At 44.4% G+C, this 288,358-nt stretch overlaps 2 protein-coding genes, 1 long non-coding RNA gene and 1 pseudogene across 18 annotated transcripts; 2 read left to right on the forward strand and 2 right to left on the reverse strand.

Annotated features, from left to right (window-relative positions):
* Positions 1-5,214: 5,214 nt before the first annotated feature.
* Positions 5,215-5,895, reverse strand: LOC311630669 (large ribosomal subunit protein eL19-like). Its single transcript, XM_084899983.1, has one exon. The coding sequence runs from the start codon at positions 5,879-5,881 to the stop codon at positions 5,294-5,296; it is 588 nt and encodes a 195-aa protein (XP_084756109.1). The 5' UTR covers positions 5,882-5,895; the 3' UTR covers positions 5,215-5,293.
* A 3,856-nt stretch (positions 5,896-9,751) lies between these two features.
* LOC311629704 (gamma-aminobutyric acid receptor-associated protein-like 2) lies at positions 9,752-10,155 on the forward strand (annotated as a pseudogene). The gene has a single exon. The product of its transcript is annotated as a gamma-aminobutyric acid receptor-associated protein-like 2 (transcript).
* Positions 10,156-80,844: 70,689 nt separating this feature from the next.
* ZNF462 (zinc finger protein 462) lies at positions 80,845-218,926 on the reverse strand. Of its 15 annotated transcripts, none has more exons than XR_014796408.1 (16): positions 215,572-216,863; positions 212,647-212,855; positions 197,713-197,916; positions 163,208-163,457; positions 156,834-162,565; positions 155,831-155,992; positions 154,017-154,303; positions 151,168-151,286; positions 146,451-146,642; positions 112,190-112,442; positions 110,736-110,872; positions 103,393-103,616; positions 89,164-89,293; positions 84,827-84,950; positions 84,359-84,502; positions 80,845-83,708 (listed from the first exon to the last, which is right to left on the reverse strand). XR_014796408.1 is itself a non-coding variant. In XM_084899730.1 (16 exons), exons 5-16 carry the CDS (start codon positions 163,425-163,427, stop codon positions 83,507-83,509), a joined length of 7,782 nt encoding a protein of 2,593 aa, XP_084755856.1. In that variant the 5' UTR covers positions 163,428-163,457; positions 197,713-197,916; positions 212,647-212,855; positions 215,572-215,774; positions 218,833-218,926; the 3' UTR covers positions 80,845-83,506. The 15 variants fall into 15 exon arrangements, 12 of the variants coding, with proteins under 12 accessions (XP_084755856.1, XP_084755858.1, XP_084755855.1 ...); XM_084899730.1 differs by lacking the exon at positions 84,359-84,502 and adding an exon at positions 218,833-218,926 and having other exon boundaries at positions 215,572-215,774; XM_084899732.1 differs by lacking the exons at positions 84,359-84,502; positions 212,647-212,855 and adding exons at positions 214,845-214,889; positions 218,833-218,926 and having other exon boundaries at positions 215,572-215,774.
* LOC311630576 lies at positions 142,028-145,357 on the forward strand. Its single transcript, XR_014796418.1, has 3 exons — positions 142,028-142,568; positions 142,713-142,828; positions 143,064-145,357. It is a non-coding gene; the product is annotated as an uncharacterized lncRNA (long non-coding RNA).
* Positions 218,927-288,358: the final 69,432 nt, after the last annotated feature.

The following is a 288,358-nucleotide window of genomic DNA, read 5'->3' on the forward strand; positions in this document are numbered from 1 at the left end:
TTTCCTTCTGGTCTGTGTTGTTTCTCTCTTCTGCATCTTCCTTCACACCATCATCTTTTTATTTGTCTTCTGCGTTAGAGTTCTTCCTGTAGGTCACAGTCCTACTTGAACATTGGTCTTCCTGAACTTCTCCCTGACTTTTCTTTTCCTCCACTCCTCGTCTCCACCTACATTATCTACTGATCCCCCAGCTCCAGGTTTTCAGTTCTAACTTCTACAGAGATCTTCCCAGTCTGCATCTCCATCTCCATCTCCCAGGCAGAGGTAACAGTCTTAAAAGTGGCTGACACATCAGGGGATGGAGAGGAGGTCTGTTTGACCTGAATAGAGATAACAAGATGAGAAAGGGTGGTTGAGACCAGATTGTGAGGGGTCATACTAAAAGGGCTTTATGCATCTTGGATTCAGGATTAAAAATAGGGCCAAGATAAATGACATCATTGTGTTTTGAAAGGATTATTAAACAACCTTGTGGGAGGTGGACTGGATTGGATTTTACTAGTCCCAGAGAGAAGCGGGGTATGGAAGAAAGCATGAGGAATGGCCACTTTGGCAAACAAACAGTCTTCTGAGTAGTGGTAATGGATTAGAATTGAGAGTGGGAAGGAAGTAAGGGAGAAAAGAGAGAGGCTTTCATAATTATATTTGGTTCTCACATTGAGGCAGTCAGGTAGCTGTTTTGCAGATGAAGAAACTGAGGGTCAGAGCGAAGCAACATGTCCAGGGTCAGACAGCTGTCAGTGGCAGAGTCAGGGCCTAAACCCATGCCTTCTGACTCCTTGGCTAGCATTTCCATCAGGCCATACTTACTGACTGATTAAACCCACCAGATGTGTGAAATTTCCAACATCAAACACAAAGAAGCTTTTTAGTAGACACAAGTTATTTTTGCTTGTACAGTTTATAGACACCCCCCCCCCCCTTTGGACATTTGCATCTCTATTAAGATAATGTGAGCTGCTGTAACAAACAAATCCTACAATGCATGATGTTTCAAACATGATAGAATGTTCGTAGTGGATGTTCCTGTCTGGTGGGCAGCTTTCCTCCAATTGGTAAAGATTCAGGGACCAGGCTCTTTCCATTGTGTGTATCTACCATCTTCTACTCATGGCCTCCAAAGTTGGCTAAGAGGTTTTTTTGTTTGTTTGTTTGTTTGTTTGTTTTTTAATATATTTTATTGATTTTATACAGAGAGGAAGGGAGAGAGATAGAGAGTTAGAAACATCGATGAGAGAGAGTCATCGATCAGCTGCCTCTTGCACACCTTCCACCGGGGATATGCCCGCAACCAAGGCACATGCCCCTGACCGGAATCGAACCCGGGACCCTTCAGTCCCCAAGCCGACGCTCTATCCACTGAGCCAAACCGGTCCCGGCTGGCTAAGAGGTTTTAATGGGCATAGAAGCAATACCTACTACTTCTCCTCATTTTCCATTAGCTATAACTCAGTCACATGGACACACTCAACTGCTAAGAGGGTTGAAAACAATAATTAGAATGAGTATCTAGGAAGAAGAGAAAACTGAAGAGGAGCAAGTGAGATAGTCACCACCATAGAAGTAGTAAACCATGGCTCCCAGTCTCTCTGTCCATCAGGCCCAAATGGAGTTATCTGCTTTCTACTCTCCACCCTCATGTAAGATCCAGGATGATTCAGTCTGGCTAATAATATTGGAGAAATCAGCTTATTTCACTTCCTGCTCTTGGTAATTGTTTTGGATATTGACAAGTAACTAACCCACATTGATTTAATGATTTAAATTAAATTTAGGATTTTGTTGGAACTTTTGGCGACCCTTTCCACTAGGGTTGCTGAGGTGTAAAGATATGAACCAAGGCAACCATTTGTCAGCATGAGGGGAGAGCCTGCTTGAGAATGAAGCCAACAAATCAGAAAGAGCTCAGAGACAGAAGGAGATTCTTTTCAATGGTATCTTTTTAATGTCTGCATTGTATAGTATTCAGGCATGTTATTCTTAAACCCAGTTTGTATTGAGTTTATGTCCTTTAAAGCTAGAGTTCCTTAGAGAAGCCCATTTGCAAAACTCTAGAACACTCTCTCCCCACTCTCCCATCCTCAGATCCAATGACATGAGCATAGGCTCTGCTTTCCATGAGAGCTCCCTCTGTTGGTGGCCCTCTGAGACAGGCTACCTTTGCGTCCTCCCACCTCCATGTGGCTGGACTGCTTATTTCTTAACACAGAGATTGTTTTCAATCAGATGCAGTGTTTGTTGCCTTCTAAAGAAGTCAGAATTATTTAGACTCATATTGGCATTTTCATAGCCCATAGAAATTATAGCAGAAAAACACTTTTAAAGGGCCATAAACTCAGTATAGGGTACGCCTGGTTCTCATATTGGTTTCCTATATGAATAGACTAGTTTTGAATTCTATAAGGAAACATTCTTCTAAAAATCAATTACTTATAGGTGTTTTAAAAGTCGGACTGTGGCATCTATTCACAAAGTTTTCATTAGTACAAAATTGTGGCAAAAATCTGATAGAGCTTATTGGGTATAAATACACACGTGCGCGCACACACACACAAACTTAAATTGGAAAAGACAGTAACAATGCTATTAGGGAATTTCAAAGAAAATGCATTAAGCTTTCTGAGTTGTGGAACCGCTAGGAGTTTGGTTGAAGTAATGGCAGGAGCCAAAACCTCGCAGTTCCGATTGCCACTAAGGCAGAGGCCTGCAGAGAACCGACAGGATTGGGAGGCCAAGCCCTCTCCCTCTTTTACAGCAGGTCCAGTCACTCTGTTCCTTGAGCCACATATTCCACTCTCTCAGACTTCCTTAAGCACTTCCCACATTTCTGCACTTAGAAAATACTGTTTGAGCTGAAACCGGTTTGGCTCAGTGGATAGGGCGTCAGACTGCAGACTGAAAGGTCCCAGGTTCAATTCCAGTCAAGGGCATGTACTTTGGTTGCGGGCACATCCCCAGTAGGGGGTATGCAAGAGGCAGCTAATCGATGTTTCTCTATCATCAATGTTTCTAACTCTTTATCCCTCTCTCCTCCTCTCTGTAAAAAAAATCAATAAAATATATTTAAAAACAGAAAATACTGCTTGAGATGCCTCAAACCTCACTTCTGCGAAGCCTTCTAGAGAAAAGTTAATCACTCTCTTTGCTGTGTCCTAGAGTGCTTTGCACGTGTTGGAATTTGTGGGAGTGGCTTCTGTGTCCATCTCCCTGGCTTCACTGTGAGCTCCTTGAAAGCAGGCTATGGCTCAGCCATCTTTGTAGTTCCTGTAATTTCACCTAACCCTTGACATATAATCTATATTATAAAAGGCCTGTGGCCATAATGCCGTAACAACCAACGACCGGACTCACCGGGAGGTACAGTGATGGATCTTGTGGCATGGTGGGTGGGGGTCCCGGGTTCGGGGTCCTGAGGCAGCGCAGCGGGTCTGGGGTCCAGCACATGTATAAAAGCTGTCGAGTAAATGGAAAACTATACCACAACTCGTATAAACTTGCACACCAAGACTTACGGGGGAGAGAATAAAGGTTGCTTAGCTCCAAGAGGACTCATGACAGAATTGACAATTCAGAGATGATGCCAAAGGGTCATTCTGGACAGGTCAAATAAACCTTCAGTCTGCAACGGAATTGTTTTTCTCAATCACACAGGGAACAACTGAGACAATTGAGATGAGTACTTTGAAATGAAATGACCTGATCTTCTCACTTTAGAGTAGTCATCACTCAGTTAACACTAAGGTGGCCAGTCTGCCTGGGGGAGCTCCAGTTTTCACCTGTTGACCCTGCTATTTATAGCTCCCCAGTTAAGTCTCAGAAGTATCCCAATGTGGGTGTAGTTTTTTGGCCACCCAATCAATGGAGAACTCTGTCGACCTGACATATCACAGATAGTATTGGACTAAGACAGTTTCTTTTAAGCTGGAGAGAGCCTTGATTCTAGCTATTCTCCATGTCTTAACAGTAAGGAAGGAGAAATTTCACTCCCCGTGCCCTTCTGTTGCTTTCTGCATGGCGAGACAGAAATTTACTGTTTCTCTTAGTTTGTGGCAAAAAGTTGGTGTTATCTATTATCATTTTAATCTTTATTACAACTCTGCAGTAGATACTATGCATTTTACAGAGAAAGAAGCTGGGGTTCAGAGAAGTAAAGTGATGTGCTCAAGAGCACACAGCACACAAGGATCAGTGCCAACGTTACCCTCATTTTGTCTGACTCCATCTCATGCCTTGCCCACTTTGCAACCTTACTTACAATTTAGAAACTGCTTTCACAACCACATTCCCTTATTTTGGAACTATCTTCCCTCTGCCTGAATTATTAAGTAGTGATGTAAGTTCTGCCTTAACAAAGGAGACCCTGCTTTGTTTGTTGTAAAAGTGTATTCTGGTCTGTGAAGTTCAGTCTGTAGATTTTGCTGTTTCTGATATGAAATAAGAATAGATTTTTTATAAACAAGTGACTCTTTTGTAATTATTTTCAGCAATGATCTTTTGACTTAAGAGTTATTAATATGTTATTAGGTAGTTTTAACTGGAAAAGATCTTAATTTTTTATAATAGGGACAAAGAAGGAATTCAAGAGTGGGGACAGGAATTAGCAGAGCTAATAAAGCTTTGCCTTGTGTTTATTCCAACATTGAGGATCACAGAGTTGCTTGCAATAACAAAAAATTGGAAACCATATATAGTCCAAGTTCCATCTATACAGTGTAATACTATTTAGCCACTATAGTAACTGGTTATAGATACTTACTGATGTCATAAGATAGATTCAAAATATAGTTAAGCAGTTTATAAAGCAAAATACATTATTATATTTAAAAAGTGCACACCTACTCTGGTCTGTGTGGCTCAGTGGTTGAGCATGGATTTATGAACCAGGAGGTCACGGTTTGATTCCTGGTCAGGGCATATGACCAGGTTGCAGGCTCAGTCCCCAGTGTGGGGGTGGGGGTGTGTGTGTGTACAGGAGGCAGCCAATCAATGATTTTCTCTCATTATAGATGTTTCTATCACTCTCCCTCTCTAAACTCAATCAAAATATATATTTTAAAAAATGCACACCTATAAAAATGTCTGGAAAGGTATCTAAGTATCTCTGCTGTAAAAATTATGGGTGTTTTTCATTTCCCCCTTTTTGGATTTACTTACATTTTATGTTTTCTAGTCAATGTAAAATATATACAGTTTTTTGTTTTTTGTTTTTTGAGGTAGATGAAGACTACTTTTATTAAATGACCAAACCATGTAACCGCCAAGGCCACTATGTACAGGTAAGAGAGGGGAAGCTTTATTTCTTGGTCTCTTCCTCCTTGGACATAGTCTTGATGATCTCCTCCTTCTTGGCCTGGAGCCGCTCTTCCCGGCGCTTGCGGGCCTCCTTGGTCTTAGACCTGCGGGCCTCGGCCTGGTCAGCCAGAAGCTTCTTGTGAGCCTTGTCTGCCTTCAGCTTGTGGATGTGTTCCATGAGAATCTGCTTGCTTTTGAACACGTTACCCTTCACCTTGAGGTACAGGCTGTGGTACATGTGGCGGTCAATCTTCTTTGATTCCCGGTATCTTCTGAGTAGCCAGCGAAGAATTCTCATCCTCCTCATCCAGGTTACTTTCTCAGGCATTCGAGCATTGGCAGTACCCTTTCGCTTACCGATGCCCATATGCCGGCCCTTCCTGCGGGCCAACGTGTTTTTCCGGCATCGAGCCCGGGAGTGAACAGTCACAGGCTTCCGGATGATTAGCCCATCTTTGATCAGCTTCCGAATCTGCTGCCGGGAGTTGGCATTGGCGATTTCGTTGGTCTCATTGGGGTCCAACCAGACCTTTTTGCCACAGCGGAGGACGCTGGAGGCCAGCCTCTTCTGAAGCCTGAGCATACTCATGGCTGCTGCCGCAGCGGCGAAAGGGTATATACAGTTTTAAATGAATAATTATTAAGTATATCAGAGAGAAGAAAATGCTAATTTCTCTCTCACCACTATCAAAAGGCTGTATGTTATTCAGCATCAACAAAGAAGGAAATCCTACCTTCTATTTGAAACAAATGAACCTTGAGGACATTTGCTAAGGGAAATGAGCCAGTCACAGGAAGCCAAATCCTATATGATGCCACTTATATGAGGTACATGGAGAACTCAAACATGTAGAAGCAGAAAGTCAAATGGTGGTTGTCAGGGGCCGGGAGTGGGGGTGGGGGTGGGCGGGGGGAGATGGGGAGTTGCTACTCAATGAGCATAAAGTTTCCCGTAAGCAAGGTGATCAAGTTCTAGAGATGTGCTGAATTCCCATTACCGTATTGTGCACCTAGGAATTGGTAAGAGGGTAGATCTCATGCTAGGTGTTCTTATCACAATTTAAAAATAATAACAATATAAAATAAAGGCCCTGTGTGGCTCACAGGGCAATTTCCCACAGCTGAGCCTCCACCACTATCTACAGGGTGCTGGCCCCTGCTTCCCCTCTGAGGCCAGGAGACTGATATTGCTTGCTCAGTTACCAAATGCTGAAAACATGCTGTAGGTTTTCCCGCAGGGATTTCCTTTACTCCTTTTATAAACCCTGTAAAGCAGAAATTCGTATTCCCACTGGCAGGTGAGCAAGTGAGTTGAGAGTCCTGAGATGCAGGTTCTGCTCTTTTAGAAGAACAGCCTGCTGATGCCAGGTCCAGAGCTCTCCAGGAGGCCAACAACTAGAAATGGGAATAAAGTGTCAGCCTAAATTGAAGCATGGGAGAGGAAAGCAAGCTGACAAAATGTCCCCTTGCCTCTGAAGTTGGGACTATGGTCCCTTTGTGGTCCAAGGCCATTTATGGAGTTAGCTCCTGTAAAAAAAACATTTAATGGAAAAATATTCTATTTCACCTTGAAATCAATGGTTGCTTTGGGCTATTACATTTATTAGCTACTATTCACCAAGTACAGTGTGCCAGACCCCACACTGAGTACTGAGCAGACACCATATCATTTAATTCTCATCACCACCACCCCATTGAGGTAGTTTCTTTATCCTCATTTTTGCTAACAAAGAAATTGAAGCTTGAAGAGGTGGATGTCTTGGTCAAGGTCACACAGATTATGAGCAGCAGAGCCCACAAAATCTAGGCTCTTAATCCAGTGCTACTTTGATTCCAGAATAAAAAGGACAAAGAGCCCGGCTGTCATGGTCAGTGGTTGAGCGTCAATCTATGAACTAGGAGGTCACTGTTCGATTCCCAGTCAGGGCACATGCCCAGGTTGCTCGCTCAATCCCTGGTGAGGCAGCTGATCAATGATTCTCTCTCATCATTGATGTTTCTATCTCTCTGCCCCCCTCATTTCCTTTCTTTAAATAAATAAAAATACATTTAAAAATAAGTAAATAAATAAATATGTTTTAAAAAGTAAAAAAGAAGGAAAAAAAAGTTGAAGGAGAGGTCAAAGAGCAAACCTGGACATTTGGAGGCTTAGTGAGGGCCTTGAACCAGCTAGAACTTTGTGTCCCTCCCAATACTTCTTCTCTATGCTTCTATTCCATCCATGGCCATATCTTTTAAAGTCCTTAGTGGGAAGGTAATGGGATGTGCTATGGTATGGCAGGCTAAAAAAAAAAAAAAATCACAGGTTTGGGATCCATACTGATTGGTTCAAATTATACCAGTGCCATCTACAAACTGTGTGGGCTTTTGTAAGCTACATAACCTTTCCAACCCCTGCATGTATCATTGGCTCAATTGGATGATCAATGAGGAAAATAGGTATGAAGTACCTAACACAGATGCATTAGTCGGGTTATGCTAGATCATCTGAGCTAGCAAACCCCTCATTATTTTTCATAATTAAAGCCCATTTCTCATTCACCTGAAGTCCCATCCTAGTCAGGCAGTCCTCTTCATCTTGTGGCTCTGTCATCTGTCCTTCCAAGTTGCAACCCACCTCTAATTTGCCTTGGTCCAGAATGGAACCTGTCACTTCTGTTTATAGTTCACTGACCGGAACTAGACACACAAGCCCAAACAGTCACAAGAAAGGTTGGGAGAGAGGGGGGAGCATTTGTATGTTCAGTGTGGAGGGATGTCCCCTGAGGTGAGCATTTCTACTTCCAAATGTATTTTTCAGAACTAAAATTCACACACAAGTCTAGGGTTAATAGTAAGCTCTGGTTTTAGGTAAGTAGATTCAGTAACTTTCATCTCTTTTTTCCTAAATTGTACATGAGGAGGAAATATAAGTGAATTATTCTCATCATTTGATGCACAATGTCATGAGAAAAATATTTGGAATTAAATCAATAACACACCATATTTTGAGAGACTAATTAAGAGGTACCAAATGTCTCTTGGGAGGAAAAGTATCTTAATCTGGTGTGTCTGCATAGATTTTATTTTTTTATTGTATCACAGATAATTAGAACTAAAATTACCTTAGCTATTGTTTGCTTGTGCATTCTTATCTTACCTTGTTCCAGAAAGGATTGGAAACAACACCTTACAGCATACTATAACAGCCTGTTCTTCCTGCTTCCTGTCTCCCACCACCAATCATTCTCCACCCTGGCACCTAAAGATATTTTTCTAATATATGTATATATTATAAATATATATTATTTATTTCAGAGAGGAAGGGAGAGGGGGAGAGAGATTAAAACATCAATGATGAGAGTCATTGGTCAGCTACCTCCTGCACACACACACTCTCTCAACCCCTACTGGGGATCAAGCCCACAACCCAGGCATATGCCCTGACTAGAATCAAACCGTGACCTCCCAGTTCATAGGCCAACGCTCAACCACTGAGCCACACCAGTTGGGCTAAAAGATATTTTTAAATGCAAAGATGATCAAGCCATATCTATTTAAAGAGAAAACAAACATTTTCTATGAGTTTCCTCTGACCCTCCCACCTCTAAACCCTTAGCTTGGCAGTACAGTCTGATGAGACTTTCCTTGCAAACAGTGATAACTGTGCTTTGTTTTAATCTAACTAAACTGGAACTATACTTCCCAGAATTCCTTTTCCTGTTTAATTCTGTGTTGGCCAACAGATAAACTTGCTACAAGGGAGATTAAGGTGGGATTATAATATTAGAAGATTTCTAATAAAAACCAGATTGTGCGACTGCATAGCCCATACTTTTTATTATTATAATGATTATATTCTATAGAAGCTTCAACAGAGTTTCTGGGAGAGTTTAGTTCTCTATGGAGGAGACAGAGAAAGAAATGACCTCTTTTTTTGTATGGCTATGATAACTGTAATTTTCAGCTATCTATTTATGAGCCCGGGGATAAAACTGAAACCCTCAGAAGACAGAGCTGAGAAATTAAAAATTAAAAAAAAATTATTTATACTCCATTGGTGCTTGTGTATGTAAATGATTAACATTTGTCTGGTACTCTTCAGTACTCTTTCTTGTTCTGTGATCATAGGATCCTAATGGGTTTTCCAGGCATGAATCAGGATGGGAGAGGCTTTGCTGCAATAACAAATGACTCCCAGATCTCTTAAGACAAAAGAATTTTATTCCTTGCTTATGCTAGATGGCCCTTGTGAGTTGGCAGTGGCTCTGCTCCATACAGTCTTCACTCTGAGATACAGGGTGATCTGGAACATTGATGGTCTCTGTACTAGAGGGAAAGAGCAAGGCAGAGTACATAGTGGCTCTTAAAGATTCTGACTGAGTTGTTGTGGATGGTGCTCTGAGCCACATGGCTCTGAGAGCTGGCTACATCTTTCCCCACCTGCATACTTTCCCTGCATCCTTTCTCCACCACCACCATGAAGTGGATGTTTGAGGAGGACCACTTGCTGGAACACAGATGCATGGAATCTGCAAAGATCTGAGTGAAATATCCGGACTGGGTTCGTGGAAAGTCTCAGGCTCTTAGATTGTCAACACTGATAAATGAAAATATCTGGTTCCATCTGACATCACTGTGGCTTCATTCATGTGGATCATCAGGAAAAGGATCCAACTTCCTTCTGAAAAGGCAGTCTTCCTGTTGTGGATAAGACAGTCTCACAGTTCAGCCTAACTATGGGACAACTTTATGAGAAGGAAAAAGGTGAAGATGGATTCTTGCATGTGGCCTACTGTAGAGAGAACACATTTTGCTTGTGAGGGCCGGTGTTGGACTAGTTGCACCCCACCTGCTTGTGTATCTTGTAAATAGCAGTCTGTTTTCAATTACTAACCAGAACTTCTTCACATAGACCTTTTAGTGCATTGTAACTGGATTGGCCTCTTAATACATTGGAAGGGTTTTGTTCCCTTAGACCAGTAAATTATCATTTATTTTTTTTTAAATATATTTTATTGATTTTGTACAGAGAGGAAGGGAGAGAGATAGAGAGCTAGAAACATCGATGAGAGAGAGTCATCGATCAGCTGCCTCTTGCACACCCCCTACTGGGGATATGCCCGCAGCCAAGGTATATGCCCTTGACCGGAATCGAACCCGGGTCCCTTCAGTCCCCAAGCCGACGCTCTATCCATTGAGCCAAACTGGTCTCGGCCAGTAAATTATCATTTAAAAGAAAAAAGAAAAAAAAAAGATTCTGCCTGAAAGTGGTATGTCACTTCTCCTTGTATCTCATTGGCCAAAACAAGACACATGGCCATGTATGAGTCCACAGGGTGAGGAAGTATAATCTTCTTAATGGGAAGGCCACTGATTTGACTGAACAGTCAGTCAGTTTACCATGCAATGTTGATTCCTTAGCCACAGGGTGGATGGGCAGAGACTGGGAAATCAGAACCCTCTAGAGGTCCTCTTTGGCACAAGTAACCTTTTATATTTACTTCAGTGTGCTGTACAAATATTATCTTTTTCTGTACCATGAAATAAAACAGTTGGGGATCTTGAATTTATCTCAATTCTCACAAGAATAAGGGCACTGGGCAATATTAATTCAAATCCAGTCAGTAATACAAAGGCAGGTTAATGGGGTGAGGGGAGGGGGAGAGGAAGACCTATATAATACTTTCAACAATAAAGATTAAAAAATAAACAAAAACAAAGGCAAGACTAGAATTTGGGATTTTAGTCTTCCTACCCAAGGCTGTGTTAGCTCTAATAAGGGACACTGAGTAGGTCAGCAGAATCTGTGACGAGGACCAGAGCCCAGGCTCTTCAGCCCCATCGGCATCTATGCATCTCTTCTCTTGGCTTGACTGGCTCATTGACCACACAGGCTCAGTGATAACTAGAGAGAGTGTTGAGCACATACACGCTACAGACTGTATTTTTTCTTTTTATTAAGGCTCTGGAGACAAGAACATGACAACATTTTGGCAGCTGGGACTATAGCCATGTGTGAGGAGAAAGTGATTTGCATGAGCAATGCAAAACCACCTGGTTTATTGCAACTGACTGAACAAGTTAAGTGAATCAAATTCCCAGTTGGATACCAGAAGCAACTAAACACACACACACACACACACACACACACACACCCTGAAGAGAAAGAAAGAAAGAAAGAAAGAAAGAAAGAAAGAAAGAAAGAAAGAAAGAAAGAAAGATATACTTGCATTCCATACAAAGAAACTATTAAAGAACCTCATCCCCTTTTGCTCTCACTCCCAGGCCTTGATTTTCCTGTCTAGTTTGTATCACTCCTCTAACCCTGACCCTTTATACATGGGCTTCGTCACTTTTCCATGGACACTCTCTAGAAGGATGTGAAAAATTTTTGGTCCAGTCTACTCTTGTTACTCTTTAGCATGTGGATAGAGGCAAGGATCTCTTTGTCACTCACAGATATGCTCCTGAAGTATCACTGACAGTTTCTATTAACTAGCCCCTATTGAAGCCTGCAGCTTGCAGTGTTGTTTATAAAAAGGTAAAGAAATAAACTGCTTTCTTGTCTAAGCCATGGTATCGGAGTGGGTGGGGAGTGGTCTCTTGATTGTACCAGCTTGGCTGGTCCTCTCCTAGTACATGGGGCCAGCATCGTCATGTGGGGTCTTGGAGGCCATGATTGGGGTTGGCCCATTATTTTAACAGCAGTAGGAGAGTCATTAGCAGATTTCAAGCAGCAAAGCAAAATGATCTCATTTATTCTTTAAAAAGTTTCTTCTGGTTATTCTGTGAGTCTGTGTTCTCTAAGTCTCAGCTTTCTAATTTGTAAAACAGGAGTCTGAGATAGAATTTTCCGTCCTGTTATCCCCGCAAAAGGCTCTCTTTTCCAGGTTAAACATTCCAGCTCTTTTAACAGTCCTTCACACAGTGGTCTCTTCACAAGCTTGGTTATTCTCAGTGGAATTTATGTGTGGTCGGGTCCTTTGGAGCTGGGATACTTTGCAGACCCAGCCTAACATACTCTATCCAAGGTCTGCCCAACCTGGGGTAGGAATGGGGTCTCCAGTCATCTTGTGAGATCATTTCTGACATATGTTAGCGGCCATGGTTTCACTGTGGAATCTCCTTTCTCTACCTTGAAGGTGAACTGTATGAAATTATTTTCTGCTACTCTGGAGCTACTGCCTCTCCCCAGCTCCCTCATCCTTGTCATATATTCTCTCTACCACTGGCAACACAGAACAGAAAAGATGACATGTCTGAGATGGTCTTGTGATAAGAGATGGCCTAATTGGGATTCCAGGCATCATCTCTGCAAGACTGGCATGTTCCTTTGAAAAGTGACTACAGAGACAATCTTTGCATTGAAAACATCGAGGACTTGAATCTTAGCTCCAAAGAGAATCATCTGAGAAGGGTGCTGCCGATGTGCCTGAAACCCGATGGGGAGTTCTCATACACATGATCAGTTCTGTCTGGAGTTCAGATAAAAGGTCACACCAGCTAATTTAGATAGGAATGATAACTTTCCAACTGGGGTAACAGATAAGTGCTTCCAGAAACAGCTTCTTTGGGCAATGAAGCCACAAAAGGCTGCCTTCAAAGAGAAGGGGGAAATTGTAGAAGACAGAGAAGAATTTAGGTCAGCCAGAATGGAGCTCCCCAAAAAGTCAAGTTCAGAAATAATTTAACAGATAGGGATCCAAAGAATATGTGGTTTGCCTGACAAATGACATTCACTTTGAAAGTGAAAATGAAATTGGAGAAAGCAAAATTGCTGCATATTGGGTCCCTGAGATTGAAGGGAAATGATACCAGGGGAGAAAGGAGTTGTAAAGCCTTCCTAGTTAAGTACAGAATTAGAATGAATGAATTTTGGTCCATAAAGGGTCAGGTGAAGATCATACAGATAATGGCTTAATCCCAAGCAGCTCCAAATGATGTTCATTAGCGGAGGATTGCAGGCCTTGGCAAGCGTGCCCAACCAGACAGGCTCACGCTGCCTTCTCTCAAAAACTGCTCATTCTGGGTGGAACTCTTTAACAGAACAAAGCCACTTAATTTAACAGTTAAACCAAGGAAAGATGGAAAAAGACTTTTACCCTGAATGTCAAGGGGCCCCGAAAGAGCTGGGTGGTGTGGGAGGGAGAAACGATGCACGCTGAAACCGAAGACGCACTGCGGGGCTGGCAGAATCTCGCTATTGCAAATAATGATCCTTGGCCACCAAGCAAAAGGCACATGGACTTCTGCCTAGGGACTCTGGGCTTTCTTCCTGGTCTAATGAATGGACCCTCTGTGAGACTGTTAGATCAGACACTTCATCTCTGTGAGACTCATTTTATCCACTCCCAGGACAAGTATAATCGTATCTACAAACCCCTTTCTACCTCACAGAAATAAAGGCTGGCGCAGTGCTTTCATCAACACTGACTTCTCACTTAACCCTCACTATAATTCTATACGGGGCATGATGGCTCCATTTCGTGGATGAGGGAACTGAGGCCCAGAAATGTTAAATGGCTCACCCAAGGGACAGGCTTAAGTGGAAGAACCAAGACTAGAACACACCTCAGTTTCAAATCCAGGGAACTTTCCATGACCCCATAACCATCGGTTAAACAAGGGAGAAAACTGAGTGCTGCTTCTGGGATATAGTAAGTTTTTTGTGGTCAATGCATGGATTTTGGAATAAGGCAATGGTTCAAGTTCCAGTGTCATCATTTTCTAGTGATGTCACACGAGCCTTAGCCTTCTTGTTTATAAAATGGGAAGCAAAATGGTGCTTCAGCCTTGAGGTTATTGTGGATTCAATATCCACAGAGTTTCCGTTGCCTCACAAAGCAAATGCTCAGTGAATGGAAATTTAGCCACAGGAATGTGTTGCCAGAGAGTTGACAGGAGAGTGACGAGGATGGATGGCTCAGAAGTCAGATGACATGGGTTTAAATTCTGACTCGGCCACTTATTAGATGAACGACCTTTAGAAAATTATTTACCTTTACTAAGCCTTAGTTTCATCATCTTTGAAATGCTACAAATAACTTTACATGTCTCCTTTTGTGGTTGTAAGAATTAAATGAGATACTCGAATGCCTGGCACATTGTGAGTGAAACGGAATTATTGTTCATCATCTAATTGTTGCATCATGACTATTTATTAATGAGAAGGAAGAAGGATTAGAGCCTTGTAAAAATGAACAGTTCAAAGAAAACCAGTACTCACTTCCCCATAAAAGGAACCTCATGTGAAATATGGATTATTGGGCCTGAAGAGTGTTTCTCCTCTCCATCATGCTTTGCGGTGACTCCCATCTCTGTCTCAACACTCTCCATTATGGCTGCCATAATCTGTGGGTTTTAATTTTCAAACCAATCCATTAGTTTGTTGACTCATCTCTTCCTCATACATTTATTCACTTCCCCCATGTATTTGATTATCCTTCTTTCCTGTAAACATTTTTGTGTATTTCCTTGGTGTCAGGCCTTATTTATTGGGAATATAGCAATGCATCAGTCACTCCAGAACCTACAGTGTATTGAAGGAGATGACACGTGTACAGAGGTCACTCTAGAAGGATGGTTAATGAAGAAACAGAGGGGCAGAGCTCACAGCTGTCTAAAAGGGGAGTCATGAGGGAGGGACATTGAGATAAGGTAGGTAGTGAAGGGAGGTGCCAAGGGACTTACCAGCACAGCTAAAAGACTCACGAAGTTCAGAGGAGATATGCTGCTTGGCCTCACATGGTAGAAGGAAGACCACCTGGCTACCTGAGCTCTGAGCCTTGCTGTGGGCAGCCCTGTTGAGACAGAGACAGAAGGGAGTAAGGGGGCAGGGAATGTAAGGAACAGAGAATGCAGGAGCCAGACAGAGATTCACATCCCAGCTCCACCTCACACTAGCTGGATGGTTTTACTTCTTTCCATCAGTAATATGGGGATAATCCAGCCTTTCTCACAGGCGAGTTATGGGAGCTCAGGTGAAATAATATATATGAACAAATCCTCCCATAAGACAGTTCTTGCACTGGAAGCCAGGACATCACTTTTATTGCCAGCCTACAGTTTTGCAGGACTAGTGGTAACAGCCCACTGTGCTGCGGACCAAGGGCTGGCCCCTGAAGGATCTCATGTTACTTTTCTTGTGGACAACTGAGCAGTCACACAGAGAGCACCCTGATGGAAACTAAGTGGTTAAGTCAGCTTTGGAGATGCAATTTGATATTTTTCTCCTCTGTGTTCTCTTCTTTCCCTTCCTGTAGGCCAGGAGAAAGCTCTGTGCGTTCTTGCCTCAAAGGAGTTTGTGATAGAATAGAAACCAAGGAGTGGCCTCCAAGAAACTTCGCTTCCTGGTGTGCTTGAGGGAGGGGACAAAGAGATCCTATTATCAAGGGAAACTCTGAAAGAGAGACCAGAACAGAGATCTTTGGAAATCAGGGAGAGAGGAAGGCCAGTGGGCTTCATGAGAATGGGCAGCAGCACCCGGATCCTGGGAGGCCTTGGGAGAATGCCTGCATGGTTTCTAGACTTGAAAAAGATTCTTCTGCCCCAAGGCAGCAGAAGTCATGGACCTGAAGGGACTACATGCTGTTGAACAATAGGTATCTCCAGCTGACAGAATAATCTGATAACTAATGATTTCAGGCAAGAGAGGCTCCTACATTTAGTGACACTGCACAAAACCCCAGTACCTGGCCCTATGGAGAAAGCCCCAGGAAGACTGAGGTCCCATTCTTCACAGCTGGAAGAGTGGGGACTTGGTTTTAAGACTGTTGATAAAAAGGAAATTTTAAGTGTGTGCACCCTTGCATGTGTGAAATGAGAGTCTTACCTCCTCAGTTATAATGCATTCATGCCGCACATCTATTCAGAGATGTGTTTGGGGAGATTTCATTTGCATAATCTGTTCCACTGGCTATTTGCTTAAAGCAGAGTAAAACGTCTGTGATCTGTTCCACATATAACTCTCCTACCAGGACATCACAGCAGAAGTAGTCACTGCAACCTGCACTCTGGTAAATGCACATCTGTCTGCTATTCGGGTCGCTCAGACCATGAGGAAGTTCCATCAGAACTTACTGACTTCAGCCACCATATAGAGGCTCGGAGTTCTCGCCTGGCCACCTTAAGAGTTGATGTGCCACTTTATATGCAATGTTGGCCACTTGAAGAAGTGAATTACCTATGACTAATGGCTTTTTTCTGTTTAGCCATTACTAAAATAATAATGTTATGACAAGAATGTTATATCCTTATAGAAATATCTGCAATAGGACTAAAGCAGAACAGTCCATTCAGCTGTTCAAGGACACAGAAGTGAAGACTAGCGCTGACCTGACTAGGATATGAGTTTTCTGTAGATCTTCTTGACCCTAATTACTTTTGAGCTTCATTTACAAACATAAAAGTTCTCTTTACTTTTCAAAAGTTATATCTGATAAGTGGACGGGATTGAAGGGAGGGTATGGAGTGGACCAGGATCTGCTTTTTTTCCATTTCAGAGCTCAATATAAAGCAATTCAAAGTATTTTTCCAAGCTGGATAGACCTTCTTTTAATTACATAGCCTTTGATGGTGTTGGTCAATTACCTGGGCCTCCTGCTGGGCAAATGCCAGGAATCACTTCTCAATTTCTCTCTTCAAGATCCCAAAGGTCCCTGTTTTCTAGTCAGTTTCTTAGTAACAATCTCCCTTCTTTCCTTGCTGAAAGTACCTCCTTGTTCAGGTGAAAGCTCTTTCACACCTGAGAGTCATACATTTTACAACTAACTGTTGCAGTCAATCCCGTGGTTGCCTAGCTAGCCCTTCCTCACCCAATCTCAGTGAGAGAAGAAAAAAACACTAGACTAGGTCATGGCCTGGTCATCACATGTCTGAGTCTTGGCTAGATGGATGGTGGGGAGACTAAATGAGAGAAAATACAGGAGCAGAGTGAATCTGCTGGGGAAGAGACTGCACCGAGTCTTGAGTACATTGGGGTCCTGATTGACATGCAGGTGAAGGTTTCCATGTAGAGTTAGTTGTATTATGCTCTGAAGCTGAAGGGAGATATCTCGTCTGGAGAAACTGATTTGGGAATCATGATATGGGCACAGATTCACTAGAAGCCATGTAGGTGGGTACCATAACCCAAGAAGAAGACATAAAATGAGAAGAAAAGGGAATCCAGAACAAAGTCCCCAGGAACATCAGAATTTAAAGAGCGAACAAAGGTGAAGGATCTAGGGAAAGCCACCAGCAATGGTGAATGTGGACAAAGAGAAAGACCAGGGTGAATGCTAGTTCTGGAGAAAAAGAAGAGTGTTCTAACAGGAAGGATGTGGCCAACCTTGTCAAATGCTTCACATATGTCAACTAAAAGTTCAATGGGTTTGACAAAGAGAAAATAGCTTTAGAAGTGGAGTGATAGAAGAGACAGGTTGTTGAAATGTTCACTGTTTCAAGAAGGTAATGTTAAGAGTAGAGGGATAACTTCTAAAAGAAACTGTTCTTCCTAAGGGGCCACAAGTGAGGAAATAATAATAGATAAAAATATAGGGTTTCCCAACAAATGCTTACACACATTGAATAATTTTAAAGGGAGTCTTTATTCAAATACATTTCATTTTTAAAATTGAACTTTCAGCTGTTAAAGTATGAATACGTTTTTTTGGGACACCATGTATATTCAATTTTGGAGGAGAATGGGAAGGGTTCTGGGGAAATTTACATGTAGCGACCTTTACCATGTGAAGAAAGATATGACTGGGGCAATGGGAGGACAGATGGAGTACAAGAGAACAGGGCTGATGATTTGGGTCAAGTTTGGGAGAAATGAAAGGAATGAAAGACTGAGGTCAGATTGGTGATTCTTGTAGGTCAAGATTTTAGAAGTAGACATTGGAGGGCATAAATGTGAGTTCCTGAAATGGAAGAGAAAGCTGTGGAAATAGGTTAAGCAAGACTGTGGAAGTTGAGATCCTGGAAGAATCCTTCAACAGATCTTAAGGGCATATGAGATGGCAGCAGGGGTTGGGGGTGAAGAGTAAGGCTGTGAACCAATGCCAACATTCAGCAAATGTTACATATTTACTTAATGCCAGGCACTGGATGCCATGATCTCTGGTAAACACAGGGGATGCATTTGAATATAGTCAATGTGTAAGAGGGGCGGGGGTAGGAGACAATGGGATAGCCTGATACTATGATTCATGGAAATAGGAAGGTCTTTGAATCGCACAGGAATAGGAATTTTTATAAACAGCAGTGGGAGACTGCTGGTTGTGGGGTATATGTTTTAAGGACATGGTGCTGAGGATTGCGGGCAGATGAGAAGTCTCCCCTGAAGAAGGGTGCAGAGAAGCAGAATCATTAGGGACCTACCACGTGCCTAGCCATGTGTTAACTGCCTGAGTAATGACAGCATTTGGCCCCATTCGGAGGGTCCCTGGAACCTTTTGGAGCACCCATCTGTGCCACCAGACCTTCGTGAGTTTACTGTTTCTCTCTGCTCTGTTGGCTAAGCCCTACTCACATAGGGATAATGAAGGTCTCATTTGCCTCCAACAATATGGTGCCTTTCTGCATAATTTACATGTTTTCTTCAAGGCTCAGACGCTAAGTAAGGGGGTAACAAATTCTAGGGCAGGGTCTTGCTACTGATATATGGAAACCCAGACTCTGTACCTCTGTTCTTCTGTGGTTTCTTCCAGCACACATCTGTAGTCTAGAAAGGTATCTATCTTAGTCTTAGAAGGTACCTTTTAAAGAGGGAACTTGGACTCTGGAAGACTGGCTGCATCTAAGTGCTAGCTCTATGTCACTGTCACCTCCTGAAATTCATCTGCAGTCAGTAGATTCATACATATTTTTCTAAGAGTGGATTTGTTTCCAATATGTAAGAACATTGATGACCACTTATTGAGTACTTATATGTGTTAGCTACTGTGCTAAGGATTTACATGAACTTTTTTTTTTTTTTTTAATTTGCTCAGCAACCAGTGGAATAGGTAGTTTTCTGTTTTACTTTTCTTTGTTCTTTTAAAGGAGGTAACTGAGGCATAGGAAAAATCAGTTATCCAATGGACACAGCTCCTGATGGAGACAGGATCATACCCAGAGCCTGCCCTTTTAGCTACCACCACACATCTTCCTGAGGTCTTCTATTCTTTCCATCACTTGGCATGAATATATTCATAGTGTTTCAGATCTCACACATTGGTTCATTAGGCAGGCTTTTACTGAGTACCAAATCTGTTCTAAACCCCATGTGAAGGGACCTCAAGGAGTGTGGGGTTGATGGAGAGTAAAATAAGGCAAAGTGTAGAGGTCTCTGATACTAGGCTAAGGGACAGGAGTTAGCTTAGGATAAAGCATAGGAGTGTATGCTTTATCCACAGGTGGTGGGGAGACATTTGAAGATTTCAAGTAATGAGTGAACATTATATAAACATATATCCACTGCCCTTCTCCTGCATGTCAGATATTGGAGAGGATAAAAGTGTAGGGAATATGGTGAGGCAAGTCAAGTGTTTAGAATTTAAGGACTCTCAGAGTAAGTGCTTCCCCAACTTTTGTGCCCTAGCTGCCTGGCTTGCTTTACCCTCATGTAGGCCCTGGAGGATGTTTTGGAAAAGTGAAAGATGAATAAAACTTGGATATCCACCCTTTTAGCAGGATGAACTATGGGAAAGAGAAGAGTAGACAGAGTTACAATTAACCACTAATGCAGGGCACTGAATGAAGGAGTGACTGTAGGAATATTGTACAGTATCAATGTTCTTGTAGGAGAAGATGAGAACCTAACTACGTCCATGTCCTGGTAGAAAGATAACTAATTCAGTTTGCTTGTTCCTGTTGACAAGGTACCAGCCTTGGAGGCTTGCTATGGAAATTCCTACAACATAGATGGATCCATCTTTAGTCACCAAGATCTGTTAGGATTCAAAGACAAACTAGTGAAGAGCTCAATTGCTTGAGATGGGAGTAGGAGGCAGAGAAACTCCTAGATTTTTCTAAGTTTGGAATCCAAGATTGGAAATCCTTCAGATCTTCCCATTCTTTGGACTCTGTGAGTCCCAAATCTAGCTTGTTGCTCTTTAGGAATTACAATCACCTTTGCCCTAAATAAAGAGCAGCTGACATTCCGGGCTACTTCTACCTTCATTTCTTCAACTCCAATAACTCCTAATGCTTTGACCTTTTAAAATTAATATAGAAAGGGGGCTAAATGGCTAAAAAGCAAAATTACATTTAGTTCCTAGAAATGAGGTGGCACTGTTGGTACAACACAGAAAATAACCATAAAATGTGAAACAGTCCATTCTCTATGCCCACTTTATAAAGGCAGAGACAGAGAGATGGAGAATGTTTTGCTGTTATCAACCCTGACAACAGTCAATGGCCAATTCAGTGGAGGCTCTGGGAGAATGCTGACCCATACTAGAACTTCAAATGCAATGGGATTGGGACTCTCTTAGGAAGAGAGAAAATGTCTGCTCTCGGATTTGATTGTCAACTGGATGATGGAAAGTAGCACAGTGCAGTCGAAAGGGCATTGGTCGGGGAGATAAGAGACTTGGTCCCTTTCTAGCTCTGCTACCATCCCAGGATAAGTAAGTTGGCTTCTTGGGATTTTTCTCCATTTAGTAGTGACTAGATCGTGTACGTTGTTCCCAGCACATACATTTCCCATTCTGTGAATGCCCAGGATAAAAGAAAACATCACCCCATCTGGCTCCCGCCTTCTAGAGGATGAATTGTGGAGCTGCAGCTCTTCAGGGACAGATGGCATGCAGGTGTCTGTTTCTGTATGGGGTATGATGTAAGAGGAGGAGTGTAAGAAAAATAATGCTGCCTGAGCCAACCCATTCAGGCAGGCTGGCTCCACACCCAACCTCCCTCACCTGCTGTTCCATTGGTGTGGTTTGTCATGGGACCCTCAGCATCTGGTACCTGACCCACCCTCCTCAACTACCCTGGCTGTTTCCAGGATTATTCCCCAGGGAAGGCCGCATGTTTGTGGAGCCTCTGTCTTTGATGATGTTTTCAACTGCTGCTGTCCCAGTTCTCAGTCCTAGAGGTCTCCATTGAAGCCAACCAAGCGTGTAACACTTCAAAAGAAACGTTGCCACATGTAAGGTATCTAATACTGTAAATCCCCTCTCTGAGCACAGCTTCTGTCTTTCCACTGAACTCTGAGTCTGTAGTGTAGAGTGATGAAAAGAGCAGGGGCTTTGAGTAAAGTAGAGATGTGGGACTTTGGGCAGTGGCCAAGAGAAGGCAGATAACTGGACAGTGGATGAGAGGATTAAAAGAGGGGATGTCTGGGAAATAAGCTAAGTCTTAGAAAGAACATAGGGGCTCCTTCCTTTCCTCTTGTAGTGGCCATTTAGGTGAGTCCCCAACCTCTGTTCCATCCCAGAGCAGTCAATCATGAGAATTCCTTGCCTTCTGCTATATTAGCTTTAGACATGGGCATGGGCATGTGACCTAATTCTGGTTGATGAGACATGAGAAGTCTGCTGAGGGGCTCTTTTCTTTCTTCTAATACAAGCCACAAGGAAGAGACAGTCCTTGCTTTCCTCTGGATCGTGTGCTCTCTGAAGGTGACCTCTAATTCTTGTAGAAGTTTTGCTATTGGCCAGAGATGAATCCAATATACAGACAAGGTCAGAGCCCTCCCAGTCCTCGTTTGGTGATGCCCTACCTATGAACTTTTTGTTACTTGGGTAAAATCACATATTTTCTTGTTACTTAAAAAGGTTTTTGATTTAGGGTTTTCTGTTCCTTTCAGCTGAAGATATCCAAATTGCTAAACCTCTCATTATGGGCATCTACTCTTAACTCATCAATCTTTTATGTTCTCATGGTCCATTCCAAAATCCTCCTGCTATTTCCCTTGCTTTATAGCCCATTGGACTCCAGGGCACCCTACTCTAATAGTAGGACACTTCCTGCCAACTAAATGCATTGACATTTGAATCTTTCAATTCTAGAATTGATCCTTCAACCCTCCCCTCACCCCATCTCTACGGCTGAAAAGTATTGCTGAAGAAGTATAAAATTATGCCCACTGGCCATATTGAGTCCATGCTTTCTTTCTTCCTTGGTCTTAGCTGCTGCTTCAGTCAATCTAAAATCTTTGCTATTTCCACCTCCACACAATTACTCATGCTCTTCCTGCCAGCTGGTATGCCCTCTCTCTCTCCCCTAAAGCATTCTTTCCCATCCTTCCAGGACAAGCCCAAATTCCCACAGTGAGATGCAAAAATGCCACCTTTTCAGAATTCCTATTAGAATACCATCTCTCTCTTCAAATCCAGGTCACCCTTCTAATATAGATGTCTGTCCACTTCTTTTACATCCTCTAGTTAAGACCCTGATCTCCTGAGACATACTTTGTTAATATGAAGAGTCCCATAGAAATAAATTAAGAAAAAAGCAAAGGATAAAGACCGAGAGTGCAGGGTTTAAATCAGCCAGACTTGAGTTTGAAGATGGCTATGCATCTTACTAACTAAGGGAAATTGGGGGAAAGGATTAAATTCTGTGTCATAGTTTTAAAAAAGCTTTTATTTATCTTAGAGAGGAAGGGAGAGGGATAGAGAGAGAGAAGCATCAATGAGAGAGAAACATCAAAGATCGATCATCTCCTGCACGGCCCCTACTAAGGATCAAGCCCACAACTTGGGCATGTTCCCTGACCTGGAATCAAACCACTGAGCAACACAGGCCTGACCACAATTTTTTATCTGAGGATGGAACTAATAATGGGAGGATTTTTATAGTTATATAAAAATTCCAGGCACATAGTAGGCCCTTAATATTACTTTTTTCCTCCCATGTCAACGTAATTCTAATAGAGTAGACTTGTTTCTGCTAGTCATATTCGTGTGTGTGTGTGTGTGTGTGTGTGTGTGTGTGTACACAAATCCTTTTCCTATGAATATCAAGTAATCCATAATACCATAAAACTATATTCATTTTGGCAACATTCAATCAAAAATAAAATGCTTCTGTCCCCTTTGCATCATATGAAGGTTGACAGAAAATCCACATTCAGTGCACACCATCTTTTGGCCAGCTCTGTGCTAAATGAGAAATAGATCAACTGGATATGGAACTCAGATTCCTCACCCAAATTCCTGAAACATGTGGGGCACTCAGAGAGTGGATTCTTCTGCACGGTGGACTGCCTCACTCAGATGTCTGCACTCATTCCCAACAGACAAAACCAGGGGGACTCTGACATTTGAAGAGTCTTTCCAGTTACTGTACTTGAGTGATTCTCAAACTTTCATGGGAATAATGATGAGTTGGGGACTTTTGATATGGGCAGATTCCTCACCTCACCCTGAGAGATTCTGCTTGGGTGGGTAGAGGTGTGGCCCAGGACTCTGCATCTTTAACTAGCATCCAGTCTGATCCTGATTTAGGTGAGAAACCCCAAGTGCTGGGTTAGAAACAGTGCAGGAGGTTCTTACGGGAGTGAGCACCTGTGATATCCAAGCTGGCATGGCTAACAGCTCAGAACAGTCATTGGATCTCAGCAAATGGACCCAGAGTCCTGCAAGTAACATGCACGCTAGAGATCTTATGCCAAAAGGAGCACTCCTGGGGCATGGAAGGTTCAAGTGGAACGGGCTGAAGTTAACACGGAAGACCTTTGGCATTGGTCCAAGAAACAGGATAAACTAAATCTCTGGTTCTATTCTGGAGATCAGAATGGCCTAGGAACTACCTAGAAGTGAGATGGGCAAGTGAGCTTGGTGGGAAAAAAGTCATCTCTCCCACCAAGGTCTGGAACCATCAGGAACTTGGACTATGGAAACTTAACGATTTTCTCTTTCAAATAAACTTTTATTGGTTCAGTTCCTTTTTGACTTCCCTTAATATTTTGTATAGTTCCTGTTGAAAATTTCCACTCAGTTTGGAGGAACAGTGCTGATTGATGTCAGTTTCTGGAGAGGTGGGAATTGAATAACGGCCACCATTCATTTTATTGAGTGCATTTATGGACCAGATACTTTATACATTGTGTCTAATTTCCACAAGCGCATGATAAAGTAGGTGTTAAACGCCTTTGTTTTTTGGATGAGGATTGGAATTTTCAGAGAGGTTAAGTAATTTGTGTAGGACCTCCCAGCAAAGAGGATGAATGACCAGGGTGAGCGCCCCCCCACCCTTTTATTTAACCCTCACCTGACGATATGCTTTTATTGATTTAGAGAGAGAGAGAGAGAGAGAGAGAGAGAGAGAGAGAGAGAGAGAAGGGGAAGGAGAGAGAGAGAGAGAGAGAGAGAGAGAGAGAGAGAGAGAGAGAGAGAGAGAGAGAGAGAGAATACATCAACGTGAGAGACAAACATCCATTGGTTGCTTCCCATACATGCCCAGATCTGGGATCGAACCCACAACCTAAGTATGTGCCCTGAGAATCGAACCTGCAACTTTTTGGTGACTGGGTCATCGCTCCAATCAACTGAGCCATATGGCCAGAACAGGTGAGCACTCCTTACTGAGTTTCTCTTGGTGCCCCCTCACGCTCATGCATAGGAGAAAACACCTCCTAGTTCTCCCCAGCCCAACCTTACTATGTACCTGGCAGAGAAAGTGATTTCTGAAGCAGGAGAAAACCCAGGAAGATTGCTCAGTTTCAGTGCGTGCTGCTTCCCAGCTGGGGACGACAGCTAATCTTGAAAATCAATTCAGTGCTGGCTCTCGCTGCAGACACTCCCCAGGGCAGGCCACGCTCCTCTCACTGCAGTTAAACAGCACAAAAAGTGGTTGCCAGCCTGAGGAGGTCAGGGCAACTACCAGTATGTCCTGGGCCTGGGGTCATCCTCAGAGTACTTGCTATGGGGCTCATAGGTGGCACCTTCAGCCTCTGGGGCAGATGGGGTGGGTGGACAGGAAATTCTGGCTATTTCCGCCTGAGAATGAGCAGAATCAGCTCATATAGGCCACCTCTGTTTCTCTTAAGAGTCTCAGCACAGCTCCTTCAGCTTTGTGGCAAAGCTGTTCCTCTCTTGATACTTTCTGGACTGTGACCCTGGACCTTGTGGGACCTCCCAAAACTGGACCCATGCGCTGACCCATGCGTGGTGACCCAGGGCCCTCTGGGCAGCTGAGAAATGCCTGACATCTCAGATTCATGTCTTCCAGACCGTACTTCTACCAACTGCTGCGAGACTATGGCCTGTAATAGCACATAATGCTAGAACCCTCTCACAGATTCTGAAAGGCAGGCAGGAGGTACCACTTTCCAAAGGAATCAGGCCGCTTCCTAAAAAGGTGAGATGGGGATCCAGTGGCATCCCCTAATGGGACAAGTTACAACATTCCCTTATAGCGCTGTGACGTTCATTATACAGCACTGCACCTGCAAGATCACAGTTCTGGGAGAAACTGATATTCCCATTTTACAGACAAGGGAACTGATATCCATCGACTTTAACAAGTCTCTGCACTGAAATGATAGAAGGCAAATTTAAGCAGAGGGCTTCTCATTACAAATACCTGCTTTTCACACTCACACCCCTCCTACCCCCCCTTACAGGACTATGTGTATCTGAGACTGGGTCTCTCCTCTGGGAGGATATTGTCAGCATGATGTTGGGGTGATTTGATTCTGGAAGCCCTACTCCACCAGGCTCTTGACTTTTAGAAGGGATTTTCTCTTTCTCTCTCTTCCTTTCTATCAATTATATTTATTTTCATTTATACTCTTCCATGTTCCATAAACAATTTAAGGGGCTCAGTTTTAGAGATGTTTCCTCTTTAAACTGAAGCTGACATTTTGCCCTGGGGCAGCGCTTACCCAGGGGGAGCTGAGCCCCACCCAGTCTGATGTGAAAGACACCTCAAGGACACCCTCACACCCAGAGAGCTCCATCTGCGTGCATGCACCACCCTCCCTGTTCCAATTACGCTGTCAGCAAAGGCATTCATTTTTGAAATTACACCCCCATTACCGTTAGTTATATAGGTAGACCAACATGTCCATGAGGCTTGTCCATAAGGTGAGCACCATCTTAATCCTGACCAGTCTCTACTTAAAAGTTACCACCTGCTTCCTGGATTCAAGCCAGTTTGTCATCCATTTTTATTAGATGCTGCTACATCTGTGCTTTCAGACTGTTATCCACTTTCTTGGGTGGCACCGGCTTTGGTTTTCTAGGTGTAGGTATAGGTGTAGATGGGTCATAGTGTCTACTATAAATTATCATTTACTAGGTTACAAAGATCCATGAGCAAGCATGTTCTCTCTTACACATATACACACACACATGGTTCCCTCAGTGTTTTGTAGTCTTTGATTTGGGTGGGGCCCCATCCAAAGATATTAATCCTCACCCAAAGATATTTTTCCATTGATTTAGAGAGAGTGGAAGAGAGAGGGATAGACAAAGAGAAACATGATGTGAGAGAAACACACTGATTGGTTGCTTCCTGAACGTTCCGTGACCAGGGCCCCCGCCGGGGAGAAGCCTGCAACCAAGGTATGTGCCCTTGACCAGAATTGAACCCTTTGGTCTGCAGGTCGATACTCTATCTGCTGAGCCAAACCGACTAGAACCCATGGACTCTTTTTGCCTTAAAAAAAAAGAAGTCAAAATGTTCTCCTTGCTCTGGAGACATCAGTGTCTGACTAAGAAGTCCTTGGTTTCCATGGACACCAGGACTTCTTTTTGCATCAAAGAACCTGGAATGAAACTGGAATTACCCTTCTCCCACTACCCCAGCACTGCTCTCTAAACCTTTCAGCTGTGCAGAAATTGCCTCCAAAGAGTCCCTGTTTTCTCTTCTATTTTTTCCTTTGTATTCAGATGTACCTCTTTGGAGCTGTGTTCCTTCTCTACTATCTTTGGTCTTGATCGCCTTATTCCTTCGTTTCACAGAGAGTCTTGTTTCAGGACCCACCTCATAGTCCCCCATGATTCTTTCCCTCCATGCCCATCTTTGAGAGCCTTATTGCAAGGGAAGCCAGTGGGGGGATCTAGTAAAAGAAGCATGGTGGGCACAGGACCTTCCATCCTATGGATCTGCAAAATTATAGAATATTGACATCAATATAGTCTTGAAAAAAAATATAGTCTCGATGTGGGAGATTTCCACCACCACATGCATGTCTTATGTTGTCTTTTATAGACACAACATGCCTTCCTCCATCATCCCCGACTCCAAAAAACCACTAATCTATTCTCCATCTCTATAATTTTGTTATTTCAAGAACATTATATAGGTGGAATAATACCATATGTAACATTCACTTAGCATAATTGTCTGGGGATTCATCCAGGTTGTAGCATGTTTCAATAGTTTGTCTTTTCCAGAAAAATTTCTGAGCAATCATCCATGATAGGAGCATACCACAATTTATGTAACCATTCACCTATTGAAGGACATCTGGATTGTTTCTAATTTTTGGCGTTTGAGAATAAAGCTGCTATAAACATTTATGTTCCGTTTTTGTGTCAATGTAAGTCTTCATTCTCTGGGATAAATGCTAGTTGCAGGTTTCATTGTTTTAAGAAACTGCCAAGTTATCCACTGTGGCTGTGCCACTTCTACATTCCCAGCAGCAATGTATGTTTCTCCACATCCTTGCCAGCATTTGGTGTTGTCACTGTTTTTTACTTTAGCCATTTAGGTGTGCAGTCATATTTCATTGTGGTTTTTGTTTGTATTTCCCTAATGGCTAATGATGCTGAACATCTTTTCATGTGCTTATTTTTCAGCTGTCCGTCCTTTTCAGTGAAAAGTCTCATGTGTCTTGCAAATTTTCTAAGAGGATTGTTTGTTCTTCTGTTAAGTTTTGAGTACTCTTCTAGATACTAACCTTTAGTCAAACACATGGTTTGCAAATATTTTCTCCCACTCTATAGCTTGTCTTTTTATCCTAACAGGATCTTTCACAGAGCAAGTTTTAAATTTTAATAAAGTTTAACTTTTCTATTTTCTCTTTTATAGAGTGTGCTTTTGGTGTCACATCTAAAAACTTTGCTTAGCCCTAGATCATGAAAATGACCTCCTATTGTTTTTCTACCTTTTATAATTTTATTTACTTTTGCTTTTGGTGTCATATCCAAAAAGTCGTGTCAAGGCCTATGTCTAGGAGGTTGGTTTTTTTTTTTAAGTTTTACATTTTTGGGTCTTACATTTAAATAATTAATTCATTTCAAGTTACTTTTTGTGACTGATGTAAGATAGGAGTGCAATTTCATTCTTTTACATGTGACTATCCAGTTTTCCCAACACTGTTTATTGAAAAGACTGTCCTTTTCCTCCATTGAGTATCATTGGATTCCTTGTCATATACATGATGGAGCAAATGTAGACTTATAGTTGTTCACATGAAAAATAATACAGTAATTAATAAATAATAATACAAGAATAAACTTTGTGTTTCATGTACTCACAACTGTAAACCTCCTTTTGTCCCACCCTGTATGATCATATATGTGAAGGTTTATTTCTGGGATTTTAAATATATCCCATTGGCCTATGTGTCTATCTTTATGCCAGTATCATACTGTTTCAATTACTATCACTTTGTAGTATAATTTGAAATCAGGAAGTGTGATGCCTCTAGTTTTGTTCTCCTTTTGGGTTGCTTTAGCTATTTGGTGCTTTTGTTACTATATACAAAATATAAGATTTTTTTTTTTTCTGTGGAAAAAAGTCATTGACATTTTGATAGGGGTTACATTAAATCTATAGATGGCTTTGGGTAGTTTGAACATTTCTACAATATTAATTCTAACTCATGAACACAGGATATCTTAGTATTTATTTGTGTCTTTTTCAATTTCTTTTATCAAAGTCTTATAGTTTTCAGTGTACAGATCTTTCATCTCCTTGGTAAAATTTATTCCTAAGTATTTTATTGTTTTTGATGCTTTGTGTTTGGGATTGTTTTCTTTATTTCCTTTTCAGATATTTCATTGTTAATGTATATCAGCATACACAATTAATTTCTGTATGCTGATCTTATATCCTGTAACTTTACTGAATTACTGAATTCACTCATTAATTCTAACAGCTTTTAAAAATATATATATTTTATTGATTTTTTACAGAGAGGAAGGGAGAGAGATAGAGAGCTAGAAATGTCGATGAGAGAGAAACATTGACCAGCTGCCTCTTGCATACCCCCCACCAAGGATGTGCCTGCAACTAACATACATGCCCTTGACCGGAATTGAACCTGGGACCTTTCAGTTCGCAGGCCGACTCTCTACCGCTGAGCCAAACCGGTTTCAGCTCTAACAGCTTTTTGATAGAGATTTTAGGGTTTTCTATATTATACGATCATATCATGTGCAAACAAATTTTACTTTTTCTTTTCTATGTGAATGACTTTTATTTTACTTTATTTTCATCTAATTGCTCTGGCTGGTACTTTCAGTACCGTGTTGAATAGGAGAGGTGCAAGAAGCCTTCTTGTCTTATTCCTGATCTTAGAAGCAAATTGTTAAAGCTTTCACCTTTGAGTATGATGTTAGCTGTGAGCTTGTCATATATACTGTTAGACTTTATTATGTTGAAGTGTATTCTTCTCATACCAAATATGTTAAGAGTTTTTATGTGGAAAGATGTTGTATTTTGTCAAATGCTTTTTCTGAATCTATTGATATGATCACATGCTTTTTATCTTTCATTCTAATAGCATGGTGTATTACATTTATTAATTTGCTTATGTTGAACCATCCTTGCATTCCAGGGATAAATCCAATTGATCATCGTGAATAAATCTTTAATGTGGTATTGAATTTGGTTTTCTAATATATTTTTTGAGAATTTTTGCATCTGTGTTTATCAGGGATATTGGTCTGTAGTTTTCTTTCCATGTAATGTCCTTGTCTGACTTTGGTATCCAGGTAATGCTGTCGTTGTAAAGTGTTTATGAGGGAGTGTTCCTTCTTCTTAAATTTTTTTTTGAAAATTGACATTCATTATTCTTTAAATGTTTGGTGGAATTTGCTAGGGAAACCATTTAATCCTGGGTTTTTCTTTGTTAGGAGATTTTTTATTATTGATTCAACTTCTTTACTTATTATTGATCTATTCAATAATAGCAATCTCTTTCTATCACTTTTTCTCATCCTTGAAAACTTGAAAAAATAGCAGCAAACTGTTCTTGAAAGACTCAAATGTTTCATCTCCAGATGACTCAGAAGCAAGGACTGATTTTAAATATGGAGGAACCTGTGCTCAACTCTAGTCCGTGGCACTCATGCTGCCTTTTCCCCTTCCGTGTATCTGTCAGACGTTATTCTTAGACAATAGCACTCTCTCCCCTGAGCATGTTCAAAAGTTAACAACTCTCTACACAACAGTTTAGGAAGTGATGGCAAACTGTTTCCAGGAGCGTCAGCATAACAGATAAACTTAATTACCTACCCTGCTGGAGACTCTGAGAGGATGATATGAAGTAGCCAATTCTTAGAATAGAGCTGTTCTATAATAAAGAACATTATAAACTGATGAACCAAAAGATAGATATAGAGACAATAAAGCAACAAGCAGACTGTCAAATTACAGCGGGGAGGGGAGGGAGATCTGGGGGAGATAATAGATCAACCGAAGGACTTGTATACGTGTATATAAGTACAACCAATGGACACAAAACTCTGAGGAGGGAGGGTATATATAGGAAAGGGGGGGGGGCAATGATAAGATATATACACAGATAAAAATTTAATAAAAATATTTTTAAAAAGAATAGAGCTGTTCTTAAAGTTCTCTGGAGACAAACTCACTATCAGCTCTCACCAAGCCACATTGCATGTTTCTAGCACAGGCAGTTAAGAATGGGTGATATGTAAAACCATGGAGCAGCTATTTGCTGGCTTTCTCCCTGTCCCCCTCCCCCATGTATTTTTATTGATTTCAGAGAGGGAGGGAGAGAGAGAGAAATATCAATGATGAGAGAGAATCATTGATCAGCTGCCTCCTGTGCATCCCCTCCCACTGGGTATCGAGCCTGCTATCGAGCATGTGCCCTGACCGGGAATCAAACCATGACCTCCAGGTTCAAACGTTGACAGACACTCAACTACTGAACCACACTGGCTAGGCTCACTGGCTTTTAATAACAGGAATACAACCAAGGAAATGAAACAATGTCCAGCTGCAAAGGATATCAACCCCCTGAGGACAACTGTGGTTGATAGAGGTTCATCCTTATTTTGAAATTAATGTTTTGCTAAAGTAATATCAGCCCTGCCTTTCTGTTATACCAGGAGATGACAACAATAAGGACCCAAGTTTGACATGGCAGACCTGGGAAGAGACCCCAGGACAGTATTTGTTAATAAAGAAGTTGCTCGTATTATGGCTCCATTTTCTAGCAAATCTTTGTTGGCAACTGCTAAGGTAACAGGATGGACTCTATGCTCCTTAGACTGGCGTGAAAAGCCTGTGGTGATCTTGTGGCAGAACTGCAGATGGTTCATGCTGGAAGGCCCACAACTAACACACAGGCTTTTTAAGTTGCCTGATGCCCAAGGGTTCTAGTGCCAATTATGCATTCAGCTAGAAAAAAAATCCACCTCCCTACAAAGGCCAAGCAAGGGACTGCAGACAACTCAACATCCAGTCTTTCAGTCAGCCAATCATCCAATGGTTTTTTATGTTTCCTGTGTTACTTAGGCTCCTGGTGTTGTAAATTATTAGGCTCATGTATATCTTTTCATTGAACTTATGTTTCTGGTAAGTTCAATGAAAAGATATACATGACAAGAGAGATGTGAAGTTCATGGAGAACCATGAAAACTGTCTGGAAGTTCATTGAGAATTTAAGGCTGCAAGTATCATTGCTGTTATTCTGTACCTGGCCAGGTACATTAAGGGCAACTGAGTCTCCTTTCCAATTCTGTTACCCCCTGCTCTGCACGTCTCCCATTACCTCATTTATTTGTTCTACTCCTACCTTTGTCATATTCACAACACCCAGGACTTCCCTTCTTTGTAACTTTTTAGCTTTGACTTCCATTGCCAATTGGGTAAATCTGTCTGCATTTCCTGGTTTGAAATTTTTAGATTCCAATTAGCAAATTTGTCTCTATTTTGGTAGGGTTTTTTTTTTTTTTTTTTTTTTTTTTAGCAACTATTATAGATTAATTCATAAATTATTGGCATGGAGTGGCTTCTCTTGGGTCAAGTGCTAAAAAACGAGAGGATCATAGAAACATGAGGAAGATCGATGCTCTTTCTCTCCCATGAGGCTAGAGCAGTAACATAGCCGTCTAAAAACCAGGAAGAGGGTTTGCTCCAGGAACTGAATCAGCCAGCCTTCAAACAATGAGGACTACATTTCTCTTGTTTGAGAGAGAGCGAGCCCACCAGTGCCATAAACATGGTTGCCTAAGGCTGAGTCCTTAGCAGGGGCTGTGGTAGGTCCAGGAGCCATTAGGAGGGGCTAAAGGATGTGACTGCTACCATGATTTTCTTGTCTAGTCCACCTGCTCACCCCTAAAGATAGAGATCAAAGATCCCCTGAGGTTAGAGGAGCCTAGAGTCTAGTGGCTGTGGGACAGTAGATCAGAAGTTAAGATAAGATGATGTTTGTGTGGCTATTGTAAACCGGCTGTTTTTAATGAAGACATGAATATAAAAAGGCTTTGCAAAAAATTGTTCAAAATACTTAGAGGCAGGCTGTTTATTGGAACCTAGGTAGAAACTTAAATATTAGTTGAATTAAATTGTAAATCTTCAGGTGAGGATTAACAATAAACAAACAAACAAACAAACAAATAAATAAATAAATGTTAGCTTTCATATTCTTATTATATTAATGATTATAAGTATATATTTATAGCCTCGAGGGTCCATGGTTTACAATGCCCGAGAAGTCTAGAAAAAGCCAGCATGGTAAGCTAAAAGAGAAGGTGAACTTGAGGAGCCCTATTTGGGTTCTGAGAGCTGATCCATTAGCTAAAGAAGTTTTAGAAACTTTAGGCTTTGAAGTAATATCAGGAATTTCCCCCAGACACAGGATATCCCCAGCCACAGATGTGCGTAATCACTGGAGCTCAACTAGTGATTATTGAACCAGTGAGTCACACAAATCAGAAACCTGGATCAAAAAGAGGTGTGTGTTCCTCTCCATCAGATGAGTTGTGACATCTCATGAATGTGTTTTTCAGGAAAGACTCTTCTGGTAGATTGGCGTGGGTGTAAGGTTAAGAGAGGAGAGGGTGCTGGCATAAGACACACTTTTTTCGATTCAAACTCTCCTAAATTTGGGATGCCTCAAGACTCCAGATTTCATTTTAGGGGAGAAATTATTGGCCTGCATTATTGCTGGGGACCCTTCTGAGTGTATTACTGATAGACTTCTTTATGTTTCCTTTTCTTGTCTGCAGTAATTTACATTCTGATGAAAATCATAGAATATTGTCCTATGTCACAAACAATCAGTAAGCTCCAGAGTTTGCACAGAGCCCGGCATGTAATAGGCACTAAGGACCTATTTGTTGAATGAATAAATCAATGGGTGCCTTAGAGATCCAGTTCAACTTGCCTATTTTATAGATTGGGAAACTGAGGTTTATCAGTGAAGAGCGGGTCTACAGGCCCATGATTTCTCTATGATTAGAAATTATTATAAACCCCAGATTTGAATGATTAGGTAGGTATAATTGTGAACACAAGAAATCCTAATTGTGAGTAGCAAATAGCCCCTGGAAGGCATGAGCAAGCTTTCTATATAAAGGGCTATATTTTAGGCACTATTGACCAAACAGTATTTGTCACATCTACTCAACTCTAACATTAGAGCACATAAACAGCCCTAGGCAACATGTACATAAATGAGCATGCCTGTGTTCTAATATAACTTTGGAAACTATGAGGTGAAAAAAAAAAAAAAGGTTATTTATAGGCATTGAAATGCAAATTTCAGATAATTAACATGTTTCACAAATCATTATTCTTCTTTTGATCTTTTTTCAACCATTTAAAAATGTAAAAACGATTCTCAGCTCCCAGGCCATATGAAAATACGCGATGGCCTAGATTTGGCCGACCACTGGTATAGGAATCTCTTTCACAATCCTTATGGAAAGAGTTCCAATTCAGGGTTCGAGCGAGTTCTGGAGAAGGGCCGCACACAAATGAAAAGACTTGAGACTTGAAGAAATTCAATTTGGCGATATAGGGGGACCAAGGCAGTAGTCCAACTCTAGCGGGAAAACTACTCACTGCTCTGGCCCTGCCATCCCTTTTATTGAGGCTTTCGGGAAAACATCTTAGGCAACATAAACAGAAATTTACATGTAGCCATTAGGCAGGAAATAAAAGAAACTTATATGGGACAAACAAGGTGGAGGCTGCTTCAGCTAACAATGTCTCAACTAAAGGGTGAGTGGTTAGAGCAATTAAAGTTGTTGACCAGCCTTCCTGACTTCCTGTCAACATCTCTTTTTAGTGAAACTGATTTGTTTTCCAGCACACTGGTCTTTTCTTTTTTCTAAAAAGAAGAAAAAATTTGCCAAATTTTTGGCAGCTGTGGGAATTCCCTTATCCCTTCTCTCACATTTATTATGATTAGAAAGAGTGCCATGAACCTGGAAGAAAGGCATCCCAAAGTTGACTTCAATTGTAGTGTGTTCTTTTAACTTACTTAAGGGCTGTCTTTTCAAGGCAGGCTAATTTCTTTCAAAGTGGTTCTGCAGGTTTGCACAGTATGGAGAACACCAAAATGACCCCAAATCGGGATTGGTAAAATAACTGTTTCTACACCCATACACCATCATGATAACCAGCTCGAAAATGATCATGGAAATGGGGGAATTGCTGTTGTTTATAAATAAGTGAGGAAAGGAAAGCTTTTAAGCATGATGTCTAGATTAATCCCATTAATGTAAATGTAATGCTGCATAATGCATCATAAATATTATAAGCAAATATAACATGGAAGCAAGTTTAGCACATTGGTGAATTGTGCGATAATTTTAAAATTACATGCAATGGAACCTTAAAAAGACTGGTTCTAGATGAAGTCTCTAGCTATTGATTTTGAAGCCAATTACTCAAGTGACCAGATTCCACTTAATTAATGGCACTGGATGACCCAGAAATCCTTTCTGCTCTTTATGTGTTCAATCCCACTCAAAGAGGGCAGATGCAGCCATTTCTCCACTTGTCTCCTCCTCCTCTTTCCCCCCCACCTCCTCCTCTTTCTTCTCTCCCTCCTCCTTTCCCTGCTGCCTCCTCTTCCTTCATCTTCTTTATAGTCTACAAATTTTTCCATTTTATAGACAAGCCTCCCTTGGTGGGAAAGGCACTACTAAAGATGTCAATGGATAAATCTATTTCAGTAACCAAGAGAAGAACATGGTTTATCCTTAGAACAAGCTTCCATGCCATATTATGTGTGTGTGTGTGTGTGTGGGGGGGAAGATTTCTATCATCTTTTATTATTACAGATCCAACCTAAGTGTTAGATGTAATTACTAAAAGTATTTCAGTGATATTACCTCTTCTGCTTATATATATTTCCAAATTGGATGTGGAGGAAAGCAGCAAAGAAATTAATATTTGGGGCATGCTCACTAGATGCTGAGCACTTCACCTGTCTTTCCTCATTTCCCCCTTATAACAACCCATATAAAAAAGTTAATCATCCCTCTTTACAAATGAGGAATGCACAGCTCAGAAAGGTGCAGTAATTTGCTCAGTGTTGCACAATATAGAGAGGAGCAGGAGTAAAAGTATAAGTTTACAGTTCTCAAAGACCGTATGTTTTCAGCTACAAATGTCAACAGAGCTGCATTCTGAAATAGCTTACTAATTTTTCTTTTAGGAAAAGTTAGGGGGAAAAAAAATCAACTAATGGCCTTAAGTCTCAAAAACAAACCAAAATTAATATTGATTAAATAATTAACAACCATATCTAAAAGACCCAACTTTATAGAGAATTAAAGTATGTATCCAGGAAGTGAAATATGTAATCTGAAAACTGTTCTGTACTCAGAGGGTTTTTTTTTGTTGTTGTTGTTTGTTTTTGTTTTTTTGTTTTAAAATATCTTTTAAAAAAAATATATTTTATTGATTTTTACAGAGAGGAAGAAAAAGGGATAGAGAGTTAGAAACATCGATGAGAGAGAATCATTGATCAGCTGCCTCTTTCACACTCCCTACTGGGGATGTGCCCGCAACCAAGGTACATGCCCTGGACCGGAATCGAACCCAGGATCCTTCAGTCCGCAGGCTGACGCTCTATCCACTGAGCCAAACGTGTTTCAGCTACTCAGAGGTTTTTAGAAATAGGAGAGACCTTGATGATTCTGTAGTCCAACCGTTTCACTTTATAGAGGAGAACACTGAGGCTCTAAGAGAGGAAATGGTTTGTCTATGTCCCTAGCAATCATGAGCGACATGAGGCTAGAACCCAGTCTTCCTTCTCCTGTTTCCTTCTGCTTGGGTTCCCTGTTTCTCAGTTCAGTACATCAACTAGGCTCAGTGTGAAATGCCTCGGAGGTTGTGAGAGTTCAAATTGGGGAAAGAGTCAAAGATGATTATGGAAAGTTCCCTGTTCTCAAAGAGCCAACAGCCTACTGCAGGAACATCCCAGGATGTAGACAGAGCATGCTCAGTGTTGTATGAGAAGGACACATAGCTGGGTAAGGAACAAATGATCATGGCGACATTTGGTTCATGCCAAAGGTACTTGATATTTGGTCATGCCCAAAACAACCACAGATATTTGGTCCATGCCCTATGGTCCTTGATATTTTGTCCTGTCTAAAGCATTATGCTTAGAAAATATCTCTGGGTTCAAATACTTCATAATGTTCATTTCTACTTTTGACTTACAGGATCAATACATTAAAAATACGGAGAATCCAAGATGGCTGCTCGGGTAGACACCTAACCGCAGCAGCACACAACAATTTCAATGGAATACTACTAAAATGTAGAGTGGACATCGCCCAGAGCTACAGGTAGTCGACTGACTGAAAATTCTACAACAAGAAGGAAAGAGAAAACCAGAAGGAAAATCAGAGGAGTTGAAAAAAAGCCTAAGGTACGGAGACATGCTGCGTGCTCGCACGCACGCGCATGGAGAGGTCGCAGCAGGAGAGGAGAAGAGGGCTGGGTGCTGCCCGGCGTTCCCTAGCAGGAAGGAAATAAAAGCCCCAGCCTGGGCTGAACCCCCGAACCGGCAGCACTGAGCCCCAAGTTAAGGGCCAGACCCTGGGGACCCAGGCTCCGGCAGGGGGAGACGGGGCTGTGAGGCGGAATCCCAGGCGAGCAGTGAAAAGCAGGGCCCCCAGAGTCGCGCGCACATTGCGCGCAGAGGACTGAATGTTGACTCTGATGCTGGATTACCCTAGCGGCTAGGGCCTAGCCGGAAGGAACAGGGCCTCCGGCGGCGCTGAGCCTCAGTCCGGACTGCTCTGAACCCCAGTTCTGGGCCAATCCCTGGGGACCCAGGCTCAAGTAGAGGGAGACGGGGCTGTGAGGTGGAGTCCTGGGAGAGCGGTGAAAGGCCGAGCCCCCGGAGTCGCGCACATTGCTTGCAAGGGAAGGAATGTTGACTCTGATGCGGGATTGCCCTGGAGGGAAGGAAACGGGAGCCCCGGCTGTGTTGGGCCCCAGTTTCGACTGCTCTGAACCCCAGTCCTGGACCAGACCCTGGGGACCCAGGCTCGAGCAGGGGGAGACGGGGCTGTGAAGCGGAATCCCAGGGGAGTGGCGAAAAGCGGAGCCCCCAGAGTCCCGCGCACTGCACGCAGAGGACAGTCTGTTGACTCTGATCCTAGACTCCCCTAGCGGGAAAGAGAAAAAAAAAGCTCCAGACTGGAGGAATGCGACAGGGAGCAGGAGCCCCTGCCGGACACCAGCCAGCCGGGCGCTGGCAGGGAGCCCGGCGCCCTGGAGACAGGGCCCCCAGGGGGGGGGGCGTGCCCCTGAGCCTTCAAAAAATACTATCATGTTTTATTGGCCCAATAATTGTGTTGTGGCAGCATTGCCAAGGACCCTTCTTGCCTCCGTAGTCCAGCTGGTCATGGCTCAGGGGGTTGGGTAGATGAGTCAGGGTTCGAATCTTGCAGAAGAGTGGGATTTATAGTAACTATGCACATTTGGGACAGGACCAGATTTCATAAACCTTTTGTCATGGACCAAGTGTCCTGGTGGATATTTTAAACAGGACCAAATGTTTGCTAATCCCATGTGTATGTGTGTGTGTGTGTGTGTGTGTGTGTGTGAGTGTCTTTCCTAGGTGTTCTTTTAAATTCTGAATTAAATTCTGTTTTGAATAACAAAACCAAATGTTAATGATGTCCCTAGATTTACTTGAGGTATGAAAGTTGCATTTACAGCCAATAAGCTCCTTAGCCCTTTGGCTCAGGTACATGGAGCTTGATGAAGCAACTTGAGTTCAGGTTGGGGGGTGGCGGGAAGCTGACAGTTTACAGCAAAGCGTTCCTCCAGCAAAATGAAAGTGTTGAGAAAATCCCTCTGGCCAGCCAAACTTCTGGCAAGCAAAGAGTTTCTCGACCTGCTTGGGTCCTTGCCAGAAGCCTTCGCTACACTGCTCACAGCTCACAGCTCTTAATAACCCCTTTCAAGGCAGCGACTTGCGGTGTGCCTCTGGGTGCTTCCCTTTGACAGCCTCTGAAGGTCTGGGTGCTTCCCTTTGACAGCCTCTGGGTTCTTGACCTGATAGCTCTGAATAAACTCATTTATGGTTGCATAATTTGGGGATAATTTCTTAAAATCTCCTTCACTGCCATTGAACTTCAAGAGAATCTTTACATTTTCTGCACAGAAAAACGGCCTTTAAACAAGGAACCGGCCTCTGCTGCATACTTGCTGTGTAATCTTCATCCAGTTGTTTTTCCTTCTCTGGATTTTAGGTTTCCTCTCCGTAAAAGGAAAGTGTAGGACTATCTCAGGGACAGCAAGTACGTGTCATTTATTCCAGTGGTGTGCTGGAATTGGCTCTTACCAGATGATTATTAAATTGTCAGGAATTCTGTGAACTAGTTCACAGCTTATTCATTGCTTGAAATCAGCCATAGTGGGAATGTTTACACCATGCAAACTGGTAAAATGTGGCAAATCAGGACACTCCCACAGCCCCAACTCTGGGGACTAGTTATTAAACATTTACTAGCACACCACTGCCTTTATGATATTTGTATGGTGTTTTATACTCGTGGCAGACATTGCTAATCAATCACAGAATTCTGGTCCAACCCAGCCTTCCTTCTCACCCCCCCTCCCTCCCTTTCTCCCTTCCTTCCTTCTTTCCTTCCTCCCCATCTTTTATGCATCTTTTATAATCTGAGTGCCTTCATGTTCCAGATAGTGGGGATAAAGTAATGAACAAAATCTATAAAATTTCTCCTCTCATGAAATTTACTTTCTAGAGAAGAGTAACATATATTAAATTTAAAAATGAGTATAAAAATAATTTTATATGGTATCAATGCTCTAAGGGAAACAAATCCAGGCAGAATGAAGGGGCCTGAGGAGAAACTAGTTCAGATCCAATTATTAGGGAAGATTTCTTGGAGGAAGTAGCTTTGTTCAGAGACCTGAGTGATTAAAAAAAAAACAACACAATGGTCTTGCTCAAAGCCAATAGAAGGGCATTCTGGGTAGAGGGAACAGCAAGTGCCAAGGTCCTGGCGTGAATACAAACTTGGTGTGTTTAAGAAACCAAAGGCTGTGACTAGTGTATAGTAAAGCAACAGTGAGAATACAGAGAGGTGAGAAGTAGGCAGGTCCAAATTGGAAGTCTTGTAACACATGGTATTGAATTTGAAATTTATTGCAAAAGAAATAGAAAGTTGTTGGAAGAGGAGAGTTTGACTATTATTAACTGCCAGATTTTCTAAAATTGTAATTGAGGTGAAATTCACACAATGTAAAATTAACCATTTTAAGTAAGCAATGAAATGGCAATTCACTGGCAACCAGCACTTCTGTCTAGTTCCAAAATATTTTGATCATCCCAAAGGAATATACCCACTAAAATCAAATCACAGTCCTCCCTTCTAATGATGTTCAGGCTGGAGCTCTGGACCTCATTACTTCTGGGTTCTTGACCTGATAGCTCTGAATAAACTCATTTATGGTTGCATAATTTGGGAATAATTTCTTAAAATCTCCTTCACTGCCATTGAACTTCAAGAGGATCTTTACATTTCTATAATTAGAGGGGTAGAGTCAATTGGCTGATGTATTACTTTTGACACAATACGCAACATCATTTACTGAGTTCAAAGGGAACTGATAATTATCAAAGAGCAATGTTAGGTATACTTTCCTTCAAAATCTGGCACCTCCAGTAATATATCTCACCAAGATCTTCCCAGAAACAAGCACATCATCCAAATTAATCAGCTCTTCTAGGGAATTCATATCCTGCTGGCTTTTTTTTCTTTCAACATTGAAAAGTAATGGGAAGTCAAAACATAAATTCCACAGGCTACATAAAGACTTTTTCTCTCTTATTATTAGCCATAGATAGTTACTAAAACCCAAAGTCAAATAAAGGACCCAAAATTACTCTCTAGGAAACAGCTATGATAAGCCAGGCTTTGGAATATGGGATATTGATCTGGGGTTTTTGGGTGTGCACCTGTTCTTGTAATGGTAGTCTCTGCACATCTCCATCTTTCAGTCCACAGGCCGACGTTCTATCCACTGAGCCAAACTGGTTTCAGCAGCATATTAGTCTTTTATTATAAAGGATTTTTTTCACTTCTAATTAATGCATGTGTATAAAATAAAATCAAAAGCTTGTTAAAACAATGCAATTCAATTATCAGCCAGTTTTGATAAGATCCATATTTAAAAGAGTCATTATGGGATAGGGTAATGGAGAATTAGGTAGAGTTTTAGTTTTGCAATATGAAAAAGTTCTGAAAGTACATTGTGGTGATAGTTACCTAACAATGTGGAATGTACTTAATGCCACTGAACTATACACTTAAAAGTAGTTAAAATGGGCCCTGTTTGGCTCAGTGGATAGAGTGTCAGCCTGCAGACTGAGGAGTCCTGCGTTGCGGGCTCGATCCCCAATAGGGGGTGTGCAGGAGGCAGCTGGTCAATGATTCTTTCTCATCATTGATGTGGCTTTCTCACTCTCCTTCTCCCTATCTCCCTGAAATCAATAAAAATATAATAAATAAATAAATAAATAAATAAATAAATAAATAAATATTTTAAAAAGTAGCTAAGATGGTAACTTTTATGTTATGTCTGTTTTTATCATAATTCAAACTAATAATTTTAAAACTTCAGCTCAGTTTTTTTTTTTTTTTTTAATGTAACTAAGCTTTGATAGTTGGATTTATTTTAGCTTGGAAGAGAAAAAGTGTGGAAGCAGGGAGAGCAATTGGAAATGTGCTGTTCAATCAATTATATTTTCTAGAGTGGCAGTTTGCTGATTGTAATTCAATTTCTTGAAATTTTAATTACACATGAAGTTCAGGATCCATAAAGAAAACTCAAAGAAAAAGAGTCTTCAAAAATGGGATTAGAACAAAGAAGCAAGTCCCTGCCAATTGCCTCCATTTCCTCTCTTCCTATCATCCTAAATAATAGTCAATAAATGTCAGGAAAGCTGCCGATTCATTTGTTTTGCCATTACCTTACAGTTAACAAAATGCACAAAACACAATTATTCCAAGGGATTTTGTTATGAGCCCTGATTTTTAGCTATAATACAGACTTGCTATGGGCTAATTGAGATTTACTGGCCACATAGCACCTGCAAGTCCACTTCCATAAGCCTTAGTCATCTTCGCCATACACTAAACAGGGCTCGGCTCAGAATCCCAAGTTCAGACATTCCTCTTCCTCAGTTCCTATTCTGTTACCCAACCACAAGGGGTCCTTCTTTTCTCTCCTTTTGCACCAACAGAAAAGTCACTCTCCTTTTCCTTTCCCTTCCCCTTTCCCATAGCTCAGCTCCACCCCAGACACCATCCCCCAAATACCACTGATGCTAAGTGAAAAACAGGACTGGCCTAGAAACAGACCCCCCACTGTAGAAGGCAAGTGAGGAACCCTTTCTACACTTGATTTTGCCTTTTAGACTCTTGCTCCCACCTACGGAACTTTCACAACATTTCCTCACAAATCGTAGAAATGCTCCATGGGAGAGAATGTTTATTCCCTCCTGGTTATTGGGCTGGTAAGGGAGTAAAGATGACGATGCACCTCTCAGGTTATGTATGAAAACATATAGTTGATGTGCACAAGGGAAGGAAGAGTTGGTAAAGTCACCAATCGCTCTTTTGTGTTCTCGTCCATGCTCAAGGTTGATAGCTTAGTTAAGACCATCTGGTTCATTCAGCAGCAGCTCCCACAAGGACATAAAGCACTGCTTTGCTGATATTAGATATGACTTTGGAAACCCAAATCTTGGGTTTTGGGTTAGGGTTAGGGTTAGGGTTAGGGTTAGGGCAATAAATCCCAACCCTAACCCTAACCCTAACCCTAACCCTAACCCTAACCCTAACCCTAACCCTAACCCTAACCCTATGTCCTCCCACAAGGACATAAAGCACTGCTTTGCTGATATTAGATATGACTTTGGAAACCCTTTGATCTTATTAAGCCTAGATCAAAGGCGAACTTAATTCACTTTAGGACTAGAACTGTGACTAGGAAAGGCATTTGTGGGCAAGCACGTTATCCTTCCTTGCAGATCAGCAGACACACTGTGCCTCTCTTCATGATGGTGGAGAAATGGAATGCATGTGGGGGAAATATTAACACAACACTATCCAGGCAATTTGCCTGATGTAAATATAATAACACACATACACATACATTTATATATGAGCAGAATTTTATAACAATTATCCTAGTTTCTCCATCTCTTAGTCATCATCTTGAAGCCCATCTTCAATATTTTTTTCTATGACTTTTTCTTCACCACCAGACATTAAAAAAAAAAAAAAATTTCCTGAAGGATCCCTTTGCCAAAGAATACTGCTATATTAAGACTCTCAAATCCTCTAATAATTCTTCACATAATTCCTAAATGACTCTTAAGAACTGTATCCTTGGCAATAAATCCCAAGAACAAAATGAACATGGTTTTGTTGGAAAGACTCGCAGAAGAAAATAGGCATCTGAAAATGTGGCAGAAAAGTGGCAAGAGCTTTTCAGACCACCATTAGCCATCCTCACGGAGGAATAGATTAAAACGTCTGAAAGAAATAGAAATGTTAAATGCTCTAATTTCGCATCGAGTCTGTAATTTCTTTTTTTGTTTTGTTTTACACTCAACCAGTTGGAACCTACGAAATAATACAGCCCAGATTTCTTTCTGTTGGTCCTATAATACTTCCCCCCGGAACAATTATGCCTGCCATTCGGGGACTGTCACAGCCAAACTGATGTCTTCCCTGGGGACCAGGAGGAACAATTGCCCTTTCCCGTGGGGTGGCTGTAAAAGCGGAGTCTAAGAGCCGGGCCCATTCGGCGAATGGCAGCCGCTCTCTGGAGTGTGCCACCCTGTGTGGGTGAGGCAAGGAGGCTGCACAGTTGAGCCAAAAGACTTTCTCCCAAATGGTCAACTGCAAATTGTGTGTGACTGCTGCGGAGCCCAGTAATAACCAAACTGCGACAATTGTTTAAAATTAGCAGAAACGTGTGTTTTTTTTGTTTTGTTTTTTTTTAATACCCAAAGGGTCCTGTTTATATTTTGTCTATTTTTTAGTTGCCCTGGTTTGTTTTAATCCTCTCCTAGCTTACATGTCACTAAATGAACAATGCGTGCACATTTAATTTGCAAACCAAGTGGCATATATTTGAAGTTCCAAACCTCACATGATGTAACTTTAGATCCATAACAAATGCAAAAATTAAAGATTTCATTAATTTAATTATTCCCTAAATAGCCATATTTTCCCCCTCCCTTCTGAACTGCTCTGTCATCTCCTCTTTCTATCTCCTATCCTCAGAGGTTTCAAAACTTTTGGAAAATGAACCTATTTGAGTGTTATTTGGGGTGAAGTGTGGACCTTGCGGGGAGGGGTTGAAATCCTTGCTTGTGTAGTAACTGATTTATGGAAAGATGGCTTAATGTCTCTGAAACTCAACTTTTCTCGTGAAAATAGTAGTTACCTTGTCTGAGTGGTGGGAGGTTTAAATGATTTCATCATACATGCAAAGTGCTTAGGACAATGCCTACTGCATAGTAATCGCTTGGCATATTCTTGTCATTATTGCAAATGGACAGAACTTCCCTGCTCACCCCCTACCTTGTCATGTTAAAGATGTGACAGAGGTGTGTCCACTCCCTCCACCCCAAGCTCAGGGGCAGTTTATGAACTTGTCTAGCTCCAAAGCTTCTTTCCTACACAAGAGATTATGCAGTGTCCTTGGAGTTGATGCTTGTGTGGTGGTGTAGCTGGGAGATACCCTCAGACAGTGATTAGATTTTTGTCTTGCGAGGTCCTGAAGCACAGGTTGGGTATTGATAGCGATCATTCAGTCGGAATGCAGAGTTGCAAAGCTAAGTGATGACCACACTCAAACAGTGGGCCAATCTACCCTGGTCAGAGTGTGGGGCTGTGGTCATTGCCTCAGTCCAGCAGAGCTCTTGGTTATGACCCTCATTCATGTTATGATGCCGAGCTGAGACACCTGAAGGGGACCTAATGCTGCTCAGAGGTTGGGGCGACACAGAAAGCACCAAAGAGCTGATCACCGAGGACAATTTCTTTACTGAGGCCAGAGAGACTCAGGCCCCTCCAAAGTACAGGAAATGAGTGGCCCAGCGAGAGGCATGGGGGCTCTGTGAAATAATTGATTGTCCAGGGATCTGGTTAAGAGAACTGCCTCAGATAGCCCAACCAGTTGAGTCTGCCAAGCAGAAGCCGGGAGCCAGCAGAAAGGAATCTGAGACATTCGACTCCTGCCTCATTTAGGGGGTGGGAGAGATTCACACACAGTCTCCACTTTGGAGCTTATTGGATTTCTGCACTCCCGCTAGTTTAGGGCCTTCTTCTCATAGTGAATTAGTTTCAGAATTTCCCCTTCAGTTGGTGAATTCTAGTGGAGAACCCACACTAAAAACAACCTCTCTCCTATAATCGGGGTGATTTTGGATGGTGAGATAAAGCTGGCATAGTGGATAAACCAAATGCCACCCATGGTCTCCTAGGCTCCTTGCTTCTACTGGCCAATGGATGTGTAAGCAGGAGTTGTCAGTTCTCCCTTGGACATATAAAACAACACGGGTCCTTCTTTCTTCGCTGTGTCCAGTGACCCTCTGCACATATTCCCCAAATTTGCAAATGATTGCTTATTTTAAGGCCAGGAATTCTGATTTGTGAGTTAGGTCCCTGGTCCCTCATATACTTAGGCCTTTCATCTTTGCTCTAATATAAGTCCAGGCCCTCAAAGATGACCTCTCTGTATAAAACAAGGACTTTGTGGAAGCCTGTGAAGGCAGAACTCTGATACGTAGTACAGGCCTCCCTCACCAGGTATCGAAAGGGTTGAGAGGCTGGCAGCAGTGGTGGGGATATATCTGGGTTATGGTTACTCCTGGAGCTTTCTCTTCCTCTTAGATAGTGCCCTAGTCTTAACTGGATAACCTCAAAATAGGTCACTCAATGGTTTAGTAAGCCAGAAATAACCCTTTACAAAGGTTCTATAATGCCTCTGCCTTCCAGAGCCCTGTGGTTCAGAGAGACTCCCCAACTAAATGTGGTGGCTACAACAGAAAATAGATTTCCTGCAAGCCAAAAGTTGCCAAGGGTTTGGTGAGTTAACATGCTATAGTCTCAGTATTTTACTCAGATTCCATTTTATTCAAACTCAGTCACATTCCCCACACCAGGATAATAGATATTTTTTAAAATATGAAGGTTTGAACTATAAGATTCTTAGGGACCTAGCACAACTCCTTATGAAATTTCATCTGAAATATTTGGCCATAAGAATATTAGGTAGGTTAATCTGGGAGAATTGTGTGTATGTCTCATGATGTCTTTCTAAGATAACTTAAAAACTTTTGACATTGGCCAGTGTCAAGTTATTTGATCCATACTAGCTCAATTCCAAATGGAACTAATAAAACCAAAGGCTCTTGAGGTTACTTCGGTCAAGTCTGACATTTGTCCTTCCTTGGGGACCTAATCTGCAGAGGATTTTTTTCAGAACCCTAAGGAAGCCACTCACCTTCCTTAAAAGTGGGTGTGAATAAAGATGGGAGGGGCAGGGTTGATGCAGTGAAGACTCAGCATTTAAATGACTAATTTGGTCTTATTGTAGCCTGGAGTGAACAGATTGGATCTCATACCAGCACTAAACACATTTCCTCTCCAAGGAAATTGAGTAAGGATGTCAAACCAGAAAGACAATAGCAAGCTGGCTTACCACCCTTCAGCTGATCAGTAGAGTCTGGTTAAAGGTTGCTTTCTTGGAGGGGGAGTGTGTAGAGGAAAGTTAATATAGGCAGTAAAAGTGGGTGTGACTGCTCTAGAGGCATGTGTTAAGTTAATCCTTCTACAGGTGGCCTCACTGAGTCAAAATAGGCATCCAAAAGCAGGTGCCCATTTAGCTCAATGGACAATTTATATTATCCAGTAATTGTCATCATCTGCTTTAGCTACTAAGACCTCCCCCTGGAAAGCCTTATGATTCAGTTGCCTGTCTTATCCATGGACATTACAATCTTAATTTGAGCCAGGCCCTGAAGAAGATGTCAACATCTTGGTTCCATTGTTTGAGGTGTTTTCATTAGATTTTGCCCTGTCTTTGTTTTGCTGCCTGTAGAGTGTGCTGGAACACAGACCTGGCCACAGTGACTTCCTCTTTTAGCCTAGCTTGGCTTGGCTTCTGAGTGATTTAAGACCTGTTTTGGAACTAAGTGTGGGAGTTGGACTGATGTTAAAGTCAAGGTCAGATAAATAGCCATTGTCATGAGGAAACCCAGGCAGAAATGGGTCTGCAGATCCACAGGGAATGTTCTCTGTGGGTCCTGTTCCATTGGTTCTAAATGACCTGATTCATTGTCCTTGGAAAGGATGAGGAAAGTTGTTCCCTAGGAATGTTCTCCCCAACCTAAGGCCCCTCGTTTACGCAGGAAGATATAAAAGATTATAGTCTTGGAAGCTCTCATCCAGGAATTCCTCACTTGGAAAAGTAGATGGTGTGTCAGGATCCATTTGGGATGCCTGCATGTTGGAATCAGTCGGTGGTAACTGGGTGGGAGTAGTTTTGCTTACCCAGATGAATAGTCCCTTCTCCACTACAGCCAATGGAGTCTTTATGAGACACAGATCAAATCAGCTCACTCCCATGCTTACAACCCTCTGATGGCTCACCATTGATTATGAATCAAGTCCTAGATCTCCCACCTGCCATTTCAGTGCTTCATGCTCAGGCAACGGCTTACCTCTCCAGCCTGTTCTCTCACTGTGGGCGTCATCCACTCGCCCTGTGTAACAAGAGTTGGCAAACTGCAATGGGAGGGCCAAATCTGGCCTGCCAGATCAGACCACCAGCTAAGAATGGCTTTTCTATTTGTGAATGGTTACATATTAAATTGTCATACAAGTACCAGTGTTTTCAGTTTTGCCTCTTGGGATGCAAAGCCTAAAACACTATCTGGCCCTTTCTAGGAAAAGTTTACTGTCCCCTGCTTTACATTATCATGATACTTTTGGACATACAGTATCCCCAAACACCCCCTTGTTGCACTCCATCATGCCTTTGCTCAAATTATTCTTGCTCCTTGAAATGCCTCGATTCCACAATTACTGGCTAGCCCCCATGTGCCAGGTACTTGGGATACAAAGCAAATAAGCCCCATCCATCACAACCTCCTACCTTCCATGAACTCACACACAACTCAGTGAGAAAGATATGCATCTATACCAATGAGTATGGAACTGTGTGGTAAGGGCTCAGTTGGGTTAAACAGTGTGCAATGGGGATGTCTCCATCAGACTGGGACATCAGGGAAGGCTTCCTGAAAGAGGTGGGTGTCCAAGCTGAGTTTTGAAGAAAAAGCAGGACTTTTCAATGTTAAAAAGGGCGGGGGGGTGGTCAGGGGATTCAGTACCTGAAGTCATAGAAGTCAAGACCTTAGTGTGGGGTCTCAGGGGCTTTTCAACAGGGAATGGCAGAGTCATATTTGCCCTGGATAAAGATGGCACAGGCAGAAAGGAAAGGGCGGGGCAAACTTGGGAGCAAAGAACCAATTAAGAGATGGTTTTACTCATCCAGTGAACAAGTCATGATATATAAATGAAGGCAAAGATGGGATGGGGTGGGGCAGGAGAGCTTGATGAATCTGCAGTGACAGCTGGGTGGTGTGGGTAGGGTGAAGGAGGAGGAGAGCCCTGCTCTGGCTCCTCTTTCAGGTGTCCGCTGCTGTCTCTGAGTGGATGCTGGAGCCACCACCTAAGCGAGGGAAGATCAGGTAGGGATGGAGGGAGAATGAGGCACTGGATCTCCTGTTCCATGTGAACAGCTTTAGGCTCTGCCCCCTCCAGGAAGCTGTCAGGCGGAGTCAGGGTCCTCCTTTGTAGCCTGATGGCATTGCTTCGTTCTCTCAGAACATTTGCTGAGTGACACTGAACTTATTGGTACTTTTCCATTTCCCCCCCCCACTTAAGTGGAAAGTTCATGCGGTGTTGAATTAATGTTTGTATCCCCAGGGCCTGAGCTGAAGTAGAGGTGGGCTCCCTGGGAGAGGCCCAGTGCAGGGTGGTTGACGGAGCACAATTGTGTCCTCAGACAGACTTGAGCTGGAACCTTTTCACTTTCTAGCTTTGAGAGCTTTGCTGTCTCTTCACCTTTTAAGACATGTCTGTATGAAATACGTTTCCGGCCTCTTCTCCAGGGGCGCTGTCCGGGTCAAGTGGAGGCAGCATGCATAGAGAGTGGGAAGGGCTTGGGAGTTTGAAAGTCGGAAAACCAGGGTTCCCGTCCTAACTCTGCAATGACAACACATCGAGTAAATTATTCCTACTCTCTTGGCCTCAATTTCTCCATTTATAAAACGAGGTTGGGCCCTAACTGGTTTGGCTCAGTGGATAGAGCATCGGCCTGTGGCCTGAAGGGTCCCAGGTTCGATTACAGTCAAGAGCATGTACCTTGATTGTGGGCACATCCAAGTCGGGGGTGTGCAGGAGGCAGCTGATCAATGTTTCTCTCTCATTGATGTTTCTAACTCTCTATCCCTCTCCCTTCCTCTCTATAAAAAAAATAAAAAAAATATATTTAAAAAAATAAAAATAAAAATGAGGTTGAATTAGATCATATTCCTTTCCCCTCTAGCATTTTATTATGTTTTATGAATCCAGACAATAGATGTGAAAGGGCTGTGCAAAAGATAAATTCAAACAAATCCGATAAAGTAGAGTCACTTCTTGGAGTGCAAGAAAGGCTTCAGCAGTAAACCTCGTGTACTTAGGGGTGACCCTGTAGGGGCTGCTGTGATGTGCCACTCAGATCCCCCTGCAGAGCCAAGGCACGTGCTCCCAGCTACTGGGGGTGTTGCCTGCTGTCTACGGGATCGTCCTTAGCCCAAGGGTGCTGCCTCTTCCAACGTGGCTCCTTCTGGGGACAGCCTTCATCCTGTCACTGGTCAGTGTGGGCTACAAAGGCCCAGCCCTGTCATCTCAGCTTGGACATCTCTGAAAAGTCCCCTCAGCTTCCAGACTCCTCAGGGCCCCTTGGAACCGCATCCAGGTCAGCTTCCCCTTCAACTCTGCCCAACCCTGCCTCCCTCACCTCCTCCCCAATAATACACCTGCACGCAAACCACCATTCCCAGGAACACTGTGACTTCTCGCCCCCTGCTTCTTGTCCTCCAGGGACTGGGACCACACACCTCAGTGTCCTCCTTCGAAGGCTTGGCGGAAGGCTTCCGACTCCTCCCTGTTCTAACCACAATTACAGAAGAGCAAGTTGGGGCCTTTTAGCCCAAAGCTGACGTCTGCTGTGTGTCCCACTGTGTGGCGAACAACGTGTCTTCTCTGAGGAAAACTATAATATTATAACGTCCAAAGTCAGGGAACATAGTATGTCAGAGAAGGACTGGGTCAGTAATCACTCAAAATGGCAGCATGGCAAACCTAAATACAAAAAGCCTCCAGAAAAAAGAAGCCATACCTTATGAACACAGTGCTGAGTAAATCCACACCCAGAAGAAAGCGCCCTATTTTTCATAGGTCTTAGGCCAACGCGCTGAGAATCACAGCCGGGTCAACTTTTACTTCTGACCTCTTAAGGTCTGCAATGAAGAGGCTAGGACTTCCCTCTGTTGCCCAAGTTCAGAGGCAGAGAAATACAACAGAAAGGCAAAAGAGGTAAAGGATTAGTTATAACTCTTTGAATAGGTAGGTAAATACTGACTAACAGTGCCCATGAGAAAGAAGTGTTCAGATCTGTCTGGAATCATGAACTTCCCCCCTCCTCCCTCCCCCTGCTGTTCAGCCGCTCTGTGTTGAGGGTCTGGCTCCCTTATTTCTCTCAGTGGGAGCCGCTCAGCAGGAGACCCTGCCTCCAGGTGGGCCACTGGGCCTGGGAGAATTGAGGTCTCATTTACAACAAGTCAGAAATGTCCCAACTAGTTTTAAAGTGAAATAGATTTGTAAAAATAGCAATAATACTTATTTGACAGGGCTGTTACAGCTCCCAGATCAAAAGTTTAACCTTTAAAAGTAGAATTCATCCTTCTCCTTTGCCCAACAAAACGAACTTTCCACATCTCCGCAGGCATTGCCAACCTGAGTGGAAGCATTTGCCAGCTCAGGGAAGCCTGGTGTAAGTGAGTAAAAAAGCAGCAGGAGGATTTTTTTTTTCCCTTTGACTTAGGGGTCTTTCTTAAATAGTCCTCCTTGCTCACTCACTAGCCATTTATGATATATACATTTTTAAGAGGAATTTTATCTTCCTACTTTATGCCTTTTAAAAAGTGTGAATCACACAGACCTCATTGGCAAAAAATGGGTGATACTTTTGTATGTAATTAACATCATTTTAAAAATTGCCCTCATGGGCTTTCATTCCATTTTTTTTTTTTAATAAACTGGGGTATAATTTACACACAGTGAAATGCACCCATCATAAAATGGGGCTCACTGTCTCCTCCAGCTCAGGGTCAGGTCAACTGTCCTTTCCCATCTTCTCAAAGTCCCACTCATATCAGCTCTGGTTTAATTGCAAGCCTTTCTCCCCTTGGACCTCCTCTGCACCAGGCCCATTAAGACTCCGGCCTGTCCTCCCAGGTTTCCTGGTGTGCGCCCTCCACCGCTTCCTCCAACCTGAGACCTGGCTGTACCTGACCCACTGCATCCTGAGAAGGCTGATTTCCCCCCCACACTTCCCCCCTCAGTGGGGTTGGGATCCTCCTCCTGCCCCACTCAGCTGTCCAGGCTATTGTCTCTTTCTCCCGAGGTTTCCTTCTTTAAGGCAACGCCACTGTTCTTTTCCAAACCCCATGGTGGTACTCCCCAGCCTCTGGGCCACTTCCCTTCCCTCACAGAGGATTTCTGGCCTACTCACAGACCTCCTCTCCTCCCACATGTCTGTCATCTTTCCCAAAGACTGAGAATATGCAAAGATGAGCTCTTCAACGAATTATTTTATTTACCCCTAGGCTTGTCCCACTGTCTGTGTGACTTCTCAATGGCCATGTCTATCCAAAACTACCAGCTTGTGGTGTTTCCCCATCGCCCTGGGTCTTTGGGACCTCAGCCCCGCTCCTAAGTTTCCTCCCAGTAGCATTTCCAGAGCTACAGTGAACACTGAATCCACCTCACCAGGTCTTCAGGGATTTCCACTGATTTAACACAGACCAGAGAGTGCTGCTGCTCTTCTTCCAAAACCTCAACTCTGTGCTCTTAACACCAAATTCTCACACAAGATTTCATAATTTGGACCTTGGAGCCTCAAATCATGGCAACTGGCTAGCTGTTCGTCAAACCAGTTGACTTTTGTTTCTGCTCCTGTAGCAAGACTACACTTCTGGCCTTCCTCACAGTGGGGTGAGGCCAGCATGACTGCATTCTAGTCCTTGGCATGTGGTGGGGGGAGGCATGCCCCTTCAACAGTCTCTCACACCTAATCCTTCATGCTCCTCTTCCTTTACAAAGTGAATGCTGATGCCCAGGGTGACCTGGAAAGTCACCAGATGGAGATGGCAGGACCAGTCACCTTGAGTTCCTGAATGGGACACGAGCCCCTCTGTCTTAGTCAGTTTAGGCTGCCTAAATATTAAAAATACCATAGACCCAGTGGCTTAATCAATAGATATTTATTTCTTACATTTCTGGAGGCTAAATATACAAGGTCAAGGTGTCAGTGGATTTGGTTCCTCGCGAGGGCTCACTTCCTGGCTTGTAGATGGCTCTCTCCTCACATGTTGGAGAAAGACATCCTCTCCCTTGTGCCTGTTTCATTAGAGCACTAATCCCATTCCTGAGGGCTCCACTGTCGTGACCTTTTTACCTCCCAAAGACCCACCCCTAACATTATCACACGGGAATTAGAGGTTCAACACATGAATTTGAGGGGATACAAACACCGAGTCCATAGCACCCTCTCTCCCTGCTCCCTGACTGAAGGCAAACATGTGCATTGTCCCTGAATAAAACCAAGCTTTCTACAAAATTAAGCCTCTGAAATTTTGGAGTTCATTTACTTTCATCCTAATTCAAATGTGGAAGAAGAAGGCATTCTAAAATGGATCACATTCAAGTACAATCACGAGGGACCTAGAACTGGGTCACAGTGAAGAGGAATAAAGGGAATGCAAGTTCTCTCTCCTTTGTGGGTACTTTTCTCTAGTTTCGCCCTCTTGGGTTTCTCTTGGGAGTACTTCATTCGTGAGACTGGGCCTCCTCCTGCGTCTACACATAATGCCAGGTAGGAATGGGAGAATGATCCAGAGTAAAGGAGGCTCTGAGCAGGGTGAGAGGAGTGACTATGACCGCACTCACAGTGCAGTCCAGCCTCTCTGCCCCCATCCTGCTGGTGGACAAAGTGTGCATGTTCTTTCCATGTGTGAGGGGCCTGTAGAATCAGTAAGCAGCTAGCTGGGGATTTAGAATTCTGGCTCCTGGTTCTCGTTTCCTCTGTCACAACTGGCACTCTGAATGAGGCTGGGAAGTGGGACAAAGGAGTTAGAGAGTAAGGTTCAGGACCAACCTGTGAGGTAGGCTCTGGAGCCTGGGCACTCTCAGATGTGGGCTGGTATGGGGCTCAGTGTGGAAAGGGTGGGTTTGTTCCTGGTAAAAGATGCCACGTGGGTCTGAGTGTCTGGACCCCTGACTGGCAGACTGGCCTTTCCTTGTGCTTACTGTCATCGATGGTTCTACCCGTGATGCTGATGAAGGAAGTTACTTAGAATCAACCCTTCCTCCTCCATTCTGTCTAGCCTTCCTGTAGGCTGGCATTTGTACTTAGAAACATTAACTCCCCGGATCTCGGTCCCTCAGGGAGACCAAAGTGCTGTGTGGATAGCATCTCATTAAATCCCTCAACCTTTCCTCTCCGAGTCAAGCCATTCCCCTCGCCACCCCCTTCTGCCAACTCGCCATCCCTGCTGCATCCGAACCAGATTCTAAATAATGAATATTGTGATTTATTGCGAGTCATTTGGAAGGAGCTGTAAATGGACCGTCAACTTCTCTGTCCATCTGAAAGGCACCATTGTAATGTGTGTACATGAGAGATAATGGCTGTTCTGACACCACTCACCTGGAGGCAAATGATTTATGGTTATTCCCAGGTGCCTCTTATTCCCGTTGGACAAACAAGTCCCAGAATCCTTATTCTCTCCTCGAACGTTAACATTTCCTACATTTCCACTCCTATCACCAGCCCACCAATACACCAGGCTTCTGGAAATATTTGCTGCTCTTTCCATATACCAGTTTCCTTCAGGCTTTCAGAGTTCCGAGTAAACCATTTCCTCTGCAGAATGCACCCCTTAGCCCCTCGAGTTTGTGACCTCCTGCTCATCCTTATGAACCAGCTCCAATCTCATCTCTTCTGTAAGACCTGCTTGGCTTCTGCAGGATGAGTTCATTGCCCTCTCCTCGATCTAATTGGCAACTAGGATTAAGAACCTCATTTTACGCCCTCAAATCTAACAAGTATTTATTGGGCACATGTTATATGGCAGATCCTGAGGTAGGTCCAGGGCAGGGATAAGAATATATATGTGAATCCATACATACATATGTACATACACATATATACATGTACATATATACGTGTACATATATGAATAAGACAAAACCCCTGCTCTTGAAGAAGTCACCACCTAATAAGGGAGAAGTCATGTAAATGGATACATTTCATATAGAATCATGTCTGATGTAACAGAGGCAGCCTGGCCCCAAAGCAGGAGGGTTGTAAACTTACTGTGGAGGCCAGACAGGCTCCAGAAGGAGGAAATAGGAGGCTCCGGAAAAGTGGAATGAGTTTAAACAGGCCTTTGTGCAGCATCTAGGCCCACACACAGCTGCCGACTTTCGTCCCCTTCCCCCCCCCCCCCGCCCCCCCCCCCCCCCGTTAAGCTGGAACATTTTGCACTCTTCTCCTCCAACTCTTTCAAAGCAAGTCGTTTTCCTCCTCTGGAAGGAAGCCCATTGTTCATTTGACATTAAAGATAGGTCTTCACTGTTTTCTCTTACGGCGGCAATCGGGGAAGTGGGGCTGTATTATGCGGACTTGTCACCAGGGCACAACATTACACAAAGGGTTGATGTGAAACAGAAATTGCTCTCTTCAGTTTTCCCAGCCACTCCGTACAGATTGCAAGCGGTTTTCTGCCCTCTCGGGTGCCTGGCGCAGCTGGTGGGGGTCATTGCGGGCCGAGGTGGGGTTTGGGGTTCTTCACCCTCAGCCCTACTGCTGCCAGGGAAGCCGCAAGGACTGAGAACTGCTCAGTGGGCAGCACAGTGGCAAGGCCAGAGGGTGGGCTGGGGACAGGGAGAGTGATGAGGAAAACCTTTCTTTCCTGGTTTTTCTCAGGAATATGGGGATTTCAAAGCCTCTGAGTGGTGGGATGGCTGGTTGGTTCTACAGAGCGAATGATCTTCTCTTTCCCAGGGTCATTTCCTCAGGTTGACATTACTGCCTGGGTACGGCCCTACCTAAATTCTGAGTGAAGCCCTAGTCACTCCAATGTCCTCATTCATTCAATTGGGCTGTGGGCTCTGGCCTTCAGTTTGCCACTGACTAAATGGCTGACCTTGGACCAGTTACTCAACACCCCCATGACTCAGTTTCCTCACCTGTAAAATGGGAATAAGAATTAGTTACCTTCTAGAGTGGTTGGATAGGTTAACAGTGGTCAGCAAACTCATTAGTCAACAGAGCCAAATATCAACAGTACAATGATTGAAATTTCTTTTGAGAGCCACAATTTTTAAACTTAAACTTCTTCTAACGTCACTTCTTCAAAATAGACTCACCCAGGCCATGGTATTTTGTGAAAGAGCCACATTCAAGGGGCCAAAGAGCCGCATGTGGCTTGAGAGCCGCAGTTTGCCGACCACAGGGTTAATTGATGCAATACCTATACTTATCATGGTGCCTGTCTGTCCTAAGTCCTCAATAAATGTTTGGTGCATGTTGTTATTTTAATCATTATTAAACCACAGGTATTTATTAAAGCCGCTTGTGCCATCCTGGACCCGAAGAAAGGAGGTGGAGACTTGTGGGCTGATGGGAAAATGCACACTAGGCTGCCATGGTGCGGGGTTGGCGGCGAGGGCTGGGAAAGGGGACCAGAGGGTGCTATGGCTGGCGAGGGAGGGACATCTGCCCAAAGCCACGGGTGAGAGGGCTTCCAGAGGGGGTGCCTGCCTAGGGAGATTTGGAGGATGAACATGAAAAACCAAGTAGTCTTCCTGCCAGAGGGGACAGTGTGTGCAGAGATAGAAAACCCCCTCAATTTCCCGGAGCCGTGCCCAGGCCGAGGCGTCGGAGCCCAGGTGGGGCTGTTGGGTGAGGAGGTGCAAGAGACGGGCCCGGAAAGGAAGCTGTCCCTGGGGGAGCGCCTCGGCTGGAGAGGAAAGGCTGGGGTTTTATGCTGGACGGGAGTAGGGAAATGCCTAATGGTTTTCAGTAAGGAAGCAGCATGGCCTGATTGATTGGCTTCTGGGTGGAGAGGGTCTTGGGTGGATGAAAGCCTGGCCCGGAAGACACAGGAATAATGCGCCCGGGCACAGAGGGAGGAAGCCTTGGGCAGTGGCCACAGAGATGGACATTTGAAGCCGGAATCCCTGTATCTTGGTGATAACAGGACATAGGAGGAATTAGGGACATGTCCTGCCCCCCACGCCACTGGGCTCTGTGACCATGAATGATCTTTCGCAGAGATGAGGTGCTGGGGAGCAGGTGGAGGTGTGGTGTCCCAAGAAGGCCATGCCACCCTGTTTGAGGGCCCACAGGTGGACGTGACCAAGAGGCAGCGCCACCTGGGCTCTAGGGGAGTTCTGGGCAGGTGATCTGTGTCACCAACACTGAGGTGGTAGCTGAGGCCATGGGTGGATGAGCTCTTCCAGGGTGAGGAGCACGGTGAGAGCAGATGACTGAGCAGAGTTCAGAAAACAGCAAGAGTAAAGGGATAGCCCTAACCAGTTCCAGGAGCTGAAGGGCACAAAGGGAGGGGTGGACAGTGTGGGGTGCAGGGCCTGCTTGCTGCCTCCTGCTGCTCTGGCCACACACAGTCACCTGGCGACCACTCCATGCTATTCTGTGTGGAGCTGAAGTCAGAAGGTTGGGCCTGTTTGGGATCTGAGCCACGGATGAGAAAGCAGTATTTGGTCAGCACTTTACAGTTTACAAAGCATTTTCCCTCTGGCTGGATCATTGGATTCTTAAAACCATACCGTCCAGGGGGCCCAGCAGACACGATCCTCCTATTGTATAGAGGAAACAGCCGCTCGGAGAGATGTGCTGAGCCTGTGTGGCCGCGTCTACATTCAAATCTAAGAACAGCTGGCTCCAGGGCCAGCGCTCCTGCCACAGGCCCAGGAGTCGCTTGGAAAATGGTAGCCCTAGACCAAGACACAGGCTAAAGCTTTGCCCTGTAGTCTGAGACGAGCCGTTTAACTGCTCTGGGCTTGAGTCAGCAGCTCTCACAAACACAGAGGTTGCCATAGAAAACCTGGAAGATCCCTTTCAACTGGACCAACTGGCTGTCTTCATGCTGGGGGAACTCGAGGTCCCTAGACATGCCAGGGTTAACTGGGGAGGCTTAGTTACAGCCCTGGACCCTGGACTCCACCCAGAAAATACACCTGGCCAGAGAGCCCTTTACTCACGCCTGAAAGCCATGATGACCCATCTGGGAAGAAAGGAGTCTGATTTAGAGAGGGGAAAGCCACAGGCATCACTGGTCACCAGCAGGGCGGCGCCACCTCCCAGACATTGCCCTCGGGCCCTTCTACTGTGGTATCCACAGAAGATTTTAGATTGAACAGATCTTCCTTCTCCCTCTGATTTGCTGTGTCCCCAGGGGCTGACTGTACCAAAGCGGGCACTCGGCAGGCAGGAGTCGGCTGCGTGTGTGTGGCATGAATCAGAAACAGAATTATTCATCTCTATGTGGCTTTTATGTCCACCGGGCTCTGCTGAGTGGGGTCATCACTTCGCAGAGGGATCCCTTCTCCTCCTCCCAGCATCACTTTTCCCTTGGAAAGCTAACTTTGGTTTCTGCATTTTGTAATCACAGAAGACTAAAAGAATTTTTTTTAATATATATATTTTAATATTTTTATTGAGTTTTTACAGAGAGGAGGAGAGAGGGATAGAAAGCTAGGAACATTGATAAGAGAGAAACATCCATCAGCTGTCTCTTGCATACCCCCTACTGGGGATGTGCCTGCAACCAAGGTACATGCCATTGACAGGAATCGAACCTGGGACCCTTCAGTCCACAAACCGGCTTCGGCAGATTTTTTTTTTTTTTTTTTTTTAAGGAAAAAAAAAAAAAGTCCGGCTCATGAACCAGGAGGTCATGGTCCATTCCCAGCCAGTGCACATGCCCGGATTTTGGGCGTAATACCCAGTGTGCGCATGCAGGAGGCAGATAATCAAGGATTCTCTCTCATCATTGATATTTCTCTCTCCCTCTCCCTCTCCCTTTCTCTCTGAAATCAATAAAAATATATTAAAAAACAAACAAACAAACAACAACAAAAACAACTGTCCTGTCCTAGAGGTCACTCATCATGTCAGACTCTTGGCTGGGTGGAAGGATAGAGGGAGGCTAGGGAGAACACTAAACTTGGGGGAGCACGCCTGGCTTTGGGGGGCCTGGTTGTATTCCCAGCTCTGCGGAGCAGGAGGAGGCTGGGCTCCCCAGGGTTTGCACCTTGACCTAGAGGTCACTTTCTTTCTTTCTTTCTTTTTTTCTTTCTTTCTTTCTTTCTTTCTTTCTTTCTTTCTTTCTTTCTTTCTTTTTTTTTTTATACATTTTATTGATTTTTTTACAGAGAGGAAGGGAGAGAGATAGAGAGTTAGAAACATCAGTGAGAGAGAAACGTCGATCAGCTGCCTCCTGCACACCTCCCATTGGGGATGTGCCCACAACCAAGACACATGCCCTTGACCAGAATCGAACCCGGGACCCCTCAGTCCGCAGGCGGACGGACACCCTATCCATTGAGCCAAACCGATTTCGACTAGAGGTCACTTTCTTTAGTTTCTTTTGGTTCCTTTTGCCTTTTGGCTCAATATGCAGATAAAGGAGAGGGGCCTAAGGAACACAATGTCTTCAGCTGCCATGTGGATTTTTCTAGAATTAGGCCGCTGTTGTCAATTTTATTTGATGGCCCCAGTTGGATCTCCAAGTCATACCTGTAATTTGGTGCACTCCATGTACTATGGTCTGTCTGAGAAATCCTATAATTATGTTTTAAGTGACAGAGTTTTAAGGAATAGCTAAATAAATGCAGCTAAATTTAGAGCTTTGCCTCTTTGCCGATGTGGCGGGAGGTAGAGATATGAGCAGTGGCTGGTAGAAGGAGAATACTGTTACTCTCCAAAAGGTGGCAGCAGAAATTACCTCAATTAACTTCACAAGAAGCCCGTCCTCTCACCAGCCCTGGCACACACCTCGTCCCTCTTCTGCCAGAATCCCAGCTCCTCCGCCACCCTGTCCCCAGCCCCATCTGCTGCTCCTGACTGAGGCTGGAGCCTGCGTCGCAGCCCTCCCTGCCTCCTCCCCAGAGCTTGCAGCTCCGCTTCCCCAGGAGCAGGGTCAGGAGTCCACCCTGGAGGAATCTCAGCACAGATCCTTGCCTGACAGGGGTGCCCCGGAGAAAAGCAAGGCCTGCCCCTGTACCAAGTCCATGGAAAGCGAGGGAGGTTGCCTACCAGTCCCAGAGGGCAAGGCCGGGGGAGAGATGCCATACATCCCTCACCTCTGCTGATCCACGCTCTTTATTTCTGAGGATCTCCTCTGTGCTGAGTGTTTGTGAATGGCTTAGAGCAAGCATGTCAAACTCCAAGGCTAACACGGGCCCAATAAGCAAGTCATGCTGCCCGCGAGTCGTGAGTTTGACGCGCTTGGCTTAGGCTGGGTTCACTATTTACTTGGCTCTAGCTGTGTGCTGCATGCCCTTCTAGGTTCTGGGTTTACAGCAGTGAGCAAAGCAAAAGTCCACTCCTGCATGTAGCTAACATTCCAGGGTGGGTAAGACGATCAACAAGATCAATTGGGGGAGAAAGGTGCTTGGTTAAGATAGTGATGCGTGCGAAGGAGAAATACAAGGCAGGATGAAGGGTGGAGGAGTGAGAGGTGGTGATGTGCTTGTTGAAATGGGGAGGAGAAGATACAGCGCTCAGGGGAGTGAGGGTGCAGCGGGATTGGAAATTCAGCGTTGCAGACGTTGACTTGGAGATGCGGGGTGGGGTGGGGGTGGGGTCAGAGGGTTGGGGGTTAATCCAAGTATCTTGAGGCATTTGCTTATCTCACTCTGAAGTTCATGAGAGAGGCAGGGCTGGCGCGAGAAATCGGGAAGTCATTAATAAAAGGATGGTAACTGATGCCCCGCCGCGCTGAGATCACTGGGGGGAGGTCTGTCAGTCCGCATGGTGCCCCCATCTGGCGGAGGCTCGCCCAGCCTCAGATTAAGCCCCGGGTAACATGCTGCCTTTTGAAAACAAACAAACACACAAACACAAACAAACAAACGCTTCAGTTCCTGATGACTCAAGTGGCATGTGTCTGGCCCTGATTGTGCAGACAGTTTCACAGGAAGTTGCCAACACAATGAACCATCTGAAGCCTCTAATGAAGCAATTATAGTATGTGGAATGAACAATCAATCAGCTGTAAACTCAGGGGGTGAGAATTTACAGGCTCACGTGGTGATTCCATCCAAGAGGAACTTATTGGAGATACCGTGGGCACCTGTGCCCCTCCCACAACACCCAGGAAGGAAAAAGTTCCCGTGAAAAGACTCCCTCCACCCACCAATCAGTGCTGTTCTCGAAAGTGCCCTGGAATCACCCAGAAAATCGGTTCACGTTTTGGAAAGTTGTGTTTATTAAAGGCCTCTATCTCTCCAGGTCATACATTTCCCATTTGATTCCAGAATCTTCAACAGCCGTGCTAAGGGTGATGTCCATGCTATGGCTATGATTATAGTATTATTTTTTTTCCCCATTGCTCAGTGGCAGTTCTGAACATGGATTACCTCTAATTCTTATAATCAGCCTGCGGGATAGGTTTTATTAGGCTTAATTTGTAATGAGGAGAGAGCGAGTCGAAGCTGAAATCATCTGTCCCGCGTCTCAGTGCTCCGAGGTGGCACAGCTGGGTCCACCCGGGTCTGTCTGAGACCAGAGCCGCCACCTCCCCGGCCAGCATCTCCCACCGGGTCTGGACACGTGAGTGGCCTCCCCTCTGTCCAGCCGTCCTTTTGAGTGTGATGTTAGGAGGTTCTTATTGAAACCTCCACATCATCCAAGGCTGACTTTCTAAAGCCACCCACGTGAGAGACGTAGGATGTGGGAAGAGTCACCAGCCCCCTTTATTAGTCTCCCTTCCAGTTTCTGCAACCTTGTCCCTCTCACGTGACACAGACAGGGAGCCACTGCTGACCACCTTCCTAACAGCCACCGCCTCCCTTCCCTGGCTTCCTCGCCAGAGCTCACTTCCCAGGGTGGAGGCTGAAGAGATAAGAAAGTCACTCCCCCGGAAGGGAACACTGAGACCGGGTTTGGCAGCTGGGGTGAAGGGGGGTGGTGAATGGGGAGATGGAGGGATGGGGGGGGGGGGCGGTGGTGGAGATGTCTGTGTGGTACCTAGGAATCCAGCTGTTGCCTCCACTTCCTGCAGGCAAATTATTTAAACTCTCCAGGGCCTCTGTTTCTTCTCTAAAACGGGGCTGACCACACCTATCACAAGGGTGTTCTGAAAAGAAAATTGGATCAAGCATATAAGCACCCAGCCTAGAGCTGGACACAGACAAGTTATATAATACATGGGTGTTATTATTTTTATGACTATTACTGCAATGGAGCTGCTAGTCACTAAGTTTTATTTTGTTTTAAAGTGTGAGGTTCATGCATGGTTTAGGCCCGTGGTCGGCAAACTGCGGCTCACGAGCCACATGTAGCTCTTTGGCCCCTTGAGTGTGGCTCTTCCACAAAATACCATGGCCTGGGCGAGTCTAATTTGAAGTGGCATGAGAAGAAGTTTAAGTTTAAAAATTTGGCTCTCAAAAGAAATTTTACTCGTTTTACTCTTGATATTTGGCTCTGTTGACTAATGAGTTTGCCGACCACTGGTTTAGGCAAAGGGGCATTCATCATCATGATGAAAGTGTATAATGCCACCCTAAAAACAGCAACAAGCAAGCAGTACTCCTGTGTGTGGGAGTCTATTCACTGACTTAGTTTGCTGGGGTCAGAGCAGACCCTCACCCCAACCACAAGGGCCAGCTTCTATCTCAGGAAAGGAAGCCCCTTCCCTTGGTAACAATTATTAGATACATTAATTCCTTAGTCCTTCTGTCAAGGAAGTACTAAGGAATTAATGAAACCCTAAGACATAGGGTTAGACTTTTAAATGTAACAGGGTCAGCGTGATGGGTAACAGGTATGAAGGTTTTGGAGTAACCTCTTTAATGAAGGAACAAAGTTGGGAGGCTCTTGAGATGTGACTAATGGGGTATTTAAAATTTTTTAAGTTTATTTTTCAATGACGGTTGACATACAATATGTTCATTTCAGGTGTACAGCATAGTGGTTAGACATCTCTGTGCCTTATGAAGTGATTGATCCCCAGGAAGCCCGGCGCCCATCTGACAAGCTGGGTATTCGTCAAAGCCGAGGGTCTCGGACTTGGGCATGTTTGGAACCATCTGGACTGTGTGATAAGTAGGCAGTTGTATCAAACATCTCAGCACCCTCAAGGCAGGCCTGGCTCTCACGGTGCTGCATGTGCCGTGCTCATCGGCAGCACCCAGCCCTCCTTTAGGTGAGAGACCGAAACTCAGATGTGGTGCCATCTGAATGGGCTTGTGTGACTCCGGAGGGATGCACTGCATCATGTACTGGTGTGTGCCTGAAACAAAAAGTAAAACTAGCATAGACCAAAGGGAATGGCTGAACCTTAACGGTGGGGGACACAGCTTTCATACAGAGTGAAGGAGGAGGGACAGAAAACACAGCAGACAAGGACTGTGACCCCTGGACATAGCTGAAGGTTCTCTCTCACCGTCCCCCCCCCCCCCCCCCCGCCCGCCCAATTTCTCAAAATGCCTTGTACATACCTCTGTTATATTTCCACCATATATGCTGGACTTTGCTTCCATGTTCCCCACCCCCACCGCTCATCAAAGATCCTGGACTTCCTGCAATGCCACATCTTCCTGGGTGTCCCCAGGATCCAGCAACACAGGGCTTGGCCTCTTGATGGGAATTCAGTAATTGTGGCGTGAATAACAAGAAGATGCTTAAGACAGGCAAGGGCCAGAATAAAGAAGTACATTTCTTTTCTTCTGCTACTGGGAGAACAAATATCAAATAGTGTGCAGTATATTGACGTAACACCTTCCAGGAAAAAAAAAAAAAGTTTACTTCTCATTCTCCCCAGAATTCCCTTCAACAAATGCAGCGGAGCACCTGGGAACTGGAGACCTGTGGCTGCATCATCCGTTTGATTTCCGAGTGGAAACCCCAGACCGAGTCCCTCGCCTGCAGCCACCCAGGTGGAGCACAGACAGGTTAATAGCAACAGCTCGTCTCGGCGCTGACACTGCCCCCGGAGCCCAGAGAGCGGTATCCCTCCCTCAGTCCTCTGTGGCAGCACAGATGGCACTTACAAGCCAGCCTAGCACTGGGAGGTGTTTCACATGCTACCAATTAAGACGCGTTTCCTCCTCCGTGTCCATCACTCGCACCTGCAGGACAGCCAGGAGCCTCGCCAGGAGCGCCTTCCATCTGATGACTCGCTGCTCCACTGGGGCATCTTGCTACAGTCCAACAAGGTTTCAGAATGTGAGAGTTCACCCGAGCTGGAAACTTCCTGTGAGATTCATGGAGATCCCAGCAAATATAGGTTGTTCCCCCAAAATGTATACGCACGCACACTTGGGATAATTATAAAGGCAGTGTTTCATTTTCAAAATTGAGCTGTCAGCTGTTACAGTGTATATACATATTTTGGGATACTTTTTTTGTTGTTAATCCTCTCTGGAAGATTTTTTTTTTTTTTTTTTTTTTTTTTAAGAGAGACAGTGGAAAGAGGGTGGGAGGGAGAGAGACATCAATGGGAGAGAAACACATTGATAGGTTGCCTCTTACACTCACCCCAATGGGTGCCCTGGAATTGAACCTGCAACCCTTCAGTGTAGGGGCTAATGCTCTAACTACTAAGCACACTGGCCACGGCCCCAGCAAATATTTTTATTTTTTCACACCATTGACAATTGCTGTGACCCTACTAGGTACCTTCAGGCTCTACCTTTGAGGAACTGAGTCTAGTGGGACAGATAGATTAGGAAACAGCTAATTACAGTTCACTGTGAAAGTGCTGGAGGTGGTGAAGACACTGAGGCACTGATGAGCAGAGAGAGAAAAGCTCACTAATTTTTGAGAAGAAGCCCACATTCACATAAAAATAGTAACTCACAATTTTATAGGGCAATAGGGTTTTTAACACATTTGCACAGTTATCTGATTTTATTCCCCCACTATCTTTATGTAGAAACTAGAGGCCCAGTGCATGAATTCATACACGGGGTGGGGTCCCTCGGCCAGGCCAGCAATGGGGGCCAATCAGGGCCAGCCGGCCGGAAGAGGGGTCTGTGGGAAGTTGGCTATGGGAGTGCACTGACCACCAGGAGATAGCTCATGTGTTGAGCATCTGCCCCCTGGTGGTCAGTGTACATCATAGCAACCAGTTGACTGGTTGGTTGTTCAGTCACTTGGGCTTTTATATAGATAGATAGATAGATAGATAGATAGATAGATAGATTACTCTTCCTTTTTACAGTTTAAGGAATTAATGCTCAGTTAGATTAAGAGATTTGCACAAAATGATCCAAAAATGGAAGAGCAGAACTCCAAACTAGGTTTTTGGATTCTAGAGTTTATTTTGTACTTATTCTCAATGGTCCAGGGTTCTTAGCTATGAGCAAAACTTAATAAAATAACAAAGACAAAAAATATCCCTAGTGAAGGCATGGAACAGCCTTCCCAGGGCCTCATATACCACAGTTTACGCACCTGAAACCACCAACAGGCCTGTGATGTCTCTTAGACCAGTGGTTGGCAAACTCATTAGTCAACAGAGCCAAATATCAATGGTACAACGATTGAAATTTCTTTTGAGAGCCCAATTTTTTCAACTTAAACTTCTATTAAAGCCACTTCTTCAAAATAGACTCGCCCAGGCCATGGTATTTTGTGCAAGAGCCACACTCAAGGGGCCAAAGAGCCGCATGAGGCTCTCGAGCCAGTTTGTCAACCATGGTCTTAGACAGCTGCCCTGGAGGCTTCCAGAAGCTCCATGGAATTGCCCCACCCATTGGTGGGTCGGTTTTCACGATTCTCAGGTCCTTAACTTCTGGGGGAGTCTGAAGCCACTGCACTGATTGGCAGAGTCTCCATCGGGTCCCCTAAATCCAGGGAAGGCCAGAAGAGGCGAGTGCCCGCTAGTTTTAGATTCTTTTGAGGAAGTTGGACTCAAGTTGACAAATTTGGTGATTGCCAAGCACGAGATGGAGGTTTGGAAGCCAGGTGGCAACACTCTACCCTCCCTGAACTCTGACCTGTCAGTAGCGCAGCTGTCACTGCTTTAAAAATAACGTTTATCCTGATTGGCTCTGTTTCTAGTAAAAATAACATTTATCCTGATTGGCTCCGTTTCTAGCTCCCCGAAGCCCCGTGAGAACGGCCCCTCAGCGGCTCCCACATCGTGCGGCATAACCACGGCTTCCTCATGGCAGTCATTCCAGAAACAGCTGCTTAATGATGGATCCAATCCATCCATCCAGGTGTGTGGTTCAACCCTCTTCCCTGGACCACTGGGGCCAGGGAAGAGACTGTCACTTCTGACCACTGACTGGGAAAGGAACAGGGTCTTCACTCGTCAGTGAAATGAGAAATGCCTCCCTCTGCCAACAGGAAGTAGAGCTGACTCAGCTGTGACGAAGGTTTGTGTGAGGACTCTGGTCAGTGACTCTCAGAGGGTGGGCTCCTGGAGAGCAGCAGCACCCTGAAACTTGTTCGACAGGCGAATACTTGGGCCCCACCCAGAACTGCTGAATCAGAAACGCTGGGGTTGGACGGCAGCACCAATGTGTAAACAAGCCTTCCAGCTGACTCGGAAGCACGCAAAACTCGGGACCACTGCTTTAGACCCAGGAGAGGCTTCTGACGTGGTACCAAGCTTATGTTGCTTCATGGACTCAGGCATCTGTCTGTTTTCTTCCTCGGATTTGACTGGGAACCAGAGGAACTTCACTGGAAGCAGTAGGCCCATCCCAGATCATCCTTTTACGTAAGTCTGCTCTTAAAAAGATCAGCCTCAAAGAAGCCTATGATTGGTGGGTGCTTCAACAGTAATTATGACTAACTCTAGCACTACTGCAGATCCATGATCTCATTCTGCCCACACTGTAGCCCTGGAAAGGAAGTTGTTTTCCAGATGAGGAAAAAGACTCAGGAAAGTTCATTCACTGGCCCCAGGTCACATATCTAAAAGTGGCAGAGTCAGTGGCCTCAGAACTATGCCAGGGATATGGGCATAACTGGGGACAATCTAGGAGGACTTCTCCCACCACTGACCTATAATTATTGTATTACAAACACCTCAGCGGATCACCTCTCTCTGCTAAAGAAATGGGTCTCTTTGACTTGGGTAAAGTCTCAGGAATGGCTCTTCCTTAAGGAGCCTCTCATTATAAATACAGTTTCACACACATCTCCCATCAGCTCCATGGCTTTGTAACAAAGACGGTGCCAGATGAGTGTGTGAGCTAAGCCGGGGCGGGAGGGCGGGGGGGGGGGGGGGGGGGGGGCGGTCGCTCAAGCAGCTACCAAACCAGAGTCTCAGGTTTAGACACAAATGGAACCATTAACCTTTGTGAGTCCTTGTGAAATGAGAGGCTATTTTTAAGATACTCCCAAGCCCTCTCTTTACTTTTATCCCAGTATTTCTGATCCCATCTAAATTTCTCCTCCCATAAAATCACATCTCATTTTTGCTCTTTTACTAACCTCGCCTGGTTCCAAGGACTGTTCAACCACATTCAGCTTCCTCTCCCCTCCCTAACACATGCTCTCTCTCTATCTCTCTGATAAATTCGCTGCTTTCTTTTCTTTGCTCCTGCTCCTGAACTATGATGGCTCCCAAATGAAAGTGCTTAACCATGCTCTGAAGAAGCTTCATTTCAGATCTGTGCATTCACCTGCAAGCAGGGCTCTCACGCCTTCCTGCCCAGGCTTCCACTGCCGCCTCCTTCCCTTGCTCTGTTCCCACACGTTGTTCCTTTCCTCTGGCCTCCTCCTTCTGCAGATCCCACTCATCATCAGTAGATGGTCTTGTATCCTAGGTCACAGAAAATAATGGCCACTAAACCGGAACTTCCTCAACTTCCTGCCTCTCTGTGACCTAGCTGGTCTAAATCTTTACCATTGATACAGACTGAATGTGTCTCCCCAGCATTCACAGGTTGAACCCTAGTGTGGTTGTATTTAGAGTTAGGGCATACAAGGAAGTGATTGAAGTTAAATGAGGTCATAGGGTAGGGCACTGATGCATCAGGATTGGTGTCTGGTCTCCCTCTGGGCCCCAACACACTGAGGGAAGGCCATGTGAGGACACAGTGAGAAGTGAGCCTCTGGCAGCCAGGAAGAAAGCTCTCCACAGTCTTCTAGTACCTTCCTTCCCTTAAGTCACAACTGCATTGCAGGCAGGGGCTGGGGTGTGAGAGTGGGGGGGGGGGGGGGGTTAGCTGGGTTGGAAGGTTGATGCATGAGCCTGGAATTGGCACAGAGGGAGTAAGGTGGGTTGAATATTTATTTGCATTAATTAAGATGTCTGATGAATTCATTTCATAATTCGGAGGGCTTGCCCTGAAGACTTGAAGTCTGTAAGCTACAACTTCCTTTTATTTGACTACAGTTGTATAGCAAAGCACCACCAAAATTAGTGGAATTAAAACAGAAAACAGATTCATATAATTCTTCATAATGGGCTGCATTCAGCTGGGCAGTTAATTCTATTGGCCTGACTGAAGACCACTCATGTGGCTGCTTGTGTTGGTGGGCCAGTGGGGGCTGGGCTCAGGTGGGATTCTGGGATGGCTGTGCCTCCTCTCTTTCCATATAATCTCAAGACCTCTCTTTCCACATGGCTTGTCCATAGGTTCTCCACACAATGGTGCCAGACTCCTAACATGGGGCTCAGAACTCCTAAAAGCACAAAAGTTGAAGCTGACAGGTCTTCTTAAGGCTTATGCCCTTTTAAGCTTAGTCCTCTGTAATCTGTTGGTTAAAGCAAGTCACAGGGGCTAAACAGAGTGTGGTTCCTTGAGGGCTACTGTAGTCACAGAATACTACAGATGTTTGGCATCTATCAATCAACACAGGGGGGAAGGACTTTCCAGTAGAACTGTCCACACCTGCTTCTGAGACTCTTTCTGTTGATATCCCTTAACATTTTCAGCTCCATCTTCTGGGCCATATAGCTATTGAGATGTAATAGAGCCCTACTCTTGTTTGTGCTGCTCTCTCTTTCAGGTGACTTTGCATATCTTTTTAGAGTGCTCGCCCTTCCTGTGGCTTAGCCTCCCATGTCTGGGTTTCAGAACCAGAATAGATCTGAGCTCTATCTGTTTTCAGTGGTATTTAGAAGGCTACAGGTATCTGGCAGACAAGGATAAGATTTTGCATTAACCCAAGCCTTTTCCATATTCCACACACACATACCTCCACCTTTATACTAGACCCTGGGAACCTGCTATCTCTCCTGCACAGTTAGAGCAATCTAAACTCATCGCCTCAAGGAAGGCAGGCCACAGCCAAACAAAAGAGAACAAAGGCATCAATTCTCAATCTTGAGTTTCAAAAGAGCCTCTTCAAAGTCCTGGTGAAAAACAAACCCACAAAAACCCAGGTTGATAGAAAAAAGTTTTCAAAAGCATGGCTTTTCCTGTGTTAGAGCCAGCTGCCATGCTATTGGCAGTAGGTTTGGAGAGATTGCAGGAGGACATATTAAAACTATAATATTTGAAATATAAAGAAGTATACAAAGTTTAAAAATATATTGAGCATTTTAAAGCGGATTGTCTAGTTCTGCTGAGTCTGAGGGGCCTCCAAGGGGCTGAGTGGAGGGGCTGATGGGAGAGGGCCCCAGGGAAGCGAGAGTTGCAGTGAGTGTTCCTCAGAAAGGATCCTGAACGTGGCTCAGCTTCACAAATGTTGCAGATCAGGTGCTCCTCAAGTAAATGGTGAGATGAGGTTTGGGTGCAAAATGCTGGGGAAGAATTAACACCTAAGAAAGGAAGGGAAAGAAAGCGGAATTGGGTGAAGGAGGAGATGGATTGGGATGCAAGCCTGACAGAGCCTGGGCCAGTAGGAAACTGGAGTAAATGTTACCACCAGAGTTGTTCTGTGTTGGTTGGAATGGCTGGACATTTACATCCACCAAAATCCTTTCTCGGATACATGCAGCTCTGGGAAGGGCAAGGTGGCTTTCTGCATCTGGGAGGAGCTGACAGCTGGAGGCCATCTGCACTCGCTCCCGGCAGCTGGGCACCAGGCCTTCCATAAGAGGGATCTGGGTGGCTCTGTGGCTGCATGTCTACCACACTAATCCTCTCCGCCCAGATGAGCTTAATCCTGGGCCAGGAGATGACAGAGCACTAGGATAGGTTTGGAAAGCCTGCAGAAAGGACCCGAACACAACTTTCCAGATGCAACCCAAGAGTGGCAGCAGAGTCCAAGGAGCATCCACTATGGACCGTTCTGTTGTGCGTGGCCCCAGACTGTCGAGTATCTGGAACCCTACTGTGGTCCCAAAAGGGTCCAGCAATGATTGATAGAGGGTCAGGCATGGATCATTTGGATCGACAACTGGGATTGAAGGTGGGGTGGGCTCCATCTCACCTGATAAAAGTGGGATTAACCAAAGACCACAAAAATAAAAACCCAAAGTTCTTAGATTTTAGCAAGGACAGGTGACAGCTGTGAACCAGCTCCTATAAAGGCCTTTCCCACCCAACTACCTCCATCAGTTTAAATAAATCTCGAGTGGTGAGCAGAAGGAAGGCATAGAGAAAATCCACATTGGTTGAGTTTAGACTTGAGCAGACAGAAAACAAACCTTAAATGACTGAGTGTATCCAGAATTAAATAGATTAAATTTTCTGTCACCAGACAACATGTGTTTCCAGACAAATACTAAGTTTAATTATGAGAAAAAATATTTTTAAAGTTATACCTTTGGTTCACTTGAGTCATAGATTGGAAATTCATGGTATCCTATATAATAAAAGGGTAACATGCAAATAGTCTGAATGGCAGAACAACTGAACAACCAACCAAAGCATAATATACTAATGATAATACTAAGGCTGTTCAACCGCTCGCTATGATGTGCACTGATTACCAAGGGGCAGACAGTCAACTGGTTGACTAGTTGCTATGATGTGCACTGATCACAAGGGGGCAGATGCTCTAACCGGTAGGTTAGCTTGCTGCTGGGGTCTGGCCAATCTGGACTGAGCAAGATGGGCCAGACACACCCTGGAGCCCTCCCACGATCCCTCCCAACCTGACTGTGCACCAGTGGGGTACCTCAGCCTGACCTGTGCCCTCTCACAATCTGGGACCCATTGGGGGATGTCGGAGAGCTGGTTTCAGCCCAATCCCGAAGACCACTCCCCTTGGGGGGGGCGGGGGAGACCAGGCGCAGGGCTCATGCTTGGTGAGCACTGCTGTGGCAGTGTGAGCCTCTCCCCATTGGGACTGATTTGGTGTGAGCCCTCAGCAGGCATAGTAGGGCAGGATTGGCAGGTATGAGGAGCTGCAGGTGGTGTTGGACAGCAGTTTTCAGCCCGATCCCTGCAGGCCACCCAGAGGTGCACCAGGCCTCTAGTGAAATAATAAAAGAAGTAATCATTACTTCATTCAGTAGAGATAGAAAGGTAAACCAATGAAGTGTTCCAAGCTTGCTCTTGGTCATCTTACCCCAGACACTTAGACATTGCTGATGTAGTCCATAATAGGTGCTGATTTCTGAAACTCTACTTGAATCAAGACCTGAAAGTATTTATGTTTTTGCAATGTTTTAGCTGTTAATTTAAGAAGACAACCAGATATCATTTTGACCCTAGTACAAAGAATAGAGAAAGCAGGGACATGGGGTAGGGCAGTGGTCAGCAAACTCATTAGTCAACAGAGCAGCAAAACATCTCTCGAGCCACAGTTTGCCAACCACTGGGCTAGGGGACTGGCCTTGTAAAATTCTAAGCAACAAATATTGGCCTCTTGCACTTGGGTGATGGTGGCAGAGAAGGAGGATATGCAGGAAATTGGAATGTCTTTGGAAGGTAGAGTTAAGATGAACCAAATGTGTATGAAGGTTAGGGAATGACTTCTAGTTTTTGGCTTAAGCAACTGGGTGACGTGGTGACATTTAATAAAAGAGAAGATCAGAAGAGAAAACAGTTTTGTGGGGAGAGGGTGGAAAGCACGAGATTTATTGTGGTCAAACTTAGTTCCTGATGCTATTAAGTTCCACAAGGCTCTGTGTCTTGACATCTAGTCTGAAGCCTGGTGAAGAGGATGGGACTGGAGATATTAATGTGAGAATCATGAGCATAAAGACAGCATTTAAAGCCACAGAACTGGATGAGGTCATTTACCGAGTGAGTTGCTGAATGTTGGAAGAGCAAATCCAGTGGGCAACAGGACCAAGTGTATGATAAGATTATTACTGATTTTTATTTTCATCTTTATTGTTTTCTATTTCCAAGGTGTTCACAATGAAAATATATTAGTTTTATCATCAGAAAGCAAGTCAAGTCATAATACATGTGCTGCTGCCACTCAGACACACATCTACACAGCTTCCCCACTCCTTTTCTCGGGAAGAGCATTTCACCTAGGTTGGGCCTTAAAAATATTAATGTGTTTATTTAATTGGGAATCTTAGAGACAGCATTTGCATGAACATCAACATCCCTCTTCTGCAGTGCAAATGAGCCACTCATGCTCGGCACTCTCTCCCTGCCTGCCTCTCACTCCTGATTGAACCTGTGCCTAATTACGTGTTGCTCCTTGAGTTCTGGAGTGTGTAATAGCGATGTTTATTTGCCACAGTTGACAGTGAGGACTAAGTCATTTTCCTCTCTTTTTTTTTTTCTTTTCCTTTTTAAAGTGAAGGAGAGAGTCACTCCGCCTGTCATGCCTCTAACAAGCGCGTTGATGGGGTTGTGTGGCTCTGGTTAGTGAGAGCCGGGGCAGAGATCCAGACATCTTGGGCTATGCTGTCAGAAGTCCTAGCAAGAGAGAGTGCCCACAAGTCATCTGGAACGACTTTCAGAGAGTGACAAAGGGCCGCGTGGCCCGAACGTTTATTCATTCAACTAACATTCACTCTGTCCCTCCGGTGTCCCTGGCCCTACTCTGAGCAGAGACGGAGGTAAACGGGACCCAGTGTAGGCTCTTAAGGAATGCGAAGTCGAGTGATTCCACCTGAGTTCCGTTTGTCAAGGGGCGTGGTGAGGGCAGTGCAGGGCAGTGTGGGGGAATATGGCTCAGCGTCAAGGATCCCTGGACAGGACAGTAACAGCTAACATTGACCAAACTGCCGGGCACAGTTCTTCAGGCTTTACAGGGATTAACTCATTTCTTCCTTCCAACAACCTATGAGGTAAGAACCAAGACTGTGCTCATTTTATGGGGTGAAAAAACCAAGGCACAAAGTGGTGAAATCTGAGCTGAGTATTTAAAGGCAAAGAGGAGCTAGCCAGGTTGGGGGTGGGGGGAAATGTTCAAGCAATCAGAGCAGCTTGTGGAAAGGCAGGGTGGATCCATAGAGCTTCAATAGTTGTGGGGGCTACAGGGTATCCTCTGTGGTGGAGGAGGTTTGGGGCAGGGGCCTAGGAGGATGGAATAGAAGCGCTGAAAGGTTTTCAGAAAGGGAGCTGCAGAATCAAATTTGTCTCCATTCTGGCTGCCTCATGTAAGCCTGGTTGGGCAGGACATGGTTGTAGAGGGTTTGATAAATAATGAAAGCTAAGCTGCAGCCCCTGAGGGAGTGGATTCATGGGGTGTTTCAAAGTAAATGACTAGACCTGGGGATCTGTTACAGGTGAGGGGCAGGTGTGGGGAAGGTGTCAGGGCTGGAGCCCAGGTTTCTCCTTGGCTGACTGGGGAAGCGTAGTGTTTCCTGGAGCCTGGGAGCCCCTGGGTGGAGCAGGCCCCTGTGGACAGGTGGTGCATGGGATTTGCTCTCGGAGGTGCCTGAGCCGGGTCTCTGGGGAGCAGGAGAAAACAATGCCCAAGCAAAACAGCAGAAAGGCACTGACAACATGGATGGAGACCTAAACCCGAGAGGAAACCAAACAAACCAAAAACTTAGTCTCCCTCTTACCGACAGTCTGCATGTTCAGTATCTTCCTTTAAATATATTTTTTTATTAATTTTTTGCAGAGAGGAAGGGAGAGAGATAGAGAGCTAGAAACGTCGATGAGAGAAACACCGACCAGCTGCCTCTTGCAACACCCCCTACCGGGGATGTGCCCGCAACCAACGTACATGCCCCTGACCGGAATCGAACCTGGGACCTTTCAGTCCGCAGACCGACGCTCTACCACTGAGCCAAACCGGTTTCGGCAGTATCTTCCTTTAAACGTAAGGGGAGAGAGATGCTAAAATATTGTTACAAGCCAGGAATGGCAAATAAAAATTAGTTGGATAGCACTTGTTATTAGTGTTTTAATATGCCTTAAGTGGCACTGACATTTTATGTCGTATTTTACTAAATTTTAGGAAAAATTGAACATATATATTCATGAGACCTTTCATAGGCTTACTACTGATGTTTTTCCCTTCTCCCCCAAGCCTCTGTAAGATCCTAATGTCCCCAAACCCAAAGTCTCCCACTCCTCTGGCAATTTTCCAAAGCCCATTCTTTGAGGCAGGGAAGGCGTTGCTTTATTTATGAGCCCCCTGTTCCGTGGATAAAGGAGACTCAGAGAGGTTCCCATGGTCCTCCACGGAGAGAGGGTTGTGGGGCTGGTGTTGTAAGATAGACTCACTCACCAGAGTCTGCCGGCCCAGATTACCACCTGCCCTTCCCACCTCCCTGAGAAGCGAGTTTGGTTCATTAGGGGACACAGGCTTGGGGAGAAGGGCTGTCATTCCTTGACTATCTCCAAGGAGAGACTCAGGTTCTTGAAAACGAATGGGGGCTGATTGGGTCCTAAGGCAGACGAGAGAAGTAGCATTGCTCTAGAGCACATGTGTCAAACACAAGGCCCGTGGGCCAAATCCAGCCCGCCAGGCCTTGCAATGTGGCCCGCACCGCGCTGTCATCACTGCACTCCGCTGTCAGTTTATGACATTGTCAGTTTATGACTGTTCAGTAAACCATTCGGCCCGCGATTTAGGCTGGATTTTAGATTTTGGCCCCTTCTCTGATTGAGTTCGACACCCCTACTCCAGAGTCAAGGAAGTGGTCTGAGATGGGGAGACCCGGACACCACCTGCAAAGTCTTGACTCACACATGGCTGGAGAAGTTTACCGTTAACCTTTCTGAGCAAAAGGACTGCTGAGGAGTGGAAGCCTCAGGCTGGGAAGGACCAGGTTGTGCCTAGATCAGAGAGAGCCCAGCCCTCCTACTTTATGGGCGGACTTCCCCAGTGGAACAACTCCTAGGAGCGCCAGGCCACCCACTCACTTTTATTCATCCTTTCACCAAGGACGTGTTCAGCACCTACGTAAGGGGGACTGCTGGTTGTGGAGCCGACATCTAGCCTCCATTTCCTCCTTCCTAATGGAACCCAGATTTCCCCACAACCCATTCCTATACCAGATGCGAATCCTGATAGGCCCCAAACAAAAAGATGATAGTGTTCACCTGGCAGAGGCCCAGGACTGTATGTGTGGGCCTAAGCTGACCCAATCAGGTTATAAGGACGATTTTACAGGCTGTGTTTAGGGGAGAAGTTCTGCTTCTCTTCTAGATGTGAACAAGAAAGCAGGCAGCGCCGAGGCACTAGAACACGTAGAGCATTTAGCCAGTGCCTATTCCATAGCCAGTGCTCAACCGATAGTAATTGGCCTCATCATCGTTGCAGTTTTTTAAGTCTTTATCGTTGCAGTTTGTTTAATCCTTCAGTGACTTGGAAGCTTGGGTTAATGGTTCTCAAAGTGATGTAGAAGCCAATTAGGAGCTTCCAGCATCTTCGCTAATCATAAGCAAGAGTCCTGTAGTACCTGTATGTTTAAACCAGGGCAGTGACTATATTTCTGTTTCTGGCCAGACTTAAGTTAATAGATTAGTTCATGGAAACCAGACATCTACTCATGTCAGTCGCCAAAGCATGGCCATCTATGGCGTGGGGAAGCCTCTTTCCTGGCAGTCACAATTAGGACATTGAAAGTGCCCCCTGGACACCTGCAGAGCAGCTTTTGGCAGAGCACTACATATGTTTCTGGAAGACTGGAAGATAACTGAACTGACAAAATTAAGATTCATGTGCCAGTGATACCTGACCATCTGATACTGAACTCTTTGAAGATATGAGCGCCAGCTTGACCCAGCTGAGCTAGGATAAAATCATGTGTTTCCCTTGGGCCACGCCTCATTTCAGAAACTGACACAGGTGCGCTCCTGCCTGCCTCTCAGTCAGTCCTCCTCTGGGTCATGTGTGCTCATAGGTGAGGCATAGCATTGGAAGCCCCTGTCTTCAATAAGCACATTCCCCACTGCGGCCCCCCTCTGGTCCAGACTCTGCCTTATCTCAGTGCAACTTCACAGAAGATACTACTGTTCTCCGTTTAATGAAGAAACTCAGGCAGAGAAAGAATAAGTTGCCTGTCCAAGGGTTTAAAGCGAACAGAAGAAGACTGGTCATTCAAACTGAGTTCTCTTTGAACCCAGAGCCCATCCTGGGAGCTGAATATCTCCTGTTGCTACACATTTTGTCTGAAGAAGCCAAGTCCTTTACATTTTTGTAGGGCCCAGCAAGACAAAAATCAGTGTAGATTCAGCGGCCACTTATCAAGTGCCTACCACGGGCCAGATATGTCACATTCTCTCTAATCTATTTTTAACTGAAGGCCCCTTGTCTCTTCTCTGCAGATGGGGAAACAAAGATGTCAGGTCCTTAAATAATTAACTTTAAGTAGCGAGAGCATCATGATGGAACAGACCAGTTGGGCACAGACCGTGGGAGAGGCACTATGCTGACTGGTTTACATGTTTAATTCTCGTAAAGTGCATGACTAGGTAACGTTTATCCTGTTACACAGATGAGGAAACTGAGATGCCGGGAGGTGAGGTTACTCGCCCAAGGCCACCCAGCGAGTAGAGGAGTCAGAATTTGAACTGAGGCAGCCTGGGTGCAGACCCTGCCCTTCACCAGCTGTGTTATACCCACAGAATGAAGGCTCAGTCATGCTATTCCTATTCCTATTCCCTGACCTTCCTCCTGCCCCATGGTGCCTCCAACCGTCTGGCATCTGGTTGACATCGGAAAGCCCATTGGGGTAGTCTCTGAAAGATGAGACAGAGGGCCGGAGACCAGGACTACAGGCTTTATTAGAGGAGAAGGACCCTGCCACGCTGCCTTGCAAAGGAAGAGAGCACACATGCAGGGGTGAACACGCCTTTTGAGGGGAGGAAAAGGAAGGGACGGGGCTTAGGGCACTCAGCACACGCTGATTGGTGGTTTCATGTAAGGCACATGATTAGGGACCTAGGGACTAAGGAATTGGGGGCTTAGGGTATTTGGCAGGTGCTGGTTGATGGTTCAATGTACAGTCCATGTAAGGTGCCTGGTTAGGTGCTCAGGAATGTCTAGGCCGCAGATGCAGTTTACGTCATACTCAGTCCATCAGTTGGAGGAAGGGAGGATCTATCAGTCTCTTTCCTGACCCAGATCTGAGAAGGCAGTGCGTGACCGTAGGCCAGACCCATGTGATTTCCATAAGGTTTTCCTCTCTTTGCCCTTGGATGCCCCCTCCTCCCTTTTTTGGTCTTGATGACTGTTCCTTAAGCAGCATCTCTCTCTCCTTCCAAAATGCCCAGCAGCCTCCAGGCTGGTGGCCCATCAGGGACAGAAGGACACACAGAGGCAGGCTTCCCACTTGATGGCTACCAGTGAGGGAGTCTGGGGAAGCGTGGCTGGGCGGGGCCAGGATTGCAGCGGCCCCCGGTGATTTCACTCTTAAATGGATTTCAGAGGCACTGGCCGCCCTGCTCCTCTCCAAACAGTGCGGTTAAGCTGCCGCAGCTTAGCCAGAGGCTGGGCTCCTGCAGAAGTGTGAGGCACTGTGAGGCGGCTTCTGGAAATCATGCATGCAGTTAGCTAAACGGAACCACGCTGCTTCATTAATGGGAGCAAGCTCCAGAGAGAAACTGAATAAAAACAAGGCAAGTTTGCTTTCCACCCCTAATTCAGAAAGCCAGATAATTAAGTAGGCGGAGAAAGGAAGTGTCCCTTCTGATTCCAAGAGCTTTCTCTCTCTTTCCATATTTTTCTTTATTAGGTGGTGGTGGAGTGTGTGCGTGTGGGAGTGTTGTGAGGGAAGTCCTAACAAAAAATGATTGCCCTGAACCCTTTGAATAAGCCATTTGTGTCACATGGAGACCATAATAGTAACTGTTTTCAGTTGTGCTCCGCTTCTCCATCCCCTCCACTCAGTTCCCGCCAAAGGGCTCTCAGCAACTCCAGATCTCACCCCCTGCTGACTCATCCCCACCTCTCACTTTGTATTTCACCTCAAGAGGAGGGGGGTCATCAGCATGAACTCCAACCACCCCAGGCATCTTCCACCTGCAAATGCACCTGGAGAGCACTTCCCTTTCCTCCTCCCCCGGGGCTGGGCTAGAGGTGGAGAGGGACCTCGTCACCTGCACAGCCATTGCTCTGTGGTGCCCTGGACCCTCTGTGGCTTCGCCTGTCAGTTGCCCTGACGCTGCATGCTCCTTCTCTCCAGTGGAGAATGTGTCCACATCCCTGGCATTCTACAGAGTCTCCCCTCCACCTGCCTCTCAGGCTACCATCCCCCAGCCTGCCTGCTTCTTTCCACATCTTGACAGCCCTCTTACCCCACTTGTCACAGCCACATGTCTCCACCGCCATCAGGGCCAATTCTGGCTTCTGCTCCCCTTCCCCTCCCCGCTTCCACTGTGCAGCTGGTCACCACTGACCCCCAATCTTAGGACCCAGTGGCCCTCTCCGTCCCCTTTCCTATTCACGGGGCAAGAGAGGAGAAGGGTGGCCAAACCCGGCTCTGAGGGAGGACGGTGGTGTTCAATTCTCTACATTTCTTCAGAGAGAGAGAGCCTAGAGTTTCAAAGACATTTTTCATCTACCAAACTGCATATTTTTACTTAGATATTTAAAAAAGCAACCTCAAGCTCAGGAAGAAAATGTAGCATCGATGCCAAAGCAGATCACTAACACTTGGTATCAACAGGAATATATTTGAATTTAAAAGGCTAGCTGCATCTGACAGCAGTCTCAGCTGCAGCAAGTCGGAGCAGGAGCAGGAGCAGGAGGAGCAGGAGCAGGCGCGGGGGTGGGGAGAGGAGTCCTCAGTAAACCTTTATGAATACAGGGCACAGGTGATAAGCGGGCAGACAGTTCCCATCATGTGACATGTAGGAAGTCAGGGAAGGCTTCATATCAAAACTTCTATTTGGTTCCTGGCCGGTAGCTTAGTGTGTCAGCCTGTGGACTGAAGGGTCATGGGTTCAATTCCCAGTCAAGGGTACATACTTGGGTGGCTGGCTCCCCAGCCCTGGTGGGAGCGCAGAGGGGAGGCAACCAATCATGTGTCTCTTGTTGATGTCTCTCTCTTCCCCTCCTCCCTCCCTTCCACTCTATGGAAATCAATAGGGAAAAAATATCCTGAGGTGAAGATTAAGGAAAGTTATATTTAGGCTGAGTCTTAAAGGGGACCTAACTTCTGGTGAAGAGAAGTGGTTTCACACTGAGGCAGAGGGAAAAGCACTCGCAGAGCTGGGCATTTGGAAAGGAACATTTTCAGATGAGTACCATACTTCGAAGCATCTTATGGTCTCCCGGGATTCAGTCCCCATCACTCCCCTGGCCTGAAATACAGATAGCTGCAGGGAAAGGACTGTATCTTAGCGTAATGTTTGTTAAGCTAAGGGCTGAAGGCTCACCCTGTGTACGAGGAACCGATTTCTCACATGCCTCCCGAAATCAAAGGTGTGCTTTTACATGGACAGAGGAAAGGCATTCACAGTCAAGGTCATCTTCCCCCAGGGTTGTCAGCATCACACCGAGGTGGGGGCAACACCTCACAACAGGAAACTCAGGGCCCAGCAAACTCATGCCTTCATGGGAGTCATTTCTCCCAGGGTGCATCTCTGCCCTCACTAGCTAAGGGAAGACAGGTGTTGCGTCTTATTCGTTACAGTGGAGAGCAGCAACTAGTTGCTCCAAAATGCTGGTTAAGTGCATGGGTAATGGGACCAGCATCCTGTGCTTTCTAAAGAATGGGGTTTCTATCTCCCCTCCTGTTTCCACGGTGTAAGTTCCTGACCGTAGTGGAGGTTGTCAGTTCATGTTCTTCCTGGGCTCACAGGTAGACAAGACCACCTTTCTCATGGGCAGGGGGGCTGTGGGACCAGGTCTAGCCCATGAAGCAAGACAGGAAGTGATGGGTGCCGCTTCCTGGATGAGGTATTTGAGTGGTAGACCACCTGCAAGCTCTGAGCAATGACCCTGGGACTCACTAGTTGAGATGGGAGCATCTTTGGATATAGATGGAGGAGTTTGGATCCCTGAATTGCCAGGTGAAAGGGAGCCCCCCCACTGACCCTCGCTGGGAATATGTAAGAATTAAGTGAACCTCTCTTGTGCTAAGGTTTTGCTTTGCTGCAGCCTACCTTGACTAATATATACACCTCACTTCCTCTCCATAAGACAGAGGGAATATGGATTACACATAACTCAATAAAAACATGGCTCACTATTTGATGGAGGTAATGAGAATAGGTATGGATTTCAACAGACAAGTCCATTGTCAACTTTACTTCTTTAGAAAAATATACAGAAGAAACTTCTCCACTGGCAGTTCCAGAAAAGGCGGAGTATCCCTTGACCAGTTGATAAGTTAATAAGATTATGCTTCTTAGTTGGTCACTTTTTGTCTTGCTAACCAGGAAGCTCAGAGCCAAATATAACCTCGTGGAATGTGTTTTGCCAATTCTTTTATCAATCACTTTGCTCCTCAGTCATTTCCCTGGCATCCCGATTTATCTCTTTTCTCTCATTGTGTTTTATATGCTCTTATAAGCAAAACTTTCTTTTGTGAAGGGAAGAAGATGATGATGAAGGGTGAGAACCAAACTTTTGAATGAACTCAGAACAAGGAATCCATGAGCCATTGTCTCCTAACACTGAAGGCCTGTGACAGGGTAAGTCAGCTCCGAGTCAAACGATCGGTGTTGTTGATGTTGACTTTTCTTCTGGGTTTCATGACTTAATTTTTCCTTTGCTTTCTATCAGCATAGCTCACAGAGTTAATGAGGATAATTGCTGGTGCGGGATGCACAGTGAGAGAGTTTGTGGCAGTGGGTGTAACTTGCTGTTGGTTTAAAATTGCTATGCTCATGGATTCAGGGTCCCCATTAATCACGGGCACTTCCTCCTTCTGAACTGTCACACACACTGATTCACAATTTTGATGGAAAACATTCCCTCCATAACATTCCCCAGCTGTTGATACATTGCCAAATCCAAAAATAGGAACATTTTAAAATCTCAGCTCACACCTCACATTACTTTTTACCTTTGCTTTCCAGACCTGTGTAGATTCAGTGGCAATGCAACATCCTTTCTACATTTTCTGCCATTATATTTATCAATGATCTACAATAGATGCACATAGACACATGTGAAAAAAATTCTTTATTAATTTCTCACATTTTATTACAAAATGTATGTTGCAAACAACTTGAATAACCTACTTGTGTGTTTTTGTGTTTTTTTTTTAAACCCTTGGCTTCAAGAACTCAGGATCTCCCTATCTTTTCATCAAGTATTGGGAAACACTGATTATTGGAGTCAATAGGTCCTCATTTTGCTATTTACTTTCTTCTCTCGAACTCTGAAAAAAAAATGTCCTCTGTATAAATTAAACAAAAAAAAAATGTTGTAAAGTCTATGTCATTACAGTCAACAGAATTATAATAATGCATCCAAAATGTGCGGCCACAAAATATCAGGTATATGTTTGAAAAAAAGAAAAAAAATGACATTCTAGCCTTGTTACAAGGATAATGGTCCCATATTTTTATTAACAGGTTAGCAAAACAAAATCCAATGGATTACAATATTTACATGTTATTTGAAAAATAAAGTAGTGATAAAAGCATGTCACAATTATTTTCTTTCTTTCTTTCTTTCTTTTTTTTTTTTTTCCTTTTTCTCTCTTTGCCTTTTTTTCTTTTTTGTTTGTTTTTTGGTAACCATTACAAATACCCAATCCATCCAGGTATGGAACTGTTTTAATGCATTTGAAATGAGGACAATTAAAAACAAATATGGACACGAAACAAAATCTCTGCTTAGATAGTTCACACTTTTCCCATTTTCTGGTTTCCACATGATGGCCCTCATCCCTAAAAAAAAAAATAAAAAATAAAAAATGCCCTACCAAAAAAAAAAAAAAAAATCTTAATAGCAAGAAAATAAAGAACATGCTTTTCAAGTAAGCACTTATTCCACAAATGCAGTATCTTTCCATGGATTTTATTTGAAGCTATGTGGGACACTGTCATCTCCGCAATTCCCTTCCCTTTCTTCCCTCCCCCTCCCCCAACCCTTCCAAGTAAAAAAACAAAACAAAAACAAAAAACATGAAAACCAAAGGACTCACACACACACACTCCTCTCTCTCACACCCACACACACGCACGAGAACACACACATCCAAGCACACAAGCTCACAGGCTTCTAAAACCTAGGCTTCAAGGAAAGTTCTTTTCTACTTTTTGTAACAAAAACTCTCTGTTCACAATCAGAACATATTATAAATGTAGACTTAGATTTAGTCTAAGCTGCTCCCTCCTGAAAAAGCTAAGACGGGGAAATGGAGCAGCTGGCAGCTAGATTTAAACAAACAACAAAAAAGTAGTTCTCCAGGTTCCTTGTAGGATGCAAGTATTTCTTGTCCATTCTCACCAAAGGGATGGGGTTCCCTTATCCCGCAAATTAAATGAGAACCCCCACCCTCCAAATAAAAACACAACACATTGCAAACAAAAGCAAAACACAGATTTGAAATCACGCACAAAAGCCAGCCCATCCTAACAGAAAGTACTTGTGTGAGACGGATAATGTGATAGTTTGACGAGCAACAAAAGGGTGAAGAGGACTTCCTCGTCTGGCCCACAAGCTGCATAGCTGTGCCAAAAGTTTGGTTCTTTAAATTAAAAAAAAAAAAAAAGTTCTTTGTTATTTCCATGTTTAAAATAAAAACATTCCTATTCACACACACACACACACAAAAAAAAAACCTTAAATCTCCCTTGCCCCAAATTAAAACAATATCAACACACACACACACACACACACACAAAGAAAAACAATTTATATGAAAAACTGAATTGTGCTGTGTTTGTAACACTCAAGCTGATAGAAAAATGAACATGTGGCAAACGGAACTCCACAGTCACTGTAAAATTAGCTTGTATGAATCTACCAAAGTCTTAAATCATAGCTGAACACTAATAAACAGCTTACCTGGGATAAAGGATGACAATTCACAAACAGTTATCTAATAATTAAAGTCTGTTTCTTTTTTTTGTTTTGTTTTTTACTAAAATAATTAAAAAAATCACAGTATTTTAAGAAATAAAACCCACATGGGGATTTTAAGCACAATTTGTGTTCCTTTCTTTAAAACTCTTTTTTTTTTCTTTCTCCATTCACCATCTTGCCCAGCAGTTCTCTCTACATTTAACCACGGCGACGACAGGTAGTACTGACAAATGCAGAGAATTCCCTTGGTTAAGTTTGAGGTACTAGGAAACAGGTGACTGTTTTTAGGCAAAGCAGTTTTTTTGTTTTCTGTTTTGTTTTTGTTTGTTTTTTTTCCCAAAGCGGCTGCAGTTAGGTCTTGAAAAAAGCTTAAGGTATGAAAACTAGAAAAACGCACGGAAAGTTGTGCGTCAGAAAAATGTTGTTCCCCTAAGAAGTCTTCTATCGCCACGGAGCTTGTGTCCACGCACTGTCCGAGCCCGCCGCAGGGCACGCCATGCCCGGGAGGCGCTGCGTGTCCCGCAAGCCAGCGGCACTTCCACGCTGAAGATCCGGGAGGGAAGGTGTAGTGATGGAAAAGGAGCCACATATTCCAACCATTTAAATAACTTTAATTTACATACTCACTCACACAGGTACCAGTGCTTTGAAAATAGATTGTTCAGTCCGAAAAAGCAGCTTTGTTCTGTCTTCCTCTTCTCTGTCCCCCAGGTCTCAGCCCGAGCTGGCCCTCCCACTTCGCATCACAGTTCAAGTAAGGTTGGGATCCAGAATTCCACCCCGCGCTTTATTCCTTCTCGGCCTCGGCGTCCTCCAGGAGGGATCTGTCGGCAGCGACCACGCAGATGGCTACTGTCTCGCTCTTGAGGGAAAAGTCCATCCCGACGTCGTCCTCCTTCTCCTCTATGCAGGGCATCTTCACGCCGTCCTGCACGCTCTCCTGTAGCTGGATCTCTTCTCTGCTCACCTGCTGGGTGTCATTCAACGCCCTGAAGAAACATGGATGGCAGAGACGGGTGAGTGTGTGTTGTTTCCTAGTTAAATGAAAAAAAAAAAAAAAAGACTCACATCCTTAACAAAAGGCCTTGGGGTTTCCTTGGAACCAATGCCACGAAAGGATGACTTAAGTTGTGAGCGACTTATCCTTGCTACACGTTGTGCTTAGGACAAGTGTTCCTGGTACTTGGACCTTCAGAAATATCCATTATCATACTATGGTTTGATGACATCATGCTTTGATGATGTCAGATTAATATAACGGTTTTATGTTCCCCGCCTCTACTGGGAACAGAGAGAGGTTGTAAGCGGTCAGAGCAAGTCTTGTCTTATGCTCAACCTCATCAGCGGAACCCGGAAGCTAGGAGGTTGGCTGTGTTTATTGAGACTAAAAAGAGCAACAGCCCCGGTAGCAAAGAGTTAATGGACAGGCCCAGAAGCAAATCATAGAAATAAATGAAAAGCAAAAACCTGAAGACCAAACCCACACCTTGGGAAGCTGAGTTATAGTCTGAAATTTAGATGCTTCAGGTGTCAGGGGTATTTTCTGCTAAAAGGACCAACTCATAGGCTATCTGGAAGACTAAGGACAATTTTATATTCAAAGAGCTTACAGGTGTTTTACAGGTGTGCTCCCACCTACCTGGGAGGCAGGCAGAAGCTGGCTCTGTCCCCGAGGCAGAGCACGGAAGGCACCAAGAGGTGCGTGGGAATGTTCCAGGCCACTTGGGGAATGAGTCATCAGAGGCAGGAACAGAAGCCAGATCTTTTGACCCCGGTCCACGCTCTATCAGAGAACGCCACGCTAATGAGAGCTGAAGGGACACTGGCTGGAGAAAGCGCGACACTTGTACGCGAGGGCTTGAGTGGGATTTGCCATCGTATCGAAGGTGATTTTTTTTTTTTTTTTGTTAGACTTGTGTCTGGGTGACCATTTAAAACACCAACAGAAAAGAGAGGAGAAACCTAGTTCCTGACATCTGCCTCTCCTCCCATGCCCAGATATGTGACACAGAGGGGGCTGGGTGCCGGCAGGGGGACCAGAAAACAATGAACCTGACCTCCCTACCGCCTCCTGCTGGGCAAGGCGCCTGGGGAGGGCTCAACTTACATGCCATGTCTCAGCACGTGCCTCTCCCACTCGGAGCCCTGGGAAAACGCCCGCCCGCAGAATTCACACGGAAAGCGCTTCTGAGCGTTCATGGCAGCCCCGCGGTCAGCAAACCTCATCAGATCTGTAAGGAGAGAGCCGGACAAGTGTTACCTGCGAGCGGCGGGAGGCGGCGGGAGAGGTAAGCCAGCGTTTAGGAGAGACCTCCTTGCCTTCCTCCCCTCCCTGGTCACACCACTTGGGAGAGCAAGTTTCAAACCCCCTGTCCTTTCTCCCACCGGCTTTTTGCCTGACGGCACTCCTGGAACCGTCCCTGGCTCCCAGGCCCCACACGTGCCCATCCCCACCTCTCCAGCTGCTTCTGTCGCTAACAACCGGGGCCATTCCCACGGCATCTCAGCAGGTTTCCTATCAAATCTCCTCACCCGTGATGGTCTAGTAGTGCTTCACTATTTAGCACCATTTTCTATCTGACACAAGTTTGCTCACTAAAAAGAACATAGGATCCCGCAAGCATGGCCCAGGTGACACGCAGATGCGGGGTGGGGTTTCGACGCTTTCCAGTGGGAACGCCGTCCTGACTCCGACGGCGGTCACTGCCACACTGTCGTCACCACACACCTCACGGGGTCTGAGCACTGAATGCCTGAAGGTGCGTGCTGGACAACGGGAGGCCGGCGTGTGAAAAAGCGTGCCCAGCCCCCATTCCTCTGGATAGGTCTGTTGTAGACACCCAACATCATTGTTTTTTTTCTCCTCCGTGGTGCTGCACACATGGTAAGGGTCTGATCAGCGTGAGTTGGGCGGCTGATTGTTTATAGGCCACTCCTCCTGGCAACTTCCAAGACAGGAGCTTCTGTGGGATCTCGAGTCCCCAGCCCATGTGTCTTTCACATGACACTGCAGCAGGCCACATTCTCCCGGGCTAGCACCATAGGACGAGCAGCACAGATCTGCAGCCACGCGGCAGAGGAGGGCAGGACTGACCACCTCCCCAGACCTGATCCCTCGGTGCCTGAGTGTACAAGACGTGACGGGGAGGCGTCTCCTGACTGCAAGCTTCCAGCCCCTCACACTGTAGGACGGCGCTCACGGGGTAAGCCTTAATCTTCAGCTCACAAAGCCATGCGAACGGGCCAGTGTGAACAAAAGCACGAAGCCTTTTCCTCACAAATTAAGAAGATCACCACACCAGCCATTAAAAATAATTGCACAGACTATCTCCCTTGATTCTTTTCACTGGAAATGAGACAGCACCATCTGCTCGGCGCATTAATTTCTTAGCAGGGATTATCTTGGGCAAGAAATCAACAGAATGCTTCCCTGACTCCTCCCAACTGCATAATGAGAGGGGGCGGGGAGGAGCCTGCCTCGGTGAATTTTGGTTTCTTCTCTTTCAGATTCCCTCCGAGCTTCCGAGGCGGCACCTGCAGGGTGGCCACGCCAGCCCTGGAAGAGGCTGCCGGGAGTGGGGTCCCCACAAGGACGAGGGCCCCCTTAACGAGGGCCTGATGCAAGTCCGCCCTGCCAATGAGGGGCGAGCTCCAGGCACACGCGCGCTTTTACCCGGAGGAACATGAAACCACTCATCTATCCTTCCCAAGGCTCCTGTGGCTCGGCCCCCAAGGAGGCGGCCAGTCACTACCTCTCACCCGGCAAGCTGCTCTTCATCAGCCACGCTAGAGCCACCACCCCACTATCCTCCTGGAATACAGGCCGGCTGGCAGACACCCCCAGGCTATTGTGTGTCCTTTCTTCTCGCTGGCAGGAACCCACCTCCATGGTGAGAGTTGGATTAGAAGGAGATGAGACAAACTCAGGAGGGACGGGAAGTGAGGCTGATGATTTCCATGAACAGAACTGGAAGCGGCTCCTGTAAATCTCCTACCCAGGGAGAGACAGACAAGCTTCTCCACCCCGAGGCTCTTCCCACGTGGTGAAGGCTCATGAATGGGAGGCTGCCCTCCAGTGAGACGCGGTCAGACGCAGTGAAGCTCTTTCTAGTCCAAACCGGGCAGGTCTGAAGCTCATGTGAGGGGGCGGCCACGCAGCACGAGCGGGAAACCTGCCTGTGCCCACACTTCCAGCTGCCACCTCTTTCCCCGTCTCTGCTTTTACGTGGATGAGTCACCGGGGAGGCCTCACGAGGGCTCTTGTCTCTGGAATGCTTATCACCTCTAAGTTCACGTGTGCTCGCTTTAAAGACTCAGAAGTCACAGGACCTGGGGTGGGAGGGCAGGGCCTGGGGCCTCAGGAGGCGCAGGGGGCCCTCTGTCAGAGGACCCCTTTCCAGAGAACTGGGGGAGCAGTGCACCGATCCCATCACCAAGAACCTATCTATGGGATACTGAGAAAGAAAATGCAAAACCCAGCTCCTCAGATCACAGCCACTGTCCGTGCGAGAGACGGAGGAGTCTGGCCCCTACTCACAGACGCTGTAATGTCTGTCACAAGGGCAACCAACCTACCGGTGAGGATGCTTCCTTTGTGACTTATTTTCCAGGTTACCGTGGGCATGCTGGCACACCCTGGCTCACCCTGTAAACAGCAGTCCCTGCTGCCGTCCTAGCCAAAAAGGGCTAAAGGGGGCTCCCACTTTGCAAACCTGGGGTCTCCTGCCACCATGTCATGGTGGGGTGGGTGGGGATGGAGTGGGAGGAGGTCAGGGGAAAAAACCGGAAGGATCTCACAGAGAAATGGTCACCCAATACTCTCCCTCAGGCTTGCAGACTGACCAAGGAGGGGGAAAATAGCTATTTTTGTAAAAGTGTATCTTAGAGTGAGACCCTAATGGCCACCGAATTGATAGAATTGAGGGTCAAGTTCCCTTCAGTGAACAGGCCACTGTCCACAGGGTTGGCAAACAGGACATCCCGTAAAAGGGATCTTGCCTTTGGAGCCAAAAGACAAAATTCTATCTCTAGTGTTTTGTTTTTTAAACTTTGCATGAGCTCTTAACTTTTCTGGGCCTTTATTTCCCTACTTGCCAAATGACAATACCACCTCCATGGCAGGGTTATCATCTATCAGGTGGCTACCATGTTTCAAGGACTGGTTTGTGTGTTGTCTCACTGGAGCTTTACACAGAACCCTAGGAGATAGGTGATATTATTATTAATTATTGATGATGAATGTACAGGGAGATACCCAGCCATATAGCTACTAGCCCAGTGGTCGGCAAACTCATTAGTCAACAGAGCCAAATATCAACACTACAATAATTAAAATTTTTTTTTGAGAGCCAAATTTTTAAAACTTAAACTTCTTCTAATGTCACTTGTTCAAAATAGACTAGCCCAGGCCATGATATTTTGTGGAAGAGCCACACTCAAGAGCCGCAGTTTGTCGACCATGGTACTAGAAAAACTGAAGCCAAACCCTAGACAGGCCAACTGCAGATCCCTCTCCACGACATGAGCTTAAAGAAGCAAAGGCATCTAACACCGTCCCCCCTCAGCACTGCGGGGACATCTACGGTCCATTACTCAGGCTGTGGTACCCGTGTGACTCTGATAAGTCTGCAGTCACTACGGTCCATTACTCAGGCTGTGGTACCCGTGTGACTCTGATAAGTCTGCAGTCACTGAAGGTAACAGATTTCAACCTGTCTGCTCATACGCACGGTCTTTGGATTTCCACAATATTCCACGTTGATCGATGCAGAGAACAACTCTACATACATGCCTGTCTATAATTACATATACTTTCAACAATCTTCATTTTGAAGATAATTATAGACTAAGAAGAAGTTGGAAAAATAGTACAAAAATTCCATGAGACCTTCTCCGTGTCCCCTGTAAACACATGACTAAATGAAAACTACTGGTTTTGTCAAAGCCAACAGCAAGGCGGTTAAGGGAGGGCCAATGCTGAGGACTGAGGGGGGGGTAAGGGGTGGGGCTCAGGATTTGTCTCACAGCCTCCCCCACTCACAGCCTCAGCAGGGTGAGCCCTGCAGCAGCAATTTCAAATCAGCATCCCACTGGGTGTTCACTGACATCCCTTGATAGCTCTAGTGCCATCCAACTTGCCATTGGCCAGTCCTTATACTAAGACCCCGAAGACACCCCTTTTCCTTATTAAAAACAAATCACCACTCTGCATTGTTAATAAACAAATCAACCACAGCGAGAGAGAAAATGCCTGTTTCCCTCAGAGTTTCTACAGCTGGAAATAGTTTACAAGACACGGCCCCTGCCAGGTCTCTTGAGCCAGTCAGTTCTGCTCCTGAACAAAGGGATCGCTCCTTCTGTTACTCCTACAGCACCCCCCTGCCTCCCCATCTCCCCACGGACTTGCTGGCTGCCACCGGGGCCCGGAGGGCGGGCGAGACTCACCTCTGTCCTCGGCCTTGCCCACTTCCTCCTCCTTGTCGTCGTCCTCGCTGCTGGAGCTCTCCAGCTTGCCCTTCATCTGCTCCAGCTGGTCCAGGTTGACCCGTCCGACCAGCTCGAAGTTCCGGCTCACCTGCAAGAGGCCAAGCGCACCATGGGAGCGGGCCGCGGGTGGGTGGGGAGGGAGCTCCCTAGCACCCGTGCCCTGTCTGTTTTTGGAACCAGGACCCAACGACACCGGTGCTCGGCGGTCCTCCTCTCCACGGAGATGCTGTTTCTGAGGTGCTCCCATATCCCACTGTTTTCAATGGGACTGTCAACACCGGGCCTTCCTTACTGCACTTAGAAAAGTGAGTTGTTGGCCAGAAAGCAAAAGTATCAAAGCCTGGGAGTAGAAGGGGTGGCCAGCAAACAATCTTTTGTTTCTTTGTCAATCCTCACCCGAGGATATTTTTTCCAGTGATTTTCAGGCAGAGTGGAAGGGAAGGAGGAGATGGGGGGGTGGGAGGTAGAGGAACATCGAAGGGAGAGAGACACATATTGATTAGTTGTTTCCAGCCCTGCCAGGGATCAAATTCATGCTCTAACCACTGAGCACCCAGCCAGGCCTGGGAAACCGTTTTTTACTGAATTCAAAACAGTGACCTTTGTAAGCGACCCCGTTCTCCTGGAGGCGAAGAGACTTTAAGTATCCCGAGAACCGGCAGTGAGAGTGGCAGCCTCTTCCCCCACAGTCCCGCCACCTGCAGGGCTGCAGGCTGTCCTGGCAACAGTGACTGGATTCCTAACTCACAGCTGACCAGGAGCCCCAGGTTAGCACAGAACTCGGGGCAACATACAGCCATGGCAGGCGCTGGGCTCCCCTGTTGGAGGGGTAGAGGCAGGGCCCACAGAGGAGATCCAGTCCGGCCTCCCGAGGCTCACAGTGCACCGAGAAGTTGGGAAGGAACACAGACATCATTCACTAGACTGCAAGGCAGATGTCCATAGCTGCTCCAGAGAGAGAGAGAGAGAGTGTAAGGAGGACAAGCAGAGAACAGGGAGGATGTACAAGACAATCCCAAGATATCCCCTGGACCAGACTGGAACACAGATTCGCTGAGCACCACGGCTCCAGATGCCAGGCAGATGGGATCACCACCATCAACTGTGACAAACACGAGAGACACTCGCAGTGTCAGGGCCAACATGCAGTCAGTCCTCTGACGTGCTCGATACTGTCCCCACCATGCTCCGTAAGAGGGAGCATTTCAGAGGAGGAAGAATACACTCGGGATAAAAGCTCTTTAGAAACCAGAGGAGCAACACATGGAATACAACGAGGACCCCAGGAAAGCAGTCACTTTGAAAACAACGAGACACGGGGGTGGGAGAGGGGCCTGTGTCCGTCTCAATGCTCAACACTCGGACAGCAAGTGTTCTGCTCATTAAAAACGCTGTAAAAATTAACAGGCTAACTCGAGGAGGAAGCTGGCTCAGAATCTCGATTTCTCCCCTTCCACCCATCTAATAAGCGTTCACAGCAACAGTCTCAAAAGCACTTCTGCTTGTGGCACCTTCCTAACCGGGGGCTTATCCACCAGGCCTCACTCTCACAGACCGACGTGAAGTTTTACAATTCATTTTACAACATGAAGTGGGAGAGGGTAGGACACGGGAGCAAGAGCGCTGAAGTCAGACCTACATTCAAGTCCAGGGTTTGCCGTACTCAGACTCTGGGCAAGTTACTCAACACAAATGTCCTCATTTATTAAGGGGGGGGGGGGTCAGCACACTACCCAAAACACAGCTGTTCCCCCAAACGTCGTTTCCTGCCCCTTGCTGGGAATGTGGTCTTCTCCAATTTGGGCTTTTGGAAAAGGCGTATGATGAGCATTGTCAATGCATATTTATGAAGTTATGTTTAGCCACAAAGTCTGTATTTTAACCCACTAGCATTTATCACAAATATCTGAATAGAAGTTTTCTAGGTTGCCAGTGTTCAAGGAAAAGGAGGCAAGGTTCCAACCTGCCTAACTTTGAACTATGTGTAAAAAAACACACACAAAAAACACCACATTTTTTAAAGGACTAGCACTTAAAAGGCAGCCTTTTCTGGTCACCTTCTCCCACATCCCACCTGCAGCCAGGCCACTTGCGTGTGGAAGGGACACGAGGGGTGGCAAGACGCCAGGAAAAAATGATGAAACCAAGAACGGCCAGAAGGAAATCCCGCATTGTTTCATCCAGTGAGTCTTTTATCGATCCGTTCCTTCATTAGACAAGGACTTCCTGAGGGCCTACTGTGTGTCAGCCCCTGCACCGGGCACCTGAGCCCTGCTTCCCGAGGGCTCCAGTGACAGACCTGCCGCCAAACCGAATGTTCCTTTTTTCTTCCCCGCCTCCCTCTTTCCTTTCCCTTCACCGGGAAACTGTTAACATTTTGGATTCTGCACAATTTTGAAAGAGTGCAAGACCTTTTCCTGGTTTTGATCACGCTGGGTTCTAACTCTACTGTAAGTCCCCCGGTCAGCCAGCCAATATTAATCTTACTGCACGAGACTCCTCACTGCGTCTCTGAGCCCATCTCTCACCTGGATGAATGCCATGTCCTCCCTCCGTCAGCCACTTACTCCTCTTGCATCTAATCTCCGGTGCCTTCTGAGTGATCTTTAAAAAATTTAAATCTGTTCATGTCAGCCTCAGCTTGCCCTGAGGAAAAAAATCCTCATTTCTTACTAAGACTTGTGTGGCGGGCGATCATCGTGCCCTGGCCCGCCCTCTCCCGGCTGTCTCCCCTTTGCTCCCACGGCCCTGAACTTGCTGAGCTTCCTGAGATCTGCCAGACTCTTGATCCTGTGCCCTCCCCGCCCCTTGTTCCCTCCCTCACTCCTTCCCGTGCACTTGCCATTTCCCTTTTGGCCTGCCTCCTCCACGTGGTGATTTCTGTCTTCCAGCCTCGCTTCAGTGTCAGACTCCTCCGTGGTTAAATATCCTTGCTCTGCACTCTCACAGCACCCTGCCCTCGCCTTTGGTGATTCCCTCCGCTCAGTAATTAATTGTTTATGGCCTGCACACACTCCCCTCCGCCTCCCACCCACGCTGCTCTGCATCCGACTCCCAGCGGGATCTCACCGGCCAGGCCTGGCGTGGCACACACATTCTCTGTATCGGCGGCATTCTTAATCGCTGTATAACGTTTCATTAGGGGATGTGTTATAGTTTACTGTTCCCATGCGAGTTTACCTTTGGCTTTTCACTATTAAAAATGCAGTAATAGACCTTATTGTATGCAATCCTCTCTTTCCTGCTTAGCTTTAATTTTATAGGCTGAACTTGCAGAGGTGAAATTACAGGGTCAAAATCAAAGAGTTTGGACTTTATTGAAATTCCAATATGTGTGTGAGTTGGATTCTGGAATGAGCATACAGGTCACTTCCGGACCTGGAGACGGGAGGGTATCTGACCCCCTTTCTAACGGTGCAGAGGACAACTTAGGGAAATTCACCTTTTCCTCTGGAGATGAAGGTAACTTATTACCTGTTTTCCCAAAGGCCCACAACAGAGAGAGAAAAAAGAAGCATACGAGTTTAAGATTTAGGAGCCTTCTGTAGGCAAAAGCCACACATAGCTTTGAAGGGTGGAGTGTTCACATACATTCTCACTCAGACTATAAAACTAGACGCAGCCCTGGCCAGTGTGGCTCAGCTGGTTGGAGCATCGTCCCACACACCAAAGGGTGGTGGGTTCAATTCCCGGTCAGGGCAATACCCAGGCTGCAGGTTCAATTCTGGTCGGGGCGTGTACTGGAGGCAACCAATTGATGTTTTCTCTCTCGCCCACTCATCACTGAAAGGCCTATCCTCAGGTGAAGGTTAAAACACAAAACAAAACTATACACAGATCCTTATATCCTGTGACAGTTATCTGTGAATGCCCAAACCCCAAAGTCCCCTGTGAAGCCACTGACCCACAGTCGTGGTGAAGTCTCCCATCCAATGGGCACGTGGGATGAGGGGCATCGGCCAGCAGATGCTTTCCCAGGAAAGCTAAGCTCGCACCGATGACGCTGCCAACCATCCCACGCTCTCAACGAGTGTTCAAGCCTCACAACTACACTTGTCCCTGCTTGCTGGTCTTCAGCCACTGGGCCGACGGCTTAGGACTGCCCCTGGCATAGGAGAGGAATCCCGTACTCAGGCTTACTCCTAAGGGAGAGGCACCTAAGATTTACACACGTTACCAAGGTGAGCATGAGTTTTCCTAGAGTGCTAGGTGGCAAACCCAGTCTCACAGGAAGAACTGATAAAAACTGGTTAACAAAAAAGTGCAACTGGACACCCCTGTGTGCAGATGACTTAGCAGATGTGGAGTGGGGCAATCCACAGTTCCCTCCTACCGATGCAACGTTGGTACCTTCGGAAAGGGCCACCCAGCCAGGTGTTCGCGTCACCTAACACTCCATGTTTCCACTACGAAGGAAGGCCAAAGGGAACGTGACCCCGGGGAGCGCGGGAAAACCGCCCCTCTCGTCCGAAAGGCCTCCCATCACAAGGAGAGAACGCGGCGTGCGGCGCACATTGGCAAGGACTCTCGGACAGGCTGGCAGGTCTTTGGGGAGGCCCATGTGAGCACGTGTCTTAGGCTGTCAGGACCCCCCAGTTCCCGTCACAGCTACGCAATTGTTGTGACATGGAAATCCAAATGACACGTCATTTCACGTGTCTCAAAATATTACTCTTTATTATTTTTCCTCCCAGCCATTTAAAATGTCAAAACCCCTCTTAGCTGGCAGGCCACATCAAACCAGGTGGCGGCCGGATCTGGTCCAGGGGCCAGAGTGTAGCCGGGGTTTACCCGGCAGACCCCAGCGCCACGTGGGACGTGGGAACGGGGAGGAGGGAGAGGAAGCAGTGGGAGGACCCTTCGGCAGGCAGTGTCTCCGCGGTTCCTTACAGGACGATGGCCAAAGGGGCGGGTCAGAATCTTCAATTCTCAGGTAAGAGCATTCCCATCAGAGCGCTCCTCAAGCTTCCAGAAGGACATTCAGTGACCCGTGTGTCAGGTTCCTGGGGTGGAGAGCAGGGCCAGCACATCTGCCCTGTTTTGTGGGAACCTTTATCACGCACTTAACATGCTGTGCTGTGTTCTTTACTTAGCTTTCCATGCTCAAGGCAGAGGACAAGGTCAGCCGTGTGGTTGACACCCAGCAAATGTTATTTCAATTTACCAGTAACATAAACACTCATGGTAGATCATAAAACATAGACAAGTTCATAATATTGCCTTAAGATGTGCGTCCCCGGGTTTGCTAATGAGAGAATAAAATTGGACATTTTCTAAAAGATTTTGATTCAATTCCAACCAAATAGCTATTACAAGCTAAAAATTAATCCGGTAATTTTCTATGTATCATTTAACTCCTATAACCACTCTGCAAGATATGTGTTATCCTCCCTATTTGTAGAAGAGGAAAAGAAAACAAAGCGCTTGCTAAAGCCAAGGCTAGCACTCACATCAGGTGATAAAGTGCCCACTTCCCTATTATAATGCCGATCATCTGGAGAGATGTAAAATTGTTTACCAAATAATCAATGTGACCCAGCAGGCAGAATACAAGAAAGAAAAAGTACTGTGCCGATAATGCTCTGTTGTAAACTAGAGGGGATAGATAGAGGAGTAGAATCTTTTGGGAATTTTTCTTCAGAAGAAAACACTTTCTAAAAACAGGATAAAGATGGTCAATTTCCCTTAAAGGTATATGGAGCACGGAAGTCAAGAAGGCAGCTGCTTGCTTTTGCAATCACTGGATCAAATCAGAAAACTTACTTTCCTGCCAGACCCATCCTAGCAAAGCAGAGAGCATCAGCTCATGTTGAGAATCTCGGCATAACTCCGGTCCCAAGTTCTCCAGAGAGCCGAGTGCAAGGACCATTAGCAACGTCAGACAGCGCTGCTGTTGGCCAGCGGAGCCCTGGCCAGTCTCCCGGGCTGGAAATCTGAGGCAAAGATGCTGATGCTGCCGCCACGTTCTGCTTCTTGGAACAAACAGGACACTTCACGTTTCCTACTTGAGGAGTGATTTCATTGATTGATGGAGCAAACGGCTACTGGAGCTTTTACAGCATGCAGGGCACCAGATCAGATTTGGGAAGGAAAGACAAGTAAATAATGGGGTTTACGACTTAAGAACAGTACATCCAATGGCAAGGCAGGGACTTGCTGAGAGCCAAGTGCAAGGTCAAGCAGCATGCGCTAAGGGCCTTTAGTGAGGGAGAATGAAAGTCCTATGGATGCCTGGAAGCAGGAGCAATTATTTTTTTATTTTTTATTTTTATTTTTTTAATATATATATTTTTAATTGATTTTTTACAGAGATTAAGGGAGAGGGATAGAGAGCCAGAAACATCAATGAGAGAGATCGACCAGCTGCCTCCTGCACATGCCCCACCGGGGATGTGCCCACAACCAAGGTACATGCCCTTGACCGGAATCAAACCTGGGACCTTTCAGTCCGCAGACCGACGCTCTATCCACTGAGCCAAACTGGTTTCGGCAGGAGCAATTACTTCTGATGGGAGAGTTCAGTGGATAGTTTCGAAGGATTTAGAGAACGTCGAACATCTCCTTGGGAAATATCATCTCAGGTTCTGCCTGGCAAGTCTCTTTGAAAAATGGTCTCACCTCCTTTTCATCTATGAATTCTCTCTTCTAAATACACGAATAAATGGGTCTAGAACTGATAAATCAAGAAGCAAGACTAGTATGAGGGAAAACAAAGCTGAAGCGACCTAACCTTCTAGAGAAACCTTTAGCTGGCAGAAATCCTTGGGGCTTGTAAAGCTAAAGCTGCTAATAATAATCATAAAACAAAATAAAATATAATAAAAAAGTGGCCTTAACAAAAAGGAAGATAAACCATCCAATCAAAAAATGGGCAAAGGATCTAAATAGACACTTCTTGAAAGAGGACATACAGAAGGCCCTGAGACATGCTCGAAGTTACTAATCATCCGAGAGATGCAAATCAAAACAACGAGATGCCATCTCACACCTGTCAGAATGGCTATCATCAACAAATCAACAAACGACAAGTGCTGGTGAGGATGTGGAGAAAAAGGAACCTTTGTGCACTGCTGGTGGGAATGCAGACTGGTGTAGCCACTATGGAGAACAGTATGGAGTTTCCTCAAAAAGTTAAAAATGGAACTCCCATTTGACCCAGTAATCCCACTTCTAGGGCTATATGCCAAGAAACCAGAAACACCAATCAGAAAGGATATATGCACCTCTATGTTCATAGCAGCACAATTTATGTGGTACATATACACAATGGAATACGATGCCGCTATAAAAAAGAAGGAACTTTTACCATTTGCATGGACCTGGAGAGCATTGTGCTAAGTGAAATAAGCCAGTCAGAGAAAGATAAATATCACAGGATCTCACTCATATGTGGGATATAATGATCAACATAATTGGAGGAACAAGAATAGATTCAGAGACAAATGTTAGGGGAGGGAGGGTTAGAGAGCAACCAAAGGACTTGCATGCATGCATATTAGCTTAACCAATGGACACAGACACTATGGCGGTGGGAATGGCTTGTGGGAGAAGATCAATTGGGGAAAAAGGAGACATGTAAAACTTTAGACAATAAAAAAATAATAAAAGTGGCCAAACATGTGTTTATGATCTGGCATTGGGGAAGGTGCTTCTTTTGTTTTGTTTCTTCTCATTTACTTTGCTGGAAACAAATGCTCTATGTGACTTCTTCTTCTTCTTCTTCTTTTTTTTTTGCCACTGTGGATTTCACTGGTCCTGAAAGCTGAACAATTTTATTGGAATCACTAAACTGCTGGTAATTCCTCCCGAGCTCTGTGTTCTGCTGCGTTTGCCAAACTGGCGAAAAGGAAGAGATACGAGTTCCTTAGAGTTCAGCCGCCTGAGGCTCCATTTGTATAAAAAAATTAAAAACATTTCCAAGTAAATTAAATTAGTGACTGTGCATTGCCTGAATAGACTATCCTTCTAAATTTAATATACCGAACATGACAATTTTATGAGCAAACTAAGTTAGAGATAATATATTTTTATGTTCCTTAAAGTAGTGAAGAGACTTCAGAACCATAAAGAACACTAACAAGGTATTGAATAGAGTTAAACTTTCTTTAAAAAATGTGTGTGTTGTTTTTTTTTTTAAATGAGAGTACAAGGATTGTGGGTTGGGGGTTTTGTTTTTTTCATGACTTCAAATTTCCTAGAAATGTTACGTTTTAACTTTCACCAGCATTGCTAATAAATGGCACTGAAGATATATGACTTCAGTGTGTGTGTGTGTGTGTGTGTGTGTGTGTGTGTGTGTGTATTGGCGGTGGGAGGGATGGAAGGATGGAGAATGGAAGGGTTGAAATAATAGAATAGTCTGTCTTTTAGGAAATCTAGTGAGATAAAAAATGACAGGAAGTGGAGGATGAAAAAAAAAAAGCAGACACTGCATTGCTTGCTTTAGGCTCCAAAATAATGCAAGTGCTTCCTTGTCCACCAGCACAGAGACAGCTGTGAGGACCAGGTCTGTGACTCCCGGGAAAGGAGTGCTGGTTTGCTACCTCGCCTTGGCTTCCGAGGACAAACATGGCAGCATCAGTGCGGCCACTTGAGAACTGGTTCTTAAAAGGAAGGCTGCATTCAATGCCTCCCCCGCCTGCTGGAACCAGTTTTTGGTCCCATGAACCATAACAGTCTTTAGAGACATTTTTATCAGCTTTGCAGGCAGAATGGAGAACTCCAGTTTTCCATGTCCAGTTCTGAGTCATGGAATCCTCTGACTGAAAATACATCCTACAGTGTCTTCTCGTTTCCTCTGGATTCTGTCCCTCACACGAAATCAGCTAATAAAGCTACTAGTGGAACACAGAGGCTTAAATCTGAAGAAAAAGAAGCAAACCTTAGCTTAGAACCTATTGTGAAGTCTCCTGCACATTTCTGTTTTTGGCAGTTTACACATTAACCTGCATCTTGGGCATCTTGTAGACTTATCTGCCCAAGATCAACTTTATGAAAGCTGCAGGAAATTAACATTTATCGAGGGCCATTAGGTGCCGGGTCCTGGGAAAAGTGCATCTTTTAGGGGCTGAGTTCTGCTTTCTTTACTATAAAATTAATCTATGGAATATTTTTTAAAATCACCTATTTTAAATGAACAGTTCAATGAGTTTCAGGGTTCATGCACTTGTGCATCCTTCAACCAATCTGTTTAAGACCCCTTCTATTACTCTAAGAGGTTCCCTCACACCCTCTGCAATGAATCCCTGAGCCCAATCTCCAGCCCAGCCAACCTCTGACCTGTTTCATCTCTAGTTTTGCCTTTACTGGGAATTTCATATAAATGGTGTCATGTAATCTGTAGTCTTTTGTGCCTGGCTTTTGTACACTTAACAAGATATTTTAAAGGATTACCCACATCGGTGCATGTGTCCATCACTCTTTTTTTTAAATTTATTGATAATCAGTATAATTCCACGGTGTGGATATATGTGTCATGTTTTACCGGTCAACTTTATGTGGGAGGAAACTTGCTGGGTCAGATGATAAGTTTATGTTTAACTTTTTACCAAATGGATGTGCCATTTTATACTCCAACCAGCCCTGTGTGAGATTATCTTTGTCTTTTTAATTCAATTATCTTATTACTGAGTTGTAAAGGTTTTTTATATATTTGTAGTTAAAGTCCTTTATTCAGCAATCACTTTGCAAATATTTGTTTAACATCTATTGCTTTCTTTTTTATTTTCTTAATTTCTTTTTTATTTTCTTATTTCTGAAGAACAAAAATTTAATTTTGATGACATCTAATTTATTTTTTTCTTTTACTGTCCATAACTTGTATTGTTATCTAAGAAAATGTTCCCTAACGAAAGGGCAACTTTCTACTCTTTTTCTAGAGGTTTTATACTTTCAGCTCCTTCGTTGAGGTTCACAATACATTTTGATTTAGTTTTTGTGTTGGGAGTAATGGTAAGGGTCAATGCTCATTATTTTGCACACGGAAGTCTAACTGTTCTAGCACTTTTTGTTGAAAAGTCATCTCTTGCTTATTGCCTTTTGTTGAAAAATCATCTCTGCCTATAGCACTGGGATGCAAATCAATAGAGCACATATCTGAGGATTTATTTCTGGACTTGTCCTTCTACACCACTGATCCAGGCATCTATCCTTATGCCAACAGCACATGCTCTTGGTTACTGTAGCTTTACAGTAAGTTTTGACATCAAGAAGAGTGAGTCCTCCAATTTTGTTCCTTTGCATTTCCATATACATTTTATTCTCAGTTTGTCAATTTCTACCAAAGGACAAAGCCTACTGAGATTTTGAAAGAGATTACATTGAATATGTAGATCAATTTGGGGAGACCACCAATATTGAGTCTAGTCCATGAATATGGTATGTATTGCGTTAACTTAGTTCTTTTATTTCTCTCAATGATATTTTGTAGTTTTCAGTGTATAGCTTTCATATTTCTTGTGTTAAAATTTATTAAGCATTTTATTCTTTTTGATGTTTTAGCAATGAAATTGACCTGTTTAAAAATTCATTTTCAGATTTCCATCATCAACATATAGAAATATAATTGATTTTTTGTTATTGACCTTATATCTTGCAACTTTGCTAAACTCATCTCATTAATATTCTAGTAACTTTTAAGTGGAGTACTTAGGATTTTCTACTACAAAGATCACATTGTTTATGAACAAAAACATTTTTTCTTTCCAATTCTTATGCCTTTAATTTCTTGTTCTTGTCTTATGGTCCTTGACTTTTGTATCTGAATTATTAGCAAACATTTCTGCAGTACATTGTACACTGTTTCATGAATGTTGAAATCAGATTTTTGTATATCCTTCACCCTAATGAATATTTTTAATAGTGCATAAATGCCTGCCAGTCAAGAATTCTATTTCAGCAGCACTGCTATCTTTGTTTATGAAATAGTGTTGGATAATTATTTAAAAATGTGAACTGCATTTTGCACTTATCATTAAGAAGGAACAGAAATGGGAAAAAGATAGTGCTGCCATCAGTAATAAGCAGGAGTCTCATAAACTTAACGGCAATTGAGACCAAGATGAAAATCATTAGCCGCGTGAAAGCGGCAATTCTGTGGTATCAATTAGGTGGTCAGCGGTCTTAACAAGCTGGTCAAGCACAAGAAAGAGTAAAACTAGAGAACATAACTTGGCAGCTGAACATATAACATCAAAGTCGTGTCTGAAATGCAAGATACCATCAGTGATTTTATCATACATGTTAGGTCTCCAGGAACGTAACTGCCTTTGTGACACGTACAGCCATTGTTCTTCTTGAACACAAATCAGCTCACAGACACACTGAAGAACACAGTGGGTCTCAAAATGTGGGAAATACCAGGACTTCCTTTAATCTCACAAAACTGCCAAGAAAGGTGTCACGATTCCCATTTAGAAATCACAAACCAGACACAGAAATGTTAGTCACTTGCCTAAGTTATAGTTAAGTTATAGTGGAGACAAAACTCAAACCCAGGTCTGTTAGGCTCCAAATGCTCTAAATGAGGCCTGTTTTCCTGAGCAACCCAGTTCCCGGGTGCCGATGCCCAAGCCCAGCCTTGCTTGCCTATGCAGGAAGCCCCTGGCTGCACGTCTGCATGACTTCTGATGCCAGGATTTCCCCAGTGACTCACAGGCTACCCTGGGAAGAATGATCATCCTGGCTTGCTCTAGCCTAAAACCACCAGCCTGAGTTTTAAACACAATCCTATATAATAAAGAGGTAATATGCAAATTAGCCCTCACGTCCTCACAAGATGGCTGCCTACGACTAGACCAGCAGGGGGGTTTAGTGAGGAACAACCAAACAACTGAACACCAGGCTGCGTGGGGTGACCAGGTCAGCTGGGGGTCCGTGAGGGGCAACCAGATTGGCAAGGGGGGGCAGCTGGGGACAACCAGGCTGGCAGGGAGAGGGCAGTTGAGGGCGACCTGGCCAGCAGTGGGGGGCAGTTAGGGGCAATCAGGCTGGCACGCAGAGGCAGTGAGGGGTGATCAGGCCGGCGGGAGGGGGGGGACAGTTAGGGGTGACCAAGCAGGCAGACAGGTAGGCACGCAGGTAAGCGATTAGGAGCCAGCGGTCCAGGATTATGAGAGGGATGTCCGATACCTGGGTTCGAGCCTAAACCAGCATTCAGACATTCCCTGAGGGCTCCCAGACTGGAAAGAAGGGCAGGCTGGGCTGAGGGGAACACCCGCCCGCCCTCACTCCCCCGTGCACGAATTTTGTGCACCAGGCCTCTAGTAAATAATAGAAATATGTGAGGTGGTTACATAAATAAGATACATAGACATAAATTGAGAGCTGGGTTCGAAATCAGCGTGTGATTTTCCATTGAGTTTGGGGCAGAAATGCCCAAAAGTTGGACTAAGAAAGGATATTAACGTTTTTAAGTGAGGTAACTCAGGCTTTTCTTCTCTGCTTTTATGTTTGGGCAGACACATTAAAAAACGAATGCAAAAAAAGTTACCATAAAAATCATTAAACTGTGGCTGGGCAATAGAGGTCAGCCTTCTCTCTCAACACCCCGCCAGGAAAATCCTAACCCCTGGGTGCAGATGACTCAGACTGAAGTCTTTAAGGTAGTGTGGCCGTGGAAGGCCAGGAGAGGGGGCTCAGTGAGGACACAGAGTCGGGGAGAAGGAAGCCACAGCGCAAGTGCTTCTCCTTGTGCCCTAAGAACACATTCACTAGGGGCTGTGGATTTCTTGGTTAATTAACTAGAAAGCCTTTCAACAGGCTCTTTCCAGAAACAAATACACATCATAGCGGCCCCTGCTCTTGGCAACGCACAGAGCCAGAAACAAGCACAGAACCAGAAACAACCGTCTCCATCCGCGAGGTGAAAAAATAGGCCCCGTGAGCAGTGAGGAAGCTGTGCTGCGTCACAGCACCTCTGAGCAGCAGCCCTTTTGAAAGAGACCCCCCCCCCCCCAACCTTTTCTTTTACTTCCTGCACGAACCCGGTAATCGATCCCACTCCCCAAGTAACGCACCCTTTTTTTTCTTACAATCCATCTAGTGTCCACTCATGAAGTGGGACACCCTGGAAAAAAAGCTCCATAGTTAGCACAATATTAGAAGAATCAGCCTACACAACTGAGGGACACGGTGGCACGGCCACCGGGCAGAGGAGGGGCCTGCGACTATGGGTTCACAGCCTGCGGCCCGTTTGTAAATAAAGGTTTATTAGAACATGACCATGCCCATTCATGGAGGTCTTATCTATGGTGGCTTTCTTGCTACAAGGGCAGAGTTGCCACAGAGACAGTCTGGCCCACAAAACCTAAAATAACTAAGGTGTCATGATTCCCATTTTTACAGGAAAAGTTGGTCACCCTTTGAGATACTATGTTTAAAATAATATGGAAAAATACCCATGTTAAAATGTTAAGTAAAAAATAAATAAATAAAAAAGAGTACATCAGCAATTTTCAACCAGTGTGCTGCAAGAGTTTTTAAAACATGCAATACCTAACTACTTAGGGCACTGACCTCTTTTCCCTTAGACCACATGTGTCAAACACAAGGCCCGTGGGCCAAATCCAGCCCTCCAGGCCTTGCAATGTGGCCCGCACCGCGCTGTCATCACTGCACTCCGCTGTCAGTTTATGACATTGTCAGTTTATGACTGTTCAGTAAACCATTCGGCCCGCGATTCAGGCTGGATTTTAGATTTTGGCCCCTTCTCTGATTGAGTTCGACACCCCTACCTTAGACTGTCAAATAGGATAGGACAACAGCCAGCACAACAGCCACCTGGTGTGAATGAATCAAAATTACACTTTTTTCTTTTTTGCTAGATCGGCAAAAAAAATATATTTTTGGAGTTCCGAAGAGTTTTAGTAATTAGTTTATGGGTGCCACGAGACGAAAAAGTTTGAAAATAGCTGATGAAAATCACAGAAAAGTGGGCCTGAGAGAGACCACAGTGTTAAGCAGTTGGATTGGGGTGGTAGCCTTACAGGTGATTTTTCTGACTCCACCTGGAATGACCTTACCTTTCTCTTATGATAGAAAAAAACCGAACCTCCCTGTGCACATGAATTCAGTTCACGCCTGCCTTGCACACAGCGGTTGTGACCACATTCGGCAGCCCCCTGCCCGCCTTGGCCCACGCACAGGTATGCTGAGGGTGGGAGGGGGGCAGCGAGTCCCGGCCAGTACCTTATGCTCGTCCCGCAGGTGGCTGTCCAGCTCCTCCGTGTGCTTGGCCTCGTAGTAGCAGAGCTGGCACTTGTACGGCTTCAGTTCATTGTGCTTTTCTATGTGCTGCTGGAGGCTCTCGTCGCTGGAGCAGGTGAAGGTGCACTTGTCGCAGCGGAAGACCACGCCCTGCAGGTACTTGGACAGCTTGGACCGGCACACCTCGATGGGGACCACGCGCTCCTCTGCGGGGACAGGGGCGATGGGAAGACGGGGACCGTTACTGACGGCGACACACACGAGAGGAAACTCGCCCATTCCGTTCGCTGCTTCTTACGACGTTCGGCCCGTGACCCACACGGCACAGACTCCCCTCCCCTCCATCTTCTGAACGCACGTATTCCTCGACACAAACCGTGTTTCTTGAGACCAAAACTTCTGTGTGTTACTATCCAGAATGGTCTGCACGCAGGGGTGGGCAGGCTGGACGGTGCTTGTTAGGCGCAGAGTAGAGGAAAGGGAAGGAGGGATAAGAGATGGGAAGTGGCCAAAACCAGTTTGGCGCAGTGGATAAAGCGTCAGTCTGCGGACTGAAAGGTCCCGGGTTCAATTCCGGTCAAGGGCATGTACCTTGGTTGCGGGCACATCCCCAGTTAGGGGTTTGCAGGAGGCAGCTGATCGATGTTTCTCTCTCATCAATGTTTCTAGCTCTCTATTCCCTCTCTCTTCCTCTCTGTAAAAACTCAATAAAATATATTAAAAAAAAAAAAGAGATGGGAAGTGGCTGCTGTTTCTATCAACATTGATGATGATTGACAGCGACTGATTCCTCCTTCTCCCGTGGGATGTCTGTAAACGGGGTCAGGGCACGGACACCCCTGAGGTGCCTCTGCGCCCCCACTGTGCGCCTTCCTAGCAACTCAAGGAGGCTCCAGTCGTCTCCGTGTCTTACAATCGGGTAAGGTGAGGGACAGAGCTCTCAGAACTTCAAAACCCACAGACACTGACGTCGGCCACGCTGGGAGCCGTGCCCCCGTCATCTCCAGTTCCATTCCCCTTCCCCTTTCCTGCATGTTCTCCAAGAGACAGTTCTCCTCTCCCTGAAACCAGTGGCATGTCTAGTCTAACATCAAATCTGAAAATAAAGAAGCCCGAAGCACACTTTCATTCACCGAAACTCCAGCTCCAGCTGTGAAGCGCCCACAAAACGGGAAAGGCTGCGGGCAGAGGGGGCGGCTGCGTGGGAGACGCGGGGGATTTGTGCCTTTTCAATCCCTAATCTGACTGTTACAAGGCGGTGGGGGATGGGGGGGGGGATCAAAGCAGAGGATCTGGGTGCTTCCCCCCCCCCCCCCCCCCCCCCCCCCCCCCCCCCCCCCGGAACCAGTGCGTGCTTGTGTTCGCTGCGCCCCTCGCCCTCGCGCTCCAAATTAAATTTCACACCCGTCTGCCCAGAGCGCCCGCGCGCGAGCCAGAAACCCGTGCCCGGGATAAAATTAAAATCTGTGCTATTTATGCGAGGATCACATACAGCGTGCGCCTCCACGCCGTCTGCATTTCAGAAGGCCGTCCGTAGGTTTACAAACGGACGCACACAACATGTACTTAACGTTATTTAGAAACGGCGGCGTGTGATTAAGCCAAGAGAGCGTGATTTATCCCCGGAGCCGCTGCGCAGCGAGGTTCCCTGGGCGGCGGTATGTGGTGCGCTGGGGGGGACTCAGTGGGGGAGCCCGCCCTTTGCTGTTGGGGTGTGTTGGGCGCCCCCCCCCCCCCCCCCCCCCCCCCGTTCCCCCCTCCAGGGGAGGTCTCCCCAGCCCGTGCTGTGCCTGAGTCTCAGCCATCACGTCCTCCCTGCAGGGCAAGCGCCGCCGTGGGAGCCGTGAGCGCAGCTGCTAATTGGCCAGCAGAGAAGCCGGGCAGAGGGAGCTGGCAGGTGGGGTCCATGACCTCCCCGGGGCTCCGATGCACATGTTAATTTCCCGAAGCAAAGAGTCAGCCGCTCATTTAGAAATATAAGTTTGTTTTTTTAAACGGAGGACAGCAGACAGCTAAGAAACACATGGTTATGATGCAATCCACACATTTTCCCAGGAGGGCAAATGTTTACCAGCCTTCTAACCATTCAGCTCCGCGGTTTGGTGTGGTTTAGTGTGAAGGAAGGAGAAACGCTTCGGCATACACCAGGAGCCTTAAGAGAGCCCAGCTGGCTCAGTGGATGGAGCGTTGGCCTGAAAGGTCCCAGGTTCGATTCCGGTCAAGGGCATGTGCCTTGGTTGTGGGCACATCCCCGGCAGGGGGTGTGCAGGAGGCAGCTGATCAATGATTCTCTCTCATTGATGTTTCTAACTCTCTATCCTTCTCTTTTCCTCTCTGTAAACAATAAAATATATTAAAAAAAAAAAAAGAATTGGTCCTTTCAACGCGTTTACATAAGTTCCTGTTTGAATCCCTCTACCACTCCACTCATTGCTTTCACAGTGTCCAGTTCCGTTCTGTGTGCCGAAGTGAATGTTACTCAGTCCCGAGCCCCCGGGACAATGCCATGGCGTTTAAATAGCGGTGATTCAGGCAAGCGACCGCTACTACCGTGTTTCCCCGAAAATAAGACATCCTCCGAAAATAAGACCTACTTACAGGTTTCCTTCTGAGTGAAATATAAGGCATCCCCCGAAAATAAGGCCCCCCTAGGCTAAACATGAGAGATTTGGTCCACTGATTCTGAAAGGAATGGAGTCACAAGAAATTCACCAGGAAATTCAGGAATTGGATTGTTATGATGATGTTTCAGAAGATGATGACATGATTGTCATTGAATACATGAGTAAATTCTTGATACTGTAGGATTCACAGTTTGTCTGGTTTGTGTTGACAACTACCACCGTACTACCGTACCGTGTACAGGTAATAAATTTCCTTTATTTTCATTTAACAATAAATGTGTACCGTATTCTTCTTCATGGAAAAATAAGACATTCCCTGAAAATAAGACCTAGCGCATCTTTGGGAGCAAAAATTAATATAAGACACTGTCTTATTTTCGGGAAAACAGGTTATCTATGAAGTGCTCCCTGCGGTTCGGCCCTCTGCCCCCACAGCTCCTTCTCATCCTCCTAACACCCTGCAGAGCCCATCTTACTGTCTCCGGTGACGGCCGGGAAACCGGAGAACTGACCTGTCCGCTGCCTCCTCCACGTCCCTCCCCTGGGTCAGTCCAAGCTGGGAGCTGGGAGCTGGGAGCCCAGGCCGTCTGACCGTGGCCGGCGCCCTCCTCCTTCTCCCTCCTCCTTCACCCCCGAGCACAGGGAACGTCCCGTCCGCAGGCAGCCAACGTGTAAGCCTCTCGTTCCCGATCGTGTGAAAAGGCAAACGCTGTGGGTGTCTGAGGCAGTCACTCCGATCTGGATTTCTTTCCAACCACCTCTGGATTTGCTAGCCCTGCTTACTTGCCCCGAAAGGTAGGGCTTCCCACTTCCAAACTAAGACGTGACCAGCATCCCAAGGCTCTTCGTTGTATGGATCTTCACTAGCGTTACTTTTAGAAAACTGTTAGCTTTTCCTTTCGGAAAAACATAAGCTAACATGGCCGAGATGAAAAAGCACCAACAGGAGAGATTTTGAAAGGCGGGCACTGAGCAACGGCGTTTTCTGAATGAGGTTATTCATTCCTAAGGCGAGCGGGGGACATAAAGTGAGAGGCGGGACCATTTCTAGGTGTTTCTAGGGACGCAGACCTTCTTGGCTGCAGAAACCCAGGGCTCCGGGCTATATATATATATATATTTTTTTCCCCTGCGGGGCAGCGACAACTGTGGGCCTTTCTTGACTTCACACCTCTCCCAGGCACTCTGGGCGAGAAACCAGGGCCTGAATCGTACTCATTGTGCCTCAGCCTCCAGCGCTGGCTGCGAAAAGACCATGACTTCAGCGGTCCGACTGCAGGACAGACCATGTCTCGCATCCCCTCCTCACGTCTGGCGCTGCGGCCGGACAGACCCTGAGAGGCTGACTTCGGGGACACACGCATGGAGGCGGTGGGTGCCGGGGTGCTGAAGGCCCAGGAAGGGACACCCCGTGGACGAGCCCTCGGAGCTGCCGCTGCAAAGAGGGGTCCCTTCTGCTTAAAACAGCAAAAGCCAGTTCCCTGTGGAGTCCAGCATCGCCGAGTAAAAATTCCTCCTGAGAGACAGACCACACACGCCTGGGTTTCCGCCCGCAGCGTGCCAGGTCCGAGGGAAGCAGGGAGAGAGCTGGAAGCCATTCGCTCCACAAACTCCGTGCACAGACCATCACACTCGGAGCGCCCAGACCAAAGGCCCACCCGTTATTCCCTCGCAGCCGAAAAGCAACAAGGGGGAGTCCTAGAAAGCTGTTAGGAATATAACGAGAGATTCTTTAAAAGAAGAAAAAGTCATCCCCTGCCCTGGCCAGTGTGGTTCAGTAGTTAGAGCGTCAGTCTACAGACCCGAAGGGTTTTGGGTTCGATTCCTGGTCAAGGGCACGAACCTGGGTGGCAGGTTTGATCCCTGCCCCGGTCAGGGTGTGTTCAGGAGGCAACCGGTGCATTGTCTCTCTCACATTGTTTTTCTCTCTCTCTGTCTTCCTCCCTCCCACCCTCCCTTTCTTCTTCCCTTCCACTCTCTCTCTAAAAAAGCAAAGGAAAAATGTCAGGTGAGGATGAACTACAGCACATGTGTCAAACACAAGGCCCTCGGGCCAAATCCAGCCCGCCAGGCCTTGCAATGTGGCCCGCACCGCGCTGTCATCACTGCACTCCGCTGTCAGTTTATGACATTGTCAGTTTATGACTGTTCAGTAAACCATTCGGCCCGCGATTTAGGCTGGATTTTAGATTTTGGCCCCTTCTCTGATTGAGTTCGACACCCCTAAACTACAGCAACATCATCCCTTAGCATAACCATGTCGAGACACACAAACACAAGCACAACAGCTACTGGCGAGAAGTTATTAAGTTCCGAGGTGAGCCAGGTCCCCACCCTCAGCCAGAGAGAGCTGGAAACCGCACTTCTGACTTGAACAGGCAAACACATTTGATGGGGATGGAAGGGAACATGGCATTTTGCTGAATAAGATGGAAGATTGGCCATCTTCACTGTACTTTTTTTTTTTTTTTCCTCAAGAAGAACGACACTGATCGGATAAATCAGGGGAGATTAGTTCTGGTCCAAAAAAGACGCCCACCTACAAGTGTTGGCTAAAGTCAGTGTCTGTGTAGGTACTGGGGTTACAGGCTGGGAAACAGACACTTTATGCTCACATGCCAACTGGAGAGCAGTGATGGCAAATCACACAGCTCCATAACTACAATGCAAATATTTGGGAAAAAAAACAAAACCCAAAAAAACCCCCCTATGTTTCATCCCATAATTCAATCTGTCCACTGCAGGTGCCCAAAGTACATACAGGCAGAGCTACGCATGAGGCATCCTGCTTCTTATGACCATAAATCCAATGGAAATACACTCAGGAAACGATCCCTTTGTTCACCGCCGCTCCTCCCATTCAAGTTCAAGTTCCCGAAGTGTGGATGAGTCCCAAGAGCTTAACACAAAGGCAGCACCCTGTGAGCGTTCAGTCAACGGCACAGGGGGCCCCACACAGGGAGGAGGGCCTGTGCAGACGGAGGCAGGGACTGGCATGATGCAGCTGAAGGCAGAGGAGGCAGGAGCTGCCCGGAGCCAGTGCCAAGGAGGGGTTCCTTCAGGGCAGCGGTCGCCAACCTTTCGGACCTCCCGGGTCGCCAGTGGTTCGGGGACCGATGGTTGGCGCCCGCTGCCGCAGAGCCTTCAGGGAGAGCACAGCCCGGGAGACCTGCATTTCAGACTTCCGAAGGCTCCAGAACGGTGAGAGAAACTCCTCTGTGGTCTTAAGTCACCCAGAAAAGGAACAGACCTCACCTTATGTCTTCACTGCCTCCTGAAACATGGTCATGGCCGTTTGAAAGCCACCCGCTCCACCTTTCTGGACCCCCAAACAGAAGTCTATCGGCCACTGTGAATCTCCCGAGATACCCGTCACTCACTACCTTATCCTCGAGGCGGGCGGGCGCTGGGTCTCACAGGCCCCATGGTCCCCCAGGAGCCCCGCACAGCCTGGCCTGTGGCCAGCAGACAAGGAACGCCTGCGGACGCACGAATGAGCAGTAGGCTCTCTCCCGCCACAGCCGACACAAACCAGGAGCATTTCTCATTCAGATTTCCCGGGAGCGAAACAGATCGTCTCTCTCTTTCCTCCCCATTTAAACACACCCGTGTGTCTGGGCGAAACGCTAAGGAAAGTTCGGTCCTGGCAGCAGTAGCTCCGTCTCAGGACCAGCTCAGCAGCTGTTTATCTCGCCTTTTGCTGCAATTATTGTAATTCACCGGGGCTCCAGAAACACGTCTTAGTCTTCACACGGGCCCCAGAGACCAAAGACGTGTTCTCATCCAGGGAGCCGGGGGTGGGGGTTAGGGAGGGGGGCACAGACACAGAGAGAGCCACATCTTGTGCTGAGATCAGCCCCGCTCAGCAAGGCAGGCACCCAACCGTCTCTTGACTTGTCAAGACCAGCCTCCCACTGAGCTGCATTCGGAGCTGGGATGGCCAACCAACCGAGTCCCCCATTAGCATTTCATCTCGCTCTGCGCGCCCCCCTTCCTTAGCCAGCTCCATGTCCGCCTTCCTTGCGTTCTCAGCGCAGGGAGGGAAAGTCACAGAGCTCATTAGGACGGAAGCTCTGACCCCGCCAGGCGGCAGAAAGGGGGAAGAGGGAGTCAGCTGCAGAGGGGAGGTCCCACTGTTCCTGTTTGCTTGGCAGCAGCACCACCACGGCCCCTCCCATGCTCTGAGGGGGCACAGAGCTGCCCTGACACGTGGGCCCCGGGACCAGAAACTAGGCAGGACCCCGCGGGCCAGGACTTCCCGCCTAAATGTCCCCGCGCTGCTTCTCCCAGCCTGCAGGGGCGCCACTTGCCTGGATTCAGACTGAGTAGAAAAAGAAACGGATTCCCCCAAATACTTCATCCTTTTTTCTTTAAGTATAGTTGACCCACATTTGTTTTACTAGTTAACAGTATAGGTGTACGATATAGTGATTCAACATTTTTATACCTTGCACTCTGATCACCCCACTAACTTCAGTAACCAATCATCCGTCATCATGCAACCTCATCACAATATTACTGACTGCAGTCCACTCCCCTTTTCACCCATCCCCCCCTTCCCTATACAGAAACCGAACACTTTATTCTTGAAAACGAGAAACTCCTTATTAAAATCCCTAGAATGCCACCCCTGCCCCTGCCACGGTGAGAGGCTACCCTATGCCACCCTCCCCCGCCCCGGAAGCCGCGCCGGGCGGTTACCTCGGTGCAGCACGATGTGGTCAATCATGTTGCGCTTGTATTTGGTGTGATAGAGGCAGAGGGGGCAGCGCAGGTCTTTGGGGCCCTCCTCGGGCACGGCTGAGTGCCCGGCTTCCACGTGCATAGTAAAGGCAGACCTGGGGGAGAGGAGACAGGCAGGCGATCAGCGTGACAAGGGACCGTTTCACTCGTGCGTGTACACACCCCCTGCCAGTGACCTGGCTGCAGGCTTCCCAGGGCGACACCCTTGCTCGAGGGCCCAGACGCTCAGGGTTGCCGAGCAGGAGCTCCTTGGTTGCCCAACCAACCACAGACCGTGGTCACAAAGGGGTCACTCCTTTCTGGGAATTTTGCCCCTCGGCTGGATTCAAAGTAAGTATAAAAAGAAGTGGGTTCCCCTAAATATGTGATTCTTCTTTTTTTAAGTATAGTTGATATAGATTAGTTATACTAGTTTCAGATGCACCATATAGTGATTTCACAGTTTTATACTTTCCTGGAGGCCCAGTGCATGAATTCATGCACCGGTAGGGTCCGGCTGGCCCACCCCAATCGGGGTAAGGGGAGGCCTTTTGGGAGTGGGAAACGGGGCGGGGCCATGGGCTGTTGGCCGGATGGCCCCACCCTCTGGTCAAACTCCTGGTGGAGGGGGCCATTTGCATATTAGCCTTTTATTATATAGGATAATATGACCACCCCACTAATTCTAGTAATTGTCTGTCACCTCACAAACTTACAGTATTATTGACTAGATTCCCCTCCCCGTTTCACCCATCCCGCTTGCCTCTGGTTTCCATTTCTATGAGTCTACCTGAAACACTTGATTCTAGAAAATGATTGTTTGTTGAAACCATTACAACAAAATCCCTACGAGAACGCCTTTCTCATCACGCCTGGAAGGAGAGGGGCTGCTTTAAAGATGGGTGATGGACCACCTGCCTCATGACTCTTCACAGGTAAGGGGCGGGCAAGTGGGTGAGGAAGCAAGACCTGGCCCATCGGCTAACTACATGCAGGGCCGTGGCACAGCCCGGAGGCGGAAGAGTATTGCTGTCTCTCCTTCAGCCTGTTTGAAAGTTCACAATTTTTTTAAAAAAATATTTTTTAATTGATTTCAGAGAGGAAGGGAGAGGGAGAGTGAGACAGAAACATCAGTCATGAGAGAGAATCACTGACCGGCTGCCTCCTGCACGGGGTGTCCACTTTGGGATGCTTTGACTTTTTTTTTAAACTCGTTTGTCCTGACACAGCTCTTCATTCCTCCCACACCCCCGAGAGCAGTCTTCTGGAACGAGGCTTTCGTGGTACAGAAAGCCTGCATCTCCACCCCGTCCCCTCCCCCCCAGGGGCAGGGCCTCCCTGAGCTCTGGGTAGGAGGGTGTAAGGAGCATGTGGCGAGGGGCGAAGCAGGGGCAGCCACCTCGTTCTGCGAGGCCGTTCTCCACGCCACTTACTTGAAGCCCGTGTAAAAAGAGCAGTCCTTGCACTTGAAGAGCTTCTTGCCGCCGTGCTTGTCCCTGTAGTGGCGCCGGATGCTCTGGATGTAGCCCGAGGAGAATTCACAGAATTCGCAGTGGAGCACCGCCTCGGCCTTCTGCTCCCCGGAGAGCAGCCCGGGGCTGACGCGGCTGTTGTTCCTCGCCAGTGCGGCCGACTGGTAGTGGTTCAGCTGCTGCTGCACGTCGGGGGGCTCCGAGTAGGACGAGTCTGTGGACAGACGGGGGGCATGACAGGGGGTGGGGGGGGAGGGCAGGAGGAAGCGTCACTCTCTTTCCTCTGACCTGGAGGGCCCATCCCACGTGACAAGAAAACGGAGGCTAAAGGTGTCAAAGTGAAGGAAGAAATGGAACGGCAGCGTGGCTACAGGCTGCTGCAGGACGCCCGTCCTTGTAGGGGAGGTGGATAAACCGCACCACGAGCCCAGGACGCCCCGTGGGAGAGGCAGGTAAGGAGGCGATGCAACATCCCCGCTCTGCATCTGGACTCATTCAAACCTCCCCCCCCCCCAAAAAAAAAAAAGCCTTTAGCAGAAGGGCTCTGGCACACGGCACTCGCCAATATAAAAATGTTTTATGCTTTCACAGTCGAGTGGTTTAAATTTTAAAATGTAAAAATCCGACAGTGCTCCCCTGGAATGGATGTTTAGAGCTGAGTCAGCATGGAGGTGGGAGATGTATTCATAAATCCCATTAGAATGAAATGCAAACAGGTCTCCCTGAAGGGGGTTTTGAAGTCTGCCATTCGGACGAGAATGTGGGAAGCGACAGGCACCAGTCTCAACCCCAGGGGCCCCCGAGGCCCAGGGTGGAGAGATGCGGCCTCAATGGCTGGGAAAATTGGAGTTTCTTCTTTAAAGTAATAATAATAATAATAACCACAACAACTACTACTAAATAATTTCTTTGAGAAAAAAAAAAGAGAGAAAGTCAGAGAAAGGTCTTGAACCTTTCCCAACACACAACGTTGCACGTTGAGGCTGGGAATTCACAGCAACCGTGCAGGTGAATTTCAGGGGAACTTTCCTCAAAAGAACACGCGAGGCTCTTCTCTGACAGCCTTTCAGGAGCAGGGAGTGGGCACTAAGGCTGCCCTGGCCTCCTTCCTGCTGGACCCGTCCATCCCGTTGGCCTCTTCGCCCCCAACAACAAACCCCGAGCAGCCTGGCTCCCTGGGAAGGCTCCTCCTGCCTTCGAAACACTGAGCCTCCCTCTTCCTGTCTCGCCCTCCTCCCCACCCCCAATCCGTGCTCCTCACGACGGAGAGAAAGCCCTTCGGAAACGGTTCATGAGCCTGCCAGACGCACAGATGCGAAACAAAAGGAGACGTGAACAATGCCGGCGCCTCCCTGGTTCCTGACCAGGTGTGCAGGGAAGACGGGACACGCTGCATTCATCCCGCCCCATTCTTTCGTCTCCCTTTTCTCCGGTCCTCGACCTCCCCGGTGAACCCACTCAGGATCACAACAATGCAATTGTCAGCTCCTCATTCTCCCTCTCAATAGCAGGCTTGTTTACCATTTCAGGGACTGTTCGAGAGGTTTCCTACGTAAACCCTCAAGACCAGCTTCTGCTTAACACGCGTACAATGAAGCACAAAACGTGCCCCGCCTCTCTCGTTAGCGCGGCTGGAGCTGCGGGCTCCACATGGTCCAGCTGGCACCCCGACAAGCCCATCCCATTTCTCCTGGCAGCGCTTGTCCTGGCTCCCTCTCGGCTCCTCAGAGAAAAGTTCTGTGGCCCGCGAGAACCAAGGAGGGGCAAGGAGGCAGTCCACTATCCATGTCTCCTTAGACTTTGCCCGGTATTCTCTCTGAGGTCCACTGCCTATTCCAATGATCTCAAAGCCCGCAACCCAGGACCCTTCAGGCCGCAGGCCAACGCTCTATCCACTGAGCCACGTCAGTTAAGGCCGGAGGTAGAACGTGAACAAAGACCTGTCCGACTCTGAAGTCTGAGTCGTGTCTATTGGGCATCTGTACCCAATGCTGGGTCCCGTGATGCAGGTCAGAAGAAAGAGGAAGAATATATGAGTGCCCCGCCATCAATAACACACAGGAAGAGGGCAGAGAGAGAAGGTGGCGGAAAGGCTGAAATACGTGAGAAAATAACATTAGAATAGATAAAAATGATAACTGAATAGATTAAAAAAACAAAACAAAAACATTAAACTAAATATACGAAAGCAAACACTAAAACTAGTACCCTGTTTCCCCGAAAATAAGACAGTGTTTTATATTAATTTTTTCTCCCAAAGTTGTGCTAGGTCTTATTTTCAGGGGATGTCTTATCTTTCCATGCGTTAGGTCTTATTTTCGGAGGATGTCTTATTTTCAGGGAAACATGGTAGTTTACAGCACACGGGGATACACATAGTAAGATTTGTGGGAAAGGAAAACATTCAAAATGACTTATGTTCTTTTAAAAAGGTGTGTGGGGTGGGGTGGGGGATCACACAGGAGACATTTCTACAAGCCTGAGGCACAGCACCCAGAACTGGGTGTCCACCCACCCACTGGCACGTAGAATTGAGATGCGTGATCAGGTGCCCTAGAACAGTGGTCGGCAAACTCATTAGTCACCAGAGCCAAATATCAGCAGGACGACGATTGAAATTTCTTTGGAGAGCCAAATTTTTTAAACTTAAAACTTCTTCTAAAGCCACTTCTTCAAAATAGACTCGGCCAGGCCGCGGTATTTTGTGGAAGAGCCACACTCAAGGGACCAAAGAGCCACATGTGGCTCTCGAGCCGCAGTTTGCAGACCACGGACCTAGAAAACTAATGCTCTTCAAGCCGTCGGCTGGGGTCTGGCTGGGAAAGGAAAGGCACCGGAGCGCGGCTGGGAGAGGGTGCTTCAGGCTGGGCTCGGACAGCCCAGGACTTCACACACCAGGGGAGGGCTGAGTCCAGATGAGGCCTCCCACCCTCTCGCCTGGGCATCTTCCCGGAGAAATGGGAGATTTCTTGCTCTAATCCCAGCTCCCCAGAACACCCGCCAAAACCAATGTGAAGGTTTTACTTCCTTTTTCTCCAGAAATTGGCCAGCACGGAGACTGACTGCTAAAGGGAACCTGACTTCAAAGGCAAGTGACATCCCGAGAACCCTGGGAGGAGAGGAGCACGGCAGAGGGAAGCTTTCCTGGATATCCTGATTCCGGGACCATCTCGGCAGCACCCTCTGGCGCCAGGCCACGTGCTGGCTCTCCGAGTTCAAAGTCAGAGCAGACGTGAGGAGAGCCTGCCAGGAACTCGGATCTCCCAGGGAGAGCGCAGAGCGGCCAGCTGCTAGGAGAACATGGGCCTGCTCCCCTGCTCCCCAAACCTCCGCCAACGGAAGGCAAGAGAGAGACAGTGAGAACAAACGGACCGAAGTGACAGGAGGGTCTTACTGCGGCAAGACCGAGGAAGACACTCGAAGTGTCAGAATCTACTGGGCCGTGTGTGGTGGGAGCCACAGAGGACACCCAGTGATCCAGGAGGGAGGCCCCATTCTCCACCGTCGGCGGCTGGTGTGAGGGTAGCTGAGGGGCCTGGGTGCCGGCCACCACAGTTAGCTCTATTTGGGCTAGATGTCTAGGGAAAACTTGGGAGGCAGGTTCTCTGCTTAGCGTGAATCAAGTACCAGGAAGGAAAGAAAAAAAGAAAAAGACAAAAAGGGGTGTAAGTCAAGCCCATTTTAGGGGTGGCCACGGGGCAAAGGATTTCAATGACACCCATTCACTCGGCAAATAGTTACTGAGCATCCAAGTCAACTGTTCTGGGGCAGTCAGACCTGGCCCCTGACTTCAAGCAATGCCCTGTCTCAGACAGATGTGTAATCAATTGGTTGTGATACAATGCAAAAAAAAAAAAAAAAAAAAAAAAAAAAAAAAAAAAAAAAAAGTCTTGAGAGAGACATCTGTAAAGAGCTGGTGGAGGAGAAAGAAAAAGCAGCGGCACCGGGTGACATGATGGGACGTGGGCATCAGGGGGATGGAGGGACCAGGTCAAGTGCACCTGAGTGCCCATGAGTAAATTAACTGTGTTAGTCAGCGTGTCACCTAATAAATCCACACTAGACATGAAGACACCTAAACGTTCAGTTCTCCGTAGCTCCCACCTTACGTCACAAACAGATGTTAAAACAACTGCATTCTCATCACAACGACTAGAAAGGAGCTCAATTCTGACACGGAGGAGAAATGAAGACCCGAGGACGAGTATTTACAAAACAAGTTGGGTACATCAGAGGGTGCCGGAGGCGGCAGAAGGGAGACCCTTAAATCTTCAAGTTCTAAAACAGCACAGGAAGTCAAGAAGAATGCATAGACGGCAGTTCTCTTCAGAAAAGCAGGCCATTTGGCAACTCAAGGCCGGTATTATAAGGAACCCGAAAAAGAATATTACCTGTGGATAATTCAACCAACCACTGTATACCCCAGGCCAAAACATGGGGGTGGGAGAGGGAGGGAGAGCCGCATGGGCCGGGACTGCAGCCCACTGCTTCTGGTGGAGAAATCACAGGAAGTCTGAGAACAGCACGCTGACGATGACAAGAGGGCAGCTAACGGCATACTCCGGCCATTCGCCAGGAGGATTCCAGAATGCAGCCGCGAAACTTCTATCACACAGCTGCTAATGCACTCGGGCAGGGAACAGAAATGGTCTGAGCATTCTCGTGCCTGTGACAGGGGCCCAGGTGTCTGCAGTGACAAGCCGGAGGATCCCGCTGCTATGGGAAACGCAGAGAGATGGTCCGCGCCTGCATCCGAAGCTGAGACCCGTTCGAGCTTCATGGCTGATGGGCTCCTTACACTCCACGCGCGGAACTCTGTCACCGTCGCTGCCCACACATCACTTTCTGCGCGCAGAACGTCTGCGAATGGCTCATCACCTCATTTAGAGAGCCACACGTCTCCCGCAGCAGCACACTTAACCAGCCATCTCGTTCTAGAGACATATGCCTGACCCCCCCCCCCCCTTATCATTTCCTCTCGGGTCCCCGGCCTTCCCTTCCCATTGTTCCTTCAGATCCTCAGATCCCAGAGGGGCGACTCTAAAAGCCACCTAACTGGCCCTCCTTCCTCTGAGGTCTATTCTAGTTTAGCCCGCATGCACATCAAAGACACCTAACACATACCTTTACCATTAGGATCTGATTATGCCTCAGTGCTCAAGCATTCAAGTCTCCTGTCCTGCTCTCTGCACCTACAGCCCTTCAGCCTGGTCCTAGGCCACCTGCCCAGCCTCACATGTCCAGCCAGCTCCTGACTTCTCGCACCTTCTCCACATGCCATCACCGCGAGGCTGTGCTCAGGGCTGCCTGGAGCCCGTCCTCTGCTTTTTGCCTGGCAGATTCCTAGCCACCCTCCAAAACTCAGCTGAAACGTCACCCATCCTGTGAAATGTTCCCCAACAAGCCAGGAAGAACTCTGCTGTCCTCCGTGTTGCCCCCCCCCCCCCCCCCCCACACACACACACGCCTTGTGATGTTCACTCTCATCTCCTGGAACCTCACATGACACTGACACCTTCTCTTAAGCAACCTCCACCACCATGGCCAGATCAGTGCCTTCGATCTTCAAACATCCTGACCACAAAAGACCATGCTGACAGTGTCCCTGCTGGCGTATGTCTCTGAGTAGGTGCATCTATGTCTGCTTCCAGCAGTTGAGTTAATGCTATCAAGAACCAGTTTTGCTCTGGCTGGTGTGGCTACATGGTTAGAGCATTAGCCCCAGCACTGATAGGTCACAGTCAAGGGCATCCATCCCCGGCCTGGTCAGTGCACATGTGGGAGTCAACCAATCGATTTATCTCTCACACATAGATGTTTCTCTCTCCCTCCCTCTATCCATCCCACTCCCTCCACCATTCTCCTGCCCCGCTGCCTCCTCTCTTCCACTCTATCTGAAAATCAATGGAAAAAATAACGGCAGGTGTAGATGAACAACAAAAAAAAAGGAATCAGTTTTATTTCTTCCCAAACTTCTTTGTATCAGTTATATTTGCTACTGAGCTTCTTCAATTTAATTAATATCATCTACAATGATGAAATGTAGGTATAAAAGGTGTCATTTCTATGAAAGCTACATTGAATGCTTTGAAAAGTCAAGTTGCTAAAAAAAAATTACTGTCAAATGATGTTTTGGCAAGACCAACTGTGAGAGACTGAGGAGAACATAAAAGTCTAGGAGGACTCCTCTCTCAGATTGTTCCATGAATGTCTAAATTATCATTCCACTTAAATAATGCGAAAACTGGAAGCAGCATACGAAGCAATGTAGGTGACTGTGGTTTATGCAAGAGGCTAAGAGAAAATCCAACCCAAGGACCCAGACTCCAACACACACACGACCCTACATCACACAATACAGGCGAATAAACATACTTATGTTTTCAATGCAAAAAACATGCTTAAGACATTTTAAAAAGGATTCCCTGGGTTGAGAGGCTTTCAAACATAATGGAGAAACTCTAGGCCTCTTCAAGTAAGTTTCTACTGTATCTCTCTGTATGTTTGTCCTCCATTTTTAAAAATATATTTTATTGATTTTTACAGAGAGAAGGAGAGAGGGATATAGAGCTAGAAACGTCGATGAGAGAGAAACATCGACCAGCTGCCTCTTGCACACCCCCTACCGGGGATGTGCCCGCAACCAATGTACATGCCCTTGACCAGAATCAAAGCCGAGACCTTTCATTCCGCAGACCGACGCTCTACCACTGAGCCAAACCAGTTTCGGCTGTCCCCCATTTTTTTTTTTTTACTAATTCAGAAAGTATTAGTAATTCTGAGCATTCTGGACATATCAGTGAAAACAAACAACAAAGTGGAGCTTACATTTTAGATGGACAGGAACAGTACCTTCTGTGCTTATATAGCCTTCAAGACTCATGGTTCTTTCATCAGGTTACTAAAGAATAGATTTGCCAGGTTGTGGACTACTTTTTTCCCCCCCCTCCAGTCCTATCTATCTATCTATCATCTATCTATCTTAGATTATGAAAATAGTATGTAGCATACTATTATCAAGATGATTCACACTCAAGCCATTTTTAAATAACAAGATTTCTTAGGTTCTATCTGAATTCCTCTGAAACTCGACTCAATTCTTCTCCTCCTCAAGATACCTGTTGTTCCCCGTGTGCTATTAATAGAGAGCCAAGTCTGGCGTGCACAAGAAAACCACCAAGAACAAATCACCAACGCAACGTTCCAAGTATTTCCGTTAAAGAGTCTCAACATGTCCTCTTCTCTCCATGGGACATTCCAAAAGGAAGTTTATATTAGAAGCGAAGCTATGGATCACAAGCCATTCTAACTCCTTCTGGACAGCGTCTGAAGGGAACATAAATCTCTAGAGGCAGCCACGTTATTTTATTTCCTCCTCCTGATTATGCCTTGAAATTCTCCAGGCCAAGGACTCTGGCACCTCCTTGTCTCGTGTCATCAGCGGAGTTCTCTGGCCTGGATACACGAGATTATGATACAATGGCCAGGGGGGACAATGGGCACTGGGCAACTATATATAGGAATTCTGGGCTTGGTTGTCATGGAAGCAAATGGGAAAACAAACGCCTAATCCTCAAAATAAGGCTGAGGCCAAGCTTGAAGGAAACACACACTAAAAACTTCCTGTCATTCTGATGAGTGAAAACAAAACCTTGCCATAGGATCAGGGAACAGAGGAGGAAAAAAAACCCCAAACCAAACAAAATGTTAGTCTTCAAAATGACAAACATACAGCACGGCAGGCTCTCTTGTTGAGATGAGTGTCCCATCGTAGATTAAGTTCATTGAAAGGGTCTCTCAAAGGCCTGTTTTATGAAGCTCCGTGTTCTTGTTCTCCCTGTATTTGGAGGGAATGCAGGCAAGTCTGCCCTAGGACAAAGAGGGTTCCTGGACCTGCGATTCATTAGTCCTGTCTGTGGGGACAAGCCTGTTTGTCCCTCTATACTTTTCCCGCAATAGCATCACCATCCACCAGCCAATGAAATCAGATCAGATCCTTGGCTCATTTCTTGTTCTACAGTCAGTGGGGGAAGCCCTGTCAGTCCACCTCCTGAGCAGCTTAGTGCACACCGCACACCCCTCGCTGCACTGTCCTTGTCCGGGCCCCTGCGGTTGCCTGCCTGGACCCCATGGCACAGCCTTCCTAACCGGCTTTCTAGTTCTGAGTTTCTTCTCCCTTAAGATTCCTTTCTTTCCTAAAAGCAAATGTGAGTGTGGGACCCGCCCGTTCTTCCAGGAGGAAGTCCAAGCTGAGCCCCGGTGGCTCTCCATCTTCCCAGCCCCAGCTCCACTCCACACCCACACCGCCCCCACGCTGCGTGGACCACAGCCACGGGGAAAGCTCCGAACGGCACCCGGGTGCTTCTGTTCACGGCCACTCTGGACATTCTCGCCAGGCCTTTCTTCTACTTTTCAGCCTGGCAAATTCTTATCATCTTTCAAAACTTGTCAGTTCGAATTCACAACCTCTATGGAGATCTTGTCTGATCTTTTCAGATGCCCATTCAGTCCCTCTCTGAGCTTCCCATAGGCTGTGGGCCCATAACTCCACCAGATTATGATCTCTTGCAAGTAGGACACCCATCATCAATCCATCCTCATGTAACTTTTCATTGCACCGATTTAATTTTTTAAATTGATTTGAGAGTGAGAGGGAGAGACAGAAACATGGATGAGAGAGAAACACTGATCAGCTGCCTCCTGCCTGCCCCCTACTGGAGACTGAGTCTGCACCCTGGGTATGTGTCATGAACCGAATGGTTACCTCCTGGTCATGGGACGATTCTCAACCAACTGAGAATTACACTAGCCAGGGCATGTGTAACTTTAGAAGTTGATATTCCCCAGAATTTAGCTCAGGGCCTAGCCCAAAACATGTGGTCAATAAACATATTCCACAGATCCGAAGAATTCAAACAGGAAAAAAAAAGTGCTCTGGAAAACCTAGATTTAAAAGAAAAACATAACTAGCCAAGCTCTCTCTCTTTCTCTTTGGATGCTGAGGTTAAGAGAGCCTTCCCACTGAAACACTGACCCACTTTTTAAATTGCCTGGAGAATAGCTTCTAGACCATTTGAGAATCCAAATGGAACAACATTCATAACCCCGGCTACCCAAAAAAGCCAAAAACATTAATTTCCGGTTTTGACCCTGACTCAACTCTGCAATGGATATTAGACATCTGTTAGCTACGTTAGAAATTCCTATATGCAACTGTCCCTCCCTCCCTCTTGTACCCACTGGTAGGTGCAGGGCACAGGTGTACCAGGTGCCGTGTACCTGAGGCACTGGGACTGCCTTTAGTCATCTCCTCAGGCTGTGAGTACAGAGCCCTGGTGACTGTGAGAGGGTCCTCTCGGGTTCCTTGCAGATGGTTAGCACTGCACTCTCACCGTATAACATGTTTTACCCGTTTCCCTCCGCCAGGAAGGCACTCATCTCAGATCTGCAGTGTTCGGACCATCCATTCTACAGGACAACCATCAGGTTGTCCAGCCCAGCAATGGAGACAGAACACGCCTGGGGCGCCAGCAGGCCCCCCTTTCCAACGCCCGCCCCTGTCCTGCCACAGTCACCAGCGAGCATTGCAGGCCTACTCCCTCTGCACCCAGCAGTATCTGGACCCCAAAGTGCCTGTTCTTAAGTATCCTCCGTGACACAGGCTGGAGACTTGTAAGGACACAAGTGACTGTGGTGCCTCCTTCTCACGTTTTTGGGAGGAAGTTCGGTGGCATCTGCCATTGTGAACTGAGACGCTCTTACAATACCAAATGCTTAATTCACGGTGACTCTTCTGAATCGAGGGATGAGGAAGTAAGGTTTCCTGCTGTTTGTTTAGACCACATGTGTCAAACACAAGGCCCTCGGGCCAAATCCAGCCCGCCAGGCCTTGCAATGTGGCCCACACCGCGCTGTCATCACTGCACTCCGCTGTCAGTTTATGACATTGTCAGTTTATGACTGTTCAGTAAACCATTCGGCCCGCGATTTAGGCTGGATTTTAGATTTTGGCCCCTTCTCTGATTGAGTTCGACACCCCTAGTTTAGACTGTATAGACGTCCTGACCGCACTGACAATCCAGGCAAACCATTGGGTACAAAGGCCTCTTTATGTCAGTGACTTGGCCTCCACCGCAGAGAGCCTGCCAGCAACTTCAGGTGAGAGCTGGAGCTCAGAAGCCACGGCCAAGGGCACAGTGCTTCCTCCTCTCAAGACCCAACCGGAAGGGAGACGCCTATGGACTGCACGGAGATGGCGACAGCACACGGTGCACGATGGTAGTACAGGGAGGGCCCAGCTAGGGAGTCGCTGTAGAGATTTCTGAAAGATCAGACAATCAGGAGGAAAGAACACATATGAAGGCACGCATGTATATCTAGATACACAGACAGCTCAAAGTGATGACATGGGAAGCAGATGGGAAAGGCAATGGTCTGTCAGGATCAGGAACAAACAACCACGCTTCAAAGCCAAGTTTCTCTGCAACTGTCCTCCAGCAGCCGGAGTCTGAACCAACGAACCGAGGGAGTTGTGGATCCTTTATTCTTTCCTTGTCACCCATTCCCATGCAGTGTGAGAAGATCCTGGCAATGGGTTACGCTATATTTTTAATCACCGTTCAACACTACCTCAGCGATTTCAACCTTTTCCTCTCACGGCACACATAAACGAATTACTAAAATGCTGCAGCACACCTAAAAATATCTATGATAATAACAACATAAAATGCTAATTAGCGCTAATTAGACCGGACATCCTTCCGAATGAAGCCAGGGCTGCGAGGGAAGCCCGGGTCTTAGGTGACTGAAAGAAGCCAGTGCGCGGAGGAAAGGGTGGGGTGCGCGGAGAAGGGGGAAGGAAGGGTACTCTTGCATCGGGCCTGTATTATATATTTGCCAATCTGACAAAAAAAAAAAAAAAAAAAGGTATAATTTTGAATCATTAACACCAGATGGCTATTGTTGTGTTGGCTATCGTCATTTTTTTCTTTTGACAATCTCAAAGAAGTCAGTGCCCCTGACTGACTAGTCGGTATTGCATGTTTTAAAAATGCTTGCGGCACACCGGTGAGAATCCCTGCTCTAGGTGCTTCCTTTAGGGCAGTTCCTACTCCAAACTCACCCATAGGAATACCGCTCAGTGGCACTGGGCTCAGGTGCAGGGCGTAAGCCTCCAGGAAGCCAGAGGGCTTGGGAAGTGAGTCCAGGTTCACCTTCGTCAGGTCTATGTCTAGCGACTGTCAGGTGCTTTTTACAAGGTCACTCGCTGACCTTCACCTGGACCTTAAGAAATGGAAATACAACGTCCCACCACACAGACAGGGACACGGGCCATTTCTCGGTTCTCCTGCTCACCCCGTGGAGACTCAGCGAAGCAGACCTCTGGTTCCACACCTGTAGGATGAAGACAATACCACTGGCAGCTCCCCCGGTGCTACGGGAAGCCCAGGAGACCAGGTGTGAAGCACAGCGCCTGGCACACAGGGGGTGCGGGAAGGGTCTCAGTGCCACAGGTGAAGCCCACGCTGTACGATTTTGCACTGAATTATGAATTGCCTTTTGGGGTTTGCATTTCCTACGGATGAAATAACTCGGTCCCTTGGCGGGACGGCAGGATGGAGAGGTGCGGCACCTCTTACGCCGCTCGAAACAGATGCTGCCGGCGTCCCTCCCGGCACTAGGCCCGCAGCAGGCACGGCAGTTTGAGTGATTGATTCTGGGCAAAGCCAACGGCACTGCCACTCCTGGCAGCAGCTTGCCAGCTTATCCCGGAGGTGGAAGTGGCTGCAAAGGGGAGGGGACTGGCTGTGAGACGGGGATTCAGGCTCCACCCAAATGACACCCCGGATTCAATGAGTCACCTCCATTTTGTTGGGTAACAATGCGCACAGCATGGCCCCAAGTCAACCTGCTACAAAAGGGCTGGTGAGAGCACATTCAATTCTCAAAACCTTATGGGCTTTTGTGGGCAATCACTCTGAGGTCTACAGTATTTCCCTTTAAGTTTCTTTCAAGATCACCTCCAGCTTCCGAGCAAGGTAACTGGGTATCCAACTGGTAGTTGTGTCAATCACCACATCTTAATGACCCTCTCCCCTGCCCCCACCTGCTCCTGCAGCCCTGTCCTCGCCTCCCCTTCCCCTTGTTTCTCTCTTTTTTTTAAATGGCAGCTGAGTTGTTTTTAAATATATTGTATTGAATTTTTACAGAAAGGATGGGAAAGGGCGAGAGTTAAAAACATCGATGAGAGAGAAACATCAATGAGGTGCCTCCTGCACACCTCCTACTGGGGATGCGCCCGCAACCAAGGTACATGCCCTTGACCAGAATCGAACCTGGGACCCTTCAGTCCGCAGGCCGATGCTCTATCCACTGAGTCAAACCAGTTAGGGCTTTCTTTCTCTCGATAGCACGTCTCACCACCTGATCTGATATGTACTGGCCAACTGTCTGGTTTCCCCCATTATCTATGAGGGATTGGCACGGGTTTTTGGATTTTAGTTCACGACGAATGAGGGCATTTAACCTTTGTACGCCATAAGCGTCTGTAAACCACAAGGCTGGTTTCCGCTTTGGACGTGTGACAGTTAACTGGTTAAACGCAGCTGAGCGTGAAGCATCTCCCCAATGCTCAGAGTGAGAAACCTCAGAGCCTACGCCTTACACCTGCCTTGAAAGTCTATGCTTGTCTCAGCCTTGTGACTGCCATGGCCAGTGTGTGGCACCATCAACACCAGCACTCAAGACCAGATGCAGTTACTCAAAGATCCCGTCTCACTGCCTCTGGCATGCAAGGTAGCCCAAAAGTTAAACGATGGCCTCTAACTTCAAGATGGGTGATCTTGGGGGAGATGGACACACAGATAGTTACAACGGAGTGTGATCAGAGCTATGATCCCAAAATGAGCTCAAAGATCTGCAGGAGCAAAAAGGAGGCACCCCGACCAGACAGGAAGACTGGGAGGGCCTCTGGAGGAGACGGCAATCCCGTTTCCGAGGACAAGGAGGCATCAGTCAAGTGCACGGAGCAGTGAGGAGGGTGCAGTGGAGAAGCGTGCTCGGAAAGAAGGAAGAGCAGGCCTGGAGTGGGAGATGGCAGGACTGTCGGGACAGGGCGCCGGCGTGGCTGCAGCACAGTCCACGGGAGGGGAGGAGGGTGAGAGTGATCCCAGAGAAGTGTGGGGCCCACATACCAGCCTCCCATGCTGAGCACAGAATTTATTCTGATGGCAATGACTATTTACAGGACACACTTAACTTTCATTCTACATTTGTAGGAACGTCTACCCTAGGAAGGAAGCAGCCCTGTGTCAGATGGTGAGAATAGAAACATGAGCGTGACAAAACTCTAAACCTAATGAGCTTCCTTTCTGGCAGAATGGACGCCATGTCCCCAGGGGAGGCAGCGCACAGCACGGTGGGATTGCAGAGGGAGGGCCGACTCCTATCAGGGACGTTATGAGAAGCATCATGGGAGCGAAGGCTTCAGCACGTGGCTTTGAAGGACAAACAGGGTCTGGACCTGTGGAAACGGAGCCCTGGAGGGGAATGGGAACGATGGGTTGGAGTTATTTAACTGGCGTGGAGAGGTGGTAAAGACTCTTGAGTAGAAAAGTGGGCAGAGGACCTGAAAACACATCTCTCCCAAGAAGACAAACAGCCGAGAGATATATGAAAAGATGTTCAATCTCACTGGCAATCAGGGAAATGCAAATTAAAAATACAATGAGCCGAAACCGGTTTGGCTCAGTGGAATGAGTGTCGGCCTGCGGACTGAAAGGTCCCGGGTTCGATGCCGGTCAAGGGCATGTACCTTGGTTGCGGGCATACCCCCAGTAGGGGATGATTCTCTCTCATCGATGATTCTCTCTCATCAATGTTTCTCTCTGTCCCTCTCTCTTCCTCTCTGTAAAAAAATCAATAAAATATATTTAAAAAAAAATACAATGAGATACCACCTTACACCAATTAAGAGTGGCCATTATCAACAAGACAACCAACAGCAAGTGTGGGAGAGGCTGTGGAAAAAAGGGAACCCTCATTCACTGAGGGTGGGAATGTAGGCTGGTACAACCACTATGGACAGCAGTCTGGCGATTCCTCAAAAATTTAAAAATGGAGCTGCCATTCAATCCCACTCCTGGGTATATACCAGAAAAACTAGAAATCATTCATACGCAGAGATATATGCACCCCTATGTTCATTGCAGCATTATTCATGGTGGCCAAGAGTTGGACACAGTCCAGTGCCCTACAATAGAGGACTGGATAAAGATGTGCTATATATGCACAATGGAGTACTGCACAGCCATAAGGAAGGATGACATAGCATCATTTACGACAACATGGACGGACTTTGAGAACATTATGCAAAGTGAAACAAGTCCAACGGAAGAAGTTGAGGACTACATGATTTCACTCATGTGTGGATATAAAACTAAAACTTATGAACACACACAGCAGCGTGGTGGTTGCCAGAGGGAGAAGGTGGGGGAGGAAAGGGGTCCAGGGATGAGGTGACAGGAGGAGATCTGACTTGGGGTGGTGCGCACATGGTCCCATATACAGATTTTGTAAATGAGAAATCTAGCCATGAAACCTGTAAGTTCATGTTGACTAGTGTCACCCCAAAAATTAAAGTAAAAAAAGACTCTTGAATAAGAGAACGGCATGACTCTTAACCTTGCTCAGAGACTGAAGGGAGGCGTTTGCAGGTGGGGTGGATACGGTGAAGGCTCAGGCAAGAGATGGGGATAGGAAGGAGGGGGTCAATTTGGGAGGAAGTGAGGAATGGGCACCACTGGGCTGACTAGGGAACTGACTGGCTGGTGGAAGGCGGGCCCTGGGAGGCCTGAAGACGCCGAGGGTCCCAGCGGATCCAGCTGGGCACAGGACGTTCGGGAGGAAGTCAGTGAGCTCCAGTTTAGAATCTTAGACAGAAAGGCTAAGGGAGGCCTGCAGGTGGAGAAAGCGAGGAGCAAATGTAAGAAAGGGTCTGGGGCTGAAGCTGAGAGGCACAGGCCGGAGGGCGAGATTCTGGCATCATCAGACGAGCGTGGAGCCATGTGTATGGGAAGGGGGAGCAGAGGAGAGGACAGGGGCCCTGACCAGTCTGGCATGATGGCAGCTGGAGGAAGAGCGCTGAGAACGAGGTAGAGAGACGGTATTGCCAGAGGACAGCCCGGAACACACGTAGGCCCCAAACCCAGGGAGGAGGATTTCCCTGGGAGGAAGGTCAGCAGTTTTAAATGCCATGGACAAAAAAAGATAACACAGGAGCAAAGGCCATGGACTTGTTGGTCTGAAGTTGCTGTCAACGCTCGGGAAAGCCATTTCATTAAGTGGGGGGACTCCAGAGAAGGAGAGGGGGCAAAGGGAGGTGGCGTCGGGTGCAGACAGGCCAGGAATGACTCCTTCACCGGGAAAATGCCACTGCAGGTTGCCAATGGGACAAGACAGATGCCAGCAGTTCAAGACAAGAGCGAATGGCAAGGAAATGTAAGTTGGGATACTGGTCCCTTTAAGAGATTTGGAGGTGAAAACTGCAATCGCAGGAACAGAACGACAGAAGGTCCTATCTGAGAATGGTTCCGATAGTTAGAACCCAGAACACTTTCCCGGGGCTCCCATAGCTTCTTTTCTTAGACTTTCCAGGGGGAAAAGAACACCTCTGAGAACTGAGGTTTGGGGGAGCAGAGTGATGTAGGACACAGCACTTTGGAGCCAGGTGATGTGCACCTTAACTGCAGCTCTGCTGGGGGGAAGGGGTGACTGTGGCCGTTCTGAAGCCCGTTTCCCCTTCGCTCCTGGCAGAGCATTTGGTCCTGTCCAAAATGTCCATGAGATATTCGGTCCATGCCCACAGGTCCTGGACATTTGGGCCTGTCCAAAATGTCCAGGGACACATTTGGTCCGTGTCAAAATGTCCTTGATGTGTAAACCTCGGTCTCCTGCAAGATTCGAATCCTGACCCACCCACCCGACCCCACGGGCCATGGCGAGCGAGGCTCCTGAGGCAAAACGAGTTCCTGGCACACGGTCATGGTACATTTATTGGGCCCATAAAACGCAACAGTGCCTCTTACTTATTAACCCTGTAAACCAAAGGTACATATACACGTGATGGGCTATTTGAAGCCAGAGCCATTTTCTAAGCATGGATAGAAGGTCCTGTCTCATGGGATGCTTATGTTGAATCATCAAAGATTTTTATTTAACTCACTCATCAACGAGGGAGCCAATACGACGTCACAACTGGTCAGAGGTTTTTAAAAAAACCACGTGTTTAAATGAGTTTCCGCACAGATGCAAAAACTTACCTCTCCACAGGCAATGATCAATCGCAGTCTAACAGACACAACAGATTTGTAATATGGGAAGAACCATTTGCACGAATATCAGTTTTCTACCACTTAAAGGGCTGTCAAATAGCTTGACGAGAATGAAAGGTGGGCAAGCTAATCAAGACACCCACAAACATAGATCTAAAGTTTTTTTTTTTTAATTATAATTTTTCCTAACTGAGCTATTAAAAAAATAGGACAAAAGGCTAAAAAATGGAGCCACTTATGCTAAGTCCCACATCACCAAACTGAGACTTAACTTCATTCGCTTCAGCTCTCCCAGAAATGGAACCTTCCACCTGTCAATCAGCAATGTCCTGATCAGCACGAGTGGGAAATCAATTCAGACCTGTGACCAGCAAAGAAGTAACTCTGCAATGACTAACCCCCTCTTCCGCCCAGTGTGACATCCTGTTTCTACTCCCTCCGGCCTGTGAGTCCTTCATTTTGTACAGCCCCTCAGAGCTCCTTTCGGATGACTGGACACTGACTAATTCATCAACCGTTGAATAAAGCCAGTAAGAGCTTTAAAATTTACTCAGTTAAATTTTGTGTGTGTGTGTGTGTGTGTGTGTGTGTGTGTGTGTTTTGTTTTTTTTTTTAAACAGAGTTAAGAAGTGGGTTAAGCCAATAACGAATTGGTTACTAGATCAATACTAAGTACTTTCTATGGGTTTACGGGACAGACTAGGATAGGAAAAGTGGAGAGTCTCTCTTTCAGGTCTGAAGGAGGCACTTAAAATGTTGGTTAAGAAGCTATGGAAGGCGCCTTCTGTTTCTCCTTCCTCCAATCGTTTTCCCCTAAGAATGCTCAGGTCCACGGATTCCAAGATATTAACGCCTTCACTCAGGGAAGCGATTGGCCTGTAGCGATCAAACAGCAATAGCAAGCGGCCTGCAGGGTCCTGGCCATTTCCAAAGAGAGTTTCCGAAACTCCTCGGAGAGATGCTCTGTGAATGGCCCCCTAGTTGTGTGTAAGGCATTTCAATACCCCAGGAGGGCCCAACAACAGACCAGGAGCACACCCTCCCCTTCAGCAGCTCAAAGGCGAGGGTTTTGTAGGAACAGGGTGGGTAAGAAGAGAGTGGCAGGGAGGGAACAGTTACCCTTAGTTTTTAGTGAAAAAACAAAACAAAACACATACACACACACAAAAACTCTTGATCACCACCACCACCACCACCATCATCATCACCAGCAGCTTCAACAGTAGCAGATTCACAGCCTGAAGCCCTTCACAGAGCCTGACGCTATAACATCGGTGGAGTCGTTCTGAATCGTCTGCTTACTTCAGATGACACCATATGGAGAATAAAATCAGCCAAAACGTTTTAGATGTGCTCAGCTGGACCACTCCCACTCATCTTCAGACAAGCTTCCTAAGTTCTAATGGACTAAACAAAATGACCACACACCTCATGAGAACGTGAACCTCTGCAGCATATTTTGGATCCATCCAGTAAGATTAAAAACATACCTTTGCTGGTTCCAATGATGTTACTCGTTTGTTGTTATTGTCTGATGTCTCCTAATACATGTGGTCAGTCACTGGCTCTGATCTAGAGCCCAGTATTTGGCCAGGAATGTAATCTCTTAAATTACAACATCGTTCCAAATGGAAAATGGGGGCGGGCCTTACATTACTGCATTTCCTTACAAGAGTTCCCAGGATGCCCTGAGTAAAAAGTGGAGCATTCTTACAATAAACAAACAAACAAACAAAAGTAAATCCCTGATTCTTGAGATTGGGAAATAATTACCCTGTTTCCCCAAAAATAAGACAGTGTCTTATATTAATTTTTTTCCCAAAGTTGCGCTAGGTCTTATTTTCAGGGGATGTCTTATTTTCGGGGAAACACGGTAGGTGGCTTTTGAAGTGAAAGGTAACTTTTCAAGATTATAAAATACTCGTTTGGTTATTCTGCTAGGTGCTGAGTTTTACACAGATTGCTGACTGGCTTCTTGTGACTGTTGTATTCAATGAAATGAGACAATGTTTGTAAGTCAGTTGGAAGATAAGCAATAATTGATAGTTAATGTAAAATGCATATCAATTAATGTCAATAACAACACCACTAAGGACATCTGACACTAGGTCTATCGATGCCTTACACCCAGTAGGACATCAAGTGCTGAGGAGGTTCCTATGTGGGCGGTTTCAAATTAGCCCCAAAGGTAAAAAGAATTTAGATGATCAGGGATCCAAATAAAGAATCACTTTCCAAACACTGAATTATTTTAGACTCTTAAGAATTAACAGCTCACGATATAGAGATTTTACTCAGCTTGCAACACAAGATTGAAATTTTCTTCCTTTTTCATTAAAAAAAATCCACATCAACCTCTGGTTGATGACAAATTTTCATAAACTAACAAGAAATCTGCTCCTACTATCCTACTTTAATAATACCGAATATTTCTGCAGTAATTTAGAATATGAAAGCATTTCTGGAGGTGTTTTCATTTGATCCTGGAAATAACCCCTTAAAGGAGGCATTGCTTTTTTATGCATTAGAACCAGAGGCTCAGAGAAGGGAAAGGGTTTATCTCCGCACTCACTCACGGGCAGCACGGGCAATGCCGGACTTCGCCTGAGGCTGCCCAGGCCGGCGGGTTCATGGCCTGCCCTGTGGGTGGTATTTCCTGGACTGGGGCCTGCAGACGCTCTCAAGCCAAAACTTAACCCCAGGGGTCCAACATCGCCTGTGCAGACTATTGAGGAAAGATGATCCACACAGAGACAGGTTTGGAAAAGATCACTTGCCCCTAATTTTCACTAGCTCCACTTGGGCGAAAGGGTTCCTACTGGCATCTGCTCAATCAAAATGGACCCAACCATACACGGGAAGCGAGGCCAGTACTGCGGCGGGACTCCAAGATTCCACGGGGGAAAGGGGTTACGAGTGGAGGAAGTGGTTCCACAAAACACTTGGATGCTTCCTGAGTGGGATTGCCCCAGGGAAGCCACCACCACCAGAGCTAGGAAGGACTTGTTGTGTGGTCAAATGTGGCAGCCCTGTTGCTGCTGTCAATTCCCCGCACCTCCCTTCTGACACAGAAAGCCAAGCGCACAGGTGCTGCTCCACCTGAGTGGGAGCTTCTCCACCTGAGTGGGAGCTTCTCCACCTGAGTGGGAGCTTCTCCACCTGAGTGGGAGCTGCTCCACCTGAGTGGGAGCTGGTGCTGTGGGCCTGGGTAGGTCTCAGCACTTTCTAACTCCCTCCGGCCTTAAATGACCAGCTCCAGTAGTCCTCTCCTTTCACTGGGACGATGACAACCAGTAGAAAAAACCACCTCCAATTTGCTCCATGTATTATAGTTTTAAAAGTTCTTGGGTACTGATTTTGCCATCCTTCAATTTTGGAGATGGCAAATAAATAAATAAATAGGAAGTAAATAAACAAATAAACCGCAAGCCTGCCCTGGGCTTCAGAGGACCCCCATCCCTCCACCCCACAGTTCCCACACTCCTTTCTGCTCCAGCAAAAACACAATGGGTGGTCGTCTATGTACTCAGGACTCTCCCATCGGCAGGCTGTGATTTAGATAATAGCTCAAAAAATTAGGGGAGAAATATAGTGAAAAGTACTGTAAGCCTTTTTATTTTTTTAAAAAAAAGCTAGAGGGAGAGCCCTAGCCAGGTGGCTCAGTTGGTTGGAGCGTCATCCTGTACACCAAAAGGTTGCAGGTTCAATTCCCAGTCAGGGCACATACCTACGTTGCAGGTTCGATCCCTGGTTGAGGCACGTGCAGAAGGCAACCGACTGATGTTTGTCTCTGACATCGATGTTTCTCTGTTTCTCTCTCTCTCTCTCTCTCTCTCTCTAAAAGAAAAGAAAAAAGAAAAGAAAAACCAATAAACATATCCTCTGATGAGGATTTTTTTAAAAAGCTACAGGATAGAGGCATACTAATGAAACCATTGGGGAAAATATAAATTAAAGAGGAAAAAATAAATCTTTTTTTTATTTAAGTATCAGATTTTATTTTTAAAGACTCAGTCTTCCATTACGTTGGTAACATAACCAAGATGCAACAGAAATGGTCTTATTTTACTGCTAACATAACAATATACAGAATTTACCGATTTAAACGCGTTAGTTGGGAATTTTATTTACACTTTACTGTCCACTTCTGACTTAGTTATCATTATTATTGTTTCTTTTCTGAAAGACATGTTGGTGGCTTCATTCCTGCTTGCATGCAAGGTAAATGTGGACTTCTTCATCTTTCCTTCTCTACATTCTTAATTAAAAACTTACCCATGGGCAAAATTTTAAAATACTGTAAAACTGTAGTAACTGGAATAGCAACTCACAAGCACAATAATTTGTGATTGCCATGGCTATTACCCACCTAGCTCCTCCCTCTGTTTCTTTGCAATCAGCAACAATATGCACATTCTAGCACACCTGATATGGCTCCATTTCTATTTTTTTCACTCTAAAAGGTACTTGGGAATACTTACTAGTATAAGAAAACTGTTGAGAGGGATAAATCTGAATCAGCTCAAATTTATTTTTTGAAAGCAAACCAGATCTGTGGTTCACAAGGATAACCCTGAAAACAGATCGGAAAAGCCTGACACACTGAGCCAGGAAGGCGGCTAAAAACAGAAGTGCAGAGTGAGGGCCCATCAGAGCTGGGGACTGGCAAGTTGTAAAGGAGAGGACGAGGGAGTTAGGGTCACAAGGATGCTGGCGGAAACCCCTCTGCTGCAGCTGCCTCCAGCGTGTGGGTGGGAGAGAGGGTGGGGTAGAGAGAGGTCAGAGAGAACTGAGGAGCTGGAGATGCAGGAGGTGGAGCAATTCTACGAACTTGGACCCCGGTGAATGGCAGTCGGTGCAGAGTTGGGAAGGAGGTAAATGTCTAGCGGAAGAGACCACGTACAGTCCTCCCTCAGCATCTGAGGCATTTGTTTCAGGATGGTGGCCGATGCCAAAATCTGCGGATGCTCAAGTCCCTTGTGTGGACAATGGCACAGAACAATGCATCCATAGCTTCCCAACCATGGATAGAAAATAGAATTTTCCACCTACAGTTGGTCGAATCTGTGGACGGGAAACCTGGAAATACAGAAGGCCAATTTGCACATTTACTGAAAAATAAAGAAAAGAAAATCCACGTGTAAAGAGATCCAAGCAGTCCAAAACCGCATCGTTCAAGGGTTAACGCCATTTGCTGGGTCATTACCACCGAGTCTGGTATTGAAATTCCAGAGCACGGTGGTCACGGTTGGCGTGAAAGGGCCGACCGTGAGGCTGGCGCTTAGTTCACTGAGGAAGGTAAGAGAACATTCCAGGAGGTCAGGAGGAGGAAGTAAGCAGAGAGCAAGTATCTGAAAAGGGAAGCAGAAATACTCTCAAGAGGTGGCAGAAAGGAAGGAACATGCCCCCTCCTCTTGGCTGCATGGAAGGGAATAGTAGTCACTTTGGTTGCAAATAGCTGACAGGGCTATGGTGTTGCCATCGGGGGTGGGGTGGGGTGGAGGGTGTGTGGTCAAAGTGACCTACAGGAGGGAGGTGTGATCCAGGACATTTACAACAGTGAGGGACAGCACGTCTCGGTACCCAGGCAGCCCCGATCCGCCGGCTTTCCCCAGACATCCATGACACACCTGAGCTCCCAGGCACTGAAATTCTCAGGCTTTGTCACACTGAAACTACTGCTCTGTCGGATCTCCTTGGGTGTGGTTCAGTCTGCTGCCCCAATTCAAACCCGGGAGCATTTGCTGAACGGCCTGCCAAGTGCTAGGGTTCTGAAACAACCCTGGACCTCAGAGAGCACACAGGTTAGCTGGGAGGCAGACAGGAGAACCGCCAATTGTTAAGACTGCTTGGAACAACTAGGAAGGGAAGCGAATGCAAGGGCCAGACGCCACCCAGCCTATTTCATGCCTTTCCCCTCGCACAATCTCATTGTCAGCTCATTACTCTGCACAGTCTAGACAGTCTGAAATCCTGATTTGGTCATGTAACTTACAGAACATTTGCCAATATTTTCAAATGTATTAAGCCTGAAGCAGTAAGAAAAGACATGCTGCTTAAGTAATTTTTTTTAAGGAGATGAATGAGCCTTAAAATGAAATAAATTAGTGACTTCTCGCCTTAAACGTAGGCATCACATACACAAACATGCAAGCCTTTAAGGGCTCAATATCTATTACCTGAAGGGGAATCGTTTGTTTTGTTTTGAGATACGGACCCTCATGTTTTAAAACTACAGTGAGCCCAATAGTGAGAGAACTTTTCAAGGGAGAGCAAAAACCTGAACAAATTAGTCTGTGTATTACGGTCCCAGTTTAAAAAAAAAAAATTAAAATAAGACAGACCCTGTGTGTGTATGCACAGAAGAAATCGAGGTAACTCCGGGATTAGTTGGGTGCTCAGAGAGGCTGTCATGATGGGTGGCCCTTACATTTTATTAGGCATGGCCATAGAGCTGTTCTTTAATCATGAACGGGTATTACTTTTCTAATCAGAAGGAAAATTTAAGCAAGCATCTTAAAAGGGGTAGCTACCACCCATGACTATTCTTTTTTGTCTCTTTGTTTACTTTTAATAGACTTTATTTTTTAGAGCAACTTTGGGTTCACAATAATATTGAGCAGAAGGTGCAGAGACTTCGCACAGATGACGTGTCCCCCCACGTGCACAGCCTCCCCCATTGTCAGCATCCACACCAAAGTGGTATATTTGTCACAGCTGATGAACCTACATGGACACATCATCACCCAAAGTCCACAGTTTACATAAGAGTTCTTGATGCTGTACATTCCATGGGTTTGGACAAATGTGTAACGACGTATATTCGTCATTAGAATGTCATACAAGGATATCTATACTCCCCAAATCGTCTTTGTTCCTCTTACTTGTCCCCTCCATCCCCAACCTCCTGGCAATCACTTTTTTTTTTTTTTGCCTTTTCCAGAATGTCATTCAGATGAATTCATTCTTGAAGACCTGTGGATACCAGCTCAAAAGCACCCCACGGCCTCTTAAAGCGATAGGCACCTTGCTGCTGTCGTCCTTGTTCAGTGAGCTTAACAAATCTAAGGGCCTCTTCCTGATACTAAGTACTCCTGTTGTCTGGCTCTACCTCTCCTCACCCCCTCTATCCTCCCACTAACTTCCCTACACACCCACCCCTCTAACCAGACTGGTCTCCTTGCTGTTCCAAGATCCCTTCTTCTATAAGTTTGCTCATTTCTGATACTCCTTCCACCTGTTATGGACATCCTTCAGCCCCTGTAAAAATCCCACTCACCCGCCAAGGCCCAGCCTGGGCCCCACTTCTTCCAAGAAGCCCTCCAGGACTCATCAAGCCCTTTTCTCCTCCAAGGTTACAATGATTAAAATCCAAATGCCCAATTCCTCACTTCAGTCTACTCTGCTCTTACAACGTAACACCACCTGTAGGTCTATTAACTTAAGCTCTAGAATTATCGACCCACAACAAAAAGTTGGCCTTCATTTCCTAAGAAATTCCAGGATCCCCAAACATAAAAGACGAGGTTGTGCCCTAGTTGCCGTGGATCATTTAGGGGTGTGTGTTTCTGCTGAGAGTCTTCAATGGGATGGCATAAACACTCCCAACACGGCTTTGGATTCAGACCAGCTGCACCACATACACGTTTCGTGATCTTGGGACTCGTCACCTCATTCCTCAGGGGCTCAGTTTCCTTCTCTATTAAATGTGACCGATAATTTGTGCCTCTGATTTATGAGACATACTGATCCAGATGACAAGTTTAAGGCAATCAGCAGAATTAAAACAACAACCACCACCACCAATGCTTGTTTTACCACTCAGGAATTCAACAGATGCAGCATTCTTGTAATAAACCAGAATGGATGAGTTTCACTCTGGTCAGGGAGGGAAAAAAATAGCTAGCAATGCCAAAAATATCAAGGGCTGGAGGAAGGGTTGAGAAGGTCCTGCTCTGCTTCCCGTGGCCGTCCCTGCAGCTCTGGAGGGCTCACGGCGCATGAAAATAAAGATGACATAAGGAGCATGGCCTGCACCAGCCATCTAAGAATATGCTCCCAGGGAGCTCAGGAACCTAGCCCCGGGATGACTTCTCGGACAGCAATGTGCCGGTAACTAAAACCTTAGCTCGCCTTGCCCTCTCAGCCAAACATGCCCTCTGGGTTGAGCCTGACGAGGACTCTGAAACGGCTTGCAAAGGAGAAAAGCCCCTACGGCAGGAGCCTCTCTCTTTCTGGGCATAAACAGTGAGGGACTGAACCCAGCATAAGACAAGCCAGCGGATCCTCCTACCCGAACCCTGGCCATTCTTTTACCTCGCTATTTTTACTTAACCGCCACCAGTGGGATTTTTTCCAGAGGATGTTGTTTAGGATTATGAATACATTAACAACGAAATGTGTACATGATTTAGACATGCTCTTCTGGGCGATACCGTAAGACCTCATGGAACTTATTTTAAAAAAATAAATGATAAGTTATTTCTAAAAGGTTATTCCCGGCATCTTCTTCCTATCTCAGCACTAAAAAGAAATTCTTTTGGTGTATCTCTCTCATCAATGTGTTTCTCTCTCTCTATCCCTCACTCTCTAAAAATCAATAAAACATTTTTTAAAAACCTCTTTTACACAGTCAGTCATCTTGCCCAGGACACAGTCTCTCCTGTAACAAGGCCGTCCCAGGGTCTATACCTGTCAGTGTCAGCTCCTGCATGCTAGCTCTCTTGAATTCAAACTTCCTTTCTGCTCGTGTAAAACCCTCTAATGCAGAACAGTATTTGAAAGCAAGGAGAGGACCGGGGAGTCATAATACCCTGTTTCCCCAAAAATAAGACAGTGTCTTATATTAATTTTTGCTCCCAAAGATGCGCTAGGTCTTATTTTCAGGGGATCTCTTATTTTTCCATGAAGAAGAATATGGTACACATTTATTGTTAAATGAAAATAAAGGAAATTTATTATCTGTATACGGTACGGTAGTACGGTAGTTGTCAACACAAACCAGACAAACTGTGAATGCTACAGTCTCAAGAATTTACTCATTTATTCAATGATAATCATGTCATCATCTTCTGGAACATCATCATAACAATCTAATTCCTGAGAGCCTGGGGGGGGGGGCTTATTTTCGGGGGATGTCTTATATTTCACTCAGAAGGAAACCTGTAAGTAGGTCTTATTTTTGGAGGATGTCTTATTTTTGGGGAAACACGGTTAGTCTCGAGAGAATGGAGGAATTTTATATAAATACTAGAGGCCTGGTGCACAAAATTTGTACACGGGGGATGTGTGTGTTCCTCAGCCCATCCTACACCCTCTCCAATCTGGGACATCCCTCTCGCAATCCATGACTGCTGGCTCCCAACCACTTGCCTGCCTGCTGCCTGATTGCCCCTAACTGCTTCTGCCTGCCAGCCTGATCGATGCCTCACTGCTCCCCTGCTGGTCTGATTGCCCCTAACTGCCCTCCCCTGCAGGCCCAGTCCCTCCCAACTACACTCACCTGCAGGCCTGGGTCCCCCCCAACTGCCCTCCCCTGCAGGCCTGGGTACCCCACAACTGCCCTCCCCTGCAGGCCTGGGTACCCCACAACTGCCCTCCCCTGTAGGCCTGGGTCACCTCCAACTGCCCTCCTTTGCTGGCCATCTTGTGGTGACCATATTGTGTCCACATGGGGTGGCCATCTTGTATCTTGGAGTGATGGTCAATTTGCATATTACCTCTTTATTATATAGAATTTTAAGTATACTTTTTATTTCAGAGAGGGAGAGGGAGAAACAGAAACATCAATGATGAGAATCATCGACCAATCGCTTCCTGTATGCCCCCCCGAACTGGGGATTGAGCCCGCAACCCTTGACCAGAATCGAACCTGGAACACTTCAGTTTGCAGGCTGGTGCCCTATCCACCAATTAAGGCTATGCTTATATTTCTGATTAACAAATGTTTTTCTTGGCATGGGAAGAGGGAGATGGTTAGTTGACTAAGTTCCCAGGACATGGAAAGCTTACACTTGAAATGTTTTTTAATCCTCGGCACATGAAACTGTGGCTAACTCAAAAATCCCCAGGAATCTCTGGAAGGAGAGAGAATGTGATATTTATCGTCAGGGTGGTGGTCATTGTGGAAGCTTCCTATTTGCTGTTGAAGACAAGTTCTAACAAAGCAACCTCTGAAGATCCCTAGCGTCTAACAGAGGATGCAGAGTCACCTGTACCACTTTGCTACACTGCAGTTACCAACTTGAAGTCTTTAGAGCAGAAATGCCACCTTCACAATAAGCATGAAAATAAACTCCAGGTCATATTTTAATGTAGAAATTCGGGTGTCGTAAAGAGGAGGCTAGCATTCTCAGGTCAGATAATTTGGAGATCAGCAGAACCCATTAAATATTTTGGTCCGGCCATTAAAATTATGCCTTGTATCCTACATGCTCTAAACGATGTACATCTTTGTTCTTTACACAACTATTCACCTCAAGAGTTTCCATTTCATTACTGTCATTTGTAGAGAAACCACCTCTTCTTTCTCTTTTCTCAACCAAGAGAAATCTGGTTGCGGTGGGCACCTGTGTGGAAGGTCTGATGCCCCGGCAACTAATTGGCTCCTTGTAAAGGCTGAGTTTTAGGTCTGACCTATTTAGGAATCGGAAAAGCTTCTCTTTGAAAAGCAGGCACTTCAGAACTTGATTTTTAAGTGTCTAGAGTTGCTAGAGTCAAGGTTAAATGAATTGACAGTTCGGTGCTAGACACAATATGATTCTTAGAAAACAGTTTCTCTTAAGCTTAAATGTAATTTACATGCTAACGCTTTTGAAGTCTCATAGCCTACATATATAAAATAAAGAACATATTCAGGTCGAGCTAAATGTTGAGTGACACCTAAGAGTGGTCCGTCCACATGTGCCCAGTCAGTGGTTGAGAGTCAACCTATGAGCCAGGAGGTCATGGTTCAATTCTTGGTCAGGGCATATGACTGGGTTGCAGGCTTGATCCTCAGTAGGGGCACGCAGGAGGCAGTTGATCAATGATTCTCTCTCATCACTGATTTGTCTACCTCTTGCTCCCTCTCCCTTCTTCTCTGAAATCAATAAGAAAATCAATATATATATAAAAGGCTAATATGCTAAGTGTCCTCCTACCTGTCACTATGGTGCACACTGACCACCAGGGGGCAGATACTCAACGCAGGAGCTGCCAAGCTGCAGTGACTTGGCAACAGTGGTTCTCGGATGACCCACCCTGAAACCAGAGAGGAGGGAGCCTGATTCCTCATGGGGCTGCATGATTCCACCTTCGGCCGTGGGTTATGTTGTTGCTTGGGGCACTGTCACCCCGAATCTGGTTTACTGCACACTTGCATTTGTGTTCCACACGCTGTACAATAGCAACTTTGCAGAGTGCCCTCTTGCACTTTGACCCCATGGGGGATGTTGGAGAGCTGGTTTTGGCCTGATCCCTGCAGGCCTGGCCTAGGGACCCCACCTGCCAGAGGGACCCCGCTCACTCTGCAGACATCCTTGGAGCCATGGCACCACCCCAGGTAGGGCTGGCTGGGGCGGGGGGTGGGGGGTAGATAGGACCACCTGCCTGCCACTTTCTAATTAATTTCCTTTCAATGTGCACAAATCCGTGCACCAGGTCGCTAGTGTATTATAAAAAGAGAGTAGTGACCATGTCAAATATAAAGGTCTATAATGACATTTATTAAAACGGGACTAGTTTCATGAGTATCACTGTACTTTTTCCCCCTCCAATCATCTTCAGCAAAGGTCAGTGACACACTGCCCAGGGGCTGAACGTGGCCTCCCCTGTCTCTGTGCATAAAGTTTTATTAGAATACCACCACGCTCTGTGCTTACGGCAGCTTTCACATTAGGGTCCCAGCTGAGTTGCTGTAACACGGACCATGTGGCTCACAGAGCTGAAAATATTTTCTATCTGATCCTTTACAGAAAAAATTTTTTCCCAATCCTTGACTTGGGATTTGCAGAAACTGACCAGGATAAATCTCACAAAGCAGTTCTCCTTCTAACCAACATATTATGTTAAAATCCCAGTCGGTAAAATTGTCAGGCAGAATCGGAAATTTCATTCATCTATCCGTTTTGTTGTTCAGTTTCACACAAGAGCTTCTATCAATGTGGACTGAACTGCAACCAAACACTGTGGGATTTTGGATGAAGACAGACAACAACCAGGGCCAATGACCGTGTGCCTTCGCTCCAGAAGGGACTCTTCTCCCAGGTGACTACCCTGGCCGTGCCCACAGCACCTGCTATCTCCTTCTGAGAGTGGTGAAGACTTCCACCCCATTGCGGCCTTCCGTCTCCCAGCTCCTCAGAAGGCCCGGGATGCAGGGAACAATGACAATGTCCACTATGTTCTTCATCAAGAAAGATCTTTCCCTCTTGGCGGAATCACGTGTCAGAAGATTTCTGTTAGAACAGTCCCCAAAGTTCCGTCTTGGGAATGGTCATCTTTGGAACCTGTCATTTACATGGAAATGCAGTAAGCTTACTCTGGTGCAGCTGGGTTCTGTGGGTTCAGAAATGCCAGCAGCACTCCCTGCAACGAACCGTGTGAGAAACGGTGCCGACTCCGAGAACTCCGAGAACTCACTGGCAAGTCCAAAGGAGTCAGTACTGAGGCAGTCCCTACCGAACTGCCCCCACTGGCAAATGAGGGGACAGGAACAATATCATACTCACAAGCACAGACAGGGAACAGAGACCGGAGGGGAAAGGGTAACCGAGCAGAGGCAGTAAAAGCTGTTCTTCCGAGAAAGGGAAAGCCAGAGTCTCGGAGAGAGAAGCCAACAGGGAAGAAATTCTCCCACACACCCAGCAGTGCTCCTTCGGAAGTCCAGGCGGAGAAACCGGAAAGAGGACGCTGGCGGAAGCAAGTACTGGGAAGGCTGGTGGCATCAGGTTTGCTGGTGAGGCCGCTCTGGAATGGGGGAGGTGTGCCTGCATGGCAAACTCTGAGTGCAAGAAAGAGGAGGGCTTCGGCTCTGATAGGGTGACAAGTGCCTGTGGTCCTTTGATGAGAGGTGTCTTGATAAAAAGTGCTGATAGCAAATATTATGCTAGAGTTCAGAATAGAAAAGCCAACTGAGGATAACAGAAAGTCTCACACACGTAGAAACATACACACACACAATCAAAGCTCCTTAGAACATTTGCCTGTTAATCCACAAAAGTGAAGACACCCCCACTGGGTGACCAGGATTGAGACCGACAAGTAACACGGGACGGCATCACAAGAGGGTTCTTGTGTCTTCCCAGGATGTGGATGAAAAAACTGTAGCCCTCATTCACCTTATTTCACCCGCAGCTGGTCTTAGGGTCTCTCTCATGTTTTGTTTTAAACACATCACGGCAGCTATTTCCTAGAGCAGACAATTCTACAGGCACAAGTGGGTAAGAGAAATAAAATAGCCTATCCTTCCAGAGGTGTGTGTGGGGGGGGGAGGAAGGAGGGGAACCGGAGGGAGTAAGGAGGAGGCACGTCACCACTGGCCTGACTTCTTATAAATGACCCGGCTGACGGTTAAGTTAATGATCCACTGTCCGTGCACTGCACTGCCTCTCTGATTTAAACAAACCTCCCGACCGAACTGCATGTTCTGCTTTCTTTGTTATTTTATAGATGTGTGTGCGCGCGCGTGTGTGCGTGTGTGCTTCTCTGTGCTGCCAGCAGAGGCCTGTGGGAAAACCCTGACAGAACCCAGCCCCGTGTTTTATGTGGCAGGAGGAGGGGCCCCGTAAACACTAACAGAGCAGAGCGCTTCCTCTGGCTGACAAGCTTATGATTTCCCCTGAACGCGCCGTTTGGAATTGCGATGGCGTGTCATTTCCCATTATCCTCTACACGAGACCCGCACCGCACGGCTGTGGCTTTCCTTTCCAACCACCCATCGGGAGGAATAGATGAGACCCTCATGTGCTGCTGGAACCCGTCAAGGCGGACAGCCCAGAGCCCAAGAGCCTCGTGTCTGCACAGAACAGGTGTGTGGTCAGGCGGCTGGGACGAAACCTCCCCTCCAGCTTCCTGGCCCTTCCCAGCTCCCCGCCCCTGCAGGCCTCCCTCTGGGTGGGGAGGAAGAGCGGCCTCGGGAGAACCCGCTTTCTCAGGCGGCTTTCCTCTGCCAGGGAAGGCTGGCTCGTGCTCAAGACGGCAAGCATTTGACAACTGCAGACAGCAGCGAACATGTCAACTCGTTCGATTCACATCCCTCACCGGGAACCAGAAAGCCAAGGACACAGTGGTGAGTTCCCTGGTTTTATGGGTCTCCGTGCCCCCCCACCCCCCACCCCTTCCAGGCCTGCAGCTCACCAGCGTCCTGGCATCCGCAGTGTGGGAAACCTCAGCTGAGAGCCAACAGCCCCACAGCTTCACCCCGTTAAAATGTGCAGTTGGATTTCACATCCGCGTTGCAAACACCATCCGGGGCGTGACTTACTGGCTACGGTCTAGCCCCGCAGCTGTTTTCTCACCCCCAGGCTTAGCTGTTGACAGGGACCCACCACTGGCTCCCCGGCACAGAGCCTTCTCACCGTGGACCTCCTCCATCGCTCCTGAGCACCCAGAACTATGTGAGACTGACAGTAAGCATCCGAGAAAATATTTACTGAACAAATAAACGAAAGTTCTCTTTCCACGGAACTGCTCATTCGTGACAAGAGCTGATTCGATGCCTTCTTTCTGTTTCCCCCCACTTTCAAGTGTTGTTTTTTTTTCGTCAAATTAAATAAATCACTTCTGACCCATTGATAGTGGCTATTTACATGTTAAAACCAGCACGGGCCTCCCTATGTAGATGCATGCCACCCAGGGCTTTCACACTCACTATGTTCTTTCTTTTAAAGGAAAAAGAACCCCCGCCACTTCTATTGATTGCAAACGACTCTCCTGTGGCCGAGTCAAGGCAGACTCTCTGTGCCACGCAGCGAGGGACTCAATTCTGTGCCATCATGACTCTGTGACCACCCTCCCCAAGGTCCCAACCTAGTCTAGCTTCCAAGAACCTGAAATCACCCACAAAAAGGCTAAGTCTCTGGCTTAGGGTTGTGATTAGTTCAGATGCAGGTACTGATACTACCTTCTAAACATCTGAATTTTTAAGCTGTTTGAGGAATAGAATGGTACTGGTACTCGAGTCCTTTCTTCCTCTCTTTTTAAAAAATACAGCGACTCCAGAGAGAGGAAGGGAGAGACAGAAACATCAGTGATGAGGGAGAATCACTGATTGACTGCCCCCTGCACATCGCCCAGTGGGAATCGAGCCTGCAACCCGGGCATGTGCCCTGACCGGGAATGGAACTGTGACCTCCTGATTCATAGGTCGATGCACAATCACTGAGCCACGCCAGCCCAGCATTCAATTCATTTCTGATTCTGTGCACAGTGTAGCTATCAGTATAGAGCAGTGTTTCCCAAACTTTTGACATATGTGTACCCCTTCCATAATTTTCGTAACGCTGAGTACCTCTGGTACTCATGAGAACATAGAATTAGGCGCAGCTAAGCACGGTGTAGTGCATATCCCCACCAAACTCTTCCTGTACCCCTGGGGGTACGCGTACCACACTTTGGGAAACACTGGTATAGAGTAACAGACTCAGGTAGTTGCCTGAACTTAACCCTTGTTAGTGCACCCCGTGCAGTGAGTGGTCTGTGGGATTCCCGTGTCCTGTGAGGAGACGCACCCTTCAAGTAAGAAAGACGAAGTAAAAGGAAGCTATGACATCGAGAGAAGTGTCCTGGGTCAAGTTTTTGCTGGAAATGGTGTTTGGGTGGATCAGCTTCACCCTAATGGCTCCAGGGGTGAAGCTTCCACTTCAGATGAAAACAACGCACTCAAGGGGTTGGTACCTGACACTGTGTTTTGCCCTTTGTTGCAACATACCAGTCTTTTCCCACGCGCAGAACCTCAAGGTGCCAGGGGAGCATTTTCTGTACCTTTCACATGCCCTAGCCCCTGCCCCTGGCATTGAGACTGCAAGTTTTGCCTGGAAAACAACAACACAGGCTTTCTCCTGCATTTCAAACTACCACACAGCAGCTGAGGAGAGAGCATGCTCACCACGCTGCAAGCCACAATCATCCTAACAAACCTGCTTTATGAAAGGGAAGTCCTCTAAGGCAGGATACCAGGAAGAAGCTATTGGGGGAACCACAGTGTTTAATGGTCTGCCTAGGAAAGGCCCCCGGGTTCTACAACTCAAGAGGGACAGCTGCCAGTCTCAGGACTTACCTCTCCTCCCCCCACTCCTACAGCGGCCTTCTGGTAGACCTCAGGAATAAAGACCTCTCATTTACCTCCTTGATAATCTGGTAATTAGACCGTGTGGACATGCTGGGCAGTCAGATCCTCACGTTACCCGAAGAGTCAATATCTTTAAACCCTTAACATGAAAAATAACCCCAACTTCATGCTTCTGACAGAAGGTCCCAAAGGCCAGCATTTCAGTCAAAGGATGAGAATCACAGGTAACAAAACGGCCACTTGTTAAATACAAATCACACATCTGATGTTGAATCAGGCATCCCACCTCATTCTCATTAGTGTACCTTTTCTCATGAATCTCTCAAGGCCAACAGTTACTCTCTGACCCAGTTTTATATGGGGGTACAGCATGCCAAGGTGGCCCAGGAAAACACAACTGGCATCGGGAGAAGGAAGATTCAAAGCCAAGCCTCTGTCCCCAAGACCCCATGAACGTTCCTTCCAGTCTGCCGAGCTCCTCCCCAGAACGCCACGGCAGACCCTGGGAGACACCTTCTCCCTGACCTGGTACTCAAGCTGGTGGGGGGTACCTGGGCGTTAGAGGGACCTGGGGGAGAGCAGCTCTAACTAAGGTCTCCTGCCCTGCTCAGACGCCCTCCTCTCCTAAGTACCCGATTCTCACTCACCTGAGGGGAGCTGAGTCATCAAGACCCTTCTATTTCCTGCCATGACCAAAACCACCATCGATCCCTTTGCTCCCTCCTTCCTTCCCTCCCTGCCTTCCCTGCAGCTTTGGTGACACTGCCAGTGAGGAGACCCCTCCATGGCCTCCAAACTTGGGCAGTTGAAACCCTCCTCCCAAATGATGCGTTCTCAACACCCTTCAGCTACATCACAATCGCTGCCTTACCCCGAAAGCAGCTTGTGATCCAATCGGACATATTCGTCCCACCTTCTCACCCTTTCCATTCCTACCCTGAATTCTGTGTCGTTAGCATACATCTCTCCTTCCCCAACCACTTCAAAACGCACGTATATTGTTTTAGAACAAGACAGAATATAAATAAGTAAACAAAGAAATACATCTGTCTGGTAGCCCATCCTCTTTCTGGCTCCCAAACAGTGAAAGAACCAACACTAACCCATCCCTCACATCGTGCTCTTTCCACAAGCAAAGCTCACACACGTCTGCACCCAACACACGCTCCCCGAGTTCCCAACACCTTCCAACTCCAATTTCATTTTTTTTTTTTTTTAGTTCTTTTGTTAGTATTGAGGATATTTCCCCCCCTATTGATTTTTAGAGAGAGTAAAGGAGAGGGAGAAGGAGAGAAGCATCGATGTGAGAGAGACACATAGATGGGTTGCCTCACACATGCAACTTGACCAGGGCCAGGGACTGAACCTGTAACGCAGGTACATGCCCTTGATCGGAATCGAACCCGGGACCCTTCGGTCAGCAGGCCAGATGTTCTAACCACCCAAGAACCGGCCGGGGCCCAACTCCCATATTTCTATAGTTTCAACCCTTTCACGTTTCTTCCTTCACTTGAACCTCCACGTGTTTGCGTAAGGTTTCCTTCTAGAAAGAAGGCTTGGCAATCATCCCCAGGCCCCCTCACCCCACGGCGGTTAGCTCTGGCCGGGCAGCCCACGTTACCATTGGAGTCTTCCACTTCTTCCGCCGGGGCGGCTTTCTGGGCGGCGTGGTGGTTGTGGGAGGAGAGCAGGCTGACGATCCGAGGCCTGGGCAGCGTCAGGGCTTTCCCGTGGACCTTGAGGGAGTGTTCCTTTAACTGGCTGATTGTCATGGTGGAGAAGGAGCACCAAGAACATTTGTAGGCATGTTCACCTGGGAGGTGGGGCAAGGGACAAAGGGGGAAGGAGGGCACAGGTGGGGTGGAGACCAGAACACAATTAATCACTCGATGGAGGAGCATCCTGAGCTTCGGGGGTCTATAACTCCCTCCCATTCCCCAGCCACTGCTCTCCTCCGGGGTTGAAACCTTGGATGAACTCCTTAAAGTGATCTGGCTCCTCCCCATTTCACACTCTGCTGATGTGGAGGGGCCTATGGGCTGTTCCTCCACAGGGAGCCAAACCAAATGTCTAAGATGCCCCCGCCAGAAATGCTTCCCAGTCAAGGCTGCCCTTATATGGTCATCAGGGAAAAAACACGCCTAATTCTCCTTCCATGGCCTTTCGGTGGCTTTCCGTCACCCGTCCCTCCGTGCCAGTCCACTGTGCTAGTCTCATTCACCACTTCCTTGCTGACTCCACACCTCCAGACTCCACTCATCTCACAGGAGGCTTTGTTTTCTTTCTGGACCAGTTAACAAACCTCAGGATAAAACCCCATTTCCCTATGTAATCAATAATACAGAAATGGGTAAAAACAAGTCCTTTTTTTATTTTAACCGAAAGAGGTATGGTTATACTTATATCTCCACCTTCTTCAATAAACAGGATATTTCAGTTAAAATAAGAATGTTCTTTTTAATTATTTTTATACCACTGAAATGCAGGACGAATCACTAGGACTAAATTAAATTAGAGTATGATTTACCTTTGCCCTAAGTCAGTTTTTCAATTAACTGCATTTTCAGAGGCGAGGGTGTGAAATGGGCAAGCTTATGTTATGTTACCCTAGTACAATCAACTCAAAAAGCAATTCTGCTTTTTGGAACAATAGGCTTTGGATGTTCATGCCTATAATGCAGTAATTCCACTTCTGAGAGTTTACATTACGGAAATATCCTTTAGTATATAGAAAGCTTTATTTAGAAATAAACATGCATTTATGCTTGAAAAAGATGAAACAACCTAAATTTCCAACCATGGGAAAATGATTCAGTAAATGTGGCTCTATCTTCTTGATGAACTGTCATTTTCTTAAAGAGTCTATAACAACATAGGAAAATAAGATACTCGAAAAATAGATAGGAAGGAATAATATCTTTTAGATTAAATTATGACCACAATTGTTAAAAATAATTATAGAGGAAACAGTTGAAAGGAAAAACTATCAAATGTTAACAACAGCTTCCTGGCTGGTGTGGCCCAGTGGTTGAGCGTTGACCAATGAACTAGGATAGGAGTTGCCAACCTTTCGGACCTCACAGACCTCTGAACTAGGAGGTAACGGTTCAATTTCTACTCAGGGCACATGCTGGGGTTGTGGGCTTGATCCCCAGTAGGGGGCGTGTGGGAGGTAACCAATCTGTGATTCTCTTTCATCACTGATGTTTCTTTCCCTCCCTAAAATCAATGAAAACATTCTTTAAAAAAAAAAAAAAAAAGTTAGCCACCATAGTCTTGAGATAACAAGATTATAGACGACTGACTATATTACCTTCATTTTCAAATTTTCTATAATCAACATGTATTTTTAAAATTTATTTTTAAGTGAAATTTAAAAGCCAGAGGAGATGAAAGAGGAGGAAGTAAAGGAATGAGAGAAGAATGGCTTTATGGTTATGAAGGTTGTCTGGGCCAGTCGGAAGAGCTGAGGGCGGAGCTGAGGGCAGAGCTGATGTCTCCAGTTTAGTAAGTGAAGCAGGAACTGGAAGGGAAAACTGTCCTCGCTTCACCCAGCGAAGGGCTGCCGCCTGCCACCCAATGGTTTCACATGTGAGGTGACCCTCCAGCCCATGTTCTACATTAAGTCTCCTTTCACCACTGACGACCCCAGAGCTTGCATTTCCAAGAAAGTCTTGAAACTAACCTGGATTTAAGCAACGTGATACAGCCCGAGGCAGAACAGACATTCAAAGGGGTCAGAGGATCCAAACAAACAACATCCATCAATGGTCCCCCATAGTTACCTAGGAGTTACAGGTAATGCTGGGCCACGAGCAATGCGCTTTATTACTACTACCTATATAAGTAATATATACACACACATATATATGTACATATATATTATATACACATTATATGCATATTGTTACAAATACAGGGTGGGGTAAAAGTAGGTTTATAATTGTGAGTACTCAAAATATGGAGTTTACTTTTGTATTATCATTGTATTATTACAATAATTATTATATTACATTATATATAATACCACTGCTCTCCCTATTCCATTTTTCAATTAAAAAAAAAAATCTTTATGCCCTGACCGTTTGGCTCAGTGAATAGAACGTCAGCCTGTAGACTGAAAGGTCCCAGGTTCGATTCCAGTCAAGGGCATGTACCTTGGTTGCAGGCACATCCCAAGTGGGAGTATGCAGAAAGCAGCTAATCGATGTTTCTCTCTCATTGATGTTTCTAACTCTATCCTTCTCCCTTTCTCTGTAAAAAATCAGTAAAATTTATTTTTTTAAAAATATCTTTATTGTTGAGAGTATTACATATGTCCCCTTTCTCCCTTATATCTCCACCTTCTCCACCTCCCCCTCTCCCCTGCTCCCCCGCCTTGACCTCTTCTAGCGTGCCTCCATCCCCACCTCAGGCCTTCACCACCCTATTGTCTGTGTCCATGGATTATGCATATATGCATACAAGTCCTTTGGTTAACGAACTTTGTTTAGTGGTTGTAAATAGTCCAACTGGAGAGAGAATTCAAATCCAGGTCACTTGGTTCATCTACATGACTCTTTATCCTTTAAAATAATCCATATACAATAGACAAGATGAGTCTCCCTTAGCCGGTCTACTGTCAGTGGCTGAGGGCCATTTGTAGACACCAGAGCTCCCAGGTGCACAGAGAGCTGAACTACATTCACTCCAACCAGTGGGCACCGAAGGCCAGTCTCCCTGCCAGCTCCAAGAACCTACACTTCCACTCAGTGCCCTGGAGCCAGTGTGCAGCCTCTGGCACCCCCTCAAAACCCTTCCTATAGGCCGAATCATTTACCCAACTCCCATTGCGACAGCGCTTCTGACAAGGCGGAGGCCTATGGGAAAAACACCAGGCTGGGGCCCCAGCTGAATCATTTACAATATACAGTTAGGAAAGAATGGCTTGAACCCCGGAGCCTCTCCATGAAATTCAGTGGAATTTTCCTGGAGATATAAAAATACTTTCAGATAGAGACAAGCCCATTTGGCTAATCTCCCCTGTCCCAGGTCCCCCATCCCCACCCCCACCCTGCTGCCCGCCGTGGGGCTCAGGGCATCTGGAAGCCTTCAATAGCTTCACTGCATTGAGCCAGTTCAACGGGAACCAACAGTCAGGAGGAGACAGCAAAGAGACAAGTGTATTTCCACAGACAATGAGGAGACGGCAAAGGGTTGGAATGAAGGACTCGGGTTCTCGGTGGGTTTTATAACCACCCAAGGGAAGCCAAAAAAATGAGGAGGATTCTAGCTGTCTGCAAATTTTCAAACTAGGATCTAAATCTCTCAGCCTAGGAAACTCGGGGAGGAGACCACTTCTGAAAGAATCTGGTGGTAGAGCTGGGTGTCCTGAGGCCCCCATTTCCCAGTTTCCCTTTGGGTTTGATGTGAGTTCCTCTGAGGTTGTCAAAAGCTCTGAGAGGGTCACACCCAGGCTGCTGCCGAGTTGGGGTTCCGAGAGAGAGTGAGTAGGTCATGGAGACATCCCCAGGCCGCTCCCCACTGCCTTTCCTACATCAGGCGTCTTTTCTTTCAAGTTCTGATTATCTACCTGTGAGCATCCCCTATCATATGCAAAGTAGAGAAGAGCAGGAGAAAGAGAGAGAGGGGGGGGGGGGGGTGGGGAAGAGAAAGGGAGGCAGCATCCCATCAGTGACAGGGATGTGCTTGCTCTGGAGTCAAGTTCAGTGAGTAAACCACATGGCTTTGAGCAAGTCACCTGAAACGGAGGGTGACAACCTGCCCTTTAGGCCTGCCATGAGGATGAATGTAACATGTTCAGTAAAGAGCCCTGTAGGTAAATTGTTCAATGAAGCAAGCACAGGGAGATGGACCATACAGGGATAGAGACCCACACAGCCCCAGGACACGCATGACCCCAAACCCCTGTTTATCTTGTATCTGGAAAGGTACCTGAGGCAACTCCCCAAGAATCTCACTACTTGTCTTGAGATCTCTTAAGTGTTCCTTTGAACTTCCTCAAGACTACAACATTACTTTACTTGGGGATTATCCTTAGTGGATGGAACAATTCTTGCATTTCCATTAGAAAGGCAAGGGAGTTTAGAACTTTCTCTTTACCAGCAAAAACCGTCAGCATGCATCAACTGTGACATGGGTGACACCGGGCTTGGTATTATTTTGGCTTTAGGCAATTCCTTAGTCTTTCTTTACTCGATTGAAACAAAACTAAATGTGCAACCGCCTCAGGAATAACTTATACTCATGTGTGGGACAGGAGACTTTTAAAGTTTTACTCAGTGAAGACCACAGGATTTCAAATGCAGCAGACGTGGCCATCCCCGATGTCAACTCACCAGCATGAGCTTTGAGTAGGTGTGTTTTTAGGCGGCTGTTGTAGGAGGACTTGAAGGAGCAGAGTTTGCATCGGAATGGTTTATGGTGTCCATGGTGGGTTTGCATATGGCGATCCAAACTTGACGTAGGAGAAAAACGAAGAAACAAAAAGACAGGGTTAAAAACTGCGTGTGACGTTTTCTCATTGCCCTTTTCCAGAAATCCCATTTCTAAGCTGTTCCAAGTCATTTTGCTACTTTCCAATGATAATGGTTAAAAAAAAAAAAAAAAAAAAAAAAAAAAAAAAAAAGGCCAAGAGTGCCACCTACTCTAAAAGGAGGGGAAGCTGAAGGAAGGAGGAGATAACACTTGAGCAGAGAAGGGTTTCAAAGTGTTGAACTACTTGCAATGAGCGGATTGTTTCCAAAGCCTTTGTAAACACGCAGGTGTGATTACGGGAAGCCCCATGGTCCAGAGGCTGGTCATCCCTCTGACAAGCACAACAAACATCTACTGTACATCCGTCTTCCAGAAGCATCTTACAAGGATGTTATTTAATGATATGCATTCCCAGCATTACATCATTATTACTCTAAAGAAAATAAATCCATCCACCAAGCAAGGTGTGGGAAAAGCCCTAATGTGTATCACTACCCCACGTCACACACCCTTTCCAAACCACTCAGGTCTTATCTTCCTACTTTAAGACCGGACTCAAGTGCTCCCGACTCCATAAAACCTTCCTGATTCTTTCAGAGTGAGGTTAACATCTCCCCCTCTTTGAGACTTCATAGCATTTTACTGACACACATTTTTTAAAGAAGTGTGCCTTCTATGGCAAGTCGTTGGTGTGCTTGCTTTATTTAGCATCCGGCTAGACCCTAAACTCCTGTAAAACACTGACCTCGTCCCATTCATGTTCACATGCCCCGAAGCCTCCAGGACACTGCCGAGCACAAGGGCAAACCCGCTTATTCACAACGATGTCCTGAGGTTCTGCTAGGTGACAGATGCTGTTGTAATGTACTGCGGACCCTCGCCGGTTTGGCTCACTGGATACAGTGTCAACCCATGGACTGAAGGGTCCCGGGTTTGATTTCGGTCAAGGGCATGTACCTTGGTTGCAGGCTCAATCCCAAGCCCTGGTCAGGTTGCACGTGGAGGAGGCAACCAAAAAAATGTTTCTCTCACGCCGAAACCGATTTGGCTCAGTGGATAGAGCATTGGCCTGCGGACTGAAGGGTCCCAGGTTCGATTCCAATCAAGGGCAGGTACCTTGACTGCGGGCACATCCCGAGTAGGGGGTATGCAGGAGGCAGCTGATCAATGTTTCTAACTCTCTGTCCTCCTCCCTTCCTCTCTATAAAAAAATCAATAAAATAATATATTTTTAAAAATGTCTCTCTTGCCGAAACCAGTTTGGCTCAGTGGATAGAGCGTTGGCCATGCGGACTGAAAGGTCCCGGGTTCGATTCCGGTCAAGGGCATGTACCTTGGTAGCGGGCATATTCCCAGTAGGGGGTGTGCAAGAGGCAGCTGATTGATGACTCTCTCTCATCGATGTTTCTAACTCTCTATCCCTCTCTCTTCCTCTCTGTAAAAAATCATTAAAAATATATTTTTTAAAAATGTTTCTCTTACATCAATGTTTCTCTCTGTCTCTCCCCTTCCCTTCCCTTCCATACCCCCCCCCCTTACACACACCCCCCCCCCCCCCCAAAAAAAGGAAAAATGTCCTCGGGTGAGGATTAACAACAACAAAAAAATAGTTTTGGAATTGATGAGAATTAAACAAATTTGATGCCTGGGTCCGACAACAAAGATTAGATATTTGACTCCGAATAATAATAATAGTTTTAAGCATCCCAAACGCTGCAGAAGCACTGCCTCCTCCCGCCTTTCCACCTCCATTAACTAGCACTTTGTCTGTTTAAAGAAGCAAACAGCCCGTCAGTTATTTCCAATTACCATAAAAATAAACAGCATGTCATAGTCTTACAATTAGTCACCTTCATACAAGACCGCAGAACACATTACGGAACATTTCTCTCTGGCGCACATTCAACAGGGAAAGGCAGCAAAATGCTGTTCCGTCTCAGAACCATCTTTCTTCTCCTCACCCCAAAAGCCTTCCGTAAAAACTCCAAGTTTACAATTTCTAAGCCGGGACGAACGATGGAAAGCTCCCACTCTTCAACCACTCTGAACTGCAAGCCTCTCTCTGGGCTCCATCAACTTATCTACCTTTCAAGGTCTTTTAAAAAATATCAAGCAATGATGCCGCCCAGTCGACATGGCTCAGTGGTTGAGTGTCGACCTATGAACCAGGAGATCACGGTTCGATTCGTGGTCAGGGCACTTGCCCGGGTTGCAGGCTCCATCCCCAGTGGAGGGCGTGCAGGAGGCAGCCCATCAATGATTCTCATCACTAATGTTTCTATCTCTCTCCCCCTCTCCCTTCCTCTCTGAATCAAGCAATGAGCCTTTGGTCACATGGGTTAACAGTCCTAATTCTACCTTCCCAGTCACTCCATTTCCCAAATGGAACTCATTCCTCAAATGATGATTAGGTACCAGTAAACTTATCGAGACTCTGATCTTTCTTTGTGTACATCAGAGCCATACCTCCAAAACTGTCATTAAAAAAAAAAAAAAAGGCCTGCATTAATCAAATCTTCTATCAACCAAGCCAACTCCTGCTCTTAGCCCCATTTGACAGATCAAGTTGAAGGTAACTGCCAACTAGACAGCAGGCGTGACCCACGAGGGGCGCCTGCTGACTCCTCCGAGCTTGTCCCACCCTCACGTAGCTGCCCTCTGTGAGGTGCCCTCCCCTCAGGTAACACGCGACCTCTCCCTGAGCACTTACTTGTGCCTGAACGCGGAGACAAAGGAGCAATACTGGCAGCTGTACTTGTCCTCGCGGGCGAACATGGCCAGGGCCAGGTGGCTCCTCTCGTGAGAACGCAGCCCCTGCATGGACATCAGCACTCGGTCACATTGACTACAATGGTATCCCCCCGGCCGGGTCTCATCCTCCAACATTCCATCAAGCAAGCAGTGTTCACCATCCACCCGGTCCACCAGGGCGCCACTTGCATCTTTGGCTGCATCCAGTCCATCCAGGAACAAGTGGGCAGGGTCCTCAGCCTCCTGCTAAGAGAACCACACACACACACAGGCCCCACCGACAACATAAATATCCATGCCACTGGTCCGGGCCTTCCTCCTCTCCCTTCCTGACAGTTTCCTTCCCTGCCTCTCCAGCTCCCCCTAGAGGAGACGGCAAACCTGCCGGCCATTGGTGCTGGTTTTAGGGCAATGTCTGCAGGCCCAGGGGGCGAGGGCCTGGGAAAAGTTGAGAGAGGGGTTCTCCCACACGGAAGACAGTTTTGCTCACTTATCACCCATCTTTTAAAAAAAAGAAAATTAAAATTGTGGTCTCACCTAAAACTGACATAAAGCAGGGTTAGGGTTACGGCTCAGAGGAAAACCAAACAGCAGCCACAGGAAAGGAAGGGATACCACGCCGAGTCGTTCGGGTGTCCTTGGGAAATCAAGGAAAGGGAGCGAGCCTGCCCTCTGTCCCTCATGCTCAGCCCGCCCCGCAGACGGGGACTTCAGCCCTTGCCTGAAGGCTGATGAATAATCAATTCAAGAAATTAAGCAGCAGCTTGGTCTGAAGTCACTCATGTCTCCAGGTGGCTCCTTGGATTACTGATTATGAGAAGAGCCGCTGTCTCCCCTGAGGGAGTCCGAGGCTGGGACCGCGCCGACCACCGCTGCCCCTGCACTGCCCGCAGCCAGGCAGTTTTAGTCTTCAGAGGAGAAGAGCAGAGGATTTGCCTCCACGCCACATGGGCAAAGCAGGACAAGATCAGACGGGGCTGACGACAAATACACCGTCACATATCCAGGGAGGAGAGGAGAGCAAAGCCCTGGGCCAACTTCTCTGTCTCGGCAGGCTAGCCCTGTCCCGGGAGGCCGGGGTGGCGGTGTGGTTATCCAAACAGAGGTATCTATTCTGGCCATGATGCTCGCAATAGGCAGCCTATGAAAGGTTAAGGGGTGGGGCGTGAGGGTGGGGGAGGGATGGCACGTGTCAGTAACAGGGGAGGGGGCAGGCGGGAGACAAATCAGGCCACAGGCTCTCAGGGTCAACTGTGACGTAAGGCTTTTCGTTTTAGGTTTAATGTCTCGGCCACTCCTTCGAGGACCCAGGATAAGAAGTAAAGACAGATTCTTCTCCCAGGCTCTCTGCACCTGCCAGCCCGGCGAGAAAGAACAGTGAGAGGCCAGACCAGTGGGAGGAGCCCAAGAGGACAGAACAGAACACACTCCATTGCTCTCAGGGGCTCAGGCCACAATGAAGAGCCAACACCTAGTGGCGCTACGCGCAGAAGAGAAGGACGACCCAAAGCCTCCCGAGCCCGGAGGCCCAGATCTCCCGTTTCCGCCCAACTACCCACGTGGAAGGGAACGGGATCGGAACTGGACCGGGTCAAGAGACACGCAAGACGAGGGAGGTCCAACCTGCAAAGAAACCAAAACAAGGCGGACCGACAGCTGCACACACCCCGGTGCCGCCCTCCCCGGAGCCGCTCGGAGCCCCGGGGTTAATGAGTAACGCGCACGGACGGCTCACACACAGGGGAACGCTCCTCCAGGCCTCTCCGCGCTCACCTTCACGGCGGACACGGCGGGGACGCTGCCGTACTGGACGTGCTTCCGCAGGTGGTTGCAGATGGCCCGGAGCGTCGGGTGCACTTCCACACAGAATTTACACTTGTAGCCCACCACCTTCCGCTCCTTGATCTTTGGCACCTCTTCTAAGTGACCAAAAGGCTGGCAAAATACAGTGGTAGCCGTCAGTACTCGGAGCCCCCCCGCAACGGCCGGCATTTATTCTTGCAGCTTACTATAGCAGATTTTATTTTATTTTTTAAAAGCAGATTAGCGGGTTAAAAAACCAAGGGAGAGAGAGAATGAGGACTTTTTTTTTTTTTTTTTTTAACACATAACGAATTCGTCAGAGTCGTGGCACACTGCCTGCTATGCAAAGTCTCTGGAACCCGCATGCATTTACGACTTGTGAGAGAAGATTCCTGTGTAGAGAAGCCTCATCGTCATGGCCACCAAGGGGATCTGGTCTGCAAACCCGTTTCGACTACGGCAGGTGAGGACGTTGCATAGCTACGCCGTTAGTGAGCTTCTTGACACATACACACACACACACAATTCAATTCTACTCCTGCAGATGTTAGGTTCACGTGGCAACGCTGCGGACCCGAGCGAGACACGGCCGAGAAGCGCTCCTGAGGCCGAGAGCCAGCCCACGGCGGCCTCCGGGGAAAGAGGGCGGGCGTCGCCGTGGACCTGGGCCTCCGACAGGGCCGCTTGGCAGAGAGGAGAGACACGGAGAAACCGCCCCGACCCTCCCCCGGGGGAGGGGGTGGGTGGGGAGGAGCCTCCGGAGGAGCGAGAGGGCGGGGCACAGGACCGTGGAGAAGAGTGAGCACGGAATGGGGATAATCAAGCTCGAAATGTTTAATTGACTTATTGAGCTCTCTGGCAAGCTAAGTCACTAGAGGAAGCCCGTGGCAGCTTGGCTGGCAGCGGAGACGTGCGTGTGGGCACCAGCGCCGAGAGGCCTCCTGGGGGAAGGGGAATCAAAACATATCCTTACCCTCTCTTGTTTGAAATCTGCAAAAGCACCATCTGCATATTTCTGCTTGCTCAAAAGCTGTTTCCTCCTCTCCTGACGCTTGGCACGCTTCTGGAATTCCTCGTTGTGAACGCTCAAGTGCGAGGTCAGCTCGGCGGTGCTCTGCAGCTTGCTGTCGCAGTGCTTGCACTGATAGGCGGCGCCCTGCGGGCGGGGACCACCGCCTCCGCTGCCCAGGATGACGAAGTCCCTCTTGAGGTCCCGGCTGTGGTGGTCGGTGTAGTGCATGCACAGCAGCTCGGCCGTGCTGAAGGACAGCTTGAAGCATTTGATGCAGCGGAACGGCAGCCACTCCATCTCCTGCGCCTCGCCGCCTCCTCCTCCCCCCTCCACCTCGGCGGCTCTCTCCGGGCCACCCCTCTCCTCCTCTTCCGACGGCAGCAAAGGCGGCGGGGGCGCCGGCTTCTCGGGCTCGTCGGCGTACACGGCCGTGAAGTAGCCCCCCAGCTTGCTGGCGTGCTGCTTCTTGGGGAACACCCCCGGGTGGCGCTTCATGTAGTGGGACACGATGCCCTTCTTGCTGAAGGACTGGAAGGAGCACAGGGAGCACTTCTTCTTCTCCACCGCCCGCCGCAGCTCCTCGCTGAGCTGCGGGGAGTCGTCCTTGGGCGGCGACGGGATGATGACCTTGCTGGGCTTGTCGCTGATGGTGCGGGAGGCGGCCAGGCAGTGGGTGTAGTAGGCGTCGATGTCGTGGCGCTTCTGGTAGTGGGCCGCCAGCCCCTTGCGGATGGGGTTGGTGTAGGAGCACAGGGCGCACTTGAAGAGGTTGTTCTTGCCCTCGGGCTGGGCGCGCACGTTGTTGTGCTTGATGCGGTAGTGCCGGGCGATGCCCTTGCGCGTGGAGCAGAAGTACTTGCAGAGCTGGCACCGGAACACCGTGTGCGAGGCCAGGTGCGAGGTAGAGAAGTGCGCGGCGGGCACGGGCTCCTCGCCCCCCACCTCCTCCTCGGCAGCGGAGACCTGGGAGGGGCTCGCCTCGGCGGCGGAGGCGGCAGCGGCACTGGTGGTGGTGGTGGTGATCTCAGGCTCGGCGAGGGACAGCGGCAGCTTGGGGGGCGACGGGGAGAAGACGTCGAACTCGGGCTGGTTGTGGTACTTCTCGTAGTGGATCCGGAGCTTCTCCAGCGTGCCGTGCGTGTAGGGGCACAGCTTGCAGCGGTAGGCGCCGAAGCCCTGCTTGAAGATGCGGCTCGTCTCCTCCACGTCGCTCTGGGCCAGGTCGGCCGGCTGCTCCACGTCGTGCACGAAGTCCTCGGCGGTCACCTTGACGGCCGGGTGCCGCTTCTGGTAGTGGGTGAGGACGCCGTGGATGCGGGTGTTGATGTAGGGGCAGTGCCGGCACTTGTAGACGGCGCCCGGGTGGATGTCCACGTCCTGGGCGAAGTCGGCGGCCTTCACCTTCATGCCCGGGTGCTTCTTGCCGTAGTGGGTCAGCAGGCCGTGCAGGTTGTTGTACTCGGACTGGCACACGGTGCACTGGTACGGCGTGGAGCTGATGGCGGGGTTGGCCGAGGAGAGCTGGAGCCCCTTCTCGGGGGAGAGGCGGGCGTCCTCAGGGCCCTCTGCGTCCTGCTCGGCGGCGGCAAGGGGGGCGGGCAGGCCGCCCTCACAGTTCACGGGGCCCGCCAGGTCGTCCGACGGCAGCAGGGGGTTCTCGTCCTTCTCCTTGATGATGTCCAGCAGCACCGACTCGTCCCCGTTCATGGCCCACGGGTGGAACGCCTGGTAGTGGTTGGTGATGTCCCAGATGGAGATGGCTTCGAAGACGCAGTCCCGGCAGCGGTATGTCTTGGCCTCGGCGGGCATCAGGAGGGAGGGCGGGGAGGGGTCCGGCCCGGCCCACAGCTTGGTGGCCATGTAGGTGTAGTCCACGTAGTGCTCGGGGTGCCTCCGCTGGTAGTGCAGGAGCAGGCCGCTGGGCTCCGTGTGTGAGTAGATGCACCACTCGCAGTGGTAGCCGGCCTCGATGGAGCCGTCCAGGAAGGCCCACCGCATGATGGAGGTGACCGTGGCCTTGAGGGCGGGGTGGTCCTTCTTGGTGTGCTTCCTCAGGGCGTAGAAGTAGGGGGAGGTGTAGGAGCACTGCCTGCACTTGAGGGCGCGCAGCTTCGCCTTGTCCCGCTCCGCGGCGCCCGAGGGGGCGGCCAGCACGCAGCCGGCGGCGGCGGCGGCGGCAGGCTTCCTCTGGTTCCGGTCGCAGAGGCTCCGGATGGTGGCCGTGTGCTGCCGGATCACGTCGGCGTTGGCCTTGAAGTCCCGGTGCTTCTTCTGGTAGTGGATGAGTACCCCTTTGACCGTCCGGTTCCCGTAATCACAGTGCTGGCAGAAGAACATCTCGGTCTCCGCCGCCGCCGCCAGGGGGCCATCTCTCTCCGAGCTGCCCCCGCCGCGGCCGCCCAGGGGCGGCATGGGGGCGGGCGGCCGCGGGGAGCTCTGGGGCCCCTCGGCCCCCCTCAGCACGGCGGCCGTCGGGGGGGCCTGCCTGATGTACTTGGCAGTGACCTTTATCTCGGGGTGTCTTTTCTGGTAGTGGACAAGCACTCCCACAACGGACCGATTGCTGTAGGAGCAGTGTTTGCAGTAGTAAAGCTCAGTGCTGAGGTCTGGTGGCGGGGGCGGCGGGGGGGGAGGCGGGGAACCCATGGTGGACATTTTGGGAGACATGGGGGCACCCACCTCAAACGACAACTGGGCAAGGGCGGCACCCCTGTCCACAGACACCATGCGCATGGTTTTCTGGATCCTAAAGTAGGAGGCCTTTTCCTCGGGGTGCTTCTTCTGGTAGTGGACCAGGACAGAGTGCATGTTGGGGCTGGCGAAGGAGCACACGTCGCAGTCGTAGACGACCACGGTGCTCACGGAGGGGTCCTTCTGGTTTTCACATTCTGGAGGAAAGGTCTTGGGGGGGGTGCCCTTGCCGAAGGCCAGGCCGCCGCCGCCGCCGCCGCGAGCCGCCACGGGCGTGGACGTGGCCAGGGTCTTGGGCGCCGAGTTGAGGATCTCCCTCAGCGTCTGGGACTCGGCGCTCAGCCCCTCCTGCTGCTCCACCACGTAGCTGGAGAAGATCATGGCGTTGTTGATCTTCACCGTGGGGTGCATTCTTTGGTAGTGCGGCATCAGGCTCCGGACGTTGGGGCTCGTGTAGGAGCAGAAGCGACACCGGTAGATCAGGTCCGAGTGGTCGAAGTTGAGGACGTTCATGGCCTCGGGGTGGTGCTCCCCATAGTGCTGCTGCAGGTCCTCGAAGTTGGTGTAGTCGATGTAGCACTCCAGGCACCGGTACACCGCGCTGTGGTCGTTGGGGTCCAGGATGTACCTGAAGCTGAACTTGATGTACGGGTGCATCCGCTGGTAGTGGGTGCTGACGCTCCGGGCGGACTTGTTGTTGAAGTCACAGTGTTTGCAATAGTAGAGCCTCCCGGAGTCGCCGAAGTCCGTGCTCTCACTGTTGTGCTCGGGGCCATACAGGGGGACCTGGGCGTTGAGCAGAGCGGTGCCGGGGAGCTGGTGATCCTTCAGGTTCGCCGAGGAGCCGTAGTAGTCCTCCTCGTCCTCTGAGAGCGTGAGCTCGATCTCGGCCCCGTTGGTGGCGCTGTAGTCGTGGCTGACGCTTCGGAAGCCGGGGGGCTCCTTCTGGGGCTCGCCGCCGGCATCCCGCACCCAGATGGGCTGCGCGGCGAAGGGCGGGGGCACCTCCAGGACCGGGGGCTCCGGCGGCTCCTCCTCCCGGTCCAGCTCCACCTCGATCTCCACCTCGTGGTCTTCCTCCATCTCCTCCTCGTCGTCCTCGACGTTGATCACAGCGTCCTCCAGCTGCTTGCTCTGGTTGATCTTGCTCTGCAGGTTGCTCGCGATCTCATCGATCCTCGTCCGCTTCTTCACGGGCGACAGGTCGAGGGGGAAGTCGCTGGCCAGCTTCCGGGGGGCCTTGGCCACGAAGTTGTTCTTGGAGGACAGCCCGAGGATTGAGGTCTGGCTTTTCTTCACAGTGTTGCTGGAAGAGGGGTGGCCGTCCGCCTCGCTTTCCAACGGGAGGCCGGGGGGCGGCCCCTCGAATTTTGGCAAGTTGTCGCAGAAGGAGTGCTTGTGCTGCTGATGGACGCGTAGCCCTTTCAGGGTGGTGGTGGAGTAGTTACACATGGTGCACTTGTACGGGTGCAGGGGCGGGGCTGGCACGGGGGGCTGTGGCGGCGGCGGGGGCTGGGGCTGGGGGGGCAGCTGATGCGGCGGCGGCAGCTGCTGAGGCTGCGATGGAGGCGGCGGTGGTGGCGGCAGCGGGGGCGGCGGTGGCTGCTGCTGCTGCAGGGAGTCCAGCATGACTCCCGACTTCCTGCCGTTGATGCTCGGGCTCTCGTACGACACGACCCCTTCGTTCACGGAGGAGGCGATGCTCTCGCTCTGGGAGTTCAAGGCATCCCAGTCGGACGTCGTACCCGTGTGACACTGTTTGTGGGCCCCCAGCTTGAGCGAGCTCTTGCAAGTAAACGGACACTCGTCACATTTGTACACCGCCGTCTTGCCGGACAGGTGGATGTTCTCTATGTGCCGGGAGATGCTGCGGCGGTGCATGGTGAGGAAAGGGCAGAAGGGGCACTGGAACCTGTTCATGAACCTCCGGAAGGGGATCCCCTTGGTCTCCAGCAACTTGTGGCCGTCGGAGCCCATGAGCTGCTCGGCGGACAGGCCCGACGCCTGGTGGTCCATGGCGTTGAGGCCGTTCTCGCTGTCCAGCTCGTTGAGCTCTTCCTCGGAACTAGAGTCATTCAGCATGCTGTTCGTCTCCAGGTCGGCGGGGGAATTCGTCATGTCGGCCATCCCGTAGCGGGACCTGTCCGCCAGGTTAACGAGGCCCGAGTTGTGAGGTGACTTTGGCTTCATCGGCGGGTAGGACAGGGGTGAGTACTTGGAGGCGGACGAGGAGTTGGGCCTCAGGATGGAGTTGCTGACGGAGCCCCTGAAGCTGGGGACACTGGCGTTGGGCACCTCCCGGCTGGCAGCGTTCATGGACAGGTAGGTGGAGGAGTTGGACGTGGGGCTGGGCTCGTTCTTGGGCAGGTCGGGGAGACCCGTCCCGTCCTGTCTGAGGTTGGAGAGGACCTTGACCATGCTGCGGTGCTTCTTCATCATGTGGTCGCACCACCGTTCCCGGCGCGGCGTCTGGTAGCTGCACCACTCACAGCAGAAGTTGCCCCGGGACTTGGTCAGGGGCTTGACCATGGACTCCAGGATGCTGCGCTCCACCACCTCGGCGGGCAGCTCCTTGCAAGGGTCCTGCAGGGACACGGGCGGGATCATGGGGTCGGGCATAGGGACAGGGGCGGGAGGGAGAGCGGCGATCTCCTTCAAGCTGTTTTTGTGATACATCTTCTGGTGCTTCATGATCCTCGCCCTCCGTGGTGACTTGTACGTGCAAAACTGGCAGGAGAAGACCTTTCCAAACCCCTCGTGCATCATGATGTTGTAGTTTATGGACCCCGGAAGGGGGGGTCCCGCCGAACTCCCTTCAGCCTGCGCCCCGTGGACCTTCCTCGTGTGTTCGATGAGGAGGTTTTTGGACCTGAAGTAGCGTATGCAGAACTTGCATTGGAAAAACTTGCTCGTTGGTTTGGGACTAGGGGTGACGTGCTGACCGTAATATCCTGGACTGTGGCCATAGTAACCTCCGGTCCCCAATGCGGTTGCATTTTGACCTGAAGAGAAAACATACGGGTGAGTGGGACAAGAAAAGCAAAGCAAGGGAGAATTAAGAAATTTAATTATGCCGAAACCAGTTTGGCTCAGTGAATAGAGCGTCGGCCTGCGGACTGAAGGGTTCCGGGTTCGATTCTGGTCAAGGGTATGTACCTTGGTTGCGGGCCCAGGAGGGGGCGTGGAGGAGGCAGCTGATCGATGTTTCTAACTCTCTATCCCTCTCACTTCCTCTCCGTAAAAAAAAAAAATCAATAAAATATATTTTAAAAAAAGAAAAAAAAAGAAAAAACTGAATAAAATAGGTTAAAAAAGATCCAATCACGTAAGTCCATGTTTCTTTTCAGTTATCCTTCATAGCTATGAAAGCACGAGTTTCACCAACTGCAATCTCCATCCGAGAACTTTCAGAGAGACTATCTTGTTTTCCAAATGGAAAGGAAACTAAGAGTCAGGAGGAAGCCGAGAGGACAAAAACCTAGGAACTCAAGAATCGAAACCCGATGCCCAAACCACAAAAAGGGCTCAAAAGAGCCAGAAGCTCTTCGGAGCAGAGGCCCAAGTATCAAGAACCAAGGCCACTGGCTCAAAATACACGAGAGCACTGAAATATATCAGGCAGGCCGAGGTTAGTCTCGATTTACCTGATAAATCCTCTGCGATCCCAAATTCATCCTTTATAGACGAGAACTCCACCTCCGTCTGATTACTGGCATTCATGGACCCGGATCGTGGCTCATTCGCGTTGTCTTCGGCGACATCAGTGGGCTGCAGGAACGCCGTGTGGACATCCTGGATGTGCGCCTTGAGATCTTCGTAGGACGGGGCTCTGAAGTCACAGCCATCGCACTGAAGCACCTCCATGATCGGGGTCTACCCTCTCACATCAGGGACCTGTGGCAGAGGTCACAACGAGACATCTTAAGGAGGGCAGGACATGCGCACGCCGGGTCGACAGGGCTAAACCCATTACTGGAGAAAAGTCTAATATTCAGCAGATTTTGATCACTAAGCTCTACCGGTTGGAACACTGGCCAAAGGAAGGCAATCAGACCTAACAGGGATGATGGCCTTGACTTCATAACTTCAAAGAAGGGGGGAAAGGGGAGGGGAGAGACCCACAAAAACACCCAGATAAACTTTTATTGGTTTGATATATCTTCAAATACCATTTCTCAAAGAAACTTCCAAAGTTTGAGTAGTTTCTGAATATCTTGATCAAATTCAAATTTCTAGGTAAGTTCATTCTGATTGTGGTTCCAGCTTGGACCCATTTTCTTTTTTGAAATAGAGGCTGCCCATTCAGAGGAAAAGAGAAAATTTCAATCTCCATTTGCCGTTTTAGTATCATAACACTGGTGTTTTACCACTGCATTATGAAACAGTATGGACTCTCAAAGTGGTGGTAAAGAGGGCTTTTATTGTACTTTTATTATTTTAACCTTAATAATTTTAAGAAATAAAAATTTAAAAAATAATTTTATTATTTTAATTTAATATCTTAACTAATTTTGGGATACACCTCTTTCCTTCCTTCCTTGAACACTTTAGTTGGCTTTTTTTTTTTTTTATTGAGCTAAATGGTTATTTGCTTTTTACTACCCACCAATTATAACTTAACAGCTTCTCCAATCTAATTAGATCATAAAATATTTCTCATGAGGTTCTCAAACAACTAAGTTTAAGATGACAATCCAGCTTCTTGTTTAAAGTTTGCACCTTGGTACCTCAATTTAATGAAGGCAACAGACAGAAATTCGCAGTCTTGAAGAGGGGCTTCTGAGTCATGACTTTTTACAATCTTTTCCTATTTCTCTCCTTTACAAATGGGAAGTGTACATTTGAAGACACACACACACACACACACACGCCCACACAGGCTATGGACCTGAGGTAGAATAATTTTAAAATCTTGCCCAGCTACCTTCCTTCTGCTATTTAAAAAAATGGGATATAAATATAGAGACAGCTTCCCACTAACTCAATGGACAATCCCGTCAGTAAGAAGTTAAAAATGCAGAAGGTACAGACCTTCTTCCTATCGCAACATATATTCTGAGTGGAGATAACCAACAGGTACCTGAATGAGTGAGCTAGTTCATGGAGCTCACTCACCCCAAACTTGGCTGAGTCATTGCAATCTAGAACCACATGCCTGAAAACAAACAAATCTCTCCACGCCTTTATTGTGCAGCGACTTTCTCTACTTCCATGGGAGAAGATACCTTATGCCTGCGGGAGAGAACAAAGTCTAGCAGTATGTCCATGTGGTAGAAGCGGCCAATGAGGGAGGATTTTCCATGAAGGCATGCTCCTGCCGGATAGCCTACTAAAATAGCTCCTGGCAAGTCCAGCTCCGGACAGACAGGGCTTGCAGAGCGAGGTGCAGACATTCACCTCCTCTTCTCTCCCCGGGGGCAATCTATCCTTTTTTTCAAGAAACATTGAACCAGAGTCTTTTCAGCTAACCAAGTCTCAATATTCCAGATACACAAGCTTTTAGGTCGAAGCACCAACCCAAACCGTGTGGAAGAGGGTTGCTATCAGCTCTGGATCGGATTACAGCAGCCACCCGGGCCCCACCCCACTCCTCTCGCACAGTCCATTAGACCTGAAAACAAATTTTTCCATGGTGCAGACGACTCCTGCATTTAGAACACTTCATAGGGAAGGGGGAGAGAAAAAAAAAAAAAAGAAAAGAAAGAAAGCAGATCATCCAGTGTGCACTCCCCATCCCCCAAGCTTAGTCCTTTCATCTCAGCCAAACAAGCCACAGCTCTGCCGAATGTGTTTATCACACTTTGAAGAGATAGGAGCCCTGCGTCACTGGAGCCCGAAGACTGGCTGAGCTGCCCTCGTCCTGAGCTTCAGCGCAGCCATTTTAGCTCCGAGCACAACATGGATTCTCTGGGCTGACGATCTGCAAGGAGCCTCCAAGAGCAGAGCCAGGGCTCCTCCTGGGCTCTTCTCCTCCCAACAAAGAACGAACTGTTTTCATTCCTTTCCCCAAAAAGCTCTGCACCTCTCTCTCTTCCTCACAGGTCATGCACCAAGACTTCCGAAGGTCCTGTGATCCCATGATTGATAGGCTTGTCCCTCAGTCCCAGCAGAGCACTGGTTCTTACAGGGCGACCCTGGACCAGACCCTACGCTCCAGCAGGATTGGGGGGAGGGAGGGCGCGGGGTGGCAGAACCTCCAGAATGCCTTGGCTTCTTGGGAGTCGTCCTTCCACACACGCAGAAGACATACCATCCGATGCTGCCTGCCAGATTCCAAAGTCTAATGACCTTTGTTAATCACCAGCCAGTCTGTCTGCCTCAGCAGACCCTGCCAGCAGACACACCCTTCCACACAAAGGCTGTAGCTATTCCTTTTAAAAGAGGTTCTCTGAAAGCTCCATTGTGTAGCAGGGAGGAAAACAAAATCTCTTCCCCTTCGAAACTTCAAGCCTTTAGAAATAATGCAACAAAAGCCTTTCTGCTGCGAGTCTTTTGGGGAAGTTGGAGCCCGGTTTTGAGCGACATCAACACAAATGATGGTTCTGCACAAGGAGAGTGGGGCACCTTCGGCGTGAAGGCGTCCACCCAGAGACAAAACCCATCTCTCCGTGCAGCCCACAAACACCTCGGGCTCTTCCGAGGCTGCTAAGGATTCTAACTTCACCGGATGCAAACACAAACCAACAGTCTCCTTGTTCTGCTACAAAGGAGATTAAAGGGTTAGGAGATCAGAAAAAAAAAAAAAAAAAAGCCACTGATTTAGAAAAAAAAGAAGAGATGATGAAAGTGATTTCCTAATGGGTTCTAGCTTTAATGTTGTTGCAAGCCTCCACCTCAAAAATAGCTCAGAGCCTTGGAGGAGGTTAATCTCCAGGCTGCCGAGAGAGAACCAGCGTCGGGGACAGCTGAGTGGCCTTCAATTTGATGTCTGCACCAAGTACAGAAATGAGGATGTTGCCTCCTTTGAAAGCCATTTTGTCTTTGTGTACACATTTCTCCTGAAGACGCGCACCGACAGAAGGAAACAGAAATTGCCAGCATGGCCCGAACAATCAAAGAAAACAGAAAACTTGATGTTTGTGAGACCGAGGAGGTGCCCATGTGCTGAGAAGGCAGAGGAGGAGGTGGAAGGGGAAGGGGTTTAGGGAAGGGAGAGAAAATGAAAACTGGACCCAAGGACGGCCATATCTATCAACCAGAGGATGTTTTTGCAGCAGATGGTAATCCTCTGAGAAACCAACAACAAGGAGAGAGATGAGAAACAGGTTTTGCGAAATGGACTGTTCCAACAACCCAGAAAGAGCAACAACCCTAAAAAGGCGAAATCTAGGCTGATCTGCTACGAAAGTGGGGTTTAAAAATCAAAAGCCTTGATCTCACATCTACTTACTTCATTTAAAAAATACTGTGATAATGAGATTAGCCATAGTTTTTCCCCCTCACTGACCAAATCAGCAAAATCAAAGGCAGAAGAAGCTTCTAAATTAACTAAAAAGAAAGGTTATTTCAAAAGACAATGAGATGAATCTACAAATCGAACAAGCACCCTTCCCACTCCTTATGTCTCCTATTCCTCATACAGTATTTCTATCAGGGGACTAGACTCTGAGCACCACCCATGAGGACACCGGGCTAGGTGACTATGGATTCATTTTCTCATAACCTCACACGAATGTGCTAGGTCCTCCTAACCTGGAAGCCCTAGACCAGTGGTTCGCAAACTCATTAGTTAACAGAGCCAAATATCAACAGTACAACGATTGAAGTTTCTTTTGAGAGCCAAGATTTTTAAACTTAAACTTCTTCTAACACCACTTCTTCAAAATAGACTGGCCCAGGCTGTGGTATTTTGTGGAAGAGCCACACTCAAGGGGCCAAAGAGCCACATGTGGCTCATGAGCTGCAGTTTGCTGACCACGGCCCTAGGCCATCCGATTACTCATTACTCGCCAGTTCTTATTATCTATCAGCTGTTGATTCGTTCAATTCACATTTATAGTTTTGCGAGTTCAAAATGTGGGTTTTGTTTTTATTTTTATTTTTAAAAAATAATAAATCTTTATTGTTCAGATTATTACAGGTGTTCCTCTCCTCCCCCTCACCCCCATAACTCCCCTCCACCTGATTCCCAACCCCACCCCACGCCTTTACCCCTGCCACTGTCTTCATCCATAGGTGTAAGATTTTGTCCATCTCTTCCAGCACCCTTCAAACCCCTTTCCCGCTGTGAATTGTTAGTCCAATCCCTTTCTATGTCCCTGATTCTATTATATTCACCAGTCCATTTTGTTCTTCAGATTTTTTTTTTTTTTATTCTCTTGATTTTTAGATTCACTTGTTGCCTACAACCAAGATTACTCTACCCAGCAAAGCTATCATTCAGAATTGAAGGTCAGATAAAGAGCTTCACAGACAAGAAAAAGTTAAATGAGTTCATCAGCAACAAACCAGGATTACATGAAATGCTGAAGGGTATTCTTTAAGAAGAGGAAGAAGAAGAAAGAGGTAAAGGTAAAAAATTATCAACAAAAAGACATCAAAATGTGGGGTTTTGATGGGTAACCCCAAATCCTATTCTCCATATTTGACAAACTCTTCAAGTCACATTTCAAGCAAATCCAAAGGTTTTGTTAAAGCTCTGGAATACACGCATGAGAATGGGGGAAGGGGAGTTATGGGAACAGGCCACTCTTCCTCCACCTTAAGAACACCTTAAGGGTACAGTGAATATGTACCGTCTGCCCACACACTCTGTGCACAGAACTCCTGGGATCCACCAGGCCTCCGCTGTCTTCCTGTGAAGGTGAAAGGGGACAACCCACTGCCCAGGAGTAACTGGAGGTGGGGGAGGTGCCCTGACGGTTCACAGAGTTCTGGCACTGTTCTTTAAGTCTGCATGGCCCAGGAGCAGTCTTTAAGTCAAAATCCCAATTGTCCCCGGGTGGGGCCCAAATTAAACACGCAGGCCTTGCCTGGATCTAACCTGTCCTCTGACAGTAGGACTGCAGACCGGAAATAAAGCTGTGAAGCACCCCCACCACAGGGACTCAGCGGCAACTAATTATAACCTTCAGAGCCTTGGAGGACCAGAACCAGAAACGCCATCAGGTGCTTTTCCTCTGTCCACTCCAGAAACTTAGTTCCATTTAAGACAGCGAGCTCCCTGGCTCTCTCGAATCCCAATTCTAATCAAGGGCTTTAGTTTTAGCACCTGTTGTCTGTGCCATTCTTACTTTCCTGTCCTACCAGTGGAAGAAACAATTACCCAAGGACAGGTAGTAGGATACATACATTTTGGAATAGCTCAGCTAGAAAAACAGAAATATCGAGCTTAAAGATCTTCCTACAAATGTTTTTGCAGATCAGAAACTGTTTTTAAAAAATATATATATTTTATTGATTTCTTACAGAGAGGAGGAGAGAGTTGGAGAGATATACAGTTAGAAACATTGATGAGAGAGAAACATCGATCAGCTGCCTCCTGCATACCCCCCACCGGGGATGTGTCCACAACCAACGTACATGCCCCTGACAGGAATCAAACCTGAGATCTTCCAGTCCCCAGGCTGACGCTCTATCCACTGAGCCAAACCAGTTTTGGCAGATCAGAAACTGTTGACAGGAAGAGGTCAAAGAGCTGTGGGGTGTGTGGGGAGGTTAATGTTTCTATTTGCAAACCCCTCAGGGCCATGGTTTGGGAGGAATTTTCATGCATAGGGTGGAAAATGGGGGAGGGGTGACTGTTGGGTTGTTACTCTTAGCAACAAGGGGTGTTCTATATCAGTGGTCGCCATGACCACCGGTGGTCCGTGAGGTCTGAAAGGTTAGCGACCACTGTTCGATATCACTTATCATCATGGTCAAAGTGGGAGTCCTGATATTTTACAATGCAAATATAGTATCTTGCTCGCTCGCTAGCTCTCATATAATACATATATATGTAATTTTTTTTAATATATTTTTTATTGATTTTTCACAGAGAGGAAGAGAGAGGGATAGAGAGTTAGAAACATCGATGAGAGAGAATCATCGATCAGCTGCCTCATGCACACCCCCTACTGGGGATGCGCCCGCAACCAAGGTACATGCCCTTGACCGGAATCAAACCCGGGACCTTGCAGTCCCCAGGCCGATGCTCTATCCACTGAGCCAAACCGGTCCCGGCTATATGTAATTTTTTAAAAAATTTAATTTGAACTCAGATATGAGCATGTGCACTCCAAATTAATAGAGGAGATCTGCTGGCAAAATAAACCAACAAAGAACATCCAAAACAAGCTACCTCCATCGATCTCACAGCATTTGGTACTACTATAGATCCCAGCTCACCATGTGGTGTCTTCAAATGTCCTATCAAATGTTTATACTGTTTGCTACATGATCTAAGCAGTTCTGTGTACTCTTGGCAATCACCACACTAATGAAAGGTTTAACATATCAGGGAGGATAAATAATTAAGGAATTCAGAAGGGAGACACAGCTGTTCTTCAAAACCAAATTTTCAGAAGAGAAAGAATTAATTTGCAACCACATATGTAACCCCCAATAGGAGGCTGAATTTACATAGAAGCAGAGAAATGCCATGAGACCTTAAGTCCCGCCAATGCATGTGGTCTCTGTGCTACTACGTGGCCGGCCTGGTCCATCTGTGTGTGGAACCTTGTACATGAAATGCAAAGTCTGAAGCAGGCAATCTGCGGATTAATAACCCAGTCAACCTTCTGGCAGCCAAGAAAGCTAGTCTTCAGGTCATCTATTTTAGCTTTGTTCTCCTGCGTAAAGTTTTCAAGTATGACAGAGCACACTGGAGTAATATTTCATTAACAGATACCTTTGAGATCATCGTTAAAATGGATGAGCACCTAGGGATGTAATCCAAGCGACTACAAAAATGCCAGGTATGTAAATAAGCGGTGATTCGGGCTGAGTGACCTGTTATGAAAGTGAGTGTCTAATACAGAAAGAGATAGTACATACCTTCTGGATAATTCACGCATTCCTTTGCAATGATATAAGGCTAACTGAGGCCAACAAGCCAACAGGCAGTCTGCCAGCTCCCCTGTCCTTAGAAAAGGAAGCGTGTGATTCGAACGAGGAGATAAAAGAGGAGAGAAGGGACTGGGAAAGAAAGGGAGGAAGCAGGGTGGTATCTCAGCAGCTTCAGGCTTCATTGTCTGTGAAGGGGAATGGACCTTCAGTGCACCAGATAACTCTCATTCTGAGAAGGGCCCTGGCAGTATTCTCCCGGAGAAACAAAACAAAACGCCTTCCCTTGCACTAAAATTCTCAAAAGACAACCATGACCAACGAGATCCCAGCTCGTCTCATTCTTTCCAATGGCGGAAACCCACTCTTGATGTTGACCGAATTCTCTGAAATGGCATGGTCCCATCGGGAAGTTCCTTGGAAACGCCGAAACCATTCTCGCCCTCGCCTTTAGAGCCAGAGAAAACGGATTTCTCTCCTCCTGGCCCAACCCTCACCCGCACAGCAGAGGCAGAAAATCAACGGTGCTCCTTTCCTAGACTCTTGCGAGTGCTGGCTGGGTTTCTACAGACACTTTTCACACTACAAGAACTCTCATTATAAAAATTGTAAAATTAAAGGGAAGTTGCAGATACGCTGCTGGGTCTTCATTACAGAACTGATTAAGACGCAGACTAAGCAGAAGCTGCGGTACAAGGCATTTGCCACGCCACGAAAGACTACGCCGCGCACGGGGTCCCTCTTCTGTGGGTTTGAGACGCCTGGCAGACCTCAAGCCTTGGCCATAGAGCCGTTTCTGGCACAAAAGGTTTCAATTCTACATTGTCAGTGAACGAATCCAGAAACCATTTTAACAACATACCTTATCTCAGTTAGCATTCAGAGGGAGGGGGAAAAGGGCCCCAAAGGATGCATGGTGGGCAATGTGGACAGTATAAGGAAGTTTGGTTACAACTCTTTTCATTTGGGGAAAAGCCCACAACTGTCCCGATCCCATTCCTCTGAGGCTGGCTCACCACCTTCTAGGCTCTTGGTTTGCTCAGAGAAGTCAGACACGTCACTTCCTTTAGATGAGAACTCTCCCTCCCACTTCTGCCTTTATCAGTGGCACTCAAGGCCCTGGTCCAAGCAATGCAATGACCTTTCCAATCTACATTTTTGTATCTGATAAAACTGATTACTCGAGCCTAGTACCTGGGTCTGTCTGTCCCTCTCCAAACCATGGCTCCCGATCAGATAAAGCCCGAAGCAGACCAGAAGGACTGCAATGGTGTAGAGATCATGACCACATTGATAATTCTTCCTCCCCAAGGAGATGGTCATTTTCTCCCCATCTTCTCCCCTTTAGCAGAAGCCATTAGGCTCTTCTCCCTTTGAATTAAACTAACACATTGCCCTAGCCGGTTTGGCTCAGTGGATAAGAGTGTTGGCCTGCAGACTGAGGGGTCCCAGGTTCGATTCCGGTCAAGGACACATATCTGGGTTGCAGGCTTAATCCCCAGTTGGGGGGCATGTGGAGGCAGTCGATCAATGACTCTCATCATTGATGTTTCTGTCTCCCTTTCCCTCTCCTTTCCTCTCTGAAATCAATAAAAATATTTTTTAAATAAAATAAACTAACACTGGGCTCATTCAGGCCCATTAATAAAACTTTACTAAATAAAATAATATGAAAGCAAACGAACACACACAGTATGAAAACAAACGAACACACACAGCATGAGACCAGCAGATACCCAAGAATTAGGATTTTTTTTTTTTAAAGATAGCTAAGAATCTCTCTCCCCTTCACAATTCCCATTCTACTTTTTCAGTGAGTAAGTTCACTCCTAACAATCACTGCAGCCCCCCAAAAAACTTCTAAACGGAAGGTGAAGACATTTGTCTGTCAACCCAACAGCAGAATGCATCAGTGTGTGAAAACACTGCAGTGCTCAGATGCTTGGCTCAAGCCCACATTCCATGAGTCCTTCATGATAAATCTCACCTTTGCCCCACAAACCTAGGTTTTCCAGCGTATTCACTATTGGCCTGTTCTAGAAACCAGTGACAAACATACAGCAAAGCCTGCCTAGCAAGTGCAAGAATGTGTTCCCAGCAGGCATGATGCTGCTGCCTGCCTGCCGTCTGCACTTGCAGCCAAGTCTTTTTTGAGAAGCCTTTCCTTGGGCCGTTTTGTTAAATGGAGAGATCAGATTATGATGTTCCACCTTTTGGTACAAAGGCTGTGTTTTAGAAGATGTTCTTCTCAGATTTTCAAAAGATTCCACTCCTTCTCCCCGCCCAAACTTCATTCATTTCCTTCATTCATTCATATGATTATTTGGAGACAAATGCCCAGTTTTACATGGCTGACTCCTCATCATTCTGGTATGGGCTGAAAGATTTTATCCAAGGGGTTTTCCCTGACAACTCCATCTAGCATTAGCCCACCCTCCCCAGCCCATGGAATCCAGTCCAGTCCCCTGTCCTCAACTCGCATTCACTTCTTCTTCTTCTTCTTTTTTAAATTTTTAATATATTTTATTGATTTTTTTTACAGAGAGGAAGAGAGAGGGATAGAAAGCTAGAAACATCAATGAGAGAGAAACAGATCAACTGCCTCCTGCACAACCCCTACTGGGGATGTGCCCGAAACCAAGGTACATGCCCTTGACCAGAATCGAACCTGGGACATTTCAGTCTGCAGACCAACGCTCTACCACTGAGCCAAACCGGTTTCGGCTGCACTCACTTCTGATCACCCTAGGCTGTTTTACTTTCTTCACGGTTGACATGATACCCATCTGTTTTGCCTCCCTCCCCTAGAACATCAGCATTCTGAGAGCAGGCCCATGCCTGTCTACGTGCACTTCTATCTTTAGCACTGGATTTACTTCATACATATGAGCACTCAGCAAATATGCTGAATGAATGAATCAAAGCTTCTGAGTTATGGGAGTCCAACAGAACACAAAAAAGACTTATCACGAGAGTTCGATTCTTCTACTAACCTTATCATAGAGCAGCCATCCCAACCAGGGGCAATTGTGTAGCCTCTTTATCCCCTCACCCCACACTGGGGAAATGTGGCGGTACCTGGGGACATTTCTGGTTCTCACAATTGAAGGAGGGTGCTACTGACATCTGATGGGTGGAGGCCAGGGATTCTACTAATTATTCTACAATGTCCAGGGCAGCCCCAGTAACAAAGAGTCGATCTGGTCCAAGATGTCACTGCGGTACAGAGGCTGGGAACCCTGTCCCAAGCAGTCTCTGCATATGACCTACCCGCCCTTACATGTCTTTCATTGGGGTCCTGGCTGAGGAATCTCTGCACTAGATAATCAGCCAGTTCTTCCCTAACTCAAAGATTTTAGGACTCTATGTTTCTAAACGATCCTAGCGCCCTTCATGTCATAGGATATCACAAGCTTTTCATTTTCTGATTTGGGTCTTTTACTAAAAACTTTTCAGTAAGATTTTTTGAGCGATAAGGCCCTTGCACTGTTAATGATCGTGTGGGCTTTGTGGGTAAAGAAGGGGTCAATGTCATTGAAAATGGTCACATTCTACACTTGGCATGTGGCTTTCAAATACAATTTCTGCGAAAAATATGCCTATTTTCTCCTGTCCAACGTGTAAAATTACCTTTTCTCCAATGGATGGGGCCCCAGGCTATTCTAAATCACTTTTGCTTCTTATAGTCACAGGTCTGGCCGATGGATCTTGGTATGAATGAGTATCTGCGTGCCTGCTTTCCAGGAGAAAGTTAACCCATGGTTTCAACTCAAACTAAACACTCAGGCAGCTAAGTCATTCCAGAGAGCCCCTGTGAGCAGAAAAACAAAACCAAACCTGGTGCTATGTGACAGTCCCCGCACTGCACCGACCGAAACTCAAGAAGCCACATCACGGTGACAAATGTGCTAACCACCGGGATACTAGGAATTCTTAGTCCCCACTTGTCCTTGATATTTGAGTAAGTGGCCATCTTCCTTTTCCTGGTCATCATCCATGGGGAAGGTGCTCTAACCAGAGCACCTCATCCCACTCTCATATTTATAACTTTGCTAAGCTCCCTTGAACTGAGGTGCCACTTGGAATCACCATCGGCAGCCACCCTGGAAGCTACCTGGTTGCCTTCCCTGCACAGAAACCTTTTAATGCTTGTCTACAAGGATTCTGGGAAGGCCAAGGAACAATTCTCCCTTATACCTACCTCCACATTCTTTACACACTTGCATGGAGGGAAATATATTTCTCTCCTTTGCCTCCTTGAAAAGTACTGAAACAATGGAACTGTGCTTTCCTTAAGTCAAACAGAAGAATTCATTCTGAAAGCAAACTGTCTATAGGCTCACAGTGAGGAGATACTAAAGAACATGTGATCCAACCTGATCCAATCTATCCGTTTTTCAGATCATGAAATTGAGGTCTCAGAAAAAATAACCTGCCCCAGGCTCCTGGGACACAAACTCTCCGAAGCCAGAAAAGAAAAAAGAAAAGAAAAAAAAAGCCAGGGAGGGGAAACAACTTTGGAATTCTATAGTTTGAGAATGGAAAGTAGCAGTAAAGACACTCCATAAATGTTATTCAATTCATTAGTAGCTATTCTGACTTAAAACTCATGCCCATATATTCTCATTATGACTAGTCTTTCTTCCCTGGGGCGGCAGATTCCAGAATAAGCCCCCGTGTCTCCCCTGCTCTGAATTCTACACTCAGGGCAGTCACTGAAAAGGTGCAAAACCTATCGTCTGCCACTTGACTGTTCGGAGACCTCCTTAGGCATGCAAGCGGTGTGCTCATACTTGGGAAAGACATTTGGAAGACTGAAAGTTGCTGACAAAGGTATACACAGAAGAACAAGAGCTATAACACTGAATTATCTTTCTTCAGAATCCAGCCTCACGGAATCAGAGCAAGGTTATGTAGTAGCTTTATGCCTGCCAAATCTACCCCATGAGGAACATCGCCTTGTTTCTTATGGAAAATGTGCACTGCCAACAAAGTCACGGATGGGGTGGGCTGAATGAGCCTGGAGGGGAAGGGGGGGGCGGGCCTCTGGAAATATAGGGTCAGTTCACTGAAAACGGAAAGGAGAAGAGCAGTCAATCCCTCAAATGCCGGGCAAGGAAGCCAGTCTTCTCGTGGCACAGCTAGTGAGCAGCTCAGACCAGTGATTCCACAATATTGTCGATACCGGATTTCAACCTCGAATTATATACTGTGCTCTGAAACCAACCATAGATGGAGTATTTTACCACATTTATGAGTGTGTGTGTGTGTGTGTGGGGGGGGGGTGTATCCTTTAGTATCCTTTAGTTATCTCTATTTCCAGTAGATATATCCATTTGAATGTAAAAAAATCAAAATGTATCAGAAATACTCTCCATAAGGGTATGGCTTGTAAAAGAAATCCTTATCAGAGTGAAGAGAAGGATTTAAGAAGGTGCTGACACCTGCACGTTTGGCCATCTTTTTTCTCCAGGTAGGAAAAACATATTTACCTACATTTGGAAGGTCCAAGGAATTCCCCTCCTTTAAGACAATGGTTTCTCACCCGTATCCTGCTTCAGGAATGTAACCATGACTTTGTAGACAGCTGAAGGGGTTACAGAAGAAAGACAAACCACCAAGACCCCAAATCAGGTTCTGAAAGCAGAATTAAGCAGAGCTTTAGGAGGACATTTAAAGAGGTATCATTCTCATTGTTTAGGGGCCAAGAGAAAGTTCTGATAAATATGTCCCAATCAAAGATTAACAAGTTAGGAGAAAAAAAAAATGGACTAAGGAGGGGAAAGGGGTGACAGAAAGAAACAGGGCACAAAAAAAGACCAATGAATTATCTATTTTGAAAGAACAGGGCACAGAAGAAAAGTACACACAACAATTAACAGAGGCACTAGAAAAGAATAGATCAAAGATGAGATGATAAGACATCAGAATGAGATGAAAGGGGAGCTGGCAGTTGAAGAAAGAAACCAAGGACAAAAATGATATTGCAGAACCAATAAATATATTAACGCAATAAGAGGTAAAATCCACAAGCCAGAAACAAAGTTGATGAGGTGGAAAACAGTCTTCAAAAAACCGACAAAATGCAGAGGAGAAGGACACGTAGATGAAAGTAGAGGAGATGACAGATAAGAAGGTCTGAAAGTAGAGATGCAACATACAGATAAAAGGTATTCCAGAAGCAGACAGCAAAACAAAGCAGAGCCAAACAAAATATGCTCAAATCCGTGTGGCAGGAAATAACTTTGTTGAAATACAGGAATATCAGCTATTCCAGGAAACTTGGAGAATCATCAAAATTGAGACATATTAATGATAAACATGGAATTCTATAAAAATCAAGGTATTTAAAAATGAATCAATGACAGGGGAAAAGGTCAGGCGGCCTCTGACCTTTTCACAGTAACAGCCAGTGAGCAGAAAGCAGGGAAGTCTTGAGACAGAGAGAGCAAGAGATGGGAATATTCAGTTCCCAGCTAAATTCGCAGCCATGCATATAACAACAACACATTTTTCCATTAGTCAGGGAATGCAGCACTTATTAACTCTTCTTCCAAATCTACTCAGTGATGTAATATCATCCAACCAAGAGAAGATTCAGAATCAATCAAGATCTCAAGAACAGGAAATTTAGAGGCAAGCAGAGGATGTGAGCACCGAATCCACGTACATTTAGAACTAAGATCAAATAATTTATAATAATTGCCAAACAAAGTTGTAATTCCTTAAATGTAATAAATACAAGAAAAGTAAAGTATCTCATATGATAATAACAATACATTATATAAAATTGGGGGAAACCCTCAAGCATAATAACAAAAATAAAGAGGCGGGGGGAGAGGGAGATATTAGAGGATAAGTCTAAGTTGGAGAATGTCAACTTTCATAGCAGGACATAAATACTTGATGTTATTTGTTTTTCTGAAGTAAAAAAAAAAAAATTTAAAATCCCCAAATAGAAGTATTACAACGCATAAATTAAAGTTTAAAATTTAATTAGTAATGAAAATAAAAAGACTATGTAGCTTTTAATTTTTTAATCAAAGTTAACAAAGACCATATAGTAAAAGGCAGGACAAAGGTAAACTGCACAGAAAGATGCACGTGAATGCAAAAAATTAATTAGAAACAAGTATGTCTATTATATCAATAAATGTGAATTAGACTCTGCTACTGTGGAAAATATCCCCAGAGTAAATTAAAAAACAAACTCTAAATACATTTGTCTACAAAAGACCCATACATATACAAATGACAAATAAAGTTTGAATAATAATATGATCAAAGATATATTTTTAAAGAGGTAAGTAGGGATTATGATTAATATTACTCATGGTTTAAATTCAAGATAAAAATGTTTGTAAGTTTACCCTTAATTTTTACAAAAAATAAGCAGAAAATATCCACAGATGTAAAGGGAAAAAAAATTATTTTCAAAGTTCAAAGGTAAATGGTTAATAATGTAAAAATGTACAATCCACAATGAAGATTTATCATACTATTATGCCCCCCCAACACCAAATAGGTAAAGAAAAAAAAAAAACAAAACAGGACAACAAATATAAGAAGGAACAGACAGAAGTACTTAATAGATTCAATAGAAGAAGACAACTAAGGATAGAATTAATAGAATTGACTTAAGAGACACATTTCAAATTCCATTTCCTGGAAATAGAAAACACATTTTCATTTCAAGCAACTGTGGGACATTTACAACAGTTTTCAAATGCCCACGGAGGTTTATAAGAGTCTATAAAGCCAAAAGTAAGAGATAAGTTACAAATAGAAAAAATAGTCCATCATTTTTACCTACTATCAACAAAACTTGGGGGGGGGGGGGGGGGGGGAATGAAACCTTCCAAGCACTTGGAAAATTTTTAAGGATTTTCTCCTAAACAATTTATTTGGTAATGAAATAAAACTTCAACAGCAGAATGTGTCTTTCAAAATGTTATTTATGTACGTAAAATGTGAAATTTGCTAAAAGCTTTACTTAGAGAACATTTCATAGCTTTTAAAGAATTATAAATCAGGAAATAATAGTAATAATTCTTAAAATCAAGAAATACTACAACTAAATAAATTAAACATCTTACTCAAGGAACATGAAAACAGAAAGAAAAGTGGAAGGATTTAATTAAGATAAATTAGAAAACATGAGTCAAAAAATCAAAAAGCAATTATATTAACCAAGTGACCACTTATTTTCTTTAAAAATATAATACCACATAAAATTAAACAAAAACTTTTATCTAGCCTAATACGAAATGGGGAAAGGAGGAGGAGTGAGGACAAAATACAAATATAGAAAATTAAGGATAAGAGGTAGAAAATACTCACCTATGTACAGGAAAATAAGGTCTAACTTAAAAATATTCACCAATGTACAGGAAAATAAGGTCTAACTTAAAAATGACTATGTACAACTCTAGGTAATATTTGCAAACCTGAATGTAATAGATGAATGCTTAGAAATCATCTAAAAACATCTCAACCTTCAGTCTACATCCACTTTTTCTCCCAACTTCTCTTTGCCTACCCACAGGTTGGTGTTCACCGGCTGACATTTACCTGTCTCTTGTGTCAAGTTGAGGAGAGAAAGAGGTTTCCACCTTCTGTCAGCCTTTCCTTCCGCATCGCATCTCCCATCCACAATGCAAGGCGTGCTCCCCCTCCCACTATCCACAGCTGATGGCTCAGCTTGGGCTCTTGATCCAATCCTCTCCCGCCTCCACCTGGGAGCCCAGCTGATCTGCATGTTCAATTCTCTCTCTGATACCAGCCAAGTCCTTCCCATCTTAAACTCTCACCTCTCTAGGAGAAACACACAAACCCAGGAGGAACACACACACACACACACACACACACACACGAGCACATTCACTCACCCCAGGCCCTTGGGCCTGTCTCCTTCCCTAGAGAACTGGGAAAACGGAAAGCAGAGGTACAGTTAAAACCATGTAGAGTTGAATCCCAAGTCCATGATTTAAGAGCTGTATGAATCCTTGACAAACTCAATTCCCCAAACCTCTATTTCCCCCTCCAAGCAGAAGAATCCTTATTTCATACGTGTGTTGTGTGGAATAGTCTGGACAGCGAACATAAAGCATTTGGCAGAGTTTCTGGCATCACAGAAAGGCAACTGTAATTGCCATTATTACCATTAAGCCTCCCTTTCGCAGACAAAATGCCTTTGTCAATCCTCTACACCTGACTTTTGCGGCGGCCATTCAGTTGAAATCAGTTCACCATGGTCAGAAACGACCTTCTGAGGACCGGGGAAAGACTAGTTTTACCTGCTGACTTTCTTCCACAGCCCACACTCTCCCTGGAAACCCACTCCCCAACAACTCCCCCCCCCACACACACACACACACCCCACTTTGCATCCATCCTTCAGTCTCAATTGAGACCAGGGTTTCCCAACCTTACCCATCACCAACCTTTGGGTCCAGATCATTGTTTGTTGTGGGGGAAGCTGTCCTGGACAGTGGAGGACATTTATCAGCATCCCGGCCAGTTCCCACTCCCACTGCCCCCAGTAGAAACCAAAGTGTTTCCACTGGTCTCACTAAAGACACTAGGGAGTGAGGGTGAGGGTAGGGAATCATCCCCAGGGGAGAACCACTTCCTCTAGAAGGCCCTGCCTGGCACCCCGGGGCTGGGCTGAGGCCCCTCCTCCGTGTTCCTGAACCTCCCAAGCACTTGTCACACAGCACCGTCAGCCTCTCTGTCCATCTTGCCACCCTGACCCAAGAGGTCCTTGAGAGCAAGGACGGCGTGAGGTTCACGCCCAGCACTGGCCAGTGACCGGGACCTACACACCTTCCTCCACCACTTGGAACCATCGTCATGGAAGACATACTACCTTAACACAGACTTTCAAGGGAAGAAAACCCATGCACATTGAATGTAAACTGATTGTAATAGGTACCCCTTTAAAAAAAAATGTTTGTACCCAGGAAATAAGGAAGCAGGCTAAACTAATGGGCTGTATGAGTTTGGGAGGGGAAGTGGGAGAACAGGGGATGTTGGTGAAGGAGCTGAGGATCAGAATTAACAAAAAGCTTTAGCTCCAGTCCCATATGGCCACGAATTAGGGGACTGGCTTGTGGCTGGAGGCTGTTCTACGGTAGGTCAGCAGTCCCCTCCCCGCTGGCCTCTTGCCCACTGTTCTCGTCAAAAAACAAGTCCTCTCCTTCCCTAATCTCAGCACTGTTCTTGTCTTCAGACTTCCTGGCTGACCTGGGATTTCTGAATGTAGGGGTATGTTTCCACCTTCACCCCCCTTTTCTCATATCCTTTGTGCTCCTTATACTGCTTCTGCCTCTGGCGATGGAATCTCAGGCAAAGAAGATTGTCCTTATAAAATACTGCTTTTCACTCAAAGAGCAATACTGCATTCCAGAAGGCTGGTCTATTTGGGAGATGAGAAATGTCAAGACTGAAAAGAACTGGCCTCCAAATGGAATTACTCAAAAAAAAAAAAGTAAGTCTTTAAAGATACTAAAGCAGAGTGAGGTCACTGATGGCCAGGGTTCAGCACAGCACCGGCAAAGCCCTGATCACCCAGGCTAAGAAGCCCAGCCATCCAGCCTGCACTTCAAAACCTGTGCTTCTCCTTAAGGGAGCCTTAGGAGAATTCCTTAGCACTTACAGAGAGTGAAGAAACCAGCTGTGAGGCAGAAGGCATAGGCTGTGGCTGCCTAAATAACGACGGTAGGAATAAGCCCGTGTGGAGGTACAGGGAGCCCATGAGAAGGGACATTGCCCCCACCCTTCGCGGTGACCTTGTCTCTGGGAGTGCGGTTAACAAGGACTTTCGCTTTCTCTGAATTCCAACTTCTACCGTGTTTGTGTATTTTTTATTAGCATGTTGGCTTCACAAGCTTGGAAATGATTTTTAAAGCTGAAGTGTTTTTAAGAGAAATATGTAAACAAGCAAGACAGTCTCCCTATTTAAAGGAAATCCCCAGGCCCAACAAGTCAGCCCAGATTTAAGGGAGTGTGAGTGTGAGTGTCTGTACGTGATCACTAAGGTGTTTATTTTATTTTTTAGTTTTAATTAAATTTTTTTTTTTTTTTTACTATGGTGTTTAAATACTTAATGTACCCACACAACACTTCGGCCACATGAACAAGAGGCATGGCCGAGAAAGACCGCACAACACGTGCTGCCTATTAGCAACGGGAGCGATTGATTGTCAGTGTTTTTGCTAGCCCTCTTTCCAGGGGCAGGTGCGCCCCGTACCACTGGAGAAAGGGAAGTTCCGCAGGATCCCAGTTGAACACACACGTTAATCAATGGAGCCCACTGAGTGACCATGCCATCCAATGATCAGTTCTGTTCCATGAGTCCCTGCAGAGGACAGAGCTCTGACCTCAAGGGACTGTCTGCTTTACCTTATACCCCCCAAACATGTAAAAACATCTTAAATGTCTCCCCAGGAAATATGAGAAGCCACATAGTCCATGACCCCCTTCCCCCACCCCCGAGATATATGGGTCGCCAGTCATGACCACCTCACACCACAACTGAGATAAGGTTGGAAATCTGAGACCCGATGAGGTAAAGTCTGGCTTGGGAGTGTCTCAGCATTGCCAAGGTCCACTTCATCTCACATTTAGACTGGTGAAGAGGGAGTCATTGACCTGGCGCTCTCTGCTTTCATTTAAAAGGAAAATCATTTTCAACTGAGCCCAAAACACATACTTATTGATCAGCTACCATGTGCCAGCAGCATCCATTTAGTGAGCATCTGAGTGCCTACCAGGTAGCTGGTATGGTTCTGGATATAAGAGTAACCCAAGTAACATAAGGAGGCAAAAGGGAGGTTTGGAAGTTAAAGTACAGCTGGGACAAGGCTAACATAACAAATTCGAGAATGAAGAATCCTAAATACTTTGTGATGAAGTGTGGATTGTGATGGAACAGTTTGCAAGTACCAGAATAATTAGGACAGCCGGGAGAGCAAAGGGTGAGGTGGGTCCTTGGGCCTGATGATGAATGTTCTTGAAAGCTAGGCAGGCAGCCTGGGTCAGTAGAACTAGCAGAGGTTTTAGCCAAGAAAGATAATAGAACCTCAACATCCTAAGTGTTAGAATGGAGCTTTATCGCCTACTACCCGACCTCAGGCAAGATGCAATACTGCTTTCTCACCTGTATAATGGGACTAAAAATATCCGCCTCCCAGGGATTAAATAAGATAACATCTATGGAGTCTCAAATGTCAGATCCTTCCCTCCCTGGCTTCATTGGGAACACTTATCGTCCTTAATCAGAGGAATGAGATGGATGACAGCTAGGTCCTTTCAGGGTGACGGTCTGGGGTGGAAGGCAGGAACGGGCTGGAGAGGGTCGATGTGGGGAAAAAAGGGGACATATGTAATGCTTTCAACAATAAAGATTTTTAAAACACAGATTATTTTGGGACCGCTGAGAGGAATCTATGGAGGCTGGCAAGGGGGAGTAGTGTGAGACAAAAGCTGCTAAAGCAGCTTCTGAGCCCTGGCTGGTGTGGCTCAGTTGGTTGAGTGTTATCCAGTATACCCAAAGGTTGCAGGTTTGATTCCTAGTTAGGGCATGTGCCTGAGTTTCAGGCTTGATCCCCAGTAGGGGGCGTGCTGGAGGCAGCTAATCCAATCAATGTCTCATAAATCTGCTGTTTCTCTCCCTTCGTCTCTGTCTATAAATTTTATATATATATATATACACACACACATACACACACACACACTTTGAAAAATTAAGCAGCTGCCAAGATGTTTCCAGGAATGAGATAAAGTAGGACTAGGCTGGGAAGATGCCCTGGGGCTGAAGAGGAGGTGGTCAAACCTAAACCATATTGAGAAGGGAGCAACAACAGAGGCCGATTCTTTCTGTGAAGTCCACCTAGTGACCAGGTCACCACATCAAGAGCAACTAATGAGATGTGATCTGGGCTCTTTTTAAAAAACAAACAAACAAAAAAAAAAACACAACAAAACAACATATATCAAGAAGAGTTAAGTTATTCAGGGATAGATTTTAAACAATTATACTTTTAACTACATTTTTATATGATCAGCACCAATGAAGGTGTAGAATATCACCCAAGAACTTTAAGAAGCAACAGTCCTTAGGCTGGAATACTTGAACCAGTTGGTTCTTCAGAGATAGTGCATCAACCTATGAGAATGGCATTCTTACATATTTTCTATTGAACTAGATGGCAAAGACATTAACCTGAGGCAGCCCTGTCAGGAAGAAATATAATGTAAGCTATAGATGTAATTTTAAATTTTCTAGCAGCCAGAATCAGGTGAAATTAATTTCAATAATAGTCCGTTTTAGCCTATGATATCCAAAATATTAGTTCAACATGTAATCAATACATACACATATCAATGAGATCGTTTACATTCTCTTTTTCCTACTAAGCCTCAAAATTCAGTATATTTGGGACTTACAGCAACATCCCCATTCTGACCAGGCATATTTCAAATGCCCAATCGCCACATATGGCTCAGGGCTGCTGTCCTGGACCACGTAGAGATAGACAACCTTCAAGTTTCCCGTTGAACAAAGTCCTTACTCAATAGAGTTTTTCACTGGAAACTCACCTTGAGGTAGCTAAACATCTGGAGTGAGAGATAAAATGCTAAATCACATCTGTTCCCTGGCTTACAGCCCTGCACTATCTTTCCTTTCCCTTAAGATAAAGACGAACCACTTAGGGATCTCTCCCATGCAAAAACTAGAGTCTGTCATACTAAGTTTTATGGATCCTTAAATAATATCTTGGTATCTTATCTCTGTAATAATAGAGATACGGAAGACCTTCCTCACAGCATATCCTACCTACACTGACAAGCTGGTTATTTCCATAACACACCAAACCCAGAGCTGATCCAGCTGAAAAATACCTTTGACCAACAGGGGCTTTTTTGAACTTGGCAGTTGGCCTGCTTAGCAGCACCCAGCATGGTAGCTAAGAACATGGGCTCGGAGCCCACTTGCCTGAGTTTGAATCCAGTTACTAATTAATTGTCTGAGCTTGGTAAATTGTATAGCCTCTCTGTACCTCCATTTCCTCACCTGCAAAAAGTCGTTAAAAATAAAAAATAAAAAAGGTGGGCCCTAACCAGTAGGGCTCAGTGGCTATCAAGTGTCGATCTGCAGACCGAAGGGTTCTGGGTTCAATTCCCTAGCCCGGGCCCTGGTCTGGGCTCATGTAGGAGGCAACCAATCCATGAGTTTCTCTCACATCAATATTTCTCTCTCTTTTCCTTTCTCTAAAAATCAATGGAAAAATATCCTTGGGTGAGGATTAAAATAAAAAAAAGTGATACTAGTTCACAAAATTATAGTAAGGATGAAATGAAGTGATACATACAAATTATTTGGGTACATAATCAGTCACCAATAATTCTTAGCCATAATTTCCATGGACTTCCCCAGTCCTCCAGAAATACCAGTATCATGTTTCTCCACAACCCCAGAGAAGTTTGCAGGCAGTATTGCACAACGAAATGCACATAGCTGACCTATATTCACATCACCTCATTGACACCTAACACTAATGTGACCACATGCAAATTACTTAGCCTGTCTGAGCCCGGTTTTTTCATATGCTAATTAGGAATAACAAGAACATTGCATCCACTGTACAATACCATAGTGAAAATTAGACAACAAACGTAGGAGATAATCTGGCCTTGGAAAATACAGTGCCTGCCTTCTCTTGAGTACCATTAGCATCTCCCCCCTTCCCTTCTCCATCAGAGCCTGTGGCTCTGAACACATTAGTTTCTCCTTACCATGTCCGTAATCATCACTAAGATAAATGCTACACAGCAAGTCATTGTGACCACTGGCTCTGAGGAGGCCTCCTCTATGAAGAGGAGGGTGATTTCCTTCCATGATGATACATCCTCACAAGGTTGGAGGATGTCTCCTGAATACCCCCAACTTCCTTTAAAAGGCTACAAAGCATGTGTCACCCATGGGTGAGTCATCATGGAGTACTGGAAAGGGCTGGTCAGAAGACCAGTTGTGGGACTTTGTCCAGACTTTCAACCAACTGTGACTCTGGGGAAGTCACTTGACCTCTGTGAGTTGCAGAAAGCAAATTTGCTTCATGAAGTTGGTGTGGAGAACAAATTTACCTAATGTTTACTGAGAGTCCTTGGTCCAATTTATGAAGAGCTTTGCCCATCGGTATAAGGCAGGAATGAGTTATCGAAACCTGACCTCCACACTTCTGTGTGTTAGTAGTATATTTGGGAAATTTGCTCTGAAATATGGAAGGGGACTCTCACTTTATATGAGCTATGGCATCTCCTACCTTGTTTTCCAGTTCCAAAGTCAGATCTGGAGATCCAGACCTCTGACCTTGAGAGCAGGAATAGAATGAGGCAAAGGCAAGGAGCCTGGGGCCAGGGTTACTCAGGGCTGTGGAATTCATTAACCAGTGAAATGCTCTCTGCATTTCTCTTCCATGTCAGGTCTCTGGGCTAGCCAAGCATACATGACAGATGGAAGGAAAAGGCATATTTCTTTGTAGACCAAATATTTTTTATATGCATGCATACTTACATACACATGTCTGTGTATGCCTCCAGATATGAATGCAAGGATCTAAGCAAATCATTCCTCTATTAGGTTGTACAAAACCAGAAACCAGCTTAGTTTTGAGAAAAAGGTGTTTTTAGAAAATATAGCATCTCTTCCTGTTGTCTTTTTCTCCACTAGCTCAAAATTTGGCAAATTAAACCCCATAAATTATTTAATATGATGAGCAATTTTAATTTAAAAATCTAAGTGAAGAGCAAGAGAATTCCTTAGATGGGCCATTAAAATTTGCAAACACTGTAAGACTCTGCAGTTGTGTTATTATTGGGTGGGACATGGGGATATGCAGGTTGTATGAGAAGCTTCATGATTCCAGAATTTAAAAAAAAATAATGAAATAATAAAAAGTATGGTTAAAAAAACAACAACAAAAAACAAACCCTAAAACAAATGAAGCCTGTATTACATGCTCTTGTATAGAGCTACCTAGTCTTTTGTCTATATTGCACATTTGTTCAATGGGTGCTAGGATCATTCTAGAATAGGAAAGGACCTCGAACAGGACATTCCAAATATCTTGCTCTTGGATTTTTCTCACACAGCTGTAGCTGTACAACTCCATTGGGCCAGCTGTTAATAATTTTCAAATGGACCGTCCATTCTACCAATGACCTTGGGCCACCACCAATTTCACACCTCATCTTCACATCTTAATCAATGGCCTCAAATGGAACCCCTTCCTCTTTCAAAAGAGAAGTGTTTTGAAGAAAGACTGTTGTTGATCATGTAACTTCTTTGTCAGTAGGGAATTTGTCTAATGTGGAATTTAACCTACAAACCCCAATCCTTCTGAGATTTTCTTCTCTGAAGCAAGGTGAAAAACCGATTTTTTTTTTTCCTTGTTGAACAGAACAGAATGCATGGATGGGTCTCTCAGGGCCCTGGAAAAACGCTCTTGAATGTGCTTGATCAACAATGGGAACTCATCCAGAGCAAAAGATGCCAGGAAAATATATCCTAAGCTACTTGAGATAAATCTAAGAGAACGTCACTCTCTGTATAATTGAGGGTGTGGGGAGGAAAAGAACTTATGAAAGTGATTTCATTTTCAGATGTAAGTTATTAATGGGACTGAAGATGGTGCTGAGAGAAATCAGGACCAGGAAAACAGGAGTGCCAGGACTAAAAGGAATGTCCTTTTCTTAGGCTTGGAACCGAAAATATTTCTCTCTCTCGTGACCATCTTAACTTCAAACGCAGAAGCCAGGAATGTCAATCCTTATGGAGCTGTGCTGGCTGCTTACTATGTTTCCATTCTTTCCACAGAGAAGGGGGAAGGCAGCCCATTGTGTGTCTCCGCCAACAGAGATGAGAAAAAAAAATCACTTGTTTTTAAACTTTTGGAGGACACAGATAACTCAGGAAGAATGAAAACACAGAGATGAAAATAAAGACTATTTTAGAACTACATGTTAGATTTTAAAAATCAAAAAGGTTGGAGATTCAAGAAATGTCAGAACTTCCAGTAACAAAGAGACAGGCTTCATCTGTGTGCGAAGGAAATGATGGGTTGTGTTTTTTTTTTTTTTTGTGTGTGTGTGTGTGTGTGTGTTTTACCTCTTGTTTTTTTCTTCAGTACTTTTGTTCCAGGAAGACCTTTTCTTCATTACTGTAAAAATATCAAAGTCTCCCATTTCCTAGAAATTGATCATCTCCTTTTCCAGCCACTATAGTCTCTGTTCTACCTTTGACTTTTTACTAATTCTCATCAAATTAGCTCAAAACCTTGATTTCCTGTACTAGCTATATTCTTTGTCAAAATAAAAAATAAAAAAAAGCAAGCTTGCCTTATTCTTTACTCATCCAGAAGGGTACAGAGGAAACCATCAGATATTAAGAATGCCATGTGTAGTCTTCATGAATAAAGGTGAGAAAGTGGCTTGGGAAAGCATCTCTTTGTTCACGATTGCTGGCAAGCTTCCAAACAAAAATATTCAGTAATCTCATGATAATTGGATCACACTCCATTATGCATGCCCGATGATGCAATACTGTTTCATGTCGCAGCATGATGCAAGTGACATGAGCTCTGGAGTAGAGGACATGGATAGGGAATGACCTGGAATTCCATACCAAAGCATATAATATACCCTCTGACCTGGATGCATTTGGCTAGCCTAAGACATTCACCCATACTGTTGAGTGGAGACAAGTCTCAAGTATTTCTCATCACAAATGATATTTAGTCTAACTGCACAAATACCACGTGGCATTCTTTATAGATGCCTGAAAGTGGACTCTAGGAATGGGTGAAAGGATTTCCCTACAGATGTTTGGGAGACATCCAAACCAAGAGGTGAGACGGAAAGAAGAGTTACTTTTAGGTGTTGCTGAGTCGCTGACTGGGATTTCTGAAGAACATACATACAAGTGACAGTGGAACATAGGCTAACAACAGATTTGAAGTGTAAGGACATCCACCGCCTCGTCAAAGTCAGAAAAGCCTCACGGAATATAGCTGTTATTGCCTAAGGAAGCTAAATGTATAACCAGATTCTATAAGCCTGCAGCAGAATGATATCCAATGACTCAAAGGTCAACTAGTGCAGGGGAAAAAAAAAATCTAATCTAAGAATCCTGTAGGCATTTTGGAAGGACGGCAGGTGAGTGTGAAATCTAATCTAGAACACAGAGTACTCAAAGATATAATCGTCACCATTAGTTGGTCTGGAGATACATATATATCGATGCTACCTGAAGCTTCTAAGGGAGTGACCCTGCCTCCTGATCACATGGGTACCACAAAATGTCTGAAAGAATGGATGACAAGGAAGACATCCAAATAGCTTTATTTGGGGGAGTTGACCTTCAACAATTACATAGAAGTACATAGAAGCTAAAGAATACACATTACAATGCATCCTGTGAAGTGTGGCAATGTGTTATACCTGTTAATGACTGGAGAAGTGAACAATAGATTATGAGCTTCTAGAAGTTAGGGACACCCTGGCCAGTATTGCTCAGTAGTTAGAGCATTGGCCCACACACCAAAGGGTCGCAGGTTAGACTCCCAGTCAAGGGAGGTACTTGGGTTGCCAGGTCCCATCACAGGCCCCAGTCACAGTGAGCTTGTGGTAGGCAACCAATCAATGTGTCTCTCTCACATCGATGTTTCTCTTTCCCTCCCCTTCTCTCTTTCCCTCTCTCTTTCTCTCCCCTGACCCCATTACCACCTCATCCCTTTTCCACTCTCTGAAAGTCAACGGGAAAAGTAGCCTCAGGTAAGATTTAAAAAATAAGTCAACAAATAAAATAAGAGAAATAATTTAAAAATTAAAATAAAAGGCAGGGTCCGAGTCTCTTATTTCTGAAATCTCCAAAAGCCTACCAAGCGGTCAGATGCTCAGTAAATGTTTGAATGAATGATCAAAGGAGAGAACAAGAGTGAAAGACAAGCAAGGGTGGTGTTCAGCGTTCAAACATCGGGTAACGGCAGTCTTTTTTCAACTTGCGAAGGAAAGTCTATGCGGGGAAGGCCTGTGCCATTCCAACCAATGGCAAAAGCAAATCAAAGAGAAGGGCAGTGGATGCACAGTCAGACAGACAGAGCTCGCCAGCCCCGTTCCCTCTTAACCACACTCCCCGCTACGTGTACCACAGCCCATCGCTGGCGTGCCTTTCAAATCCCAGAGACAGCAGCAGCGACAGCAACAACCTGAGCTCATTAAGGATCACAACAGGGGAGGGAAGGGATGGGAAAGTTTCACAAGATAAATGGAGAGGCAGCAGTTTCTGGGGCCTCCCTTCGGAGAGGGGTGGGGAGGCAGGGTGTGTTCGCGGGGAGTGGAAGTACTAACTTCCACCGAGGTGCCCCATTAGGCCAATATTTTGCAAAACCAGGTGTGTGCAATTTGCTTATTAAAGTTGTCACCCTGGGGCAACTGACAAGACTCATCAGTCCTGGAAGACATGTGCTATGACCCCAAGGCAAGTTAAAGCGTATCCGGAATATTTTAAGCGAGAAAGGGAATCTTTTTGTTAAAGTGAAAGGGGATCATTTTGCTGAAAAGACTGGGAGGGACAAAAAAAAAAAAAAAAAAAAAAAAGAACCGAGGGTGGTGCCTTGTTCCCAGTTTTATGCAGATATTACACCATTCTGCTCCAGCACAAAGGCTCAAGGTTAGATGGAGTTTCCAAGAACAAGGGAAATGGATTCCATTCTGTGAGTGAGGACACTTCAAAAGGAAATGGTCTGGCGGAGGGCAGGAGCTCCAAGGTGAGCCACCTCGCCTACGAAGAAGTCCCTGAGCAGACGCTCTTGAGCACCAAGATCTCTCAGAGATCTGGACAATGTTCCCGCCTCATCTGCTCATGTGGTGGAGACAGGCATGGATGTGGAGTGGCCCACGGGAACAGATGGCAGTGGCACGGCTTGAGAGCTGTCTGCTGTGACGATGCTAACAAACAGGAGAGCTTTGATTCTGTTTTTCCAGACCAGCCAAGAGGGGCACATGAATGCACCTACATGGGAAGTGACATGGGCCTTTTCTTTTTGTTTTTCAAAATATATTTTATTGATTTTTTTTACAGAGAAAAAGGGAGATAAAGAGTTAGAAACATCGATGAGAGGGAAACACCCCAGTGGGGATGTGCCCACAACCAAGGTACATGCCCTTGACAGGAATCGAACCCTGGACCCTTCAGTCCACAGGCCAACGCTCTATCCACTGAGCCAAACCGGTTTTGGCCATGGGCTTTTTCTATGTTGGTATCCATGGCATGCATCTCACACTAGATGTTAACAGGTTGCCCTCCCCTTTACCTGCCAAACACCGACCCCATTCGGGGCAAAGTATGATCAGACATACTCGGTCTATCCATAGGATAACCATGGCAGAACTCTGGGGGTAGGTAGGTGGCCCATCTCCTATGATCACGTGCCTTGCACATTGCTAGACCATCAAAAATCCACTGCCCTGTTCAGACCGCCAGGGTCCTTTATACCCCACACAGGGGACCTCCCAACAGTTTCCCTTTGGAACCAGAAAGGGTTCCAGAATTATACTGAAAACCCCGTGAGAATCACATTACAGGGAAATTTACAACCAATGTTTTTCCTTCTGAATTTACTACAGAAACTACCAAAGAATTCTCCAAAAAGCCCTCGTGGATCAGTTTCATCAAATTGTACGGGATCTATCGGTCCTGATAGGTTACAAGGCAGTCATCCCCTCCCCACCACCTCCCATTCATTTTTCTCATTAAAATAAAAAATAAGTAAATAAAAGGCACAGGGGGAAAAAAGTTCACTGTGTGTTTGGCTTTGTTCCTCAAGATCCAGAAGGTTTTTGTGCTCCTTAGCAATAGAGTTACCTTGGGCAAGTCCTTTAAATGTTCTCGGATTCCATTTCTCCGGCCACAAAGTGAGGTGAAATAAATAACCTCCACAGTTCCTTGTAGTTTCAAAGTCACGTGTGTGGTAGCAGGAAGGAAAGCTTTCATGAAATTCCTTGGGGGGGTGATGATCAGGGTGCTGGGGGCCAGCGTGGCTCTCTCCTACAACTTAGTGGGGTGAGCCTGGGCAAGGTGAGGACCTTTCCGAACCACATACAAAGGGGACGGATTTAGTAGATAGATGGTCCACGAGGTGCCCCAAAGCAAGGAGGCATGGAAAGGCAAACCGTGGACAACATGTAGAACAAAGAAAAAGGTGACGGTCAAACAGGAAGCTGAGTGACCCCTCACCAGTGTCAGGGTTAGACTACACACACAGCGCAGAGAGCTCCTCAGGCTAGGTGATAAAACTCATGGTGAAAACCCTACCGTTGGCTCAAATGGCTGATTAACAACCTAGTTACCTTGGGTAAGTCACTTGGGTAACTGTTCTAAATGAGAGTTTCCTCCTGACTAAATATCCCCTTCTTTGGTTTAAACATTTGGAAACAGGAAGTCTTCATGGACACCGGGTGAGAAAGTGTCTGGTGGGGAAGAAGGCTGTGCTTTGAAAACAGGTCATTGTAAGGGACAGCTACCGCGGGGAAGTGCCACCGCCTGTCATTTCCCCCCTCCCCCCCACTCCCGGCAGCAGTCTCTGCCTGATCTCCTCGCTCCTTTCCAACAAGCCTAGACAGGGCAGAGAATCCTCAAAGCCGAGCTCCAGGCAGTCTCCACCAATCAATCAAAATTGGCACAGGAAGTCAAGCCTATTTGCCAACACCGTCGTAGCGGAATAGGCGGAGGTGGCCAAGGCAGGACCTGAAATTCCATGCCAAGCCTCCCTAACTTCTCACATGGTGTAGACTTTGGACATATCGCGTTAGCCTCTCTGGAGCTGCAAAATGCAGGGGTTGGTTGGGCAGGGTGATTGCACAGGTCCATTCCAGCCTGGGATTTTGTTTCTTTGAATATAAGCGAGTGACTTGACATTCCCTCCCTTCTGGACCCCCTTCTCCTTGAGATCTTTGTAGTTGACACTGCAGTGCATCACGATTTAGAATGTGCTCACAGACTGCGTGTGGATCCTCAAGGCAAGCACTCAGGCATTTTATTTATAAAACTGGGATCCAGCCTTATTGCCAACATGCAGTGGCTTGAATTCTGAGCGCTGGATACCCTTGAGTCATTATCAACTTCCGAAATAGGCAACACATTCACTCAGCTGGACAGAAAGACTTTAAAGTCGTTTTGGATTTACATAAACATACTGGAAGTCAAGAAAGCTTCAAGAGTGGTCTGGTGAGGTAACAATTTCAACCCCTTTCTGACCACCCCTCCCCCCGTTTTCTTTTGTGCTAAATCAGTCATGTTCAATGACTCATCAGGCAGCTCCCTCCTCTCATGCTAAGGTTGCACACACCAGCTTCTTGGGGATGAGTTACCTCTTGGTTACGATTTAGTAAATCAGAAACTACTCAAGTCTGTTACTTGGTTTAAAACAGGCATCACACAGCTTTTAAGCTACCTTCTGAGCATACTTTACCTTTTTCCTGGGGAAAGCAAAAGCCTCCATCTATCTAGAGGAGAAAACAGCCAAAGAGCAAGTCATCATGAGAACTCATGACTCTCTGGTATCCTCCCCTTCTCTTCAGGTGGTTTGTGCACAAGTAGGGGTGGGGATGGAGGTAGGAACTGGAAACGCTTATGAAGTCAGATGGGTCCAAAACACCAAGCAGTCCTCAACATCAGTCCCATGCGCAGGATAGCCAGTTCAAGTTGTCCTTGCTCCTGAAGTTCTTGGTGGCACATGAGCTCTGTGCTATATGCCTAAAGGGCAGCTGGGGCAGGGCAGGATCCTCTGCCGCGGTGATCTGAGTCACTTCTCAGCAACATCTCGGGGTTAATAAGATCACATGTTTCAGCTGCTACTTAAAGCCTTGGAGGCACTTCAACCTCTTAACTTGGGTAAGTGTTAGAAGCCTAGTAGGTAGTGTCCAACTCCTCAAAATAACTTGAAGAGACTACCTTCCATTCTTGGAGCTTCTGAGCATGCCAAGGACATAGCCATGAGTTCTTAGGCCATGACCACTATTTTGTTACTAACAAATTACTGTCAAGAAGAGAAATGTCCTCAACTTCCTTTCTGCTAGTCAGTTGTTTCTCCTCTTCTATTTCTAAAACAACATTCTTCTCACTCCCTGAGACTTAAAGTTCGAAGGAAGACTAGAGAAAGATCATCAAATACCCTTAGCAATGTTTGCTCTGCAGCCACTCTCTTGAATGCAGGCAGGGTTATTTTTGGGGTGTTTGTGATCATAGTAGTTTTTGAGTATAGACAATACACCAAGAAAAGAAATAATATCTCTGCTTTTTCTTAGGAAGCCAAAGTGTCTAATCTGTCCAATTATGAAATAGGGTCATTTTCCTTGTTGTTGTGATGAGTGCAGAAAAGCATCCTTAAAAAGGTTATATTGACCACACACATTGCTTTGAAGCAGCATCTTCTTTCCAAGTTTACTTCTACCTCTTGAGGGAATGTTTACTTAGCTGGTTCAGCCATTCATTCATCCACAAACTGCACCCTGAAGATCAACTACTTATCAGGAACACTAGCAGAACCCAGATCAGGGTGATTCTGCAGTCAAGGTCATTCTGATTCACAAATGGGTCAGCTTAGCTGTAGCCCAATATCAGAGGCCACAGCTCCAAATCAGGTCAGGCAGGCAGCTATATGGAGAAAGTCCTTGGTCAACAAGCACATCTCTTTATTGTTCATAGGAAAACAAAACACAACAAAACAAGACATACCCGGAAGCTAATCGGATGGATCAGTAGCAAGTCCTTTGTAGACAGAAATCAACATCATATAATATCCCTTTGTTTCTGCCATACGTATTAATATGAAAACCTGCATCCAATTTAATTGACGCATGACAGATATCGTCACATTCTGAAAGCTGTTAAAACGAGCACATTGTCTCTGTGCTGGAAGGTGGGGGGTGAGGGGGTGACAGGGCAATGGGGCATGATGGTAGAGTATAGTAAGTAGCCTGCCACTAAAATGACATTTCCCAAACCTAAATCATTTGGTATACAGTACCCTGAAGGCGCCCTGGAGGAACTGAGTTCCTGGGAAGGAAAAGACGAAAGCCCACTCCGGAGCTCAGATTATTAGCAGTTACAAATATCTAGTTCTGACAGCATCTCTTTTCCCTTCCCTACTTCCTGCATGAGAGACATCAGAGCACAGTGGCTGCTTCTTCCTCTCGTGCCTAATGATACTGCACTCTCAAGAACCGTGGTTCCTAAATTTGGCTTCTAGGGTCCCACCCTAGACCTACTGAATCCCTCTCCTGTGGTAGAACCTAAATATCTATTTTTAATAACCTCCTTTTTGGCTCCAAGTTCTCAGAACGATTCTGAAGATCATCCCAGTTTAGGAATCACAGCCCCATGCCACAATTATGGTGAATTAAAAAGAAATTTTTTTAAAGGAACTGTCCACCCCATCCCATCCTCCACCCCCCACATGTGGTTCCGCCAACATTCTCGTTATAAGCAATGGAGAGAACAGAACAGCTTCCTCCACTACACCCAAATACCCAGCAATTAGCAGACTAGGCCCACAGATTCCTCACATTCTGAAGCTGTTAAAACAAACACTGTGTGTCTCATGCAAAGTTTGCTCAGCAGCTCCCATGATTGTGTGGGCTCCTCTAGCCATCTAAACGAGCAAGCCAAGCAAGGCTGCTGATTCCAGGTGAAATGACAATTAAGAAGCCTCAGTCTTCCACTCTGGACTCCATCCAACCTCAGGCAAAGACTGACTAATCCCTTGTTGGCGATACAAAATTAATAATACAAACAAAATCACCTGCCATTCGCCAAACCTAATCTAATCATTCCTCGAGGTAATAATTTTCCTCAGGATAGTTCAACTTCAACCTTGGCCTGGCATGCACAAGAAATGAACCAACGATGCTGGCCTTATGTGCAAGGTACTGTGGTGGCAAATGCAACTCCTTAGAACGGACTGGGATGAAATGTGAGGATTCAAGTCAGAATTAGTAAACAGCACCATGAAGAAAAAAAAGTCTTTTCATTTTCCATCCACACACTAGTCTGCCTTCACGGGGCCTGCATTAATATGGTCTCGGCTTCAGAAAGGCTTTGACTCTCCTGCTATTATCCTAGTCTTGCTTTAACACATACTTTATATTAGAATGCGTTCCAGGAAGCATATGGCAATAGAACTAGGTCAACCATTAACCAAATAACAGGAAACTGCTCGGCAGCGCACACCCTTCAAAAGCTTATTGAGCTGGCTCTTCAGAATATGTCCTTCAGTGAGGTTGAAACTAGCAGGTCCCATGGGTTGTTTTTTTTTTAATGCTGCAAGGTCATCTCATACCTAGAAGGCTTCTGCACATACTGGACTTTCAATGGTCTAAATCATTCCATTGAAACATTCATTCAAGAACCAAAGTCAAAGGTGAAGAAGCATGTTTTCTGAATCTCATTGAGCATCTTCAAAGAATGTGTCTATGATCCTGGTCCCATTGATTCATTCTTTCAATTCTGTTCAATTGATAGGAAACATTATAGTCTCATCTTTTCTTTCTCTACCCACCCCCCTCCCATATTCCTTGTTTCCATGCCACAGTCCTTTTAGACTTAATAGGTCAAAATAAAGTCTTAGAAAAAGATCTGTCTTCCCTTTTCACATAAAACTACAAGTGAGTTTCCTCCGAAGCCATTGGCCTTGAATGGCTGAGTATTCTTGAGTTTGAATTTTCCACTCTCCAAAGTTTCAGACTCAGTTCTACAAAATCTAACTTTACAATGCCCTGCAGAGTCATTCATTCGGGGTCATGCTAATAAACTACCAACAACAATCACATGCTCCTTGGTTTCTTTAACCCCGATGACACGTCTGGCATTCTTCCTTGCAAAATATATTTCACATGGCATCTTAGAGTTAGGCAGTTTCCCTTGATGAAGAACTTACATTAACTCTCATCTCTGAATTAAAATGTCAGTGCCAAATCTCCACTTACGGAAGCTGAATGCTGAACAATAACTGGAGTAGCAATTATTGTTTAGAAGACACTGAAAGATAATGTTCCGTTTCAGAAATCCAGGTGTATGAAAGGAAGATATTTAAAAGCAATATGACCTTTTAAAAAGTGCTGGATCTGGTTACGGACTGAACATACTGACTACGTGCAGCTGCCCAGGCACTGGGCAAGGCGCTGACAATACAGGCGAAGGAGGGACACTCTGGGCCTGAGATTCTGTAGCTTCCAGTCTAGTCCCACTCCATAATTAATTATGAGACAAACCAGTGGGTTGGCTTTCCAAGTTGATTCGGCTAAATTTTAACTAAGATCTTTTTCCCCTGAAAATAGTCAACAAGGCTCCATGGAGCGTCAACATATGGCACACTGGATTAGGGGTCAAATGAAAGAGGCTTGTAAGAGTCATTCATATTGTGCCGTCTTTGGGATTCTGGACACCCCAATGCTCCCATCCGGGCTCTTCTTGGGAACTGTCAGTTTTTTTTTCTTTTTCTTTTTCTTTTAAAGAAGTTGGTTGTATAACCATAGTCAAAACAAAACAAAAACCCAGAACGTCATCTGAGGAATTTAATAAATAATCTATTACAGAATGTTCAAGATAGTACAAACAGAAGGTTAAGGCACTTTCCTTCCCTTTTACAAGATTTGGAGTCATGTTTCATAGAGGAGCACGCTGGCTTTTAAAAGTCACCACACAACAGGATCCTGCCCAGCCTCTGAGGACAAGAAGCTAAGTATTTGTCAGTCCCCCCACTACAAGCTTCCAGGAGTCCCCTCACGGGGATTTCATTTGGACTCCACTGTACTCTGACTTGTCATCAGAGAGTCCTTGTTTAATAGTGTCCTGTCTATACTATGTGTTCCTAAGGATGGGAGGGAAGGGAGTTGGTATTTTTAGGTGCCCACTCTATCTCAGGTTCTGCACCAGAGATTTACATTCATACTCTCCTTAATTCCCCACAGAAAGCTTACAGAGTGGATCCTCCCCCCCCCCCCCCCCCCCCCCCCCCCCCGCACCTCCAGCCAAATAAGGAAAGCGAGGATCAGAGATTAAGTTATTCACTCCAAGTCACACAGCAACTCTCTGGCTACATACCATGGCTCTCACTGCCAAGGTCTTCATGGGCCTCCCGACACCAAAAGCAAAGGGTTCCTCTCTATGTGGTCTCTGTGCCACGCAAGGGTTCCTCCGAGGATGAGAGCACGCTGCTCCCCACACAGTCTCCAGGCCCCTGGGGAGAAGGTCCTGTGTTCCTCAGAGTGCCCACACACTGGTGATGGAACAAGGTCAGGCCAGTTCCTAAGATACAAAGCAAGATGAACTCAGTGGGTCCTCCTGCCAATTGCCCTTGTCCTTACTCATAGGCAGGAGCATGCCAAGGCCTGCCTGGAATGACGCAGGCCAGGGTCACCATGGGTGATCCTATGCCCCTCCAGACGGTTACACAATAAAAGCTCTGGTGCTGAGACAGGCTGGCTCCTTGAAAACCCACCACCATTGTTCTGGAGGCATCAAGCTTCTCAAAGAAACCGTTTGCACCTGTCAATCTCCACGTCAAACCCAAGAGATACAAAGTAAAGCAGAGCCTAAAGGGAAAAGGTCTGTGGCCCAATCCATCTTGGAAGTCAAAGTCCTTAATATTTCTAGCTGGCCATTCCTTTTCAATTCACAAAGGAGACAAAATCTCCCCCTTTGACTGAAGTTCTGACTGCAAACATGTTTTAATAGAGGGACACAGATGAAAAGTCATATTTATTAAAGGCCCAACTTGTGCCACTAATAAAAATGGACCCCGACAACCACTCTCTTTCTACTCTTAGCAGTTCCTCTAGACCAAGCCCAGAAAAGCAGGATGGCTGAGATGTAAAGCTACTTAACATAAGCAAACACAGAGGCCACACTTGGGTTAGGAGATGAGGCTAATTTTAGATGACTGTTTCGTGTGTGAGGAGACGGAGCCTGGACTTCTCCCTGGCTCGATGCAAACTCTCGCGCCTACATTTAACCAGCTCCACCTCAACTTTTTTTCTCAACGTTGGAAAACAAGTGGCGAGGCAGCTGAAAGGAAGAATTCATTCCTGCGCCGTGAGGTCTTCACGCCAGCCGATCTGCTCCACGGCTTGACGCTGAGAGAGGAATTCGGCTTTTAGGAACATCTGATGCTAGCCGGGCCTTGCAAGTGTCTTGGCTGATCCCCATTTGAGAGGGTTCACTCGAGAGAAGCTGTGAAAATCCTCCTGACCAGGCAGCAGGAATGGAGAGAGCTCGTGGTGTTCAAGTGCCGCTCCGTGGGTCCCTCCCCGGGAAAGCTCTAAAAGACTCCATGCCTTCAATGCACACAGGACACAGCCTCAGAGGTCACTAACATGCCAGATAGCACAGTCAATGGACAACAGGATCCACTCTTCCCAGAGTCGGTGACTTGCTCTCCCTGTGACATAGCTGTGAAGTCCACTGGATGTCCAGCCAAGTGTACTTGTGAATGTCCTCCCCTCTCATGCCAACGAGAGGACCCGGTTCCAGCCTCGGTGGCTTGATGTACTTGCTCATCAGTTTTCAGGTTTCACCAGGGAAAAACAATCTACCCCTTAAACTGGAGAAGCTTTCTTTCCAGAACGAGACAATCCTGGTGGCTCTCTCCAGTTACATAGCAATTATGTAATTGCTAAGCTCCTGCAGAATCACTGGAACCATTCTGCAGCCTTCTCCTGACTGACTACAGCTGCAGCACAGTGTTGCGAGATGATTGCAGCCTTTGAACGGATGACCGGTCTCCAATCTGAGCACAAAGGGGTGTACAATGGGATTCCATCTCAAGCACAAAGACGCTCCTGCCGCAGGAAGCCCTCTCTCCTCCTCCCAGGCTGTGCAGCTCACTCTTGCCTTTGCCCGCCCTCCATGTGTGGTTCACTCTGTTTACACAAACGGGTTCCAAAAGAGGCAGATAATCAGCTGACGCTTTGCCACGGACCACGCACAAGGCGATCCTTTTTTAACACGGGGCACGGAAGGCTCCAGAAGAGGACGCGATGCGAGGAGGGGCGGGAAGATCTCGCTAGGCTTCCTGCACTGGCATGAAAGGAGTTGCTTCCCTTCCTCCTGCCAGCTCCGATCCTTCATGTTGACATTACACATCCTGTCCTGGAGATCCACCCCCTTGCTGCTGCTTGCCCGGCTGAATTATCTCCTGCGTCACAGCGGTGGTAACAGAACTGCTTGCTCGGCAGACCTGGGAGCACCATTTCAACGCTTAATGCACTCAGCAACTGGACATATCACCGGAGCGCCGGGGCCGGTCTGTGGCCCTTTCAGCAGCCGAGCAGTACTCGACCTAACCGTCTGCTAACCAGATGGCTTGGTTTGCCTCTTGGGACCAAAACTATTAAACTTTACTTTATTAAATTCTATGAAAATGTGGGGACAGTTTACAGCCGCGTGTCTGGTTCATCTCCAACAGGGTTGCTAAGATGAAAATGACCTAAAAATAACTGGAAACTCGACGACTTCACACCAGCGGAGAACAAGATATTTCGGAGTAAATATTTAAATGAGGGATCTGCCAGATTACTGTCCCCCAGCAGCCCTGACTGCATGCTTAGCAAATCATATTGTAAATGTACACAAACAAAGACGCGGAAATGCGAGCATCTAAAGAGGGGTCCTTTCTCCCACCGCCTGAAGCCACAGCTCACCAGCATCAGGCTCCAAGCTATTTACATGTGGCTGCTGAGGGCACCATCTCCACCATAATCACCCAATTACCAACACAAAGAGCCTAACTCCATGGACAGAGAATGGAACATCTCCTGGGTTCGACCACCTAGGCACGCTGCAGGCCAGCTAGGTAGGCAAAAGGCGCTGCTCAGTCAACGTTCTGATGACTAGATGAACGGACACGTGTTTCTTAAATATAACAATCCTATAAAACACGTTCTTTCCAGCTCCATCATCATTCCACAACTGCTAACGAGGCGAGCAGAGCCAGGCGGCAGATGAATGGCAGGGAGCAAGCCATCTGCACCAGAGGCGCTGGATGGCCGCTAATTGATTACTGCAAATGAACTGCAGAGGCGGCCCTATTATTGGGTCCCTGGCAGGGTGCTGGGTGCTTTATATACACGGATGCCCCTTGGCCTTCGCCGGAGAGAATTCCATTTTAAGAATAAACTGGAGGCTGGGAGCAAATCAGGAGCCTGACCCAAATTAAGCCAATCACCTTTCTACTACTTTGTAGTCACAAGGAAGAAAGGACCCCACCATTGGGGAAGAACTGAACACTTGTGAAGGCGGCACTCCCAAATATATCCCTCAGTTCCAAGGAAACGGGGGTGGGGGGGTGGGGGGGGAGAGATCTTTCCATTCCCAGAGCTTTTCAGACAACCTAGGACTGCGGCTCGCGAGCCACATTCAGCTCTTTGGCCCCATTGAGTGTGGCTCTTCCACAAAATACCTCGGCCTGGGCGAGTCTATTTTGAAGAAGTGGCGTTAGAAGAAGCTTAAGTTTAAAAAATTTGGCTCTCAAAAGAAATTTCAATCGTTGTACTGTTGATATTTGGCTCTGTTGACTAATGAGTTTGCAGACCACTATCCCAGGAAGTCAGAGTCTCAGATACTATTGTATCTCCCCCCCCCCACCTCTTATTCTACCAAGGGCACTCTAGATTAGTATAACCACTGCCACACCCAAAGTTACTCCTCCACTGCTTTAGTTGGGAGTCTACCCTTTGAGGCCAAAAAAAGTATCTCATTTGAAATCGTCCTAGAGATCTGAACCCCAGTAAATGCACATCTCCCTCTCTTCCTCAAATATCTCTGGGCACGGTTTTCAAGTGGTGACTATAAAGTTTCTTATAATTAAAAACAACTCCTTTGTCTCTGGGAATTTTCAAAATAAATGCATACATCATTCTTCTCGGGCAATCTTTGTTAACAGGTGAAAAATAAATCACTCTACTGTTTTACCAAAGAACCATGTGCGTGTCCTTTCTCTGCCACTAGCACCACCACCACCACCACCACCACCACGTACCACCGATATGCTTCTGACTTGGAGCAAACCAGGTTAGAGAAGTCCTGTTAGGCCCTATCAACACCACTTCACATTTTGAAATATCATCTACCCTGAAGACATTCTAAAATTAGCCTCCTTACCCTGAGATCTCTAAGCATCTGATATTACAGTACACTGGTGAGACCAAGTGGATATGGACTGTTAAAATAAACACTTGCACAGAGAAGACCAGAGCAGTTCTCAGCAAGACCACAGGACAGCCCCCAAACAGGCTCAGCCCTATCTCTGTGAGGGAAGCCAGAGGCACCCAACCTTTTTAGAAGACAGCATACATAGCCAGTATTTTCACCGCAATAAGTAAACTCTCTTAGAAAAGCCATTTTGCCAGAATGATGCCAGACAATAGGAACAGGAATAACATCTTTCTTCCAAAAAGCTCGGAGAAGTTCAGTGATTAAAAATCTGTTCCCCCACAAGACTTAAAGAAATCATTCTGCAAGGCTGGGACAGGCTTTGTTACCATGTACATGGTCTTGCCTAAGAGGACATGGCGTCAACCCTCAGGTTGTTCACAAATCCCTACTGAACACACGCACAATCAGCTATAGAGTGCAAAGTGGAAGAGTCTACCCGAGAATGGGCAACAGCAATGAGTACATTCATCAGTTAAGGCGGACACGGCACAGAATTAATCAGTCAGGATTTAAAACGCTGAGTTTAAGACCAAGGATGAGACAATTCACACCTGGCAAAGCCCTGGGAGAAGATCTTGACCCCAGTTTCTCTATCAGAGAGGAAGGAAGAAACGATCATTTTTTCAGGTACCAATTATGAACCAGGACCTAATACACTTAATAGCTTTTAGGTCTATGTCAATTGTACAGATTCTTTTGATCCCCATTTCACTGGGTAGGAAATCATGGGAGCAGGGAAGTTAAGTGACTTATTCAAGGTCCTACAGGTAGGAAGGGACAGAGCCAAATTTCACCCTGTGCTTCTAGAGTGCTAAAGAGTGTGCTCTAACCACCACACGTTACTTTCTTAACAAAGACCTCTGCACTAAAAGCTGCATGTTCACCCAGATATAAGGAGGACTCTGCACTCCTGATGTTTCCACAAAAAATAAAGCACCTCTCCCAGGGAGAATATATACACAGGAGACCCCTGAAAAGGGGGAAGGAAGCAACTGCTTCACCGTCAAAAATCTGCATATAATTAAAGTAAACTCTCAGCTTACAGATTTCCAACCATGGATGAAAAACATATATGCACGTATATTTACAGATGTATACACACATATCTATATCTATCTATCTCTTTATACACACACCCACCCACATATATGGCAATCAAGTTCCTAGCTGTTCTTCAGACAGTTCGATTGCATTGAAGTGTAGCCTGGCATGCACATTTTACATGCGTTATTTTCTCGTATAACTTGCATGTCAGAAAGGGAAGGCTGCCCAGTGACAATCTGGCCCAGTGATTCCCTGTGTCACACCAACATGTCCACTTCTGACACAGGTTGCTCTTTTTATTTCCTAGAAGTCACTGCCTTCATTTGGGAAATAAACAGCAAACAGCGTCCTCGGCAATGACACGTTCTTTTTTTTCTGCAAGGATACACTGGCGGCAAATGTCATGGATTTGGGGGAAAGAGGGTAATATAAAGTGGCACGCTCTCGCCTCTTTATTCCTTAGACCTTCACGATCATGTGATAAGGCAGTATCTTCAACACAGATGACTCTCTTTTTCCCTTTCAAGATTATGCCTTATAAAGTAAAAGATTTATTCAAATGAATCACATTAAGTCTACTGAGCAGGTTTCATGTGCTGAAAGACACAACCCAGCCAATTTGGGATTTTTATGGCTGAAGATTCCTATTTGTTGGTTTATGAATGTTTTCCTGTCATTCGACTCTCAGAACTTTTTTTAAATGTAGACAACAGGCCATACAATATGGCCTTTCCACTAAAGTGGGGAAAAGATGATGGAGGTGTCGAGAAGGGAAAGAGAACAGTGGGGACATTGGAAATTTACCACCATTCAGAAGCTGCTTCAAAAAAGATCGCTAACACTTACCTGCGCTGGGGGTCAATTCTGGTAATTGTAGTTGACGTCTAGAAACAGGGTTATGAATATAATTATCATGAAGCAGCAACTGGGCAATCATAACCTAATTAAGCCCACTGACTAGATTATGGTTTTCCCCCTAATAAATACATAGCATTTAACACTTGCTAATTTCAGGGTCTATGGGTGATGTTCATTCATATTAACAAGCTACGGCCACAGGTCAGAGAAAGAATGGGTGAGGTACTCAGATCCTTGAGACTGCCAAGGGGTTAGGGATGGATTTCAGGGAGGGCTGACGTTGGTTCTTCAATATCATTTCCCTTCTCCGTCCCCCACCCCCTCCCCAAGAGAAGAATGAGTGATGAGAACTTCCATACAAGTTCTGGACACAATTCTGCTTTCTTAAAGACTCGCTATTTTATGTGAGCTACACAATGTGCTTCTTCACATTACAATGGCATCTGTCTTTGAAGATGTGATTTCCTTTTCTTTTGAGTAGAATGGAGGCTTCCTCCCCTGGATATAAGTACAGAAACTTTAAACGTTTACCTCCAGGACATGCTCTGAGGCTTCCTCTCCTACCCCACCTCTCAGGAGTGCCTTTTCAAATTCAATGTCCTATCCCCATGGATACAAGACCCAATTTACCTTCACTTTTTGCAAAGCCCCCAAGGGTAGACTGGGTAGATTTCTCTTCAAAGAAGTGAGAGGAAGGCTGAAAAGGCAGGCCCTCTGAGGGCTGGTCATGGAGAAAGGCTAGTGTGAGGGAGTGTCTCAGAGAGCTAGGTACCAGGGACTCAGGTCTCAGTTGATGCTACCTAAGACTGAGTGGAGTCCCTATTGCTCTTAAATTAGAAATCCCATCTGGACAGCCACATGCTTCATATAGGTTAAATTTTACTCTCTTCAACTATGGAGTTATTTTTTTCTGAGCAATTTCCCCCATATCTTAAGGAGACAATGGTTTGGTCAGTTTAATAGATATGAATGGCGGGTAAAAATGGGTGACTCTGTGGCCTTCTGGTACACTTTACATACAGGACACATGCTCATCCTCTTACAAGGACCTGGGCATGAGTCTGAACAGTTCCACAACAAAATTAAGATGTTATAAAAAACGACTACTAGTTGCTTCGAGGTTAAAGAGTCTAGTCAGCAATTAATGCCCAATTCCCTGTCTTACAGAGAAGCTACTGTCCTGAATATCACAGGGATAGCTGGACCTTTTCCATCTCCCTCAGTACATCTTGTTACTCTATTAAGGGCATCTGTGGTCATCCATGAACAGCAGCTTCCTTACTGTACTGTGATGTTTGAGGGAGAAGCAAATAGAACCAAAACATTCATCATGTCTCCGTGATCTAAATAGAGCACATGGTGATCACTGGAGGGCGTGGGGGACTCCAGCACCCGGCCTTTGAAGAGGATCTGCCCTGTTTTCCCAAAATTGATGGAACTAATTTTCAAATATGTCTATGCGGCTTCTGAAAAACCCTCTTGTGTCTACAAGTCACCAGAGCCAACACGGATGGCACTGAGACCTTCAAAAGGGGCCCTAAGGGGGCAAAAAAAATCAGATACTTAATCTATTTTAAAAAAATGTCATACAGCATATCTTCCTGCCACAAGACAGGTGCTCTTTTTAAATATCCGCATGTGTAACTACTTTGCACCACTAAGCTTGACACAGTACAATTTAAAAATAGTTATTCTCCTAATTTCTTCCTACATGATCTCTTGCTTCCCCCTCCTCCCCGCCCCCATCTCTGTAACTCAGAAGAACACAAAGAGGTCCTCTTCAGTTAAACACACTTTGTCAAGCTATTACAGTAAGTTATACCTCTCATATTAACTAATATATCACAATTAATTTTCCATTATGCTCAGATTTCCTTCCAGAACACTAGGATATATTCCTGGCATACGCAACTGGAAGAGATAAACCATCAGGAACATAAGCTATTAGCATACTAAGTAATAACCAAGGCCAGTTCCCACCAGCCACGAGCCAGGAGGTAATTCCCCCACTCCCACACCTTGTGGCTCCGTGACCTTGGGTAAATTACCTCCCAAACCTCGGTTTTTCTCTTCTGTACGAACAGTCTCTGGTTCATATTAAATGTTAAATGAGCATCACCTAGTATTCATACGAACTATTCGTCACTCCAGGAGGAGAAACAGCGTTTTGTCGAAGGTCCATGGGGTCTTCCCACTCTACAGAGGAGTTGGCAGCATTTTTTGAGGAAGCAATCCTACGGTATTTGTTCTCCTTACAGACAGTAATCTTACCCAACATTAGAAGAAACAATATTCAACTGACAGCAGGAGAAGCTCTTGCAGATGAACTCTGACATGCAAATGAAAATGGTCTCTTCCATACAGATTCCCTCCCCCAATTCTCATTACTAAATAATAATTCAGAGTCTCTGAGAAGATCACTTAAGATAGAAACCTTGGAAGAAAAGCTTCTATCTGATAACTACTTGTAATTGAAATCTTTGCATAATATACACCTGGTATCTATTTTTGGCCATATTTAGTCTATAACCCAGTGTTCAAAAAATTGTTTTAAATATATTTTTATTGATTTCAGAGAGGAAGGGAGAGGGAGAGAGAGAGAGAGAGAAACATCCACGATGAGAGAGAATCATGGATTGACTGCCTCCTGAAAGTCCCCCACTGGGGAAGGAGCCCACAACCTGGTCATGTGCCTTTGACTGGAATCGAACCTGGGACCTTTCAGTTTGTAGGCCAACGCTCTAGCCACTGAGCCAAACTGGCTAGGGCTTATCTCACATGAAGGACCCCTAAATCAGGTCCAGTCTGAGCTGAGTGATTGATGCTTGATAGCTGACCAATTGGTCACAACACAGAGAGATGATGTATTTAGGGATTGGAACAGCTAAACATTCTAGACCACAGTGGCCTTACTTTGGATTTTAAAATGCCAGGATTTGATTGACAGAGCAGCCTGTGATGCGTGGCTGAAGCAAATGGCTTAAACCCAAACTGGACAATAGGTCTATTCCTTTTTCCTCGGAAATAAGCATGTCTTGGTTCTTCACTTCTTGTAACACCCAGACTGTAGGTCGAGAAGCTCTATGGATAGCTTGAGAGAGGACTATCACATTTTCTGCCCATTAATAATGCAGCTATTTACTGCTGTGCTCTAGTCTCTACTTCATTCATTTTCCAGGAAAATCTCCTCATAGGCCTACTTACCCCAGTTCTCCTTCCACCTGTCCTTTATCAGAAAAGCTGTATCTGTAATCCCAAAGTCACATAAATTGTCTTCCAAGCCCAATTCTATTTTTCACAATAAGAACAGACCTAAGACTGTGGGCCCGAGCACTGGTCTTCATATTTCACATGCAATAGGTACCAAATTACAAGGTCTTTTTTCCACCGGCTTTATTGTTTTCTTAAAAGCAATGCCTTTTATTCTTCCTGGAGGCTCTTCCCAGCGGACTGGCCTCTTCTATTTTCCCTTGTCAATCACTCATTCCCCCCTGCCTCTCTTCTTTTCCTTGTCCCGTCCAAGCCGTCTCTCCTTCCCAGCGAATTTCCACCACGTAATTATGGCAAGGCTTCAGCCTACTTTTCTGTTAGCTTAACAACCCTGTCTATTTTCTACTTGTGCTGATGCTACTGTTTGCTTTTCTGACGGGCTAATCCGTGTATCCTTTCAAGGCCTAACTTCCCCTACCATGATAGCAGCTGGAGCTCTAATTCACAGGTGCCTTCCAAAGCTTTTCATTAACAATAGAAATGAGATGGTTTATAAGCCCATTTCTTAATCTGCAGGTGAGTATTGGAACCTTTGTGCAGCAAACATCTTTCAAGTATCCCACATTGTGCCGCTGCACAATTATTTTCTGAGTAACAAGTACAATGCCATGGGCACATTTGTAGCGTTAAAGGGAAAATGTTCCCTCAGAGGGAATCGGCTCCCCTGACCCCTGGCATTTCCCCAGCTCCAGAGAGAGGCACTCAGCTGACATGAGCAAAACTGAAGAATAACGACTTGACTCTCTTACATCTGAACAGGGAAGAGCAGAATTCCAAAATCTGAAGGCTTCGGCTCATGTTCTTGTTCAACTGGCCAGACGAGGGCTTAGGGAGGGAGGTTGGCCTCCCCCAGCTGGGCTCTGTGGCAGCTAAGCCTCTCCACAAATCCTGGGCTTAATTACTTCTGACACAGTTGTCTGGCCTGGGCCTCCAGCTTCTTTTGTGCTCAAACCAATCTGAAGTCAACGGTAAGTCCTTGCTTACTCATCTTGGTTAAATGCTTCATTTCCAACTAAGTGATCCTAAAACATGTAAATCGGGATCCACTGATTCCTAACAGAATTTTTCCTTGCATGGTCTTTATTAAAAGTCTACTCAAAAACCTACCAAAAGAATTAAGCCATCTTCATCTCAAGAATTTGTTCGTGAACAAACAAGTACCCACCAACCTTCCCTTCACCCTTTCACTCTGCTCTTTGAACGAAGTGTGGGGTGAAGGTGTGAACAGGCACAGCAGAAGTATTTTATTAATATCCAGAAGCAACATGCAATGAACTGCACAAGCAAAGCCATGAAAGCAAGAAAATCAACTCCGAAATAACCATGACCTGGCACAAAGAGAAACCTTCCATCCAAGGATAGCTCCAGAAAAAAAAAAAAAAAAAAAAAAAAAGTCTCCAGCTAGGAGTTAGTAGGAATGCTTTGAAGGCACCAAGTAATCTGCTCACCAGAATTGAAAGACAATGCAATAGCAGGAGACCATACTGGTGCCCTCTTGTACCATATCCCACACTGTTTGTCTATCCAAACTCTGAAAACACCAACTGTGTTGGAGCCACACATCCAAAGACTAAATATCATACGTATGCTTCAACTGCTGAGGACAAGAGCCCTTAGAAAGTAGATAAATTTGATAATAGTATTTCCAAGCAGAAAATGTAAACCCAAAACGCTTCCAATTGACTTCCTATTTATCAGTGTGTGCAGTTCTCAAGATACAAAGTTCAAGGGGACAAAAGATTCAGAAGAGCTTCCTAGTCGACAGCAAACACAATCTCAAGTCATAAAAATCCATTTTCCCTTTGGAAACTTCTTCTCGTGGGTCTTATAAATCCAGGAGACAGTTTCAATTTAGGATTATCTTTTCTCTAATAACCCCACCTCCCCAACTTTTCTCTCCCCCTTCAGTACTGGCATGCAAATCATGCTGTTTTAACTTCTTTCCTGTTCTCCCAGTTCTTCTGGAACATTTTATTTTCGACAGTCAACTCATTTGGAGGAGTGCCACACTGAGGTTCAACTGTTTATAGCGTTAACTGTGTTCCTGCCAGAAGTCCACATCCAGCACTACCTTCTCCAGACTGCCTCCTGGATTGAGTATTTTGTGCTCTGGTTTGGAAGAAGCCTGGAAAATGTGAAAACTTCCAAACATCACTCTTCTTCACAAAGTTGCCTTCACTTGTCCAAGAGGAATCAGAAATGGAAACCCATTTCACCCTTCCTGAAGTACTGATACCTCTCTCTCTCCCTCCCTCTCTCTCCCTCTCTCTCTCTCTCTCTCTCTCTCTCTCTCTCTCTCTCTCTCTCTCTCTCTCTCTCTCTCTCATGGTTAAATATTGCTCGTGTTGTTCAAAAGTCATTTTAAGGGTGCCTTCTTGTAGAGTGGGGAATGGGAAGTAGCTAGTCATTGGTCTGCAAGGGAGAACTGGGCTCCTAGAAGGTGCACGGAGGGCACGTGTCTGGATGAGCACAGAACCCTGCAAAATCACCAGTAATTGTTTTAGACTGGGTTTCACTCCCTTGGACTTTCATTAGGATTACAAAATGGCATCTCTGAAAGAAGCCAATTTAAATCTGTACCATGTTGCAAAATAAGATTCTCAGAGTCCAATTGTGGGCACTTTTGTAAGCTGCAATTGGCCCAGACAAACTTCCAAAGAAGGGCATTTGAGAAGGACTCCTGAGCCCTGGGTGACAGAACCAGAGAGGAGGAGAGGACAGTGAAAAGCTCAGCTACAAACCCAACAGCTCAAACGTGACTGAAAGTCACAGGAATACCATTGGCCTCTGGAGCGCCACTTCTGTAAGTGAAACCATGTTCAGGCCAGGGTTCCCCAACATGTTAAATTCTACTAACACGAATCCAACTGCCCCACTCATGTGTGATTAGTGTCCTGAGATGGTGTTTCACAAACCGCTATAATCACGTGCACTTGGGCAGCAGAAAGGGTACTGGGTTGGGAGTCAGCCGACCTGAGTTGTAGGCCTGGCTTTGTTACAGCTGAACTTTCTGACCTTGGGCAAGTCACTTCAAGTCTTGGTGCCAGTTTCCTCTTCAGTAAAATGCAGAGGGGGAGGGGGAGGAGGAGGTTTGAGGTTGATGATCTCTCTAAGGCACAAAACAACTAGCTTCTCAACTATAAGTTCTAACTGGTGAAGGTAAAATACTTAATACTCATCACTTATGGTATCTCTGTCAGTTTTTAATGTTAATTTCTACTTGGGAAATACTTTTGTCCATCACCCCAAAACCTCAGCTTCATTGGGTGCTCCCTAGAGTTCTTTCATATTATAATAAATGCCTCTTTTATTTTTCTTTCTTTCTTTCTTTCTCTCTTTTTTTTTCTAAGCAACCTTCCCCAAACTAAGAATTGTGACTTGTGCTATTAAAAGAGCTTAGAACTTCCCATTTCCTTGCTAGGGCTAAAATTAAACTGTCCATTCCTTAGGGCCCAACATAACATCTGCCAGATGTCTTGGCATATCACACAAGAGGAATTTTGTTCTAGCACTATCTCTTCTCCTCTCTGTTTTCTCATAATCAATTAATAGGTCACCAGCTAATGTTTCTCACAAAGCAACCAACTTCATAAGTATGTGAACCTCACCAAAGATACTTGCCTTCACACACACACACACACACACACACACACAGTGATCCCCCACCCCTCAGTTCACTAGACTTTTAGTGATAGATCCTGGAAATATTTCACCCCACTTCTTTTGAATTTCCTTAGTTCCCATGTACCAATCATCCACTTATACACTCCTGTGAGATCCTTTGCAATCTGAGTTCATTATTTACATATTTCCTCATTTGTGAGTGTGGTATTGTGAAATAGCACCTCTGCTCTCCAGTCATCAACTTGAAACATTCAATACAGCTTTGTCAATGCTCTATCCCATAAGGCAGTGAACTATAAGTCTGATAGAAGCACACACCACCAAGAAGGTAAGTAAGGTTGCCTTAACCAAAAACACAAACAAAAACAAAAACACCCCATTCAACACCAGGAAAGAATTCAAGATAGACTAGATTCTGTTAAACCCCATCAGGCAAAAACCAGAACTCTTTCCCAAGGCAACTTGACCATTCTTTTCTTTCAGGAAAACTGACCACACAGGTGCTCAAGTCCATTAGTAGAGTTGGGTTTCTTTTCCCCTACTGTCTTCTGGAAGACTCCTTAGAAAGGTTTATATACTTATATATAAAAAGTTTATTTAAAAGTTGTCTCTAACTCCAAAGAGTGGGGGAAGAAAGAAGTCCGCAGGGAATGTGATCAATGAATCAGATGGACATAAATCCAATATGAGCGATATTATGGACTACAAAGTTCCAACAAGAATCTTTTTTAAATGACAGCGTGTATCATAGCTCACATATATTTCTTCAGAATGGTTTTTCCTGATGATATATTAGTTGTGGCAAAAATTTGCATAACGAGCCTCATCTGCTAGTTGCCTCAAAAACAAAAAGGATCTCTGAGCTTTGACATCAAATGAGAATGTTCAACTTGACATTCTTTTTAATTCTCTCATAATGGTTTATCCAAGATACTTGTCCCATTTCAAGTGTATATTTTAGATAAATATAAGAAACCATGTGTTTAATATTATGGTACTTCCCATACTGATGAAGGGAATCAGAGGTGGGATGGGTCTGTTAGGTAAACTGTTAATAAAACATTTTCTCAAACTCCAGAATGTCTCTTAGACACTTAATTCTTTCCTCCCAGAAAGCTCATCTCTATAAGACTGTCTATAAAAACACTAAAACATTTGGTTGCAAAGTAAAGAAATGTGGTAAGTCACACTGCTGGACACACTGCTGGACTGGTAACCAGTTTGTCAGATTTTTCCTCCAACTGAAATAAGTAATTAAACAATTGTCCTCAACAACAATAAAAAAAGATATTATGGAAGTTTGCTTCAAGATCAATGTATAATGTATTTGTGTTTACATAAACATATCTGGTAAATTAGATGCAAAATTATCTGGTAATTACTTTTCCAAATAACTCCTTATTCCATTGCATTTGAACTTCTGAGTTTGAGCATGCAGCATCTTAACATGCACTACAAAATTTAAATAAAACATTGATGATATTCCACTTAAGAGCAAAAGCAATGGGCATCAAAAGACAACGTTTCAAAAAATGAATAATAAAAGGTGTGATTCCAGGTACGATTTTTAAAGTGCTCTTGGAGAGGCCTAGGCTTTGAATAAAGACGCAGAGATGTGAAGGGAAATATTTTCAAATGAGCATACACATTCATTGAAAACCACACATCTTCATCTGCAAAAATCAAGGATTTACTTCATTGACCAGGGACAATTATCAGCTAAAGAACCATGTGTTTCCCCCTCTCCTTTCACTCCCCTTAGAAGAACAATAACCCTCAATTAGTGACACCACAGTTTGGTTTGAAAAATGTGATGTTGTCATATGCAGCACTGTGCATGCACTGACTGACACTGCTACCAGCTACTCAACAGAATATAATTGCATCTGGAATCTGAAACCACTTCAATATGCACAAAAATACTGTAGACACAGGGAACTTCACACACACACACACACACACACACACACACACACACATCCGACACATAATAAGAAAGCAAGAAAAAAGCTGGTATGAGTCGCTCACCAATGTGCTCCTTGTTTGTGTTGAAGCTGGTACCTTTCTGTCTTCCTCCTTGGTTGAAACAAGGTCTAATCAGCTTCCTTACAATGCATTAATTGGTTCTGAATCTCCTCCAAGTTCTCATTCCACCGTGGAGCCTTTCTCACCTATCTTCAACAGTCCATCTAAAATTCTTCCAACATCTTCCCTCATCCTCAAGATGGCTACCTTACCTAATGGAAAAGCAACATCTTCATGGTTGGCTTTTATAAAATCCTCAAGCATGTCAGGATTTAGGTCTTTCCTTGGATCAATTACATACATTCCCTAGAACTAATCTGGGAAGAACTCCAATCAATGTGTGCGGACTGAGGTAGATCCTTTTCTTCACATTATCCTCACAAAATGTCTTCCTAGAAGACTAATAAATTCCCCCCAATTAAAAAGGTGTGGAGACCTAGACATAGGTTTTCTCAACTGACATAATCTTAAAAAAAAAAAAAAAATTTGTTTCCATAGTGACACTGTTAAGAAGACATTTGATATTTGTGGAGACTTACAGTACTTGAGAACACAGAAAAAACCCAGCAGGATGGAAGAGAAGGGGGAAAACAAAGGAACTAAAAGAAGGCCTCACACACACATGGAGCAACCTGAAGAGAAATGTGGACCCTGGAGAAACTGGTGGCAGTAAGACTTTCTCTGAGATCTTGAAGGATTTGTTGTTGGTTTTTATTTTGTTTTGTTTTGGTTTTTTCCCCCCCCAGAGATCAAGCCAAACCAGACAATAAAGTCTTGCAGTGCATCAACACATATGATAGCCAAGCCCAGAACTCCACAGTCTCAGCTGAGGGCACCATCGTCTTCACAATGGGGAGAGTCACCATTTCCTGGTGACTTTTAGGAGATGTGCAGCAGCTGAAAGTTGTGCGAGGATCTCAGTGGAAAATCTTTAAGGCTTTGCCTTGCCTTTCCTGAAGGAGGTCAAAACCCTTCAGGTCCACTCAAAAGGGGGAGAGAAAAAAAAAAAAATCCAAAAGTTTACTTTAAAATGGAAACAAACATCTCAATAACTTGTGAAAGCACTCCCTGGGTGGGAGAAAAATCTGAGCAGTCCTCAAAAGCCCCTCATTTCCTTGTGCAATGAATAGACAGTGAGGAGCCACCACCAGACTCCCCCCCAGGAAAGGGAGAAGGAGCAGGCAGGCAGGCAAGCCTCCTCCTCCAGCCATCACCACCAGAGCTTCAAAATGGAAACGTCCACAATTCTATAAACACTTCTCCTCTCAGCTTTGTCTCCTGGAAACTCAGCTCTCCTCCATTTTCTGGTGGAGTTACAACATGACAAGGGCTTACCTGACTCAGTTCCCAGCTCTTAACCAAACTAGTCACTTCCTCCAAAACCTGCAAGCCACCTCCAGAAACAAAACCAAAGCAATCCAAACAGCCAACACAGACACTCAGACCCAGCTCCCCCCGCCCCCCAACCGCCCCCCAACCCTGGGAGAAAGCCCCAACTGGTTGGTCTTTTCCCATCCCAGACGCGTGCTTAAAAATGAAACTTTTTTTTTTTTTTTTTTGGTAGGGGAGGAATATGAAAGGAACTCCAGGCAGCCTCCCTCCCTCCCCGTAGGTTAGAAGCTACAATGAAAAGAAAATGAGGGTTCCTTCAGGAATGGTTGAAAAGCCTGGAGAATGAACGTGAGAAAGAGCTTTGTGTTTTGGAGTCTGGACTGGAACCAAAGCAGACAGCTTGCAAATGGAGGACAAGGGAGATAAAGAAAGGGAAAAGAGAGGGGCTGCTCCGATGGGGGGGCCCGGGCTGTGGCTTCCCCTCGTTGCCTGGAAGGAGGGCAGGCCCCTGGGAACTGCACACCAGGAGTGAGAGGACCCCCCAAGGCCCCTATGCTTTCTCTTCTCCCTTCCCCAGGAGAGCATAAGCGTATGTAATGGCTTCTCCTCTCCTGAAACCGTTGTCCTCGTCCACCAGACTCTTCTGAACCCCCAGCCTGGAGAGAGCTCCTCAGCTGCTCCTGGACCTGCGCCCCCCACCCGGCCGGTGCCCCCCCCCCCTCCGGGCCTCTGTCCTCACCAGCAGCACCACCACCACCACCACCAGCAGCAGCAGCAGCAGCCACCCCCCTCCCCCCAACACACACACACATCCCGACCCCCGCATCCCAACTTCGGAGACACACACACACAGAGAGAGAGTCAAATACCTGAGCAAGAGGGGGGGTGCCAATCCGCACGGGTTTGCCATCGGGCTGGGGACAGGTAGACAGAGAGGGGATGGGGGGGAAGGAAGGAGAGGGACAGAGAAAGAAAGAGGTCAACCGGCTCAGGTCGGGGCGGCTCGGGGCGCTCCCTCCTCTGCCCCTTTTGCTAGCTCTCCCTCTGGCTCTGGGCTGAGGTCGCCTCCCGCTCTGCACCCTCCACCCCCCTCCTCTCGGTCCCTACTCCTGTCCCCATGCTCAGAGCATCCGTCCTAAGCCTCCAGCTCTCTCTTCACTCATCTTTCATTTTCTCTGCTCTCTCCATAGATCTACACATAGAAATTAATTAAGCCACAGCGCTCCGCTGCCCCCAGCAGAAGAGCAGCCAGCAGGAAAAGCACAGCCACCTCGCTGCCACCGCTGCCACCGCCGCCTCCACCACCACCACCACCACCACCACCTTCTCCACCTCTTCCTCCTCCTCCTCTTCCTCCCTCGCTTCTCCTCCTCCCCCTCTCACTCTCCCTCCTCCCCCTCCTCCTCCTCTTCTCTCTCTCTTGCTTCTTCTCTCCCAACAGCCAGCCACAGTCCAGGCAGGGGACTCCCTCTCCTCCCGCTCCGCCAACCCTCCTCGGCCGAATGAATGAGCGCGCCTGTGCGCCAGCCGCCCCGCGCCCTCCTCCCCGGGAGCACCCGGGCCACCCCGAGGTGCCCGCTGATTGCAATAACTTACAGGAGGAGCGAGCGTCCCGGCGCCGGGAGGTGCTTCGGGTTCTCCAGCCCCGCCGCCTCCTGATCCTCCTCTTTCTCTTCCTCCTCTTCCTGCTCGGGTTATTGTTGTGGAAGTTGTTTGGGAGTCTCATGTGCTTCTTGCCGGGTCTCAGCAATGGAGGATCGCCATCTTCCCTGCCTTCCTCGGCTCCTCAGACTCTGCAGCTGCAGATGACCTGAGATATCCGTCTCTCCCTCTCTCTCCCCCTCTCCCTCCCTCCCTCTCCCTCTCTCCCCTCTCCTCTTCTCTCTCCTCTCCTCTCCTCCCTCTCTCTCGCGCGCTCTCTCCCTCCCTCCCTCCTGTGTCTCTCTCTGAATAATGAGCAACCAGAGGGGAGAGAGAGAAAGCAAGACAGAAAGAGAGAAGGAAGACAATCTTCTCCTGCCACACAAAACGCCGGAGCACCAGGGGGTGCGCGAAGCCTTTCTAATAACCACCGACAACATGCAGGAGAGGAAGAGAAGAGAAAGAAGGGAAGAAAGGAAGAAAAGAGAGGAGGAGGCAATGGGCTGGGGGCATACAAGGGAAGAATTTTTTATCCAAGAGCTGGAGAAGAGCAGAAGGAGAAAAGCTGGAGGAGATGCTGAGGGCTGCGGCTGCCGTCCCCCTTTCCCCCCTCCCCCCTGCTGAACCCCAGAAAGGAGGCAAGGTGGTTGCAAAGTTAAGGCTGGGACATTGTCTTTGTCACTTAGAGCAACACGGGGGCCAGCAGGCCAGTGAGTGAGATGCAAGAGGAGGAGGTGGCGGCGGCGGAGAAGGAGGTGGTGGTGGTGGTGGTTGTAGAGGAGGAGGAGGAAGAGGAGGAGGAGGAGGGGAAGAGGGAGATGAGAGGAATAAAGACCTGCGGAGAAGGCGGTGCGAGGAGCGCGGTGGCCGGCCGGGCTGAGACGTGCGCGCTCGCGTCCCGAAGGCGCCCGGCCGCCCCGCCGGCGGAGGGAGCCCCCCCGGGAAGACCCGGAGGACCCTATCCCGTGGCCCGCGAGGTTCCCACCGTCAGTCCTGCCCCAGGGGCCGAGCCCGGGGCCCAGAGCGTCCCCCACACGCATCCATCTAGAGGCCGATCTTTGCAAAGAACAGGCATGGGGAGCTAGAGGTTGCAAGTCTAAATCCAGATCAACCACGTGGGGCTCTTTAATCCCTTTCCAGCTTGCGGTGTGTCTCCAGTGAAAAGCTCAAATTGTCCACGGCTGGCACGTATTTTTGAAGTCTTCTCCCCCCGAAATAAAGGCTCATGGTGCATCTTTATTTCTTTTCTGATATGGAAGGGGGGGGGGTGGGGAGGGGAGAGAACCTATCATTCCAAAGCCTCGGAACCACCACTTTCTTTCCCTAACTTGTGAAATGTTTTGACGGCGCACCAAAAGAGGAAGAAAAAAAAAAAAAAGCCTACTTAAATAACTTTACACCTCCAGCCCCGCGTTGTTTGCACTTTCTGGCCGATCATCTCCGGCTCGGAAAGTAACAATCAGCGCTCCTAATGATAAGGTGTCACGGCGTTGACAACAAGAGAGCCAAAGAAGAAGCTTTCATACCTTGATGATTTTTTTTTTATATTTGGTGTAATTTTCCCCAAATCATTCTGACTTATTATCCCTTTTGCAAAGGAGTGGGTCCCCACCCCCAACCAGGGGCATCGCCTAAGGCTTTAATTTAATATTTGGGGGGGGCGCGCGTGGGGATGGGGGGGGGTGAGGACAGTGCCTACAGTATAAAAAAATCAATACAGCAAGTCAGGAGCAATTGAAGTTCAAGGGCATGGGGTGGTTGTACCGTTTCTATTCCCCGCATCTCATAGTTGGACATCCACGGCCTGGGGGGCGGGGAGAGAGAGAAACACGCAGCGCGCGCCGCGCGGGGCAGGGACCTTAATTAAAGTTTCTTTTGTCCGCGTCGGAATTGGGGGGGATGCCGCCGGATTCCTTTGCATCGGGGAGCGTGCATCCGGCGGCGGTGAGGATCCAGGGCCAGACTGCCCTCTTTTAAACGCTCCCTCCTCCCCCTTCCCAACACAACAGTCCAGGAAGATGTATCCGTGAACCCGTACAATAAAGGGGGAGGAGGAGGAGCGCGCGCGCGCGCCGAGTTGGTCTCTGTCGGAAAGCCGGGTGTCATAAACGGATCTGAATCCTCATTCCCCCCCCCCCCCTCTCTAGATTATTTCCCCGATCGTTTATTCTGGGGCAGAATCTCTCACCCAGAGGCACGATTTCACCCCCCCCCCCCTCCTCACTCCCCTCCCTGGAGTCAACACTTCCTGCCCTTTTCTCCTCCCACTCACATTGAAAAGCTGGGAAGCCCTAAAAGGGTGTTGATGGCGGGGGGGGGGGGGGGGGGGGGGGGCGGTGATAAATAAATAAATAAATGACACCCTACGCGTGCGGAGAAGAAAGGAGGGGGAAGGAGGAGAGGCCAGAGAAAAAGTAGGTGAGGAGGAGGAGGAGGAGGAGAAAGCACCGAGACCGCCTGGAGTCCAAAGAAAGAGAAGAGGAAGAAAGGAGCGTGGAGGACGGTGGAGGCTGTTGGGGACTGGAAGGATCCAGGCTTTGTGCAGGACTGGGGAGGACTCTCCCTCCAGGTGCCCGGGGGACTTGGGGAAGTCCTCCGGCCCCGGGCTCCTCCCCAGCGGGACCCCGGGGGTGTCTGAGCGCGGCCGCCGCTCCCCCCATACAGTCCTCGTGGCCAGGTCTCCGCTGTCCCTCTCAGCGCCCCGGCTGATCCTTTCCCTCTTTGTCTTTAATAAAAAGCTGACTTTTTCCCTCCCTGTCAAAGCCCGGCACGCGGGGGGAACATAATCGTATTTCAGGTGGAGAGCTCTCCTAGGACGGCTGGGTTTTGGAGGGTGTGATAAAAATTCTTCACCGACGTGGAGGTGCCTTCTGGGTTGGCTTGGGTCAGGAATCCTAAGCTGGGGGGCCCGCCCTTCCCCAGGGGCTGGGGCGGGGGGGGCGGCAAGGGGGCAGGGAACCGAGCGCAGGGGAGGGAGGAAGAAGCGACGAGGTCAGAGGAAACCCGCGGCTCCCGGGGCACCGGAGGAGGACTTCCCGCAGTCGGGGAATGAGCCCCGGGGAGGAGCCTTTCGCGAAAACGCGAGCGAGCGAGCGCGCCCCAGCACGCCTCCGACCTCGTAAACCCTCCTGGCACGGACCCGGCGGCCGCGGCCGCGGTGAACTCCACACATGAACCTGCGCCGCAATCACACGGGCTGCGCCCTCTCCCACTCACCTCGAGCCACCGAGATAGCGAGCTCCCGACCCGGCCGGCCGCAGGGGGACCCGGCTCCTCCCTCCCGTCCCAGGAGGAGAGGACAAAAAGGGGAGATGGACTTGGAGATGGCCCCGCCCTTCAAACGCTCCAATCCTTGGAAACCAAACCTCCTCTCCAAGCCTCCAACGTCTAGAAGGGACAAAGGCAGCCAGGAGATCCGAGAGCGATGGGGAGATAGGTGGCTTGCGGGGTGCACTGGGGAGGGGGGGGGGTCGGGGGGGGGGGACGGGGAGAAGGTACAATGCCCTAAGTTTCCATCCCAAAATATAGGATGGTCTTGAGAAGACCACCTTCTGGTTTAGAAGCACATTGATTTCCCAAAGCCATGAAGCAAACTACTACAAAACTGCATACCCCTGCTTTTGGAAGGTGGGAAGGCTAAAATTGCAATTACTGATTCCATACACACACACACACACATATATACATATATAACAACAAACAACTCCCAAAAGATAGCCCTGGGTGAAACATATGTATATGTATGTATTTCGACTTTTTTGGAGTCACCAATGTCTTAACTGCCCAACTAAAATAACTAGGATCAATTAAACCTGGCTGCGGAGTGGGCTTTTGTTTGCCTGCTTGTCTTTACGGAGGGCAGGTTTCTTTCCAATGATAGTAAAGCGACTGGGTAAATAAAAGCTGGGTCAGTCAAGGAAAGCGCCGTGGCTGGAGATTTTAGTGAAAATCTTGATAAACCTGGCACTTAAGTAACTGTAATTATGCTTTGCCATTATCGGACCATTAAGATAAACAGAAGAAAGTTCACACCTCCTGCTATTTCTCACTCCCTAAGAACATTCTCAAGAGATAATGCAAGCCTCCTGGGTGGGTTATCTTCTCCACCAGGAGGGTTGATTTCTAAAAATTTCAACTGAAATGGAAAAGCTTAGATTTTTGTGCACAGCCAACAAGGTGAGGGAAGTCTCACGGGGACACGTTGACTGGGTGAGGTTTGCCTTTGTTACTGTACCCTAAGCCATTAACCCCTGGAGTCATATGGGGTTTCAAGACTTTATTAATGACCCAGGAAATATGAATATGTTGGAAGTCTGGACTTCCTTCTCCCTTATCATGGGTGAGTGGCATACAGGCTCCTCATAAAGGGAAATTATGGCTCATCAAAAGAGTGACTTTATGAGCATTAATAGAATAATAAATCTTGAAATTTTAGTTCAAGAAACAGCGAAGTCCTATAATCAGAGTGACCCATGCAACTGCGATCCACTCACTTGCCCAACTCTAGCAGGACAGAGATAGTCTATAAATCATTTTGATTTTTAGAGGTTTAAGGAAGGAAGACACCCAAGTCTCTTAAAGAAATGTGTTTACAGAGAGAAAAGCGACTCCTGGCACCTGCGGGAAGGAAAAGAGTAGGTCCTGAGGCTGCATTAAGAAGAATTTAAACTGAAACAAGAGTGTTTAGGTGTTCCGGTGTTATTGATTCAATTTTTACATTCCATCAAATAAAAAAGGAAAAGCTTTGCTTCCTGAAAATTATTTCCCCCCCCCCAAAAAAAAAAACCCCAAATTATAATCCCACTTTCTAAATCACAGCTGGAAAACTATTCAAGCTGATGATTTTAGCAAAATAAAGAGTAAAGAATATGGTTTTTCTTTTCAGAAGTCTTAATTATTTAATTCTTGAAATTGGACCATATTGTGACATACCCCTTGAACTTGATATTTTCCTGCCTATATAAAACTCCTGTTGTTTGTTTGTTTGTTTGTTTGTTTTTGCAATTTAATTTTGTCTTTACACTTGGCATTTGTTTACTATTATGTTGTTTGTGTTTTTTTTCCCCCCAAATACGTTTTTTATGATTTTAGAGAGAGAAAGAGAGAAAAAAAAATCAATAGGTTGGTTACCTTCCTTACAAAGGATGGCCAGGAACCCAACCTAAAACCAGGCGCCCTAACTGGGAACTGAACCTGCAACCCTTGGTGTACGGGATGATGCTCAACCAACGGAACCACAGTGGCCAAAACTATTACTATGGTTTTTAAAATTTAAATTTTTGAGACTTTTTACTCTTGTTGGAAATTACTCAGTCTTTGAATTCTTTTTCCCCCTGAAAACTCCAAGTTGCATAATCAAGAAAGTGAAGTCACTAGCTCACCTTCTGATCCCTTACAAAAAAATCAGTATATTCTCATAAACCCATTTCAAACATGTAACTAGTGGACTAGTGTCCCTCTTAGGGAGAAGTGACTAAAAGAAGACAAAGGTGGATGATTCCTTATTCAGAACAATTCCCAAAAGAAGAGAAATTGCAATAACATACTAAACTTACTCTGTATGAATCTTTGTGTGTATATATATATATACCTTTGAATATCAAAGAAGATGATTCAATAATGATGTTCTAAAATTTTCTTTTAAATCTCCCATAAGTGAGAGATAAATTTACAGTTCTGTTATTAGACTAGTTACTATAATATGGTTCATTCATTCATGTGGCATATTATCCATCCATTGACCATTTGTCTAGCATCGACAGTGGGACATACTCATAACAATACTAGAAACGCAAAGATGAGCCACTAGCTTTAAAAATCTCATCACTTGGCTATAGAACTTCAGATTTCTTACTTACACAAAAGCAATACAGGATTTGACCAATAAAGAGACTGCTTAGTTTGAAATTTTCTGTTTCTCCTATGGAGTTATTGAGATGTAATCTTTTAAGATAAAATTTGGGGATTTAATTTTAAAGCCAATGTCTTCTCTTAACTGATAATCGAACATGAAATTCTTTTTTTTTTTTAAATATATTTTATTGATTTTTTTACAGAGAGTAGGAGAGAGAGCTAGAGAGCTAGAAACGTCGATGAGAGAGAAACATCGACCAGCTGCTTCTTGCACACCCCCTTCCAGGGATGTGCCCGCAACCAAGGTACATGTCCTTGACCGGAATCGAACCTGGGACCTTTCAGTCCGCAGACCGACGCTCTACCACTGAGCCAAACCGGTTTCGGCTGAACATGAAATTCTTACTAAAGAAGATTTTTTATTTTTAGGAAAGAGAGCAAGCTTAAATAAACGATGATAGATTAACCAAAAATCAGAAGAAAAAAATACTCAACTGAAATATTTTCCATTTGTTGAGCCTTCACTGCAGGAACATTGGTATTTCCAGATGCCTAAGACTTGCACTCAAAGTGAAGCTCAGAGAGGGGATGTGACCTGGTCCAGAACACAGAGCTGGTGGGGGGCAGGCAGCTCTAGAGGCTATCCCTCCATGACAGCTTCCTAAAGTTATCCTCCTATCACATTCAAGACTTTTAAAACATATTTTCATACTACTTGCACTTTTATTCACTTAATATATATTATTTTTAAATCAACTTAAAATTTTTTTTAGCTTCATCAGAAACAATAATACCCATGAAAGCACAAGTCTGATGGGCTATTTACATATCCATTTTCAATATGCATCAAAATAAACATATTATTGTTAAAATTTAAATGCAAACTTTTTTTTAAAATTAAAAAACAGTCTGATAGTATACTTGAATGAGAGAGGTGGTGGTTGGGGGCTTGAGGGAAGTTATTGTTCTGTATAGAAACACAAGTCACTTTTATAATTTGAAAAAAATATGTGGCCCAGTGATGGCTTGTATATCCTCAAATTAAGCCCTCCCATTATATATTCTTAATAGAAATTAAAAATTAATACAGTCTTTTTTAGCACAAGTTAATAATATATATTTGAAGTCTTAAAATGCTCTCATTTTTTCCCCCCTTAACTGCTCCTCTTAGAATCAACTCTAAGGAAACAGAAATGTAGAATTATATAAAAAAAGTGATACAGATAGAGTAAGTAATTGAAAATAATGTGATTAAGATAAGAGGAATGATTAAGTAAATAATAATATATCCCCATGATGACACATTAGGCAGTTTAAAATTGTTTATGAAGATTTTGTAATTAAATAGAAAAATGGCCTCATGCTAGGTAAAAGACCTAGATGCTAAATTATAAACGCTGATAATTTTTTACAATACACACACACAAAAATTTCCTTGAAAGGAAATACTCCGTGTCACTAGTAAATTGACTTACTATGAAAAAAATTAGAAAATGTGGAATTTATGTATAATTTGTTATATATGTATATTATATACATACATATATATGTATATTATATACGTACATATACTAGTATACACTATGGAGTCTACTGCTTTGTTTGAACTGAATTGTCAATTATCTGTTTAATTACTTAAAGACATTTAAATGACAGAACCTACTTTTATATGTCTGATAATTATAAATATGTGTCAAAGAGTTTATTAATACTGCTAATGAAATAGTGGTACAGTAACTGTTTTACACAAAGATAATTAATTTGCTTTTCACAGGAATCATGGGAAGATTTGAGTGGGCATTCTGAGTACTTTTTATATATAACAGGAAATTTAAGACCAAAGAAATTGAATGATTTAATCTAAGATCTAGCACTAATGGCATGATGAAGGTCAAAGTCCAGGTCTCCTAAATTGTACTCATATTTTCAAATCTAGAATTCTACTTTGATCTCAAAAATATTACCAGATATTAGAAAAAAAATTACTGCTCTGGCTGGTGTGACTCAGTTGATTGGAGCATCATCCCAAACACCGAAAGGTTTTGGGCTCAATTCCTGTTCGGGGCACATACCCTGGTTTCAGGTTTGATCCCTTTTGGGATTCTTAGGGGAGGCAACCAATTTATGTTTCTTACATTGATGTTTCTCTTGCTCTTTCTCTCTCTTTCTCTATTCTTCTTTCCCTCTCCCTTACTCTCTCTTTAAAATCAATTTTTTAAAAATCCTCTGGTGAGGATTTAAGAAAAAAAATGTGATTATAAAAAAGAAAAAGAATTACTGATGACCAATATGAAAGCTATAATACTCCTTTACATGGGAAAGCTGACATAAATATATATTGTATGTGTGTATACACACACACATATATGTATGTATGTATGTGTATGTATGTTTATATTTCTTAGTTGTTAAGAAGATATAATTCCAATCATTGAAGATACGGAAAAATAGACCATCTAGTTGGTGGGACTATGAAAAGTTTCAGTTATTCTAGATGTATCAAAAGTCTTTAGCCCAGGAATTTAATTTTTAGAAATATCTTAAAGAAATATTCATGATTGTTATAAAAAATTAATATTTGAGGAGGTTTACTGTAACATTAACACCCAACAAGAACTTAAGTTCACCTATGCAATAAAAAAGCTATATAGCTATTAGATTCTATAAGAAATGTTAAATCATATGGAAATACATGATTTTTGATAAGGGAAAAGTTTTTAAAACAGCATATATAGCTTTATCTCATATTTATAAATATGTGTGTATGTATCTAGGCATTGAAAAATAATTATAAAAGCATAATCAAAGTGTTAATAGTTCTTTCCAGGTGATCTAATTTTTCTTAAGTGATGTTCTCAGATTTCACTGTTCCCAGATTTTAAAACATTTCTACAATGAATATATCTCTTTTGCAGTTAGAAAGTTGCAAATTTTATAAATAAATTTTGCCAATGCAAAATCTCTCAGATCATAAAGCCTGACTGACCAAACCAAATGTTTGTCCAGCTTATACAACAAATGTATTCATCATTATTATAAGGCACAAATCCTTGTACATATTCATTTGATTTCCCAAAGAAGATTCAGAGTTCAGCTAAGAGTTTAGCGCACTCACTGGATTTTGAGTAATAACTGCCAGCACCAAGCTGACTTGGCTTTGCATCCACTAGTCACCCCTGACTGACCCCTTGTAGACTTCATGTTAGTTGCCCTTTGACTATAAGGCCGGATCTACACACAAAGCCCTCCTGTCTCCCATGCTGGAGGTTGATTTCCCACCAAGACTCTAAGAACCAGGTGTTTCACAAAAGTTACTCATTGATTACATGCTTTTTTAAGTGCCTGGAATGAACAACAAGTTTATTCTTTAGTATCTTTCTAATGCGTATCCTGAAAATCTGCCCATTTCAAGGAGCAGGTGTTGAGTATTTATTGATTTACTGTTTAGAATTAAGACAAAACCAAATCTAGCAATCAACATCTACTTACTCGTTTGCAGCTCCTGTTCTTGCTGGTGACAACGCTGGGCATCATGCCTCAGTTTCCACATCTATGAAAGAAGGATAATTAAACACTGATAGGATTGTTAAGGAGGATTTTTAAAATATATATATTTTTTATTGATTTCAGAGAGGGAGAGAGCGATAGAAACATCAATGATGAGAGAGAATCCTCATCATTGGCTGCCCCCTGCACACCCCACACTGGGAATTGAGCCTGCAACCTGGGCATGTGCTCTGACCAGAAATAGAACCGTGACATCCTGGTTCATAGGTAGATACTCAACCATGAGCCACACTAGCTGGACTATTATGAGGATTTAAAAAATGCAGAGAGAAAACATGGGAGTCTGTAACTAAGCTTTACTGTGAGGCGGCATAAATGATGGACAAACTCTAAATTTTGTCCGTCATTTTGGAGTTAAGACAGATTTCTAGGTCAGGAAATCAAAACCAAAATGCAAACCCATGATAAAACATAATTGGGTACTATTTAAACACATTTTTAAAAGCAGCAACAATTATTAAAAATTAAAAATCTAAGCATGACTTCTCCTATTACTATTTATTTGCTGCTTATTAGTTCCCTTTGTCATGTGCTAGGACTCAGTTTCCTGAAATGTGGCAGTAGGGCCAAGGGTTTTTTAAAAGTGGAAGACAAGACCTTAAAATCAAGAAAATGTTGCTTATTGATATCTCAATGCGAAGAAACTGTTATATATGCTCAGAAAAATCCATCCAGGGCAGGAATTGTTATAAGAAATATAAACAACTAAACTATAGCAAAGGGGGGACATTTTACTTTGCTCTATTTTTCTGTGAATTATATAGAGACCACCATTTCTCATTAATCTAGCTCCTGGAGCAGCAGTGTTCTGCAGAAGCACAATTGGAAAATCACTGATGTATTCCAGATGAGAAAATGGTCTCAAGGAAGAGTGATTTGCCCAGGATTCCATACCAAGTTATTGAAGATCCAGAACCTACTCAATCCCTCTGTGTGGCAATTTCTACTACATCCAATTTGCTTGTCCCAGCAAGAGAGATTTCCTTGAGCTGGTATTGACCCAAAAACTTAGTTATCTTCTTTTCTTTCCCCTTCCTTCTCTTCCTCTCTCCCTTCCTTCCTAAGATTTCCCAGAAATGAGATCCTGTACTTTACATGACCAACAATAATGAATAGCTTAGTCAGCCACTCAATAATTTTATGCTTTCTCTGAATTACTTTGATAACTTTCAGTTCATCTTTTCTTTTTTTTCTAACAGGAGTTAATTGTGTTCCATATATCAACATTTTCTGTTCCTTGGGAATGTTTAGGGTTTTCTTCAATATTTTTCTTCTTGTTTTTCAATCTAGAATGATAATTATAGGTGTAGGATCAGAAGAAAGAAAAAGACAAAATATAAGACATTTCACCTGGAAAATTATAATTCTGCTTTAATTTCATATCTAAAATGGAAACACATAGCACTATTCTGCATATCAAGAATCAGATGCAGAGCTGATTGTTCTGGTCCTTTTGGGTTCACATGGAATTCCTATTATTGAAAGAGGAGATTAGCCAGTGTTCTCATTTGACTCATGACAGAGTACTGAATTTGAAATTAATAGGGACTTTTTAAAAATGTCATGAACATGGAATTATAGTATTAATTTGGCAATCAAATGAATTCCCTGGATATCAGAACTAAATGCTAAAGTATATAAGTATATAACATAGAAAAAGAAAAGCAATAGTGGTTGTTGTTTTACAGTTTTATTTGACTGTAGCCCATAGCTAAGATCTAGTGGATGGCTCCGGTCCCATTCACTGAGGAGATTGCAAAATCCAGGATATCTCTAGCTGTCACCTGAACAACTCAGGAACAGCCACTCTCATCAGGCAAAGTGATACCACGTGGGTAAGAGAAGATGCACGCATTTTGTCCAGAGGCTGGGAAAAGCTCTAATGCTCTGGATCAGCAATGGGAATCTCTGAGATCTGTCAATGATCTCGCAAAGCATTGCCCACTTTTATTTTTAAAAATCCATCCTTCATAACAATTTATGACATGAGGATTATTTTTTCAGTTTTATATTAGGAGAAACCAAAGTTCAAAAAAGGTCAGTGACTTCCCCAAGATCATTCAACACGCATTGAGACTTGAACTCGGGACTTCTGATTCCAGATAGCACCAATGTGCCTCATATATTAAACTCCTGTTATAAAACAGTAATATGTTTCTCTCTCTCTCTCTCTCTCTCTCTCTCTCTCTCTATATATATATATATATATATATATATATATATATATATATATACACACACACACACACACACACACACACACAGAGATATATATATGTGTGTGTGTGTGTGTGTGTGTGTGTGTGTATACACAGGTACATATATTTCCTGATTACAAAAATAATACGTAGTAACAAATTTAGCGTATGCATAAAAGCTTAAGAAAAAGAATATCTAGTCCCCAAACACAGAGAGAGCTACTATTATCCTCTGTATTTCTCCTTTTGTGATTTGTTAGCTTATGTCTTTTGCTTATTTTTTATTGCTATGATTGTGTGTGTATGTCTACATTAATTTATTATGTCACTTTATAAAGATATTGACCCCTTATATAATACATTTTTCTTAGTTATTTGCTTTTAACTTAAATATTAATGCTTTTTGATATATAGAAGTTAAAATTTTTGTGTTTACATTTATCAGTCATTTTCTTTATGCTTCCCACCATTGGTATTATATAATATCAGAAAGGCCTTCAAAACCCTTAATAGGACTTTAAGGGTTTTGAAGGCCTTTTTAAAAAATTTTCCTAATTCCAAAATTTTATTTTTACATATAACTCTACCATCTATATAGAACTTATTTTAATATATGATATGATGTAGGGATCAAATATAATTATCTTCTAAATCATTAATTGTAACAGTATTTTTTTTTAAAGCATCATTCTTTAACAACTTCATTGAAATGCCACCTTTATTACATACTACATTAAAACATACTAGTTTTATATGCATGAGTGTTGACTTTATTTTTTGGTTCTTATTTACTCTTTTATTATCAGATTTATCCCTTTAAACTGAAGATCACAATATTGTTTAGATTTTATTAAATACTCAAGCAAAATTTTCATATATGTAAAAATATAAATGTATATTTATACATTAACTCAGTTCATTTATTGGTTAGCATATATTTCCAAATGTTGGCTTTATCATTTCACAAAATTACAGACACATTAGTGGGTTATAAATTCATTCAAAACTTTTTTCTTAGTATAGTTAGACTCAGGATTCTGAGTCTAGCATCTTACAATAATGTTCACTATTTAACTTTGTAGGAAAGGTAATAAATAGAGAAGTGACTTCAAAATTCATAAAGGATAAAAGGAACAAGAAAATTAAATTAACATAAAAAGGGAAGAAATATAAACAAACAAGAGAATGTGGTAATGGAAAATACAATATTAGAAATGAGAACAATATATAAAAATCTGGTTAATATGTGCATGTCAATCTTCAGAATAAATTTTAATAGTTTAAAATTCTCTATTGAGATATAGACACTCACTTGTTAAGCCAAATATATAACCATAAACTTTAATCAAGCTTATTAAATGGGTTATACAATTCTCTATACACTGAGTGGCCAGATTATTATGATATCTGAAAGCATAATAATCTGGCTGTTCCGTGTATACTTTCTTTTTCTGAGGGTCCTAAAATCTGTCAATTTCTAGAAGGAAGTGTGTTAGACACCATGATAGTCTAAGAAACAGAAAATGCAAAGAGCTATTTAAATAGGTCATAAAAAGAGTAAATGATCAGAAGATTCTGGAAATAAAAGGAAGTAACCAGGAATCAGTTAAGTATTATAAAAAAGAAAGCAGAAGAAATATAGTAATGTTAGACAAAATATTCAAGGTTAAAAACACTAATGTAAAAGAAAAATATTTAGTTGATGAAAGGAATAATTCACCATGTTTATACTTTATATTTATAGCTTTTACCCAGCCGGTGTGGTTCAGTGGTTGAGCACTGACCTAGAAGCAGGAGGTCACAGTTTTATTCCTGGTCAGGGCACATGCCAGGGTTGCAAGCTCAAGCCCCAGTAGGGAGCATGCAGGAAGCAGCTGATCAATAATTCTCTCTCATCATTGATGTTTCTATCTCTCTCTCCCTCTCCCTTCCTCTCTGAAATCAATAAAAATATATTAAAAATAATAACTTTTAAATGTGTAAAATGTAATTTATAATATCTTCAAGATGTTTATCAAACTATAATGATAAACTTTTTTTGCATGCCTCACAAAAAAAAGACAAATTAAATAGCCCTCAAATACAAAAGGATATAGAAAAACTTAACAACATTCCTTAAACTTGAGTATGGAGAGAACTGTGTGCCTAATATTCTTTCCAATACCCACAGAACATTTATAAAAAATTGGCCAGTCATCTACAAATATAAAAGTGCTATGAACTCAATAAATATTGAAAGCAGAATACAGATCAGAGTGCAACAAAAGTATAAATTAACTGACAAAGGACAGAAACACACACACAAAACTATTAACTCAAAAGCTTTAAAATACCTTTCATAATAACCTTTGGTTAAAAAGAAAAGCAAGCTGAAATGACAAACTATAGGGTACCAATTGATGTTTCTTTTAAGATTTACCCCATTGGAATTAATAATTAATCTAAGTGTGTATACATATTTTGGGGATACCCTGTATTTAAATATAAACAGTGAAAATAATACATAGCAAAGCTTGTGTGATGTGAGTCAGTGGTAGACAAAAATTAACATCCTCAAATGTATTAGTTAGAAAACAGAAACTATTTAAAATACATACACTTTCAACCGAAGTGGCTAAAAGTTTTTTTTTTAAAGTAGAAACTATTAAGTGTTCCAAAAAGAATTCTATGAAATTAACAAGTATATGTTATTAATTTAACTATCAATATAAAAAATCAGATAAGTCTGATTTAAAAAAAGAAAACATAAATCAGGAGTGGGCAAAAGTAGGCTTATGGTTGTGAGTACATGAAACAGTTTATTCTTGTATTATTATTTATTAATTATTGTATTGTTTTCCATATGAACAACTATAAACCTTTTGCCTACAGGAAAACATGAAGACAAAGGAAGAGACATAACACACAGGAGACTAAAAAGTTATGAGAATATTATATCAATAAAATAAAAATTCTTAAGTGCAAAGGATACTTTTCAAAATATCTATATATTAATAAAAATTGACTCAAGAGGAAGAAGAAAAGAAAGATAAATCAATTACTTATGAAAAGAGAAAACATAGCTAAGTCCCTAGCCTCCCTATAAGAAGTACTAGGTAAATTCTAGTATACCTAATAGAAATGGGTAATTCCTTATATAAAATATGTATGTATTTATCTTTAAACTTATTATAAAGTAATAAAGTATTCATGGAAATATTCAAAGAGTACAGGAAGTTTTAGACATAAAAGTAAAAATCTTATGCTATTTAAATATTTTATAGTCATTCTTTGTGTCTAGGCATCCCATAATTCAACAAAGAAAACCAAATACATAAACAAACCTTTACATCATTATTTGTTACAAATATATATGTGAAACTTCTGTATAAGGTATTTTGTATAAAAATCCAACAGTGTATGAGAGAAATGATTCACCATGAATTAATAAGATTATCACAGAAAAGCACGGGTGCTTAAAACCAGGTAATCTACTCATGTAATTCATTACATTAACAAAATACAGTAGGGTTGCCATGTGATCATCTCGACAGTTGCTAAACAAGTAGTTGATATAACTTAATGTTCATTTCTGATTAAAATAAAGCAAAATAAAACAAAATTCAACTTGAAGTAATTCACAACTAGGACATGTTTTTTTAATTATCAGGATAGCTACCAGAAAATCATAGCAGTCTTCCTACTGAAATATTATATTAGAATCTTCCAATTAAGGTCAGGAATTAAAAAGGAAATACCTGAAATCCACTGATACAATTCAATATTTCACTGAGGTCTCAGTCTTAGAGATAATTCAAGAAATGGTAAGAGTTAATTTAGAAAAATTCAGACCAAACTGTCATTATTTGCCAATGCAAATTAGAAACTCTCAACAATCCTCTTAAAAATTAATAGAGCTCAGAGTTCAATAAGGGAACTGAAGACAAGGGAAACATACAAAAATCAATATTTTATATTCATATGCCAGGAACACCTAAATAGGTTTGGAAGCTTTCGGCTTCAGTTAGAGAATGCCGAGTTAATCAAGGTTTAAGCCTGGCTCACTGAGCAGGGAACCTGGAGGAAGGCAGTTCACTGGTACGTTCAGTGGCTCAATAATGTCTTTAAGGACCTAGGCACTTTGCACCTGTCCACTCTCTTATGTTAATTTGCTACCCTTGTCTCCATATCTGTGACCTCATGGCCATTATAGCTAGCCCAGTGGTCGGCAAACTCTATTACTCCACAGAGCCAAATATCAACAGTACAACGATTGAAATTTCTTTTGAGAACCAAATTTTTTAAACTTAAACTTCTAACGCCACTTCTTCAAAATACTCACCCAGGCCATGCTATTTTGTGGAAGAGCCACACTCAAGGGGCCAAAGAGCCACATGAAGCTCGAGATCCGCAGTTTGCTGACCTCTAGTCCAACCGGGCACCAGGCCTGCTCACCCACCCTGAAAGCTGGACGAGAGCATGGGGGCAGGAGCAAAGGAGCTTTACTTGTATCGAGGAGTAGAAATGATCACAACTTCCTTTATCACACATTGTATAATACAGGGTGATATGGCCAGCCTTGGTGGCAAGGGAGCCAAAGAAAGTGAGCATGTAGCAAAAGACAAAGTCATCCAGATTGCATGAATAGCTGGGACCTATCATGATTCATCTTCTGGAAATGGGCACATGGCTGCCCCCTAAATAATAGGATTCTGTTAGCAAGGGAGAAGTGGCCACAGGGTTATGTGGCAGATGACTCACAGTGTAAGTCACTACATCAATTAGAAAATATGATGGGGATAGATGACTCTATCACCTGTAACATTTTAAATAAACAATAAAATGTGCAAAACCTAAATGACGATATTTAGTAATTTAATTGAAATACTCTGTAAGACATAAAAAAATGGAGAGACAAATCATGGTCTTCTATGAAAAGCCTCAGTATGGTAAAATATCAATTCTCTTTTCTTTTTTACCCTGATAACTGATTCTAAAGTTTGTAAGGAGAAATGATGATTTTCAGAAATAAGACTAGTATGAAGCTTAACTCCTTAATGTAGATTAGAGTCCCGGTGCATGAAATTCATGCATGGGTAGGATCCCTAGGCATGGCTGGCAATCAGGGCTGATTGGGGCCTTCCAGCTGCCAGCTGGGGCCTTCTTTCATTTCATGCCATCCCTGGTGGTCAGCACACATCATAGTAAGTGATCAAACTCCTGGTCTCTCAAACTCTCAAACTCCTGACAGGACGCTTTGCATATTAGCTATATATATATATATATATATATATATATATATATATATATATATATATATATATATATATATATATATATATATATATATATATATTTAAAATAGCATTTATTATCCAGATACAATGACTAAAGTGTGGTATCGTCACAAAAACAGAATACAAATAGAATAGAGAATGGATCATGGTAAAGAATACAAAGTCCAAAAACAGTTCATGTACAAATAAGGATTACTGTATAACAAATACATATTTTAAATATGTTAGAAATAATTGATTTTAGATTTAATTTTTGAAAAACATCTCCACTTGGGACATATTCCTTTCTCACACCATATACAAAATCAATTCTGGATGGGTTAAAATTATATACATGGAAAAACAAAACTCTAACATACTGGGAGTCATGGCTGTGAAAAGATTTTTTTTTTTTTTTTTTACTAGCTTGGGTGTGAAAAGATTTTCTAAAATGACATAGATTGACCAGCTAATATATACAATAAATTCTATAAAGATAGTTAAAAGACAAATGAAAGAGGTGGAGAAAATATCTGCAACATATACAACAGAGGGCTAAATATTATTAGCAGAGTTCCAATGATTCAATAAGAAAAAGACAATCCACATTTTTTTGAATGGATACATGATACAATCAAGCAACTCACAGAATGCATACAAAATTGGCAAAGTATATTAAAAAGACATCATGCCTCTAATAATCATGGAAGTGAAAATTATAATGATAAAATAATTTTATTCATCAGATTATCAAATTTTTAAAAAATTGACATGATTCACTGTTGATATAGACATACAAGTACTGAATTTGTAGAAATGTTAATCTGTACAATGGTTTGGTGGACAATGAAGTGATATCTACCAAAATAAAATATTCAGAGCTTTCTAACCCAAAAACTATACTTCTGAGAACCTATCCTATACTTGTAGATATATTTGTATATATGCACAAATATGTTTATTCTAGTATTGTTTCTAATAGGAGAAAATCTGAAGCTACATGAATGCCTAACAACAGTAGAATTATTTGATAAATTACAGCATATAAATTTATACTATTAAAATTTTTTATGACTTCATTACAATTAAGATAGATGTATTTGCATTGGCAAGATCTTCAAGATATATAATTAAATTTAAAAAGCCATATTTATTTTTTAAATGTTATATTTTTATTACATTACACATTTACATTATGAATGTTATATGTTATATAAGTATGTAAATACAAAAAATGGTATCTAAAAGATGTTTTCATAGATGATTTATAGATAGAACATTAATCGTGGGTTGGGGAGTAACATAGCTATAAGGAGCTTTAATATTTTAGTCTGTGTATTTGTAACTCTTCAATTTTTTTCAAAATAAATATGTATGATGTTGCTTTTGCAATTAAAATATTTAAAAAGAAACAGCTTAGTATTTGGATTAAACAGACTGAGGCTCAAATCCTGAATATATCACCTAATAATATATATTACACCTGACTGTGTGACTTGGATATTTTTAAGTTCTCAGTTTCTTTATCTGCAAATGAGGTAAACTAGTTCTTACTTCATAGATATATTAACAGATCAAATCTATAATAATAAAAGTATAATATATTTATTAGACCAGATGTCCTTCCGGAAATCTTCCTTCCAGACAAAGCCACAGTGGGAGGAGGCCAATGCAGAGGCCACAGAGGCCCTCCAGCCCCAGTGGAATTTCGTGCATCGGGCTAGTGAGATTATATTTGAAAAGTTCCTGGTCAATAGTAGGTGCTTAATAAATATTGGTTTCTTATATGATTGAGGTGATAAATAAATTATAATATTTATCATTTGCTTTTATTATGTGGGCTTAAAGGAAGCATGGTTTGATCAAGCAGATTTGATCAAGCATTTATACTTGAAATTTTAATTGATAGATGGTAGATATACAGCATCCTACCTAATAAAAGAGAAACATACAAGTTGACTGTACCTTCGCTATGCCCACCAGCCAATCAGGGTGAGTATGCAAATTAACCCAACCAAGATGGTGGTTAATTTGCATATCCAGGCCAGAGCGAAGACTGAAAACAGCATAGAAAGAAGGCAAGTGCTGCAGAAGGGAGCGAAGCTGTGGAAAAGCAAGCAAGTGGGGTGGGGGAGAAGAAAGGGAAGCAGGTGGGGTGGGGAGAAAGGAGAGAAGCAGGTGGGGCAGTGACTGTAGCAGGAAGCCCTATTGCAGGAATCTTCCTGCAACGGGCCTCGAATAGAGAATATAGTCAATAATATTTTATAACTATGTGTAATGCCAGCTGGGTACTGGAAATATCAGGGGGAACACTATGTAAAGTATATGATTATCTAACCACTATGCTGAACACCTGAAACTACTACAGAATAATATTGAATGTAAACTTTAATAGAAAATTCCTTTAAAATGAAGTAAGATGATAGATATGGTATACATTTTGAGATTAAATATTTAATTATTTGGTTATTCAATTATTAATTAGTGAATATGACATCATTTATTATATGTCAGCCAGTGTGCTAGGCACTTGGAGGTGTAAAGATGAATAAAAAACCAGTCTTTTCTGTTGAACCTGAGGGTTGCTTTAACTTAATACTTTCAGGGTTGTGAAGTAAACGCCATTATAGAGACATTTATATACTGCTAAGAATATAGAAAAGAACAGTGCTGAGAAATCACAGTCTCAGAGAGTCTTTGAATTGAGCAAGACCAAGAGATCATTTAGTCAACTTCCCACCCAATGCAAGAATCTCTTTCCCAACATTTTTGGGAGAATGTAAAAATAGTTTCTGTCAGAAAAATAATTATGATTTATTGAATCTTTACTATTGTCCTGGACACTGTCCTCACTCTTCACAAACACTGTCTCAACTTAAATATCACAACAAAATTGAAAGCTAGTTACCATCACACATAATTTATAGACAGTAACTGAGATCTAGAGAGGTTAAGTAATTTCTATGAAATTATTCACATAGCTGAAATTTAAACCCAGGCTAGCCTCATCCTGGAGTCCATGTTCTCCTTCTAAATCACTAAACCCTACTCTCCAAAAATTTATTGGGAGTGACATTGATTAATAAAATTATATAGGATTCAAGTGTACAATTCTACAGTTCATCATCTGTATATTGCTTTACATGTTCACCACCCAAAGTCAAGTCTCCGTCTGTCACCATATTAATACATCCTGGGATATTTTCAATGATAAGAAACTCAATATATTAAAAGGCTATTATTTCACTTCATTTACAGTTTTTCTTTATAGTTCTGGAATATGTCTTCTTATAACATCAGTTCTGTTCCTACATGAGCATCAGATAATACCTCTAGTGCAACTGGACCTGCCAGCAATATAAAAAACGCTCAGACCTGGTTTCTACCTTCAAACAGTTAATAATCTTGCCTTTTCTGTTGAGATGTTTGGAAGATTATGGAATGTCTGCTCTCTTCTACGAAAGACCCCCTTAAAGGTCTAAAAACAAATCCATCCCTACCCTTCCAAAGAAAAAACACTCTACCTCTGAGTTTTTGGTTGTTGTTCCACATTAACTATCTAGATTTCCAAAGTCTCAATTTTCTATCCCCAGAGATGTACCTGATACCGTTCTTAAAAAACAGGGTTTTGAATCAAAACAATGTAATGCTATGGTAATACAGTGGAATTTTAATTGACTTTCATTTTAATATCAATTTCAATCAATATTTGCAATCATGGTACTTTAAAAAATATGTTTTATTAATTTCAGAGAGGAAGGGAGAGGAAGAGAGATAGAAACATCAATGATGAGAGAGAATCATGGATTAGCTGCCTCCTGTACACCCTCTATTGGGGATCAAGCCCACAAGCTGAGCATGTCTCTGACGGGAATAGAACTGTGACCTCCTGGTTCATTGGTCAACACTGAACAATCGAGTCACATCGGTGGGGCAAATACAATCTTTTTCTTTAAAAGAAAAATTTGATCTATCATTTCAGACTGTCAAATTATTTTCCAGTCTTGATATTGTTTTCCATTTTATTAGCTATCTCTCCTGGCTTCACAAAATCCTCAATCCTCAGAGCCCAGTATTTTTATCTCTTTGAAGGATTCAGGCAAAGAGGGAGTTTTGAATTGTGTTGCAAATCACCTCTCCCAATTTGCAGTAGGTTCATTGATCAATTCTCTTTCGTTATCATTGTCCAATTAGGGAGGACTTCATCTATCGATAGTTAAATTACTTTCTGATCAACTATATTGTGAGAAACAGGTTATTGTGTGTGCTCAGGTTAGCATACAGAAATGCACAGAATAGATATCTACAAGTATGTGTAGGGTAGGTCAAAACAGGTAAGACACATTACTTGTAACATAATGTTCAGAAGATAAAGGCAAACGAAGATTTTTTTCATTTTTATTTTTAAACACACAAGAGAGCCATTGCTTTTGTGGATTCATCTGCAGCCCCTCAGTAGGCCAGTGTGGTAACATAAAATCTTGATTGTTTGAGAGTAGCTCTAGAAAGGCCAAAGTAATTCCATTTTTGTGGGCATGTTTCTCACTGTCTGACCTCATCCAGGACAACCCAGAGAGCCTCAAGGAAAGGATTACTGCTGTGCTTCAGGCAATCCCCTATTAATGTCACTGCTTGCAACCATGTTTTTTATTTGTTTGGAATAGCTGAGCTCTCTAATGAGAACCTGGAGTTCAGATGGTCTGTGTTGCCAATTAAAGGCATATCTGTGTGCACAATTTCCCTATAGAAAGTTAAGAAACCTCACTGAGACATATATCTATCATCTATTTAATAAAGACCCATTGGTTATTGGGAGAGAAATATAACTTCTTGACATAATGGCAGTAGTCACTGGATGCACTTACGGATAATTTCATTTTAATGAGATATTCACATAGACATGTGCTCCACTAAAACACATAAAAAGGTATTAGCATTCATTTTAGCTAGATGCAATCCTTTTTGGTACTATGTACATCAAAATAATAAATTTTAAAATAAAAAGAAGCTAAGTATGCTCTTTATAATAATATTTCAATAATTTTCCTTCTCTTTATACAGCAGAACTTAAAGATTTTCCAGATATTTCTAGATTTAAAAATGTGGTCAGAGTGGTATACCTTCTTATGTTAATCAAGCCATAGGTTATTACTTAAAAGACATGACAAATGTTGTTGAAAAATAATCTTTCACACAATAAGTATTTTCCTCCAATCCAGCAAGTCCTTAAAAAATGCCACTTGATCATTTGCCTGAAAGGCTTAGTTCATGGAAGAGGAAACGAAGGCCAAACAATCTGCTCCCGGGTGGTGTGAACCAATGCTACCACCGTCAGTTTGCATTGTCCTCAATAACAGAAGTCCATATTCACTAAGTCCATCCCTGGACTCACCTGCATCTGTGAGGGATATTTCTTGAATATGTAGATAGCTTCCCACCTTAAGCACCCGTGCTTCTCTGTTTATCTGTCTAGGGACATCCACAAGGCAATCTGGAAAAGGCTAAGTATTTAATGCCCCCAATGGGCAATTCTCAGCCAATGAGTCTGTGAATAACTACCCCAGCTTAACCCTCCTGACTATGCTGAAACATATTTTCTGCATGCTTCCTCATAGGGTACTCATGAAATTGAACCAGTTGCCCGTCACAGTAACATGATCATTAATACATCTTCTTAGTGGCCGCTCTCAATTCCTTGTCTCAGGTTCTACTTTTAGGAAAACACAAACTAAGATGTTCTCCATTCAATTTCTATTGACATTTCTGTGAAATTGATTATACATTAGCAGTTCCCAGAGTGAGAAGAGGAGTTCTATCTATAGCTCAGGCAAGGAAACAATGGAGTAGATGGAAGAAAGAACCAGAAAACCTAATTTATGTCTGCTAGTCAAATCTCAGTCCTCATCAGACTTGATCTTTGCCTCAGTAGACTGCTTTATCCTTGAACATACTCTTCGTTGAACTCTGAGATTGTTCTCTTGATTCTCCTCCAATCTCACAAACCATATACTCTGTCTCCTTTCTTGGGCCCTTTTTACTTTTCTATCTCTATTTGTTGGAGAGATCGAAACTCAGTCCCCAGACTCCCTCTCTTGGCTATCTAAACCACTCCCAATGTGATTTCATCAAACCAGGTGTTTTAAGTACCATAACTATACTCCAAAATTTGCATCTTTAGCCTGAACCTGTCCCCTGCACTCCATAACTCTATGTCCAAGTGCAAACTCAACATCTCTGCTTGGATGACTAATAGGTACCAAATTTACCACATCCAGAAACAAATCCTTAATTTCCACTTTCCCCAGTCTTCTCTGACAGCAAGTAACAGTTCGATTTTTGCAAAAACCTCAAAGTCTTGAATTCATCACTGTCTCAAATTCAATATTCAATCTAGCATCAAATCCTACCCTCCACTTCAAAATATATCCTGCAGGAGCCTCTCCGTATCCCCTCTATTGCTAATTTGGGCCAAGGCACCATCATCTCTTGCCTGGATGATATCAATAGCCTCCTGCCTGCCCTCCTTATCTCTACCCTTGACCCTTTAATGTTTATATATTTTTTCAAAATTAGTAGTCTTTTCAAAGCAATCAGATCAAGTGGCAGATTGTTATGGTATTCTAAACTCATACAGAATAAAATCTAAAATATATTGGATTATCTTGGACCTGAGAGGACTTTGTCTCTACTATCCTTTGGTGTATAATTTTGTCTTCCTACTTTTCTTTGTCTCACTTCTCTCCTTCTTTTTGGTCAGGCCACTTCAGTCACACTGGTCTCCTCCACCCCCCCCCCACCCCCCCCTCTCTCATTGATCTTTTACAGAGAGGAAGGGACAGGGATAGAGAATTAGAAACATCGATCAGCTACCTCCTGCACATCTCCTACTGGGGATGTGTCCACAACCAAGGTACATGCCCTTGACCGGAATCGAACCTGGGACCTTTCAGTCCACAAGCTGACGCTCTATCCACTGAGCCAAAGTGGTCAGACTGGCCTCCTTTCTCTTACTTTATTATTTGCATTTGCTGTTCCCTGTCCTTGAAATTCTCTGCAATTGGATATCCTCCGGGTCATGCTCTGCTCTCTTCACCAAGATCTCTACTATGATGTCACCTTATTGTGTTGCTTTCCCTCACCACTTTATATTATAGCATCCACCTCACAAATACACACATACACATGCAAGGACACACATACACACACTGTTCATCTCCCTTAGTACCATCTAACACATCACACAGTTCTTTATTTGTATATTATCCTTCTCTCCCAACTAGAATATGAGTTCATTTGAGATCAAGGATTTTCATGTGTTCCCTGCTATATTCCTAGAAACTGCCATATTTCTGGCTCTCAACACATTAAGTATTATGAATGAAGTAACAAACCAGCTGTAAGTCAGGGGAGGTTAACTTATAAGATCTCCCTTTCACTCAACCACTACATGATCTTGGTTGACTATTAAAGTATAAAAGATGTGTTATAACTTGTTTATTCAGACAAAAAACATGCTTTTTATTATCATTAACCTCCAAAAGTTGTCTGTCAACTCACAGTTCTTTCACTGGTAAAATATCTATTAGAATGTTCGCATTGAATTGATTTTATAAGTTTATATACACATCTAAAAGCACTTTAGGGCAACAAAGTGTTTCTCCCTCCACCCCATTCTTTTCTACCTACCTTTTTTTTCTCTAAGCTTTCCAAATTTCCCCAAGTACACTGTATTCCCCAGTAGGATTTAGATTTAGGAACAATAAAGTCAGAATTTCCCTTCCACTCATGACCAAATGTTCTTAAACATTTCTATCCACTCATATTATACTTTTCGAAAATCAAGAGAAAAAGATAAAAGGGCAGTAATACCAATTTTGCATTTTCTTTAGCAGAATAGGAATACTTGTTTCTCCATACTTGCACCAACATTGGATGTTTTTCTTAAAAATTGTTTTGTCAATCTTGCAGGTAAAACAGATTCTTATTATTTTTATTTCTCTATAAAAATATGTTTGTTTGTTTGTTTCAAAATTAGTAGCTATTTGTAATTCTTTGCCAAAATTTCTATTGCAGTACATCTCTTTTACTTATTGATTTTTTTATGATTCCTTACAGAATAAAGCCCCTGTCACTTTTTAAAATGAGATTGAAAACATTGTCATTTCAGAATGTATTAATGTTTTGCTCACTTTTAACTTAATATTTTTGTTCTAAATATTTAGAAAATGAGTACCAAAGATAATTAAAATCAGGTTGCATTTTTGCAACTTTAGGTGTGTGTGAGACTTGCAGACTTTGGTTATTTAATTTTTCTCTATCTATCCCAGAATTAGAATTTAATAGGCATTTGAAAATTATATTTGTAATAATAACCTAGAAGCCAGTGGTGTGCTGGTAAATGTTTAACAACTGGGTCTCCTTGTAGAATTTACTGCTCTCTAGTGTATAAATATCCCTATCATGGCTAATTTCAAGCTACCAATGTGAAGTTGCATAATGGACTCTTGAACACTGGTATTGAAGCAATGCAGGATTCTAAAATGCCATCTAAGTCGTCTGTGTAGTTAAACTGTGTAGCACACAGTTTTATTGTTAGATGTATTTCAGACATTTTGAATATTAATATATACAAAAGGTATATGATTAACCAGAAAACCCCACTCACCCAATTTGTCAGTCAAATGAAATTTACTTACAATTTTCCCATTTAAATCAATACATTGTGGGAAATTCTAGGAGTCTCTGAATTAACTAGGACATAACAAAATAGTTTAAATTCAAAATTATTTTCTAATAAAATCCATTTCACAGCAGAAGGAGGGAGAATCAATACTTTGCATTAATTCATCCAGAAAAGCGGTTAAGGTCAGTATTAACAATTATCTTCAAATGAGTAGTGAGGGTTAAATTAGAATAAAACCACCACCACCACCACCATCACCACCATCACCACCTCCTGCCTCTCTTTGTCTCCCCTATTTCCATAGAGTTAGCAACAAGAGAAAATTAACACTAAAAGCGGTGGGATATAGCTTGAAGAAAGAAGACAACCTGGTTGCAAAGATTATGAAAAATGATAATTTTATAATCTCTTTTCTTCTATATATTACTGAAATAATATAATTCTCTCTGACATCCTTTTGATGTTATTTTATAGTAGATCTAATGAATTTCTTACACTGAATACACTACAGAGAAGGAGAATGTGTTACACAAAAGCAACTTCACATGTAGAGCAACATGGAGTTCTTGAAATTCAAAAGTTGAGAGTGACACTGAGCATATGAATGGTTGTCCTTGTAAGGAGAACTCAGTGATTCAGGAAGGAAAGCCTCAAGATGGGGGGATAGTGACTGGAAAATTCATGCAGTTGCTTTAGGAGATCAGCTTAACTCTGGCTCAGGATTCACATTTCCCACTTGTGTCTTGTCTTCAAAAATAAAAAAGAGGAAGCCACCAATGAGAACACGTGGTGTTATAAATCATCCTGACTGTTGCTAGAAAAATGAGTAAGGGTTCTAAATAGTTTCCAAAAGGTCCTGACTAGCCCTTTTCACTCACCTTGAAAAGAACTATAAAAGTAAGAAAATAAAAGGAATTCTTTTTCTTTCCATACACCAGTCATCAGCAGTGTTCTCGTTGGGCTCCTGGCATCTGGGCCCAGTTGCTGGGTTACAGGCAAATATAATCAAAACAAACACTAAAAGGTACTCTTTTGGCTCCTCACATGCTGGAAAGGTCTTCTGCCTTCCATCCTCTATGCTAGCCAATTCTCAGTGCGAAGTGCCTTTCCCATTTGCTGTCCTTCCCTTTTCTTCCTGAAAGACAATTCCTGATTACAAACTTGTGGAGTAGAAGGAGCCCTTAATTACCAGGCCATTAGACCTTTAGACCTTTTCTCCAACTTCCTGTTGAAAGGCACCAGGAATTTAATCTGTTTCCAGTCACTATCACCCTTCCCTGGCCTCTGGGAACTGGTAGGGTGTAGTGGAGGCTCTTCCACAGCAGCATTAACCCTTTGCTCCATACTTTGTCCCGTTACCAAGGATAAATCATCAGGGAAACAAATGGTATTTTCCACTCAGGACTGTGGTGCCAGACCCAGTGATGGACTTCCTGCTTCTCAACACTTGGGATGTGTTATACTATATTTGAACTTGGACAGGAAAGCTCCAGGCATGTTTAGAAGTTTGGGAAATAAGATCTATGGCAAAAGTCAACCCATTAACATATTTTATTAAGGTCCAGGGGGTGCTAAGCAATTTTATAGGATGAGGGTATTCCAGCGTGCTCTGCTGAGGTGAAAGGCACGAGGATGATGTGTCCTGGAGGAAAGAAGAGGGAGAGGAAGCTGCTAAAATCCTCCAATATTTAAAGAGGTATTACTCAGAGGGTAGCAACCAATTGTACTTCAACTCTGCTAAGACCACAGCGTAGGAAATATCCTTGAAACACAGATATTCTGTTTCTTTTTAAGAAAGTGTTTTCCAACAGTGTAAATTGCTAAATACCTTGCTGAGTTCTCTAGAAAGATGGCCACTTTTTTTTTTTTTTTTTTTTTTTTTTAAACTGAAAACTAGACCATAAAGGCTCTTGCCTCTTATCTGCCAGAAATGATTGGGTTTTGCATGCATGACTATGAGTTTAGTTATATGTTTATCTAAAGACAAGAGTCAGACTGACTTCTGATGCAGACAACTTCTAACCATGACTGATCTTTGAAAAGCATAGATTCACTATGTTTCTGGAAAGGTCAGAGATGTTTTGCAAAATCTGAGCCAGAGAACACAAGGTGTCTTTCCCAGGGTTACTCAGAATATGAGTGTTAGAACCAAACATATATTTTGCAAGTATATAAAGTGTGTTTTAATAAAGATTGAAACCTCCAGAAAGAACTTTTCCTTAGTGATCTAAAAAAGTGACCTCAGCTTTTCAACACTGGCATGTAGTTTTATTCTTTTTCATCATTGTAGCTGATATTCAGTGAGCTTCTGCTCTATCAGGCATTAAACTCAGAACTTTACCTGCATTTTCATCTCCTTTAATCCTTACATTCATTATATAAGGTGGGTATTGTTATTTTTATTTGCCAGATGATGAAACTGAGGCTCAGATAAATTTTGCTACAACTTGTCCAATTGTAGTCACCAAACTGTAAGGTGGTAGAACCAGATTGAAATGTTGTCCTCCCTGAATCCATAGTTCTTTCCCACTGCACTGGTCTACCAGGGAAAATCTGACTTGATTGCTCTATGTCAAAAGGATTAGTATATGTGCTGCCGAAGCGAGCACATCTATGTCAAAAGGATTAAAAGAATTGTTAGTAAAAACATAATTCATACATACTAACCTTCCTGGAACTGCTAAACTGTATATGATTTACGTCAATTAGCACACTTAAAAATGGTTGAAACCTCCTTTTTTTTTTTTTTTTTCTTAAGAAAATACAACAGAATGATGAAGGCAGAAAACATTTTAATTCCCTTACTATCCTTCCCTGAAATGATTTTTCTGGGTGGTTGTAAAGCCGTAAGATTTATTTCATAGGGGCTATATTTCAGAATCTAACTAGCATCAAATTATGGAAATGTTTCTAATGGCCTGGGTTTTACGTTCAATAATTTTACTCTATCTTCCAAGCTGAGTAGGCATGTCTTTTACTCATGGCTTCTGGAATATTCCACATTCCTTTTAGAGATGACTCTTCCACATGGGCCTCTTCACCTGGCACTTTCCCCTCTCTTCGTATGATCAAATTTATAGACTTCCTGTTTAATAAGAGGGGGCTGCTGGGTAGAACAGGCAGTGGTGGGAAGTGCCAGAGCTAACTATGATTTCAGGCAAGCCTCCTTAACATCTTTGCATATAGGCTTTTCATCTACAAATTGGAAGCAATGAGCCCTGTTATCTGCTGGTTGTTGGGAGGTTTGTTCTGAGAAGATAAATGAAAAGGTCCACAAGAAAACGTGGTCATATGTATAGGTGATGCAGTTGGCATTTGCCATGTGAAGTTTACCCTAGAAGTATACCTAAATCCAGAAAATTTTATAATAGATTGATTTATTATTTGTTTCAACTGCCCTTCTTCTTCTTTTTAAAATCCTTACCCAAGGATATTTTTCATTAATTTTTATTTTAGAGAGAGAAGAAGAGAGAGCGAAAGACAGAGATAAATATCGATATGAGAGAAACACATCAATTGGTTGCCTCCTGCACGCACCCCATGGCCAGGGCCGGGGAGGAGCCTGCAATCAAGGTATGTGCCCTTGTTCAGAATTGAACCCAGACCCTTCAGTCCATAGGCCGATGCTCTATGCACTGAGCCAAACCAGCTCGGGCTCAACTGCCCTTCTTATTCTGCCTTCTTGCATGAGAAATAGGACCACTTGGAGAAGAATATAATACCTTTGTTCCTTTGCTTTGAATTTTCTCTGATATGGGCCTCTACCAAATTATAGCTCATTAATTTCTCCTCCAAAAAACCTATTCTCCCTCTGTCCATGTTTCTGTCCTTCTCAATGATGTCAGAATACACTCAGTTTCAGTCCCAATCTCCCAAGTTGAAAATCTTAGAGCTATTTTCTCTGCCCCTCTCTCCTCTTCTCTGTCTTTTCTCACTGCCCAATCCAATGAGGTTTCAAATCCAGCTGATTCCAGCACAGACGTGTCTATTAAACTATCTCCCACATGCCACCCCCTGGATCATCTCTTACTAGGACTACTGAATCCTTTGCCATCAGGATGGATGGAAACACAGCTTCCATCCACAGTCTCCGTCTACGAATTTGTGTCCAAAGGAAAGTTATATCAAGAGCAGCCTGCCAATTCACCATATTTTTCTGTTGGCGTGGGCTTTTGTTCCAAATGCCTATATTAGGAATTAGGTTGGATGACATGCCTGCTGATAGGATTGCTTATGTCTGGGTAGATGCTCATCTGCTTCAGGCTTTCTACGGGGCTAACCTTTGTTTTCTGTTGGCTTTCCATGAGTGGAGTGAGTTGGCAGAGGGTGAGAACAGGCTTGAACCTACTTATTTCACTGGCTCTTTGGGAGGTGATTTGCAGGATGGAAAAGCATTCCAAGAAGAAAGGGAGTCCAAGGAAGCAAGACACTCCTCCCCTCCCCCCATACACACACCCAGACATTTCTCTACACGGGATCAAAAGCCATCCCCCCTTTGCTCCTTCTCCAGAAAGCTCCAGCTCCTGGTGTCATAGCCCAGCTCTGGGCTCTTGAACTTAACCCATTCCTGGAACTCAGCCTGCTTCTCAGGAGTGGAGCTGGGGTGAGGAGAAAGAGGCTTGGATTTCCCCCAGAGCAGTGTTGTCATATTATGAGTCATGGAATCATTTTTGTGGGCTGTGACCAGCATTAAAAAAAAAATTGATGTATAGTTTGGAAAAGAATAGGACACAATATAATAGAAAGTATAAGAGTTGATTTCATAAAGATATGACTTTTTTCATCAAACCTTTGTTTCAGTCATATGCAGGTGTGTGTGTGTGTTGGGTCACAGTATAAGACATATTTTTTACTGTGTTGTAAGGTCTAAAAAGTTGTCAATACACTTTAACTGCTAGGTTGTAGTGTATTGACAACAATCTCTCTGCTTCTCATTTTTTCCCTTCAATCTATCCTCCATTCCCCCAATTGTCATTTAAATAGTTTTCCTACTAACTGATGTGATCACATAATCATGTTATTAAGAATTTCCACTACTTAGAGGATTAATTCATGAACATGACATTCAATGTCTTTAATAATCCTATCCTATATAATAAAAGGCTAATATGGAAATTGACTGAAAGGTGGAATGACCAGTCGCTATGACGCGCACTAATCACCAGGGGCAGACATTCAAAGCAGGAGCTGTCCTTGGTGGTCAGTGTGCTCCCACAGTGGGAGTGCTGCTCAGCAAGAAGCTGGGTTGATGGCTGGTGAATGCAGCAGTGGTGATGGGAGCCTCTTCCGCCTCTGCAGCAGCACTAAGGATGTCTGACTGCCAGCTTAGGCCAGTTTCCTGCACTGGGCCTACGCTGTCAGTTGGACATCACCTGAGGGCTCCCAGACTGCAAGAGGGTGTAGGCTGGACTGAGGGACTCCCCCCTCCATGTGTATGAATTTCGTGCACCGAGCTTCTAGTTTCAAATAATTTCCCAGTGGCATTTCCTGCTACTTTCTTCTTATTGGTCTATTCTCCCTTTCCCAAAATACCTTTCACATTTGTCTTTTTGTCTTTACTCACAATGTCCTTTGACCTAAAATGTCATTTTCAGTTTTCTATTGTATTTGTCACTTATTTAAATCCAATTCATTAAAACATTGTTTTGAAACAACATTATGAATAAAGTTGAATAAAAAAAGAAACAATATTATTCTCCTGATTAAAAAAATTAAAAATTAGAGGTTACTGAATGTAAAATGATATAATTCCATAATATAGAAATAGTATTATATCTTCTATATATTCTAGTCTTTACTTAATATGCATTATATATGCATATATAAATATGATTTAGAACCCTTTTTTACTTACTGTATAATGAAAAATTTCTAATGACATTAAATATTCTTCTAAAATACATGAATGATGCCTCATATTTTATTATATAGATATTGTTGAGCATTTAATTTCTTTATTTTTATAAATAATTCCTTTATATATATCTTTATGAGTCTCTCTGATTTTTTCCCTTTTGACTAGAACATTAGATTTGGATTTACTGAATAACACTGTATTAACATTTTTAAGGGCCAAGGTCCTTGTTGTGTGAGCTTTCATAAAAATTATATAAAAATCCCTATTTATGCCAATATTAAATATTATCATTCACAAATGTTTTCCACTCTGATAGATGAAAAATAAATAATTTTGCATTATATTATTTTCATTTTTTGAGTATTAGTAAGATTAATCTTTTTTTTTCATGTTTACTCATCATTTATATTACATCTTGGAGGAAATTGTCTATAGGAAGTTGTTTTCTCCCCTTTATTATAAATTCTGCTTATACTTCAATATCAATTTAAAACACACTTTCTCCATAGAGTGTTCTTTCAGTTTCTAAATTTGAATCTTTGTTTTTTCACAGCACATTATTTGTACCTCTATTTAGTGATCAGTTTATTCTGCTGTCTTCTCCACTTAATCACATATTTGGAAGTAGAAATGTTTTCACATTTGTTATTCTATCTCTCCCCAGTAAAAGGCACAGATCAGTTATTTAGTATATTGTTGACATTTCTGCCAAGCTAGAGAGCAGAGCCTTCTCTTTTCAATTTGAAATGTGATAGGTTATTTTTCCTCTATGCTTTTAGAACATTCTGAGACCGCGCTCACATATGTTTAGGAAGACTCAATGAGCACAGACTGAATTCTTCTTGGAGTGCTGGGGAGAGGCAGAGAGCAGTCCCCTCTCTGAAGTCGGCTTGGCTATGCTTTCTAGTTCCATTTAAATTAATCTCACTAGCATTTAGAGGTTTTCCATTCTGAGTGATGTGAAGTCGCTCCCTCACCCTTCACCCCCTCTCTCCCCCCCACTTTTCCTCAACACTGTGGTGTTCTGGCTTGGTGCACTTACAGACCCATCTGAGATTACTTCAATTACTTTAGCAGATTGGTCAGACATTAGAATTATAATATGCAATTGCTGGATTGAATCTCAGAGATTATCTAGTCCGATTTTAGACCCTATATCAGTTTTTGCTCCAGAGACTTCCTCTACTTGAGATGACACAGAACTCTCCAAATAAGTAAAATTCAGGCCTAGTGTCAGGAGGCAATTCGCTCTTTCCACGATTCCTCTCAAGGGACCGTCCCTCTGAGCACCTTTCCTGGGGAAGGGCATGGCTTTGACTCCTCTGTAAACCTGGGCCAGCAGCAGATGCCAGGCTAGAGTCCCCAGGTTTGCCCTCCTGTCTGCCTCCTTGGTTTTGTTCTCCAACGGTGGTGTAATCACCACACACTTGTGCTTTTTGTCTGCTTCTGGTTCAGTGGTCAGCAAACTCATTAGTCAACAGAGCCAAATATCAACAGTACAACAATTGAAATTTCTTTTGAGAACCAAATTTTTTAACTTTAGCTTCTTCTAACACCACTTCTTCAAAATAGACTCGCCCAGGCTGTGGTATTTTGTGGAAGAGCCACATTCAAGGGGCCAAAGAGCCGCATGTGGCTCGCGAACCACAGTTTGCCAACTACAGTTCTGGTTGGTCCTGTTTGCATCTTCTTAACATGTTTTCTGAAGGAATCTGGTATTTATTATTGTTATTTTAAATATTTTGATTGATTTCAGAGAAGAAAGGAGAGATAGAAACATCAATGACGAGAGAGAATCATTGACTAGCTGCCTCCTGTATGCCCCCTTCTGGAGATCAAGCCTGCAACCCGGGCATGTGCCCTGACAGGCAATAGAAACAGTGACCTACTGGTTCACAGGTCGATGCTCAACCACTGAGCCACGCTGGCCGGACAAACCTAGTATTGATTCTCTTATATGCATAACTATTTTAGGAACTTTGCAGAAATTAAATAATTATTTCTTCCAAATGTTCCCATTTTACATTGGAATAATGAGGCTCAAAGTAGTTAAACTATTAATGTCATGCAGCTGGTATGGTATGGAGTGAGAACAGGAACCCAGGTTTACCTTACTGTGGGTGTTAGTTTCACTACCCCAGGTTTCAGTGCTGAGAAGAGTGGTTGGGTTACTGAAACCATATGTGTGTCCCAGAGAAGGTCTCTTCCTTTAGGGTGCAAACACTGAATTTTGGGGGTCATAGTGAGAAGACTTGCTTTAAGATACACTTATGCTGAGAGTTAATTATAGATTTTTCAAATAAAGTCTGAATTTCCAAATAAAGTCATTCTAGGGAAATGGTATGAAAAAACAGTTAATAGTAGGTGATCAAAACTATCAAATGAAAGAGAATAAAATGCTTATTTTAATTCAGGAATATGTTTAATTTATTGGGGAAGTGAGACTAGGGACCCACAATACAGAGAGACATTGCTGCAGAGTAGTTATAACCACAGACCTTGGAGTTGATCAGAACTGAATTTCAATCCTAGTTTAGCCATGAACACTTCATCTGTCTGCACCTAAGTTTAATAATTTGTAAAGATCTATATATATATATAAAAGCTAAGCGACAGGAACACTGGAATGACCGGAATAATAGGTAGCTATGACGTGCACTGCGGCCCCGATCGGCCCTCTTCCACCCTGATCAGGGGGCAGGACCAACTGGCCAACTACACATGACCCCTCCCTGAAGCTGGTCCCACACCATCACCACCCCCAGATTGGGGGCGGGACCAGCTGCCAACCTCCCACAACCCCCAACCTGGCTGGTTTGGCCCCAAACAGCCCCAATTGGGACGAGCCAGCCAGACCCCAACCGTGCACGAATTCGTGCACCAGGCCACTAGTAGGTAATAATACTGATCTTTTAGGCATTTAATGCAATAATAGATTCATTTGTTCATATATTTCCTCCTTTGACAAAAGCAGATTTTTGAGTATTTACAATTTGCATGACACTGGAGATGTCACCATGAGTAAGACATATGTGGTTCCTGCTCTGAGAACTGATAGTCTGGTGGTTAGATGCAAAGTGTTCATCACTGCATCAATCGTATGCTAAACACTAATATTAAAGTGGTAGATGTTACTGTTATTATTATATTACTATTATCATTATTATTATGAGTGTGCATTTCTACAACTGCTTGCAATTTTGACATATCTCACGTTTGATAATAGGTGTGGGACCTAGTTAACATTTTCCTGTATTGGCATTTCTAATTAAAGGATAGTGTAGTAAGGTAACAAGCAATTACTGTTAACAAAGGAGGTACTGTATAATCAGAGCCTTGCTTCAAGAATGTAGGATTTCTTCTCTCCTCCTTACTTGACTGGTATTCTGTCTTCAGCCACATGAAACACTCAGAGCAGTGTCTGGCACAGTGAGTAACTATTAGTTGAAAAAAGAATGGACAAATGAATGAGGCTTGCACAGACTCCAAACACAGTATCTGGCTGTGGCCTATAGAAGAGGATGCTCTCTGGTGATAAGGGTACAATGATAGTCTCCATGTAATAAGTACCCTAGGGCTTCCCCCCGCCCTACCATAAACCCAGGCACTTTGTGGGGATGATATCCAAGATGGGACACTAAGCAAGGAAGTTACTTTTAATGTCACTAGACTACAATGGGGGAAGAAAAGTGAAGAGGCTGAATATGAAATAATCATCTGCAACTGAAGGATTCCATTCTGAGGAAATTGAATGTTGACATAATTGTTCAGGTATTTTCCCATGCACCCACATATTTTACAATTAGTGTCTTTAAATGAAATAGGTTGAGTTAGTATCTACACTAATAAAAGGGTAATATGCAAATTGGTCAGGATGCCCTCACAGTAATGACCAAACAGCAGGCTGCTTGTGGTGACTAGACTGGCAGGAGGATTAGTGAGGGACAAACAAATGACTGAACAACAGGCTGTGCAGGGCGATCAGGCTGGCAGTGGAGGAAGTTGGTGGCAACAAGGTTGGCAGAGGGGGCAGTGGGGACAACCGGGCCAGCGGTGTGGGGGGGGACAGTTGGGAGAGACCAGGCTGACATGAGGGGCAGTTAGGGGCAATCAGGCTGGTAGGCAAAGGTAGTTAGGGGTGATCAGGCAGGCAGGTAGGTAAGCAGTTAAGAGCCGGCAGTTGGATACCCCCCAAGGGGTCCTGAATTGGAGAGGGTACAGGTTGGGCTGAGGGGACAAGCCCCTCCTCCCCCTATGCACAAATTTGGTGCACCAGGCCTCTGGTATTAAGATAATTTACTACATTTTGAGGTTTATAGAGAATTTAATGCTTTATTCTATGGAGATAACTTTTACATGCACTTAGAACATAACTTTGAAAGTGGTTAGTAATGGAAAGAACATGAGGCATAGAAATCTGAAAGGGTTTCTGCCATGTCAGATTCATGTCCATAAAGATAAATTTGTTTATGTGGGTCAGATTCCATTTCGACAAATACCTGTTTATAAAAGATAAAAGAGCCCTCGGTAATAATCTCTTCATTTTAATAACCAGACCTGTGCATTTAACATTATATTCATCTACTCATGTGATATCATTAAAAGTAATAAAAAATAGACTTTAATTGAATTTAAGATCATGGAATTTGACCCATACATTATTTAACCATTGCTTTACTGGCATAATTTCTAGATCATCTGGAGAAATCTTCTGTTCTTAATAACCTTTGCAAGAGTGTTCATGGTTATTTAGTTTCAATTTCTTTACATTGTAATTCAAACTCATCACCACCATAGGGGAATTAATGTGATCAGCCTGAGCATATTTTTACCTCTAAAGAGATAATCATAATAATTTCAATAGGTAGGCCAAGTGATGTTGATAATGAAGTCTGAAGGAAGTTATATCTTTCTCTCCCACTCCTTTCCCCCAGCACACACTATCATTTTTGATAAACACTGCAAGTTACAAGTCTAATACTCATTTACTGAAATATTCAGAGAATTAATATTTGACCCATAAATTCCAAACTACATCAGCTACTGTCTTTCTTCCTTTCCCTTCTAAAAGAAATATGCTCTCATTCTCCACATATTGAATGCAAATCTCAGAACCAATGCATCAGGGATGAACATTACCTTTCAAACTCTATCTATACACAAATGCTCATGTATCTCGAGCCATAATTGCATGCATGTGTGCACGATGATTGCACACAATGTGGAAAAACGTTGCTATGGTGCGTGAGCACTTAGGAAAACAGAAATCAGTCAGCACTAGTTTAAGCCAGACGTAATGTGGGTAGGTAATATAAAAGCTCCTTTCCACCAACCTCCTAAGTTGGCTGTGGCATCCCAATTCTGAGCTAAAAACCTTCATTGATATTCTAGTCATAGAATTCAAAGATGGAAAACACCTATTAGGTTACTTAGTTTATCCCTCTAGGGCCAGCCCTGAAGATTACTCTGATAGCATATTTTATTCCTTCTTCTCCATTTTTAGTATTTGGTCCACCCCCATTCTAAAATGTCTGTGCTGACAGGCTTTCAGCTTGTTTCCTTGGGTAAGTGTGTTCTCTTGGATTCCCTTACATTTCTTCAATATTTAAATACATTTTCTAGTTTGCAAATACTATTGTGTGCTTGTAATCAGATCTAAGTAAATGATGTTCCTCTCTTTATAGCATTAATCATCTCCTTAGGGAGTATATCATTATAGCCTCAAAGCAATGTGGGGTGAATAACAATAGATTTGATGCATTTTTACATATATATATATATATATATATATATATATATATATATATATATATATATATCATTGGCCACCTATTTCTTCCTCAGATTGCTCATCAACAGAGGCTGAGGAAAAAACAAACAGATCTTCTGAGTTATGTAACACTGCGCATGCTGAATGAGCCACAAAATAGGATTTTTCAACTGAAGATATCCGTACCTCCACAACATATTTAAGTTGCTGGTACTTCTCATGCCCAGGAATCCCAATTGGAAATACCAAAGTGAATGGCGAGGAACTTGGGATGTATTAGGATTTTTTTCTAAGAACTTCCCATATTTAAACTCACTTTAATCCTTCTAACAGCTTTTGGAAATGGGTTCTAAATAACTCTCATTTTCCTGAGGCACAGTCCACTTGCCTCTGTCATAGGATGGAGCTAGGTAAGAAGCCAGTAAAATAGTATCAGAGCCCATGTCCATAATCATCATGCTGATTAGAGTGAGTGATTAGAGCAATGGAGTAAGATGGACCCTGTTTTGAGTATTGGTTCTATTACAACTTTTGTAACTTTGGACAAGTTAGTTGTCCTCCCCGAGTCTCAGTTCCTTTGTCTGGACAATGAGGTTAACAATAGCCTCCTCCTAGGATTTATGAGAATTAAATAAGAAAATGCAGGTCTAGCTCTTGTTACAGTTTTTTTGCATATTACTGACATTCAACAGAGGTTCATTTCCTTCTTTTGAAGCTCTCCCTAATGCCATGGATGAAGGTTGGCCATCTTACCTTTTTCCCAGCCACTAATCTACTGTTCCAAAAGAAAATTCTTTTCTAAGTGATTGGCCTTTGTTCTCTACATGAAGGCACAGGTTGGTGCTCAAGAGTGTTAGAGATTTTGTTGTAGGAAGGAATGTCCTTGTGGAATCAAGTTAAGGCAAAGTCTGACTAATGCCTTTATTTCATATGTCATGGTTAGTTGGTAAACCTTGTATGGAGATAGCCCCCAACTTAAAAATAGATTTTGTTCCAAAAGTTTAAATTTGGAACTTGAATTTTTTTTAAAATTCTAAACTTATGTTTTGGATGATAGATTATTATGTTAGTTCATACTTTTTTTTTTTTTTTTTAAAAAAAACCCATAAGAGGCCTAAGCTATATTAGAAGTTGATAATAAATACATTAGTTGATTTGCTTGCCATTGATAAATTCTCTTCTAGCTTTATCTATTCCACTCAAATCCCTGAAGATCCAGAATTATGTATTACAAGTTCTATTTGCCTGTGATAATGTGAGGAATTTTAGAAAATGTATAAGTCCTATTAGTTGGCCAGTGGTCAATCAGATGCTCTCCCTGTAACCTATCTCAGTGGAAATTGAGAGACTATAATTCATGAAGAGTTAGAGACAGAATTCATCAATGACCAAGTTATGGATGGGCAAAAATGACCAAGCTAGTATGCAGAAAGAGGAGAAAAATGTAGATGCATCATAGAGTATGAAACTATATGGCTTAGAGAGCAAGATAATGACCTTCCAAATCATGTGAGGCCTGGTTGTTATATTCTACAATTGGCTCTAATAGGATCTTCATATATTTTTTCAATAAATCCTTCTGCTTAAGCTAGTTTGAATGTGTTTCTATTATAAAAAATAAATTGATTCCTGGCAAGTTAAAATTCTCAGACCAGAGCCCTTCTGAACTCTAATTTTTTTGGGCCATCTGGCTGGGTAAGGGTTATGACAGCTGGATTCACTAGTATTAAGACAGGACTCCGGATTGGGAGAAGAGAGCATTTGGGAGCCCTGGCCTCAAAAATGTTCTATTTTTGTTCTCAATCTAAAAGGCATTGCTGTCATCACCTTAGGGTTTTCCTGGCCATACACAACTCATTGCTCTCCTGGTTAACATTGTTCATATCTTGAATGCCCTTTTGTTCCTCTCTACTTATACAAAGTGTATTCCACATTCGTTGTACCTCAAGATGAGTCATGGAGAGTTATAGAGTTTTATAGCAGGAAGAGGACAAAGCCATCTAGTTCAAAGGCTCAAAGAGGTTGCTCAAGGTCGTTCAACTAGAAAGTAGTGCTTCTAGGACTTAAACTTACGTTCAGACTTAAGATGTTTTCCACTGGACAGCTCTGGCTATAGCCCACAATGTCTTATCCTCCTCTAGTACATCGGAGTGTCCTTCTCTTCATGCAGTATTTAATTATATCTTTGTGTCATTCCTGTTTATTTTAACAGGTTGCAATCTTGTTGAGAGCAGAAAGAGTAAACTTTCTTTTAATTAGTTCCTCCTAGCACTTCACACAATGCCTGGCATATAAGTGATCATTTCATTTCTGTATATTCCTTAAATAATTGAAAATATCATGCAGGAAGGAATGAAGAACCTGTTTTCGGAGCTGACATCTACAAAAGATAAAGAACATTTTCAACACAGACAAGTTCCATGAAAATAGTTTTATTTTGCCACCTCTGGTGCCAGGGAACTTTGGCTGTGAAGTATAGGAATTAAACCCCCTATTCATTATGAGTGGGAGCCAGATCCTGAGGCTGGAAGCGTCAGTAACTGCAAAAATCAGGTGAAGCTTCATGGTGGCACAAACACAAAGAGGTAGCCATTATTTCCATCCAGGTGGGATGGGAGGTGTGATATCTCCAATTGGAGTAGATGAGATGATTCATGAATTAACTTGTTTATTTTAAGTGGTGGTCATGTATGGTTTTTCAGTAAAAAAAACTTGGGAGGTCCCATTCTTAGAATTTTTTCCAATCTTAAGAATGTCTTCCTGGTTTCTGAATTCCTTACTGACCACCATCTTAGTATTGACACCCACCTTTATGGTCCCAGATTTCATTGTTCACACTGTATCTCAACTCATTATGACCATATACTTTTGGCAATGTGGACATGATATTCAGATTAACATCACAGAGCCCAACTAGTAGTAGTGATGCATTTGGGTCTTAGATTCATGAAGTGAGTCCATCCTTACTGGGACCACAAAGCTATGGCTTCCTCTTAGATCATGTGCAAATTTACCATTCATTTTGATATGTCCAATTGGGACTCTTAGATTTGAGAAGGACCAGTAACTTAGCTATGCTCTCAATGTTCAGATATCCTCAGTTGCACTGGGTCAAGATCTCCTTGCTATACTTTATTTGCTTCAAAAGTGAGACATGGCTTCTTCAGTATGAAGTGCTTTAGATAATTCAGATAGTTTGCTCATCTCTCTTCCACCTCTGTGGATGAGTAATGTGGGAAAGAAATTGGTGGCCCATGAGGTACATATATATATATATAAACATATCTAAACATATCTAAACACATATAAACACACACACACACACACATATACATATATATATATATATATATATATATATATATATACACACACACACACACACACATTCCTATATGCATAGAAAAACTCATCAAAATATTAACAGGTGATTAAATTAAGCTTTTTATTCGCCTTCAAATTTGACTATAAATCACTATATAGTCAAGAAGGCAATACTCTTAAATATAAAATAAAGAACAATTTTGAAATGTATAGAAATATTATCATTTACTTTTTATTTTTTTATTCTTTTTACATAATTTACATTTTAAAATGTAAATTCTTTGTTGTTAAAAGTATTACATGTGTCTCCTTTTCCCCCAATTGACCTCTTCCCAGTCGTTTCCCCCCTCAAACCCCCCCTTGCCCCAAACACACACACATGCCCTCACCCCTCTACTGTCTGTGTCCATGGGTTATGCTTATATGCATGCATACAAGTCCTTTGGTTCTTTGGTTAATCTCTTACCGTCCTCCCCTTGTCCCCACCTTTCCTCTCTGGTTGAACGGTCTGTTTGATGCTTCTATGTCTCTGGATCTATATTTGTTTATCAGTTTATGTTGTTCATTATATTCCACAAATGAGTGAGATCATGTGATATTTATCTTTCTCTGACTGGTTTATTTTGCTTAGCATAATGCTCTCCAGATCCATTCATGCTGTTGCAAATGGTAAGAGTTTCTTTTTTTTTCAGCAGCATAGCACACCATTTCTTAATCCACTCATGTGCTGATGGGCACTTAGGCTGTTTCCAAATCTTAGTTATTGTAAATTGTGCTGCTAGGAACATAGGAGTGCATATATCCTTTCTGATTGGTGTTTCTGGTTTCTTGGGATATAGTCCTAGAAGTGGGATTACTGGGTTAAATGGGAGTTCCATTTTTAACTCTTTGAGGAAACTTTATACTGTTCTCCGCAGTGGCTGCACGAGTCTGCATTCCCACCAGCAGTGCACGAGGGTTCCTTTTTGTCCACATCCTCGCCAGTACTTGTCATTTGTTGATTTTTTGATGATAGCCATTCTGATGGGTGTGAGATGGTATCTCATTGTTGTTTTGATTTGCATCTCTCAGATGATTAGTGACTTTGAGCATGTTTTCATATGTTCCTGGGCCTTCTGTATGTCCTTTTTCAAAAAGTGTCTACTTAGGTCATTTGCTCATTTTTTGATTGGTTTGTTTATCTTCCTTTTGTTAAGTTGTATGAGTTCCCTATAAATTTTGGAGATTAAATCCTTATTGGATATAACATTGGCAAATATGTTCTCCCATGCAGTAGGCTCTCTTGTTTTGTTGATGGTTTCAGATGACATGATATTGTACGTAGAAAACCCTAAAGACTCCATCCAAAAACTACTAGATTTAATAAATGAATTTGGCAATCTAGTAGGATACAAAATTAACACTCAGAAATATATGGCTTTTTTATACACCAACTAGAGGCCTGGTACACGGGATTTGTGCACAGGTGGGGCGTGTGGCCTGTGGGGATTGGCCCACTGTGGGACTGCCACTCATCCCAGTCAGCTGAGTGGCTGTGGATTCATCCTTTGAGCTCCCTGGTCCAGCATCTTCTGTGGAGCTGGAGTACTCACCTCTCTAGGGGATCTGGTCGGGACCGGACCCAAGGACAATAGTACTGAGAGGAGGCAGAGTAGGCCTCAGTCTGCGACAGCCACAACCCACCTCCCAGCCTTGGGGGTCAGCTCTGTGAGCCAGGTGGAGGTGGTGCTGAGGGGCCTGCAGGCATCTAGAGGAGGCAACAGGGAGTGAGGAGGAGGAGCCTGGGATGAGGAGGCAAAGGTTTCCAGCGCAGATTCCTGCCCATGGGCCCATGGTTCACAGCGGGAGCAGCAGCTCAGCCTGGTCAGCCAAGCAGAGCTCCCACTGTGGTAGTACACTGACCATTGGAGGCAGCTCCTGCCTTGAGCGTCTGCCCCCTCGTGGTTAGTGTGTGTCATAGTGACTGGTTGACTAGTCATTCTGGTTGTTCCGCCGTTTGGTCACTGGGCTTTTATTATATAGGATAATGAACTCACAGAAAGAGAAACTAAAAAAAAATCCCATTTACCATTGCAACAAAAAAATTAAGATATCTAGGAGGTAAAAGACCTGCATTTGGAAAATTACAGGACATTGAAAAAGAGATGAGGAAGACATAAACAAATAGAAGAATATACCATGTTCAGGGACTGGTAGAATCAACATCATTAAAATGTCTATAATACTCAAAGCAACCTATAGATTCAATGCAATCCCAACTAAAATACCAATGGCATATTTCACAGACCAAGAACAAACTCTCAAAAATTCATCTGGAATAAAAAAAGACCCCGAATAGCTGCAGCAATCCTGAGAAAGAAGAACAAAGTTGGAGGGTTCATAATGCTAGATATTAAGCTATATTATAAAGCTACTCTTCTCAAAACTGCCTGGTACTGGCACAAGAACAGACATATAGACCAATGGAACAGAACACAGAACCCAGAAACCCAGAAATCAACCCAAGCCATTATGCTCAATTAATATTTGACAAAGGAGGCAAGAGCATACAATGAAGTCAAGATAATCTCTTCAATAAATGATGTTGGGAAAATTAGGCAAGTACATGCAAAAAAAAAAAAAAAAATGAAACTAGACCACCAACTTACAGCATACACAAAAATAAACTCAAAATGGATAAAGGATTTAAATGTAAGATGGGAAACCATAAAAATCTTGGAAGAATCCATAGGCAGCAAAATATCAGACGTATATCGTAGCAATATCTTTGCCAATACAACTCCTAGGACAATGGAAACTAAGGAAAAAATAAACAAATGGAACTACATCAAAATAAAAATCTTCTATACATTATTTTTTAAATGCACTCACAATGTATCTAATTTTTGTTTTTAAGTTAGAAGAGTCAAGAAAATAGGTCAGAAAGAAGAAAAATGTGCTATCATACCCAATTCCTTGATTTACTCAGTTATTGTCCTATGCTCATTGGTATCAACGTAAATATGCACATTCATTTCGCTGTGACATTTAGTTTATGAGATGCCTGAGGTGAGATGCTGGATTTCTGATGGAAAGAATATTTTATTTAAAGTTTAAGCTAAATATTTTCTGTGATTATCATCAAACTTTCTGAAATTTGGTTTCCTCATTAATATAGTATAAAATTTATAAATAGTAATAACAGTTGTTGTAAATGCCAACTTAGATAATATATGTACTATTTCTTGAAAGTGTGGGGTGTTTTATATGTTTGGGGATAATAATTATTATTTCTGTCTTAAAGTTCATAGATATCCTTAAAAAGCTCTCTTCTCCTAATTGTTGGTCATGGACTGACTGAGACTCTCTTCTAGTTCAAGCAATGCCATGCTTCACTGGTCAGTCCTCTCTTCCATGACTTTATCCATGTTTTTCCATCCTCCTGGCATCCTCTCCCCACAATTTGACTTCTCAGATACACAGAACACTATCCTATTTTTCAAGGTCAAAAATCCCTACCACTGTGAAGCCTCCTCTGCTAACCCTGTAAGAAAAATTGTTTCATCCTCTGTGTTGTTGATCTTCCTTTCTAGAATTCCCTTAGACTATATTGTAATTAGTTGTTTGCAAATCTGTCTCTTTAACCTATCAGTGTTTCTTGACTGTTGTGTCAAGTTTGACAGATATATCATGGACCTTTCCCTGGTGTAATACCAACGTTTGATTCAAGGGTAAGGTTTATTTTTGCGACAACCGAGTACACACATTTATTACAGTGACTTCTGTCAGAGGTACGATGAGGTGAGCAAGTTGTACAATGTGGTATAAAGCAGGGTGCTATTTGCTGTAAGAAAAGGTAAGAATTATCAGCAGCAGTTCAGAAATTTATGTCAAGCCAATTTACAGTTCTAACCCAACAGTGAGACAGTGCTTTATGGTTGATGGGGGAAACTTAATCCCTTCAAAAGCACACTCACTAGTATTTAAAAGTATATCACAAACACAAAAGGGATAGAGAACTACTGTATTTGATGTTGAGTTTCTTGAGGGTGTGCATCTGTACTTGAATGAAAAAGAGTAATTCGTAAGTATCAGGGCTAAAATCTAAAAAGATAATTAATTGGTCAAGTAATTTTTTTTGTAACTATTAAGTCTGGCACTTTTCTAATGTAAGGTAAAGAGATTTTTAGTAAAGATATTGTTAGTGGCCAAAATTTTTTGGAAACATAATAAAATTTAGTACATTTTGTGCTAAAGATCTTGGGCATTGAAGTCAGATCCCACTTTGCTACTTACTACCTATGTAATTTGGTTGCTTAATGCTTCCAAGCCTCATTTTTTGTGTCTTTAAATGAGATCAGTAAAATATATCAATTGGGGCTATTCTGGCTACAAGTAACAGACATTCTGACAATAAGAGAATTGGTTATTTCACATCACAAGTTCAAAGACAGTAGATTCTAGGATTGGGAGATTCAGTGACTCAGTAATGTTTTTCCATCTTTTAACATTTTCATTGTCAGAGTTTACTACTTTCAGAGGGAAAATAGAGGCCACATTTTCCATTTTCTCTTGCATAGGATTGAGGAAAATTTTATCTGAACACCACTGGGTGAGCGGCTTATTCCCAAAGTAATGACTGGTCACAGAGATGACAGGCTCGAACTAACCATCTCAGGATGAAGAAATGTTGGCAAACCAACCATTGCCTAGCTCTTTGTTCGGAACATGGTAAATATAGAGTAGCTCTTTTTATCAATCTGTCACTAATTCAGAACTACAATGCCCACCTTAAATTTCTGCTTTGTTGCACCTTTCCTCTTTCTTTTACTTAAAAATAGATGTGTGTCTCAGTGGTAGAGCGTCGGTCTGCGAACTGAAAGGTCCCAGGTTTGATTCTGGTCAAAGGCATGTATATTGGTTGTGGGCACATCCCTGGTAGGGGGTGTGCAAGAAGCAGCTGGTTGATGTTTCTCTCTCATCGACGTTTCTAGCTCTCTATCTCTCTCCTTTCCTCTCTGTAAAAAAAATCAATAAAATATATATTTTTTAAAAATAGATGTGTGTGTGTGTGTGTGTGTGTGTGTGTGTGTGTGTTTTGCCTAGATCCATCCTCTCACATCTGTTGAAGATTTGCCAGGTCTGTGTCTCACATACAATGGACCCAAGAGTATCTTAATGCTATTGCCTCTTTTTTAAGTATTGTAGTGTGGAAAATCTCTTTTGGCCCAAAGAATATGGATTTTGTTGTCTGTGTAGTCTTGAGGAAAGAAGAAAGCAATTCCCAGGACCACAAGTTAGGCCCAGGGTTAGGTGCTTTCATATACGATTTGGCTGAAGGAAATCTGGGCTACCCTTTCTCTCCCACTCGCCAGTTGGGTAACCCTGTGCAAACAACCCTCTTTTGTGGGTCTCAGATGTCTCTTTTGGTGATCAAGGAGAAAGAGGTTAGAAAGATTTCTTAGACAGTTTAGCTCTATGTGGGTGCTAGTCATTTTTCCTCCATTGGGGAGCCTTTTTTGGTATAACACATACACATGATAGTGAGATGGACATAGCCTGCTTAAGGGGAAGGTGCAAAACAAACAAATGACTTGGCCTGGGAGTAACTTCCTATGTTTATAGAAGAAGAAAACATGTTTCTCCTTGTTCTTTGGCAGGAACTTCCCACCTCTGAAATTTCTAGAGTCTTCTAATGTTCAGCAAATGTCTGGTTAAACAGGAACAAATTGGATTGGTTTGTTTGGTGTATGCATCTGTGTGAAGAGTTTCCCATTTCACCAATGAAAAGTGAAGTCATCAGCTTTCCTCTGGGATGATGGACAAAGTGCTACAAACATCTACATATCTGTAAATCAATAAAATGCATTCAAGGATGAGTGGCATTTCCTGTAGTGTTCTTTTCTGGGGTTCAAGACTCAACCAGTCAGAATTGTCTCTTAAAGAATGATGACTACCATTCCTTGGGAAGTAGCATCACATAAAGCGACTTATAGGAATATTTCTTGGCCTAATCTAAAACTGAAACAGATACTGCACATGGCTTTATTTAGGAGCTGGAAGTTGAACATGGAAGGAGTTCTTAGCTCAACATTCTTCCAGATTGTCGAAACTGGTTGATATTTCCTGACAAGGCCTCTTGCCAGTCTAACCTCTCCTAGCTAGCTATTTTAACTCTGGTCTTAGGCTGATATATCTCCTAGCAACACATCTCCTAAATAAAAACAGATCTCGCAGATGGCCTTGTTCACTCTTTCTTTCTATTGACCAACTTTGTTACCCATTCTCACCACTTTCTCAATCTTAGCCATTCTTCCCCCCCACCCCGCTTCCTTTAACCTTATTATTTCTTTCTCTTCATTTTCTAAGATGATGATCTAATTTAGCACTGTCCAGTATGAAAGCCGTTACATGTGCCTATTTTAAGTTAAATTAATTGGAATTAAAGAAAATAAAACATTCAATTTTTCATCAGTTGCATTAGCCACACTTCAAGTGCTAATAACTATATGTGGCTAGTGGCCATCATACGGATTGGATAGTGCAGTCAGAGAAGATTTGCGTCATCACAGAAGTCCTACAGATAGTGCTGACTTGGGTATTTAACTTTTCTACTGCTTTAAGTGCTTCCCCCACCTCCTCCAGCTAATTTCTACTAAATTTTTATCCTTATGGCTGTAAAAATGTCAAAGATACTCATTAGAAACAAAGAAGTGTCTTAAATTGTTCACATACTTGGAGCATATGTTCTTTTCCTTGGGCATAGCCATTTCATAGTTTCTGTAATCTTTTCAGCAGATTAAGTTGAAGAACAGAAAGTTCTTGGAAATTTTTATTTTCACAAATGGAATTTCATATAAGCTATGAAGACATGTAATTCCTCATCATTTGAGTTGATTGTTAATCCAATTCAACAGTGATTACTCCACAAGAGTGGAGACTTGGTCATCAAAAAGAGGCTGATCGCTTACTTTACACCTATTATAATGCTTTTATAAAAAAACAAAACACAAAATGTAACAGATGTCAGCAAGCATGTGGAGAAAAGTGAATCCTTGTACACTGCTGTTGTGGATGTAAATTTGTGCAGCCACTATAGAAAATAGTATGGAGGTTCCTAAAAAAAAACCAAAAAAACAAACAAAAAAAACACACACAAACAAAAAAACCCATAAAAATAGAGGTACCATATGATCCAGTAATCTAACTTCTGAGTATATATCCAGATGAATTGAAATCAGGATCCCAAAGAGATATATTCACTTTCATGTTCATTATATTATTACTCACAATGTCCAAGACATGGAAGCAATTTAAATGTCCCTCAATGGATGAATAAAGGAAATGACACTCACACAAAATGGAATATTATTCAGAAGGAAATCCTGCTATTTGCAATAACATGGATGAAACTGTAGGATATTATGCTAAGAAAAATAAGGCAGACACAGAAGAATAAATACTTCTTAATACCAATTGTATGATAAATCTAAAGTAGTCAAACTTATAGAAGCAGCTAGTGGAATATAATTGCCAGGGACTTGGGAGAGGGTTGGGGAAAACAAAGAAGTATTAGTCAAAGGGTACATGGGTTGGTTATATGATGAGTTAGTCCTAGAGATCTATTGTACAGCATGGCATTAACAATATTGTGTTGTACATGTAAAAATTTGCTAACAAGATTGATCTTATGTTAAGTGTTCTTAGGACAAAATAATGATGATTATGATAATAATAATCATAGTAATAATAATAAAAGGCCAAAGGAAACTTGGGGGTGAAGAACTGGTTTATGGCATAGTTTGTGGTGATGGTTTCACCAAAACAAACTTATCTACAAACACATCAATTTGTATATATCATTTACGTACAGCTTTTATATGTCAAAAATTATTTTTTCAAGGCTAATCTCAGCAGAGAGCTGTCAATACAATATGGTACAGACCTAACTTTCTAATTTTATTTCCCTAACTTCTTATCTCTTAGCCCCTGCCAGCACTGATCTTAACTTATTTCTCACGTTGATTCTTGGCCTTTGCTTTTTGTCAACCCTCTGATTAGGGTTGTCAACTTTTTCACTGGAGTAAGATCCTGATCTCAGCCTGTTCTGTTTCATTTCCATGCTGCTCTTGCAAAGCCTGGTGACTCATCTGCATTGTTGCCAAGATCTAATCTCTCCTTGAACCCACATTTTGTGTTGTCCTTCTTTCATCATTTGAGGGTGCACTTAGAGCTTGAGGACTCTTTGCCTGTCCCTCCAATAGCAAGCATGAGATCGACTTCTTCTATTGACCTTGCACTCATCTTGGAGAGCTTGACAAGAATTTTCTTTCTTTCTTTTTTTCTTTTTTTTGTTTACCTCCAAGGAATTTACATATTTGTTGGAGATAGAAGAGACAGTTAATAAAACCAGATGATTTGCTAATAGCTCAATGAATGCTGTAGAAACAAAACCTACTAGGATTGAGAGAAGTGTTTAGGATATTTCTGGGAAAGTTTGGGCAAGAGTTAGACTGGCCAGGGGAGGCCATCACAGCTGGTGGACTGGGGTCGACAGAGTGAGGCAAGAATCTCTTAGGACTTACTTTTCCTCCACCCTATTTGTTCTCCTTCTTCACTTTCTATTGACAGTCATGCCCACAACTGGGCCCTGGGTGTCACCATCTTTTATTCTGATTTTCTTGTGGTTTTGCTTAGCTGCCTGTAGTAGTGACTATCACAAGGAGCTTAAGTTTCATTTGATTCTGATTTTTTTTTTTTTTACCACATATTAAGACATGTTAGATATTTCACTGGGGCTAATAGTCATTCATTCTAAGAGCCAAGTTTAAGTCTCTGGCTAACTGCACTCACATCTTCCACAAAGATGAGAACAGAAAATTTGCTTGTTGTTGCTTCTTTTTTTTTCCCACCCCTGGAGACTTCTGAGCTCTTAATTATTTGAAACACTTCCATTGAGCTCATAATTTTCTTGGGTATAAACAGGTATCAAGAATTTATAAACCTTTATTTTTCAAATGGCAAACCTGAATTTCACGATGGGAAATGATGAGCTCAGGATGTAAGCTCCTCTTGGGGTTGGAGCTGTGCTTTTTCTTTGTCTCCCCTGTGCCATTGCTGTTCCCGGAACACATCAGGTTTTCAGTAAATGTTTTCTGGGTGAATATTCAATGAATGTCTCAAAAAACAACAACAACAATAATTCAGGGTGTGAGCAGAGAGCTCGGCTCAGCTCAGCGTGCAGAACTTCATCCTGTTGCAATGACCTCAAGTTCATGCTCAAAAGTGTCTGATGTTTAAGATCATGTCCTTTCTGAAGTTCTGCATGACATCTACTTCTGGCTATCATGCACTTATTCATTGTGATTTCATGGCACTTTTATCCTTGTAAGCACCCAACCCATCCTATTTTGTAACCTCTTCATACATCTGTCTCTTGCTCTGGCTGGTGCTTCACACAGATCCTCTCAAATACCTTTCCTCGGCCTCTGGATATTTTCCTCTTAACAGCTCAGACTGTCAACCTTCTTGAGAGAACTACCCTTGGGCCATTGGGCACTCTTTGGCCAGACAGTCCAAGAGCAAAAAGTGCTTGGTAGTTTACATTCCTCAGGGGCATTCTGGAACTCGTTGTTTACAGGTTCAGGAGTAAGAAATTCCAGCTCCCGTGCCTCAGAGTGGAACGCCCTCTGCAGCAGTATTTCTCCTGCAGAGCTCCCACAGGTTCAGACTGAGGCTGGGACTTCACCTGAGCCAACAACCTGCTTGGCTTCTTTCTCTTTGCTGTCATGACTTCCCCACCCTTGCCGATTTCTCCTGAGAACACTTCCTCAATAAATCTCTCCTGCAAGAGTCCTCATCTCAGGTTTTGCTTCTGGGAAACCCAAACTAAAACCCAGGTTGATCCTGAATGTTGGAATTGTACATGCAAGTTTCTTTGCAATTTATACCGAAATAACAAACATGTCTCCAACACCAGGTAACTTCAATAAGCATTAGAGATAGAGCTCCCGTGATGCTTTTCCAATCTCATACCTTTTATGGGGAAGCATAGCCACTGATAAGCATATTTGTCAGGAAATCATTTCTTACTCACAAAGAAGTGTTTGTTTCTAAGGAAAAAACCAGGAAGCCTAGCACTGATGTTAAATCGGACCACTCATGGGTTAGAGCTGAAGAGATGGGACCCTAATGCATGAGTCACAGAGAAAACACAGCTGGAATGGAGCAAGACATTCCATCACATTCAGGAATGTCACCAATTCATTTCTGAATGCTCGGGGAAATGTAGTCAACTGAGTAACACCTACCTCTCTGTTGGCTAGTTCCCGTTTCACCTCGTGCTTTCTCCACCTCTACAGCTCTCCAGGTCTGTTTCTCTCACCATCCAAAAATAGCTGGTCAGGTTTCCTTTCCTCTTCTGGTGACTGTAGCAGCAGTAGGACCTGAGGTGCCAATGGAAAGAGTAATCTGCAAAAATGTGACTTTCTTATGGTTGTGTGTATTTTCCAAGAAGAGCAGATCACTGGCATTTTAAAGGGATCATAAATATACCATTAATGAAACTGGAAGCCATCATTTTAGCAGCCAGATTAGTGTCAGGGATTGACACTGTTTCCTAGAAGGAGGGGAGAGCACTAAAATAAAATTACTCAAGTCCAAATATTTCCGCACTGCACAGGCGCTGGGTGAATGACACTTGGGAAAACATGTGCATCAATATCTTTTAAGTGCAAACTGTACCTTCTTAAATCCTTGGGCTAGTGACAACTTGACATACAGAAGACGTAGCTCTGCAGAGGCTATTTAACCAAGGAGAGATGATTGTCAGTTTTTTCCAGCGTCCTTTTGTTAATGGTCTATAAACACAGATGTCCCTATTAGGTGCGGCTCCATTTCTTTATTTGAAATCACCATTAAATTGCTCTCCCAAAATACTGCAGGAAGGCCTCAGCCCTCACCGAACAGAAACTTTATGAGCTCTTTCTCCCTCCCTTGGGCTTTCCTGGGCCCCTCCTCTGACTCAGAGTATGTAATCAGCCCCATCTCCTGCTGAGCACCGTCAGGAAAATGGCAGCTCTCACTGCGAGACAGCAGAGCCATTCACAGTCCTGGAGCTATTGAAACATTGACAGATATGACAGACATTTCCAAAGCTGTGTGGAGCATTAATTTTAATGTATGCTGTGTGTCCTTACTTAGTAAATATTTATTTGACTGTGAAAGATAGGAGAGGTAATCACTGCTTTCCTTAAAATACAACCCTCCCCCACCCCACTGTGCTCCATCCCCCTTTCCTTGAGAGAGCCCGGGGCTCGGTTGGGGAGTTTGGGAATAGAAAAGATGTAAGAGGCAAGATCTTTATTCTAGAGCCAAACTTTAACAGTCTTCCATGGTTTTGCCCAAAGTGTTTGCTTTGAACATGGACATAGCATAACCTTGTTGGTTCAGCAACTGACAAGAATCATGCTAAGCTAGAAGGTCTGGAGTGCCAATGAAATCTTATGGGGCACTCTCTTCCACTGTACACCTATTTAACACCATCTCGCATGGTACCCTTCTCACCTGAATCTCCTGTAATGGTCTTCTCGGTTAACCTCTCCAGTCACTAGCTATCCAATCTATTCAGAGGGTCTGTCCAGGGCCACCATAACCTTCAGATGTATAGTAGATCATTTTACTCTTCAAACTAAATGGATGGAGAAGTTGGAAGGCAATAGATTGGGTCACAACCATAATCATTCTTTGAATGCCTGCAAAGGTGTAGTTATTTTCGCATGTACTATCTCAGTTACCTAAACATCTCCCAGGCAGGCATTTCACAGAGGAGAAAACTGCGACATAATGAGGACCAAATACTTTTTTTTCAATGTCACATAATGACAGAATTGGGATTTAGACTTGAGACTTTCCAATTCAAGCCCGATGCTCTGTCTACTACACGGCAACAGAGAGCATTGCGTACATAAAAGCATTCTGTAAACCTTAAATCTTTATGGAAATGTTAGCGACTGCTATTGTGGATGGTTAGAAAAATGTGCTTGTTAGTTTTGTCTGGCTGGTCAGCCATCCAGGGCTTTTCTAATGAGGCAATGAACCCAACAGGGGTGAGGGGATGAGCTGCCAAGCCTTTCACATCAACTTTGTGTGCACTAATTAAACATCATGCCTGGATAAATGGCCCAGGATGACAAAGTCCACAGCTTCTCACAGATGGTTCCAGGAAGTCGCATGGTTGGCTGGAGAGGATTTGGTCATGAATAAGATGCAACCTCAAACCTCCTCCACTGGATCTGTGTGACCAGGTACATTAATCTTTCTTTGTATCAGCAGCAAGCTGTGAGGTGAATGGCAGGTGGGCTCTAGAAATCAATTTCCCATTGGTGAGTATTTGCTAAATATGTGCTTATTTCATTATAATATATAAGGAGAGTGACATATGCTAGGCTATGAGATCAAGCTCTAAAATATTAATTCATTAGAAGGTGTCTTTTTTTTTTCTTTCTTTCAACTTATGCTGCTTATCTTGGCACGCTCCCTTTGACCTTTTACAAGCTGGTTTATTTGCTAAGTTTGCTTTCTTCAGTCCTTTGTATTTAGTGGAACGTCTTTGGAATTTCCCCTTGCAAAATTTTACACTGGAGAGGAAACCATACATAGTCAAATTCCCCAGAGGTTAGAAATGGGTTTGCAAATTATGCAAGATATTGGTCATGCGTACCATGTTCCAATAGTAAGGCAACTCTAGTTTAGAGTCTTAGAGGCAGCAAGTTTTCTACACAACACTTTACTTAATCTGGGGGATGCTTTCCTTTTTCTGTTCAAGTCCTGCAAATGCAGCAAAACCAATTTTTTTTCCACTTCAGCAGTTGTGTGGCCAGCTGATTACAACTTTTTTTTTTTATGTTGTGGTAAAGATATGTTCTCTTGTGAAGTATCTGAAAAATCACAATCAGAAGAGCAACAACTACTTAAATATCTTGAACTTTCTAGTCACCCAGATAGGGATGTGTTCACTTATGATGACTATAAAGATGAGTTATCTACACTCTCCAACTAATGTGACTCAAGATCTATGACCCCTAATAGCTTCATCTCACTAACTCATTAGAGCCAACACTCAATTCTTAGTATGAGCAGACAATGATCTTATTTAGATTTCAAACTCCTGTTCAGATCCAATATTGACATTTGGGGTGTCTTTATTTACTTGGCACCATGCTGAATATTTTCACATATATTATCCTGATAATGCCTTAAAAAACTGTAAGAGTAGTACTATTTTTAGTCTTTTATATACAGAGACAGTAACCCTCCTCAAAAATTTAATTGATTTACTCAAGGTAGGAGCTTGAATGGAAACCTGGGGTTTCAAATGTTAATTTTAATGTTCTTTTGTTGCTGATTTGGTATTACTGATTTCTGTTATTAATAAGACATGAAATGTTGAGCAATGAAGAAACCACCAAGCCATTTTGATTAATCATGTCCATTCGTTAGTCAGCTTGTGGGCATCCTTGGTAGTCTGTACCTCTCCCCGCCCCCCCAACATTTAGCTTGAGGGTGATGAAGCATAAGCATTCTCTAATAATACCCCTGTGAATAAATTCAACCAAAGTAAATATGGGTACAGACTATTTTTTAAAATGTCATGATTAGTCATTCATTTGCTTCAAATAACTGGTCTACGGGTGATGTTTAAGGTAGAATTAGGATCATTGCAAGCCCTTGTAGAGACATCTTCTATAATCAAAATTTCCTGTTTTAGAAGAGTGATACAAAGTTATTATGGATCTGGGAAATGAAAATTTTAGACTTATCTGTCAAGAAGAATTCTTTGTCCCAGCAAAGACTTGAGAGGAAGACAAATGGTAATAAGGTAAAAGGGCCCTTGAACCTTGATATCTATAATAAAAAGATGGGCTTCTTGGTCAATGTATATGCAGTTACTTTCTGAAGAATTTATTCTTGCCTTATTAAAAATGAGCAAGTTAGTTCTCCAACATTTTGTGGCTGAGCAAAGTGAAGGCGAATTATGTGTAATAAGAAGCCATGATTTCTGTCCATCATCTAGAGTTAATAAAGGCCCCAAAGTCCAAGAAACATATTTCTTTTGATTAATTCAATGCCATAGGATACTTCCTCTTCATTAGAAAGTGGGGTAACTTAACCATGGTTGCACTTAGAATAAAAATGTGGTGAAAGTTGAATAGCTCTAGGATAGCTTGAGGACCTATTTTTGGAGACCATGTGACATGGATTGCTCTTCACTTTATTTCAGAAGAGTGAATACCAGGGAAACTAATGCAATAGACTAAGAAGATAGCATGTTGAACTGCTCTTCCTGGAATCATTCCCAGAACTTTCACTGTTCACTATTCTCTGATGACTCCCAAATTTATATCTTTAGCTCAGAGCTTTGCAATGAACTCCAGACCCAACTTTCAAATGCCTGTTCAACACTTCCTCTAGCATGTCTTGCCTACATACACTACTTATCTGACTAACAGAAATCTATTGTGCCACTGCCTTCGTGTCTTTCTAATTCTAGCTAGAATTATTCTAGACTCTTCCTTCTCTCTTGTCCCCCACATTTGATCAATCATTATGCCATGCTAATCCTATCTTAGAAATATTCCTCAAATCTAATTCATCCACTTTATTTCCCACGCATTCTCACTATCTTCGATTTTTCTTGCCAGAATCATTGCAAACATTTCCCTGATATCCCTGCCTCCAATTCTCTTCTCACCAATCTCTTATATACTCTGCTGCCAGATTTTTCCTCCTAAAAAAAAAAAAAAAGCCATAATGTAGCCTTCCTGTTGAAAGACCTTCACTGTCTCCTCCTTGCCAGCGGGATAAAGTTCAAACTCATTTGTTCATATGGTTTATAAGGTCTTTCACAATCTGGACTCAACTTATCTTTCCAGCCTCATCACTTGCCATTTCCCTCGACCACACACTCTACACAATCACCAAATGGAACTGTCTTTTTTCATTAACACACGGCATGCTTTCTTCATTCTGATTGTTTGTATGAACTTTTCCCTCTACTTAAAATCCCCTTAATGCCAAAACCGGTTTGGCTCAGTGGATAGAGCGTCGGCCTGCAGACTGAAGGGTCAAGGGCATGTACCTTGGTTGTGGACATGTCCCCAGTTGGGGGTGTGCAAGAGGCAGCTGATCAATGTTTCTCTCTCATGGATGTTTCTAACTCTCTATTCCTCTCTTTTCCTCTCTGTAAAAAATCAATAAAATATATTTTTAAAAACATCCCCTTCCTTTCCCCCACAAAAGCTCCTAGTCTTCTTTAAAAATAGCACAGTGAGTGATAACAGGTATATTTATTGACAATTTATTCTGTTTAATCTCAATTAATTTTTTAAAAATCCCCAAATGTGAGTACTATCACATTTTAAAGAGGAGTTAACTGAGGTTTAGAGAGCTTGGGTAATTACAAAAGCTACACAGGGTATTCAAGCTGAGGGACTCCAGAGATCATACTCATCTCTACAGCAGAGTACTTGAAAAATTAAGTGAATGAATGAATAAAAAATAAACAAATAGTACTAGGAAGATTGTGAGCTTTGCTTTTGGAGAAATCAAAACATGAAATATATATTCCTTACCTTTAGAGTGGGAGTTACCCGACTCCTTTTTGTACTGAGAATTGTAAACTCATCAGCAGTGAACCTCTTCTCTGAGAATTCTGTGATTACCACCATAACCCATTCCAGGCAAGGTTAATAAGACCTCCCACAAACTCATACCTATATTTCTATTGGTGGATTGAATTATCAATATTGGCTCAAGTGTCTGTCTTTTTCTCCTCAGACAATGAGCTCCAAGAGAATCAAGAATATGCCTTGTTCCTCTTTGTACCTGCTGCAATTCCCTATATGCTATTTGGTACAAAATAATCATATGATGTATATTTTTAGAATAAATTAGTGAATGCTCTAAATACCCTTGCTTTGGTCTAGAGTAGTTATATCATAGAAACTCAATGCGTAGGTATTTCTGTTCATATTTCCACGCAATGAGCTTATACCTCAGAGTAAATGTGAGTTGGAAACTATGATTCTGGTATTCCTATGTCTCTCTCAAGTTGCTGTGTGTATCTTCTAGTGTGAGCATCTGGCCATGTGGATTCTATGTCAAGAGTTTAGGACAGTTTATTTTTAAAAATAAATTTATGGCCTATAAATGTAAGCTAATGATTTTCTCTGGTGCTCAATTAAAGTATTGTGATCCATTTTAATGGATCACTAATCCTAGAAGAAAAACTGTTTGTTTTTTGCAGGGGTGGGGGACTTGTAAAATTGTTGACGAATTGTAGTATGAAACTTTATGGATAATTTAAGAAACTTTAGAAATAATTTTTTTTACTACATTGATTTTTTCACTTAAAACTAATACTGGATACTAACCTTCAAATAAGATGTACCTTTCTCCTATTGAGCGGTGGGAGAATGTTGATGTAATAGCTTAAGAAGACGATACTGAAGTCCCAACTTGACTTCTAGATTTCTTCCTCTGATTTATAATTTATCAAAATTATATATGGCGACTAGAAGTGTTTTCATGAATTTGTCTTCCCCTAGTTGTGTGACTGGTATGCTATCTCTGCGGCACAGAATGGTGCTGGCTGCCTGGGCCAACCTAAAACTACTGAGCTAAACACTAGCCATCAGGGAAGGCTGGCAACACTGTGGGAGTGTGTGTAGGGGAGATAGGATAGCAAAGTTCATATTAGGGAAAAGGGCAAAAATGGGGGTGATAGTTTGGAGCAGTGGTCAGGGTTTACATTAATATCAGGATAGCAAAGGAAAGAAGCTAGATTTCCTGAGTGACAGTCATAATCTTGGGGTTGGCGTTAAAATGAGAGAGGTAGGCAGTGCCCTCGGCCACCATCTGGATCTGTCTCTTGCTTCAACTGTGCTTGGACCCAACAGACTCAGGGATGCCCTTCTTCCAGCCTCCAACCTCTTTTCCTATCACCACCTTCAAAACCACCTTAGCTATTCTCAGCCTCCTCCAAGACCAGCCAACACCATTTTGTGAGTCTGTTTTTTTTTTTTTTTTTTTTTTTTTTTTTTTTTTACCTTAACTCTTTATTGCTGAACAACCATCAGCTCCCAAATTCGTCAGAATTATTCCACTGAGGTGGAGGCTACCATCAACCACCTGGCCAACCCTCATCTGCGGGCCTCCCACACCTACCTCTCTCGGGGCTGAGGGCCGAGCGTCTCTTAAAAATGCCAAAGCAGCACGGTGGTTGCATTCTCTCCAGGACATGCCGAAGCCTCCCCAAGATGAGTGGGCAAAACTCAGGATGCCATGGAAGACTGTGTGGTCATGGAGAGGAGCCTGAACCAGGCCCTCTCGAAGCTGCCCGCACAGACGCTCCGCTCTGTGACTTCTGGGAGAACCACGTCCCAGTGAGCAGGTGAAACTCATCAGGAAGATGCGCCACACCTGACTCACCTCCGCAGGCTGCGGGCCCCCAGGCTGGGCTGGGAGAGTATCTCTTTGAAAGGCTCATCCTCAGGCAATCCACTTGGAGCCCCCCCTGCAGCACAGAGCTTTTTGGTAATAAAACTGTTTTCACTAAAACCACAACAACAGCAAAAAAGAAACGCTCACACACAAGCACACTAGGAGCCTTTGAGGGGCCCTCTGCATTCCCCTGGGGTCTGGCTTCTGTGCAAGCCTCTCCCCAAACCACGAGCCACTCTTTTAACCACCCTGGAGCCCTCTCCCATGCATGATTAGACCAGTGTTTCCCAAACTTCTCTCATGATGAGAATCACCTGGTGGAGTTGTTAAAACACAGATTCCTGAATCCCAACTAAGAAGTGCTAAACTAGAATTTTTGGGAACATATAGGTAAAATTGTATACTTAACTAGTGCTCTAAGACAGATTTTATATACAGAGCACTAAGTTAGGTATGCAATTTTACCTATATGTTCTCAAAAATTCTAGTTTAGCACTTCTTAGTTGGGATTCAGGAATCTGTGGTTTAACCACTCCACCAGGTGATTCTCATCATGAGAGAAGTTTGGGAAACACTGCATTAGACCAAACGAAACAATAAAGCTTTTTTTTTTTTTTTAATTTTATTTATTTATTATTATTATTTTTTAGCTAAATAAATAAATAATAAAATGAGAGAGGTAAAAGTCGATAGGAGTATATCAGCATATAAAACAGCGAGCTTTGGTGAAGGCCCAGTCAGTTCAGAGCTGTTTTCTTGGAAAATAGCTACGTGACTTAAATATAAATGGGTCACCTTAGACCTGCTTCTGCCAGGTGACATAAAACAGCTCAGTAAGTACAATCCACTGCCACCCATCCCCCCAAAGCACTACAAATATAACACTAACGGACTAGAAAATGTGGATTTTGACAAACTCTTCTAGAAGGGCTATTCCAGAAGTCTAGACGTTGTATCATCAGCAAAATATATTAAAATTTTTCTTTGCTCACTCTTCTGCCGAAGCACATGAAAAAAGTCCCTTCCTTTTCAATCTCTGCTTCTGTCTCAAGTTTTTAACCCTTTTCCTGTCTCCCTTGCCCCTCCATTTTCCTTTTCCCAGTCATGCTGATGTTCCCTTTCTTATTAAGGGAATAGTTCTCCTACTTCCTGGCCCAGGGCAGGATTCCGATGAATACAAGTTTCTAGCTCCTTGTAGATATCTACATCAGCACTCCTTTGTGAAGACTCAGGGAAGCCCCAACTTCATGTCTTTTAAGATCTATCTCTTCAAAGCTCTCTACACCCTGGGACATATTACGGGGAAAAGGATTTCCAAAGGGAAAGCATGTAACCTGACATGGCCTTTCCCAAATGATGGTTGCGTCATCAAAGATCAGCTGTTGGCCAACTTGGCCAAGGCTAGGATTTGCAAAGTCCTCACCACTGGCAAGAACATCCGGCACCAGACTGTCCAAAGCTACTGTGTGTGGTGCTGCTGAAGAGTTTGTGGTTGCAGCTGCATTGTCCGCAGAGCCCAGTTGTGAGGCAACAGTCTAGTGAAGGACATGGCCAAAGGGCAGCGCTGGCTTGAGGACACTAATTGTCAATGGAAAGTTGTCAATTCTTCTTCTTTGGAGCCATGCAAATGAACTGGTGCAAAGGCAGAATTCAGGATGAATGACATGGGCTCATCTAGTTTTTCGGAGAATACTTTAGGAGTTTTTCCGTCAAGGTGTTGAAGTTGGGATAGTCAAATAATGTTGATGATATTACAAGTGAGAACTATATACATTTATACAAATAATTTGAAAGTATCTACTAAGAGCCCATGAATTTCATTACTGAGTGTCTGTCCAATAAAATAAGCCTAAATATTTTAAAATTTTGAAATTTTATGCATAAGGACACCCATTTTAATGTTCTTTATATTAGAGATTTATTGGTAACAGTTTAAAGGACTATTCTGTTGAGGAAAGTATTATACAAACCACGATAACCATGCTCAAATGATAATTAAGCAGCCGTTAATCTGGCACTGGTTATGCCCATGTTATAATGTTCAATGTAAGAGATACATTGAAAAGTAAGATAAAGTTATATATCCATTATGGTGAAAAATTTATAAAAAATATAAAATTGCATATACATATGTGTCTATATAGATATTAGTGTATGTGTCTATATAGATATTAGTGTATGTGTATATATATATATATACATTTTTATATATATAAAATGTATATATATATACACATTATGGTGAAAAATTTATAAAAAATATAAAATTGCATATACATATGTGTCTATATAGATATTAGTGTATGTGTCTATATAGATATTAGTGTATGTGTATATATATATATATATAAATTTTTTTCATTTGTTTTTTCATTTTTTCATTTCATATATATATGCAACAAATGAAAAAAATTTAGTTGTAGTTGACTTGAGATGCTGCTGGAACTATGGGTTTTCCCTCATCTTTCTACTTTTTCATATTTAATATTTTTCTATAAAGACCATGCATTTCTTTTATAATAATAGTAATTGTAAAGGTTTGTAAAATATTTAAATGCAATTCCAAATGGAACAGCAGCTGTGGGTACTGAAGTCTACTGCTATAAACTAAATTTTCTCTCTTTTTGATTTCATTCCCGTTGTAATGATATCTCACAACGCAATTTCCAGCATCATCAGCTGTGAGATTGTTGTAATCTCAAGGAATGCATGCTGGTCTTAACAACCATGGCAACAGACTTGGAAAAAAGTTAAATGGAATGTGTCTGATTAAGGATCTACCACAACTCAGTTCAATTTGAATCTTACTCTCCTGGCTGATGATGAAGCTCTGTGGTACCAGCAGACATGCATCTGCCCCTTACTCCATGGATGGCCTATAGCTGTCACTTATTTTTTGAACCTTAGTTTTCCTCTCTTTAAAACCAGGATATAGTACCTACATCAGAGAGCTGCTGGCTAGAGCCAACGAGGCAATTAATATACAGAAAAGCACTGTGCAAACATTGGTAGTTCAGTATGTAGGAACATCACCTGTTGTTGAACAAATCTGCCTTTCTCTGGCTCAGCCAGTGACTATGTCCTAGTGGTCGGCAAACTCATTAGTCAACAGAGCCAAGTATCAACAGTACAAAGATTGAAATTTCTTTTGAGAGCCGATTTTTAAAAACTGAAACTTTTTCTAATGCCACTTCTTCAAAATAGACTCACCCAGGCCATGGTATTTTGTGGAAGAGCCACACTCGAGGGGCCAAAGAGCTGAATGTGGCTCGCGAGCTGCAGTTTGCTGACCATGGTCCTAGGCTATCAGAAGATGACCCACCACTCTTGATCTTTCCTTTTTCTTTTGTAAAATGAGTATAAAAGTTATACTAACTTTTAAGTATAGTATAAGGGCTGGAAATGATATGGGTTTAAAAATGCCTCATGAAACCTTTAGAATTATAATAGTAACCACTATTTTTAAGTATTTATCAAAAGCAACTTGACCTATATTGCTGAATATGCTCCAGCCCTTGGCATTCATTATATTGGAATAATCAAGAACTCTTAAAGACAGGTTATGGGCACTGCTAACCATGTTTCTGGATTCCAGTCTAATGGATTTTGAAGTGCATGCTCGGCTTTCTTTTTGGAGAACTTGCGCTTCACATTGTTAACTGTGTAGGTGGAGTTTTAATGTGTGTCTCCGTGCTAGGTGGGGTTTGCTCTCTCTGAAATTAACTACAGAGATTCTGAGATGGGTACTTTCTTGCTTTGGTAAGTTAGTGATTTAACGATTTTTGCTTATGCTTTGTAGAAAGCTCTTCTTAGGAAAGCGCCTTTGGTTTCTGAGAGACTTACCATGCAGCCTTGTTGATAATAACTGGGCCGTTAAATGTGACCATACTGTTTAATACAGTGAGACCCACAGAAGTTGGTTCATTGTAGTCTTTTCAAACAGGGTAACCTTGAATTGTGTATATTAATAAATTCTCAAATCTGCAGTCTTAAGGCAGATGGGCTGTGATTCAAATAGCTCTGCCCAAAGCAGGATGTTGATTTTATTTGTAAAATGCCCATCTCTAAACAATGACTAATGATGAGAAAAGAAGTGCCTCTTTTAATAATTTGGTCATTTAACTTCACATCCTCGCCTTAGGCAAAGCAGAATCTATGAGAATTCTTACCATCTGGAAGTTCTCTGTGTGACTGATTGTGGATTGAATAAAAGCACCCAGCACAGGAGTTCTGTGAAGATGGGTGATTGACACATATTCTTCACCAACTAGTCCAGGTAACCATTTAAGCATAGAATGTGCCCAGTGTCAGGGTAATGTCAGGATTAATTTGATTCTCTCTCTCTCTCTTCCTCCCTTCCACTTTCTCTAAAAATTAATGGAAAAATACCCTCAGGTGAAGACACACACACACACACACACACACACACACACACTCACTCACCACAACCCACTGTTAAAGAGGGTAGTTTTTGTCAAATGGATGACTGAGAGCCTTGCTGAGTTTGACTGGGAAGGTTAGGTTGGGAGGCAAGAACTAGGGGGAGGTGACTTGTTTGAATGGTAGAGGAAGGGGAATTTGGAAATCCAAGGAAAATCTAGGAAGAAGGTAGGAGGAGCAAGAGGAAAAAGGAGCCAGGAGTAGGTGGGAATTTTGCTATATCTGAAGTTCACTACAGAGATTCTGGGAGGAGTGTCTTGTGGGAGGAGTGTACGTCACAAAAGAAACTCTCTCCAGAAGTGGAATGGCCTGAAAGGATTTTCAAAGATGAGAAATGTTTAATATGAGATTTTTAGCTGTTTGGTGAAGACCTGCTGTCAGACCCCTTTACCCAATGCTGTGTGTGTGCAGCCAGTTAAAAAAATTGTTGGTTTTGTGTTGTTTTTTTTAATAGAAATTGGTAAAGGGGCTCAGTTTAACCTCTGGTTTCACATTTTGTAAGTGTGGTATAATGAATCAGGATTCCAGGAAACAGACAAAGGCTTGGCTCATAAGCCCTCTGGGAATTTGCAAAACTCTTGGAGAAGGATTTGACTTTCCATAAATCACTGAGATGGGATTCAAGTCAAATGTCTAGATCTTGAGTGTCAAGCCTCAGGTGATATCTGGGTTATATTTCGCAAGACTACATCTTGCCCTCAAAAATAGCAGGAGAAGTCATGAGGCATAGTGAAAGGGATAATTTGGAATAAGAGGACCAGGTTTGTATTTTGACTCTGCAATGTATTGTTTAGAGCCTCAGTTTTATAATTTATAAAATATACTTATTCACCCAGCATATATGAACTAAAGATAAAATATGTAGCATATACTAGCATATAATATGTGCCCCATACATGCATAGTTCATCATATTTTAAAACATAGTTGATTCAACTCTCAAATCTGTAAAATGCATCAGTCAGCACAGGCTAGATTGTGCCTAGTAACAAAAGAAGGCCCCCTCCCCCCCCCAATTGCTAGCGGTTTAAAGCAATGAGGGTTGTTTCTAACTTGCTCTATACGTGCATGGTACAGTGTCTAGATGAAGCAGTTATTATCATTATCCATCATGAGAGTCGAGAAAGAAAAATGCTTTGAAAAGTCTAGAATGAACTCTTGAAGGAAATGTAACATTCCCATGTGCCTGAAAGGCAGAAAGCTGAAATTATGTGGCAAACAGCACTAAGACTAACAAAACAGTATTTATTCTGTACTGTTTCTCTAATCTCTTCATGAAAGCTGGGGTATGGGGTTGTTAGACAGCAACTTTCTGAAGGAGTGCTAGAAAGTTTCTTTAGAGTACTATACCATCTTGTGATCATATTACCCTTTGGTTCATGGCAGAGGATTGCTTCAATCTACCATAACGATTTTGAAGCAATGTATTTTAAACAACATTTAATTGAATCAAAGATTTTGAAAGTGCAAGTGCAGGATTTCCTAATGCAAGTTCTGATATGCTCAGTTTTATGGCATTTGAAGCTGATTTTTCTGTCACAATAAGAGGTAAAGATATTTTACACTCTGAGTCAAACAGAACAACTATTGGTAAAATCAGATCACCAAAGTGTTGAATATAAAGCATCTTACTACTATTATACTCACTGTGATATTTTTAAGGCTAGCCACCACATCTGTATCCATGTATGTATGCACGTAAATATACTCTGAGAAGATGTACACGCTGAAAAAAGAAGTGTCTATAGAGGCAAATCGTACTGATGTTCTCTGTGCCATTCAATATGAAGGTGTGGGGATTGACAAAGTTGGGTTTATGAAATGATCATAAAAATAGTCAGATTTCTAGCCAGTCTGTTTTTCTTACCCTTTCTCCCACCTGCCTGGAATTCTGATCGGCCACGCTGATTTGTCCTCTCTTCCCCCTAATGCTATTACTGCTATGTATAGGCCAACCTCACTTTCTCTTCCCTAGAAGATACTCACTCCTTAATTACTTAGCTTACATTTCATGTCAGGCTGTCTATATTTTCTCAGAGACCAACTGCTCCCCACTCTGTAAACCCAAATAACTTTGATGGATATTCCTTGATAGCACTTAGACACTACATTGGAGTGGTCTGTCCACCCCCCCACCACCTACCTGCAGTTATTTCTCTATCACTAGCACCAAGTATAATTCCTGGTAGCGAGAGGATGTCATGTGAATAACTGAAAGGTATGAAGCCAGGGCTGGACACCAGGTTTTCTAACCATGCCTGCTGCACATGCTCCATTTTTTCACACTGCTCTGAATGGCTTAGCAGTAGAGATGTTCTCCTTGTGATAAAAGTTGAGATCCTCATAACAACTTATGTTCCTTACTAGAACCTGTGTGCTTGGAGGACAAGGATCTTTTTTGACTTATTCACTGTTATTTTGCTGGTGGCTAGAAGAGTATCTGGTATATAATATAATATGGAGGCAACAAACATTTGTTGAATGAATAAGTGAAATATCATTAGAAGACATGCCAACCATTATCACCACTGGGAATTTAAAAATGTAATATTGTTTCCCCCAGGAGGCCAGGCAGAGGGATTAGGACACTGGGCAGATACATTGAGATGTTGAGGGAAAAAAGAAGAGTTCAGAGTGTGAGGTCATCAGGATGGTCAGGTCATTTTGTGGTAATAATAAGGAACTCTGTGATCCCTGGGGCTTAAATGATACTTCTCTGTGTTAAAAGGAACAGGGTGACCTTGAACCTCAGGCTTACTTACTTTGCCACCAGACATGTGGCTATCATCCAAACCCTTGTAGACTCCAGTGTCTGGGTTATAATGTTTCTTCTTTATCAGAATCATGTAAGTGAAACTGTCATCTCTCTTAATAAACTTCAGACCCAGACCCTCCAAGTTTGGCAACAGGGGAGGAAGTCCAGGTGGGGCAAGCTGGCAGAACCTGGCTGCTATGACTCCAGCCTGGCCAAGATTTCTCTTCCCCCATAGATTTCTCTGCCACCACCCAGCCTGCTCTCTTAACAATATGTTGGCCAAAATGTACACATGCATTAATTGACTCCAGTGTATAAATGAAGTAGATAAATTTGTGATTTCCCCCCCCCCCCCATGGGACACCCTGGATTCATGTCTTGGCCTTTTGCAATGACAAATTCTAAGCCTCAGTTTCCTCAAGTGTAAAACAGGGGGATGGGGTTGTATTATGGACAGAATTGTGTCCTTCCTCAAATTCATGTGTTGAAGCCTAATTCTAGTTGTATTTGGATATAGGGCCTTTAGAGATATAATTAAGGTTAAATGAGTTCATAAATTAATAATGATAATAATAATAATAATAATAATAATAAAATGAGAGGCTTAATCTGATCTGATGGAGTCCTTACAAGAAGAGAAAGAGGTGCAAGAGATTTCTCTTTGCAAAAGCACAGAGGAAAGGCGACGTGAGGACACAGTGAGAAGGCAGCTGTCTACACACCAGGAAGAGAACCTTCACCAGAAACCAGATTTGCCTGCACCGTGACCATGGATTTCTAGCTTCCAGAACTACAAGGAAATAAGTCTGGTGTTTAAGCCGCCCAGTCTGTGGAATTTTGTTATGGCAGCCAGAGCACACTAATACAAATAGTATCTAATAGAGCTCTTTGGGGGAAATAATAGCAAAGCTCTCGATGAGGACTCAATAAATGTCACTTATTTGTTGCAGCAGTATTGAGCCAGCTGATAAGATGATTCATAAATAAGACTTGACTAGAGGTTCCAGGATAACCCATGGAACATAGTCACATACAAAGAGGTACCTGGGTTTTTACAGGAATGACTGACTGGTGGGGTGTCACCTGCTTAATGGCAGGCTCTCCACCAACTTTTAAAACTTTATCCTGTGGCCTGTACCAAACACAGATATCAAAATAGGCCCAGGAGTGACAGAAGAACTATATACAGGATTGGCAAAAGTAGGTCTATAGATGTGAGTATGAAAAACAGAGTTTTTCCCTATTTATTAATTATTGTATGATTTATTTGTAAGCTTACTTTTGCCCACCACAATAAAAGAGGCTTTATTCACAAATTTAGATTCAGCTAATATGCCCTGAATTATGCCTGTTTACCAGGTAAACTCATACACTTTGTTTTAGGAAATCTTTACAATAAACCTATGAGGTAGGACTAATATTATTTTCTTTTAACTTCTGAAGAAATAGAAAGGTTGGCTACCAAGTTACAACAATTTTCTGAGTCAAACCCAAACCTTCTGATGAGGGTAGGTTCAATGCCATTTTGCCTTGCCTAGAAAGGAGAGAGTTTCTCAGGGGCCAGGCAACCCACAGGAGACCAGAGCTGCAGGAGGTGAACACATAGCAAGCAAGCAGTCAGTAAACATGACATGAGGAAAAGAATTGAACAAAGGAATGGAGAGAATGGATGAAAAAGCCCTGGAGTGCTCCATACTTCCTCCAGTAGTTTTCCAGCTTAGCTCCTTGATAGCTGGTCATCTTGGAAGATTTTATCTCATTCCGATTTTCAAAGGCACTCTGTCAAATTTTCTTTTCCCCACAATTGCTCTTGGCCAGGCAAGGAAGTAAGCAGGCACATTTTCTTATGACTTATTCTCTTGGGGACTAAATGCATCCTGGCAGTTTGCTGAATCTCTGGGTCACAGGGCTAATGTTTTTTGTTTGTTTTTTAAATAATCCTTTATTGTTGAAAGTATTACCTCCCCCCACCCCTCCCACTGACCACCTTCAGCCCATCCCCAGCCCCCACCCCAGGCCCTCACTGCCCCATTGTCTATGGTTTTGGTAATGTCTGTTTACTTATTATTCATTCATTCATTTAAAATATGTTTTTATTAATTTTAGAGAGAGAGGAAGGGAGAGGGAGAGAGAAACATTGATCAGTTGCTTCCTGCATGCCCCCTACTGGGGATTAAGCTGGAACCAGGGCAGGTGGCCTGATTGGGAATCGATCCAGTGATCCCCTTGGTGCATGGGACAATGCTCAGTCCACTGAGCCACACTAGCCAGGCCACAGGACTAATCTTATTCCTAGTTCCCCCAGTACTCACTCAAAGGATCTACTGCCAGGCAGATCAGACAAGATGGCACAAAGGGCTCCAGATAGAGGGTGGGAATATTTGGGTGGAAATTGTGATGCCACTACTTACAGGGTGGTTAATTTTCAGGGAAAATAATCTTTCTGAGTCTTAGTTTATTTACGGGAGCGATAATGTCTATCTGATGGGTTTATTGTGAGGCTTAAATGAATAAAAATAGAGTCCAAAGCCTGACATGATCTTGCATTGTCCAAAAAAACCTGGGCCCCATTGTAAAATTGTGTGTAACTTTACATGGACCCGACAGCGGAAGGTGGTATCTTGTGTTTAAGAGACATTCACAACAGTAGCATGTTTACTACCAAGAATCAAAAGTAAACCATGTTGACATTATTATACTTGTCCCCTTATATAGAGTTTGGTAGGAGAGACCCCCAAAGGGAAGTTTGGGTGGGAAGTTTTGTTATTGTGGTGTTGGTTGCTTTTCATTTTTATGATACAACCATGAGACATTCTACTACCCATCGACATGTGAGAAGCAGAGGACTGGGATGCCTGGTCATGAAAAAGCTACACAATGTGCCACCTTGCTGGCCTCTGGTTTTGCCCCCCAGGACTCCTGGCTTCTTTAGCGCCAGCCCTCCGTGGCCATGCTGACCATTCTTGTACATGGTTCCTCTGTTTGGGATGTTATTTTCAGTTCTTTGCTCAAATATAAACATATTGCAAACACTTCCCCTGGCTACCTTACATGAAAGCACAGCCCCTCGTTCTCTCTCTCTCTCTCTCTCCCCCCTCTCCCTTCTCCCTCTCTCTCTCTCTTTAGAGGACATTGACCTCTCTTTTTCTTGTTTCCCTGCATCTTTGAGGGTGTGGACTTTGCCTTTTTTGTTTATTGCTCTGTCTGGAACACCCAGAACAGTGTCTACAACATGGTAGAAACTTAGTAAGACACAAGTGTTAAAAGAGTAAGTGCATGTTCTTACCCTTATCATTATTAGCTTGGTTAATATTCTGATAATGAAAGTGTTTCCTGGGAAGATTGAATTATTTCTACCTCTTTTAGGCTGTCCTTGAACTTGGTCATATCTGGTTTTCTTAACCAACACCGACCCTCAGAAGACCTTATATCTCCACTGCGGCCCCGTCCCCGCCATCCCTCTGCAGTACTCGCTGGGAGTCAGCTTCACAACCTAGTGAGGTGCTAGATGACTTAGGATTCCTTGTTGAAAACAGAGCGCAGCGGAGCATGGAGAGAGATGAAGTTCAGACTTTTAGGCTGTAACTCATTCCTCTGTATTTCACACACATTTATGAAGTGCTCAGTGTGCCAGGATCTGCTAAATGGAGCAGACAGAAACAAGAGTGGTTGGTCCTAGTGGGTTGAGTTAATGGACAGTCTCAGCATAAGGTGTGGGACACGGGACAGGGTGGAGAGCTCAGGGATCTCAAGGAGGACAGAAGAAACGTCCCACCTCACCTGTGTCCCAGTCAGCTTGTTATGTGATGCCCGGTTACAGAGGTGAGTCATCCATGCTTTTGAAATAAACAGGCAACCAAAATGCAGAAGACACCCAAATGGCTTTTTCATAAGATGTGTTGGAGGCACACCACTGGGGCAGCTTCCAGAGGATAGTCCAGGTTGCTGTACATCTTGTAGAATTCTTTGTAGTTCTTTTTGTCATGGCCACATGACTCTTTAAAGTCTATACTATACTCAGGGATCAGGCTTGCCTTTTGCACATTATATGCAGGGATGGCTGCCTCAATGAGTAGTGGTTTTTTTGTTTGTTTTATTTTTAAAATTTCTTTATTGATTAAGTTATTACATATTTGAGTAGTGGTCTTTACATAGCCTGTCCCAGAGCACGTACTATGTCCAGAAAGATGAAGCCAGGTGAGTTTCTTCAGAGTCCAGGAAGTGAAACTTAAATCTTGATTTTAATGCCAAAGCCTAAAAATAATCCCAGCCCAGAGCGCTGCATATCACAGAGTTCTCATCAGCTGAGAAACTGCCTTCTCTTCTCCCACTCTCCAGGGCTTTTCTCCCACTCTCCAATGCCTTCTTCATTTAAGCCCATTTGCACTTCATGGAGGCAAGATCAGAGGCTAAATTTCTCAGTTTCTAAACTGGAGACATTACTTGGCAAGGGCTCACCCTCATTCATTGAAGGACAATACATATTCTTGGAAAACGTAACTTTGGGAGTTAATAAACAGGTTTTGATGTCATGCCTCCAAGGAGACGTGGGTTTAGATTTTGCCTAATCACATTTCAGAGGCTGTTTGCGACCGAGAGATTGAAGGGGATAGCCAGGAGTTTCCTGAAAGACATTAGGCCCTCCATATGGTTCTAACTACAATCATGTTTTTGAAGGACTATGCGATAGAGTTCTCCAAGAATGCTTCTTATGTCTGTGTTAGAAATTGGCTGTGGCTCGTTTGGCTTGAGGACACACTCATACTCTGAAAGTTTCCACTGCTCTTCCATTCCAGGATTCTGAGCTGGGTGTGACTTCATTTGAGGGAGGTGTCTTGATTCCTTATCTCTGCCAATGGCATGTGAGGGAGGAATACACGTTGTTATGACATGCCTACTTGTTACCAGGAATATAAACAATATCACACATGGTAACTGTCTTTGGAGGCCTCAGTCCTGACCAGTATAAGTCCCAGGCTCATGGGCTCAGTCTTACCTACTCACAGAGCTAGCCCTGCACAGACCTGACACTTTTGTCAGGAGACCTGGGCCCAGCCCAAGTACCTATATGCCTGTGTGTTAGCTCAGAACCCAACTTGTTTTTATTTATTTATTTATTTATTTATTTATTTATTTATCATGTTCCACTTTTTCTAACGAGAAGCTGGGATCCTGAGTCGTACCCCCTTGGCTGGAACATTTGCTGGCCTAAATCAGCATGGTCTGATAGAAAGACAATGTGAACCAAGCATGCAAGTCACATGTGGAAATTCATATTTTCTTGTAAACACATTGAAAAAGGTGAAAAGAAACAGGTGAAATAAATTTAAATAATATATTGAATTTAACCTAATATAACCAAAGTATTATCATGCCAGCATGTAGGCAATATACAAAAGAATAGTAATGAGCTACTTTACATATTGTCTTACACTAAGCCTTTCAAATCCAGTGTGAATTTGTACTTATGGTACATTTCACTGTGGACTAGCCACATGACATGTGATCAATTGCACATGTGACTAGTGCTACCATATTGGAAAATGTAGGCCCTGACCCAACATTGGTGAATTCAGACTATGTTGCAGGCTGGGAGGAGAACCGAAGCTGGGAGCTGCCATTCTCTGCGAGGACATTGCTGATGGGAGGTCACCATCCAGAAGTAAAGCCTGCATCTTCCCTTGCAGACTGACATTAATTACAGCTTGCCTTGGGCCACGCTGTGTGCTAAGAACTTTACAAGCATTATCCCATACCATCCTCAGAGCTATCTGGAGGTTCTTTTATTACTTCTGGGGCATAAGAGGTTATGTAAGTTGCCCAAGGTTAGAGAATACTAAGTGGCAGTGCCAGGATTCAAAACCAGTTCTGTCTAACTGTGGAGTTCAAGCTCTTCCTTTTGGTGCTACACCCATTTCCTCCTGCCCCCTTGGACATCAGGACATGGATGGCTGCCATCTCATTCAGAACCTGTCCCACTGCCAGGTCAGGCCCTCTCCCATACATGCCTGTGTCTGCTTACTCACCTTCCTCTGCTGACTCAGCATGGGCATCCCAGCCTGCGCTACAGCCAAGTCTTCCCAGGCTATGACGGTAACAAGTCTCTATGGTATCAGGTCCCAGGGCAAACAGAAGCAAGGAAACATTTCTCTCTTCTCTGTTTGGAAAAGCTAGTGAGCCCAGTTTCTGGCAGCTAATGAACACAGGGATATGGAATTAGAAAACACACCCAAAGCCAGTTGCCTGGCTAATGGAGACATATTGCAAGTCTCAGGAGCTTGTCTCAGGTCTCTGGGGACAGGGAGCCTCTTGTGTTAAACAGCTGGTTTAGCACATTGTCTGCCCTGTGAGCGGGTGCAGTGGAAAGCTCTTAGGAAGAATCCTTGGGGACTGAACGAATGTTTGCTATGAGATGGATTTTTCTTGGTGCAAACACTCCCAGCCCATCTGGTTTTCTCCTGGGAGGGAAGGAGGATTGGACAGAGATGCACTGAGGATGCAGAGAGTGATAAGTGAGCTCCTGGACTGTCATAACCTCTATGGGCATTCAGTGTGACGGGACATTCAGCCGTGCCCTTGCCACAGGAGTAAAATATAGAGTCCCTGTTCTGAGTTGGCTCATTCCAGACCTAGGGAAGCAGCAGAAGCCTAGGACTGCACAGAGACCCTACCTGCAGGAAGTCTGTGCCCTGAAACATCATGCATGGCCGTTGGGGCCAGAATGACAAGGAGCTGTGTGTTCTTGGATGAGACTTAACTCCAAGTCTCAGTTTTTCCACCTCTAAAGTCAGGATCCCGACTTGACTTTGACAAATGAGTTAGGAGATAAAAAGCGTTTAGGGGTTATTGGTGGGTGCATTTGGGAGAAGAGGTTAAGTTGTCCCCATACAAATGAACTCTTGGACTAAGCATTCACCAACCCACTGTCTTTCAGAATTCTGATCTTTTCTTGACTCTCTTGAGTTTGTGTGCTCCCATAGTCTTCTGTAGTTCACTATTTGGCACTTTTGAGTTTTATTGACTGTGGGTATACTAGATTCAGTAATGTCCCCTCAAAATTCATGTCTACTACAACCTTTAGACTATGACTATATTTGGAAATATGCTCTTACAGATGTAACTAGGTAAGGTCATACTGGATTAGGATGGGGCCTAAATCTAGACTGGTGTCCTTATAAGAAAGCCACATGAAGACACAGAGACAAGACGCAAAGACACATGGGGAACAAGGCCAGGTGAAGACAGGCAGAGATTGAAGTGAATACCACAAGGAATGCCGAGAATTACTGGCAGCCACAAGAAGCTAGGTAAAAGCAAGGAAGGATTCTGCCTTGAGTGAGAGCATGACCCCACCAACACCCTAATTTTGAACTTCTAGCCTCTAGAACTGTAGAAGTATACATTTTTCTTGTTTTAAGATATTCTGTTTATAGTAATTTATTATGGCAGCTCTAAGAAACTGGTAACACAGTGGGAATAATTAATTCTTTCTCTATTGGACTATCAGTTTCTTCATATGGTTGTGACTTTAGTGCCTAGTACAATTCATAGCCTACAGAA

This window comes from Pipistrellus hanaki (assembly GCF_964339955.1).
Source record: "Pipistrellus hanaki genome assembly, chromosome: 11".
Classification (NCBI taxonomy): domain Eukaryota; kingdom Metazoa; phylum Chordata; class Mammalia; order Chiroptera; family Vespertilionidae; genus Pipistrellus; species Pipistrellus hanaki.

What these genes read in the sequence shown, in the direction of transcription:
- LOC311630669 (XM_084899983.1), bottom strand. Translation starts at nt 5,881, where the DNA reads ATGAGTATGCTCAGGCTTCAGAAGAGGCTGGCCTCCAGCGTCCTCCGC.
- ZNF462 (XM_084899730.1), bottom strand. Translation starts at nt 163,427, where the DNA reads ATGGAGGTGCTTCAGTGCGATGGCTGTGACTTCAGAGCCCCGTCCTAC. An exon ending in CAGATTTCAAACAAGAGAGG is followed by an intron (nt 155,993 to 156,833) that starts GTAAGGATATGT and finishes GTATTTTGCCAG; the next exon opens with CCTTTTGGTCACTTAGAAGA. An exon ending in CCGCCGTGTCCGCCGTGAAG is followed by an intron (nt 154,304 to 155,830) that starts GTGAGCGCGGAG and finishes TGGTTCTCTTAG; the next exon opens with CAGGAGGCTGAGGACCCTGC.